The following is a 230,618-nucleotide window of genomic DNA, read 5'->3' as shown; positions in this document are numbered from 1 at the left end:
GAGCTCCTCCTACATCAATCCATTCACCCGTACACCACCGTGTAGGATTGGGGAGATTAAGATTAAATTTTTTTGCTCATCAACTGTAGAAAAAGAAAAAAACTTAAAAGTGGCACAAGAAGCAATGCTCTATAGAGTCAGGAGTAGTAGCTCAGGAAACACAAAAGAGATGTGGCGGTAAAAAGCCTTTAACATAATATCTTAATATGAGATATCAAGGGTACTTTTCACAAATGGTCCCACAAGTTCCTCCTAGGAATCGAATCACGAAAACAAGGGTATTTAGTGAGGAATGACTTCTTCTTTTTCTTGTTTGTTTGAGTGACGAAAACAAGTTTCTCCTCCTCCTGGCTGGCAAGTATATAAGATCACTGTCATGGCCCCCTCCAAACACGAAAATTAGTACATTAGGTACAATTTGGTTTGAAATAACTATGCCACTACAAGATATTTTTTGTTTGAAATCATCCTCTAACCTCTCTCTATATATATGAGGGGGTTATGATGTACGAGGGTGTGTAGAAATTATATAGAGTGAAAAATGTAACTAAATAGTATAAAGACTCTCCTTCACCACCCTCTCAATCAACCACTACTCCCTTTTATTTTACAACTTATTCAATGTACTAAGGGATGAGAGAGAGACTAATGTTTTAAATCCCTAACTCAAGATAGGTAAATGAGGTACATCACTAATGTTTAAGTATACTTTATTAGACTTATCACTACGTTTACAATGCTAAACAACCTACAATGTTATAAGATTTCCAATAGCAATAGGATAATTGATGCTACAATAGTTGCTCCCGGGAGCAATAAGTGTAGCAGATAATGTCACTTTCATGACAATGACTTCCAGCATTTACAGTTTCATCTCTCAGAATGACCATTTGAGTGTTCATCTGCATTAAAACATCTATTTAAGTATAAGAAGATTACACCACACCACTCATGTGTATATATGTACAAGTCGATACATGTATGCGTGCTTGCTTAGATCTATGGCCTACATGAACCTAATCATTGAATTCCCCAGTGCATGGAAATGTTGAACACTGAATAATGGTACTGTGCAAACGGATAGCAACAAAAACTTTAACAAGGATTGTCTTCGACACCTCAATTGATTATATGATCATAGAAAACCCTCAATAAACATGTTTTGAGGATCTTAAGCATGATCATCACAGGCCAAGTAAGCCTAAGTTGGATCTTCAGGTGCTTTAATTTAATGCTTCCATGCATGGAAGGGGGGACGTAGATTTGCATGGACTTGTCCAAACTACGAGAAGATGAGAGGGGTTAATTAGAAGACACTGAGCTCATGAAATCGAAAGAAAAGGTGGTGGAGTAGCATTGGGATGGGAGTTATATTAATACATCGGTAGGTTCCAGGCCGACCGTGGCTCGACCGTCAAAGGAAATGCCGGACTGTAGCAAGCACACGAGGAGTAACGTTGTGAATCGCACTTGTAAGAGTTACAAAGAAACGTACAAGAAGAAACCTACAAAGCAAGATCAAAACCACCCCTCTCTCTCTCTCTCTCTCTCTCTCTCTCTCTCTCTGATATTAATCTTACTGGGTGGAAACAGCATCTAGGCCAAAAGTCTCACTGCTTGTCTTTGGCCTAAGATTCTCTTAAAGTTTCCTTTTCTCCTATTTGATTGTTGTGACTTGGTGTTGTGACTTGTCAATGGAGACAAGCCTACGTAACATTAATTATAAATTTAAATTATAGAGGTAAGTTTTAGTAACTAAGGTTTTAGATTAATTAGGATTAAGATTGAATATATAAAATATGATTTTAAAAATTTTAAAAATAAATTAGAGAATATAATTAAGTTAGATGGATGAAAAGTTATTTTAAGCAAAATATTTAGGTATCTTGAATCAATTATTATTTATAAAGTAAAAATAAGATGATTAGAAGTTTTGTATGATCATTGGATATTTTTAAGATTAAAAAATTATATAATAATTATGAGATTAATAATATTTTGTGGATGTGAGTATAAATAGTTAAAATTAACATATATAAAAATTTATTTTTCTGAAATGAGAATGTTGATATATATGTGAAAGTTAAAAAAATAAATATTTTTATTAATGAAAAACTAAGTATCATTTTGATAGAGGATATATGACAGAAAATCATTTAAGATATATAGACATATGCTCAGATACAATAGTCAAATATTAGTAATACAAGAAAAAATAAAAAAAAAAGCTTAAAAAATTTTAATAGAGACTATAAATAAGAATTAAAATAGCAAAAGATTCATGTAGTTGATCAAATAATTAAGATTTATTATTTTATTATTATTATTATTATTATAGTAAAAGAGTTTTGTATATTGACTTCTTATCCTCCAATAAGAATTGCTTATGATTGTCGCCAAGCTTATACATCGCGGCTCTTATATCACTTCTCTCCCGCAGTCCCTACCGTTGTCTGGCAGGGAGTTCCTCTCCTTCTCTTTCGTTTCATGAATTGTTCTTTGTTTGATGTTTTACTGTCTAGTCTTCTTCTGATTTTGTGATCATCTGTAGATCTTGGTGGCTTAGAACTTGTTCCTTCTCTGTGTGTCTCGCTTCGTTCTACTCTCTGTGAGCATCCCTAACCATGGCAGATCACTACACTAATTTCTTCGAGGCTTTCCTCAGCAACAATACTTTCTCCTCCTCCACCCCATCCTCTCCGGCAGTTGCCACCACCTACGGCTTCTCCCACGGCCACACCAGTTCTCCTCCTGTGAGAGAGGCCCTCCCTCTCCTCAGGCTGAGTCCCACAAGGCACCCAGGGGAGGACAACACTTCTTGCAGCGTGTTTGATGAAGGTGGAAAGGACGAGGCCATGTGCATCGATGGCGAAGCTGATGCTGCGGTTATCGCTCTCCACTTAGGCCCTCCAAGCCCCGGTGCAGTTGATCTAATATCAAGAAACTCTTCGGAGGCTGATACTGAACAAAAAGGAGGAGGAGGAGGAGGAGGTGATGGTGATGTGGTTCCCTTAGGTTACCCTTCCAATCCCATAGGAAGGATCAACAAGGGACAGTATTGGATTCCCACCCCATATCAGATCCTCATTGGTCCAATCCAGTTCTCTTGCCCGGTGTGCAGTAAATCTTTCAATAGGTACAACAACTTGCAGGTAATCTTTTCTGCCTTCCTCTTCGGTTCTTCAAATCACTTCTGTTGATTTCTGATCTTCGTTTTAAGCTATTCCCTTTGCACTCATCATTGTCCCAAGTCTGGCCTAACCGAGACTGGGATGGATACTGTATGCCTCCTCTACTTTTTATGTGATGGAACTACACGCAACCTATGTTCCGATTCATGCTTTTTGTGCTTTTTGGAGTTTGTTGACATATACATACATATATTGTGCGTTGGGAGTTGCAGCAACACTGAAAAGATCTCAAGTCCTTTCAGGGTACCTTCGGTTCATACATAGAGAAGGATAAAATCTTCTGCACCCAAAGTGCACTGTATCAGGAAATCGAGGTCCTTGTGTCTTCTGACCTTAGATTTATATGGGCTTTGTCTCCAAAATAAGAGAGAGAGGATCTCTCTGTGGGTGTGTGTGATAACTCATGCAGTGAGTCTTTTCCTTCGTTTCTTAGATTTCATCTAGTGAGTTCTTTGACCGGCGGCAACCCAACTTGCCAATAGGACAAGCTCAACAGCGTAGTGTCAGAAGATGATAGCAGGTTTTCATCAGTACAATTCTTCCAGAGGCCCCTCCATCGTGGCAGGAAGAATAATTCTAACCTTCATACGCTGAAGACCGAGTTCAAGATTGTCAAGCAACGCTAATGACCTAAACTTTGATTCCTCTTCTTTCTATACCCTTAGAAAAGATGAAGTAGAACTCTCCTCATTTCATGTTTGTAACTATCGCCGGAAGATATTGCACAAAGATAGCTAAATTGATAGTGGTGTTTCAATGGCAACAGATGCATATGTGGGGACATGGATCACAGTACAGGAAGGGACCAGAGTCGCTAAGAGGCATCCAGCCGACGGCGATGTTACGGCTTCCATGCTACTGCTGCGCACCCGGTTGCCAGAACAACATCGACCATCCGAGATCGAAGCCACTGAAGGACTTCAGGACCCTCCAAACTCACTTCAAAAGGAAGCACGGAATCAAGCCCTTCGTGTGCCGGAAATGCGGCAAGGCCCTCGCGGTTCGCGGCGACTGGCGGACCCATGAGAAGAACTGCGGGAAGCTGTGGTACTGCATCTGTGGCTCCGACTTCAAGCACAAGAGGTCGCTCAAGGATCACATCAAGTCCTTCGGCCGGGGCCACGCGCCAGTCGGCGCCGACTGCTTCGAGGACGACGACGAGCCCCTGTCCGAGATCGAACAAGACTCTCTACAAGCTCACAAGGGGAGGTAATATGGACAATGCATAATTCCTTGTAAGCGGAGAGTCATCTCAGCATCTCTTCACGCTTACTAATAACTCTCATAGATCAATGGAAATGTGTTGTTCTTATGCTGTCAGGTTAGCTATGGATCTCCTTTCTTTCCTGTAGTTCACTTTAGGCTTATATGCAAGGTAGTGTTTTCTGGCTGTTGTTACGATCTTTTCGAGTTCTCTCTCAAAAAAGGGAAACAAGCTATTGCTTCTTGTTTCGGTTTACTTGTAGTGAAAGATAACCAAGGGCATGCTTGATCTGTTGCTCTCTGAAAGATCCTCTACTTTAAGCTTCTCAGGCAGGCAGAAATCTTCTAGGAACGCATGGATCTTTCTTTTCACCAATACTGTGCCCTCATTCTTCCTTTTCTATGATCTGTCATGCCTGTCAAACCAGTGGGGTTGCTGTTTGATAGTCTTCTTAGATGCTGCGAACAACACAGCTTTTAGGGTGATTCCATTGTGGGTTTATTGAGGGTGGTACAATATGTTTACATCAAATAATAAACATAATACCTTCTACTTTTTTCTTGGAATTCTCCAGAACACTAGGATGTGTGCAGTCCTGGAATTCCTAGTAGCAGCACATATCCTAACATCCAATGTAGATAGTATGTGCTGTAAACATATGTCAAACCTTTGGGGTATGCATGCATGTCTCCTTATCAATATATCCATCTTGGAGCGAATAACTCGAGACAGACATGGAGTTGACATGAAGATTGCCCACACGAGGACAATGAATATTTATTGTCTCCTGTATGGTGGTGGAGGTGCAGGTTGAAATCCCAAAGAACTTGCGATAAATTTTGTCCTGTTAAATGTTTGTGCCTTTCTCCGGTCCAATGCGATGAGCTTGTCATGGGGACAGAAGGCTCTTCTCGGAATGTATCTTCGCCTTTCCTGTTCCTTCTCCACATGGAGACAGCTTTGTCTCCCCTAAGCGGAAACACTAGGCCTAGGTTTGGTCTCATTTCCTCAGGCATCTCTACAAGACAACTTTGCAGATATCTTGCATGGCTGCTTCGACAAAATAACATCTCTAAAACCGATTAATGAGCAAAGTATTAGAATACAAACGCAAAGAACTGAGAACATTCGGATATAAACAGCTCTGATCAAAGAGAGAAGAATGGCAGCTGTGGAAGTTCAAGAAGCCATCGGATGGAAATGTGAGAACGTAGTCATATTATGAAAGATGTAAGCAACTCCCGAGAAAGGAAGAGAAGAAAGGAGTGGCGATGAGAGAAAGGCCACCAAACTACAGGGTGCAAAGCTTTGGAAGCTGTGGAGAAGCTTCAAGTTGGTTGGGGGTTGCGTCTCTTTTACCGGGGGAATAAGAGGAGGAGACTCTCGAGGGGCTTGAGGGAGAAGACAGGGACGGAACATGTGTTCAAAGACAAAAAGATGTCTCCCAGGGTGACAAAAGAGCATTTCTGTGCTGATGCTTTACTGTGACCAGAGGACGGAACACGATGATGATGATGGACTCGATTTCCCTAGCTACAATTCTCGTGGAACATCAAAAAGAGCACGCACACGGTAAGTCCAGAAGAAGGCAACACACACACATGAACACTTCCACTGTCCAACCTCAAGGAGGTAAGAATGTTAAAACATATACAAATTGAGAATAGAATAGGAGTGATGGAAAGATTCAGTTGCCTTCTTCTTGCACTGAGAATTTTTCTCTCTCATCTTCTGAAGATCCTGGAGTCATTTCATTGAAGGGATGTGTCTCTAGTTCATATTTCATCGACTAATTCTTTCTAATGAACATCTTTGTTGAAGAAATATCTTTTTAGTCTAACTAGTTTGATTTAAACTCATGTTAATATCATGTTAGAGCTAATGATTGATGAAAGATTAAAATTGCACCGGGTGGATAAATTGAGTGAAACAAAAAGCTAGATGAATCCATTTGACTACAGCCAAATTAAGGTCAATTTGCAATTTGACTTTAGTGAAGGTGAGAATCCGTACAAGTAAAGGGCCCAATTGACCAAGATATGAAAGAAAGAGGTTATTTATATATGGTATAAAGATTGAAAAATGACTAATAATTGTCGTACACTATTAAGCATTAAAAGAGAGGGAGGATTTATATGTTTAAGTTTGACGAACAAATTAATCATTTATATATTTAAATATTTATATGTGAGACAAACGTCAAGAAAAGAATAAGAACTATTTAAGTATCGAAGGAGTCTGATGATATATATTAGGTTTGATTCATAATTTAATAATTTATCCTTTCGAGTTATATTAATGTCCTAATTACTTTATTAAACACAAGCTAAATATTTTCATAATTTTATGTAATTCAAATATAAGAATATTATTTGACAACCAAAAATGAGTAAAAGATTTTTCTTCTCTTTTTCTCCAAAAGATCTCCAAAGAAACAACTCTCATTCAAAAACTGGCTTGAATAATATATGCATGGCTACAAAGGCAATATTATCATCACAAAAATAAGGAAAACATACTCTACATAGAAAATAAAATACACTCAAACAACATCACAGAAAGATGTAACTCTAAACTCTTTGAATCATAGCACCATTTAGGAGCTCATGAGAGGATCATGTTTCTTGGATTTGCACTACTACTCTGTTAAACAAAAGAAAAAGAAAAGGTGATCTTACTTTAAGCAAGAATAATATTTTGTTCATAAGGATTAGTAGCTGGCAAAAATGCATGCCTGCCTTTAAAGTTCTCTCACTTGTTCATAAGGAGAATCCTTGATGAGGAACAATTCCAAGTTCTGGATTACTCATCTATATGACAGCAAATTGTATCTTCACCCCTCCATTTTTCTAACAATGTCTAACCATTCATTCTATTGCAGATAGCATGTTCATTTAGGATGAGAATGAAGAGAGAGGGAGAGAGATAGACATTGCAAGTTCATGTAACAGCTGATTCAAGGTTTCTTCCTTTTGTCTGGAATTACATCTACTCTTTCTTACCTTCTTCAGTAATGGCTTTTCTCCACTTTTCATAGCATCATGAAAGAAATCTAGTTGATGTTTCCATTTACCAAATGCAAAAGAAACTTGGCAGTAAGTCTGGAAAAGAAATATACCTCCTCATCATTGGATGTGGTCCAGAGAAAGGGAAATATCACCCCCTGGATGAGTGATTGGATTCTGGTGCCATTTAGATTCTTGTTGTTGGTGGGACCAGAATAGCTCATCAATTGCACAATTAGGACCATCTGATCAATTTCACATGGGCTCTGCTGTGCGGTCAGGATTTGTCTGGATCAAGGACAGCATGTTTCAGCTTGGACTGTCCTGATCCCCCTACCAGTCTCACTTGGTCAAGAAATGAAGCCATGTACCCAACACTATGGTTTTGCTGTTCTTTTTTGATTCAAACATTAAAAAGGAGGAGGAGTCTATGTAAAAATTTTGTGTGGAAATTTAGGAAACACAAAACAAAAACAAGATAAGTAGAACTGCTCAACAAGTCATTGCTCAGAACCTTTTCCTTTTCTTTTCTGATGCTGGTTTCTGATTTCTTGAAAGACACTCTGAAGAAGGGGGAAAAAAAGAAGATTACTGTGGGATAAAATGATTGGAAGAAGGGATGTGAAAAGTAGATTTGGGAGTTATTTTCTGCACTCCATGTAACTCTGCAAGGAGGAATAAAAAGAATCAGTTTTGCCTCTGTCACCTGAGTCTGCTTGTCTGATGAGCATAGTTTACAGTGGCAGGAAATGAAGCACCAGATGTTCAATGCAGATGCTGCTCCTTTGTCAGTATGGAGCACTTCAGAGCCTCATAAAGCCTGTTCTAATTCTGGGTTGGTACCTGACATATTCCTACAGGATTTCTTTGATGGTACTAATCATATCATTTCAGAGATCTTTTGTATGTTCTTCTTGCACTTATTTCATTAGCAAACACAACTAGAAGTCATGAAAGAAGGTGTTAGATGAACTAAGTATTGCAAACAGAGGATTAGTTGCACACATTTATCAGCATAGGATAAAAAATGATAGTTAAATTTTAAACGACAGATCCAAATAGGAAAAAAAAGGCTATACCATGGAAAGTAATTTTACTAGTCAACAGTTGCAGATGTCAAAGATTTCTGAACATGATGAACTAATGAATACAATCTAGGCATGACTGATTAAAGGGAAGCTCAAATCACAATTGTTTATGATAATTTTCGATCTTTACTCATATCATGCTTCCAGAAATCTTTCAATTTTTCATGAACAAGGCCATCAAAATGATGCACCTACAAGCTTTTCCTTGAGTATCAAGTTACCTAATTCTTGAGATTGCTGAAAACTTGAAGCTAGAGTGAAAGTTTTGGTAATAACATGAAATGAAAATGTTGAGATGATGTACAAATCACCACACTTGTTTGCTAAATTAGATTACCAACTGAAGTACAAAAGTGCAAACTAACTCCTCAGCCTCCATACAGAGGAGGAAATGCTAGTGTTTTATTGAAGATAAGCGAACCAGATAAAAGAAGCATATCTCACCTGATTGTTTACTTGTGTAATTGGAAAGGCTTGTCACATGAAAAGTGAAGTATTTATTTTTCTTCAGCTGTGAATAGCAGCAAGAGATTTGAGGAAGATTCTAAATATAACAGCACCACCTACATGGCGGAGAAAGAGAGAGTGGGTTTATATCGATCTCATCAGTAAGAGTTCCTCGTGTCATTTCAGTAACTATTAACTTGAGGAGCATCTTACTTGATACTTCTGCCATGTCTTCCTAATACATAACTGTTTCTACCTATTTAGTGGTCAATGTAACTCATTAAGCTTAGTGTATATGCAACAAAGCAGCTTAGTAAATAAAAAAGATGACAAATTAGTTATCCTTTCTTCTTTACATGGCCTTATTGGTTCACTTTAGCTTCAGGTACTTTATCTTCCAAGAAAATCTAGTTTCTACAGACAAGGAATGAGTGTCATGATTGTTGGGAACTCATTGCCCATTGTGAATTACTTTAAAGCTTCAATAATCATCATTAAACTAGGTTGAGGACTCATAAAATGTATGTTTGTGGATCAATTCAATGTTTCACGATGGGGACAACAAGCAGTCATAGATCTTTGTCATTATTGAGCTCTATTTCAGACTAACTAAATAGCCAAACCTTGGCTAATAGTACTCATGTCTCCTTTCATTATCCATAATGATAACTTTTCTCCAGTCTCTATATGTACCTCTCTTGCATCACTAATTTTAATCAACTTAATCAAAAAATCTGTAGATCTATTCTGGATGAACTTCAAGTTTAAATGAGGTTTTGAGGTATACTTGGTAGATCCTTGAAGACTTCAGAGAGTCATGTTAGGGATGAGGAACTTGAAGCTCTTTTTGGCAAATTCAGTGGCTTCACTCCTCAGGGGATTACAGTTATACTACTCTACACCAGTGATATGCCTGCAAGAACTAGCCAAAGATCATATTACCAAGCAATTAATACCCAAAATCTTGGCTAATCTAGTTTGGATTTTGCCATTCACTAGATTTGACATGCAAATCACAGCATCTAAGAACTTGGATCATAAGAAAATCTTCTATGATCTAAAGTATAAAGAGAAGATATTGTTCATTAAAACAAAGATACAGGATGAGATGATGGTCAAGTTTTAAGAGTCATATCTAACACAGTGATGATAGTTTTCCTCAAGGCAATTCACATGAACACCAAAACCCATCTTAGATAGATAGAAGATACAAATCTCTGGTGTTATCTCAAACGCTTGCTGAAGCATGAAAAAGTTACTCCTTTATGACGATGTTATGAAAGTTCTCTCTCCATGTACAAAATTGGGAAGCAACTCATAGTACGCTAGAAAGGCAGGAAGAAACCAATTTTTTTTTTCTTTTTGTTAGAAGAATAAGATAGATGTTAGCGAGACATTATTTCCAATATTTATTTTTTTATATGATGCATATTTTTAGAACCTTCATTTCCAATATTTATACTCTTTAATGTGATGAAAACTTCACGTAGGTTTCTCAAAAAACATAACTTTATTAATACTTAGGTGTATTATCTTTCCTCTGATGCACATAAGTTGTCGATTGGTGAGTCGGCCCGGTTGGTTCACTGACTAAAGTGTGGGTCTCTTTTGATGACTCCTCCTAACTGACATGAAGAGTAGGTGTTCCGAGAAAAGCAAAGGAATCTGTAGGGAGAGGTAGTTCACCGGGAGCAGCTTGGTCTTCGAACGATGAAGCTTGGTTGGGGAGTTGGGTGGTCTCCTTTGCTGGATAGCCTCCTAGTCATACATCTTGGCTGCATCGATAATCTTGCATAATAGGCCTGCACCGAGGATGTCCTAGCTCAACCCCTCCGATGGTTAAGTCAGAGATGGAGAGGGAGGTTAATAATATAAGTGAGAGAGTGAAGAACTCTTGCCCACCAGCTTGTCTTGGCTTGGCTCGAGGCTTGACTTTTATACCTGGGTGTTGGGTGGAGCAGACAGGTCTCCGTCAAAGCTCCCATTATCCTACACGGACGAGGCATTTAATGTAGGCGGCTTGTCAGCGTGTGCTCCCATGGGCGACGCCTAGAGACTGTCAGGGTTAGGTAGGGCATGGTCCCTTCATTGTTCGCTCAAAAGGGAAGGCTGGTGAGGCTAGGCCATGTTATCGACTATAAATGTAGAGTCAATTCTCTTTCCTAGCTATAGGATCAATGAGGAGTGTGTGACGCCTCTGGTCTGACTTTCTTGCTTCTTTGGGTCAGGTAGGGCATGGTCTCCTCATCGTCTGATCGGAAGAGAAGGCTAGTATGGCTAGGCTATGCTGCCGACCATTAATATAGAGTCAGATTTTCTTTCTTTACTATGGGATCAGTGAGGAGTAGGTCTCACGAGCCAATTTTGGGAAGCTAGGACATGTAACGTGACCTTCTACCGATGATTGTAGGGAGTAAGTGGTTCCCGAGCTTTTGCTTAGGTGTTGTTTATGTGATAAGGGGAGCTAGGGAATGCTAGGATTATCTCTATCATGCTGAGATAAAAATTTTAATTCTAAATATTTCTACCAATAGGTGAATCAAATATTTGAAATCTTATGAAACAATAAATCATCAATTAGTATTTAAGTAATATAAAAAAATGATTAAATGTGGATAATTGAATTTCATGTCACTCTCTTGATATTGTTTGGAACATGATTAGAACATGACGATATAGATTGTGATATATGATGGTTCTAATAACTATTGATATCTCAAAACACTCAATGATCTCATGAAATTATGTCGTATGAGATTATCCATTAAATTTTATTAATTACCTAAATCATATATAAAAAGTTCTTAGATGATAGAAAATTTATCTACATGTAATTGTCATATAAGATCTAAGTCATTATGACAAAGATTAAGTAAAGAAACATAAGCTTTCTTTTCTCGTTATGGCAAGAAAAGCAATCACAAACTTTCTTCTCTCCCTCTATAATAAGAAAAGCAATCTTAAGCTCCATTCTCTTCCTTGATAAGGAATGCTATCACAAACTTCTTCATCATCTTCTCTGTTCTCTCCTTTCTAAAATTACTCGAACACCAGATTGAGAAACCTCTCTCGATCTTAGTCTTTATGCAGGTGATACCTTAAGAGTGTAATACTTTCACCTTGGGAGTATAGTATTTACACATCGGGAGTGTAGTATTTTTCCCTCAAGGGCATAGTATTTTTACCTCAAAGACACATTGGATATTCCTATATATACAGGTTTAGACCATGTCGGGCTGACTAAGACATCAATGATACTTTCCCCTAATAGTATATATCACGAAGACAATATGGTTTGGGATCACTTACAACTTGTTGAACAATTTATCAAATTTAAGTCGTAAGAGTATCGTTCTAAATAAGTTAGAATATGGTAGAGTATATTCCAGTATAATCAATATAACTCTGAAAAATTTATCAAGTGTTAGGAGAAAATATCATTGACATCTTGAGTATCTCTTAGAGAGAGTGACATTATCGAGAACATAGCACATCACCAACTTAGATAAAATTCTAACCTTAAAGCCTCTGATATCGTTAACTTGAAAAGCTTGCTCGGTGTACCTCAATTCCCATGGGTGTGCTTCAACTCTAACTTTACTAATCAGGTTGAGTCTAACTCAAAATCCCTCCTCAAATATTTCTTTATTGAAGCTCGTGTCGAGAAGACTATCTTGGGTAACAGGACAGCTTCAATACTGAATGCCAAACTAAACGATAATTCTCTCGAGCCAGCCTTGGGTGTTTGAGAGGCCTATAGAATGCTTGGTAGCTCTTCTACCTAAGTGTCTTTTGCCAGTTATATGTGTCCTACAAGATAATCACGTGAGTGATGATACGTGTGATACATTGCATAGTCTATTTGATTATTATAATAATAATTATTATTATAGTCTCTTTGATAATAATAATAATAATAATAATTATTATTATTATTATTATTATTATTATTATTATTATTATATTTTCTTACTTTATATTGTCTGATTGATATAATATGATGTCCTTAGATCTATGTAATGAGAATTGAATCATGATGAGATCATGATAATAAGACCAATGAGAATTCGCTTATAAATATATACTCTAAATATTTCCAGTCATAGGTTACTCGAGAGAGACATCAAGATAGTCGGACATACCAATGTACTATATATATGTACATATGATAGAGGTAGCTAGTCTTATAGCTGCTTGTGCAAGGGCACTAGGGATATAGTGTAGGTGCTTATTGGATAATGAGTTCACATAATGATCTGCTCAAAATGCTGGATGGTTAATGTTACTTCATCGTCAGATAGTGATTCTGTGATCTCAATTGTATGTTTAATCCTTAAACTTGAGAAACTATGGATACTTTATATGAGTACTCTATTCTTTGATACCAGACTTATAGGTCTAGAAGTTTCAGATCTAGCATAACTAGTCATCGGGAGTGGTAGCTAACTTTATGAGGGTAATTGAGTATCGTTAGAGGATCATCTACTCTCGATGTCATGAGAGAAATGTCCCGTGTATTCTCGTTCAAGAAAATCCCTAGCTAGAGTCATTTAGATTGAGAGAGAAGAAGTTATCTATAAGAATCTAATTAGAGCGAGAATCGAATAGATTCTGTATGGGCTTGACAACACCATGCCCGGCATATGATTTCTGAGATACTAGATGGATGAAGGACTATAGATATATGATAACTAAAGGAAGACATGTCTAATGGATTATATCCCCTTGTACCATCTCGGGATTATGGCATAGTGGCCTAGTACATCTATAGCTGATAAGTTGAGTAAATTATCTGTAGGAAAATCTAAGGGCGACATCACATGAGCAATAGAAGAACATAAAATAAAAACCCTAAATTTTCTAATATATGTTTGTCGTCATAGAATATTGGTGTGCAAAACCCATTGAACAAAAAACTATGTGTAAAATAGTTGTGTTACCTAGGGAGATTGTATATCCTTGAATTTCTATAGATTTGTAAGAGAGGATAAAGGAGATCAAGAGTCCTCCTCTCTAGCGGTGATTCACACAATAGGGATATGATGATGCTCCTCAAATCTCCACGCCTGCTATCTGAGGAGAAGAGGAGAGGAGAGGAGAATATGAGCCTTTAGTTCTCTCCTATTTATAGAGGCCCTTAGTTAACCCTAATGGATCATGCCCTATTAGGTATTGGATCTCCATCTAATTACATAAGCCTCTTAGATTGGTGGGTCTCTACCCAATAATCTCTTATTAGCTCTTATTTGATCTCATCTATGGAATCCAATAATTCAGGAGTTTATTGGATATTAATAAGATAGGGACTCCAGCGAATATCTCATATCCGAACCTCTACTCATCGCAACACCTACCAAATGTGTATGACCCTCTAGGCCCAATATCGTGCTGGCTATAAGTTATACCCGTCAGAACTCTTTTTGGCTCAATGAATCTTTATCTCTATAATTACTCACTCGACTCATCGATTATGGATGTACTAGGTCACTACACCGTAGTCCCCAAACGATACAAGAGAATCCAATCCTTTGGACATATCTGTCTTCAATTACAATGTACATATAGTCTCTCATCCATCTAATATCCCAGAGACCATATACCGGACATGGTGTTGTTAGACTCATACGGTTTCTCCTCAAGTCTCGCTCTAATCAGATTCTCCCGGAGAACTCCTCCTCTCTTAATCCGAATGACCTTGACCAAAAATTTGTTTAAGTAAGAACATACATGATATTCCTTTCATGATACTAAGAGCGGATGATCATCTATCGACACTCACTTAGAGCTCTTGGGTGAGTCAAAGCCCGAAGGGACGTGCTTCCTATTTGACCTAATTGTTAGAGATTTTGAACTTGAACCATAGAACTTGTTTCTATACAGAATGTCTTTCCTCCCCTTATTTAAGCCTAAATAATATTCCCATCGAGGGCTTCGAGTGTACATTCTCAAGAAAGTAGAGCTCAAACTCTTTTGCAAGCTATGTGAAGGAGCCAACCAAGAGTAACTTCAAATAGGTATACTACTTTTGCACTGGGCCTCTCAGCATCATTGAGAATGCACAATACATCAGAGTATTTGAGGTGTTATAGAGGGAAATTTGGGTGTATAAGATAGTAGTGTGTTCAACCAGGCCAGTACTGCCTTCAAAGGTTTCTAACGACAAAAGGCAAAAGTTAGTTGGGATCGGTTCCTCTTCGATGTTCTACGTAAAGGGGGATTGATTCAAGGTAGGATTGATTGGATTCTCCCCACCGGACTGTTGAAATTTTTCTCGCATCTCATCTAAGCAATGGTCCATTACCTCTACCGGACCTTCAGGGAGCTATCCATTGAATTCATTGATCAAATCCCAGAGTAGAGCGATGGTGCAACAATATATTAGACTCCACCATTAGAGAGTGGGGGGCTCCTTTAGTAGGCAGGCAACTTAATAGATCTCAAGCGATCTTGAGATGTTGTCGAGTAGATTTCAATGGGTGTCTGTGCTAGTGGCAATTGAGGCATCAACCATGACTAAGATGGTAGCATAACTTATTGGGCTAGCTAAGGTAGGAACAAAGCAATAACTTGCAACATGCCCATGAGTGTTTGTATATGATGGGTGAAGTTCAAAAGCATCTTAATGGAAAATGAGTTGGTGGCTTAAGTTTATCCTCGATTGTGAGGGGCTTAGGTCACTAAACAAACATCGGTGTTTTGTCATCGTCTGCGTCAAGGTGGACGCATCCACATGTGAGAAGAATATCGGTTGCCTCCCTTGAGTAAAAAGATTATTGGTTGGAGGCAGAGCTTTCTTGTTGGAGCATTCATTGAGAGAGTAGGTAGGCGGACATTCTTGAGACATTGGCTCTCTTTCTAATGTCAAAATATTATAAGAAAATATTATTAACATCTTGGTCAGTCTAACGTACTCTAAACTCGTATATGTAGGAATGTTCCAGGTAGAAATAATATGCTCCTAAGGGAGAAATATTATGCTCTCAAGATGTCACTTGTACGAAGATCGAGGTCGAGAGAAGCATTCTGATTCAATTCATTCAAGATGTCACTGAATGTGGATTTGAATAGTTTAAAAAAGAAAGAGCCTCACTTTTTCCTTTACAGGGTGTATTAAGGAGAGCCTTAAAGAAAGTTTATGATAATTTTTTTTATCATAAAAAAGATAAAATTTAGGATTACTTTTCTTAACATAATAAAGTTTATGATTGTCCTTCATTGAGAAAGAGAAAAAACGTGAAACGAAAAAAAAAGAAAAGCTTATCATTTGCTTCGAATCTTTGTGATTTGGATCTCGTGTCAACCACGTGTATATTAACGTCTTATATAAGAAAAAAGAAAAAAAATGTTAACAAATAAAAAAAAAGATATATTTGAGAGCAGTAAAAAGAATTAGAGCCATTTCTTGACCGTGCCTCGAGTTGTTTTGGAAGACGAACGACCCTATTCGCAACACGTAGCGACTAAGTTCCGAATCCTTTCATTATTTTTCAGCAATATCTTAAATTTTTAGTCCTCTCGAGTCAATACCTTCGTTGTTTGACTCGATGTATTTCTTTTCACACTCAAACACACTAGCCTCACAATCTACCCGTCCTTCTGTGCGGCTTTCCACACCGTGGGGTCCATTTCCTCTATGCGATTAATATCTCACCCAAGCCATCCGTAGGTACTTATAAGATCAAACTTAATTTAAACCGACGGTCATCACATATACAAAACCCTTGTAGTTTAAGCTAACTACAGTAATAGCACTTACATACTTCTCTCACGTAGTCTTCAATGAGGGAGTACATTCGTAGTTTTAGACCAAAATTGAGGATCATTTCGAACCGAGGTGTTTTGAGTACGAAGCGAGCCGTTTCAAGCCGTAGAAGCAAATACAATATAATTTACTAAACCCTACTATTCTCTTTTCTTCCGTCCAATCCGACTTGGATGCCGACTTCGTCTTCTCCTCTTCCCTCCATGCCGAGAAGGTGATGTCACTTGGATTCCTCACCTTCTGATCAGTCTCCGAGTTTGTACAGCTTACTCGCTGATCTATTTGCGTCTCTTTTGTCGTCGATTGAGTTTTGGTATCCTTTTTCCTTGTTAAGACATTCGATGCTTCTTTCTGGTTGTTAGGTGGATTTCTCTGCTGTGATAATCTTTTGGGAGTTGATAACGGTGTCTTTTGGATGCTAATAGCAGTTCGTGGAATGAAAAATATGTGGTTCGATGTCTTAATGACCTAACTTGATGATACTGGGGCTCTTCCGAAGATGATTCGGGGCACTGTGAGGATCCTGTGGATGTTGGATTTCATATGCATCTTTTGTTTGGATTGATGAAGAGATGTGATCTTGGTAGGATACTAGATATTGACTGGAGAAGACTCTTTTTTAGTGGACTGTTACAGCTTCAGAGAACTCTAAGATAAGACAAAATAGTTTTTTGATATAAAATAGATTTTTGTGAGCTTGGTGGGGTACTAGAGATATCGACTGTAGAAGACTTGTTTGTAATTGAGTGTGACAGATTTTCGAGAACTCTAAGATAAGACAAAATAGGTTTTTGAGATAAGATATACTGTTGTGAGCTTGGTGGGATACTGGAGAGACTTCAGAGAAATCTAGGATAAGACAAAATAGATTTTTGAGACGAGATAGGTTGTTGGTTCCATTATCTGATTGATTGTTCAAGCTGTAGCAATTTGTAATGGTTATATGAGGACCTTAATTTGCTAGAAAAGACAATGGTAGGGGACAAAGATGGAGAGGGAAGTGGAGCATCTTGGGTTCGACAGTGTCAATGGAGAATCTTGCTACTCAAATTGATTGTGCAGGTGAGGATTGCTTTAAAGGGCTCATGAGTATTAGTATCACCATTTAGCCATAAAACAGAAATTTAATGGAGGCTGCTTGATTCACACAGATTTTAGAATTATTTTGAAAAACAGATTGTGATGCTTCAGTGTTCTAGGGACGTCTAACATCTGGATTTAGAAGTTTGAAAGTTTTGTGGATTTTCCAAAGTGTGTAACTTCAATGTAGGAGGCTCCTATAGCTGCTGTTATTACTATCCATCTATCTGAGTTTGAGGACATGGTTGCAAGTTGATATTTGGATCTTCTGATTTTGTAAACCATGGTGTTTTTTTTTTTGGATTAAAGTTGATTTTATATATCAGTATAGGTCAGCCATATAAGGTATGCTATTATTATAATATTTCATGCAAACTTTTTCTCCCAAGGCTTTTATTATGAGAATCCTCGAGAATCCTCGTGGCCCATCGGTAGATCTCTATTCAAAATATGGAGTTGACTTTGGATTACATCTATAATAGTGCATCTGATATTTTATCTCAGATCTCCCAAAAACATTGGACTTGATTTCCAGATCTACTCTACATTATGATTCATGTGTAGTCGGCTTCCAGGTTGAATAACTTAGTTGACTATTTATGTATGTTGTTTTATGGTAACATTAGGACTCCAAATTAGAGGATGCTATCGGTGTATCTTGTGCAGAACTGATACTTGCCCAGGGTTGGCCTAATATCAACAAGTCAAAGCTTAAGTATTAGACATTTGACCATGCTTTCGCTGTAGGAATTTCTCAGATGTTCTACTGTCATCAGTATCAAGAACTATTTCTATATAAGCGACATTGCATATTTTCACTCTATTTTATGGCCTTATTAAACATGAACATTTGGTTGTGTTATCTAATATATATTTTTATAACCCAGAATTCTTTGCAAGTACTTTGCACGTGGAACATGCTTAAAAGGGGAGTATTGTGAATTCTCACATGATTGGAGAGATCAATCTAATAATGTAATATCACTATACTTTTTTTTTTGTCAATCATGTTGGTTACTTTCAGTTTCCAGTGTACATAGAGCTTTGCTGTAACTATTTTCTGCTTATTTGCATTGGTAGGTATGTAACTTCTATCAAAGAGGGTTGTGCACCTATGGAAGTAGGTGCAGGTATAACCATATTGGAGTTTCTTCTCATAATTCATGTGATCCAGCATCATCAATATCTCATCAGAGTTATCATGTAGAATCTAGTTCTTCTCAATTTGCTCATCCACCTAGAGCTTCTTTGAAAGGAGAAACTAGTCAGGCTTTTAGAATTCCAGTGGACTTACCAGTTTCATGCCAATCTCATACCCCTCCTTTGGAACATGCACAAAAGCAGAAACATGGGGCTGATATTTCTCCAAGCAATGAGGGCAGCCATGTTCCTGCACACATGAGGCCAGCTGATTCAGAAATTTGTGCCCTTCACATCACTGGTAGTTGCCTGCATGGCAAAAGTTGCCCTGATGTTCATGGGGACATGTGTTCCATTTGCGAAATGCATTGCTTGCATCCATTCCATCAAGACAAAAGAGAAGAACATATAACAATGTGTCAGAAAAATAACAAGCTCCATGAAACTACGAAATACAGTCAGGAGATAGAATGCAGTATATGTCTGGAGCGAGTACTTTCTAAGCCCACAGATGCTGAACGGAAGTTTGGAATACTATCTGAGTGCGACCACCCATTCTGCATTTCATGTATTCGGAACTGGCGTCGGAATTCTCCAGCTTCTGGGATTGATTTGGACACTGCACTAAGGGCCTGCCCGGTGTGCCGAAAGCATTCATACTTCGTTGTTCCCAGTGTTACTTGGTTCACCACAAAGGAAGAAAAACAAGAAATAATCACTAGCTACAAAGACAAGCTCAAGTATGTAAAGTTTACATATCCGCATACTGATTCAAGTTGTTTTGCATTTTATTTGCACTAACCTAGTTTTTTTTTTTTCATGTGGACTATGTAATGTTAGAAAATTTGTGGTGAAGTAATTAATCTAATGCCTTTGTAATCTATGACTACATATTAGTTATTCTGTTTGTAAGTATAATATTATATGTTTCCATTTTATGGGATATTCATCTTTATATAAATGACGAGTACATGTATTACGAAATTCCTGTTGTTTAGTTATAAATGCTGCTTTGCCCCAATGTGTTTTATCAATTTCTCCTAAATGGAATCAGATAAATTTGGATTATGAAAATTCAGCTTGATTATCAGCTCAGACTCAGATATTATCTTCTAAGCCATTTAAATAATATAGGCATGAGTGACATATCCCAGAAGATTATCAATTCTTATATCTGCTAAGCTTCCTGACTCTCTATCACTTTTGGTTTTTGCTTCTTTCTTTTGGGTGCTTCATGAGCTTCCACTGGTGTAAATTATACATAAGCAACGATATCTATGTTGCATATATGTCTGTGCATTAGCTAGATTTGTTATTCGGTTATTTGCTTAGCTTTTGAACCTAGAAACTCCCAAGAGTAATGACCAAAACAAACTCTGAAGTAACTCACTTCTGACATACAAGCTGACTAAAGTGCTGACAATTTAAAATTAAGCTGGACTGTACATACAAGCTGTGAAGTAACTCAAGATGAATAAGTTAACAAGGAATAAATCTTATTACGAATAATTTAAAATTAATTGCAAGACAATGCTTCATTGCAAGACAATGCTATATTATTATTTATGAAGCTGTTCTAATAACTTAGGCAATCATGAAGTAGCTTTTATGGACTTCAAATGATGATCAAATTTTATTATTTCTTAATCTAATTATGCACAATGTGGTCGGATTCATACCATTTTTTTGGCAGGTTGATTGATTGTAAATATTTTGACTTTGGTAATGGAACATGTCCATTCGGGGCTAGTTGTTTCTACAAGGTAAGTGTGGTTTATGCTTTTGGCTTTCTTTGTTTCACACGGGTGTTATATGCGAATGTTTTAAATCATGGGAACAACTTCATGTAAATTGAAAAATAGCTTCAAGGTGGTACATTTCTTTCTGGATATGTGTGCATAGCCTGCTAGGCAGAAGTAAATATATAAAAAAAGAAAGGAATGCTGGATATGCATAGAAAATTATTTTTTATGCATTTTAATTATATTCTATATGCTAGAAACATAAATTTGTAGATGTCATTGAAGAATTTTATCTTCTATATTAATATATTTTAGGATAAATTATCTATGATAGAAAATTTTATCCAATCTGGCAAAATATAATTAATATATACATTTTTTCCCCCTTTGTGTTTCTCTTCTCTCCTTTGCTCCTTCCACCTTTTTTTAATCAACAATTGAGATGTGAAACTTGGTTAGGTGGGGCTTATGTCAGTGGATAGTTGTGATGCGAGAAATAAGAATTCTATCAAAAGTACAGAGAGGATCTCCACTTGAACTAATCTGTTTGTTGATGGAGTTTGATTCCCTTAACTGTCATGGGATCAGGGAGCCCTTTCCTTTATCCCATATCCATCTTCCTTTCCCACCCGCTTTGGCTCTCCCTTCTCACTGCCCTTGCAAGTGACATGAATATTTCTGTGATTAGTGGTATTTTCTTTTTCTCGTTTGCTTCTTTCTATCCTTCCCTCCTATTTTCCTCTCAGCTTCCCCAGTGTGTCCATCTGTCAGTGGACTGAAGCATGCTGTCTATGGCACATTGATTGCATGTTGATGTGTGTCTAATGTGTTGTTGTTGGGATCGGGGATCCAGCTAACACTACTTGCATCAGCCATATGTTTTCTCTTTTAGTCATGTGAACATGTGTTTGCACGTCTCTCAAGCATCATATTGTGCAGCTGAATCAAATAAGAACTCTAGCATACTATCTCTGGGTCATTACCTAATTTAGACGTGTGGAAGCAAAATTGCAATGTTTGGCATGGGCTGCATGGTTAATGCTTTTGTCTAATTTACAACAGACTATTAGTTAGCATTTCAAATAAACATTATATGCCTATATATTTGCCAATAACTATCTTCCAAATAGAAGTTAAGTGACTGTATAGCGCATGTCATTCTTTAAGTTCTTACAAAATTGTGGACTATTAGCTTTCCTATATTAGCATGACTGTGGCCCATACCTAATTAGTATGCATTGCTAAAATGCAATGATTAGCTCTGAAAGACCATGGATGAAGGCTAGAGATTTGTGAATATAAGCACTTGTATTCCAAATCCCAGATCAAACCCCATTAATATGCATGTCTTGAAGTTTTTCAATTTTGAATTTGTGTGTTTGTGGTATTATTATGTGTTGCTAGAATGATTTTTTTAATCTAGTTATTTATTTTTCCTTATTACATAATTTATTTTTAGGGAGATTGATCAAGTTATGCAATTATCAAGAGTATTTTTTTTACCTGTAACTTGAGAATTTATATTCCTGGCTTTGAGAGGGACGATATGTGGGATTAGGAGATAGTTAATATCAAGAAGTTCTTGTTGTTGTTTTCTTGGCTTGGTTCTTGATACCCCACTAGTAAGAAGGAAACTGGACAGAAGCGCCCTGCTTTATTGGTTAAATCATGGGATAGTTAGGTATACTTAGGCAACTAAATTTCCAGAAAGCTGATTACTATATTTGATAAATGGTGATGTTTCATATGTGCAATTTCTGTTCCTGTCGTTTCATGAGATTGTTTAGATTATCATGTCTAGAGCAATGTAATTTTTAGTCGTCTTAAAAAGTCAGACTTGTAATGACTGCTGCCAGGCATTAGTTAATACCAGGATATTTCAATGTACTGTATGGTCTGTGTGCAAAGTTCCTCTAAAGAAATTTCACCATTAAATTGTTATGCCATTGTGGATCTTGTGGTTGCCCAGTTGATTTCTTGGCAATTATAGCCTAAAATTAAACTCTAGTATGGTGCATGCGAGGCACAATGGTAACTCAATGTCGTGAGGTGTCTCTTGTTCCATCCATGGGTTAGTCCTTTCCTACTTGGATCCCTCATCATGTCTAATTCTTGGTTCTCGATGATACGTTTGTCATGACTCACCAAAATTGGATAATTAACCCTTTCACTTGATGATCATGAATTTCCGGTCGAAATGTTTTAGCCCACTTGAATAGTTTAACAGATAACCCTTTTTCACTTGGATCCATTAATACTATTTTGGTCTGATAGGATAATTGATCCATTAACTTGATAAACCTAGGATTCTATAATCCAAAGTGCTTAAATCTAAGTTTACATTGCACATCACTTTAGCTGATGGAACAACTCAATTGGCTTCACACATCCAACGTCAAACTAAAACTGGGGTGTAACATGGACTTTCTTGACCACACAAATTAGTGCTTATGGATTGGCTGAGAACCTGAATTTTTTGCTTATGATGATGATATGAGATTATGTTCCACTTCAGGACATATGGAAAAAAAGATGAACCCTTATCTTAGCATATACTTTGTTAGTCCAAGTATGTCTTTTTTTCTGTATGATAAAATGTTTTTTTTTTTTTCTAAATCGAGGTATTATTGTCATTGTCATTGCAATTTGTTTCGAGTACCTCTTTCTGTAATTTTATTAGTCACATGCATGGAGGTTTTGGACTTATGACCAATGTCGAATTCATTATGTTCCAGCACACTTACAAGCCACATGCAAATAGGCGAAGTGCATATAGGCCTCGCAGAAACAGGCCCCATCCACACAGGTCCCGACAGATAATGGAAAGAGAAGAAATAGAAGATTTTATCAACCCATTTGCCTTGGAGGATGAGTTAGCCAATCTTGCTGCTCTGCTTGATGTGGACGAAGAAGAATCTGAGGATCTTGATGAAGAGGATTTTGGCAGTTTACTACTCATGCATATGAGTTTTCTTCTTGTGCATATGGATGATGAAGAACTACTAAGCGATGACGACAACTAATTCTGATAATGTGCTGCTGCCATATATATTTTGTCAATGGATTAAACTACTAGTCTCCTGAGTTTCCTTCAACTTTTATCACGGAGTTATGTTCAAATCTTGATCTGGCAGCATTTTACTGTCATCTAGTTTTGTGCTTGCATGTGCCATATGTTTTTGGTGTAAAATTTACAGCTGAGCACAAATCTCTGAATCACTAGCAACTGGAATTTAGTCAATGCCTATTCACTTATTGAGAAGGTTCTCCTGAGGCACTATGCCAGTGTCATTGACTGATTATGATTTTTGCATATCATTAAAACTGATCCAACCAGAGGTCTCCATGACCTTATCTCCCATATTTTGCAAGTAGCAGCCCAATATGGAGATAAACTTTAGTTCTTGAATTTAAAGGATGTTATCCAGGGCTAGCAGGAGAGATGATAATCAGGTGATTGGGGTCATCATGATTTGTTGGCCTCTTGCAGTGGGAGTTCCAATCCTCAACTGTTGTTGAAGCTCAGTAAAAGTCAAACTGCAGCTCCTCTGGAGCATGAAATAAAGTGCCAGTTGATGAACACTTGTTAAGGCTGAGCTCCTCTCATGTTTCTGCTCCCTTTTCAGCTTGTTTTCTGCTGGTTGCAATTCATTGTGCTACTGTTCTTAACTATCTTTTACACCCTTTCATCACTGTTTTATGTCTGTAATGTGCATGGTTGTCCAAAGTAAACGACACTGACAACATGTTTAATATGACGGTGAAAACCATCAATCAAACCTGAACTTTGTGGCGTAGTCAAAGTTGATGTCACGTTGTAAGTCGATAAAAAACTGGAGTAGAAGTCTAAAATGGAGAAGGATGTGGAGGGAGTATGGATGTTGAGATAAAAAAAGATATAAGAGTTGGGAGAGGGCTAAATTACATATTGTATTTAAAAAAATTATATTTAGATTCTTATAGTTATGAAAGTGAAATAAATAATTTAATTTATACTAACATCGTCAAATAGTATGATGATGAGTAATAAGATAATTTTAATATCTCTTTCATTTTTAGCATATGGAATGTTAAAATTATTTTTTTTATAAGTTAAGTATTAAAAAACAGAAGAGATATTAAAATTATCATTTTGTCTATTATTTTCATGTTGATTCAGCATATACTATCTTCATGTGTTATGTTTTTCGTTAATGCAGCTAACGTTACAGCAAATAAAATTATTTATTTTATTTTCAACATTATAGGGATCCCAATATAAATTTTTAAGTAAAAAATCATAATGTTAATAGAGTCTAAGTATAAAAGATAATATATAATTAACTCGTTGGAAGGAGAACGAATGAAAAATAGAATATGAAAGGATATCAACACTCAATTTTTGTCAAATTAATATAAGTACTTTCATAGCGAATAACAAGAAAGATATTAATAAAAAATAATTAGGTAACTTTGAGTATATATATTTTCCTTGAAGAGTATATTCTTGAAGAATATAGGTTGAAAGTTTATTGTAATATTCTGCGTATATAAAACAGAAAACATCTTGATTTCATCATACATATGAGTTATCCAAAACTATGCTGTTGTGCTAAATTAGCCACTCAATTTTTGGTGCCCTAAAAATAACAGCGTGGTCAACAAACCCTCCACCTTCCATGCACATGCAACCATGTCAAGCCTTCCCTCGTCAAACACGGCCATCACCAACCCCTCCTCAAAATGTGCACCCGAAGAAGAAGCAGCAGAGGCCACAAATCCTTTGACGGCTTCCAAAGGGATCACTCCACCCCTCGAAGAATCCTGTTAAAACCCCCCTTCATCCCTTCCCTTCCCCTCAGGCTTGCCATAACAAAGACTCTTTGAGAACCAATCTTTCTCATCTCCTCCACGCCGGCGAGAGCAGTAGCGACCCAGCGATGGAGATGAGAAAGATCGCCTGTGCCGTCCTCGTCGCCGCTGCCGCGGCCACCACCGCCCTGGCGACTGAGGCCCCGGCCGCGGCGCCAGGCCCCGCCAGTGCTTCCTTCGCGGCCACCCCCGCGGTTGGGGCCGTCATCGGAGCTTCCGTCCTCTCCTTCTTCGCCTTCTACCTGCAGTAGAAGAAGTGAAGGCGAGCCTCATGCAGGGCTTACGTGAACAGTGAACGATTGGGGTTATTGTTACCGTTGACATCTTTTGATCTCTAGCATTCATTGTTCTTCTCCTTCAAATAATGTGATTGGCGAACAACGTTGATGTTTAATGTTACTTCGTCTTTCTCTCACATCGCTTTGGTATCACTATTCTTCTCCGGAGTTTGTGCCAAATGGACTCCCTATGAGATTGCTAACTGTGACAACCAAACTGGTCGAGAATCGTAAGTAACAAATCACCAATATAATTTACTATGATCTAATGATGTTAATGTAGGAATCGATCGATCTAATTTGTCCCATTTCCCTTGAATTTGAAGAAAAATTCTTCAAAGTGTTGATATTAAATACAAGCCTACTACCATACTCGAGTCAGTACGAGGGTCTACGCGAGAATCAAAGGAAAAGTTTCGAATTCTAAACCATTCTTAGGAGGAGTAATGTGGTAGAATATTTTCTAAATAAAATTTCATCGAATAGTGTGATGATTGATCGAAAATATCATCCCGGTGAGTCGACGGAGAAGAGTTAGCTGTTTATGAATCAAGAACAAAAGTGTGTCTTGTTTTATTTGAGTTAGTAAGTGATTACAGTGAGCTAAGGGATGGTTTCAGCTTTGTGATATGGAAAGTTGAGGCCTTGTTGATTCTATCACAGCCCTGTTTCTGTGGAGGTTAGAAATGAGAGAAGAACAGAGCAGATGCAAACTGAGGCGGCATCAGCACAGTAGGTAGTCAGTCACACTGCATACAAATCTTCCCTGCAGAGAAAGAGAAGCCAAGTCAACTGGTGAGGCTGTGAACTCAGAGGCCATAGAAGAGTGAGTTGACTTTGGATTACTTTTATGTCTTCTCTTGCTGATAGACTATGAAGCTTGCCCGAGTTCAAGCTGAAAGATGGATGTGAACTCTTGGAATCGTTCTACAAATATGAGCTCCATAAATTGAACTCTTGGAAAATCATGCAAGATGTAGGATAACATATATCCAAAAGCTGAGAGAGTTTCAAACAAGAAAAACAAAAACACAAAAACACAAAAAAAGCTGAGAACTTCATGCATCGATCCTATAACAAGAAACATGGGTGAGTTGTGTGACCACTTCATGCTTTGAGAACTAACTCATAGCAATCATATGATCATCAAACCATGATTCGGTGAACAACATGCTATAAGTCTAGCAAGAGTTAGTATCTTGAGTTTTGTCACAAGTATTGTGATCCCATCTTTGTCTATTTTGTCATAGATATTCTTAAACTAAATCTTTGATCAAGAAAAAAAATAATATAATTATTTAGATGTTAGAGGAAACCAATTATTGTTGTATCTACTAACATAATAAAATTTTAATCTATCAAGGATTCCAAAATCTCGATACAACTTTCTTCCAATATCAGAAAACTAGTTTTTCTTATTATCACATTGCTTAAAAATATTTTTTTTGTTGACTCAATGATGATATGATAAAGATCTATTTGCACTATTAATATTCTATTCTCTGTTTAGATAGATGCTAAAAGTCAAAAGAAATAAATTGATTTATAAGGGTGAGATGATTGTTGTAATTATTCACTCAATAGTAATAGTTTATTCCTTATTGGAAAATTATCTGATGTACTGAAATGCAAAGAAAAATTTTGAACTGTCTGATCAACCATTTCTTGACTTTACGATTGTGATTCCTATCGCCTTATTAATTAAAAGAGACAGCATACAATGAATCAAGAAAGATAACAATTTATTAGTATGTAAGAAATTAATGCATAAGCCTTCCTGATAGGGGTAAAAATAAATAGGACATGACACACCGGATTTGACATAGCACCGCCCAACGTCAGCCACCCCTGGGCGGCACACTGCCCCAGGGGGCGAGTATTAACGCCGACGTAACGTGCACCCTCGCTCACCATACGACGGATGACCTCATCATCTGACCTCGCACGATCGGACGAGGCAGAGGAAGGCGTCGACCGAGGCTCGCCATACCCTGCAACAGCTCGGCCTTCCATGCAACGTCCACGACGACGACGGACACTATCAGGCGCACGGCCCTGCCCCGGCAGGATAGCGCATCAGATAATATCGAACTCGCCTATAAATACCCTCGAGCTCTAAACGAGCAAGGTAAGCGCAAAAAGGCTTGACTTCACCCAAAATTCCTCTCCTCATCACTGACTTGATCATTGGAGGGGTCGGGCCGAATCGCCGACCCGACCTGTGCGCAGGTACTCGAGCGAAGCCGATCCGACCCGACGGCGCGAAGCATTCCAGGCAGATCCTCCGTAATCGGCCGCCCCAAGACCCCGAGAGGAGCCTCGCCTGATCCTGGGTGTTCGAACCCCTGAACCAACCGCGTCGACCCCAAGGCGACGGCTAAAAAAGTTACTTACCATAACACTTCCTACTCGTATGCTTTGCACGTATCTAAATCAATAGAAAAAAGGGTTTAGCTCAGACTCCGTTTCTGACCCAATCAATAGAAAAAGATGGTCTTCGGTTGTCACTCGGGTCCATCTCGTCGGGTCAACAAAACCCGACCGGGTTTTGATCGCAGAGCCCGACATGCTCCCACCCGAACCTTGAATTCGGCTCCCACTCGGCCGAGTCGACCCGAGTGACTCTATGCCTTTCTCCTCCGACCGTCTCTCTCTGTCTTCAGATGCATATGTAAAACCCCATCTTCCATTTTTGATCTCTTCTTCTTCCTCCTCATTACGCCCTCGCCGCCGCACAACCCTAAACTCGTCGGCTTGTTACAGAAGCCTAAGCTCCGTTCCGCCTGAAACCTAAGGTCCGCCCCCTCCGGTGCCGCCCGATGGTCCGCGCGTACACACAGGATCATGTGTACCACCACCCGTGGGACCGCGTGACGACGGCCGCCTGGCGCAAATTCACGGATCCGGACACCCCGGCCCTCCTCTCCCACATCGTCGACGTCCACACCCTCCACCGCCGCCTCGACCCCGCCTCCGGCCGCCTCCACGCCGTCCGCTCCATCACCGTCCGGTCGCCACCCCTCCCCTTCATCCTCCGCCGGATCCTAGGCCAGGATGCCGTCGTCTGTCACTGCGTGGAGTCCACGGTGGTCGACGCGCGCGGGCGGTCCATGGAGATCGTGGTCCGCAACGCCAGCCTCCGTGGCCTGCTCGAGGTGGAGGAGCGGTCCACCTACCGGCCCCACCCGGACCTGCCGGAGGGGTGGACCGCCTTCCGGCAGCAGACCAGCATTCGGTGCAAGCCGCTCTCGGCGCTTGCGGCCGTCGCCGAGAAGGTGGAGCAGCGGTGCGCCGAGAGGTTCCAGCAGAACAGCGTCAAGGGGAGGGAGGTCGTCGAGAGGATCTGCAAGTATCTGGAGGCCGAGGCCTCCGCGGCCATTTCTTGCTGATGCCATGCAATCTGTGAAGGGCCAAACACAAGAGACAAAGGTAAGGGTGTTGTTCCCCTCTTGCGATCCATTTGAAATCCATAGAATAAGGTTATGATGTTGTCGTTGATGGTCCTTTATTGGATAATGTACTCAGAAATGCTTCAGAAATTGCTGTCAGCTATTCCTTGTTGTTGTTGCCTAAGCTCGGATCTGTTGTTGTTCTCCTGTCGTGCTTCTTTTTGTTACCATAGAGCTGTGTTACAATTGTGTGATTTGGTGAACTAGATGCATAGAAATTGTTGGAGTTTGCTTCCTTGTGGAAACTTGAGGTTGCTGATCAATGGGATATGTGATTCATTTTAATTCTCTTTTGATATATTTGGATTATTGGTAGTTTTTATCTATTCGCATCTTGTTTGAGGCCTTCCTCTCTTGTTGAAACAATAAAAAGTAGAATCTTTTTTAGTTACAAGGATAAAATTCATTTATCATCTTTACCCTTGATCAACTGATACCAGTTTAATTCTCGATGCACTAGGAGTTGAGATGAACAGTATTTAAGGATTCATCTTGATATGAACAGTCACAATATTTAAGGATTCATCTTGAATTTGAGCTAATCATGGGGAGAAAAGGAAAAATCTTGTTGACTGCATATCTGTATTGTCATATCTTACCTTATTCTAGGATCCTCCATAATTTACAGAACATTAGCACCTAAAATGGCAGTTTAAATGACCTCAATGTAAAGGAGGGTTTATCTGCCTCCTAACAATTCTGTAGCATACATCTGCCAGTATCTTTTATGATTTCCATGCAATTAACAATATTTTTGTCAACACTCTTCTTTTCCTCAGCTTAGCTGGTTGGCTTATGTTTCTCTCCAGTCCTTTGATGTGAAGTATCTGATGAGTAATTTATTCAATTGTCTTTTACTTTCCAATCCAAAACTTCTGCTTTTTAATCATTCGGCTTCGGTTAATTTTGCTTTGCCTTTCATTATTGAGTACATATCTCTAATACCATCAATGCTTATATTTCATGAAACTTTTGCTGGTGCAAACATATGATCCACCCTTTTTCGCATTGAAAAAGAAAAATCTAAAGATATGACTATGATTTCATTCACCTAATCAATTAATCATCCATTGCAATTTTTTTTTTGATAAGTGATACATTGTAAGATTGTAACACAGCAATTATAACACTAAATTTAATCCCATATTAGTAGTGGATAAATAGTTGAGTTCACTTATAAGAATTTGATGAGTGTACTATCATTAACTTTAAACATCTTTGGCCAAGTCGCTTAACAAGTTAATGGGTCATGGCCATACATCCTATTTGGTTCTCTTCATAATTATGGCACCCTATCTCTTTTCCTCTATGCATTCTTCTTCATATGTTTTTTCCAATAATCACCAATCCCATGCAGAATTGCAGTACTTTCTTTTTTTTGGCTCTTGCAAGTGTATTTGAAGTTGCTGTATCTGACTAATGCCATGGGGACCTCATAAATCTTTATATTCTCTTCTTTACCACTATGATGTCTTTATGGCATACTATTCTGTTGTCATTATGAATGTCCTATTTCATGCCAGAAATCATTTGTTGGTGATTCTCATTAACAAGCAAATGTGGCTTTTGAATATAATTTTGCACCTGTTCCTTTTCAATTTTAGATATCTATTTGCTGTAATTTATGGCTAGTGGCTGATAACAATTACTAGAGCCGCATGTTAGCAGAGATATATTTCTCTGTCCCGAAAGTACTATTGTTGGGTTATTGATTGTAATGCAACAGCTTGACATTTGGGTTGGCACTCTAAGCTGAAAGAATGAACTGGGATAATTGTTACTCAAACTCTCAAAGTATGTCATTGCCTTTCTGTTCTTTCATGGGCTGAGACCAGTAAAATCAACTGGCTGTTTAGCTTGAAATTTCTGATAGTGAATGTATTTTGCACACTACTTAACTGGTAAAGAGATTTCATTCCCCAGTTTTGCATAATTATGGTCAGAAGAATATGCAAAATGTCAGGACCTCAAAATGTAACCTTTTCCATTACAGCCTATAAAATTAGAACTTGATGATGCCATAGACCTTATCTTTCTAATCTTCAACCACCCAAAGGGTCTTTTTGAACAGGTTATGATGCAGGCTGTGGATCTATGGATTACTCAAGGATAGGTATGAGTGAGTTCCTTACAATTGGTTTTGAAATATTTTTGCATGTTTTCACTTCCACTTCTTTCTGGGTTACCCTTAAATAGCTAAAGTGCTGATGAGAATCTCCTGTTAGATTGGACTATATTCCTTGTGCAACCCCATTCATGTTCTTCTACATATTAGATGCCCATATAATTGTGAAAGAAATGGTCTTCCATAGATGGTATGTCACAGTCCAGATAACTATAACTGATTTATCAACCTTATCGAACTTTCCTTTTAAGCTGGTGTTAATGGTAGTAGACTCGTCTAGTCTTTATTAGTTGATTGGTCGTCTTTCATTGCAAGCATTCTCACTTAGTATTGTAATATTCTCATGTAAACAAACATAACTCAAAATCAAAATATAACATGGTGCATGTAAGTTGTAGTCCAATCGTGACTTCACACATCGTGATGAATCTTCACACATCGTGATGAATCGTCAAGTTACGATCATAAGTCCTTTCTTACTTAAATATCATATCATGTTTAGTACTAGGTTAGTTATGATATCATTTTATGATAATTCACTTGATGAGATAACAGATCTACTAACTTTATTAAGCTTTAATCACTATCATAAAATGCTTAAGATGAAATCAGTGTTAGTAAACCCATCTAGTGGTGTACTTGGATTACCACCTCAACTACTACTCAGAACATAGTTTCAAAATAAACCCAGCACTTGTAGTTTTGGATAATCTTGAATAATATCCCCAATGAATTAGCATGTAGGCTTGAACTAACAAGCTATTTGATTGCCTAGAATTCTATGCCATCTGTAAATTTAATTAGAAGTAATTTACTTACAAATACTTGATTGCATACAATATATCATTTGCAGCATATACATACAATTACATATTTACATGCTGCAACATTATTGTTATCTAAACTTCGGCATGTTGCATTCTCCTTGGATGGTGTACAGCTAAAAAGTGAATGTGGGTTCTCTTCCTTCCATCATACTAGTAAAATTTGCTTTTTTCTGTGAAATAACTTCATATCATTAAGTAAGAAAATATGACCAAATACAATTAATGACCTCAGTGTCCAATTGGGCTCCCCACCTTGTATAAGTGCTTAGAACAGTGCCCAAGTAAACCATGTAGAAACCCCACATTCCCAGAGAAGACCAAACTCTCCAAACCAATCAAGAAATCCTTTGCAAACATAGAATAACACAACAGTGTACATGCTAAATAATAGTTTAATAATAATAGTGCAAAATGTGCATTAAGAACATGCTTAATGTAACAATTTTCATCATCCTTGCTGAGGTAGGTCAGCTCCATGGATGTTACTCTTGCATCATAGCCCCAAATTAATGTGTTCCAGGACAAGAGCTATTATATTGGTGTGCAGTGGTCTTCCTGCTCAAGAATTTATTTCATTCAGAGCTGAAGCAGTCATCACCACTTGAAAGGTCCATATCATGGGACATCAGTCATCACACCACAGCAGGCCACACCCATTGCCATTAACTCATTGCAATGGCCCTACTGTTATCTAAAAGAGCCCTTGGATGGGATTAGGATTTCTCTTCTTCTCTGGGAGATCAGATCATGTAATTTTAAGTGGTAGTAGAGCAAGACTACATCAATTTGATCAGTGTTCATTTTACCTGTCAGGTAGAGAAGATAATTTGAAGAGGGAAAGTACATTGCAATCCCCTGCTTAAGGTTTTGACTGGTGGGGTACGTGCTTGAGCACAAAAGACCACCGTGTTGTCATGTTCTTCGAGTGGGTTTGTGTCTTTGTGTCTGTGATCATTAAGCCCATAGACTTATTTCATGGCTGACACCTTCAGAAAGAACTTGGATGAAGGATGTTGTGGCTCTTGGAGATCTCTTGTCCATCGACGCTGGATGGGCTGCAGCATTTGGTCATCAAACAACAACATCCACCGCAGATTAAGAGCATGACAATTGAATCAATCACGGGTAGCTTCCAGCCAAAAACATTTCATGTGCATTGACTTGCCACTTCCTATGGTTTAGACTTCAGAGGGGAGAAAAAGGAAAAAAGAAAGCAGAGCATCCGAGTACAGCAATTTAAAGTGCACAGCGATGCGCCTTTTTGGACGTAGCTGTATCAACTATCAGGGAGAGAGAGAGAGAGAGAGAGAGAGAGAACTGGGCGGGTGGACTCGGTTTGTCTCTTCCGCTGTTGCTTCAGAGATTTCTGACATGTCATATCGGATTCACGGGTTCTTTGGATTCTGCATCCCTATCAGCAGTAATCTTCTCCATTTGTTTATCCCAAGCATGTCTTATCTGCAATGTTTAATTGTTTAGCAATAATGATGTTGAAATGAATAACTGATCATCGATTAATGGAGTCGGATTGACTGCTGCAGTACATTCACTGACCGAGGAGGACTCTCTGTATCTGTCTCCCTTTAATGCCCAAGGACTAAATCTAACAGCCAACACGGCGACTCAGAGACAGCAAACAGTGCCGCAGCATCACTGCATCTGAAGTCAAACACAATCCTTCCTTCGCAGCAGAATACAAATCTGATGCAGACACAAGGAGTGGGAAGAAGGAACACCGGAGAGCTTGCTGCCATGGCTTCCTCCTCAGCTCTCCGCACTCTCCTCCTTCCTCTCTTTCTATCCTTTCTCAGTACCCTCGGCTCTTCCTCTGAATCAGACCTCCTCCTTACCTTCAAGTCCTCCATCGAGGACCCTACCTTGGCTCTGTCCAACTGGTCCCCAAACTCCACAACCCACTGTAACTGGACTGGCATCACTTGCTCCAACGCCACTTCCCTGGTTACCTCTGTTGATCTCCACAACCTCAACCTCTCTGGTGACATCTCTCCTTCCATCTGCCACCTCCCGCAGCTCTCCCACCTCAACCTTGCCAACAACTTCTTCAACCAGCTCATCCCTCTCCAGCTCTCTGAGTGCGCCGGACTCGTCACTCTCAACCTCAGCAACAATCTCCTCTGGGGAACTCTTCCTGACCAGATAGTTCTGCTCTCCAATCTCACCACACTTGATCTCAGCAGGAACCGCATCGCAGGGCAGATACCACTCAGCTTGGGTTCTTTGGGCAGCCTCCAGGTTCTAAACTTGGGAAGTAATCTGTTGTCAGGTATCCTCCATCCTCCCCTCTTCAGAAACTTGAGTGAGCTTGTCCTTCTTGACCTGTCTCAGAACCCATCTTTGGCATCTGAACTGCCGCAAGAAATCGGGAGACTGGCTAAACTGAGATGGCTTCTGATGCAAAGATCTGGTCTTTATGGTGCCATTCCTCAATCCTTCCTTGGTCTTCGTGAACTGAAGGTTTTGGACCTTTCCCAGAACAATTTGACAGGGAAAATCCCCTTGGGGTTTGGGTTGGCCTTTCTGAAGCTGACTACTCTGGATCTCTCTCAGAACATGCTTTCCGGATCATTTCCTACTGATGTTTGTTATGGGAAATCTCTCATCGAGCTCAGTCTTCACGATAACTCCTTCACTGGTCCAATTCCTAACATCATCGAGAAATGCTCGAGTCTCGAGAGGTTTCAAGTGCACGACAATAGCTTCGCTGGGGAACTTCCATCTGGTTTATGGTCATTGCCAGAGTTAAAGCTCTTCAGAGCTGAGAACAACCAGTTCTCGGGCGAACTACCCGATCTGGTTGGAGCGTCTTCTCGGCTCGAGCAAGTTCAGATCGACAACAACAGCTTCACGGGTAGAATTCCTCGAGGTCTCGGTCTGGTTCACACCATGTACAGGTTTTCGGCGTCGCTTAATGGTTTCTCTGGCAATCTCCCTGAGAGCATCTTTGATTCGCCTGTCTTGAGCATCATCAATTTGTCCCACAATTCTCTCACTGGATCCATCCCGGAGTTCAGGAACTGCAGAAAGTTGGTCTCTTTATCCTTGGCAGACAACAGTTTCACCGGGAACATCCCACCTTCTCTTGGACATTTGCCGGTGTTGACGTACATCGACATTTCCAACAATAAACTCAGTGGCGAGATCCCATTGGAGCTTCAAAACTTGAAACTTGCTCTGTTCAATGTTTCTTTCAATCAGCTATCAGGAAGTGTTCCACCTTCTCTGGTTTCTGGTCTTCCAGCTTCATTTCTACAGGGGAATCCAGGCTTGTGTGGACCTGGGTTGCCTAATCCATGCAATGTGCCACCGGGAAGGCAGAGATTCAACACCAACAGATTGATTTGGGCAGTAATCGTGATGTCCATTGCTGTTGGTTTCATGGTATTAACTGCAGGACTGTATGTGGTATATAGGTTGTCTCGAAGCAAGTCGAATCCATGTACATGGAAATCGGTGTTCTTTTATCCTCTCAGGATCACAGAGGAGGAACTGCTGATGGCTTTAGTCGAGAAAAATGCAATCGGTGAAGGAACTTTCGGCAAAGTTCATGTCGTCCAGCTACTAGGGGGAGAATTTGTTGCAGTCAAGAGATTGCTGAACTCCAGTAATTTATCTTTCAGAAAGGTGAAGTCGGAGATCAAGATACTGGCAAAGGCCAGGCACCGGAACCTGACCAAGCTGTTGGGCTTTTGTTACTCCAAAGGCACCATTCTTCTCATCTTCGAGTACCTGCGAAAGGGGAGCTTAGGAGATGCTCTTCGTCGACCGGGTTTTTCGTTCGAGTGGAGTCTTCGCCTCAAACTGGCAATTGGATCTGCACAAGGATTACTCTACCTTCACAAAGATTATGTCTCGCAGATACTTCACAGGAACATGAAATCTAACAATATTCTCATTGGAGATGATTTTGAGCCAAAGGTATCCGATTTTGGCCTTGATCGTGTGATTGGGGAGACCTCATACAAATCATCAGTAGCTTCCGAGTTGGGTAGCTACTGCTATGTGCCTCCAGGTAAGCTATATAATGTGAGAAAACATTGCTTGCAGTTCTTTCGATGTCAAGCCAATTTAATCATGAGATGCCTTTACTCTTCTTGCATCAATTGTACTGAAGTGGATTGAAATCACAATAACATTGATGACATACAAATTACAGCCACATGATGTTCTTGACTGAAATAGTAGATGAGTCTCTTTTATGCTACAGACGTAATGCACTGCACTCTAGTAATGGTTAATATAATTTCCTTTAGCTGAAATTGTAACAACAAGATCTACTTGCTATAGATGCCAAGAACATTGCCTTGCTTCATTATAAGCAGTTGGCACTGGAAACTGCATGATAATGTATGCTGCTAATGGTTGCAGAGTATGGTTGCAGCAGCAAGAAACCATCAGAGGAAATGGACGTGTACAGCTTCGGGGTTGTGCTACTGGAACTCATCACCGGAAGGCCGGCTGAGCAGCCAGAAGCTCGAGAGATGCTCGACGTCGTCAAGTTAGTAAGAAGGAAAGTAAACATGACCAATGGAGCTCCACAAATACTGGATCCTAAGATCTCTGACACGGCACAGCGAGACATGTTGGAAGTACTGGAGCTTGCTCTTCGCTGCACTGCTATTTTGCCTGAGAAGCGACCCTCGATCATTGAGGTTGTCCGGTCTTTGCAGTCACTCGAGCCAATCATCTACCCTCCAATGTGCTCCGGTGAGCTGCTGCCTTTGGGCCAGCAGTGAACAAGAACTCTCTGCCAGTTCTAGTGGTTCCAATCTGCAAAGAGTGCGAGAAAGGATAAAATGTTTTACATAGCTTAATCTATTTTGTTGTTGTTTTTTATTTGTATTTTCTGAGGTTTTTAGTTTGATTTGGAGGTTTGTACAGTGAGAAATAGTGATATGGAGTAGTACTTGTTGCATCAGTTGAGTTATCAGCTACCAGATTTGACTTGCTACTTTGAGTTATCAGCTTATAATTATTTTCAAGAAGAAATTGTGAACGATATGACAATGCAATCCCAATCGTCGTGTTCACATGCTGCTGCTCACGTTTGACCCTTGGCCAAGGTCAACCCTCATCCCCCGTGGCCTACAAAAATTAGAAATATGTATTTTTCGATTTCTTCCTCAAACAAAGTTGAATAACGTGTGAAAAATATGAGAAAGCAACTCCGATCTTCGTGTCCTATTGCTGCTTATGTTTGACTTTGAGGACAGTTCAACCCTCTAGAGCTAAACAAAAGTCAACTCTCATCTACTGTGCGTGGCCTGAAGAGGACAGAATCCTAAACTTTTCTTCAACACATCAGCAGCTTTAATCCCAAAACTGGAAGATGCAAAGAAACAATGGCAGAGATTAGAAGATAACCCGGCTAGCAAAGCACAGTCTTTTTCTCCCGATACCTTCGTCTTCCTTCTAATATGCACCTGTTATATTTATAGATGATGCCATCAAGAATGAATAGCTTTGACGATTCTTATTGAGCTACATCAAATTTTCCATGACTGGATATTAGAAGCACAAAGGTGCTTGGAAGAAAGCTATTGCATCAAACAGTTCAATCAGGTAAATAACTGTTGATTCTTTTGGTGGCCTTTCTCGTTGGGAACATCTACAACCTGAATAGATCGCAGTAAGTCGATGGATATGGTCTCGATCTTTTAAGGACTTGTGGAACAGATTCTGAGTGAGGAAGAACATTAGCACAACACCCACCAAAACCTCCATGGATGCTCACAACACTGCACTCAACATAAGCAGCTTCATGACTGACATTTCAGTATATACGCGAACTATAAATTTTTTTCTGATATTGGAGCTTTAGCTATTTGTTTCTTCAATTGATTTATGTCTTTTAGAAAGAAAAGGAAAAGAAAATTCTTATGGAAAGAAAATTTCACATCGGTGAGCTCCTGCCTGCAGATAGTGTTTTCTTCCTTTTTGTTTCTCCATTTGCGTTGACTTATAGCAGTTCTATTCTCACCAAGTTTTAAAGGTTTTTTATTCTGCTTTATTCAATCGTTTCAGAGACTTCTGAAAGAAAAATCTTGTCTTCTGCCCACTTTTTTTCTCATCGATTTCTAGGATCAAAATCTAGGAGAGCTGGAGCTGCGAAACTTTGGCCGTCTTTGGAAGATCTTGAGCAAAAAGTTTACTGTTCTCTGTGTTCATTGGCCTCATCTGCTCACTTAAGCATGGATGTTATCAGGTAATAATTACCTGAAATAAATAAATGTTATTTCATTTTATATATTGGAACAAGCAGTAGTTTTAGTGTAAACCAGACAAATATCATAGTTGACATCCGGTAACTCTATATTTTTACCAATTCACAATCCAATGAATCGATCAGGTAACTGTGATAAAATTTCTTTAGTTGTTCATAATTATGACAGGATCCACTACAAGTTCTCCAAATGGTCACTTGTGGTTAGTTGGATATTACAAACTGTACTCGAGAAGAGAGATTAAAAGAGAAGCATGCAGTTATGGAGATGAAATATCAATTTTGATCACTCCAGAAAGCCGAAATGTGGTGCTAAAGAAAAAGAAAAGAATTCTTTGGAACGAATGATTATGGTACAGAACCATGCCTGCAGAGGACCCTGCACTTCAGCACCCTATCTTGAACATAGAATCCCGGCATCACCATGATCTTAACTCGGGTAGCGCCTTGCGGTCTGTGCCTGTCCAAGGGAATATCCTCCATGTAGAGGGGATTGAATTCACGATCTTCCTCGACACGCAAGATCGTCAAGGGTGGGCTGAAGGAAAAGGCCAGTAAATGGAGCAACCAAATACACTTGGCAGCGATAAAGAAGCATTGCAGAAGCTGCTCAGGCCATGGCGCTGACCAATCAAGCATGGAAACAATGCAGCTCATTTTTTGATCGCAAAACCTGCTGAAATCCTCACTGTAGTACTTGGTCCCTTTCTGCAACACCTCGTTCCAGCTCAAATTCCGAAGCCCAACAAAAGATGAGAAGTTCTCCCTGCACTCTTCCCGGGGATCCAGAAATTTTGGACAACCATTCTTATGGAACACACAGTTCTCGAAATCCTGATATAGAGTTTGGTTTACGAATGCTTCCAAATGATAGATAACTCCTTTTGAGTACTTACCAGTGATCAGTGCCATCTGATGTGGCTGGAGAAGCAAATTTAGTTTCTCTGGCAGATCATCATCGGATTCCTCAATCTGGTGGATGAGCATCTTGCAGAACTGCTTGACTGAGAGCCTGGCTTCTGAAACTATCTGCAAGAAACCCTCAACCATTACCTCTTGGCTCACAGGCATCGAATTGTCTCTGTTGCTGCTCATGGCCTTTGTTCTCTTTGACAAATTAGATCTGTCCGAAATCTGGGAACTCTTTGGATGCATACCATGTTTTAAGGCCTTCTTCAGCTCTGCACAATATGCTTCTAAACTGACTAGCTTCTGTTGCAGCTCTCCCAATGAGGACCTCATCTCTGAGACTTCTGCCAGTGCAGCATCCCTGTTTTCATTGGCCTCGAGGAGCTCCTTCTTCAGCGATTCCAGTGATAGAACCCCCCATTCCTTCAAAATTTGGGACATGCCCTCAGATTCCATCATTTTCGGTGACATCTCCGGCTTGGATTTCCTTTTTGATTTTGGAAACAACCATGAAAGACCTGACCCTCTGTGTTTTATGTGTGTCTTTACAGATTGCTCGGGATCGTGTGAGACATCTGTGCTCTTGGCATTCTTGAGGTTCTTCCGATCACCACCCACTTCCATGTTTACAGTTTCTTGGTTGCATGTATCGTTTGTCAAGACTGTTGTATATTCTCCAGATTCTGTTCTTCTACCCAAGGACTTGACATCATCAGCTTCAGAAGAGGCTTGCAGCGGGGGCATATGGTTAGCGCATGAGGTTCCATTGGATACATTCTCAATTGCAGAGGGAATGTGCAGTTCACTGATTGATGGAGAAAGCTTATTCGTACTTCTATTAACAAAGGCAACTGCTTCACTATCTTTTCCTTCTTCCAGACCGATTTCATTCCAGATTTGCGATAAGCTTCTATTCTCCGGATGAAAATAGTGGTATCCGGGCAGGGGATCCTCTTCATAACTCTGTTGGAAATCTCAATAAAGAAGGGAAGATTATTTGACAAACCAGACAATGAAACAAATTGAATAGAAAAGCAATTGACAACAATCCTGGAAGCATGGTTCCAAATAGCACTTCTTTTTTGAGCAATTAGAATGTTATCAGTTTTATCTAACAATCAGTATAATCCCCAGTAACTCAGTGAAATGTTCTGAAAATAGACCAGAAACTTACAGGAAATTACCAAATTGAATAATTTTAACATTCCAGCATGAGAATCCTATAAAAACACAATTTAAGAGTAATTGTTTCATAATTTTGCTCTAGAAGCATGTCCAATAAATAAGATAAAAAAGGAATGTAGTGAGTAACTTGTTTCATGCTGGCATTCATTCTCGTCTAGTATCTATGTACAACAGAGGATCAAGATAGATGATAATAAATTACAAAATATTTCTAGTGCACTCATGTTTCCTCTACGGTAACCAGGAAAATGTAAAATCATATTTCCTCTACAATAACCAGAAAGATGTAAAATCATATTTCTTCTACAATAGATGGAAAATTAACCAAAATGCGGCCCTTTTAATTAGAATAGCTTCAGGAACTGATCGATCTCACTCCTTCACATGACCATACTAATTGGTAGAAGGAATTGGGAGAAGCTTAGATATTGCATTGCATGAATTGGTCAAAGTCAACTCAAAGGATAACATAAATGAGTCAAAAATTAAAGAGCTACCAAGGTTAATAAATATTCTGATACTCTCAAGATCCTCACAAATTGATTAAAGAGGAGAAACTGAGTCGAGAGCACCATCAAGATTCATGACATATAGTATGCTCATGTTTGCATGAGTGTATTTTGGGACAAGGATGATGTTCATCAACCTGAAATTGGGAAAACTAACACAGATCAATCTTGGTGTTGTGAAAGGTTCGGCAAGATAGTAAATATGCTGATTTATAGAAAAATAAGGGAAAACAAAGATAAGTGAGAGCAAGAGGATGTAAAGCGACATTAACAAAACTAGGACATTAGTAGTCCAATCTATCCATTCAAACAATTGCAAGACAGTTCCTACTTTGAGAGAGAACAGATAACACACTGTCACGAACGGTCGTCGCGCACCCGCAACAACTCCGTTCAACGAACCGTTCGTCACTCTCATCTACATGTACAGCAGCTTGACAGCATGTTTTGCCTTAGTTTTGAGTCATTTTGCTTGTAAAAATGTAAATTCGAACAAGTTGCAACGCTACAAAGCGACCGCTCACCGAACCGAGCAAAACAGCCCAAAACAGCTCTGTTTTCGTGTGCCACGGGCTGTTTTCTGCAGTCCGCTTCCGTTCACCAAAACGTTAGTCATCTCAGCCCCTTGGAACCCCTCGGGTGGCACAAGGCTGGATGGGGCTTCGATATAGTGTTGGGCGTTGAACAACCTTTCGCAAGTTCGCGCGTTATCTTGACGGGAACTTGTTGTCGCGCCCGGCACCCGGTGAGCAGCTGTTTGTGGACTTGCAGCTATTCGTTCAACCCTCTAAAGCTCTTGTTTTCCCCCTCTCCCTCTTTTCTCTTGTGCATGCAAGGTGCTCGCTGAATTGCTTGTAAAGCTTCCCCCTTTCGCGAGACGTCGGGACTTGTCCGTCGCTCGTTCTTTCGAACTAATCAACTTTCTCTTTTACAGGTCCTTAGGGACCTGCGAGAGGTTGCAAGTGGGCTGATCTTTACGGAGCAATATCGCAAGGGCGAAGCGCGACTTAGGCAAGGCAAGCTAAGTTCGCGTCTTTGCCGCAAAGGTACCTCGCAACCTAGGCAACGCAAGCTAAGTTCGCGTCTTGGCCGCAAGGGTGCCTCACGCCTTAGGCAATTCCAGCTAAGGCCGTGACAACACAGCTCTCTCATTCTTTTGCATGGATTTCTAAGCATGTAAAGAACCATAAAGAGACAACCACACAGGTGCTTCCTCTTGGGTTAATGCAGGTAATTTAAATACTCACAATAGGACATGAAATAGAAACATTAAAAAGAGAGGTTCAAAACTATGAGATTATTTTCTCAGCTAAAGGTTTGCTTCAAAACTAAGGCTGTCCTCTCAAAAAGTAACAATTTTGCCCTCTTGTTAAGTCATGCAGACCATTTGTTACTCATTGGTATTCACTTTTGTTGCTTTTGGTTTCCTTTCCTCAGAGTTTATTTTGTTCCTTGTTTCATTTCCATACATGAAGACAATCTAATGAGAAAAGCCACCAAAAGCTTGTAATTGTTATCTAGCAAACACTTTAACCACTCATCAAGCTGTAATGAACTTTTGGTAAACTAGCAAATAACCATTCAGCCAAAGAATCGAAGGCAATAATAAGATGATTCAACTACACATCATACATGCAAGAATCCAAATAAAGAAACCAAGACACACTGTTACTCCCACAGCTCCTATGGGGAATACAATACAGTGATAGTATAATCCATTAAAATGTGATTAGAACAAGACTGAAGGGGATGCAGAAACCCTGGAAGCTAGCAGAAGCCCAAGTGCTTCAAATCCGTACCGTAACCAAAACACTCACTGAGATCAATAAACTTGGTTAGAAAGGAGTAATGTTAGCTCAACGTCATTGATCCAACAAGAAACAAAGGAATCAGCAAGAATCTGTCAAGAGATGCCATGACATGCCCCCCAATCGATCAAGAAAGCATGTAACAAAATGCCACCTTCCTCACTGGAGAACGGTACACTCGACAGAAAAACCAAAACTTTACAAGCAAGAGCGGCGCAAAAGCCGAATCAGATGAGCGGCAAGAACTCACCGGCGTGAAGACCGGGTAATCTTCAGGTACCGTGAACTGGCTAGCTCCGCGAGAAACGGAAGGGGAAGCACCGGCGGGCAACCTCACCGCGGCGGGGCTGCCGCCGGAGCCACCTTGGAGCAGCGCCGCGTGGAGCGCCCTCAGCTCAGCTGCCTTCACAATGGCCGCCTGGACGTGCTGCCTGTTGATCCCATGAGCCTGCGCAGCAGCAGCAACACCACCACCGCCGCTAGGCAAATCCATGGAGCTCAGCATCTTCCATGGCATGGGTGGGATCGAGCTGAACGGCAGGAAGGGGTGGTGGTACTAGCTGTAGCCTGAGTGAGGTGATCATATCCAACAACACCACCTTTGGCAGGAAGGGAAGCATAAAAAAGCAGAGACAAGAGGGTGAGAAAGCAAATCCAAGTTCTGGGTAAAAGGCACACACAACTCCAAGGACAGGGTGGAGGAAAGCATTAAATACATGTATTCCACCAAAAAGAAAGCTCCTTTCCATAATTTAGTGCTCAGTGGCATGAATGACCATGAAGAGAAGCACCATCTCCACCACTTGCCATGGCCTTTATTTACTACTTCCATGAACGAAACCTTCTCTTTCTTCTTTGACCTGGATCTGCTTGGCAGCTCCAGGGGCTGCTTGCATGATGATGCAAATTAGAAATGCACCAACATTAAAGTCACATCACATGGAGTGGCATGGAGATCTGACTGCATCAACTCCTCTTGCTTTGAGCTCATCTCAGAACCTAAATCACCAAAATGCTTTTATGTTACAAGATTGGACTTGGTTCTATATGTTCTTTAAGACTGTTGGATTTGGTCCAACATCAGAAGATGCATTTGTCACTATCCATTCTTCCATGGTCCTCTAGCTAGCTTATCAGCCTGTAGAATAAGAGTTGGTGTTGCTTGCTTGTTTCCTGAGTTGGGAGATGGCATTATTAGGACAACCGACGCAAGCAGTGGGCTGTTTGTTGGAGATGGCACATCACTAGTACGTGCCCCATTCATCATCTAATCTTTATTGGATTTGTTTGAGATATGGAGCTTCAATTATATGTTATAGATGCTGAAGATGTCATTATCAACCAGCTAAGATAGCATATTAGTTTCTCTTTCTTTAACCTCTGTGAGCAGCTGCAAGTTTTATTATGGCTAGAGTTACTACAGTCGATTTGTGTCAGGTTACAACAACTAACAAAAGTAGGTAGATAGATAGATAGATAGATAGAGAGAAAGAGAGAGAGAGAGAGAGAGAGAGAGAGAGAGATTTTATGCAAAATGCAATTGCTTCATACTTTTTCTATTCTAAACAAAGAGAGAGAAAAAGAGAAAGAGATGTCAATCATGTTTTGCTTCTTGTCATAATGCCCCATGGCATGCATGCGCCGTAAGCAGCAGCAAAAAAAGGAGCTTGCAGGCCTCGCTTCCTCGAGAGTTCAAACCTTCTGCTTCGTGCTTTCTTTCTCCAAACTCGAGAAGCACATCTATTGGGCGAGTCAAAACTCCGCTACAAACCACAAAAAGCCCCCCTGCAATCCAAGGCATAAGAACGAACTTCTACAACCGTTCATGAGGTAAAGAAGCCAAGAAAGAGAAACGACGGTTGGAGATGCACATATTCTGCAGAATATTTTTCTGCTAGTTTTCTCTTTCCTTCCTGCTGCTTGTTGAAGCCTTGCAAACATAAACAGTACCCACCAGTGATGGCCTCTATATGCTTTCCACTGTGTTCTCAGTCACTTTTGCATCCTTCTGGTACATGGTAGGGGCCATTGCCAGATAGAATTATGAGGTCCACTGAAAGGGCTTAGAGGAAGAAGAAGAAGGCAAAAAGCTTTTTTGCCTTGGTCCCCTCGTCACGTTGCCCAGAGAACACTTTCCCTGTTCGAATATAGCTCTATCAGCTGGGGGAAAAGATAAGAAGGTAATTGGCTTTGAGAAGAGAGCATTTTAATACATGTTCTTGGACAGTGAGCACACCATTAATATTGAGCAATGCGGTGGCCGCTGCTTTGTTCCCTTGTTGACTTGAGATGGAGAAGACTGCAGTGGAGAATTCTAGTGTTTCCAACCCAATTCCATTTTTCTTGGTTGAGGTTTGACTCCCTTGAAGTTATCATTCCATGCTTGCTCCGATGAAATAAAAGGAACACCTACTTTTCCTTCATCCCTTCAATCTAATTTGCATCAGAGAATCAAGGGAGAGCATCATGAATTAAAATAACATGCAAAGCCCATGAATGGATGATGGAGAAGATCTTTGAGGATTTATAATTTGCCACATGCATGCATTTTTGCATGAGAAGCTTTTGAACAAAAAAAATGGCCTATAATTTACAGAGACAGCACATTAATATGGCAAATGTACATTTAAGTATTGGAACAAAAAATGACACAATTTACAGAGATGGTGACACTAATATGGCAAATAAATGTAGCAGTGTAACATTAATGTACTCTATGACCAACTTGGTGTTGTGGATGAGAATTAGATGCAGGTCTTAAAAGAGTGAATTAAATTGTGCTGAAATCTCTTTACCCCTTGTTTTCTGCTGCCAAGACAGCTCAAGTTCTTCTCTCCCCCAGTTCATGTTTCTTTAGAAACAAGCATCCAAGTCAAAGTTCTTCCAATCCCACATCTCACTTCTCTTCAGAAACAAGCATCAAACCCATGTGAGTTTTGATTATTTCACTACAGGAGCCCTCATCATCCATCTTTATGATGCAACACATCCAACCAACTGGATTGCACAATGGAGATCTAGTAAATTCAAGTGGCAGAAAAGTAGTAGCTAAAAATAAATTTAGAGAGAAATGAGAAGAGCTGTTGGTGTACATCCCAATGGACAGCTGTTTGGTGTGAGGTAGATGACACATATCAGCAAAAATATTCTCCCTTCCTCTCATCCTAATCCATCAATTCACATTCCTGTGCTGTTGTTGCTTCTGTTCTTTCCCTATGTACAATTCAATACAACTCAATGGATGCTTTTATAGCTTTCTAGTAGCCTCCACAACAGGAACAAATAAGGCTCTGACAAGATGCCAAGCATGGTCAACATTTTGCACACAACTCCAGACATCATCTCCTTCCATCAAGATCCTTTTCTAATATTCTTTTGCACTGGATTGACTGGTATCTAAGTTCATAAAGCCAGACAAATTCAAGTCAAAAGTTTAATCCTCTTTACACTCTAGCAGTTGAAACAGAACAAAGAAGGACAAAACAAGATATTGCCAGGCCCTACAATTAACAAGACATAAGAAAAGAACTGATACCATAATGCAAGTTTAAAGAAAGTTGAGGTGCGCAAAGTGCCTGCACAATTCATTTGATGCTATACCACATTCCAAACTTGGGTTGCAAATCTATGTGATGGAACATTCCAGTAACACAGTTTGACATCATAATATTATGTTGATCTATGACTAATTAGCAAAATATTAAAATTATTCATTTCCTAAATTTGATGTTTTGCTCAGGAAGTGATGTGTGATGCAGGCAAGATCATGTAAAACCAATTACAGATTGGGTACTATAACTTTTTGCTTAACTTTGCTTCTTTCCACCTACATATAGGAAGTAATTCTAATTATTACAAAGCACACATCCCACTTTGGATTCTCAGACTAAACATGCAAGTGGGAATAAATTCTAATGGAAGTATCACATGAAGAAATTTCAGCAAATGGTTGCATCCTTTAATTTCACTATTAACATTCATCCAAAGATGAGGCACCTCCAAAAACAATTACCAAAGTAGCAATCAATCATGTTTCATCTGCATATCACAATAATCGGAGTAGAACCATGTTGAATGGTTAAAAAGATTACAAGAAACCCCTAGTATAAGTGGATCAGTTGATACATGATGACCAAATAGACAAGAACAAGGAACCTGTATCACTGCCGATTTAGAACAGTTACAGTAGCAATGCTGTTCTACTTCAATGCCACAAAAATGTGATAGTATATGCTTTGGTTTGTTATAAGACTTCCATCCTACGATAACACTAAATCCTGTAATGGTGGATCCCAAATAGTGGGCCCTTTTGTGTATCTAAATGGGAAGGAGCATGCATCCTGTGCTTCTATCATTCTCTACCATCCCACCCTAGTCAATAAATGGTTGTGGAATAACAAAGATTAGTACTATGTGCCTTGGAGAGAGCTGGCTGTTGCACTCCACCAAAAACTGACAGAGAAACTTGTCGAAAGTGATCTCACATAATGCCACCATTTGGGTGGAATGTAAAGCATTTCACCTTCCTCGAGGACACAATCAATGAAATCCAGACCTTCCACCTTTGGGAATTCTTGGTAGTCAATGTTGTCAAGGTCAACCTGCAGACGGATCCAAAAGAACACCAAGAATTGGAACACTTCAGAAACTGGTAACAGTATATACTGTCTGACATTATCCACTAAAGTATTTGGCAAATACATAATAAACATTAACGAAATAGGAATGATTTTTTAAAAATAATCATCACATTGATGGAAAGGTTCTGATGTTGTTAATCATCAAGGACCAGATACAACCAGAATTGGAGCATAACTATCAAAACATACTCAGGGTCTTGAATATATGCTTAGTTGTACCATACAAAAATGTCTATAGAAGCAACATGGAAAAATCCATACTCCCATATCAGGCCATTTTGTTAAGCCCACTATCGATGCCATTTACATATGCAGATCAGTGTCAAGGCCTCTAGAAACTGCATACCTGGCTGGAATTGCTAAGCATGGATTCCGCATGCGGATACAAATTCTCTGATGCTGAAGCTGGATAAAGTCTTATGTATTTTCTGCCAACAACCTTCAAATGCACAAAACAAGTAAATTGCCGAATTGAGTCTCTTAATATCAAAGATACAAGATCTTGCTTGGTTGGAGCATAAGAGTGAAATAGAAATTAGTATGCTAGTGGAATGGATAGTTCTAACAAGTTAAGCTCATTTCTGTTTGGCTACAGTTTCTTGTTCCTTACAATCATTAGAGAAAATTTTTAAATAAACTAAGCTTTTTTAGTACAATTACTGGAAGAATGAATTACACAAACAAAAAAAAAACTAAAAAAAATTACACAATTACTTGAAATATTCTCATCCAGTGGTGAAACAGATAAAATAATTAAAAAAATTGGATGCAATCAATATGTTCAAAGAAAACTATAGCAACCATGGGCATAGACAAGAAATTCTTCTGGCTCTAATTATGTTACTTAGTAACCATTGCTAGCATGAGTTTAAACCATTTAAAAACATATGAAGATTAAATTCTTATGCCAACATACAAGAGCATAAGCTAACAACATTCAGTATATGTTGCATCGTTCCAATTAAAAGATATATAAGAATACTCCACCTAGAAAGAAGAACTTGACCTGAACACATGAAAAACAAAATATCTATAAAGAAAGGTCCCACTAAGATCACATAAGCAAAAAACAATCTGAAATGCAATATGTAAACAATGAAGGCCAAAATAGAGTCATGGCTGTCCTTGGCGTTCAAAGTGGCCCACATGATAATAAGGAAAAATGGCATGCTCTGTTTACTGATGGGTGATCACTTTACTAAAGAATGCCGGCATGGAAGAGTAAGGGCAGACTTGCAAGATGGTAAATGTAAAAAGCTATAAGTTTTGGACAACGAGTTGATAAAACTTTTGTTCCAGACTCTATATGGAATGTTGTTACAAAGAGATTTGACCAAAATAATTATTTCTCTCTTGTACCTTCTATTTTTTGAGTCATTTGGCAAGCATTAGGCTTATTCCATAGTGTGTGACAGCCTTTTAGCAAAAATGTTGTTTCTTCTGTACCATCGATTGAGGTTGTTTCCGCCCCGTTACTGCCCGAAATCAATCAGTAACAGTCGTTTTCGATCGTCGCCGCCCGCTACCGAGCGGTATTAGTCGAGGGAGAAGGAAGAAGAGGGAGAATAAAATGGAGAACCTAAAGATTCGACACCGCTCTCCCTCGACGATCCCTATCTGTCACCGCCCTCCCTCGCTAGATGCCGTAGATGAGATATCGCCTCCTCCTCGTAGGAGGCGATAAGCCCTCGGCATCGTTGGCAACTTCTCATCCACGTGGGGAGAAGAAGGCTCGACGATGTCACCGAGGCTTCGTGAGGAGAACGCTCAGTTTCTTCTCCCTACATGGGGAGAAGAAACGAGGCGACGTCGACGTCGCCCTTCTTTATTATTATTATTATTATTATTATTATTATTATATATATATATATATATATATATATATATACCGATTCTTCTCCTCGGTTTCTTCTCTCCGCATGGGGAGAAGAAATGAGACATCACCTTTTTTATTATTTTTTAACCTTATTATTATTATTATTATATATATACTGAGTGGTACACCTAAGCATACCACTCAGTACGGTATGAAATTACAATCCTTGCCTAGATGCATATCTAGAGCATAAGACCTGAAGCTCATTGATAAATTTATTAGTTTAGTATCCTACATGCTAGATAATTGCCCTCAATTACTAATACTCCAACTGTCTATATACTACCTAAATTAACAAATGAGATGCCTAACTCGAATCAGTTTCTAGACACAGTTTACCTATTCCAGTATCAAGTTCTTTTTCTCCAGACATAAATGGTAATTGGTCTTTTTTACACCACAAAAATCACTAACATTCACTTGATTGATCTACAAATAGTAAAGATGAATTCCAAAACGTGAACACAGTAAACAATAGCTTAAGTTATTGAAGTTAGGTCACCTGAACATCTAATCTAATAGCAACACAAAAAATTCTAAGATTGTTGCTCACATAAAATGGCTAAGGTGCATTCATTAATTTATCACAAAGTAAGACCATTATTTTCATTATGGTGCATATACTAGGTCTACACTTTGCATATCTTCATATTCTTTCTTGGGTTATAAATAAATTGATTTTATTAACAATAATTAGCAAGCATTTATACAAGCAAATCTATAATTCATAGCAGTGTGCAAAAAATATAATCTAAGGTTGCTGCATAGAAAATTACCAAACAGGTTTCATCAAACCAACTGTTCAACTCTATAAATTTGGTCGACCCATATAATCCAGGTATAGTTATGTGTCAGAAAGCAAATAAAGCATCCTGTTAAAAAAAAAGTCCTTTTTCTCGGGAAATAGATCCTTGAATCCATCCAACTTCTCTCTTTATCAACCATAGAAGGCTGGCAGACATAGCTAGGGTTTTTTGTGTGTTAGGCAGACACAACTGCTGATGTGTAGAATCCCGCAAACAGTCAAGTGTTTGCAGCAACCAGGGGGGAGTAAAAAGGAAGATATAAAATAATGATTCTATAACACCGCCAATGCTGGTCTCAAGCCCGGATGAAAACGGTGGAAAGTTGCGTTAGGTCATTGACAACCAATGTAAAATTATATCAGATCTTATGAACATGGATCTTAATCGATTTCAGTATAGAGCTGGGTCGTCATCCGAAAGTGACGCGAGGCACCTTCACCACTTATGTGGCCCGAATTGTAAACTGTGAGCTAGGAGGTCGCCCAAAAGTGTGTCTAGTGAGTTATTAGTGTTAGAATTATAGGGAGTGTGTCTAGTGAATTTTTTATTAGTATAAGATTACATCAAAGATCGGCATTAAATCCTTACCTTTCTACATTGATAATAGATGAGCTTACGAGTCACTTACATAATAGACCTCCTTGATATATGTTATTTGTTGATGATATTGTCCTAGTTGATGAGATCTCAAGTAGAATTAATTATAAACTTGAGTAAGTAGGACTAAAACAAAATATATAAAATATAATTTTAATGATTCTAGAAATAAATAAGAGGATATAGTTAAATTGGATGGACAATAAGTCCCTCTAAAAAAAAATTTTAAGGATCTTGGATCAATTATTCAATAAGATAAAGAGATCGATGAAGATATTATTCAGAGTAAAAACAAGATAGTTACAATGGCGAGGGACATCAAGAGTCTTGTGTGATCATCTAATAACCTTTGAGATTAAAAGAAAATATTCATAAGACTGTTGTGAGACCAACAATGCTTTATGGATCTAAGTGTTGTGTAGTTAAGAAAAACCATATACAAAAAATTTGTATTGCCAAGATGAAAATATTGAGATGGATATGTGGGGTTACTATGAAAGATAGGAAAAGAAATATCTTTATTCGTGAACAACTAGATATCACTTTGATAGAGAATGAGATGAAAGAAAATCATTTAATTGAGGAGACCTCCAAATGCGATAGTTAGAAGAGGTAAAATAATTAATATTAGTGGTACAAGTAGAGATAGAAGAAAGCCTAAAAAAACTTTAATAGAAACCATAAATAAAGAGTACTCTGAACTTAATTAAACATATGGTTTTTTACATATCTCAATGACGACAAAAGATCCGTATAGCCAATCGTAAATAGTTGGGACTTATAGTTTTATAGTTGTTGTTGTTGTTGTAGTATAAAATAATGATACTAACCTGTGTAGTATTTTAACTATGGGTGAATTTGTCATTTGCACTTTACCATGCAGTTAGCAATACCAAGGTACATATAGAGCATTTGATGTGCTAGCATTTAACTTAAATAAAGTGATCTCAATGTACCTGAGCAAAAAGATTATGATGAGGATCATGGTGCAAGGGTGTCACTGTACCAAGTGGACCAAACCAAGCATTAAGAGACCGGAGTTCGCCGCCACCAGCAAAGCAGTAATCTGGAATCATTATGTCATCACGTAGCTCTCGAATCTACCAGTTTGTTAGCAACAGTTATTGACACATACCATTTGTCTGATGGCAGAAAGTACTGGAAAATTGTTGAGGTACCTGATCAAACACTGGATGCTGAGCTAGGTATGGCAAGTTGGCAGGGCAGTTAGTTGATTGAATCCTCTCAAGAAACTGAGAGAAGGTAATCAGCTCTTGCTTCCACTCAGAGCAGAGATAGTTTTTGCCAACCTAAACATGAATCAGCTTCAGGTTAAGAAGTCATTTTCAAGATCAACATATCCCTTTTTTCCTCATAAGAGAGATGAAGTTTCAACTCTTATATTTGAAAATTTATATTTATCAAACAGAACAAAATTTAGCTGACCGAGCTAGAGTAATCAAGACAAGGAACGCATGTACGTGGAAGCTGCTGATATCAATGTGAATAAAGTAAATGGCACTATCAAATTAAAGGTACCAATTCTTCAAATGACAAAAGAAATTATAGTGATAAAAAAACAAAGTTGGAAAAGCAGCGATGTGGACTTAATGCATATATATTAAGGTTTCTCAGGCCTGTCTGCTCTTTGGCTAGTATTATACATGAATCATCAATCATCATTGCAAGAGGATAATTAGGAGAATAAATTATGTAAATGACAAGTTTGCCATTAAATGCTTTAGTGCAAGACATACAAACTTAAAAGTTTGAAGCAAAAGAATGATTAGTATTTAAGTTTTAATTAGCATAAGTACAACTTGTTACCGCACAAGCTCATTTCTAGAAACCAATGAAAGACTGACTGATATTTGCATGCTCAAAATAACAGAGAAAAACAATATGATAACAACTATAAACAAATAGTTGCATAAAATTAATGAGCTAGAACAGATTAACACAGTTTAGATCGCAAGGACAAACACAAAACTTAGACTAAAAACATGTGAAATCTGCAACGCATGCATGCATGCTATCATTTGTATGTAAAAAAGCAAGCCACCTCGTAATTCCAACAGTATATGATATTACGTTTGACTGTATGTAGTAATTGCCATCTTTATACAGAACTATTCTTAAATTTATTACAGTAAAGAAGCTTGAAAAGAAAAAAAATCAAGGATATCTTGAAATATAGGGAGAATAACACACTGCTATTTATGAATCAGAAATAACAACCCGAGACCCTATATAAAAGTTCATTGGTTTGGTTCATCTCTTAGGCTCTAGAGTTTTTCAATGCAAATGATGGATTAAGCCTACCATTCATATGGAAACTGCTGTCACGATGGCATAAATTCAGCAACAAAAAGAAAGACTATTCACCTCAATGGGAACAGTTCGATCTCCTGCTACCCTCTTTAAGTATTCAATGTCTTTCCACCTCGTCATTGCTGGCCAATGATCAATGCAGCCACTGATTATGACTGGAGAATCACGTAAAAAGTAATCATATATGAATGTCTCCAAAGAAAGGGATGATTGCTTTTCGACTTTCTTACAGGATAGCGATCTGCTTGGCAGAATGGAAAGTGCCTACAAGACAAGTTCACAAAATTATAGCATGGCTCATTTATATAGTTTTCCATGTGCAATATCACTGAACAAAGCACCCACTCACAGATGCACAAAAGCAATTCAACTTCTCAAACATATTCAATAGCACTTATGATTTCGTATTCTTCAAGGAAAAGATACGTATTTTTTATGAAAATTTACAAAACACTATTCTTTATGGTCCAAAACTCGAAATTTAACTATGAAAACCAACTTTAGGCAATCTTCGTTCATCATTTCAAAGCAGCGAAAGAAATTGAAAGATCTATAAGGTCTTGACTATATTACCCCAAAAAGAAAAAGACAATAAACTTGGAAGAAGTAAAACTAAGAAAGCAAAGAAAACAAAAGGATAACGTACTCAAGAAAGAACCAAAAGTTGACGCAGAAAAGAACGAGAAATGAAACTATAACTGTGATTAATTCAGTATAAAGTGGAGTTGTACGTCGAAAGCAATCGATGAACACCAAAATCAATTCCAAACATCAAATCCGGAAAAGAAAGGTATGAAAATTATCCAAATAACATCCTACCAAAACATAACTAAGTGAATTATACCCATAGATCAAATGGATTCAATACTAGAACTATATTGACAGGAAAATTCTGCGCTATATTAAAAGAATGATTTTTATCTGTTAGTCTGAGCCTCATAACCTCTGCCAAGTCTCGGTTCTTAGAGATTCCCTCCCACCACTTGTCGGCACAATCCCCAACGTTGGCGGCCGCATCGTTCTCGGAGCCCTTCCCGGCCGCGATCCTCTCCACGGCCGCGTCGAGGTCACGCCGGAGTAGCGGCCCACCCATGATTAGGCCCATGTCAAGCGCCCGTAGGGCTTCTTTCCGTTCGCCGGCCCCGGCCCGGAGCTCCGCCACGTGGAGGCACGCCATCGCGTAGGCTTCCCGCCACGCGGGGACAACCTCGTGCCAGGGCCCGGAGTGGAGCTGCTCCCACGCCATCTCCCGCGCCGCCTCCGCTGCCCGGAGATCGCCGCCGGCCGCCTTCTCCGCAGAGCTCACGTATGCAAATCCGCCCTCCTCCGTTATGCGCCGCAGCAGAGCGGCCCGCCGCTCTTCGTCGACCAGCCGTACCGCCGTCTCCGCGGCCTTCTCCGACCCGGGGGCGGCGCCGCCAGGTTCTTCACCCATGGAGACGACGCGAGAGGTGGACGGAAAAGCTCAAAAAGCGCAGCAGCAGATATTTTAGAACGCCGAAGCGAGTTATATTCACCTCTTACCCTCCTATTAGGCCGCGGCACCAACAAGTCATGTGCAGTAGTGTGAAGTTAGGTCGACACGGTCGGGCTCACCGGGTCGTGAAGGGAATCGAGACAGCAATCAAGGTGGACGTGGGCATCTTATCTATCTAGTATCTCCTCCCGCTTATGGCGCTCAGACCGAGGCGAGGGATCTGGTCACCGCCCACTGCCCTGGGAGGGATATATTACACATAGAAACTGAATAATTTTCCTAAATTCAATTTTAGAAGTATTTTATAAATATATATAAAATATCTCAATGACCTTTTTGGTCTGATAGAAAGATATTAAGACATTATTTATCTCTACAGTGGTCAAATATGTGCTCTTGCATCATTTCATAATTAAATTTTATTATGTTATGACAAAATACATGGATATTTGTCTTCTGACATTTATATCTTACTGCTTGTTGGTATGATAGAAAGATATTAAGACATTATTTATGTCTACAGTGGTCAAATATGTACTCTTGCATTGTTTCATAATTAAATTTTATTGCCCTGCTTTATTATGTTATGACAAAATGCATGGATGTTTGTCCTCTGACAATTAATCTCTGAATGCTTTTTGTGCAACCAACAAATGGAATGAGGCAGGCTGTAAACCGTGCAATCTTCAATGGTGCCACCATTTATTTCCTGAGTTCATCTAGCAGCTACAGTAAGGTGAGAGTAGATTGATAGATTTCATATGATTAACTTACTCAGCTGCATCTGGTGAGGCATTTCTATGATTTCTTTTTTTTTTTCTTTTCTGTCAATAGTGATGTTTACTAGAATCATATAAGACAGATGCAGTAGTTCATGTTTTCTCATCTTGACCTTCATGCAGATTGACAAATAGGTTATACTACAATACTACTCTCTGTTAATAAAGATGTGGCAGCCATATCAAAAAAACACACACCTGATTAATTAAACCAGAAGCTACATAACATGAGGAAAGGAAGATATCTGATGGTAGAACCCTAAATATTTTTTATTTATAAATATAAAAATCTCAATATAACTTTTAAAAAATATGAATCAAAAGTATAAAAAATAATTAATTATATAAAAATAATATATAATTAGCTCCAATACTCCGAGGTTTTTCTGATATTAAGGACGGTGAGTGAAAAGTTAACTAGCTCTCACAATCTTTTTAACTGCTAACCATGGAGAATCAACTGCAGTGGGAAGACAGTCGGTCCAACCAACCTACAGTAAGAAAGGATAAACGGAGCAAAACAATTTTATCTACTAGCTCAAAGACTGGAAAGAGAAGAAAAACCTTCAAGTTTTCTGGAGTTCTAACTCTAGTGAGGGTAATGGATTCCTCTTGATTTCACTTTTCTCAGATATATTCTGTCATTCAAATTCCATTTTGCTAGACGACAACACATCACGAAGTGTGCTTGCAGATACCACTATACTTTGGAGGTCGGAGATCTCATTTATCTGCATCCAAAGAAGAAAAGAAGAGTAACCTCAGTTCAGCTCTAACTCCATATAAATTCATGCCTTTTAATTTGCTTGTATGAAACCCTGAGCTTGGTTCTCTCCATTGGCCCTCGCTTGCTTCCTTGCTGGAACTGCTGTCGACAGAATTAAGTGATGTAGCTATTAACAACAAGAGACCTCTCTTCCTATTCACAAAGAGGAAATCACCATGAGAGGAGTCATCCACACCGAACTCTCTTGCTGACGAGAAAAGCTGAGGAAGATGGCAGTCGCACAGGATCATGAAGCTGATGATGGAGGAGTGCGACGAGCTCCAGGTCACAATTTCCTCCGGGAGGTGAGACTTCACAGTGCGAACTTTGTCAGGAAGTCCATGGTGAGGAAGTCCATGGCTAGAAAAGTATTCTTTGTTTCTTTCTTGTGTGGTTCACTTGAAGGCCAACTTGAGTTGAGACTATACATGATGATCAACCCCAAGCAAGGCGAGGAACAATCAAGGACCCTTGGAGATCAACTACTTAAGCTGTTCTTTACTTCTGTTTTGGATATTCTGACATCATGTCACATTTTGAACAACATTTATTTCTGTATTTATCTCTTCATTTATTCACTCAATACTGTCAAGATAGAAGGAGTTCCACTATTTTACATTATTAAAAAGGAAGAAAGCAGAAGTTCTATAAGATATGGACAACACTTACTAACCACGAGCAATTAGTAGGCGATGTGTAGTCTCTCTAAACTAACAACTGAACAAGGGATTAAACCACCCTCGTTATCAATTTGACATGACATGAACAACAATATGTCCTCAACTCAAAGGCAGAGACATTTTATGGTGATTGATGGCTCGTTGCGAAAATATACTTTAGCGATACTCCATGAAGTTATGAATAGATTGATATCTGATAAACCTGTAAAGCTTCTATCTAGAAACCCACAGCCGAACTTTCGAGGGGATCATTGTTATGTACCAGTTCAGGATCCCAACATCAGTTATGACCATCTTCGATCCAAGATCAAGCTTCCCATGTTATTCACAAGACACCTTCGATCTGAGAGGAGAAGATAAAGATGTCCAAGATAGAGTCAGTACTCTACATGAGAGAAAAAATAAGCATCAAAATCTGTCTACTTGCAAGAAATCATCTCCAATGGTTTTTGCTTCTCCTGACAAAACACCCTAACACAAGGCAGAAAGCCACATCTTCATGCCTGACATGAATTTGTAATGTTTGAATGCAATACTAATTGAAAACTATGCCTATTAGTTGGTATTGTATTGTCACGGATGAAATCAGTAAACACATGCACTTTGCTTATTTCTGTATTTTTTATGCTTAAGATCTTCTAAGCTAAAAATCTAATGCAGCGTTTAATTCAATTGCTCTCCAATCTCATGCTCAAATTCCATTGTCAAACTAGAAAACAGAACAGATACTTTTCACATGTTCTGATGACATGACATGCAACTATGCTGCTTGTCGACTGACATGGTGTGTGTGTTAAATTAGCATGGTCTAATACATTGTCGTGACAACACAGGCATCACACAATAGAAAGAGATTTTTAAAAAAATGTTACCTGTTTAGATACTTATGACAGCTTTCCAGGAGGTTGGGAGAGAGAGGTGACACCATTGAGGATGAGGAAAGGACTGTTACTGAGGAATCAACCATTCTGTCGAACTGGTAACAAATCAAGAACTCTAAAACATACCCTTTGAATGATCCAATAGCCTGGTCTTGTTTCTGTTGGTTCAGCTCAATCAGACCAAATCAGCTACTAAACCCTACATTAGAAAAAGGAAGAAGAGAGAACAATTTTATCTGTTAAGCTAGCACTGCCCAAATTGAATCTTTTGGCCGAAAATACTTCATGCTTTGTTATGAAATTTCCATTTTTGTTGGTAAACATATATCCACAAGTATAAAGTTCTTAAACTAAATATTTTATGGGGGATGTTGATACAATCCACGCAATGAAGACTTTACTTCACAGTTTTTATGTTAGATTTATTCAATTCTCTATCATTTTTTTATCAATTCTATATTTCAATTTGCATGATACTACTGGCCGCTACTTTTTGTTAAAAGTATTGCAGATTAAAGCCATAAGTATCCAATCACTGCAAGCAAAGAAAACAGAAAGCACATCATACACACACCTAGAAAAACTTCAGTACTTGTAGGGCAGGTCTTGGTAAACAATGTGCGACCTTGGTGATCAAAGTTAGCAGAGAAGATTGACGATAACGGCAAACCCCATGACAATAATCTTACTCATGTTCCCAAATACTCCATTAGGTCATCATCATGCAGTATGTCACCAAGATCAGGAATTGAGGTTGGGCTGCTGATCCCAATAAAATCTAATGGCAGTCCGAACGAATTGCCAACAAACTTATCTTGTTCAGTGCCGAATGGTTCGTCTATGAATAAATGCATGTCTCCAAAACCTGTATGCGAATTCACATTTGGTGTCGTCAAATAGTCATAAGAATTATTCTCGACAGGATTACCACTATTGTCAGACCTTATTCCATGACTAATAACAGAGATAGGGTGCTGTTGCTTATCTTGCAGGATACTGAAGCCCCCTGATGAGTTATAAAATTCACAGTTGGCCCCATTATCAATTGTGGTAGCATACTGCAACTCATTATTCCCAACGTCTGGGAACACTAATGGTTGATAACCAACACCCATGTTTTCTGTAGCAACATTGACAGAATGCAAGCTTTCAAGGTTGCTAATCCCAGATCGCAGTGCAAGGCATTTGCTTCGAAGATCTCTCTCTTGATGCTTTGGATTTGGATTCAAATAGGCCTTGTTATGAACACTTGGTGTATGACGGATCAACCTCGAGATGTTTGTGCCATTCATATCTGGTCTAGCATTTGTCATTTCCCCTGGTATGTGCTCATTCTGAGTTGGAGCTGCCTGTTTGTCAGAAGATACAGCACTTACTCGAGGTCTTTTTCTCTTTGGCCGTTCACTTGTTTGCTCCGTGATTTGACCAAGTTGGTTGATAATTTCAGTTGGGCTATCCTCCTTTGAAGTAGATGCTATATTCTCTGCACAATCTTGTGTCTGGACCTGCAGATTTCTCCCACCATCTCTGCACGAAGTTGATCCATGAGCATCTGCACGGCCATCAACATCATATTCATCACTACTGCTGTTTGCCTCCTCCCTATGCTCCCCATGACCACTATGCTGTGTTACATCAGACATCCCATTATCACTAAGCTGGTTGATAATCATTTCTTCTTTATTCAGAATTCCCAACCAAATGGAGCTCTCTTTGGCACTCATCTTATCTTGCAAACATTTTGACTTCCGTACATGGGTTTTGATCTTTCCAATATTGGGAGACATGTGTTTAATCACACCTGTTAGTACCCCAACTTTCCACACCTTCTTGAGATCATGTGGCTTCTTATATGGCGGGGCATGACCCTTTGGTAAGTCCAAACCTATCCACCAGTTCTCATTTCCAGATGGCCACCAAGGTGGGGGAACACCCTTCTCCAATGGGTATTTACGTTGTGGTGGGTTACAGTGTTGCATCAATGATGATAAAAGAGATCCTAGTGTAGCATCCTGGAGATCCATAAGGCTATGATGACTTTTGCTACCACCGTTCTGTGCATTCTGGGCCGCAAAGTTCCCTGCCTCGTATTTAGCAATGGCAGCAGGCCCATTCTTATCAAACTTCACTTTCTCCTTCCACCAAGCTCTTATGTTATCTGAAGCACCACTCACAGGCTTTCCCTTCTCTGGAATAATTCCATAAACAAACCCACGGACATTACACACCTCCATCAACTTCAGCATGTACTTGAGAATCCCATCTTGTGCCCTGGACATCTTTTTTCTAAGAGCCTGATCAGATATTTGCTTTGGCTTAGATATTTCGGAAGCTGCCTGTTGAGCAGCAAGCTTTTCCCTTTCCTTGAGTCTCTTGAGTTTAACTCTATCTTTCCACATTCTTCTCGCCAACTCATTGGGTTCAATTTCTTCATCGGAGACATCATTTTCGTTAAGATTATCATACTTAGCACCATCCACCTCAAAATCTAAAGCATCACCACCTAAATCCTGAGCTATCATTGTCATATGATCCATAATTTAGACGGACATTTTAAGCCACCAAACTTGGAGACCCTTCTTATCGATGCTCATACAAAGCAGATTCAGAAAGTGTCTGGGATTTATTCCAACAAAAGTAAGTAAACAAAACAAAGTTTTAAAGAAGAATTGGATGAAGAGCAAATCAGATTTTTCCCACCAAAAGGAAATAATTAAAATAGACCTCAAGTTGTATTCAACAATTCAGAAGATCAGATTTTCCACCAATAATAACATAGCACCATAAGCTACCTTCCAATACTAAAATAACCCCAACGAAAGCAAGTTACAAAAAACTCAATAAAAATTTGTTACAACATAAGCATAATTAACAAAAAAAAATCCCATGATTACTCAACATTTTAAATCCATTTTGAGGAATCCCCTCGATTTGAGTTAACATGAAGTAGCTTTTTCAATATGCAAAATTAATGCCCAAACCCCCTTATCCTTGGTCAACCTTCAACATAAATCTAAGAAGAACCTAAACCTATTCCCAAAATCCCCTCCTTCTCAATCATTCCCAAATCCCATGTAACTCCTACCACGATGAGATCTCAGACTCCATAAAATTCGCCGGTTTCATTTAACCCAAAACAAAATGGTAGCAAAAAACAAGCCTTTCCATTTATTTCTGAAAACATAACCACCAGATTATGCTTCCTTCACAACCAAAACGAACAAAGCACTTCGCTCAAAGAGAAAAAGGGAAACCAACCAAATTCCATTTTTTTCATTGGGACAAAAAGATATGACCGTAATTACCTTCGAAAAAAAACAATTTTACAACCAAGTTATTAATGAACGTCACAAATCAAATCGAGATGCAGGAAAATAAAAGGAAAAACTGTTACCAGGAAGAACCAAACGATTTACCGAATTGGAGCTAAAGACGGAGGTATGTTAGTTAGGGTTTCTAAAGAAACTGGGACCCGCTCGTCGGTTCCCGTCGCCGACTTCTTCTTCTTCTTCTTACCCTTTTGGGAGGCAATGGTTAAGAAAGGAAAGGAGCGGCGGAGAGCAGAATAAGACGACAGCGAGGATCCTTTTGCGGGGCGGTGACAGCGACAGGAGGATCAAGTTGGATTTCGACTAAAGCGGCACGCAGTTGGGTTTCATTCGTATTCTCGGCCCATCAAAGCCTTACGCCTTTTTGCCGATTCGTCCTCCCTTCTCACGACATGTTCGTCCCATTTCAAGACGTGTGATTGGATATTTAGGAGGAACCCACTTTGGGGTCGGCCACCTCTTCGTGCGGTCGTGAGACAGGTAGAAGGGTAACCCGTAGAAAATTGGGAAAATTCCAAAAAAATCAAAGTTATTATTATTTTTCTTTCATTTTTTAAAATAAAAGATTACGATCTCACCCCTATGATCGACTTGTCACAATGCAATGCACTCGATGATCTCCATCCCACAATATAATGGACGTGTGATGTATTACTCATCGTCATGACTATGTTCTTGCTCTCGTTCATTGTTATTGAGACGATGAAAATACGAAAAGAGAAGATGATATTGATCTTGATGAAGCTAGCCGAGATAAGAAATTACTATCAGTGGTGTATAAGGAGGATGGGGTTACCCTCGACACTACCTTGATTGCCTTGATTGTCTTTATATGTCTATGAAAAAACAATCAAAACCATATTGTTGTGGCCCTCAATAATAAGGTACGAGAGTGAGGACAAAAGATATACTACACGATGAAATAAATGTCATGGGCGAAGACGATCACGATGGGACGAAGGTTAAGAGTACTCTCATCTTTTAGAAAATAACGAACATCACATGAAAATAAACAAAAAAAGAAGCCATCTTTGAGAAAAAAAAAAAAGTTTTTCTGAAATTTGTCATAACAAATTTATAACAAAACTTTCCTAAAAAACACTATTATATTAAGTAGGACCCACTTTAAGCCACCTCTTGATATAGAGGATGGTAAAAATGAACAAGTAAGAAAAGCTTATTTATAAAACTTTCTTCTTTTTGTTTTATAGTGTGATGATAAAATAAAATCAATAAAAATATCTGTCAGACTAACTTATTAGGGTTTGAAGTCTCATCTAATATATTGTATATCTTAAACATTAGTTTATACTAAATCCTCTTATCAAAGTTGATAACTTACAATTTCATTCGATATATTTTTTATACTGTATTGTTCTCTTATTAAAGATTGAATATTTTTGAAGATATCAGTTAACCAAGCCGATAAATATTTTGATAATTTATTACAAAGAATTAAGTTCAAATCTCATCTTGATCATTTATCTTAAAAAATAAAAAAAAATATTTTTTTATTTATTATCCTTATTCTTGATGAACTTGGATGTGGAACAGAGTCAGCACAACTGGGTGGAATCACATCGCACAGAAGGAGCACAATTGGGTGGCTTCATCAGATACGCTCACGCAGAGTCAGCAAAGATGGCGGAGAGCATCACACAGGAGAGTGGATTCATCAGATTTAGCACCCACCCCAAGGAAGAACACAACTGGGTGGCTTCAACCAATCACAAGACTGTGCACCCGAGCATCATTCTGTAGGTTTCAATATGCTCCATTGATAAAAGTTCATCTTGGCCAGAAAACACCGGCAAATTGGCCCCATCGTCACTTCAACTCTACACATTCCAGGACAGGTTAACGCTCTGCATTATAGCAGTTCTGAAACCAGATTGTCCGGAACACTAGAATATAACTCAATACTACTGCTTTAAGGTCCAAATACAATCATTAATCAGATACTCATAATCCAATTCATTGTGAGTATTATAATCTTTTCCACTCAGGAACATGATATCCTCATCAACATTCAAAGGTCTAATGTAATTATGACGACTTGTATGTCCAATGCTAATCCGATATCATTTATCATAATTAATTTGATGAATCTATTAACTTCATACGGTCGAAACTATGTGAACTAAAATGCTCCAAGTCCTAGTTAATATTTATAAATTCATCGAGGACTAATAGACCAATTATCTTATTCCATTTCTGTTGGGACTATTACAAAGATTATGATATAATTTTTGTCTTCTTTTTGCATCTATAAATTGCAGTAATGTGATATCCACCATTTGTAGTCATATATGTTAATCATTCTTCGACGAAGAAGTTTCAGGTTTAGGGAAGATTCTTCTCATATCTGACCAACTAGCTTTAGTCTTACATGGAATGACATTGATGGTGTCATATCTGAAGCAGCAGCAGCATGTTCTTTCATATGTTTATCAGATAACTCTTTTTGGTTGATTTTAGCATCATTTTCTATTTAAAAAATTTTCTAACAACTATTCGTCGGTAATATTTGATTGTCTATGATTACATGAGGAAAAAAGATGTAAGAAAATTTAACGTTAAGATTTTTCCAATTATCATATACATCAATAATGATATATTTTTGATGATGTCTTAATCAATCTGACTCGATTTTGGACTACGTACATAATGAATAAGAAAGTGATTTGACGGACGAATTTACAAAAAGATCAAAGTGAAGTGCAGTGTTCGATCTGACTTTTTTGATGCTCGAGATTGATATGTAAAATAGAATTATGAGTGAACAGTGATTTACGTGAGTAATAATGAATGAATTAATAAAATATAGATAGAATATTTTCTTTTGGACTATTAGGCTTAAATTAATAAACCTTTATAGTAAACTGAGCCCAAAGAAATATTTTACAATATAGGTAGAATATTCTCTTGGTCTCTCTCTCCCTATGTTGAGTTGGTAACTATAATTGGGGGTTTAGAATTCTCCCCCTATCAGGGAACAATCACTGCCAAAAGGAAAACTTCATGAACTTTTGACATTGTAAACATGGAAAAGAAATGCAACAGAGATGACAATATTGAGGGGAAAAAGATAGGAGATACTGAGAAGTTGATAATCCACTTGGAGGTCTGTCAAATCTTATCAACCTTTGTCATGCTTATACAATGAGCAGAATTTATACCATCCCCATAAGTCCACTGCGTCTCTCAAACCCTCACAGCAAAAGAATAAACAACCAGGAATAAACATCCATTTTTACCGTGTAGACTTCCCCTCCGAAGATTTGTTCTTGGCGTGTGTGTGTGTGTGTTGTGTGAGATCTGGTTTGGTCTCCTGCCAAAATCTTGCCTTCATACCAAGCTTTAATGCCATGGTGATCGGGAAAAGAAACGCAAGCAAGCATCTTGGTGAAGCAGCAGCAGCACAAGCCATTTGCCCTGGCTTGCTATAGTATCGACCTTATGCTCGTGCCATTACACATGCACTCCGGCACCGGGTAGGCGGTGACGTCCTTGCCGACCTTGTGGTCGGTCCTGAGCTCAGGTTGGCCCAGCGATCCCTGATGCAGCTCCTTCACGATCCGATTGAACTCCGACTCCGGCAAGGAAGTGTCGAGGAAATAGGGGATCATCTGCCGCTTGTTCGGCGTGATGAACTTCTTGTGCCCGGCGAACGCTCGGTGCCCGCGCATCAGGTGGCCCATGTTCCCGCCGTGGGAGGCCATGAAGACGTCGCTCTGCTCGCAGACGATGTAGTCGATGGCAGCTAGAAGAGACGACCTGTTAGCGAACTGTTCCAGTTCACCCGGCAGAGTAAGGCTCTCTTTGTTGTAGAGATCGGGGAATTCGTAGAGAAGAGGCAGCAGTGCCTGTCGCCCGCCGAAGGGTTGCCCTCCTGCCCAGTAAATTCGTGCGTCCCTCGGCGCTTCGAGTGCTTTGAGCAGTCTGTGGATTCATTATCATCACTGAGTTGTCTGCGAGATGCAGAGAAGGGGGAGGATGTAAAAGGTACCTGGTGACTTCCAAGGCGGTCAAGGGGCAAAGGCCGGCGAGTCTGCGCTCCTGGTACGTCATGTTGGACCTTCCGGTGAGGAGCTTCGGCCGGAGCTTCCTCTGTTCTTGGATGACCTCGTCGTGGTCGGGGCTTAGACCGGGAAGGCAACCGGTTCGCACCCACACGTCCTTCTCCAGACGCAGGTGTAGCGCGAGATATGGACCTTTGCTTCTCATCCTCATTGCGAGCTTGTTGCCCAGCTCTTGGATCGGAGCTGCGAACCTCAGCGCACGGAACGCGACCTGGTCGATTTGGGACGCACAAGTCAACTCCGGCTTCCAGTCAAAAGTCTTCTGATAGAACGCAAGGAAACTGGAGAGGTGCTGTGGTTACCTTGCAGCGAAGCTTTTGGAGATCAGGTGGGAGGTCCTTGGAAAGCCTGGAATCCAAACCTCTTAGAAGCAAAACACCTTCTCTGTTTAGCTTCATGAAAAATCAACAACAAAAAGGAACGAATTAAGAACTCAGAATCAAGACAGATCGTAAATGAACAATCTAAAGAGCTGCTAATATTTCGCTAGATTACAGGAAAACAGACCATAAATGAGAGGAATGCCGCGTTCGATACATTTTTCGTGGGAATTACAAGGGAAAACTAAAGATCAAACGACAAATGAATGTTCAAAAGACAGGGACTCACTCGCTTCATGTATCTCGATCGAATCCAGTCAGGGGAGACATGAAGGGGTGTTTCCCTCTCCTGCACCGGCCTCGTCATGATATGTGTCGACGGCAGAGACGACACCACCTTAACATCCTCGGCGAGAACGCTTTTGAAATGCTCCAAGTCGAATACATCAGAGAACTCGCTGCCCATAAATGAAACCAATCTAAGTTTTGGATGTAGTGCTCCAGAAATATGGAGGAAAAAGGTGACATTTTGTTTGCCTGGATTTGTGTTTGGATAAGAGAGAGAAGTCAATGAAGTCAAGATGAGAAATCGAGGGAGATTTCTGCATGGGAACGAGGAATTGGAACGCAAGATGGCACCTTTCGTCGCCCCAGATGACGTTGACCTGGAGGACGGGGACGACCAGGGCGGCGCCGAGAATCCGAGCAATGACTACCGCGTCAACGATCTGGTTCCGCTGCTGGTTGAGCCCGCCGGAGACGACCACCAGGAGGTACTTCTTCCGGCGGCCGGCCCGCGCCGCCGCCTCGCCTTCCGCCCGGTACTGCTTGCTGAACTTGAGACATGGCACGAACCCCATCCCGTCCGGCTGTCTCCAGAACTCCCCCCGCGCCTCCACCCCTCCACCGACGCCGAGCGCGAGCTCCTCCGTCGAATCCGCCGTAGAGAGCGGGCCGCGAATGAGGTGGGGGCAGGGGAGGAGCGGGTCGAGGTCGTGCCAGACCCTCAATGTGCCGACTCCCGCGAAGAGGAAGAGCAGCAGGAGGAGGAACTTGGTGCTGCGGGCGAGGAGGCGGTGGCCGGTCCGAGAGACCTTCTTGGGCGGGGAGATGAGGAGGCTGTGCAGCGAGGTGGAGGAGAGCGAGTGGATAATCTGCGACGGCACCGCGATATACGACAACCGCCTTCCATTCGGCCTCGTCGCCATCTCTTCCTCTCCTTCCTCTTCGACTCTTCTTCCGCTCCTCTTCTTCTTCGTCATCAACTCTCCCCCCTCCTCTGTTACGTTGTTGTATGTAGTAAAAAGGGACACGTTACTTTCTAATAATGAAGGGGTAAAGAAACGTCGTGGGCGGCGGGAAAGGGTAATTACGATCAAGTTCAAGTAATCACGATATTTACAGAAACGTGGCTCCCACTACCTCCCCATTAAATGACCAAAACGCCCTTCCGTTAATCCGCTCGTGAGTGAAGGGTAGTTTCGTCGTATAAAAATTGTGAACCCTGAGACGTGTCGAGATAAGAGTGGCCAGCTTTCCAAAAGCCAATCCGGCACGTGCCTGCTACGCGTTCGACACTTGGGTGTCGGTCCTGCGGCTAAACACGTGGAAGCGCTGTTACGTGCGTGGGGCCGGTCTAGCTAATGGCCAGCTGGACCAATCGTTGGAGCCTCAACTCACTCTACGCATCGACCGACGCAACGCGATGCTTGCAGACTCTCACGTGTAGAGAAGACGACCTGTAAAAGAGTCCAGCAGTGGCAATCCGCGGAATTGCTCAGCGGCGAAGACAATACAAAAGCTTCGAGAAGGCGAAAACAATGGCGATGGGAGGGGGTGTTGAATTATGTAGCTCCATTATTACAGCTCACGGGTGGATAAGAGAAAGCAGCGGCAGCAGCTCAATCATTGATTTGGTAGCACACATGGGATTAATCGATTGGGACTAGCAGAGGAGGCAGACGACGAGGCCAGTAGAGGTAGAGGTAGAGGTAGAGGCATAAGTGGGGGCACGCAGATGCCGCCATGGAGAACATGGGTTGGTGTACGACTACAGCTGCTTGACGCGACATCATTCTCTTGTCTCCGTCTTCATTTTGTGCCACATTAATGAACTCGGACGGATTAAATTATAAGACGTGATGAGATGTTGGGTTGGAATCTTTGTATTAATGAAAGGTTATTCCAAGTCTATTAATACAGTGTTTGAAATAGTATAATTACTCTTATAAATTCAATATAATATATATATATATATATATATATATATATATATATATATATATATATATACACGTATTTCTCTCGTTAATATAATGGATGTCTCCGAAGACTTGATTTTGATTGTAATTTATTAGATCTTATCTTTTTTTTTTCAATCTTATTATATTTGAAGTTAGGAAAAAGTTATGAAAAAATCGATCTTGAAATGACTTATGATTTAGAAGATTAACCTGATGTTCGATCAAACTAGATATTCACTTATAAAACATCAATCTAAAACTCGAGACGATTTAGTCAGAGATAACATTTTATCCATGTCTAATAAAGATTTAATTAATTAATTAATTATATTTAAATGATTTGTACGTGGAATAAGATCTTTTTTATATTCAAGTCAAATTAAATTCTTATGAAAATAAATTATCATTCAAATTAAATTCATATAATAAAGAAGATAATAAGACAGTATAGAGATCCTTGTTTCTTAATATTTTCTTAATATATCGTACTAACTCAACAGTCCATTTATCATATCGATATTTCCGGTGAGTCTTATGTCTAGAGTTTTGATTGACAGTGAATAACTATTGGCTATGTTGAGTTGAAGAGATATTTAAATGTCTCAAACATTATTAGGATTCTAAAAATCATAATGCCCTTAATGTTTTAATTTATGTTATTAAAGAATATTAAAAAGCTACTATTTAGTATTGCCTTGCATATATTCTTAATCTAATGGATGAAGTGGCTCAAAGATGGAGGCATAAAGTTTTATGCTACCACTGGGATGTAAACCACAAGCCTAAAATCCTTCTTTGCCAACAAGAAGCATAGTTACTGCTACAGAACCAAGGAATTGTTGATGGTGTCCAATGGTGGTTTACCAGTGCTTATCAAAAGTTGGTGAGAGGTAGGCATCAGGGGACCTGTCCCTCCATAAATGACTCTCATCTCCCACAAGTAAGAAAACAAGGAGAAAAAAAGGATGGTCTTTGGTGCATCATTAGGTCAACTTCCCTTGGAATGTGATGGAGGGCAGCTCATATGACACACAAGTTTTCAATGCCATGAAGTGATGGCCCATCTCCCAAAAAACATGCAGCACTTTGTCCATGCATCAAACAAAAGATGCTGTGAGCTGCTTTTACTTTGCTTGTCCTCCTCCTTCATCCTTGATGAAGGATGATGAGATGCTCCTTCAAAGCTGGGTAAATGCTGCAGTACATGAGATGAAAGCAAAAGAGTTGCAGGCTTTTAATAGTGTCATTTGTCTACCCATAATCTTACTTGGAATTGCAGTCTAGCTTTTCCTCATTCCTAAACAACCATCAAGGGAGCTGCCCATGGTTGCATGTTCTCTTCCAACTTGGTCAAGCAATCCCACACCTCTGGATATTTCTCTCTCTCTCTCTCTCTCTCTCTCTCTCTCTATATATATATATATATATATATATATATACACACACACATAAACTAATGCATTGAGTTGTATGTGCTTGCAAGTTGGTCTTCTTCCATTGTTGGAATGGCAGAATCAGATTAGTTGGAGATGACTGTATCCTTCATCATTTAGCCAAATAAATATCCTTAATTAGTTTGCAGATATAGGAGTTTACTTCAGTCATACTTAATTCAACATGGCTTCCACTACCAACAGTTGACATATACCTTCTTGAAGGTAGTTGAAACTAGAGACATCTGAGAGAATTTGATCATGCAATTGCTTGAAGTATTTTGCAGAATCATGGCAATTGAAGTGGCAAACACAATGGATAATTTCATTAGATGAAAAATTGCAATTTCTTTTTTGAAGATTTGATGAGCAGATGATAGAATCCAATGCCATTGATGAGGAGGAAACCGACGACCAGGATTCACAAAGCATCAGTGCAGCTAGAGGAAGAAAACTCTGAAATGACTAAAAGACTAATGAGTTCAGTCACAGATAGCTAAAGCTTTTGGATTCATTAGTGTTTGGATAATGAATTTGTTTCTTTACTAGCTTGACTCACTTCCCATGATTTCTATCCTAATAGGAGGGAGATAAAGCATGTCATTGGCATTGGATTTTAGTAGTTCCTGGAGAGAGAGAGAGAGAGAGAGAGAGGGGGACCAGCTTCCACATTAATAATGTTTGGGCACAGAAGATAACAACAGGATGTGCTGAACCATACAATGTATTGGAATCTCTGTCCCCTTCTCTTCTGGTTAGAATATGTTCAGTACCTGGACTGGCATTGAACAAGTTCTATCCATCACCTGTTGGTCTCACCTCAGCCCTTCCTCGAGAACTGGTAGCTGGTCAAATCAAACAAGGTCACATACATGATTGATATGGCACAACAACAGCAGCATGTTTGTTTTTGTTAGATTCAGCTATCAAATATGAGAAAGAGATGCTGATGGTGGTGCCACATTGACCACATAAAAAGTTGTATGATTTGGCCAATTATGCAAGCTGGCTTTTCCTACTTTCTTTGACCATGTTCTATATGGACATTTAGTGTACTCCCTACTTTCTACTTGATATCACATGTTATTGCCTCTATTGCATGAGGCTACTCAATCACCAGACTTAGCTAAAGGCAAGTACAACAATGGCTGTCCTTGGCCTGAGATCACTTTCCATAGACCAAGATGCAGAAGGAAATAATGCTTGAGCAACCAACAGGTACACTGGATTTGGATCTCATGAGTGCCTTTCTACTAATTTAATGCTTTCAATATTTCTCTACACCTCACTCTCAATAGAAATTACATCTCTACACAGCTTTCCTAGAAGCAGGGAGCAGAAACATGCAATGTATAAAGATGTAATACTAGCAACTCTGAATCTTGCTGGGTTAAACTTGTCATGAAACATGGGCTGATATGATCACAATGAGGCTCACAAAGATGACATCAAACTAATCATGAACCAACTTGTGTTAGGATTCAGAGAATTCTTCTTCATTAGCAATACAAAGCAGTACCATGACCACAGGATTCAGGAGACTTTCCTGGCAAACTTGCATACAAACAGCATGGTCTCCACAAAACCATCTCATCTTCTTCACAATTGCAAACATCAACATCCTGGTGTCACTTGAATGCACACCAAATTCTATTGAGAGCTTGCACCATTACTTTTCATCAGCAGCAGAAGAAATTAACACTTTAAATATTATCAAAATAATGTTTCACTTGAAGCACCATGTATTTCTATCATCATCTTTGAAATGAAATTGAGCATTTACTGTCATAGTCTGAAAGCTATTGGCTGAAAATTAGGCTAACAGAATCAGAGGATGTAGCAGAGTAACCTTTTTCCTGCTAATGATTGTAAATTAGATGGCTAAAACACCATGGAAGATTAGATGGGTTGCCTATGTGCAGTCATTTGCAGCACTACTGTAAGGAAGAAGCTTTTACCTGTTAAAAAACTTGAATTGCACTGTCAATCCAAATTCATCATGATAACATGTCTTCAACAGTTCCTAACATCACCTACATACAATAGATACTAGCAAAAGGACATCACAACATTACTGATGCTTCTAGGTAGCATAGGTTTCATACATACAGATAAAAGAGTTGAGATCCACAAGATCTTTAGAAATAGAACTGATATTCAGAAAGTTTTTGACTTCATGATGCTGGTCATCCTTCCATGCCTTATAACTATGATTGCAGCAAATTGATCATGAGGTCTAAAGAGACCATTGCATGCCAGGACCTGAATGGTCATATGCCCTATCTGAACCATGGTCAAGGTAGTGTCCATTTTCCTGCGGAGCAAACTCTACTTGACCTGTAAAATGAGCATCACTGACGTTGGTTGTCCCTCCTGCTAATCCCATTTCATGCTGGATTTCATGTGAGCTAATCCTGGCTCCATGACCTCTGGAGCCCCATGAGCTGTTGAAGTAATTGCTGGGAATGACCGAATGGGTTGTTGGCTGGCTATCAAAGGTGCTGCTTGCTGGGATTACCGGAGAACGGTTTCCAGCAGAGTTGCTGCTCCACGGATCAGTTGACAGAAGAGAGAGAGCACAGCTCGAGTCAGAGACTCCTGCAAGACATTCACCGGGTGGAAGTTCCATGGGGGAGCAGAAGGCCCCCACCGGAGGTCCCTGAAAGCAGGGATGAGTACCATGCAGTGCAGCTGCATGGGATGGAGCATCTAAGACACCACGCCATTCATTATTAGCCATCCGATCACCAGTCCTTGCAGTTGGCCAAACATCCCTTGCAGCACATGAGAAATTTGGGTAACTGAAGTCCACTAGAAAGCTTCTGAATCTATTAGGGTCTTCTGTAGGCAAAGCATATTAGCATGACAATAAAATGCAGCATATTAGACAGCTGCGAGAAGGAAAATGTAAATGCAACAACAATAAGATGCTTCTGACCATGGAAGGATGATGCAATGCGGCCATAGCGTGTTCCAAATGGCCCAGGAGGTGGCTTCCTTCGACGCTCATTATGTCCTGCAAGACGTCTGCGACAACTGCGTTTACCTTGGTCAAATTCAGGTAACTGATGAAACCTGTGATTATGTAGCCATGTCAAAACAAACATCATTTATCAAACTTCCCAGTAAGCAACATGTATATTATGTGCCAAAAGATATGTTGAAAACACCAGAACATGGATATCACCAACTGTTATTATTACCATCATCATCATTCTCCTATTAATACAGACAGGCCATAAGCACAGCTCACCATGGAGCTTCTGGAAGAATTACATCTTATTATTGACCTCATGTCAAGCTTCCCAAACATATCTTATTTTTGGAAATCGTACTTGGTATTTGTTATGAAAGGGAATGTTCAGGGACGATCTCAACAACACTCAACCAGACTGAACGAACCCCTATTGAAGGGCCTCTTGCCCAAAGTCCTATTTGGCTAGGCAAAGCCCATATCATAGTAGCCCACTGAGCTCAATCCCAATCTTACTAGGACTAGACTAGAGTAGACCTCACTGAAATAGGGGCAGCCACAAGAAGAGGGTGGCGCCAACTCCTAATAGGAGTAGGACTCTCATGTTGCAGCCCTAAACAAGTGCCTTTAGGACCCTCCAAGCCCTAACCTAGCTAGGACTCCACCCCTTCCTCAAGGGAGGAGAGCCCCATCTAAAGCAATCCCCAAAAGCATCCAAGTTGTGTCCCCTCTAGAAAAGCCAATCGACCCTAGGTTGAGAGGAGAGGAGAGGAGAGAAAGAGGTTTGCAAGTTCTATAGCTCTTCTTACTGCCTACAACCACCTTACTGCAAAGATCTTTTCCAACTGGCTGTCACCCTTAATAGCTTCCAAGGAGGCCTTTGGCAACAACAAGAAGAAGACCAAACAAAAGGCAGCCAATAAGTAGCCCCAGCCAGTCCTAACCTTTGAGCTTGTGTCGAGAGCCAAAAGAAGAGGAATTCAAAAAAGGATTCTGCCCTCCAGCCGCAACCCCCTCTTCCTTAAGTTTGAACAGCCTAAACTCTACATCAAAGCTTTGTCCAGTTGCTGTGACAAGTCCCAAAACCTTACTGCTTGCAGTCCAAACCTCAGGAGGTTTCAGTAGCAAGAGCGAAGGAGACCGAAACCGATAGCGATAGACAATCTGCCGAGAGCACTCAGGTGATGGCCAAAGACAACCTACATTCTTATACATCTATAAGTCTTCTATTACACTTTTAATTCAGTTGCTTTAAGTCTTATAATTAGCACTTTAACTTCACAAGCAATGTAGGCTGTTTTCTTTCGGCTTTACACTTGTTTCCTAGCAATAATTCTCACCTCTGTCAAAATTTTCATCCGAAAGGTGGTAACGAGTTGACAGATTGTTAGACCCAAACCCCATGCGAATCAGGGAATATAGAAAATTCTCTCTCATTGTTAATGGTGGTTTGCTGATCAATGATAGAGAAGAGGCTATTTATTATGGATCATATAACACCAAAGCCTCTCTGCATGCCACATTAATGCGACGCACACTGAAACACTCAGCATTTGAGATTTCCACAGAGGTTCACCTAATGGAAAGTTAATAATCAAGGATAAAAAGGTTGATCAATTCCATTTAAATGTACATGCTTCATGCAGTAAAAGTAACAGTTGAACAACATGCTATGAAATGGATTACCTTTATGGTGGTATTCTACTAAATGGATATTGTTACAGGGTCAATACAAAACAAGTAGCATAACTAGTTTACGGCCAAAGATTCTTAGTTGAGTGTTCAAGTAGGGTCAAAAGACTCGAAACATTTTTAGTGCAAAATTTGGGACAACACCAATCATGTAGAGAAAAATAGAAAATGTACACATTGCAGCCATCAATGTGCTTAGGAATCAACCAACAGGACAGATCACTTGATAGGTATTATTTCAACAAGAGGTGCCACTATTATCATAATATTAGATGTTAATATGGACAAGAAGATTCTTGTAGAGGCTAATTATCCTAGAGATCCTAGGATGAGGAAACAAAGTCACATGATTATCATAATTAGATGCCTCATTTAGGTATTAAGAATGAGTTCGTAAGATATTCCACAGTTTAATAATTGTTCATGGTGGACAGTATCAATATACGTTGTTATGTATTCAAAATGTAAAAGCTACTTCTTTCAGCACAAGTCAACACTTTTAGTACTGCACTCACCACATTGTTTAATTTGACTACTATACTGATGACTCTTTCCCAACTCATGAAAGCTTTAGGCAAAAGGAAAATGATACTTATGCTAAGGACTCCAATACAAATTATCAGAAGAGCCTCAAGCAAAACCAAATGAATTATCTTCTGCCATGATTTTCTTCCCATCTATACCACCGGCATCTTACCAGTTTAAATATCTTCTCTGCCTGAGGGATTCATTCTCGCGCTGGATATGCTACAAAGTACAAACTAGGACATGAGCTACTCACTCTAAAGTGTCATTGATACTGATCTGTGTCAATACTATAACTGTGCTTCATAAATATTAGACTTAAATAAACCGAATGGGAAATTATGAAAAGTTCGAGGGAAATAAGGAAGCAAATAAAAGAAAACTCAATATCGAGCAAGCAATCTAGGTGACAAATATCAATAGGATACAAGGTAAGAGAGGATTCCCTGGTTAAATACCAGAGAACATTGAATGTGTAGCAAACTTTGTCATGAGATTGATAAATGCAGCCACATACATATTGTCTAGAAAGATCTTTCCTAAGTCATAGGTGGACACTAAAAGAGTACACATGCAGAGAAAAGGTTCATAAATTTGCTTTACAACAACTTCATATATGAAGCAAAATATGTTTGGTGTCCCAGATCATGGGAAAAAAACAGAGAAGTTAATTTGGACTTTGGAGATTGACTTTGACAGTAGGAGGTTAGAAGTTAATTAGTATTAGGAGAGGTTTTGCCTTTTGAAAGAAACTCTGAAAGGGGTATTTATACTTATATGAAAGCCATAGGGATTTGTAACTTAAATATCTGACTACCATATGCTAACAAGTTGATATAAGGGGAATGGAAGAGCCAAACATTGTAACAGTAAATTGAAAGAGAAAAGATGTGAGAGAGAGATTGTGTGAGTGTGTGTGTGTGTGTGTGTGTGTGAGAGAGAGAGAGAGAGAGAGAGAGAGAGAGAGAAGAGAAGAGAAAGGAAAAGAAAAAAGTTTAATTTTGAGCTGTAATTATATGTTAAATTATATTGTGAATTTGACCTAACCACGTAATTCCTTTGCAGATTTATCCCCAATGAATAGGATGAAAACACCCAATAGACATACTCTTTTTACTTGCAGCTCTAGGCATGAAAAATATGTAAAAACAGGAGAAATTAAAAAAGATTTATATTCACAGTACAATAGGACCATCACCAGGAAAAAGGAGAAACCATCCATAAAGAAAGTGAAAGATAAGATCAGGATATAGTCTCAAGAAAAAGAAGTGAAAGAATCCTGTCTTCTTAAAGTCCATCCATAACATAAGACTTAATTTTAATATAGTAAATGATATAAAATAGGATTGAAGATATAACCATACAAGAGAATAATAACATCCATGTCAAAATCTGAATGAATATTCTCCAGCAGTCTACTCTACTATATAAATGCTCAATCTGAGATTACTTTTGGCAAGAGAAGACCCAATAAATTCAAGAAGGCAATCATCTATGCTACAGCTGGACTAAATTGAGGTTTAGTTTATCCAAGAATCAATCACATACAACCAGATGCTGAAAACAAACAGTAAGAACCTGCAAATTACATGGATGTGTCTTAGTATGTGCATGGACTGCTCGGGTTCAAAGGAACTGCCGAAGATTCCATCACTGACACATTATAACAGAGAATCTATTCGGAGCATTTACTAGTACAGAAGACCTAGGCAAATGAACTTGCATGCCACTGTCCCATCACATTATTGGGACAGTCCTACTATCAATATGACCTTACACCACCTAGTTATACTTAACCCTCTTGTACAAAACATATATTATAGAACTGATGATATAAAGCCTTTAACTTTTCATTCAAGGAAAGCAGCAGAGAATCAAGATGAAGCCAATAGGTGCTGCTATAAAGAGAATAAAGAAAAAGCAGAGTGTGAGCAACTGCTTTCTTTCTTGTGAGAAAAAGGTGTGAACACCTGCCATAATGGAATGTGGCAGAAAGAAAAACAGGATAATATGCTGACAAATGCTATAATGAAAGAGCAGAAACAGAATTGGACAAACAAATGGAAGGAAGACATGACCTATTTCTGACATACTTATAGAAAAGAGCTCAGACAGAGATCATGATATGAAGCTTCCATTCTGGAAAAACCTATCTCACAAATTTTCTGTTAACTCAGCAATTGCATGCTAGAGTCAGGAATTTCTGTATAAAGTGAAATTCTACGATTAGCTTAAGAGGAATTTACATTTCTCTATTCTCTGGATAATGTCCATATATGGATGCAACAAAAATTTCAACCTACATTTAAGTTTGTAACCTGACAAGTAGAGCACATAGCAACTGATAAAAATTAAATAACAACATGCAAACCCTTATTTTTGAACATATACACAGATGAGACATCCAGAATGTTGATTCCAAGAGAAAAATAGCAAAATGGAATTTGAAAATTACTAGATGAACTTGACTTCAGCAAGGAGATGGCTATCATAATTGGGATATTGAAGATACATGCACAAAAGAATTGCTAAGGATATAAGCCCAGTCACACGAACCAAACAACTGTGAAGACATTCTTCAAGCATGCAAACAGAAAACTGGTGCACTACAAGAAAAGGGAAAATGAAGCCTACAAAATCCCATGACCAATGTCCTAGTTGGCCAAAATGTCAAAAAGAAATAAACAAATTAAGAAGACCAGTACTGTTGAATGAAGCATAGAAATACATTAAAAAGATTAACCAGAAGAGAGGTCACTAAATTGCAATTCAATTAGACGCATTAATGAGATTAAGCATGCCCAATAGTCAATCCACCCAAGAATCAAGTTTAAGGCTGGCATTCAACCCACCAAGTGCACTTCCCGATACAAGAGTTTATGAGGTGGCAAATGCCTATTCTAGAAAAAAGAAACAAATACAAAACTGGAGACAAATTCTTTCACAAAAAAGATAGTTATATAGCTTAACAAAAGGAAAAGAGGAGGTGGACAAACGAAATGCCGATATGAACTGAAAATAAGTTTCAAATATAGAGGACACAGCCAGAAAGAGGGACAAACATTCCAGAAAGCTCCATCATCATCCTCCATGCCAGTGTGGTTTATCTAAGGGAAGTCGTCATGAATAACAACAAGAAAATATGAAGAACCTAAAAACCCATTACCTTGAAACATTTGCCTCAAACCCAACAGAAGAAGGCACCAAAAAGGATCTACATTCATAGGCAAGAAGGCTAACATCATCACAACAGTTCACTATCAAATCAAAAGCAAGATTATCTTTTACACCAAGTCCAGTCATAAAATCCAGATTTCGACGGGGAACATGCTAAAAGAATCATTTTTATTTGCGCTGCATCTACAGGAACACGAGGAACGACCAGGAAGCAAAACACTGACCTGCTACACTGCTGACAGAACCTCTGCTCCAAGCCTGCAACAATCACCTTAGGTGCCTTCGAATGCATCCCACACACCTTGTGCCGACAGTAGTAAGCCTTAGCCCCAGTCAGATCCGCATTGCACCCCTCCACCTGGCACCTGGGTGGCTGCTGCTGGCCCCCCTGCGCCACCCCCTTCCCCTTCCTCCCCGGCGGCGGTGGCGCCGCGGCGTCCTTGGCCGAAGCCGGCGACGGCTTGGAGGAGCTCCCACTCCCACCACCACCATCCTCAAAGTAGATCTTTTGCCCAAACTTGAGCCCATGGAGAGCATCACCGGAGCCGCTTGAGGCACCGGAGGCTTTGCGAGAGCTCGAATCCATCCCCACTTTTGCAGCTCTCTCTACAGCCCATCCATGGACTCAGACACCAGTGGGAGCCCTAAAAGAGGACAGCTAGTGGCTTCCTTAGAGAGAGAGAGGGAGAGGGATGGGTGAAGGGAGTGGTCTTAAAAAGAAGGGGTTGTGTGTCTTCTGCTGTCTCACAAAGCTGCCACTGCCATGTTGAGCTATTTGCTGCATGATGCCATCAGACTGGGAAGTCTGCAGGCAGAGAGATTTGTGCCTGCACACTTTGTTTAACCCCTTTCTTTACTGAATCAGACTGAGAATGAACAGTGACAGTGGTGGTGGTAGGACCAGTGTGATGCTCTCTCCATCTTTGTACATCTCCTTTTGTATCAGACCTGGACACCTCTTCTACTTTCTCAAGGCATACATGTCTATGCATTATACAACTCATAAGATATACATATACATGTCTCTCTCTCTCTCTCTCTCTTGAGTTTGCAGAAGTTACAGCATTGGACATGTCTGGGAAAGGTAACTTTGGTATGCCTCTGTGCTTTTTTGCTTTGAGAAGATGTGGTTCTTCTTTCTTTTTCAACCTTTTTATCCTCTGCTATGAGTTGTGTGGCTGAGAAGGATCTTACTGGAGGAGAATCTTTTTTTGAAAGTAACTTGGATTTGATTGAGGGCCCTCATGGGGTCTTCTTCAGGTTCCTCCAAATCAATGGATGGATCAAGTTGCTCCCTCTGTCTTCAAGAAATAACAGAGGCACAGGCATTTTGCTTGTCTGAGTACTGGATCACTTCTCAATGGATCTAGTAGATTTCAAATCTCAAACATTGTGAAGCAAGTCATATGGAGATTTTTGTTTTTTATCATCATTGAGATCCTCTATTATAATTTTATTTATTCCCAAATATATCTAAATCAATTGAAATGATTTATCCACAATGTAGCCTTTCTAAATAATTCTTTTTTTTTTTGTCTCAGTATCCTCATTTCTACAATATTGATTTTTAAGATATACTGATCTTTTCAAATATTTTCAATAAACAAAGCATAACTGGCATATCAATAAGGATAAGAAGAACTGTTAAAAAGGGAAGCCTTTTTGTACCTAACATATTTAGGAAATGTCCTACAACCAGTTAGCAGAAAGCTACTAAGCTAAGAAACCATGCAATTGACAAAGTGGGAACCTTTTGGTACCTAACAAGGTATCATATGATGGTCCTTGGTAGAAGAAAAAAATAATATCTTCTAACTTCTTTAACTATATGTTTAATACTGAAGATGAAGAATGCTTCCAAATGTACTGCTTCCTAAAAAAATTCACAAATCTTTGTATAGTAGTAGTAAATAGAGGTACAAATTTTGCAATTGCCTTAGGCATCAAAGCATCTTGTTGACTGTTGTGTTCTCCTGTCATGTACAGATTATGAATGAGGAAGTACAGCCCTTTCTTCTTCAAAAAAGATTTTGCTGGCTGGATTTGAAGAACAAGTCTCCTCAAATAGTATAAAGCTTTTGAGAACAAGCTCTATCAGAAACAAGTGCAACAAAAGGAGTTCTTTGGCATGAGGGATCTGAAAGTGTGTTGAGTACTTCAGTGAAGTTTTGTGGTAGTCTGGCTTTGTGATATCATCAGTTACTTGGGCAGAAGAGGACAATACAAAAAGAAAGACAGGTTATCATACATCATTCTTTTTTATTTTGATTTCCTCTCCCTAGGTCTACTAGGTTTTGAAAGTTGAGATCTCAAAGACATAATTGGATTGCTGCCATGAGAAGTAGAAATCATGAAACTACAAATTATTACCGTGAAAGATCTTTAGGAACTATGTTGAAGGTTATACAGATTAATAGGACTGTTATTCCTTTGTGTCATCTTATGGTGATGTAAGAGGACAAGTACAGGTCAGATATCTGGTGACTTGATATGCTTCTTCTTTAATCAGTTTGGAGCAACAGTGGCCCAAGGATAATCCAAACTTTTGGTTGCAAAGCTCATGTTGTTCTAGACAATATTTATGGTCCTTGAATTCTTGGTGATAATTTGTGATACAAAAACTTAAAAATTTAGTTGCCATGTAAATCTCAGATTCAAATAAACCTGAAAAATGATTTTGTTGGGATGCTGCATTACCAAACATTTGACCCTTCTTAAACCCAACATTGACGGGAGTCTGTGCTTTAGGATATCCACATAATATCACAAAGATAAAGATGAAATAATGGTTTGACACTTCATTTCTTAGTTCTTCAAATGATGAAGAGGTGCTGCAGATAAACTCTGTACAGTTTTTTTTCTCAAAAACTTCCTGATGTATCCTCAAAGGTGAAAAAAGAGATGGGGAGGATTGTAGAAACTGGGAAAATGGGAAATCCTTGCAGCAGGATTGCAGTCCTTTCTCTTCTATAGAAGAGCTTCTATGGCAGCATATGGTGTGTCCTCTATCATGTGCCTTTTTTTTTTGTTAATAAGTCATTAAAACTGGTGACATTGACTTTAGTTGACATTAAAACTATTATTGATCTTTGAGACCATAAAGATATCCTACCAAAATTCAAGAGGACAAAGTAATGTCATGATTATAAGGAAGGCACATACATTTTAAAATTAAACTTATTAAGATATCATAAAGATAATTGATGAAATATATTAATAGCTTATCAAAGAATAAATCAAATTGACTATTAATTCTTGAAAAAAAAATTTAAAAAATGATTTATATTAAATGTAATGAATGTAATGTATTTATCGGACTATATAAACCCATATGTTAGGTTATGAAACATAGAAAGTTTTTAAAGTTATACAAAAATTTTAAGTGAAATGTAAAATATTTTGTCATGTTCTACTTTTCCTTTGTGTGATAGCTCTATCTCTTCTCCATATATAATTTAAAATTTGGTATCAGAGCTCAAGTTAAGTTATGATATCTTATGATACATCCAAATGAATATTCTTTTAGACTCCCAAGACATATGGGAGTTTATAGAACATGGATTTATTGAACAAATCTAGTATAAGAAGAAGTATCGAATGCAGAAGCAAGAAAACACTCGAAGGAAGAAGGAAAAAAAAAAAATTCATAATTTACCAAAGTCTTAATCATACAATATTCAAGATCATCACTTCAGCAAATAATTGAAAAAAAGCTTGAGAAATACTTTTAAAAGCATTCGATGGTGTGAATAAGATAAAAAAACTTCATCTATAAGTTTTGCGAGCTGAGATTGAGAATCTATTTTTAATATCATTTCTATTGTTCATCAAATGAGATAAAATGATGAATAAATAAGTAATCAAAGAGTAATAAAAAAAATACTAAGATCTTTATATCTAATGTTTGATTTTATTACTATAGCAATTGAAGAGTCTAAAGATTTAGAACAAATGTCTTTAGAATAATTAATGGGTTCTCTCAAAATCCACGAAAAAAAGACTTACAAAAAAAAGAGAAGAAAAATCTCTAGAGCAAACACTACAAACCAAGCTTACTCTTAAAAATAAAAGTTTAACATCTCAAAGAGGAAGAGGTCGTGGACAAAGAAAAAGAGGTGATAGGAATTAGATCAATCAAGAATCTCAAAATAATAAAGGTGACGGAGAAAATTCTAGCCAAAGAGGTTGATCGAGGCCATAGACATTATAGAAATTCTAAAAGGTCTAAAATACAATATTATGTTTGCAAAAGGTATGGATACTACTCCTTAAATGATATTATAATCCTAACAATCAAGATAATAAGATAAATTTTATTAAAAAAGAAGACAAGAACAAAAACCATGCTTTGCTAATGACATAATAATTTGAAAGAAGATCAATCTATGATATAATATTTAGATACAAAAGCTTCAAATCACATATGTAGCATCAAGGAACTATTTTCTGAAATAGATATAAGTTATTATAGCAACATTATATTTAATGATCTATCTTAAAAAATTTCTTAGACTTAATAATAACAAATAATTATGTATTTAATATGTTTATTATGATCCTGATATGAAAAATAATATTTTGAACTTAGGTCAATTGCTTGAAAAAGATTATGATATTGAGACGAAAGATATGCTCTCTCTAATAAGAATAAAATATTAATGTTATATGTGAAAATGACAATGAACAAAATATTCCTCTATATTTATATATTTTTGATTGATCAAATTATTTTAAAACTGATATTGAGGATAATTCTATATTATGGCATCTTACATATGCTTACTTAAATTTTGAGGCTTTGAAACTTCTAGAGAAGTATAATATGGTGACAGGATGCCAAGAATTGATTACTCATCAAAGTTATCTAAAGTATATGTGTCATGGGCAAGCAAGAAAGAAAGTCTTTCAAATTAAGAAGAACAAAAAGAGTATAATATCGACTTGATTTAGTGCACTCAAACGTTTATGACTATATTAGTCCAGTATCATTTAGAGAAAGCAAGTATTTTCTTACCTTCACTGATGATTATAGTGTCAAAACTTGGGTTTACATATTAAAGAAAAAATAGTTTTAAGTAAATTCAAATAATTTAATAATTTGGTTGAAAGACATAATGGTTACAAGATTAAATGTTTAAGAATTGATAGGGGTGGTGAATACATATCAAATGAATTTAGGAGTCTTTATAAAAATAATTTATATCAATTCACCATGGCGTACACTCAACAAAATGGTATTTCAAAAAAAAAAAGTAGGATTATATTTAATATAGTCCGATGCATGTTAAAGAAAAGAAGAATTCATAAAGAATTTTGGAGAGATATTGTTACTTATGTAGTTTATTTGTTTAACAGGTTTCCAATAAGACGAATTGATAATATTACACTAGAAGTATGGATCTTACCGAAACCAAGAGTCGATCATTTGAGAATTTTCAAAAGTGTTACATTTTGCTAAGATATAAGAAGAAAAGAGAACAAAACTTGAGGATAAAAATCAGAAATGCTTCTTGTTAGGTTATGCTAAAAATTCTCACTATTACAAACTTTACAATCTTATCATAAATAAACTTGTATGTCAAGAGATGTTGCATTTAATGAACAATAGATTTAAAAATAAAAAAGTGATGAGCAACATATGAAAGTTATAACTTCAATATAAGTAACATCGAAGAGTTTTTGCTTGAATCATCACATAGAATAGTTAGGTCGCATAATTTAAAAAGTCTGATTGTAAATAGGACAAGAATGACTCAGGAGCTATATAATATGACTCAAAGATTTGATACTAACAATGATGAATTTTCTTTATTTTATCTCTATGTAAGATATGATCCATTAACTTTCGATCAAGCTTATAGAGAAGAAAAATAATGACAAGTTATAAATGAGAAAATTCGTGCTATTAAAAATAGGATACATGGGAGCTTAGTATACTTCTAAAAGACCACTAAGTGATCAGTGTTAAGTGGATTTTCAAAACAAAAAGAAATGAACAAGAAGAGGTAGACAAATACAAGCTTAATTGGTTGCAAAGGGATATAAACAACAATTTGGGATCGACTATGAAGAAGTATTTGTACTAGTTACTCGACCACAAAATGATTACTTATCTCCCTAACAGCTCAAATGAAATAATAAAAATTATAAATTAATGTCAAATCAATATTTCTTAATGCAGTTGTTGAAGAAAAGGTATATATTCAACAACCCCCTATTATTATTCGTGACTAAGAAGATAAGATATACACGTTAAAGAGGGCTCTTTATGGGTTTAAACAAGCCTTGCAAGCGTGAAATTCTCGAATAATTGCTTAGTTTATTCAATATATTTTTTTTCTAAATATCTACATGAATATGCTTAATATGAAATTTAACTCTTATGAATATATCTTATTTGTATGCTTGTATGTAGATAATTTAATTTTTATAAGCAATAGTATCCCCATGATTAAAGATTTTAAACACTCTATAAATAAGAAGTTTGAGATAACTTATTTGGGCCTAATGACTTATTTCCTCGATATCAAAGTTGTGCAAGATAATGAAATATTTTCATCTCGTAAGAAAATTTTGCATAAGAGATCCTAAAGAAGTTTTCCATGGAAGATTGTCACCCTATTGATATAACTATAAATTATGGCACTAAGTTGATCAAGGAAGATGAAGCTAAACCAATTAATTCAACTTATTATAAAAGTCTAGTTGGATACTTAATATTTGACTGGACCTAATATACTATTTGGAGTTGGTTTAATAAGTAAATACATGAAAGCTCATAAGATATCTCATTTAAAGATGGATAAAAAAATTTTATGATATATTAAAGAGACAATTAAGTATGGAATGTATTATTCATCATCTAAAAGGTTGGAGCTTATTGGATATAGTGATAGTGATTGGATTGAAAATTAGGATGTTAAAAAAGTACAACTAAATTTGTATTTTATTTTGGTAAAGTTACGTTCTCATGATCTTAAAAAAAAATAATATATTTTTTAGAATATATAATAGCATTTTTTTATGTTTATCATATAATATGGGTAAGAAGATTATTCTAAGAACTTCATATGTCACAAGAGAAGTCAACCAAGATTTATATTAATAACAAATTGACTATTTCCTTAACCAAGAATCAAGTCTACCATGAAAGATCGAAGCATATAACATAAGATTTTATTTTATAAAAGATCATGTCAAAAGCAAAGAAGTGGAGTTATTTCATATCAAAATAAGTGAACAAGTGACCAATATACTCACAAAACCTTTCAAATTTAAAATATTTTAATAAATTTAAAAAATAAAGTTGACATATTAGATGAAACAAGTCGAAGGGGAGATAATATTGGAATTAAAATTATCAAAATATCATAAAGATATTCATTGTATCAAGAGGTAAAATATATTAAAGGTCTATAAAAGGATAAACCAAATTAATTATTGGTTCTCGAAAAAATCTCTTGGAAAAAAGTGATTCATATTAAATATAATAAATGTAATATACTATGGGAACTATATAAACTACTGTTAGATCATAAAACATAAAGAGTTTTTAAAATTATAAAATATTTTTAAGTTAAACATAAAATATTTTACCTGTGATATCTCTATCTTTTCTTTTTATCTACTTCAACAATATATTGGTCTAGAAATCCATTCTTTCTGCTCCTTGCTAAGGCAAAAGTGAAAAACAATCAATTTGTTGCAGAACCAACATAACAAATAAATTAATATATTTATGAAACAGTTCCCTCAAAGAAAAATAAAAGAAAAGGACTAGATTCACGGGAAATAAAAAGCAAAGCCTCGTTAGATTCGATCAACAGATAACAATTTACTTTAGGCAAGACTCAGGTTGAAGCTTCCATATGTGATCAGATAGTTTCTTCTATTATTGCACAAAATATGCAATGGATCCAACTGGGAGATGCAGCATAAGACCTGAAAATTAATATACAATTCACTAAGATTTTCTGGACTAATATGGTTATTAAAAAAAGGCAACTGTCAGACAATATCGAATAAAGAAAAGGACAGCAGCCTCCATGATAGTGTTTAGCAGCACTTACTGAGCAACTTTCAGTTGTGGACCGACACCCTTGCACTGCATGATATCTCCCTCTCTATCACTCTATCTGCACATCTCCAATGGAACAAATTCTTAAAAGCCTATGGTGTGAATGACAAAAGAAAAATGGAGTTGAATCAGTGAATAAAATTCAAATGCAAATAGAGAACAATATAAATGTCATATAATATGTCTGATGAAAGAGAGTCATGAATTGGAATGCTCTGAGTGCAGTCTCTGCATTTTCCACCTTGTCTCTGGCAGTGCTTGACCTTTGTGACCAAGGCAGAATCTGATGGGTCCATCCATAGTCTACAGGCTCTGTAACCAACATAATTACTAGTAGCAAGTAACAAGAATATTCAAAAGGAGGTACAAAGTATCTGAAAGACTTTGTTGCCAAGAAATGCTCTCTACCTGATCAATAGACAATAATGTGAGTGACCTACCCGAAATGAGTTCCATGAGGGGTTTCCATCATTTATGCTTTATCTTTTACAAATCAAGCCAATTTGCGTATCATAGTGAATCTATGAGGGCCATACTTGATCAAATCCATGTGGATTTGTCAGAGATGCCTGCTGTGGAAAGCAATAATGATAGGAACTGGGAGGGCAACATGATTTGGCTTTAATGCAATCTCTCTGACTTAATCATCATGCTGGATTGGGCCATGGACAGGGAATTTAGATCCTGTAAGTGCTGTAAAAACTTAAATTAAATTAACTTTTGCCTTGATGCAGGCAGACCCAAAATGCAACCTGAAATTGACTTAATCTAACTCAAATACACCTATACATCCTTGGTAACAGTTATCATACCTTACCTATATAATTCAGGATGATACATGCTATTCATCAGTTATTTATTAATCCAACCCAAACAAAGATAGATAAACTAGAATTGGCTTGTATGGCAGTAGAAAGAAGAAAAATACAAATCAGGGGTCAACTTGGATTAACTTAGGAATGGTGTTATACAAACTGGATGATTTGGCTTTCAATAAAACGGAACATCCTCAAATGAATCACATGCAAAATGGACCAACAATTCCTGAGCTTTATTGTTGGCCTCTAATTCACACACAAATATATCAAACACATGCATGAAACCACAGGGATTTGAGATATCAACTTTGAGAACCAAACTTCACCAACTAAACAGGAGGCTGAGATATAAGCATTGAACACATGGGATTCTGCAAAATAATACGCATAGAAAGTTAGGATGAAAAATACAGCTCCTGGCATGTGGCATAAAAAATAAGCTGTCTGGAGATGAAGACGTCGAGTGCAAAAAGACACATGGAAACTACTAATAAAGATAATTAAATGTTAAACCAAATGAATGATAGTGTAGATGTTGGTTGCAGAGCATAATTACAATCATCAAGCTTAGAGAACATTGAACAGAATACTCACTTTTGTTTTCTGTGAAACCTTTTCGATGACCATCCTGCACAGCTGCTTTATCTTAGTTTAGTGGGAATCCTATCGTTTTCATTCCCATGTAACCTGATTGAAAAATGTCTCATGGCTTGGTATTGATTGATATTCCATGCCATAAACTATTAGACATTTTCAATCTCAAGTTACATTTGGCACACCAATTGAGATTCGTATCATAATAAATGAATCAGGAGATTGTCTGCCCGTGAACAAAAAGGTTATAGTTCTAAGACAAAACAAATGATAAGGGCTTTCTTTGTTAGGGTTGGCAATCAGTGGGGTAGAAGTGGTACAATAAGGATATCGATCATGCTGCTCTGGCAGCGCTGTATGCAGGAGGATGCAATCCTATGTAAGTTCTCATCTAAGCACTGCCATCCAACCAAACAAGATGAGAAGACAGTGATCGATAGAATGTTAGATCAAACAGTGGATATGCAGAGTGTGTGCCATACTTCAGTATGTAGGCAATTGAAAGAAATATTGAAAATGAAGAAAATGGAAGAACTTGAGAACATAATGCCGCTAAAGAGTTTCTTCACATAGTGCAAGATTTTCTATAAGAGTTTCTTCTATCATAATCTCCAATTTATTTAATACAAAATTAAAAGAACAAAAATATTATCTGAATTAAAATTTATCAGAGGGCTCTATTACAACATGACTGACATATTTAATTTGAAAAAGAGACTGTAAATCTGAATATATAATAAAAAAATTTCTGATGAACGGTAAAATGGTTCAGAAGAAGTGGCAGAAGATTTGCCTTAAGAGAGGACTATTTATTGAAAATGGTGTACTATGACACAGGATGCAATATGACACGGGACACAAAATAAATACATTGTTTTATGATGTAATGCAGTGCCTACTCTGCCCAGTATCTCACTTGCATCTAAATGACACCACCATGAGATCACTTTCTCTTGATCTTATATTCGAACTATGGCTAATGGATTTTTCTTAATTGTTATATTTGAAAAAAAACACAAATATTATCTTATGCATCTACAATTCGATGATTACCATGAACTGAAACACACATCAAATAAAGTGCTGAAATTTTCAAAGCGTCTTGCTAATATTCAGCACTTTAATGAATGTATTCTAATAAAAATTTCCTCCCAGCTAATCATTATAACAAATGCTGAATTGAACAACCCATCCTATGGAATCAAAATTCTTAATTTAAGAAATTCAGACACAAAATATATGTAATGAGATTGCAGAAAGCTAAGAAGAGAATAGATAAAAGTTGAAGTAAACAACAAGTTGTCCTCAAATATGTTGTATAACTCACGAATAAATCAAAGGGTTGTGGGGTGCACCACCTACTAAAGAAAATGAATGATGAATGGTATTTTGTGGAGGAAAAGAAAAACTATTGCCTTGATTATTATTCCATGGGTTCTCCATTTCTATATGTAACATGGTCAGTCATGAGTGAACCAATATAAATGTTTACTGAGACAAATCCTGAAAGCTAACATGCCAATTGAATGCAATAGACAAAATGACAAACTACTGAACAAAGAGTACAATACATGACATAGCATATGCATAGCAAAGAAGCAAGCTAAACACATGAATCCATGTACACTAGCAATGTACAAACAAATATATGCACCGTACAAAAGCACAAATACACAACAAACCATGCACTTCTAGCAGTGTACAAAATGACACTAGCAGGAAATACCGGAAGATTACATAAGGCATCTTCAAAGCAAGTACCACTGCCAGAGAAATGAACATACAATAATATACATCCCAGTATAAACTTGATTAGTAGTTAGTGGAACACAAATTTCCAGAAACATACAGCAAATAGAATTTTTGGCAATAAGTTGAGCACAATAGAAAAGTTATAAAATCTGCTAACATATAAGAGTCCTCCAGTTGACATCTAACAGTACAAACTTGATTGGGAATTACTGGAACACAAATTTCCAGAAACATCAGCAAATAAAATTTTTGGAAATAAGTTGAGTTACAATAGAAAAGTTATAAAATCTGAAGACATATAAGAGTCCTCCATTTGACATCTAACATTCAAGGATTACAGAAAATGTCATGCAAATAACCAAGGATGAAAAGTGTCCTAAATGAGAATAATGCAAGGTAAAAAAAATAAAAATAGAAAACAAGAAAATTTTGTGCTCAGAATTCTCAATGAATGGAAATTAAAATTAAGCTAGTCTCTTACCATCTCTGTCACCATGAAAGAAATATTGTATGTCTAGTCTCTAGTTAATTCATGAACACAACAATACTTGAAAAAAAAAACAAGTGACAAAACAAAATGAGTGAAATATCAAGTATCTCATCCATCAGCGACATTTAGCAAAGGAATTATACAAGAATTCAGTAAAATTGGTTGAACATTCTCACTTGCACTCTACTCCTGCTTTGGCAGCTCGACGAGGCTTGCTCTTCCGCTGGCTCCCATTATACCGGAAACAACTAGATCTAGTTGAATCACCATTTTTGGATTTCAACCCAGAACCATTTTCCTCCATGACCATGTCAGATTTCTGTTTTGCTTTTGAATATCTCCTCTTCTTCCCATATGCCACTGTTAAGCCTTCAAGCTTTTTGTTTGGTGCATCAAGCTTCACAACATCATCTCCTTCTTCAGTCTTTTCAGTAACGTCTTCCTCAATGTCATCCTTCAAAGGCTCGTGAGGCCTTCCTCTCCTCTTATATGCAGGGAGCATCTCTTCATTGCCACTCCCTGGATCCTCACTAGAAGTGACCACAGCCAAATTTCCTCCCCTTTCCTCTGCCTCTACCCATCAGCCCCAAACCGGCAACTGAAATTACTCAGGCAATCATTTGCACTGTAAAGAGAAACAAAAAAGAAGTCAGACTAAGGGACAGTCAGCTTAAGTCATCACAGTTTTATATTTATCTATTATTTGCAATGGTGTTATGCTACAACATCCAGCAAGAAAAACAAATGGAATATTGAACTAAGGTTGAGGAAAGTGACTAATACAAGGTCTTGCTAAAAAATATTCAGATCAAGCATTGAAATATCATCTGAAGCTTCAAAATGGTATAATGTAAAACACTAACACGTAATAGCCAAAAAAATGAAAAAAATAAAATCAAAGATCTGATGTATGAAGCAACCTTAGAGGAACTAAAGATTGACCTCAAAAGTTTCAAGATAAAGAATAGAAATAGTCAAAAAAAGGGAAATTCTATCCATGGTTATCAGAAAAGAAAGTAAACAAAGCATTACAAATGGTTGAAAGATATCGAAGAATCAAGGAAAAAGAAACATTTCTCTTTTGGGAAGACAAATCCTTGGCAACTTCACCAAAATTTACATCTGAAAATAAGAACACACTTCCTAACGAACCCTACCAAGAAGCACTTCTATGATATATGGAAGATAAAAAAGAAAGAAAAGGGGGGGAAAAGGAACTTTCAACAATGAAGCATGGCATATCCTTTTAAAGGTTCTGGTGATCATTAACTGAAAAGATCCTGTCTAACATCAAATACAAGTAGAAAAAACACACAGTAATTAGAATACAAATCCCTGAAAGAGAAACAAAAATGACATTTTTGGTGTGAAGAAATCTTGAAACTAACCTTGTACAAACATCAGGTCTTGACCACTAACCTCTGGCATCTGATGAGTGAACAAGAAGTGGAGGAAGGAGGCATCAAAAAGATCGGATTTTGGTGGTTCTGCCCAACACAAACTCGAAGATTTACTTGTCAAAGAATGATTCCTTAGAAAACAGAACGAGAAGTCAAATTCGACGGAAAAGGGAATGTGATTTGAAAGAGGAGAGAGGGATCCAGAGAGACCAGAGTATTAGACCCCTGCCATGATCCAATACCCAAGCAAAGCTAATAGATGAGCAGAGACACAAGAAGACAGGGAGAAGAGAAGAGAATACGAGACCATAGATGAGATGAGATACTTCCTTGTATAGATTGCCAATAACTATAACTATATATATATATATATATATATATAAAAGACCATAGCCTATAATAGTTTTCCATTTGAAAGTAATATAAAATATATATTTTTCTATCAAAATAGAGAATATATATAAGGTGTTTGATGTCTCATGATTTCCTATGTGGACATCAGTCCAAAAATAAACAATCTTTTATATAATAATCGAGATTATATATTTTTTTAATATTTTAATTTATTCATCTTTAGACTAACTTAAATGTGGATAGGAACGAATCGAAAGATCTATTAGACTTTGCTCTGCGAGACAGTTCTAAAGATATACATGCCCGAATCATATTGAACTGACTAAAATATCATCATATATATATATATATATATATATATATATATATATATAACCAAAATGGATTTGAAAGAAAGCGAGTCTTCTCTTCCGAAGTAAAGATTGAAAAAGGTGTGTTGACTGAACCCTTTTAAGTTACTTATACATATTTAAACAAGGTTAAAAGTAAATTTTGTAGTCCAGCGTTGGAAAAATTTAAAATCGAGAAATGATATCAAGAAAGAAAAAGAAAAAGAAAAAGAGCTTGTGTCCTAACAACATCTGAAACGGTTAAATTAACGTCCAAACGATACGTTACAGGCATCCGCTTGGTTATCCGTGCCAACGCCACAGTCACAGGACCCACTTCACATCCGCCGTCGCTTCCTCGAAGCTGACGCCGGAGCCTTGGAAGGCGCTGCAATCTCTGCCTCCTCCCTCGCCCTCTTTGGTGGCCTCCCCACGCCCCGCTTCGCCGAGCCACCGCTCGTCTCGGCCACCTTCTTCCCCGAACCACCGCTGCCACCTCCTCCAGTACTCGCCTGACGGGAGCCCTGCTCCTTTCGAGCGCCACCTTTTGCCTCTTTCTTCTGCTCCGTACCTCTTCCGCTTCCGCCGCCGCCGCCGCTGACTCCTCCCGACGATCTCTTCGGCATTTCCTCGACCGCTCCTTTCGGATTCCGCTTCATACGTTTCAAGAAGCCCGTGGAGCCTTGCTTTTTCGCTGTAGAAGCTGCACAAGTGGCAGCACCACCGCCCGTGTTCTTGTCTGGCTTCGCCGCCTCCCCGACGGCCGCCACATTCTCCACCGGTTTGGACTTGAGGCACGGAGAGGGAGCAACGTTGGACCTTTTCGCTGCCGGGCTTCCTTCCCCGTTACCGCCCCGGACCTTGCTGGTCCGCCAGCCTCTGGTTCTCCCAGAACGAACGGACCTTTCCTTGGTAGTCTTCTTCGGGAGGCTCTTCTCCTCGTTGTCCGACTCAATTCTCGCAGGATCAGATTTCTCTTCCTTCTCCACTGCCGCCACAGCTGGCTTGTTCGACGTGGAGCTGCGCTTGCGGCAGGCAATTAGCAGCGGCGAGGAGTTCGGTTTATCAACTAGGCCACTGGAGAGGTCCGGTTCGGTCTCGGATTTCGAGGCGGTTGGTTTGGGCTCAGGAGGGGGAGGGGGAGGCTGCGGCGTGGGTTCCGTCGGCGTCAGAACAGTGGTAGCCATTTCCTTGGTCACGAGCCGTCGAAGATGAACGGCGGCGGCGAACTCGGGGGAGTCTTTGGGGTAGAAGACGGTGGTGTTACCACAGAGCAACAGCAGATCCCAGAAGAACTCCGAAGTCGCGTAAGAGCGCCCGGGCTCTACAGCGTCCAGCTTGGCTCGCACCATCTCCAGGTCCACGTGTTGCCGTACGATGCTTCGGTATCTCACGCTTTCCTACGCATAGAAACAACTGGTCAGACAAAAAAGAGTAAATAATTCTTTTAAAAAAGCCGAGTTACTTTATATGGTCTAAGACGCCAATGAAGAATACTAACGTTAATAATTGCTTATCTAGAAGACAATCTTGAAACGACAGACTTGACGTGGCAGTTACAACTGACAGGTCATTTGCTACGTCCAACGTGCGACGTCGACAAATAAATAAAGTTATCTACCCAATCTGTAATCTGGTAAGCAACACAATTATAACCAAAGTTCAAACAGCTCAAAGTAAAATTAACAGAAAATTAGCTAATATAGAAGTTGCTATTCTTCAGACTGTCAACTAAATATCGAAGCGAAAAGTCTCGAATTAATAGTCACATAGTTTATTAATTTATCGATTTCGGGGTGTCCGAAAAGAACTATTAATTGTATATTTTTAACTATATATATTAATTGTCACTTTATATTACTTTTTATATCTCGTGCAGCCGTTTCCGAGAAACGAATAAACTGCGTGTCTTTATCACCACAAGATGACAAGACTGTTTCGCAGGGAAAACGATGAAAGGCTCGTCGGGGGCTTGCCACCGTTGGATCTACGACTCACGGATACAATTACTCTTGCCTTTTCGGGTTCACTTTTGCACTCCATTCCGTCGATCCGACGGTGGAGAGGCGAACTTATACACGTTTTCCAACGAGTCGAGCATATCACATCCAACGGTCAAAAAAGCCCCACCGTAGCCACGCACGAGTTTCTACGAGACCTATCATTTTGGTTCCGAGCACAAGTCGATCAGAATTTTAAGGATGATGTCGATGAGATACATGAAAAAAACGCGAGATATGCAAATTGGGAAGAATAGGAAACCTGGCTCTCGAGCCGCCGCTCGAAGACGGACCCGTATTTGTGCGACCGGATGATCTCGAGGAGGGAAACCAACGGCTGTGATGCCGCGGCCACCACCCCGCTCATGATCGACGCCTCCTCCGCCTCCGGCTCCTCGACCCCGCCGCCACCGATAATCGCCGTGCCCCGCCGCCGCGAGAGGCTTACCGAGCTCTGCACGTCGCTGCTCTCCTTCTCCCCCTCCTCGAATTCCTTCGACTCGGCGATCGACTCGCCCATCGCTTGCGTCCGGGCCGCCGGGCTCCCCGTGCTGCTGTCGTACGAACCCTCCGCCGCCTTTTCGTCACCGCCGGTGGATGGCTCGGCCGCGTCGCTACCGCCTCCGGCAAACGCTGCCTCTTCCTCAGGCTCCCTGCAGTCCTCGCCGGCTTTCTGCTTCGGGTCGGTGGAGTTGGACTGCTCGCACGAGGGGCCGGAGTCCCCGCCGGAGGAGATCCGGTTTCCGGAGAGGCTCTCCGGCGTGGATCCCGGCGCACCGCCCCCCTTCTTTGCATCCACAACCGGCTTCCCATCGCCGGACTCCGCATCCCGTGCGCTCCGCTCCCGCTCATCTTGTAGCCTTTTCACCTTCAGTTGCAAAGATCTAAAAAATATAATTTAAAAAAAATACTAAATATATTCACGATCCAGCAATCGGGACCGTCTGATCTTTATTCAAGGGCAAAAAAGGAGGTAAAGAAACCTAGCCAAACAAAATACGACGCTTATATAGATATAGATGATATTAACGATTAATTACCCGATCGATAGATCGTAACGTTGGACTTCGCGGCGGAGCTCCGCGACACGGAGCCTCCGGAGCTCCTCGAGCCATGGGACGTCGGCCGGCGGATGGGGATCGTCCTCGCCGCCGTCATCGTCGCCGCTGCCGTTGACGGCGCCGGCGCTGAAGCGGCGCTGGAGGTCACGGTATCGCTGGCGGCAGCCGTGGGGGGTGATGAGGTGAGAGGCGGGGGTGCGGGACTGGATTTCGATGGCGACGAAGTCCCAGCGCCGGGTGCCATGGCGGTTGACGGCGCAGGCAAGGAGGAGCTCCTCCCACGTCCCCCAGATCTCCCTCTCCTCCAGGTCAGAAGATCTCGCCATACCCCCCTCCTCCTCAACCCCGCTCGCTACGCCGCTGCCATCGCGGTTGCCTAGGGTTTCACCCTCCGTTTGGTATTTGGTCCTCCTCCGTTTAGGTGCCTTTTTAATTTCCTTTTTCTTTTTCTTACGCTTTGCCCCCTTTCTTTTGTTTTATTCTTCTCTCATGGGTGAACCGTAATGCGATGGATCGATTCGGAACACTTTTATAGTGAGTGCTTTGCGAAGTGACAATGCTACCCCGTGACTTTGTCGAACTAGCGCTATCCACGAATTAAAATAGTTTTGTGAGCTCCGATCGTTCGATCCTTGGATTCGTCTTTCTGGCCGTTGATCGTGGATATCTACTTTTCTCCCATCAGATCACCTGACCTTTGTCGACCATGAAATCTCCGTGCCCACCAATACCCACCCAGCAACAATGACGCGTGTTTTCACCGATATATCTATTGCATACCCAACACGTTCAGGACCCACACGACGTGTGGTCCTGTACCCACTAAGAATAATTGGGCCTGGCCGGTTACCATCGATGTCGAGCCCGATTGCGGATTAGGAACAAAAAATGTTCTCGCCCGTCTTCCATGAATTTATTAGGGAATACATGCTGAAAATTAAGCAATCGCATATGATGGTCGGCATATTGTCCAGTGGACGATCTAACCCCGTAGTTGTCGCCAAACCAAAGTACTCTTTTACTTCTCCACCATTCGTACCAACCTCAGCATAAAACAAATGGACTACCATTTAATATAAACGACAAGTCTTTACGAGAAGATGTCGACACCTTGTTCTTTATTCCCAGTCTCCCGTATTCGTTTCATTTGATGCAATCCTGCCGGGAATCAGACCACACGATCTTACGGTCGACAAACTAAAGACTTACAAGCACGTACGATGCCGGTACACAAAGGCATCATCTATTTGGCTCTATGCGATAAATCTACAGGTTTAACTCGGTCAGAAGCCGGGGCCCGTGGTGGAGCCACGACCACCAGCATGGGGGTGGCCGCCGGATGCCACCGGAGTTTGGCCAGCCGGGTGGCCAGCCACACCGCCGCCTGCAGCTCCACCAGCCCTCACATCCTCCCTTTCTGCCGCGTGCCGCTCTTTCGCTGCCTCCTTCTCAGCCTCCGCCTCGTACTTCCTCTCCTCCTTCCGCCGCCCCGCCTCCGCCTTCTCTGCGTGAGGATACTCCTGGTGCGGTGTTTATTAGCTATATCAGATTAGGGCTTCTAAAACGGACTAATTATATTTTTTTATTATTAGTTATTTTTAATATTTTAATCTTTATATTTTTAAAAATTAAGATCTTTATATTTAAAAAAAGAAAATTATTTAATTTTATTTTTTTCTCAAATACTGCAAATGCTATTAAATAAAAAAATACTAAATTAAAATTAAAAAATAATTTCATAATATTATTTTTTATCAATATTAATTTCACCTTATGTAACTTATGTGGAAGCAATAGTCAAGAAAAATTTATTAAGGAACAAAAAATGTTCTTACCCATCTTCCATGAATTTATTGTTCTTAACCATCTTCTATGAATTTATTAGGGAATTCTCGCTACGGTGACCACACTATGATGATGGGATGACTTCTCGGAAGCCCAAACCCTAGCGTTTTGTTGCAGATAGAAGATGGGGGTTGTCGCGACAATGCGAGGATGGGATGGAATCCTCACAACTCGCTCGTCGTGTGATCTTCGAACGTTAAAGTTGATCCCCGATCAGAACCGTAGCTCACGCACATGAAAAGAAATGTCACAATATGTGATTTCTTGAGGGAAAAGTCATGAATAAAAAAAGTTCTCAATTTCATTAAAATACCAACAAATTCAAACATCAAATTTGTACATGAATTTATTATCCTACGAACCTTCTACTTCATTAAAATACCAGCAAATTCAAGCATCGAATTTGTGCATCGAATTTGTACATACATTTATTCATCCTACGAGTAGTGACTAGACTTTCGGTTCATCCTCTTCTGATAGTGTAAGAGGCGTCAACAGGAACATCTTGCAGGCATGGTGATGCACGCCGACTCTCAGTTCGTTCACGAACCTCTTCTCCAGTGTCGCATGCTACAGCAACCAATAATGTACAACCATGTTAACTACAACCGTCAATCGGTGACTGCAATGTGTAGGAGAAGACGGCAAAACATTTGGAGTACCTTCCAAAGATCTCTGACTTCCACAACCGTGTTTGGTGGAAGACCGATGTCATCCCATTGAGCTGTGATGGTTCTGAATTCAGGGGAACGGTTCAACAGAACGACTACAGTTCTGTATCCAGAAAGAGGTCCTGCCCAAACCTACATCCAAACTTCCATGATCTCAGGACTTGCGTGCTTCATGGGATGGCAGAATATGAGAAAAACTTGCAATGCCAATTACCAACCTCGGAATCTCCATACATTCGCACCTTCTTAGCTTGAACACCGAGAGGATCTGTTCATCAAAAAACAAACCATATGTGAAAGTCATGCTCATGAGAGCCCCATCGAACTCGTCGCATATGCCTACCTTGGTTTACAGCAATCACTTCCTCGTTGCCAAGGATAGCCAAGGTTTCCTTGGTCATGCTCCTTACATCACACCCGATAATAAGAGGAGCCTGCAAAGATGGATTGGATTGGAGTAAAGCTATCTGTAAATAGAATCTTCACCATGTAGAAAGATGATAAGTGAAAGAGATGCTACCTTGGAAGCGGCCCAGAGGCTGAAGTGCACGATGTACTCATCGTTACTCATACCACCATTTCCAACTTCGAGCATGTCTGGATCTATAGACATAAGCCGACATGTCAGATGTCTTGCACAGAAAACGATGGGATCGACTAATTATACAGTCACTTACCATTCCAGCCGCCGGGCCTTGCATGCTCAGCATAAACTTCATTCTGATCTGCCCTCGAAACCATACTGTAACATAAAAAAACAACACACATTATGCCATGCCAACCATGCCACACAGGAACATCAAGAAGAAATGAAAATGAATAACCGTACCTTTCCCATGAATCATTTATGTCGAAAGTTGTTCTCCAGCTATTCCCCAACTTGTTAGCCCAAAGAGCCGGGTGCATGTCTCCCCTAAATAAAAAAGAACAAGAGCATAGTCGATCAACAAAGAAGCAAAGGATTATTTGCTCTTCTATTCTCTAATATTCTTTTCTTTTTTTACCATTCACACAGAGAAAGGAAAATTGGTCTGCCTGTTCTCATCAGAGCTCGGGTCATCTCAGGATACCTACATCGACAGTTCTTCTTTATTTCAATAGCACATACGAAATCTCACCGAGACGAAAAAAAAAAGAAAACCTTACCGCTTCATCGGTTTCAAATCATCGTTGTTACAGTTGTCGTACTTGAGGTAATCAATGCCCTGGTACAAGAATAAGAAGAATCGACAAACTAATTAGTATCAAAGAAAGCTTCAACAATTCGACCACGCATGCTTACCCATGAAGCAAAAGTTTCAGCATCTTTCTGCTCATGACCAAGCGAACCTGGCATCGTCTGGCTACATGTTCGGTGCCTACAATACCCGACAAGTCTTATTTCAAGAACTCACAGATCGAGACAATCATGAAGAGATGATCAGAATTCATTGTTCCACTAGACTTACCCTGCATCCGAGTAAATACCAAGTTTAAGCCCCTTGCCGTGATCCGCTAGAGCTTTGATTCCTGATGAAAATGTCAACCTTTTTGGCACCATATAACCCTGGAAGCATCCATTAATGACCATAAGAGTTGATGAAACACTAAAACGAATGCCTTGAAGTATTTATGATCAATGCACTATGCATCATTTCGTAAACCAATCAATAAAAACCCATTTACAAACCGTTGAATCACGATCATGCTCAGCCCAACAATCATCTGCATGTCCATGCCATAGACAATTCATCATATTTACTCTCTCTAAATCTAACGAAAATAAAATTGTGAGTGAGGCTATGAGAGGCATACCTATGTTGACATATCGATATCCAAGTTTAGCAAGCCCGGTGGACACCAATGCATCCGCTATAACATCGAAACAGAACATCACTAACATATCATAAACCGATCTACTTATTTTTTATTAGAAAAAATAAATCAATATATTTGTACCTGATTCTCTAATTATAGTCTCGTTGATATCACAATAAAAGTGATTCCAAGTGTTCCAACTGCTCTTAAAGTACATCTTATGATCAGAAAAATTTATATAAATCTATCAAATAAGAGAAAAAAAAAAACATACCCCATGGGAGGAGTCATCCCAAGCCCATTCGCAAGCAAATTCCGACGCTCGACGACCGGTCTTGCTTCGACGCCAATCAAACATTGGCTACACAACATCACCACCGCGAACATCACCAAACCAATTTGCTTCTCCATCTTATTCCTCAATGATACTTCCGGTACTTTTTAATACCTTAAGTCTTAGAGAGCTTTATAGCCGTCAAAGACACCCTTTCCGTTAGTATTGATAGAGATTTTCTGTTAGGAAAGATATCGATAAGATTATCACGATCTCATAGATATTTTGAGAATATATTATTATAATTTTAAATTATAAAATATTATCTTGATTATATCAATAATAAAGATTAGATCTCAAAAAGATTTACGAAATTATGAAATAATTTAATAATTATTTTTATAATTATTTTTAAAATAAATTATATAATTATTATATTTTTATAATTTTAAAATTTATAATAATATATTATCATGATTCTATCAATAATAAAGAATATATTTTTTTAAATTATGAAATAATATAGATTTCAATGAGATAAGATTATCATGATCTCATATTTTAAGAATATATTATTATAATTTTAAATTACAAAATATTATCTTGATTCTATCAATAATAAAGATTATATCTCAAAATAATTTTTGAAATTATAAAATAATTTAATAAATATTTTTATAATTATTATTTGTACATATAAATTTATAATCATTATCAATAAAAATTTAATGAGTGATAATCATCGGTACCGTTAATTCATAGCGTTTTAGGGTGAGTAGTGTAATTTAAAAAATATATTTTTTATTATTGATAGAATCATGATAATATATTATTATAAATTTTATAATTTAAGATTATGATAATATAATATGAATATAATATTAAGATTATGATTATGATAAATTATATCATGATTTATCACGATCGTTTTAATATATTAATATTATATTATCATAATCTTAAATTATAAAATTTATAATAATATATTATCGTGATTCAATCAATAATAAAAAAATATTTTTTAAATTATGAAATAATATAGTTATAATTGAGATAAGATTATCACGATCTCAGAATATATTATTATAATTTAAATTATAAAATATTATTTTGATTATATCAATGATAAAGATTAAATCTCAAAATGATTTCTAAATTATAAAATAATTTAATAAATATTTTTTATAATTATTTTTGGAATAAATTATATAATTATTATAGTTTTATAGTTTATATATATATATATAATTATAATTATTATTAATAAAAATTTAGTGAGTCATATTTATCGATACTGTTAATTTATGACGTCTTAGGGTGAGCTATATCGATACCAAAAATATCTTTAGAATGAGTTAGAATAATAAAAAATTATGATCATGATCAAAGGATTATAAATCATGATATAATTTATCATAATCTCCTTAATATTTTAATATTATATTATTATAATCTTAAATTATAAAAATTATAATATTATATTATCATAATTTTATCAATAATAAAAATTATATTTTTTAAATTATAAAAAAATATAAATATCATTGAGATAAGATTACCATGATCTCGATAATTTAAGAATATATTATTATCGTCCTCCTCTATTACACCTTTTTCTCTAATGTTGCATCCGTATAACTTTTTCTCCAGCATGATTCTATCAGTAATAAAAAATATTTTTTTTAAATTATAAAATAATATAAATATCATTAAGATAAAATTATCATAATCTCATCGATATTTTGAGAATATATTATCATCATCCTCCTCTACTATAGCCCATCGCATTTTCCAACTATATGAAAAAACCTCTCTACTCTATTAAAAAAAATCTTTTATTCTGTTAAAAAAATCTTTCCTTATAAATAAGAAAAAAAAATATTAATATATTTAAATTTCTATAATAAAATTTCTTCAATGAAATCTTTTTAATAATTCTTCTTAACTTCTATTCTTTCTAATAAAATAAATTACCATTTAATATAAACGATGTCTTTACGAGAAGATGTCGACACCTCGTTCTTTTTTCCCAGTCTCCCGTGTTGGTTTCATTTGATGCAATCCTGTCGGGAATCAGACCACACAATCTTACGGACGACAAACTATGACTGACAAGTACGTAACGATGCCGGTATACAAAGGCATCATCTATTTGGCTCTATGCGATATATCTACATGTTTAAATCGGTCAGAATACGGGGCCCGTGGTGGAGCCACGACCACCAGCATGGGCGTGGCCGCCGGATGCCACCGGAGTTTGGCCAGCCGGGTAGCGAGCCACAACGCCGCCTGCAGCTCCACCAGCCCTCACATCCTCCCTTTCTGCCGCGTGCCGCTCTTTCGCTGCCTCCTTCTCGGCCTCCGCCTCGTACTTCCTCTCCTCCTTCCGCCGCGCTGCCTCCGCCTTCTCTTCCGGGTCCCTGGCCCTCATCTTCTCCACCTGCAAGACGACAGATACAAAACCTCAAGTCATTCGTCCATAGCATTCATCGAAATAATATCCACAACCTTTTCCTCGACGGAGGCTGTGGTCTTCTCCATGCCGGCCTTGGTGGAGGCGGTGATGTTCCCCGCCGTGTCTTTAGCAGACTCCACCACTCTCTTCCCGCTTTGCATCCTGCTACAGTGTTCAGCGTGCAACTTGTGCTTGCGACCGACGGACACCATGAAACGGCGAAGCTTTATGTAGGCGTGGGGAGGACGCAGCGCGACGGATAAGTTTGCCACGTCCACAGCGTGTTGAAGCGGTGCTTATTAGCTATATCAGATTAGGGCTTGTAAAACGGACTAATTATATATTATTTTTATTATTAATTATCTTTAATATTTTAATCTTTCTATTTTAAAAAATTAAGTCCTTTATACTTAAAAAATAAAATATTTTATTTTTTTTCTCACACCAACAACTCCTCTAATATAAACACTACAAGTGCTGTCAAATAAAAAAATACTAAAATAAAATTTAAAAATAATTTTAAAATATTATTTTTATTGATATTAATTTCTGGAAGCAATAGTCAAGAAACCAACTTCAATTGTCGAAAAATCAATAATCTACAAGAACGGATGAAGAGGAAGAGATAGGATCACTAAAAAGATCTCCTTTCTATCTACTGTTTCACTTTCCAATAATTGAGTAACACTATTTTATTTTATTTTCTAATAAGATTTTTTTTTATTTTTTTAAATAATAAAAATAATATTGTAAAATTATCTTTTAAATCCTGTTTTAATATCATTTTGAGTATGTGATAACACGGAAGGCAGTATGATCCGTATTAACGCAATATCACAAGCACATTGCGGGCAAGAATGGAAGGAAGGAATATATGCGAGCACATGGTGTCGATGAAAACAAGCAATCCGACGATAACAAGACCAGTAAGTCTTTAGGTGAACGGAGCGAAGTACGGAGGTTGGGTTGAGACCTCTCAACCAACACGAGTCACGGGCAAGGATCTAATTGGAGGGGGGAGCTCCGCCGTCCTGCTGCTCCTCGTTTAGGGCTTTGTTCCTGCCACGAGTATCGCCCTTCTCATCACCCCGCAAGTCGTCGTCGTCATCAGGGTCGTGGGCGGGGTCTGAGCGGGAGATGGCGCCACGGAGGCGGTCGAGGAGGGGCTTGAAGGCGGTTTCCACCGCAAGCCACGCCAGCGCCAGGCCTCCTGACACCAACAGAGCCCTCTTTAGCGCGCTCCCGTCTCCTCCTCCGGCGCCTCGCCGTGCCATCGCTCGATCCCCTCTTCTGTATGATGAAATGTGCAACAGAAAGACAGGGTAAGAGTTTGACGCTTTGGTGAAAGGTTATGTCGCGATGGTCTCAACTAATGGCCTTCCGATTACAGCTACTGGGCCAAATATACTACCACAGATGTTTATATGGGCTGTACTAACTCCATGTCATATCTGCTGCCAAGTGTATCAGTCTTTTAGGGGTACAAATTTATCGCATGAACTCGATGCTTATTTTAAGTGTCCAATTTATCAATTTATCAAATTTAAAAATTATTAATAATATTATAAATTTTTGATCTTTTATAAATTGATTTAATATATCACCAATCAACATTTTAAGTTTACATAATTAATTATCATGTGACAAAATCTTTGACTTGTTACTTTAGATCAGGAATTCAAAGTCAGACGCCATCTTTCTTAGCTGGCAAAAACTTTTAACCTTCGAGGTTTTAGATCCAACTTTCATTTTCATCGCCTTATCCACTCCACAAAAAAATAATAATAATAAAATAAAATAAAGAAACTAGTGTTTCTTGTAGTTTACTGCTGATCATGATATCGCTATCCTAGCCATTCATTCTAGCAGTAGGTAAGATCCTTCGCATCAGATAATATCAATTATCCTTAAAAAAAATCAACTTAACAATTCTAGCAAAATTGACTAACCAGTTAATCACTCTATTTTGTTTTCCTGCAATCATCATAGCTTTTAACATAAAAATACTTGGATATTAACACCTCTCATGCAGATTGGGTTAAACCCATCTTCATTTATTTTGCATCATGTACAGCACATGATAGAATATGAATCCTAGTCTGCTTCTCTCATCCCAACCATGTACAATTAGCATTTTAGCAGCTTAGAGAACTGATGAATTGATTGAAAAGTTGGTTTATGTAAGAAGAACATCCTGCTGACACCCAAACTAAACTGATACAAGTAAACAATAGTTAGCTGGGAAGAGCATGATTAAAATGGATAATATACCTTCTGATTGGTTGACCATCTCATGTATACATCGTCCACCGTGGAATAGGATTAAGTTATTCTAAGAATACATGCAAACTAAATACGATAAGCAACAAACTCCTAGTCATCAATCAACTTTCTTAATTCCAAAATGGTTGATGCACAGATCCAGACAACACTGGTACTCTAAAAGTAAACACTTTATTGACAGTGAAAGAACGAATTAGTTACTTGAGTTCTCCAAAAAATAAATCTGTCACTACAATCTAAAGACAGATAACTACAACAAATATGTAAAGAATTAAATTGTTGAGTGCTTTTTCTTTTCTATTTGCAGCAAGTAATAGGCACACCTCTTACGAATTCAAAGAAGAAATACAAGTAAAACAACGGACCAAGATAGTAGAGACATTTGTTACATGAATCCGGAAAAAACTGTTTGCAAGTGTGCATCAAGATCACGCATCCACATCAGGAAAGATGATCCCCTGCAAATTAATTGCATGTGGAATTTGGATACTGGAATGAAAGCTGAGATGACCGACAACAAAACATTAATGATCAAAGATTCATCATGTTACCTGAAATCAATAATTAGTTTACATAGCTGAAGCCGTCATGCTTCCTTTTGTTAGGTCTACAGAAAAAGCAATACTGAACCCAACATGGCTTGGACTTTTCAGGTTGCACCTTAACATCCTTTTTAGTGACATATTCAGCCACGTACTGCACAACAGCCTTCAGAAATATGAAAATAAATTATTAGATCATCCTCCAACGTAAAATGAAATGTGTGAATGCAATCAAAATAATGCAGAAAATATTTACTTGTGCACCCATCTCAGCTATATGCCTTGGTGGAACCTCCAAGGGGTTCTCTTCTGCATGAAGCACACGAAGCTGCGACAACATCCCAAAAGAATCAGGAAGAACTCTAATCTGGTTGTTGCTGATATCTAGCTCCTCAAGCAACTCAAGATTGCCAATGGAACGTGGAAGAGATTGTAAATCGGCAAAGTTATTCCCTACGTTTAGTTTGATAAGTGTAGTTGCAAGGCATAAGCTCTCAGGAATTGATTCAAGCTCATTAAAGCTAACATCAAGCTCCTTCAACTTTGATAATGATGTCATTGTTGTTGGAAGTCCTTTGATATTATTGTAGCGAACAGAGAGAATCTCCAAAGATTCTAACCTCCCAACAGCTTCTGGAAGGCCCTTCAGACGATTATAATCTAACCGAAGCTCAACAAGAGCGACACAATGCCCAATAGTGTGTGGGAGCTCCTCAATGTCATTTGTTTCTGCATTTAATTTCTTCAACCGTATAAGATTCCCAATTGCGTCTGGCAGTGAGGAAAGCTGGTTTGAGCTCAAGTCAAGTTCCTCAAGATGCACTAATTTACCAAATATAGATGGCAACGATGTTAAATTATTCCCTCTCAGATCTAGAAACAGCAGGCTACAAAGATCCCCAATAGAATCAGGAACTTGAGAAATTCTATTCGAGTGGAGGTCCAATCTTGTTAAAGAAAAAAGAGAGCCGATCGTGGCAGGCAAGGCTACAATTCGATTTTCTGAAAGGTCAAGAGTAACCAGGCCAGAGAGCTTCCCAATCGAATCAGGTAACCAATCTATTTGATCCATCAGCTTATTCTGAAGATTGAGTTCATGATTGCCTTTCTTTGCAGAGACTTCAATCAAGCTAGCTAGTTTAATAAGGCTCAGCTTCCCACCTTCTTCTCCTGCACGATACATCAAGAATAAGCAAACACAGATAACCATATATATTTCAAGAGCTTCCATAACGATGTACATGCCTACTGCTGACATTCCAATCCTAAGCTTCTGTTAGAACTGACTCAATGAACTTTCCTACAGTCATGTTTCTCTCTTCTAAACAGTAGATATCTGTATAATACTCTGAGCACCATTGCATATATAAAACCTAAATCAATGCTTCATTGGTCCAAAATTTTTTGTAAAGAAAATTATCAAGCATTTCAAATATTGCACAAATTCTAGCAGGAGCAGAAGAATACACAAACTATAATCACTTATCACAGGTAACTTGTTGCCTAATTAAACTATAATCACTTACCAGAAATAACTTCTTTCCTAGTTGTCTGGTTTGGGATCATTCCTCCGGACAGGTGGGACTTAGTACCAATCCCATCTATATGGGACTTTGGTATTTTCAGGAAACTGTCATCTCTAGTAACACGATCACTGCTCCTTCCAGCCTCTTTCTCTGAATAGAAGACAGATGTGGGGCTACTTGAATAACCAGTAGGAGTCTTGAGATTGGCCGTGCTAACCTTCTCAGAGTTCATAGGGATTGATGGAGCCAATCCACTTGAGCTTGAAGGAAGACAGCTGGATGCTCTCTGGATCAATTTATCAAACAAGATATGGACGTTTTCCAGATCAAGCAACTTAAGAGCTTCCCGCTTCTGTTCTTTGCTCTGATGGCACACTACATTCTTCTGCATCTCTTGCAGCACAAAGAAGAGCTCTTCGGGGACCTCGAATCCCTTATTCTGATTCTGGATGGCATCGATGCGGGTTTGCTCTTCCTTGTCCACGTTGCGAACTAACGCCATCGCAGCCTCAACCTCATCTATTCCTGGTCGTGGCGGCAGAGATCGATGAAGCCTCATGATCTCTTCGACAACACTGTCGACAGAATGTAAAGAAGAAGCCATTTCTTGCAACAAATTCAGACACGCAGATCAGGAGGAACTGTTTGGGGAGCTTCGATGAGAGAAAAAGATATCACCTCACGAGCTCCTTTGCTTTTCCAGAACAAGTTTTGGGTAACAAGCAAGAAAAAGGAGACCACCTAAATCATCTTCCCCACACAAATTCAACAAAGATCTGAACTCTGGCGCAGCACTACCCGAAAGGCGCCGCTTTGAGCACAATGGCGATGAGCAAATCCAGAAAATTCTCCAACCACGAGAAGAATCACGCGTAGGAAATCTCGAAAGACGGCCTCAAAAACCCATCCTTCTCCACAAACCAAGAAGAAAAACCCAATCTTTTACATCAATTCCCTAGAGTCTCACCCAATTATAACGGGATCTCACCAACACAAGCTCTAATTGCGAAGAGAGAAACAGATGAACCACCAACGAAGAAGCAAGAGAGATAGAGAGAGCAGGGCTTCTATCTCATGGATCCCTGAGGAAGACAGCGAGGCAACAGTGATGAGGAAACGGAACGCCCGGAAGGACGATAAAGTAGCGATCTTTATTACAAATCGCGTACATTTCTCCCTCCGTCCCTCTCTTCTCTCTCTCTCTCTCTCTTCTCGATTTCGCTTCACAACAGCGCACTGCTCTACCATAAAAAAATAGAGAAACCAGTGTAAATAAATCAGAAATATATAAAAATAGGACCTGGAAAAGGAGCTCAATAAATAAGCCACTGCACCTCTCTGTGTCCCTCAAAATCCAGCTGTATCTGCTCTCAGCTATTAGGAAATTGTCCTGTAATAATAAATGTAAGCTGGAATTATGGGCTACTGTTAGTTTGATCCTAAGAGAGAGAGAGAGAGAGAGAGAGAGAGAGAGAAGAAGAGCCACTCAAGAAGGCCACTTTGTCTTAATACAAAACAAATGTAAGCTGGATTTATGGGTTTCTGCTGATCTGATACTATAAAAACAGAGAGCGAAGGAGAACATGGGACGGGAAGGCAAGCAGTGGGCGATGGTCCTACCGGCGCCGGCGTAATGGATCCACCAACACGTCCTTGTGGCTCTCGTGGCCCATCATTTATTATATGCTTCTTTTGATCTTATCTCCATTTCCGAGACCTACGGCTCATTTGCAGGTAAATCTACTTTGGGTTGCCTTGTTGAGCACTGCTCTCACTTCATCATCACAAACTTACCATGAGAACTGGACTCGAGATCTATTAGTTTATTAATGATGCATACACTTACTGCATTCTGGTCGCATGAACTGGTGAGTATGGCTTCTTCCCCAACGGATTGATTACTAATCTTCCTTTTTAACTTGATATGAACTGAGCCTCATTCATTGAGCTTTTGACGTGCTACAACATTGCTTCTTATTCACAACAACATGCATACTCTCCAGGTTTTGAGCTCAGTACGATGAAACAAATCTCATATTTCTGGAGAAGTATACTCAAGAACAGAATTCTTACAACTCGGAAACATACACAGGAATGTGATGTGAATAGGGAGATGCAGTCGAATATATATATATATATATATATATATATATAGGGTTGCTGGAGCAGCCGTAATGCCCTTCCCTCCTTAGATGATGCGCCATGGGAGAAGGTTGATTGGTCAGCAGATCAACTGTACCGAGCAGTCGTACCGGTGGTGAAGCATAGTGCTTCGGAGCAAATCTGGGATCGAGTGTTCCTTCTCTCCGTCTCTGCCTTAGCAAAACTAGCACAGTATAAAGTTGTAGCATCGAGCAAGTATACCGAGATGGCTTCGTTCTCGAGAGCAAATTTGTCGAGGATGAACAACTGGCACAGAAGTACTACTTACTCATCACAACCACATATTTTACGTGATTCAGTTCTTATTCTCAGCATCAATCATCAATGCAATGATTTGATCAAACAGGATGTATGGATTTTGAATTAAATATATTTTCTCAAGTTGATTCAACAGCTTGTAAGACCAACCAGACAATCATTTTTTATTTATTTATTTTTCTCTCTTCATGTAATGTAAGAAAGATATATTAATAAGGCTATAAGAAAACCATTCAGACAAATAAAACAAGTATGAAAATAAGAAGATAAAAATCATAAACCACATGGCAACACATTTATGTGAAAAACCACAGGCAAGACTCCATAAACTGATCACAATCAATGGAAAATAATCAATAAGATGAGTTTACTAAGGAGAAAAATCACATCTCACCAATAAAGATGTCAGAAAACTAATCAGGAGGGGGGAAGTCTAATCTACATCAAAAAAAAATCATGAAGATCAAGTTTGAATGGACCATCCAATCATCCTCAGATTTTTTTTCTGCTCTGATGGCATCCTTTATTTTCTTCCTTGGCTTTCTTCAACATGTCAGTATTAGGATTTCATCTGTATCACCACTTGTCAGTTCTACCCAACAAGTAGTGTGGACTAGCAATAGTTTATTAGAAATTGATGATAACCCAAATATTCTATTCTGTAGACTTTGTTTTGCTTAGTAACCATAATTACTTGAGTATTAAGTGTTTTTCCTATAAAATCCAATGTATTGTTTCCACATAACCATTCAAATTGAAATTATTTCCTCTTTTTTTTCACCACACTCATCTCTTTGGTATGGTCAAATTTCCTTGCTCATAGTACCATTCCACTCCTTTTTTATCCTGGAAATGAATGATAAGTTTGTGAGTTTTGACAAAGTGGATGTGAGAAGCACCTCCCAATGCAAGCTGGGCAACATGACTCATGGCTTTATTCAGCAAGTTGAGGGACAATGGCCCCCACTCCTTGAAGCTCATATACTACACAATTCCATCTTTCTATATCTTACAATTTCTTACTTTCTCACAGATGCCCCCATCTCCCACAACATCTTTTTCCATGGCACCAGTTTCCCCCTGATGGAGAATCCCACCACTCACCTCAATGAGATAGATAGTTCTTTAAGTAAATAGTCATGATTGATTTACAAGAGAGAAATAAATTGAAAGCAATTCCTTATTACTTAGTATGCTAATCTGAAAATTAATTTAATTTATAAATATAATATATAAAATTTATCGTATATAAAATTTATCGATGATAAATATATAAAATTTAATTTATAAATCTGAAAGTTAATATCAAATTTATCGTATGTTAATCTCGATGAGATATGTTGTAATTTGATTGTATCCATCAAGTTGTATTAAAATGTAAAATTTTAATAAAAAAAATTATTCTTAGAAGCTATTTAACGATGAATACAATAAGGTTGAATACCTTAAAGATTCAAAGTTTCATGACATCTATCAAACCTGGTATTGATATCACCTTTGTACTTATATCAAGTGTCGAAACATTGACCTATATCGAGTTCTAAAAAATAAAAAAAAATATTTTTAATTTATGTTGATTCGAATATGTATAATGCTGGGCAGTATTACAAACATCAGAAAAGAAAACTATTTTAACGCAATGAAATTTGGTAATGCTCCATTAACTTTGACGAATCTAAGAAACCAACACACACATCCAAATGACGTTCATCAATCTCTCGTTGCATGTAACCTTAAAAAGAGGTTCGGTGATGTTTTCTGCCACAGTGATGATGTCTCCAAATGCCTGCAGAGAGTCATCCTCCTGCCCCATCGCAAGCAATCTCCAGACAAAGGAATACCAAACTTGCATCATGGTCTAATTCTCGACAAGAGATCTCTCTCTCTCTCTCTCTCTCTCTTCTTTTTCTTTAGCCACTCTCCCTTTCTCTTTCCCTTTCTTTTTTAGTATCCTTGCCTGCAATCTCCAGACATTCTTAACTGTGTTGTTGTCTGTCCTCTCGCTTCTCATACATCCCACAAAAGCCAGCTTGGACTCGTCAATGGCCACCGCCACCACCACCACCACCACCCTCATCATCATCACCCATTGCTCGCAGCTCCTCTCTCTTTTCCTCAGGGCAAGCCTAGATTCTTGAGCTCCCCGCAACCCCATCCACCTCGGTCCACTCGCTGCCTTGTTTCTAGCTACCACGCTTTCCTTTACAAAAGCAGCCAAAGGAAGAATATTATTCCTTAATTGAACTCTCGGAATCACTTCAGCCCCCTTTGGCATCTTTTGCTGCCTTCACTATATAACCCACCCGGCATTCTCCTTCCAGACTTATCGATTCCCTCTGCTTTCATGTGCCTGCTTCCTTCTCCCACACTCTCCCAGAATCACAGTGCAACCCTGGAGTCTTCTTCTTCTTCATGGAGGTAACAATCTAGCTACCATTTCGTTTCTCTGCATTACAGCAATATGAACCATGCAAATGGCTTCTCGAGTTCGATGAGAACAAGCTCATGCTAGTATCACTTTTGGTGCCACAGACTATTGAGCTGAAGGTGGACATGGTGGCATTGCATGAGAAGAGATTGAGGAAATGCCTATCCAAAGTCAAAGGTGTGATCCAAAACTCTGCAATGTTCACCCGGTGATAGTAATACATCGTGACGGTCTCTGTGCTCATTGTTAATGTTTGGCAGGGATAGAGAGGGTTGAGGTGGAGGCCAGCATCGAGAAGGTGGTGATCACCGGGTATGCAAACAGGAATAAGGTCGTGAAGGCCCTCAGGAGAGTGGGGCTGCGTGCTGAGTTCTGGTCTGCGCATAATGAGATACTCAGCACCTATGCCACTGGAAGCGTCATGTTCAACACCTACAGTTTCTTTTAGGGAGCCGCAATGCATACACATCCTAACAACACTATCATATCTTTGTTCATTTGTTTCTTCTGCCTTTTCCTTTGTTTGAGAGGGGACCGGTGGCCATGTTTTACTGCCACAAGCTCTGAGAAGAGTTATCTGTGTTCATCCTAATAACCCCCCTGTGTTTTCTGTAACTAAGAGGTGGTAAACCAGATGGTTGAATTCAGTAGGGATCTCTGCTCACGGAATGATCACAGGATGAGGATGGTATAGCCATAGATGATGTGTGGTGAGGTTCTGCATGCACACGCAAGGTTTTCTAGGTTACACAAGTCGTCTTCTTCGAGAAACAATAGGCTGCACACCCAACGTTTTATGTCAATGAGCTGGTGGTTTAGTGCACAAGGAAGACGAACCTGCATAAAGGTGTTAATGGCGACATTAAATGTTAAACTGGAGTGCTACATCAAGGTTCAATTCAAACATAATTCAAATATTAAACTTATAGTTCTAATTTGATCCAAAACAGTAAATGAATAAGTGATTCAACATAGTTAGGTTCAAATTAATAGTAATAGACCCATCTAGACCTTGTAAACTCATATCTGATGCCGAGTAAACTGAAGTATTATAGCAACTCAAAGCAATAGGATGGATACCATTGGCTGAAAAACTGAAATATTGCCGATCCTAGACTCGATCCATGAACCTTTCGATTTTATGTAATCATAATCTCCACATATAAATCATGAACACGCTAATAAGTGTTGAAGGTTCAAAAAATGTCGACACATGCAAGTCCACAAAGAGTACTCAGATACATGATAATCTTGTTTCAGCAAAGAACCTTCAGCATATGATCAACCAGATTTGGTGCAAAGGACCAGAAACATGTTTTCCCAGCAATTTGTTTGTGTAGGTTCGTCAGTACATAGCAAGGGACAAATTCCAGAGTAGTTTGGAAGAACAGACTGCTAAAAATGCGGCTGGGAAGTTGATATGTATGTTCTCACTGAACAGCACAAATGGAAAAGATGAGAGAATTTTTAAGAGGATCAAGGCAGGCACGAGTTTGTTTAAAGAGTCAGGATGGTTCAAACAATGTTGTCGACATAACATAGCTGCCATAGAAAATCTAGATCTGAAGGGCAGTCGCAATAGAGCCAGCAAGACTGAGCACCTCAAATGGAGCCTTGTTAGCTATGGCCTTCACCGTAAGTGGGCATGAGTCGGTTATCCAAAAGTATGCAAATTGATGATCAGAACCCTCTAAGGAACACAGAATATTATTAGAACATGAAAATGCCATTGAAGAACTTGCCCAATATCTAAAATGAGTTTGTACCAGCATTATTGTGTAGAAATCGCTCCCATGATCTCTTGGGGAACACACCATGGGTGACATAAGCACTTACTTTTCCAGCACCATGAGCAGCTAAAACTTTCTGCAAATCAAAAGCAAATGGAACTATTGTGTCGTGTGACCAAGTCTTATGGAGACTGCCAGCAATATTTGACAGTAAAAAAGCTCAACGATTGGTGATTCAGATGTAAGCTAAATCAACATTTACCTAAAAAATAGCATGTATGTATTTGATCCTTTGTAAACCAAGAAGCATGAAACAACAGGAAAATGATTGTGCTTAGGCTGGTGGCTTCAAATATTTCTGATGTTCATCTTCATAGATACTATAACATAACGAGAATCTTTGAAAGAGTACTAAGGAACCAATAAAATGAGTTTTAATAGATTTCCTGATGCTCACCATTCTCTTTATCCGAACATTCTTTAACAGAAATGCATTAAAATGCAAATATAGTACATAAAAAATTAGTTCAGCTCATTCTTATGTTGAATGTGTATAGATCAGATATTCCTTTATATCGTAAATGACCACGTATGGTTTTTAAATTTACAAAATAAAAGTTTTCATTGTCTACAACAGTCAGAATATGTACATGAATTATCCTGACAATACAAATATTTACAGGAGGGTTTTGATTGTCTGGTGCCCTTTGATCCTCTCATCATAAGGACCTTCTGGTTAGAGAATTTTGCCTACTAGGAACATCAAATTAGTCTCAAATTACTTCGGGTGTTCTAGCTGCTATACACACCAAGACCTTTTTGTCAGAGTATATCACTTTTAAATTGACTAGCATTTCTCAGATATAGCAAAGCAGATAATAGAAGGATAATTAAGAATGTAATTAGAAGCATGTTAATTATCACTACATTATAGATTGGAACCAAAAGTACCAACTACATAACTCAGTACAACTGGTAGATTGAACAGTGCAAGATGCATATGAATTGAAGAGCGAAGAGGTAATCTACGCAGAAATTTTAGACCACCACTATCATAGATGAACTTATCAGTATACTTCCTGAGATTAAGAGCTAATAATACAGAAATTCAGGGGTTAAATTTTCTTTTGCTAATAAGGTGCAGGGTTTTCATCAACAGGATGCACGAGCAAGAAGATAGTAGAGTCAAAACTCTACAGAACTTCTGTGACTCATCTCAATGTGATACCTGACATTCAATAAGAGTGCCACCAGATTGCACCAAATCATCCACGATAACAACATGTTGACCCTCAGGATTCCCTTCCTTAATTCGAACTATTCTCTTGTCACCTTCACGAACCTTTGCACAAACAACCTGTTATTTAATAATTGAACCTTCAGTCAGAAACTCCTTGAGAACTACATTTATTGTATTCACTGTTCATGACCAACAATCTAACCATTGGAAAGTGCATCAACAGCTTGTGAAACCGCTTCCATGCCCCATCATCTGGGAAAGCTATAGTTATCTATGTGGGTGACAATCACATGGGTCAGTGGATCGAGTCAAGATACATAACAGCAAAATTGCGATACGATATAATTTTTAGATCTAAAATAACTGTGTGGATAATTAAATGGATACATTATCTGCATCGGGAAGTTCATGAAGACGCTGCAACAATAGTGGAATGCCAGTTTCAAAGCAAGGCAAGACATCATCCCCAAAGTAAAATCTTTCCTGAGAAAATCAATAAGAAGATATGACACATAATGCTTGGACATATGAAACAAGGTTGATATATGAAAAATAGGCATATGAAATCATCTTGAGACTTGAAGAATTGTTTATACAATGGTTCATCTAAGGATCAAACTATATCGAGATCAGCATATACAAGAATAATCTGAAGCAAAGAAGTCATCACAAAAAAAAAATTAGGCACCGAATAAATGTGCTTTAACATATTTTCATATCAGACGAGACCAGTTGTTGATATTTACATGCACTTTCTCAACAATTTTGAGCACTAAAACATTGTGTCAAAGCCAAATTCAGAACCAACTTGTTAAAAGCTGGAATTACAGATTTGGTTGTAAAATCAGTAAAAGATACATTTGAAAGTTGTTGATATAACTGAAAGTTGTTGCCAACAAGATTGTGCACATATCCCAACAAGAGAAATTAAGGTCAGGAAAGATATTATTAAAAAAATAATACAAAAAACAACTTTATGATGCAAAATATGATTTTTTTTTAAAAAAAAACATAAAGCCAAATAAAAAGCACCCATCAATATAGAGCCCATGGAGAGATTATTTCCATAACTCAAGTTCTAGTACCCAGGTTGCAAAGGAGCAACTTCACCACTGTATTAATGGTTGCCCACAAAAACATGATGTGAAGGTCGAACAAAACAAGAGTGAAAGAATAAAGACTAAGTAGAAAGAAATAAAGCAAGTCTGTTAAAGGACTTGATCGGTGATTTATTCTAACAACATAAGAAGTATATTTATTATATGTATAAAGAATATACCCATGCACTTATAGTCCTTAAACATTAAAAAATTGGATCACGAGTGCCACTTGTCACTAAGTTGGCAGGAAAGAAAGGGTCTAAAACTCCTCTGTGTATCTTTCAATGCTCAGGAATTTGAAACATTACACCATCATTATACCAGGACAAGAAGAAAAACATAATTTTGACTGTAACAGAACATTCAACATTTTAAGGTTATGCTTCAAGCTAGTGCAGCCCATTAAGCCTTGATCCTACTTTAACATAAAATAAGAAGATGCTTTCCTCATAGATCAATTGTCAAACATTGGTCAAATATAGTTAAATTATGGACAGGTGACGAGCTAAAAGTTATTGCCCATGAAAAAGCAGTAAGCACCTAATGAAAGAATACATGATGTGCCAATTCACAGGACAAATATTGATGCATGCTATTTATGAAGAAAAGGCTGTTAACAAGATCACAAGTACAGAAAGCTGCTAATTAAGATACAGAATATTCAACAAAAAATTAAAACTTGAAAATAATTTCTAGAAACCTGCAATGCATGTATGTCATAGATGACAATACTAGTCGGACCACCCCGAGACTTAGGAATCATTGACAATATCCGTGCCATTGTAAATGCAGTAGCCACATCTCCTTCTTCTTCCATCCGTTCAAAAGAACCAGTTGGGAAGAATGGCAACACCAAGGTGAAAGAAGAAATAAATAGTTTTGGCAAGGCAAAAATTGCAGATATTTGCTCAAAAATGACTCCTGGTGAGCTGAATGAGGCTAGAAAGGCAACATGCTGTCCTCTAATATCATGTGCGTTGTTAATAAAAAGGTTGGGGAATCCATCATCAAAGTTCCTGATAACATAATAGAAAAATGAATCAGTTAAGACATAACATTTCACTTTGGCAAAACAAACTTCTAACAATAATTTATCATGAAGACAAAGGAAACATAACCAACATAGTCAATGAGGAGAGAAATTATTAAAGTTAAAAATAAGACTTTGTCAACTGAAGCTACAGATGAACAACCTATACAAGCTTCCTATGGGATATATTTGATCGAAACCCCCTTTATACCATAAATACTAGTTCCCAGTGATATGGTCAAATCATTTAAAAGAATCAACTTTGATGAAGCATACATGATAGGTGATCCTGCTTCATCCATCAGAAAGATGATACTCCTTAAGCACTTAATTCTGATGCTCTTGTAGAAGGTAAAAGATCAATCAGCAACCTCATTTATTAACTGAGCTAAAAAACAAAGTAACTTCATAATCCTTACCATAATTTGGACCAATTCCATGTGATCTATTTAGTGGATTCTAGAAACATCAATTTTATTAAGGTGCAATCCTCAAGCAAATAATTTATGTTCCAAGTCTTTTGACATTAGTAATTTTCTCACAAAGTGTGGAGGAGAAGACATTTCAATATGGTTACAGGGGTGAACGAAAAGACCTAATAGATTAGCATGTACATGCTTTACTATAATATAATCATGAATTCCTATCTTAAATCTAGTCTGGAATATTTTAGGGTCAAGTTAATCCATTTGCATTTAGAGACGTAATCAAGATACACCACTTTCTAGACAATAATTGATTTGCAAATAGGCAGGCAGTCTGTTCAACAATCGGACTGCTCTTGGAGAAAACTTCCCAAATAAGATCCCCATATTCCACAAATCAACAACGTCAACATTTGTTCAAGAGAACAGCAACAGAAGGGACGAAACGAAGTAACTTTATGCGGTAGAATGATAAACCACCCACACAGATTCATACATGCTGAACATAAAAAAGTGAAAGGCACAACAGATTAAGTAAAAAAAAACTTACCTATAACAAAGTCAACCAAACGAGAACTCTACATGTGCCTTAATTTTGACGAGACACTCCAAATACGCAGGAACAGATAAAAATCAAGAGCTTAGGGGAAAACGCATCACTAAGAGAGTTCAGCAAAATGCATCTGGGTACTTAATGTACAGAAGGAAAAAATAGAAGCAAAAGATGAAGAACAACAAAATCCTATTTCAGTTAAAAAAATCATGCATCCGCTGTGCACACACAAAATTCAACGCGCAGGACAAGAACGCTAAAGATCAAATCTTTAAGGCAGAAGCCTTAGAACCCATCTCAGTTATCTTATCTACTCGATAACGGCTCCTACACGACGCTCGCGGAACCACAAAAAGGAACTAAGGAAATCAAACGATGGTCTACCTCCAAGTGATGGTCTGGAGCTGGATCACGTCGGAGTGGTCGGCCACCTTCCTGGCGAGCTCCTCAGACTCAGCGCAGTAGAAGAGGTTTATCTGCTTCTTTGCTCTTTTAGCCATCTCCCAGCACCACCGCTGCCCGCTGCCGCCAAAACCTACTCTCTTCTCGTGCCTCTTTAGGAGGAAATGGGTTGCAACATAAAGAAGAGGCTGAATAAATTCCCCCGCACCACCGCGGATGCCCCAAAGACTGGCAGGTCTTTATTCTGATGACTTTTGTAATCAAAATTACTTTTTTATTTCAATGGTGGCGACTGTTGAAGCATGACATTTGCGACACCCCCCAACGGACGCAAAGCCCTGCTCAGGCGAACCCTACACGGGCGAGTCGTAAGGAGTCTTTCCATCACATTTTGGGCTCTGGGCTCGAGATAACACAGGCCAACAACCACAGCCACCCTTTAGCAGCGGCATCTAATGATGCAAGTTGCAGGATGATACAAAAGAATCGCCGCGGTTCAAGACATAAACCTCGATCAAGATATACAGATACAAAAGAATTGATGCTGCAATTGATGGAATATGAGAAGAGCTAATCCCAAAAACCAAAACCTGGTAAGAAATGTCTCAAATCTAGCGCCTAGAGCAAGCAGGTCATTATATCGAATACTTGGTGAGCAGATTCTAGTGTTGACAGCACTATACCGGGCCCGAAAAGGACCGCCGCCATCGCTGGGAGGCACGGCAGGGCTGTTCTCCCGTTTCCTTCGCCTCATCAGCGATTACTTTCCGTCTGATTCTGATTCAATGGCCACGACAAGTAAACTAGACAGGTCGAGGTGTAGGATACGGTGTGGTCCCGGTCCGCCAAAAAGACCGCCATAGAGGCTGCCACGACGGAATTAGTGTCCTCTCTCATTCCAGGGCCCGTGGCATCTACCCAATGGGAAAGCTGTTTCCATTGTATGGTGGCTCGGCCAAGACATGTGAACTGAACTTTAATATCTTTATAGATAGCGTAATCTGTTCGTGCGTTTGGTAATAGACACGAGAGGGAGATGGCGAGACTTGTGGGATCGCCGTGGGCTCGAATTAGGGTTCTTCCGGAGCTCCCTGCGCCTCTTTTCCGCCGGGGCTTCGCAGCTAAACCCTATATCTCGGTTCGCCGGAGGAACCTCTCCGTGTCGGCATCCTATGCAAACGCCGGCCCGACCGAGGGGGAGGTACGGGTCCGGTTCGCGCCGTCACCGACGGGGAATCTGCACGTTGGGGGAGCGAGGACGGCGCTCTTCAACTACCTCTTCGCCAGGTGCGTCCTTGGACGTTTCCTCAATCGCCTAATGCGAGTGTTTCTTTGTGTTGGATGATTATACTGTTTGTCGCTGTTTAAATAGTTTTATTGGCATATATTTCTGAACCATCAGTGATTCTTTGATTACTTGTGTCCTCTTTCCTTTATCTAATATGAAAAGAGACGCTGGTTTATGTATATTTATCAGCATGCCTGCCTTGAAATGCATACCCAACTATTGTTTCTTGATATCATGCGACATTATGACTTCGCTTTTTGAACTTCTGATCTTCATAGTCATATTAATTCTCTTGAATATTTTTTTGTTTGGAACATCTTTACAGATCACAAGGTGGGAAATTTATTTTGCGGATCGAGGACACTGACTTGGAGAGATCCACAAGGAAATCAGAAGAAGCAATGCTAAATGACCTATCTTGGCTTGGTCTTAACTGGGATGAAGGTATGTTTTGTTGAAGTGCTGCAAATATATCAGTTATTATTTGCTGTGCTTTACATTACTCTTTAATTCTTACTTTTTTGTTTTCATGTACATTTTTGTGAAATATAGTATATTGCATTGTACTATTGGGAGAGCCGTATCTATCAAATGCTTGATTCCGATGGCTATCAGTCTGCATCCTTTGCGTAAGACAGATACACAAGAGAAGATAATTAATCAATTGATTGTTTAACAACCAAAGCAACTAATTTCTTTTGTTAGAAATCCCAATTTCATTGATGCTTGCAGAGAAATGCATTTGCATTTTTTAGCTTCCATGTTGATCTTTCCAATCTCTGTTCCATCTTATTCTGCTTATAATCTAATAGGTACCTTTTTTCTGTTAACTTTGACGCGTTGCTGAATATTCCATTTCTTCTGCTGTTCCTTATTTTGGCAATGTTACTCAACCAAATTATTACCAACTTTATGGTGAAACTATAGAATGACAAAGTTGCCAAGAGCAAGAGGATACTATGGTGATTAATTGTCAACTGGAGGTTTTAATATTTTCATGACAACGCAGCTTCCTATAGCAATCAAAACCAGTATCTCAAAAACTTATTTAAGTACTAACTGAAGAAAATATCAGCTCAATAGCTTATCATTTTCTCTTAGTTTGAACTCTTCAGTTTTGTTTTCGTGCATCTATCTTACAGATGCAATAAGTGCATCCATTTGTTGCCCTATAGTAGGTAGTAGACATATGTCAAATTCAAATGGTTGTTTTCTCAGAACCCTAAGTCATAGGACTAAAAATAATCCGTTCTTAGATCTTAAGGTAAGAAGCAACATTATGATATCTATCTTTGAAAATTGTATAACTGGGTTTTCCAATTGTTGTATGAATTTACAAGAGAAAACTAACAAATAAATTTTATAGCAAACCTGCATAGCTAGGACTATATTTAGATTTAGGAACAATAGAATCTATGACAGAAGTCATGCATCTAATCTATCTTTTAGACACTCATGCATGTGCATACATGTTTATGTATGATACAGTTTTTTCTTTTATGATGGAATATATATGTGTATTGTTATACTATCAAGTATCAAGTATCAACAGCTATAGTTTACAAAATTGGTCTTGTCCAAATTGGAGTTGGCCATTTTAGATCAGGATAGGCATCAGCCAAACCAATTCTCTCGATCTATCACCTGGATCCTTGGTAACTGGAAAGAATGGCTGGAATATAAGCTAAAACAGCTAACCCCGCCATTAATATACTGGTTGCTAAAAGAGGAGGTAATGTAATGAAATTCATTGTGAAGTTCGTGGCTTGTATTCATTGTCATCACACTTGTTTGCTGAGGTTACTAGCTAAACCTGCCACAAATATACTGGTTGCTAGAAAGGGAGGGAGAGGAAGTCCTACAGTGTAATTTGTCGCCAGACTTGTAGTTTGTATTCGCTGTCATCACTGCTGTTTGTTGCTGTCACTGTTACCATGTCAATTGCAGTCTGTTGCCAGCACCAATCTCTATTGTTGTTGAGAGAGGGGGAGGACGGGAAAAAGAAAATAAATAAAGAAGTAGTATCTTCTCTCAGGAATCATGAGTCTTGTGACTCTTGAGAGACTGGTGATTCTATGGCTCGAGCTTTAGAAAAATAAAAATATAAAGAAACTGTTTATCACTTGCCTGATCACATACCTACCTTGAGATTGGATCGTAGGCAGGACTCAAGCACGACAAAACAATCAGAATTCTGCTGTGTCCAATTACAGTGCAACCATGTGAGTAGACATGCCATGAGCAAGTAGTCACGATACTTAAAAAAAGGATGTCCTACTTATGGAAGCTATTCTATATTTTTTATTGACTTTGTTGTTGTTGTATATTTTTTATTGGAAGCAGCAAATGACTCTAGTGGATTCATATGAGGTTGTTGCTGCCTCCCACTGGAAAGTAGGTTGGTGAGGCGGTCGAGACCTGTACAACAAAATTGACATGAAGAATTAGATTTTTTTTTAAAAAAGTTAAAATTTCCATTAAACTTTTAGATTTTGTTTTGGTCTTCTAAAATTTTCTATTTTAAGTAAAAATCAAGAATTAATTAAAAGTAAATTGCCTTTTTTTGCTTTGGTAAGGTTTGAAGATACAACATGGGGCATGATTTATTCTTAGGTAAAATCTCTAATAATTTGTCACAAGTGTTTTTGTTTTCTTGCCTTTGTTTCTAAGTTTTCTGTTTGTATATAGTTATTTCTTACTGAAGTTTTGGAAACAAGAATTCATTTGAAAAGAATAGACAATGTATCGAATATATTTTATCCCTTGGTTTTTCAGGTTTTGTATCTAACAGAAAAATCAAAGAAGGGACTCCAGAGAGCCCCTAAGAGATACCTTGCTTCATTAAATAGTGTATGATTTATAGTGTTTCAGCTCCTAACTAAGCCTACTTTTTCATTATCGTATCACTTAATTAAAAGATGTGATATCGTGTGCTAAATCTACAGGCCCTAGTGTGGGTGGAGATTATGGTCCGTATCGGCAATCAGAACGAAATTCCTTGTACAAAGAATATGCTGAGAAGTTGTTGGAAAGTGGTGCTGTCTACAGATGCTTCTGTTCCAATGAGGTAATTTATGGAAACTTTTTACCAGAATGGCTAGTTAGGTGCTTGCTTTATATGGTTCTATAAATTTATTCACTAGGATATCTGCAATTGCTTTCACTAGAATACCATAAGTTATAACCTGTTTTATCTTTTCAAGAGAATTCCCTCTCTTGTCAATAGGTACATGAAACTTATGGGTTGACAGTTAGATCCAGTGCCACTGTTCTTTTTCTTCTTCGCCTTCTTTTTGCCCTTGGTTTCATCTTAAATATTTATGTATTCTTTTATCCAACAAAGAATTATTGGTAAACCTAAAGTCAACCTTCAGGACTAATTTTTCTGCTTTTCAACATGTGAACATTCTTTCATGGTCAATTAATTGTCTCTTTTCTGAATTTGAGTTATTAACCACTAGTTTGCTGTTCAGAATCAGAACATCTTTTGAGTCTTTGACACAAAATTTGAAGGCATTTCAATTAAAAAATTAGATTCTTACATGTGATCTGCATGTGATGAGTCACTTGGAATCCGAGACATTACCATATTTTATAGATATCAATGGTTACTAAGAAGAAAGAAGATTTTTTTGGAAATGCTGGTTTTCTATATGGCTGCAAAAATAGCATCATCACCATGTCTGTGATGGCATGAAAGGCCTCTTCCATTGTACATTGTAGTTGCATTTAATAATTTAGGCTGCTAATATAACAACAATGCTTCAAATGTTCTGGAAAAGAGATTTTGAAACAGTTTAAAGTTGAAGTTGTTGTTGTTTTAGGTTGTTCCATAAATGGTACTCCTGTTAGTAATCTCCATGCAAAGCCATATTTCTACACTTTTTGATTTGGTTGGTCATTCATTTTTCCAATATTTAACCCTTTCTCCTATAGTATGTGCTTTGAATGGTTTCTTTAGACTAATTAAGAAAAAGAAGATAAAAAAAAGAAAGAAAAGCATAAAGTCATGTATCCTATTGTATTTGTATTGATGGTTTGTTACATCTTAAATGCATACGCAGCTTAAAGATTCAATTTCATACTTTTATCAATGAGTGGACCATGACAAATGCCTTGAAGTTTTGTAGGAAAACTATATTAGTGAAACCTGTCTTTAAAATTTCCATCAACATTCTAGAGGATCAAGGATTAGGCTATAGCCATGTGGTGTGTACCACCTTAGGTGCAATGGTGCATTCTGCACCATCTATTTTGAGTGGCAGCACAATTTTAAAGGGATAGCCAGGTGCTCAATTTCTGATTAATGTTTAGTATTCTATGGACCTGTATTTCCAACTTAGCAACAATAGCAGTGGCCGTCCAACATAGAAGTAGTATCCAACATAGTTGGAAAATTTTGTCTCTGACCATGAATAATGGGAATATGTATGTTGAATTATTAACTTGGAAAAGTTTAAATTCCTGGAAGTAAAAAGGTTAAGTACAACCACTGTCCAGGAACATTAGCTCTTTTATTTTACATTTTCTCTTGGTTGTTGGGAAATCCATTATGGCTTATGTGATGCATTTTATGTCTAAACATATAATCTTGGATCTTAATTTTTGAATGATAATTGTATTAATAAGAAACAAAATTTGGGGAACTATGAGGTTCCTTGAAGAACTACTGATGCTAGGCCCATACATAATCTCAAGTATACCTTGCATAGAGAAAATAGAAAGATTTTCTCTTTTGTAATGTTGTTCAAATCCAAGCATGATGATTGTGCTTCTTCAAATCTGATTTTAAGTGTCATTCAGCCCATCAAGGAAAGTCCATAAAAGAGTAATGACTTGAATCGTGAGAATGAAGTTTGATTATTCTATCTCCTTTAGTGTTACCCAGTCACTCTGTGATGGTTGTGCTTGTTCAGTTTAAATTCAATTTAAATTGTCATTCAGCCAACTGAGGGAAATCCTTGAGCAGAATTACTGACTTTTGACTCATGATAAATGATATTTTTTGATCTGAAGTATTCCAATTTGATAAAAATGATATTGCGTGGATTACTGAGCTCTTTGACTGAAGATCACATTTATACTTGAACTTTCTGTAGTTTTGAATGTTTTATTTGTTAAGATATCATAAAACCTATCAGGTTTGTTGCTTATATGTGCTTCTGGGCTATTTTTCCCTGTGACACAGTGATGTTCTTTGTCATATGTCAATCAAGCATGACACCTTACTGATACGCTAGACTAACTCTTTTGATATCTGAATGAACCAACCGTAGGTATATAAGCTACAAAACTGATGATAGAATGAAACTGCATATTTCGCAGGTCCTAGTGGAAAACATAAGTTGGGAGTTACAATAAGAGACAAGAAACTTTGTATCTATTTCTTTTTAGTTTTTTCACCAACATTCAAGTATATAAATGTCAAGTATGCTAATAATCACAAGCATATGTATCTTTGGCACTACAATATCTGGAGCGTGGATCACCCTGTTATGTGGAATGAAAACAGGAACACAGAATAGTAGTTCCAGAACATGATAAAATAGGAGTGGATTTCTTCATATTACTTAAATCAGAATGAGACAAGTTTATTTGCAAGGGGATTGTACATATTATGAATTAGGGTGCAAAAATTGATTCATAAGGATGACCATCTAGAGATAAATGCCTCTGTATTAGCCCTTTTCTGTTAACACAAGATTTAGCAAGTAGATAATGCAGAATTTCTGTAAGATGTCCAGTAGAAAAAGATTCAGGACACATGATTTTCTTTCTGTAAAGACTGCATATGTTTTCTTTGGAATATTTTGAAAATTTGCTATTAGGTACTTGGTATGGTTCTTTCAATAGTTGTATCTGAGAGCAGATGTCCTTTTTGTTCTATTATTATACAGTATCCTTCTTTTTTTCAGTTTGTTATGTTCATATAATGAGTTTCTTGTTAAATTTTATTTCTAAAGGAACTAGAACAAATGAAGGAAAGAGCAAAACAGATGCAGCTGCCACCGATGTATACGGGGAAGTGGAGAACCGCATCAGATGAAGAAATAAAGCAGGAGTTGGCAAAAGGAACATCTTACACATATCGTTTCCGTGTACCTAAGGAAGGAAACTTGAAAATTACTGATCTTATTCGTGGTGAAGTAAGATATTTGTTTATCTTGCTTTCTAGAAAATATAATGTTGGATTAATAATGTGCATACCACGATTTTTTTTTTCATATTTTGAGACTCCTGGTTTCATTAATTTAATTTTAATCCATGCGCTGCTAATTCACTACATAGTCTCGTGAAGGTCAGTTGGAGCTTGGACACACTTGGTGACTTTGTCATTATGAGAAGCAATGGCCAACCTGTATACAATTTCTGTGTCACAGTTGATGACGCCACAATGCGAATATCACATGTTATAAGGTAGTGTCATATATGACATTTTCTTTCAAGTTTACAATATTCTCATAATGGATTCAGGATGAGCCTTCATCATTATTTGGTGTCTTAATTTCAGAGCAGAGGAGCATTTACCTAACACCTTGCGACAAGCACTTATTTACAAAGTATGCTCCTGTTTCTATTATCCTTGTACTTATGTTCAGATGTAATGCCAATGGTGAATCACTACAAACATGAGCAACGTGGTGAATCATTATTGATACTCTTTGCAGGCACTTGGATTTTCAATGCCTTCCTTTGCACATGTTTCTTTAATTCTTGCCCCGGATAGAAGTAAGTTATCAAAACGTCATGGTGCAACTTCGGTCGGACAGGTAACTAATTGATTCAATAATAAGTTTCATGGCTGACCTACCGTTACCACAAAGATACTGTTTGAAATTCTTTCAATATGGTCAGCCCTTGTAGATATTGTACATATTATTTCATTCATTTGTTAGTTCAGGGAGATGGGGTATTTACCCCAGGCAATGGTGAACTACTTGGCACTCTTAGGTTGGGGAGATGGTACCGAAAATGAATTTTTCACCATTGATCAGCTTGGTTGGTGGTTTTACTTTGTTTCTTCTCATGTTTATATATGTTTTGATTCATAATGATAAGAATTAGAAAGGAAGAAGTCATGTGTTTGCTTACTGAAGTGCGCAATTCAACTTTGCAGTTGAGAAGTTCTCAATAAGTCGTGTAAATAAAAGTGGGGCAATTTTTGATTCTACAAAGTTAAGGTACAAACTAGAAACAATTTAATTTATTACAAGGATGTTGAATTGTGCATTGAGATATTAATGATGCTTTGTTTTGATGCAATTATTAATAAATGTGAATTCCTAGTTTAAAAAAATTTAAATATATTTTTTATGCTGTTCCATGTACTCAAATTCTTAAAGTAAAAAAAATGAAGTCAAAATACGTAAACGGCAGAATTCTTTTAATACTACCTATGTGTCCTTTAATTTGTTCATAAACATGTAATCTTTGATTATCTCATTGGCACCTCAAATTTAGTGCCATATCAGATGTACAACTGAACTTATTAGTTGATAATCAGTCGAGTTGATTTCTAGGGTTTAGGGTGAGTCTGTTACTACTGAACTTATTAAATTAATGAATTAGTTATTCAACCGAATGAATCGTAACAAATGGTATCAACATGAACGGATGAACCTATTATTGGACATGGTGAGGGGCACAAGTGACAAAGAACTATTTGTGTATGGGGTTGAAACTTGATAGTATCATAGTGTGGAATCAAATCATCATTAGGTTGAGTCACATGCACCATACTAGGATTTGATTCCCATGGATGGGATTGGAGGCACATCATGGTATTCTACTAGGTTGAACCTCACATGCAATATATTAGGATTCGATCCTGGACTATATTCGGACATTGATGAAAACATTAAGCTTAAATATAAGAGATGTGAAACCTCATGTTTGATCCTACATCAGTTATGGGAGGTCAATTGAGTTGGTTTGTTGGTTTATAGGGTTATATTGAGTATACTCTTATTAATTTAGGCTTGAGTATTTTGGGTTAGTAGTTTAGGCTTATCAAGTTAATGACTCATATATCCCAATTAGATTTTGACAACATTCACAAATAGTGTTACTTCAGAATAGTTTATTTGCATTAGGCATGTTGGTTATGAATAAGAACATACTGGAAATGGTAGGTCGTTGTTTAAGGCTTGCTACAATTACTTCATATGGTATGATTTTCTGTGCCCCTTCTGTTTACCTAGGTGCTTCTTTGCATGCACCTGTGACTTGCTGCAGCAGGATGAGCTGCAAAATTGTATAGTGGTTTTCTATGGTATAGGTTGCATGCTAGGATTATTTTTTCAGTTCCGTTTTAATCCTTTTATTGCTTTAATTGGTTAAGTAATTTCAGTTAATTTCTCTTTCTTTTCTTATCCGAGTTATCAGTTATGTATGCTTAGAGTAAGCCAGTGGAGGCTGACCTTGTCAGCAGAATTTCTGCGGCTTCAATGAGTACATAGGGTTTTTCTTTCTTGTTGGATAATCTCCATTGTTTTTGCCTGTTCCCTTACATGATCTGCTATCCAAACAGATGGATGAATGGTCAGCATTTAAGATCCCTTCCGCCAGAAGAGTTGTTAAAGATTTTTGGAGACAGGTGGAAGTGCACTGGTGTTCTCTTGGAATCTGAAGGAATATTTATAAAGGTGAGATTTAGGTTTCATCTTTTGCCATATTTGTGCAATATAGGGACTGACATCATTGTTGAAATTTGAGAGTTAAAATCTTGCATATAAACACTTAAGGCACCATACGTTGTAGTTGTCTCAGTTCTACTGTAGTAGTTTGTTTGAAAATTTAGATTGGAAGGGAATTATAACCAAGTGGATGTCACTTAAATGGTTGATTTCCATGAGTCCATGAACTCAGGAATCAAAACAAAAATTAATAGGCTATTTTGTTATAAAAAATTTAGGGATTTTGAAATGTTAGAGCTATTTTTTGTCACTTGAAAGTTCTTTGTGACCCATCAGGAATAGAAGTCGAAATACAACTCACCTAGTATGTGTTTAAAGTTTGCCAACATCTAGAACTTGGCTTCCTTACAATCAAACATAAATTACCCATTAGGATTCAGATTCTATTACCAAATGTCCCAAAATCTGTGTAAATTTGTGCTAGGATTGGTTAGGTCTTTATCTTGTTGATTCCGCGCTTGTGTTGAAGAATTTTTCTTATTCTTGAGCCATATATCTTGTTGTAGATTGAGTCAAACTAACTTTCAGCATTAATAGTTAAATGATTATTAATATTAAATAGTAAACACAAAGTTACAGTGACCTTGTTGAATATAGTCATGCCTGCGGGCCGGGCCTGGGACACAATAGGTCCCATCCATATCCACACGCACTATAATCTCATGTATAGGGTCCATATCCAATTGCCTACATAGTACACGGTGGAATCATATGTTAGTTGCACATATATCAGACAATATTTATTCTAAGCTGATTCAAACAATATGTATCAATTAACCAGAAGTATTAGAAGTCATCAACTCAACATTGTTGCAGTATAAATTGTTGTTGGCCTTTTTTTTCTCAAGTAATTTCCTTAGATGCAGTGTTGGTCATCCTCGATCCACTCCCTTTAGTTCTATATCAATGTTAGCAGCAAGACTTGTTTCTGTAGGCTCAGGCTCAGGCTCAGTAGCTCAGGTTTTTCGACCATTTTAGTTGCATGAACATCTAAGGATGGAGTTGATGAGTATATGAGAATACACAGTAAAACCTAGCACCACTAGTAGGTGAGAGTAAATAAATAATAAATGATTGTAATACAATTCATATAATAGCTTCAAATGTATAGAGCATGCATGAGGAAGTGGATCTGGGGTAAACATACCTTTAAAGGACGTTTGGTCATTTCACAGTAGTCATAATAAAATGTGATATAATCACTTCAAGAGTTCAAGGGAATGTGGTCATTTGGAGAAGTTCATGAAATCTAGTTTGATCCAGTTGGGGGTTCATTTGCTCAGGTTATGAAGCAAATGGTAGATCAGTGCATTTCAATTTGATATATTGAGGTGATTATAAGAAAGAATGCTAAAATGCACAAACAATGTCCAAATTGTGAAACCGCTGTCTATCGCAGATTTTTGAGGAAATCCCTATTATCTTTAGACAATATGCAAATGGGATATAACAGAAGTTAACCCCTTCTCGACCTGCGTGGTTTGCTTGTTGTTTATCATTGATTTTATCAACTTTCTGGACATGTTTGATTCATGTTTTACAGTAACATGATTACAGACATTGCACACTGATGCTTGCTGCACAAATATACATGCAGGATGCGACAGAGTTGTTGAAGGATGGGGTTGATCTAATAACAGAAGTGGACACAGCTCTGTCAAATATATTGTCTTATCCATTGTACACTACTCTATCTAGGTGAGGGTGAAAGCTTCTTATTACATGATATTAAGATGATCAATACTTGATTCACTTCCACATTGCTTAGGTTGTTTCTCCTGTTTTCCAAATGAATCTTGTGTTATTATTCTAGGTAAATTTTGATTGGCCACAATTGTTTTGACACCATTGAACTCAAGCATATAAGAAATAACTTCCTCAAGTGAATTTCCATTCATTTTTAGTTGAGTGCCACTGAGGGATAAGACTATATGTGAGTTCTAAATATGATTTTCTGATCAAGTGTCATCACATACAATTGACAGCGAAAAATGTATACCTATTGTACAAGACAAGCTTTCTGAGGTGGCTGCTAGTTTAATTGCTGCTTATGATGGTGGGGAGCTCCCTGCAGCACTGGAAGAAGGGCATGCTGGTTGGCAGAAATGGGTGAAAGGCTTCGGCAAGCTACTGAAGCGCAAGGTCAGTTCTTTCTGATACATTAATAGTGTCGATAAGTTTAGTGTGTCATACTCGAAACTGTGGACCCTTTGGATACTATACATTCAAGGTGTGCACAAGTTGCAACGTTCAAATAATCTACTACATCAACATTTTGTCAGTATGGAGCTGGGGACTGTTGACTGGTGGTCTGAGTCCATGCTAAGCAGTCATATTCTATTAGTAATAGTTTATTGCTGATAGCTTGATAGTGGCGATTTTTCTAAAAAGTTGTGCAAATGCTAATCCTTTTTTAATGTAATCTTTAACGGCAATAAAAGGACCTTTTTTGGGCTCTGTACTAGTGAAGTTTGTTGTCTTTCCTATTATAAATGTAATTTGTTTTGAGGCAAGTTCGCCGTACCATAGTGTATCACCTGGTACAGTATCAGTCTGACAGGGGATTGGTATGGGCTGATACATATCAATCTGTTGGTATATCTTACCGTATCATGTGTTGGTATGTTGGTATGGTTTACCGATGATCGGTCGATATATTGGTACGGAGCAATAAGACGAACCATGGTTTTGAGAGAGTCCATTCAAATGAAGTTGGTTAAGATTTCAGCCGAGAACAATTCAATGCATGAGGCTTCCACTAGTGTGGGTACAGTGAGAGTCAGTTCTGAAATTATCCTAGAGATGAATTAATCATTCATTGAATTTAAATTTTCTTTGTGAATTTTCTCAATATCTCGTGTTAACTGTCAAATTTTGTCTGCTCATTCTCTATGTTTAACACCTCAAAGCCCACCTTATGCGTTGTGCATTTTTGTCAGGGGAAGTCTCTCTTTATGCCTCTGCGAGTCTTGCTGACAGGAAAGCTTCATGGCCCAGATATGGGAGGCAGCATTCTTTTGATATATAAAGCTGGTCTTTGGGGAGTGGTTAACCCAGAAGCAGGTTTTATAACATTAGACGAGAGATTTAAAATGTTGAGGGAGGTCGACTGGGAAGCCTTGGACAAGGAGAACAAACAACTTGAATCTGTTGCTGGTCAATCTGATTAAGTTCGTTTATACCCTTCAGGTACATTTTACTATTAGGTTGGTGCAACCACAGTTGTGTTTTGAGCTCTTTTGATGGTCTTGTGTGGGATAAAGGTCGTAACCCAACTACCGAGCAAATCTGCACACTTTTTTTCTGAATATTGACCCTGATTTGATGAAATATTTTCTTTCAGTACCATCTAATCTCTCTAGACTGCCAATTGCTTTTGTGGAGTGCCCTTAAATTTTTCCAAGCACGTTGTATGACCACCTTTGGACAGGTCTTTCATTGGCTGCGGTGGTGTGTTTCTTGCTGCCACAAGTTTCATCGAGTTCTGCTGGATCAGTTTCACCTGCTCGTTGCTTATGCTGTGTGGGCATGTACCTGTCTGCTTAGGTATGCTCTTCACAAGCATATAGGCCAACTATATGCTTGATAAAACAGCATGGCATAGCATAGCATGATTTTGATTCGCCCACTTATCTTTGTTAGTTGTTCTAGCATGTTTTGATTGTTCTTCATAACCTACATTTGTCGAGGTTGTTATCCATGAAAATTTTGAAGGCTATGATTGAGTTGATAACTATGGATTTTTTATGAAACTGGAACACAGTCTGGCGAACGAACGTCTCAGGTATTGTAGGCTGTCTACATGGCATGTCTTTGGTAGATGCTCATTGCTTTCTCTAAACGCAGCTTAAAACAAAGATACTAGTGTTATGGTAAGAGCTTCTGTAGGGTTTAAGACACCATCAATCTCAGTGATTGTAAATACTAGTTCCAACAAAAACAATCAATGGCTTCTACGAATTCCAAGTACCAAACACTGGTTTTTTAGCCAAAAAAAAAAGAAGAAAAAAAGGAAAGAACAAAATAAAACGCCTGTCGGCACACGAAACTTGGGGTGATTCTCCGGTTGCGTTGTGCATGGATGGATCCTCAGAATCTGCAGTGAGCTCTGCAGTTACTGTGGCAGTCGTAGAAGCACGGCCCATCGCAGTGCATGGGGCAGAGCAGCTTCATTCCGCCACACCGCCCCCTCCCGCTGCACCGGGCGTACTCCCCCACCCTGTACAAGCTCGAGCTGTAGTTGTGACCGCCATCCGCCCTGTCGTCTCTGCTTTCATGCCTACTCCGTCTTCTCCTGCCTGCACCACCGCCTCCTCCTCCTCGTCCTTCGCTGCCACCCGAGCTGCCACCGCCACCACCTCCTCCGCCTCCGCCACCACCACTTTCGTTGCCCCATCCCCATCCATAACCCCAACCCCAACCCCAAGTACTACCAGCTCCACCTTCTCCGCCGCCGCCACCATTACCACCACCACCCCCTCCCCCTCCCCCTCCCCCACCTTTACCGCCGCCGCCGCCATTACCACCACCTCCTCCTCCTCCCCCTCCCCCTCCACCTCTCCCACCTTTGCCGCTGCCGTTACCATTACCATCCGTCAACCATTGCCTGCGCTCGTAGACGTCGCCCGGAGTAACGTTGACATCTCTCTTACTGAGCTGCGCGGGTTGCAATTCATTGCGTGGCGACGGAAGGTCACTCGCGAAGCAAATCATGATGGTGGAGACTGCGGCGGAAGCAAGACACAAGAATCCCTGCCATGGATTCCTTCTCGTTCTTCTTCCTCCTCCTCCACCTCCACCTCCTGATAACCTCATTTAGACTGCCTCGCTCCCTTTCTATTTGCCGTTCTCAGGACGCCAGCAGACGACCATTTGATAGCTGCACATTTATTCTAGTGGAGCGTGTGGTGACGGTAATGATGGGAACAGCTGGGCAAGAAGAACCGAGGAGAGACTGCGGGCTCAAACGCGCGCGCACACACACATAACAGAATAATGTGGCTTGCATTCTACTCTTCCCCGCATGCCGAAGACTGCTTTCTATTGACCAGTGCGTTAGGGGCGGAAATGATTGCAGGATTAGGATGGGGTTGGCAATGCTTGCTCATCCTTCTCTTCCTATTACCTCGTACACTGTTCCCCTCAATGGAGGCTTGCATCAGCCATCCTCTTTCTTGCGTCCACTAGCTTTGCCCATGTTGGAAGTCGGGATGTAAGCTTCCATCTCTTTTCTGCATTGAGCTATCAAGGAAGCATTCGTAGTATTCTACTCACTGCGCTACGATTGTAAGTCCATCGTTTCCATGTGTCAGTGCTTCATATCATGACTGATTGAAGCATCCACCAAGCTGATATGTTGAAATCAAGAACAAAATGTGTTCTTGTCGATTCTTATTTGAGTCTTCTATGGATTGTTTGATACTAGAAACTGACTTGATGCAGGAAGCGCGAGATCGCCTAAATTGGAGGCGCTTTTGCGGGCAATTGTTTTAGGCAAATCTCACAATATTTGGTCAAATATATCAACATTTCTTTCAAATTCTCAATATCAAGTATGTCTTACCACTTTAACATTCTCTAATCTTTGGAAATCAACCTCTACATACCTTTTGGTGCCACAGAAAGTCTAGCTGAAAACATCAAGTTTTTCTTCTATTTTTCCCTTTTTTTCACTCGAAGGACACTGACCTATCATCTTGACTGCCATTAACAAGCATTAATTTGAGAATAAGGATGGGTTAATGAAGTGGACAACAAAATGTGCACTTAATATTGGATGGCCAATTTTTGACCAGCAGCTGAAAGAGAAAAAAAGGAGTTCTGACCTAATGCATATCATTGCAAGAGAAGTTCAAACTAAGATTTCAATCATTAAACACACCACCACAACAGCTTAATTTGTTGAAGATTCAGAACGTTCAATATATAGAATGAAGTTATATCATAATCTTAGTCTAAAGAGTATGAGATGAATTAAAGTGAACTTGATGAAAGGCTTAAGTAACTTACTTGAAAGAGCTTTGGCTTCATAACATAACATATATTTGCTGGAAAACAAGATATCCACTGTATGGCAAAGTAATTGCAGGGATCAAACTTCAACACTCAGAAAGGTGACACAGTAAGATGGGAACTGAGAAAGTGGAAGATAGACAGGGGAAAGGTACAACCAATTAATATGTTATTAGAAAGAGAGACATAGGTACAAAACTTTCTATAGGAAGAAAAAAAAGATACCGACAGTTCATACTGGCTGAGGCTATTTCAATCTCCTTTTCAGAGAAAGATATATGGGTGAATTTTTAAAAAAAATCTTAAGTTTAAAAAATTTTATTAAATATTTTAATTTTATTTTTTTTTTAATAATATAATTAATCACATGAAATAATTATTTTACTCCTACTTTCGTTGGAACCACCATCGCCTCCTCCTCTTTACGCCACATTTGTTATTGTCCTCGTGCTTTTATCGAACCCTAAGGGCATCATGCGGGGGCGATCGATAAAGTTAGCTCGCTTACGGAGGTTTAGGAAACTAGGTAGGAGAGAGGGGAAAGACACAAATTGCCAAGAAAGGAGAGAGGATGGCTGACGAGATCTATCTCCCTACCGAAGGGTGGCAATTGATAAGGCTAATCTACATGTAAATGCACATGTAACTAATGTAGGACATTCAGTAGGGTGGACAGGGATAATCGATGAACGGATTCATGGTAGATAACAAGAGTAGGATAGTCATTTTTTTAAAAATTATTATTTAATTTTTTAAAAAAAATTAGAGTACATTCCAAAAAAAATTAAACTTAAGAATTTTTTATGCTCAAGATATATTTGAAGTTTATTATAAGTGATAAAGAACATTTAAGTTATTAAAAGAGAAGTCTTCAACCTTCTTTTAATTCATTTTAACTCTAACTTTTTAACACAATGAGTCTTAATCATCCCAATATCTCTTGGGAAATTCTCATATACAAGATTTATACTACAGTGGTGTCGGTTTATCATATTCTGTTTTGTTACTTTTCTTTTGTAAAGTAAATTATCTTATGATATTTTAATAAATATTTTAAGTAAATTATAAAAATAATAAAAATAATAAACTATTAGGAAATGACTCAATATTATACAAATTTTAACGGTCAATCAATCTAAGTAAAAAGTCTAAATTTTAACAAGAAGGTAACTATGATTGCTGTTGGGGAACGAATGTGTCGTGGCTGATGAGTCAGCACGACTTGGTCTAAGGGTCGATGTCGGGAGCCTCCTGTCGGTTGAGATAGTTGTCGGAGCCGACTAGATCCTCGAGTCGGGGGGTGGGTTGGTCGATGACTCTCCACGAGGGTGCCGGTCCGCAACTCCCGAGATTGGGTTGCTTTCCTATAAAAAATGGTCTTCGTCGGGTGATCCCGACTTTGGCCCATTCGACGAGCAAGTCAATAGTCTCTCCTTTTTTTTTCTCCCCCTTTTGGAGGCCGGGATAGAGGTCTTTATACTGCTATGAGAGGATCGGTCGTACGTGGATTAACGTGGTGGACACAACACGATATTAGTATAAATTCTGGCTCGATGTGCGAGACGTTATCGTCCCGAGATTATCGGGACTAGGCATGTCGAATAATGTCTTGGGGGTACGAGTTCTGACATAACTGTGGCATCAACCGTGACGTGTCATGGGGGCAAGCCTTATCAATTGCTTTCATTTTTCATTTCAAGATTGTTTTTAGTTTTGGGTAATTCAGAAGCTTGAGAAATATACAATCAGTTGAATCAGAGAAAAAAAATAAAGCAAGATATCTGTTTTCACCGGGAAATAAATGGGTGCATGAGAAAGATTTAGGAAGACAAAAGAAAAAAAAGTTAGTATGGAGTTACTTGTTCACTCAATGCATTCATGCGTAAGATAAACATAGTTTTGCCCCTCCACTTGAAATCTTACCTTAGCCTTCTTTGTGATCTCACATCACCCTGTTTGCAGCAGCAGAACCTCGTCAAACTTCAACCATGGCGGAACCTTCAGTTACTATCAAGAGGAATAGGAGGAGGAGGAGGAGGAACTTCTGGCAAAGAAGGAACTCTGAGGAGCAGCTCGTAGCTGTCGCAGAGGTCGCGAAGAGATGGACGCCTTATACCAAGGAGAGAAGAAAGCATGGCGAGAAGGAAAAAGAAGAGAGAGAAAGAAATAAACGAATTATTATAACCCTCCAAAGTATGCATCAAAAACCGCGTTTTTTACGATTTATCAGATTCTGATGACAACCCGACATACATACCATAAACGCCATACCGCGTGGGTCCGCCCACTACCTGTTGGTATGGACTTCCTTCTTGGTTGCTGGGCCCACCCCACATCTGTAAACGGCTCTGATGATGATGATGGAGTTGCACGGATCTTCTGCGAGGCGTCGTTGGAGAAGATCCCGGTGGCCTTTCTTTCCTTCCGGCGTAAAGCATATCTAATGCCCCCCTCGTCCTCCACCTCTGTCAGAGAAAGAGTGTGACAGTGAGCTACCTGCCTATCCTCGTTTCTTCGGGTTCCGCTCGAGAGAACAGGGCGTCTCCGCTGCAGATCAGGGAGGAGCGGGAGAGAAACACCGAGAGATGAAGGCCAACATGAGAAAAGAAGGGGAGCATGGAGTTCCCCCAGCCATGCCGTTCCCTCTCCCCCGTTTTGACTTGAAGGCCTTCGCGGTCACCCTGGTCGTCCTCACACTCCTCATGGCCGCGTGGCAGCTCCAACCTTACCGGCCCTTCCTCTCCTTCCGCGCCTTTTGCCCTCCCCCCACCGCCGCCTCCCCAACTCCGCTCCAAAGTTCGACGCTTGCTTCCTCCTCTCCCTCCCCTGCATCCGCTTCCGCGATTCCGATTCCCGGATCTGGACTTCCCGTCCAGGCTCCCTCCGACCCCAACAAGCGGGTCTTCCGGGCCTATGGCAGTGCCGCCGCCCTGTTCGTCCAGATGGGCGCCTACCGAGGCGGCCCGGCCACCTTCTCCGTCGTCGGCCTCGCCTCCAAGCCCACCCACGTCTACGGCACCCCGTGGTACAAATGCGAGTGGCTTCCCAACCCCAATCCCTCGGCCGGCGCCAACGCCTCCTCGCAGCCCATTAGGGCCAAGGCGTACAAGATGCTCCCCGACTGGGGCTACGGCCGCGTCTACACCGTCGTCGTCGTCAACTGCACCTTCCCCTCCAACCCCAACGCCGACAACGTCGGCGGCAAGCTCCTCCTCCACGCCTACTACTCCGTCCAGTCCCGGAGATACGAAAAGTTCGTAGCTTTGGAGGAATCTCCGGGCGCCTACGACGAGTCCCTTTACCGGCCGCCGTTCAAGTACGACTACTTGTACTGTGGATCCTCCCTCTACGGTGATCTGAACCCCAACAGGATCCGGGAGTGGATGGCCTACCACGCCTTCTTCTTCGGCCCGAACTCGCATTTCGTCTTCCACGACGCCGGGGGAGTCGGGCCCGAGGTGCGAGCTGTGCTGGAGCCATGGGTGAAGGCGGGTCGGGCGACAGTGCAGGACATCAGGGCGCAGGCAGAGTTCGACGGCTACTACCATAACCAGTTCTTGGTAGTCAATGATTGCTTGCACAGGTACCGACACGCCGCCAACTGGACCTTCTACTTCGATGTGGATGAGTACCTGTACCTGCCGGAGGGGAGGACGCTGGAGTCGGTGCTGGCGAACCTCTCTGCCTACACACAGTTCACCATCGAGCAGAATCCCATGTCCAGCAAACTGTGCGCGCTCGATTCCAAGGACTACTCCAGGTGAGAGCTCATTGTTACCAACTCAGAGACTGTTTTCTCTTCGTTCGACTCTAAATCTCTCTTCTACCGACGGTCAACAGAGACTGGGGTTTCGAGAAGCTGGTGTTCCGCAACTCGATCACCAGAGTGCGGCGAGATCGGAAGTACGCGATCCAGGCCAAGAACGCGTACGCCACAGGAGTACACATGTCGGAGAACATCATCGGAAAGACTACCCACAAGACCGAGGACATGATCCGCTACTACCACTACCACAACTCCATCAACGTGCTGGGCGAGCCGTGCCGGGAGTTCGTGCCATCGCCGGCCCAAGGCAATGTGACATGGTTCGAGAAGATCCCGTACGTGTATGATGACAACATGAAGCGTCTGGCTGAGACCATCAAGCGCTTTGAGAAGCAAACCATTGGAAGCATCGGAAGATAACAGTAGGAGTAGCAGAAGTGATGATCCATTCATACGTTATACAGTAGACATTCGTCAGAATTCTTTGGGAGATCTCTGTTCCTGAGCTCGGAGGTGGATGCAGATTCTGCTCGTATCTTGTTGGGTTGTCAGAGGCCATTGGTTTTGACCAATTTGGACTGATCAAAGTGAGAGACGTGATTCAACAGAGCTTCTGATTTCTTTCCCTTTTTTTTTCCCCTTTATTTCCCATAATTTCTCTCTGGTTGGGGTCATGTGAAGTGGTGGGCACATTGATTGAAAGGAATGTTACGTGGGAAGGAGCTTTTGGAGCCCGTGACCTGTGTCCATTGAAATATAATACTTGCAATCCAATAATACATTTCTATGCGAATGTGGTCGAGGCAATTACATGCATGCATGCATGTGACCTGTGCTCTCCACGCCACCATACCATCCACCCAATGACATGCACCGTCGAAGACTTCTATTAAATCTAAATTTATAAATATATAAAAATTTTATAATCCTATAAGGATGACTTTTTTATTTTCTCAAAAAATATCCCTTATTTTTAAAAATTTTCTAATAATATCAGGAATACTCAGCATCTATCCATTTTTTTCTTCATTTTTACATTATATTATAATATATTATTTAAAATACTATAATATAATATTTTTATACTATTATGTTTGTATTTTTAAATATTATTAAAAAAATATTATATCATAGTACAAAAAAATTGTAACTAGATTGATTTATCATGTGAATTATTTCATAGAAAAAAGAAAGAGATACAAAGTAAATGACTGAGTATCAAATTAATAATATTTTAGGTATTAAATAAAAAAGATACTGTTAAAAAAATTCTAAAAATGAAATATTTATCATAGAACAAGTGCATGAGTTTATTAAATGGTATTAAGAGTAAATCATGAGTTTGAATAATACACATCTATCTCTTTTTATTTCATTCCATATCTAATTTAAAAATATATATATTTTTCATTGACATGTTAATTCAAGTTTATGGAAATCTTTCCCACTCAATTAAAATCTTGGATTTTATCTTCATCAAAAGCTGGAGTCATCATGTAGGTAATGGGAAACCTCTTTGCCTAGGATGTCATCCGTCTACATCGCTGTATGTGCAAAAGGTTCCGAGGTTGCCTGCCATTGACGACCTCGAGCGCTCGAGATTAGTGGCCAGAATAACGCGGCAACGGTGAAGACAACGCGCAGCGTATGAAGTGGCCGAGGATTCACACACTGGTCCTCCATCCATCCGTCCCTCAGTTCCTGTGTTCCCATTAAAGCTATTGCCCTGCCTTTACGGCCATGGCTCCACCTGATACCACCCGGACGCTTCCTGGAGGCCGGAAATGAATTGCCAGTTGGCACGGCATCAATCAAGCCTCGTCGTGTTTCTGCATGTCCACATGCAGACTCTCATCATTGGGTGTTGTTTGTTCCTTTCCCGATCAAACTGGTTGGTTTTGCCATGGCGTGTTGAACGGAGAGGCGAGGAGAAGTCGAGTTGGCAGGTCGACGAGCGCGTCACTGTTCCTGGATGTCACTCTGATGGGACGACGCATGCATGCTGGCACCAATTGGATGCTGGAAAGCTGTCACTGCTTTTGATCTCTCTCGTCTACAGTCTGGTCTCCCCTATCTCCATGCTTTCGGCTTCGTGAGCTGTTCACGTCCTCATCTTTCATGTAGCTCTCTTCCGTAGGATGTCACATCGTGCAGCATACGAAGGATTTGGGACATCTTTCATCCGATGACGTTGCCCAATTAGTATTCCGTCTTCCATCAGCCACCGACGTTGCCTATCGGAAGCGATATCGCTCGTGGGGCCCCGCGCTTCAGACCTTCATCGCACCCTCGATGTCACCCACCCCGCCCTTCATCGCTCCATCTTTCTCATCGTCGCGGTCGAACAACTCCCTCCGCACCGGGATCTTCCTCGCGATCAAAGAGCTCCCTCCGCGAGGAAGGCAATGACGCCGAGGGTGCGATCGGGGTCGGAAGGGCGGGGGCCCCATGAGCGGCACCTTCTGCAGCGGCGACGAGGAGGTAGAGCTCCTTGCCGCCAACGAGAAGGGGTGGGGCAACAAGGGCGAAGGCGGAGTGGGCGGTGCCGTTCGCGGTGGGAGCAGGGAACGAAGGTACCAGGCGGCACCACTCACGATGGGGGAAGGCGACATGCGACGCCAGTGATCGGTGGAAGGCAGAGGGGCATTTTTATGGTAGTAAATGTTAGGAAAGAATAGAAGATGAGAAGAATTATTAAAAAAATTTTATTGAATATGCTTTATTGAATAAGCTTAAATGTATTAACATATCTTTCTCCTATTTATACAAATTAGGAGGGAAGATTTTCCTACGTAGAATAGAGAATTTCCTTTAATAGAATAGTGAAATTTTCTTGAAATCTTATCTGCTATTATGCCCTCATAAGATGGTGCTCTTATCAAGGATATCAATCTTGGATTGATGCAAAGCAAACAATTTATGAGCTGAGGAGGGTTCGCTGCTGTTGCTGTTGCTGCGACTGCGACAACGATGGTGGTGGCTACAGCAGAGGAGGAAGTTGCAGCTGAGGAGTAGTAATGCTACAGCAGAGGAGATAGTTGTAACGATGCTACAATAGAAGAGAAAGCTGTAGTAGAGGAGAAGGCTACATCGATTTGGTGGAGAAACCTATAGCGATTTACTCTTAACAGGAGCTGAGGATTGAGAAGAAGGCCGTATGAAGGAGAAGAAGGAAGGAGCGGGCAGTGGTTAGAGAGGGATCCACTGCCGAGGGCATGGAAAAGAGTTCCCTCCTTTTTTGTAGAGGCAAGGGATATGGTGAATGACAAGTTTCGATAGCCGCGGAGCCTTGCTTGTCTCATCTGCTCTGGTACCATATTGAAAAGAATAGAAGATAAGAAGAATTATTGAAGAAGCTTTATTAAAGAAGCTTGCATTAACATATCGTTCTCCTATTTATACAAATTAGGAGGGAGGATTTCCCTCAATAGAATATAAAAATTTCCTCAAATAGTTAGAGAAATTTTATCTGTTATCAGTAAAATCAATTAGGGGACGTCATTGGATAAAAGCCCAATGCTGGTATATAACATAATTATATGCTTACAAAGATAACAAGAACCAAACTTACTATTTAGTTAGATAGGAGGAGCATGAAATTATTATCATCATCCCCATAAATGGGCTTATTAACTCATATGTTTATGCTGTTTTATGATCCCAGATGGGAGCAATTACATCTATTAATGGTCTGTCCTGAATCTATCACTTATTCACAACACTCATACAGAGATGATCATGATAGAATCATCACTTTTTTCTCCTGTACATGATGACCTCTATATTTTCATCAAAATTATCCATGTAGTAGCAGACTTTGATCATTTGTGAGATAAGAGAGCTTTGGGCTGTTTCGGATCTCATTAGCTCCTCATCTTCTCAGCTCTGTTAATCTGATTCAAATGCAAGTAGTCAATAAGCAATCATAATTCATATGGTTTCTCCAATCAACTGGCAAAAATAAAACAGCAAAATTGTTGATGATATTAACAATGATCTCAACTTAGAAAAAAGCACAAAATTCAAGATTGCCTTGATCTCCTTGGAAATGAACAAATTTTTGATTTACCAAAGATTTTCTTAGCAGATCTCCGATTTCAAAGACCTTTTAACTTGTCCAAATGTTTATGGCATAAAATTGGATGATCATCTTTTGTTCAATGTGCTAGATGTTTTTGTTGATTCTACTGGTTTTCAATATGCTTTTTCCTTTTATTTGTTGGTCTAGGGACAGAATATGTGTATAGCTTTGTCATTTTTGGTGGTACTCACTTCATAAATTTTCTAGACCTTGTATGATCGTCTGTTCGTCGTCCCATTGTACATCATTCACCATGGGATCAGGTTCCCTTCCGATCAATTGAAGTGGAACATCCAGCTCTGGTGGAGTCTGTGGAAAGGGAAGCACATCAATTGGATACTAGTTTATATGATTGCTTACTGAAGTCCAATAATAATAGTGAAACAAAGTACCATGCAGCGGATAAGTGGCCAATTAATCTCCCGGAAGAAGGGGTGTTGTTTGATCTCATTGGCTCCAGTTTTTGATCCCAAACGATTAGCAGGGTCTCTGTTGAGTAATCCATGGATTAACTGCCTGGCTGCAAGACTAACCTGTCAAACACAAACAATCACCAAATAAGAAATTGTCTTTCCATAAGTTCCATGTTGAGATTGGAAGTGCTGAATTTTCAGCAAGAGAACAAAGAAAACAATACTCCCAAACTAAAGACCCTGGATCTATAGAAAACCACATCTTCTAACATGCTTGCTTTGTATGTTTCTATAATACAATCTAGAATAAATAGCTGTAACAGAACTATCTAATTTGCATTCTATCATTCTGTGTAATGTGCACTCTGTGCTCATAGGGTCAGTTGCCACTAATTAAGAGGGTTGCTAATGAAATTTTTGTGTGTGTGTAAGCTCTTTATTATCTCTTCTAGTGTAGCAGGGCCAATTTTATCAAAAACACAGAAAAAACAGTCTGTATTTGTTATAGGAGTCAAAGTGAAGAGATATTGGTAAATTTTGTTATTCTTGGAAGCCATTGGATCTAAAGTAGCTGTAGTAGGTGGACAATGCAAAGAACACCACATTGCACTTCAGAGGGTCAACATTTTTTTTGTAAAGAAAAATAAGGCACAAAAAAGGCTCATAGCAAAGGCTGTTTTTTGTTTTTCTTAACCCATGTTCAAAAGGCATTGTACTATACTCAGAAAAAATCAATCCATGTTCTCGAAGATATCTGTCGAAGGACATCTGAAAGCTTATCAAAATATGTGATGTGAACAATATTACCTAAATAAGGTTAACTTTTAAGTCCTAAATTATGAATTTCTAGAGCATTTAAGATTTTCAGTCATTGAACATAGGGTATTATTAAGTCATAACAACATACTGAATAATGAATCCTATTGACAGGACAGAAATTTGTAGTGGGAATAATGAATAGAAGTGTGAAGCTGCTATCAAAACCCCATTTTGATCTTCACAGGGCAGCCATTTCTATTTCTTTGTGCTCTATTAGCTGCTAAAGAAATTTGAAGCTTATGACTGGCGCCATTGGCATCAACATAGAAAGGGAAGATCGGCTGCCATTATAGTTTTTGAACTGAAAACCTTTGATTGTATTAGACAGAAATCTTTGTTTCAGTGGGAGAAGCTTTATTTGCAGCTTTTTTGTATTCAGGTATGGTGACAGAATAACCTCATAGTGCCATAAGCAAGAGTCTTGGATATATTGAAGCGAAGGTACTAAATATGATGCAGGTGTATATTACATTTATATGCCATAAACAGTAGGACCTGATTGTGGGGTAAAATTTCTTACTGGAATGCTACTAGGAAATGTGAGGTCCTTATGCAGAATATTTGCAAAGGTCTTCTGCCGATTTTTCCCCCTGAAAGGTGTACGGCCATACAGCATCTCATATAACAAGATTCCTGCATTTTAATTACAAGAAGTCAACAAAAGGCAAAAAAGAGAACTCACAGAATAATATTTTGATTGAAATAAGGACTGTTCCTTGGATTACTACAAGGCAGATTCTTAGTCAATGATCTGGAATTCATGCTGGCATGATTGTCTTATCCAGGTGACTTTTGCTGACATGATTATTCAGTGATCTATATAATTGTTCGTGTGATTATGATTGCAAAATGGCTTTTTCCACCTATTGTTGACCAGGAAACAGAAGCTACTTGGAATAAAAAAAGAAGATTCAGATTGCAAATATTGAAAACAGAGAGACCTGGATATCTAACATTAGTTAGTTAAAGGTTTTGCTGTGAAAGATGCTTGAGAAAATTTCTCCAGTTAAATGGTGCAGGACCATATGGTGCACCATGGAAAAAGAAATCCAAAGTTTGCCTTTGTTCTTAGCTTTGCTGTTAATGGCATGCTGATGACACACGATAAATTGATGATAAAGGGTGTTGCATAGAATCCCAGTTTTGTATGTTGCAGCAGCAGTATTGTGACTAACAGATCTCATGCTCCTGTGAGTAAGAATATGTAGGAACAGAAACTGATAAAGTTCAGCAAGATTAACAGAAGTACATGATTGTATAACAAGAGGCTCTTTCATTCTCTACATGTCATTAAGGCAAGGCTTTAATCAACAATTTTAGTTCTCTGTTGCTGGCTGCCACAGTTTGTAATCTGACTAGGAAGAAACAATCACATCTATAAAGATAAAAAAGATGAAAACCTAACCAGACTATTATCAAGAAAATTGTTAATGCGGTTATGTCAAAATTTTCTATGAATTTTATAGTTAAGGATAATGCAGCCAGTTTGCCTTAAGAAAAAGGATACCGGATCTGCTAGAATATTGGGACTTTCCATCTCATTTTGGAGATGACTTGAGTCTGGTGTTAGTCAGAATATCCCTGGTTATGGAATAAGAAAGATGATGCCAAGGTTAATGATTCAGCAGATATAGGCACTGAGTTGCTGGATTTTTCTGATTGTTTTAGCTGTTACAAAATCAAGTGAACAAATATGAAGTATCTGTAATTTGTGTCACTGTAGAAGTTGTTGGTGATGTTTCTACAGAGATGTGGATTTGGTGTGAGGGTATGATTTGTTGCAATATGAAGTTATTGTACTATTCAGTCTACTTATTTCTAATGAAAAGTATTTTTACAAGCTATTAGGTGTAGAAAGGTTAAGTTGGCCTAACATTCTACCTATTGTCCTTCAACATTTACAATTCGAATATATGTTGCTTTTAATATTGACAATCATTCTAGCATGGTTTTTTTGTCTGAAAAAAACTTTATAGTACCTTCTATTTGCCACTAACGAACTTAGATTGACATAATTAGGTCATTAGATTGTGAAAATAGAAAGATTTGATAAAAAAATACATGCTTAAGCAAAGAAACACAAATTAGCAATTATGCCTTGTGTGCATGTGCTTACCAAGAGCCCACCAATCAATGGCACTGCTATGCCCTGCTCCTGTAATAATCTCCTGAAAGAAAGAGATTTTAGGAGATATAAGACAATCACAAAAGAAGCAAGCAAGTACTTGAAACTAATTATACTTAATAGTAATATTTCAAAGATATAATGAAAGTAATCATAAAAAGTATCTGCGACTCGTGAAGAGATTTTGGTGATAAAAGACACAACATAGATCAGATTCAGACAGAATTACACTGAAAATCAAAACAACAACGTGGCGGATTGCTTTTTGATATACCAACAGCTTACAAGAAAAATTTTCCTTACTATTCTTGCAGTATAACAAGTTCTGTTTGGAAGTCGGATTTCTGTATTATCCACCAGAATGCGTATTTAAATTTATGAATTATGTCATGGTTTTAGTCAAAGAGACATGCAGATAATGTGCCAATATGGTACATGCCAACTAGCAGGCCACTGGTGCATTTATTATATATGCCAGCTAAACTGCATAGAAATAATCAGCATCTGCAACCCATGATATCAGCAGTATCTTAATGTTTGTCCTATGTTTTCCGCTCATATTTTCACAAGTTGAAATTCCTCTTCAAACTATAATTCACATATACATGTTCATCAAAGACAATGAAACCCGATCTATCTGGATATTAGTTTAGGAACCAGTAGAACTAATGCTCAAACAATATTATAAAATCCTATGCTTTCTGCTCATATTTCCACAAATCGAAATTCCTCTTCAAAGTCAAACTATAATTCTCATATACGTTTTCATCAAAGACATCAAAACCTGATCTATCTGGATATTAGTTTAGGAACCAGTAGAACTAATGCTCAAACAATCTTATGAAAATGGAAGAAAGTAGAAACAATGAATAACAATCTGAATCTTGTTGATGAAATGAATAAAATTGAGGTCTCCAGAAATAATTTAGAACTCTAGTAACATGGACTATAAATAGTAAATCTTTGTTGTGTGAAGCATGTAATGTTGAGTAGGTTAAGGTTGAGCAAATTTGGGTATATCTATTCACTTCAAATGCGCACGAAGAGGGCTAAAATTTGTCCACAAATCTTCCAAGATTATGAAAATCTTCCAATATTTTCCATATTTAAAAATGTTCAAATCTAAAAGCCTCTCACCATGTCTGTCTATTGTTTCATTCTAAAATGAACAGTCTATAGGTCGTTTATAGTAAAAGTTCACTTTTGTGAAACTTATATGCGATCATTTTGACAGTTTAACCATGATTTTATATCCTTGCATATGAGGCTTGTATGATCATATCTGATCGCAATTCAAGATGACTTATAACATATCTGTAAAAATTGCTACATATGTATGACAATTGCAACTGATGACCAGCTCAAGGACATCCTTTTGGTGTGGATGCTGCAAAGGTTTTAGGACAACCGAATAATGCAGTAATATTGTTGACTTGATGGAAAATGAAACCAGCGAAGACATTTCAGCAATGAAATATGCATCAGGATAACAAAATATGCAGCAGTTGTGGCAATTTAATATAATTCATCATGAGTATATGTGTGCCAAAAGAAAAAGCATGGTAAGCCATTAAATGGATTGGATTCAGTATAAAATAGAGGAAATCTGAAACTAAGAACAGAGGTTAGAGGATATAAAACAGAGAGCAAATAAGTGAGAAAGAAAGAAAGACATAAAAGCAAAGTCAACTATAAGCATGATGCTAGAAGGGTATTTCTTAATTTAAGTTGTGTCATTGTAAAAAGTTAAAAACAACTAAAGTATCACAAGCAGGAGAGAAGACCATACTGGAGCTATATACTCTTCTGTTCCAACAAATGAATTTGATTGAGTACTAGGTTCTGCTACAAAGGTTGGACGAAGATGATCTCTCGATTTTCTTCTTTTTGAGGGTAATGATTGTTTTACCACCTGCATCAGGCAATATAAAAAAGATTTCTCAGAATAGAAAAACTTATGAAAATACTCCAATCAATGAGAGAATTAAAGACCAAAATAATCTAAATATACATATTTCAGTTGACAAAGTATTCACAAGTCGGCAAAATATCTTTTATCCTGATAGAATTAATGTCACTTGTGAACTTTTCAATATCTGTTGTTCGTGTCTTCTTAGTGTTGCTTAGATAATTTATTATCCAGATACATTGCAGTTAAAGAACATTGAGATATGCTTAGTTGTAATCCTTAGATATCTGATTCTAGTCCATCTTGAGAGAAACAGAGAAAATTAAATAGGATATAACAATTAAAGTTTATTGTAAACTCCAACAACAAGTAGTTAAGTCACCCAATTATTTTGGATTGGCTACATGAATCTTTTCATGTCATTGAGCTTTATAAAAGGTGGCCTTTCTAATTAATTCAAGAACATTCAAATCTCCTCTTTTGTATCTATGCAAGTCTTCTTATTTGTCCATCTATCTGTCATGGCACCACATTGCTAATCAAAACGCCTCATCTGACCATATCATCTTAAGGTTTCCTTTAAACATATTCACATCATCTTAAACATTCCTCTCATAATTTATTTTTCATTGGACTTACACTTAATTGTTTACAAATAGATAAATATATTTTCTATATTTTTTTTAACTTCATGTAGTGACCAGTACATGAAGAATTTCAGCTACACATATTTTTGTATATATTGCATAAACTGACCAACACTTAGATATGCAAAGTTATAAACTATAGTTGGATTTATAACTGACCAATTATATTTATTTCAAATGTCAGTTTGTCCTTGACTTTTGGGAGATTGCGAAGAACCACCTCAAAGTTAACTTCTACAACTTTAACAATTGACACTAAGGTACTTGGCTTCAAAAACCCTCTACCTCTGAATCAGTACAACTCTCCCACCTTCGTAGCATAATTGATATTTCCTTGTGACATGTTTGATTAAACTGAAACAGTGTCTGCTTTCGCATCCTTCAGGTTACAACCTCTTCCCTTATGAGAAAGGTGGTTATATCCATCAATGATCTTCATCAGTTTGGCAAGGAATCTGAGAGGATAAGTAATTCCAAAACTGTTAAAAACAACACTATCCCATCTGAGTTTAACGACATTTTTAGAATGTGATGGTGCCTGGATTCATCCTAAAGGATCAACAAGTAAAATATATGCTGGTTTGTTCTCCCTATTTTGTCCTGCTCAAGCTGAATAAATTGTCATTCTAAAGGGACTCTAAGCCAATTCTCTAGGTTTTCGGTAAATTATATTCCTTTTGGACTCCTTAAGATGCAGCAATTTTGTCACTAATATAAACAAGGTACCTTGGTACATCATTTCCTTGTTTCGTAACATTTAGAACTTGATCATGGAGGTCAATAATGTCTGTTTTAGACATATTCCTACAACTATTAATAATGAGGCCCACCATCTTGCCTCTAGGGAACTCTACCGAATGGGAAATCATCTTGGGAGATAATTTGGACCATACTGACATCTTATAGATACTGCCTATCATTTTGACTAATTATTAATCTTATTTTTTTTAAAAATTACTGTCTTATGAAAATTTTCTCTTAATCTAAGGGATATCCTGTGATGACACAAAACCATTGATCTCCCTCTCCACTTCATCCAACTTTAGAATATGAATAATATATTCATCAATTTCTTCATCTTGTTAAATAATAAATCGGGATATATCTATAACAAGTTTTCAAAATCTCCATCCTATCTCAAGTTTATTTACTAGTCAAACCAATATGATATTGGTATAAATCCATGTATTCGAACTCAAACCATTCGATACTATTTGGACCAAAGAGAAAGAGGGAGAGAAGATGGTTGGAGGAAGAGAAGAGGAGTAGGATAAGGCATAATTGTAGGTGGAGAAGATGATGACCGTGATGAGGATGAGAAGGTAGTAGTAGTGGTGGCATATCATAGATGTTTGCCCAATATGAAAAGAAAAAGAGGAAGGTAGTAGTATCGACAGATCCATTTAAAAGGATTGTTGAATAATAGTTTCAATCCGATGATGAGACACCATCTCCCTCATAATCCATATATGTGAGGTCTGTGGAAATAATAGCAACAACAATAGTTGTACAGTGATTGATGGTGATGATGGCGATAGTCGATTATTCCAGCTACTTAGCCGTAGGATAGGGCATGGATGAAGGAAAAGCACCTTATGTATGCCACCCAGATCATGGAGCTCGAGTGTCTACACATTATTTATGGCCAGAAGGATAAAGGTAAGGGAAAGATAATCAATGACTATGAATAGATTAGTCAGACCTATATGATATGGACACTCATAGGAGTTCATTGTATTCGTAGCCTTCACATCACAAAGATTCTTATAGCCAACAATTATATGATGATAGTTAGTCTTTTTTTTTTTAGTTCGATCATTCCTACATTACAAAGCAATAGGTCAGTGATGATAGTTGAAGTTCTAGTGCACTCCAACCTCCATAGCCCTATGTACTATAGTCATACTTACCTCAGTGGGCTCTTTAGTCATGTGTAATTAATGATGATGAGACAATGATCGTTTCCACATTGATGGATCAATAACACATGGGTTACCAGTACAATGTCATTTGAGCAGTTCCAATATTGGATTCAACAAACCAGCCATATTGACATGAAACTTTATAGGATTAAGGACCTTGTTCCATGATTTCAGTCATCCACTTTAGTGGTAGAAGAAAGTATATATAATATTATCTTAATTAATTATTTTATTTAAATTTTAAAGTTTTTGAATCTAATCTAACATATAACTCTTTTTCCTATAAGTGACTAAAGATAAACAAAAGCACATTCCTTCGGAGGATTGTGTGACAAAGTTGTTCCTCGACATATCTGAAAAGACAAAGATAATTGTTCATCTATATAACCTTGAATTTCTATTCTCTTATGGCTTAGATACATTTTATTCTTATATTAATATAATTTATATATATATAAAATTAGGACAAAAATCCATGAAATAGGGTTTTTTAATTTCTAGCTATCTTTTTGGCCCTTTTTTGGAACTCCAACACTAACCGACACATACCGATTTGCCTAGTGACCGATATAACCAATTGACATGAGACATCATTCCTTGGTTTTGGCATTTAGTCTTCATATATTACCTTTAATGCCAGTATTTAATTTAAATCATGGTCAATCCTTTTCAAATACTAAAATAGCCAAAAACCATAATAAAAATATGGTGGCATTTTTCATCAATAGGATACAAGAATTTTGTTGGCTTGTTTTGACCAAGAACTACTGTGGCCTATAATTTTCCTTTAAAAATTCTATATTGAAAACCAAATTATAGAATTCTTTCTATTCAACACATTTAATCCAACCAAAAACACTACTAGCTAGAAATGGATGTGTGACTCCTTAATGGTCCCACTTTGGAAGATGAGGAAGATTTTGCTAGTATATATGACTTTGATGGTCAGTTACTAATAATACTTTTGGGCCCTGTAGCTAGGCCCCAACACAATCATTGTTAGATTAGTAGATCAGTGGTGTAATAACCAAGTAATATAGCATATATATGGATCATAAATGTCCTTGGTATTCATCTGATCCTGCACTGATACTATGTAGGAATGACAATGTCAGTAAACATAGATTGGTACCTAAATCCATGATATGGCATGCACAATCTATGATTTAATGTATTGATCCTGAGTATCACGCAGCTATCTATGACTTAATATATTTACTAATTACTACTAATTTGAGTGGGCTTAAACAATTTGTGCCACATAATGCTACTACATATAAATTACTAGGTTAGTCTATAATTCATGAAGGATCTCAATGCTAAATGTATTATACATCTCGCATTCTCTATCAATCATTTATGTCTCTCAGTTTATTGAACTTGTTTCAGATATACCTCTTTTTATTTGTTATAAATTTAAAGGTTATTTTAATTAATTTCCTTTGTTCTTGATAGAGTCACTATACAACTAATTTGTAGTATTTAAAGTTTAAACTACTGAACTACAAAAGAAAAGTACAAATCAAAAGTATCAGTTTAGATTGTAGAGCGAGCAGAGCAAGGTTACATTTCTTAGTGACAGTAAATGACACTTCCAGAGAAAGGAGATAGAGTATGTATATAAAAGCCAACCATGTTAAGAAATGGAATCAGAGAGCATACTTGTGGTTTACAGTTTGTCAAGAATGATAAATCAAAGTCTGTCAACACGACATGCCCATCCTTCTGGAGTAGGATGTTTTCAGGCTTTAGATCACGATATATAATACCTATGTGAAAATGACAGAAATAGTTGTTAGACATGATTTTACATTTTAGTTGTGAATTGAGCACTTCAAATGCAAACAATTGGCAATGCAAAGAATGAAGAGAGAATATCCTACATGATAAACCATGTAGCAATCAATTTTTTATTTGAACATAAATGTGTAGAGCCAATAGTAATTTTAGCACTGTCAACAGCATTTTGTAATGACATTTTCAATATTAAAGTGAATTTTTGCCTCAAAATGAATCTTACTAATGATTCTTGTTGTTGAATTTGTAATGTGAATATCAACATGAGCCTTGATACAACAATTGGGTTGCTCCTTTGCAGCCTAGATGATTAAGGTTTGAGTCATGGAAACGGTCTCTATACTTGGGTAAAACTGCATATGTCAACCCTCCAAATATGTCTGAACTCTCTGTACCCAGACCCTACATTAGTGGAAACCTCCTACACAAGAGTCACCATCTTTACTAAATTCTTGGCTATGGAAATCCAAATCAACAAAGGCTCATATCAATGTGCCTGTATCATTTGGACAATGGACCAGAATGTGAGCAACCCAATTTCAAGTTATACCACTTATTTAGCACCACATCACTCGGTCTTGGTTGAAACTAGTTGAAGTCCTAGTTGTTCAATTTCAATTGAAAGTATCAAGTGGCCAAACCCAAGCCCTAATCTCCACATTCTTTGTTTTGTGACACCCCCCTCTCCCATCTCCTCCAATAACCTGTTCTAACTGCCACCTCTGACCAAATCCGGTGGCGCCTCTTGCTTTGGCAAGCCCTCCACCTCACAGGCTGACAATTGTAAGGTCTTGACCATGAGACAAAACTGGGACCCCATTATCCTCTTTTGATTTTTTATCATTGAGCCATCACTAACTGATATATCAAATTATTTGCATATCATATTGGATGGTTTTGGTAACAGAACATACATCATTGACTACAACATCAATTAGAGTAGAAAAAAGAGGAAGTGAAGGAGCAACTTTTCCTCCTATTAAGAAAGATATATACATTTTTAAAGAAATATGAGATTATACAAAAAAGAAAAAAAATGACAATATGCATACTATTGGTGAATTTCTTATCAATAATTGCAACTGATAAGATCTTCTAGAAGAAAATTTAACAATTAGAAATCTCTTGAAATGTTGATACTGGAGTTAAATGAACATTGTTGTGGAACTGCACACATGATTTAGTTGACTGATTTACCTTGGCAGTGAAGATATTCTAGACCAACCACAACTTCAGCTGCATAGAACCTGAAAATTATTTGAATATCAAAAAAAGAGATAATAAGAAACAAGATAACTTCAACTATATACAAGAACTATTTTGCATGATATTAAATCACAAACATCAGTCATTCAAGAAATATTTCCAGAAAACCTGCAAACCTGATTAAATATATTTAAGAATTATCATAGCATTTCTTTGATTAAATGGCTCCAATATTCACTATAATACACCAATTAATAAGTGCTAGTAACCTTGTTCTGGATACACCATGAGAAGCTGATTGAGACGGTCTTGTTTTAATTTCATGGAGAACTTTATTTTTCTATTGCTAAGTTCTTGATTATAGTACTGGATATAGGTTGTAGTTGTTGCTATTAAGTATTAAGCAAAAATTTGGATTCATAAAATTAAAATAATTATATTCATTCATCACAAGTTCTTGCTACTATCTTACTAACATGTTGTTATGACTAATTTTCTCATGGTGAATAGGTTAAATTATTACTTAATTACTTGTTATTATTTGTCATAATATAAAACTGCATACCTTAACACACTAAATGGATGCCAAAATTTTGCCATATATATATATATATCATATATAACATTCTGTGCCCAAAATCTTTATTGTTGTACCCACATTGCATCTTCTTATTTTAACATGTTTTGACATCCATACATACATACATACATGCATATAAATATATATATATATATATATATATATATATATATATATATATATATATATATATATATATATATATATATATATATATATATATATATATATATATATATATTTAGTATCAATCTTTCATATGTTATGATTGGTTCATAGAGCAAAGCATAGTTTTGGGGAGGGAAAATCTACAGGGTAGCATAATAATCAAGTCTCCAATATTTAAAAGCTCTGAAAAGAACCATACTTTGCACATGGAAAAACTATTTTGACTAGTCAAATCCATAATTCCTAGGTCACAATGGAATAAGTACTCTTACGAGTGCCTATATGGATGAATACACTCATCAACATATGCATGTGCATGTCAATGTACAGGTTTTTCTCCTACTGACAGAAGAAAAACAGCTATTTTAACTGGTTAAGACATGGTTATGTAAACATTTCTTATACTTTTTAGTTGTACCTCGCAGCTTCCTCTTTGAAAATCTTCATAGGTTGCTTGTCAATCAATGCAAATAGTTCTCCTCCAGGACAAAAGTCTGTAATTAGGCAGACGTGTGTTGTGGTCTAAGGAATATAAGAGAAATCAGTAACTTAGATTTGATTGACAAAGGCCATTTAGCAATAAGAAAACTAGTGAACTTAGATACACCAATATGAATACCATAGTGCATCAAAGTACTCTCAAAGATAAATCAGTGGTTGGATCAAACACAACTAGAGGAACCAGAAAGTGTGAACCAAGATTGTAGTTATGACAGTAGATAAAATGAACACAAGTGAAAGATGAAGACAAGTCAATAAATATCTACGTATAGATGTTCAAATGTTGTATGTGACTTTCTTTTATATCCATATTAGGATTCTATCATGAATTACAGCTTTGTCATGGAATTGTCTAAAGATAAGATTTCAAGTAGCAAAGAATGCATTTTCACACATGCATCATAATTCATATATTGGGATTAATTAGATGAAGTTCATGGCTTCATGCAACAACATCACATTCCTAGAGAATCTAGCAAGTGAAATTACAGTTTTGAGACTTTTGCATAAAGGCAGATAGAACGTTAGAACTATTAATATTTACTGACTAGCATACAGAATCCTAGTGCCTTGCATAATCTTGCTTGAATCATTCACTTTAGTTTCTTTTCGTATAAGAGTTGACACTCTTTTACATGGATCACTTTTGAAAAAACAAAAATGGAGAATTTGAGGATAATTTGTCAGGATTCTGAACACCAATCAAATCAAATTAATATCAAATGACATGTTGGAGATGTAATATAAAGTTGACTTTATCCAGTCAACTTTAACAAACAAGCGATTACTAAATTGGATGCTCTTACTACATTGAATTTATTTTGTTGTACATAAATGAATGAAGATTTAAGTTGTTGGGTCAGAAGAATAATATTAGTGATGTGTAATTATTGGTGTGACATCTCGATAGTTATCACATCAAGCTTTCATGAGATGACAAACAACATCGTAAACCAGGAAATTTCATGCTGTTCCCCATGAAGGATGTAAATTATTTGACAGGGTAGATAAAAGAACCCAAAAGTCGACATTTGGAACTAAGGTAAACAAGAACTTTGAAGTATATGACTTGATTGGTATATCATTTATAGCTTGGTTTTGAGCATTCTAAATTTAGGCCACAGAGGATAATGTCTATTCAGGTTAATGAACTAGTATGTAACTTGGGTTGAATTAGAAAGAGAGTGCAAATACAGAATAAGGGTCATAGAGCAACACAATTTCAAGTTATACCACTTATTTAGAATGAACCTCTTTGGAATTAAGGATCAAGGCTGCATAAATACAGCCCTCTACAATGCTGGAACATGTTTTTGGTACATTTGTTAATTATGTGCAATTGTTTATTTATATCGACTTTTAAGGGAAACAAAAGAACAACTTCTACAGAAACTTTAATCTTGAGAATTAGGTCCATTGGTTAAAAGAGATAATAGGAAAAAATTAGCAAGTCCAACTCATTCTGCTCCTTATAAGGTGATCTAGAACAATATCCTCCAATATAAACATGTTAAATGAATGCTAAAGGAGACTACAGATGATTTAGATAAAGAATTGAGACCCAGAAATCAGAACAAAGTGGTAGTTATTTGAAAATTGTCTTTTACGATAAAAGTTGACAAAGGATTCATATTTTAAGGTCTAAATCTAAAGCATGATCAACTTGATCAGCATCTCTTGATGTATCTAAGAAGGTATTAAATGTTGGTACCTCCAGAATCTTATTGAACTGATACATATTACCCACTAGTCACTAGTCAGTATGGTTTAATACGTCTTTGTAGAAATACTAAATGATACTTGGAATTGCCTAATACATTGATATTAATCAGTATAATTGATTCATTGGTTTACAGATACATGATGATGCTGTGTCCGATGAGGAAGCTCAGTAAGCATGATGGATATTGAGACAACTTCCAGTACTATATTAGGCATGGAAAGAAGAATTGTGAATCCCTTTGGGTTGGAGATTAATCAAATGAACATATTTTTCATTTTAATCAACTCAAAAACCAATTTTAGCACTTTAGAGGGTGATTTTATAAATATTATAAGTTGCCACATGGCAAAATCTTCTATATTTCTACTTTACTATTCTAAATTGCATGACAAGAAGAAAAAGAAAGACAATGAGAAAAAGTTGAAAAAAATTAAAACTTGGGTTTGATTGAAGATTACAAACAAGACAGGAGTTTTCTTGAAATTTTGTCAACAAGGAGGGTTATTTGTCAAAGCAAATATGAAAATATAGAAAGAACAAACAATTTTCATAGATACATGGTGGTATATACTATATAGAAAGGGGTGAAAGGGACTGTAATTGTGATCATCAACACATTAATGAATGATTTTTTTCCCCACAATACTAGTAAATTGAAGGAGACTACAATGTTTCCTCAAAGTGAGTATGGAAGGATTGGAGTGAGTCTATAACATTCATCCAATTTCTATCTTCTTGTCCTGTCTCTCTTCAACCTATCCTTCCTCTTAGATCATACCATTATATCAGTCCTAAAGCCCCCAAACCCCTGTTATCGTATATCATTTTTCACCATACACAATCCACAAAAAACCCAAACTGTTGAGAACCTAATGCTGATGGAGCTGCCAATCATTGGAAACAAGTGCTTCAATTGATGCATTTTCTCCTTTCAAAATTACATGTTTGAACCTGCAGTAATTGAATTTTCTTTGTTGAAATAGTTCTAATGTAAACTGAGTGCATTTTATATATTCTCATATCTGCCTTGTCCTTTTTCTTCTTGTTTCACTAATTTTATTCTCAGTCCCTTAAGCCCTTAGCAACCTTTAGGATGTCCTATATTAAAGAAACTTCTAAGTTCTAATGTAAAGAATAGGATTTGAGACCCAATTAAATTGCAGTGAGGGTTTGGAATTTGCATGGCTTGATAAAAGCATGCAAAAGCTTCATATTATACTGTTTGAACCACCACATGATAAAAAATGTTATACAAGGTTGTGTGAAGAGTGAAGACTATGCAGCTTTGCTTCACTTATCACTGCAAATGTAACACTGATGGCTTTGCTCCACTGATATATAATAAGGTCAAGGCTATGCAGCTATGCACCATGGCTTCCTCATTTAGATATGTAAACCCAATGATTTTTGAAGTATTTCATAGTGCATGGAATATTAATAAATTAATTTACTACGAAAACAAATAAAATGGTGGTTTTGATTTTTGAGCAAACCTGAAAGGAAGTGTAAAGTGTTGGAAGAAATGGATGGTCCAATAGTGAATAGATCTCCCTCTCTACGCATGCTCGATGAACCTGTTAAATCCACAAAGAGTCAGTCTAATTCACGAGTAATTGTATATTCCTACACTAATTTTAGTAGTTTATCACCTTTTGTATATCAGTTTTTTACAGTGAATTAAGCATAAAAAAACTAGACTTCTGCATATCTTAAGAGTGTCAATAGATTATAAAATTTTGTCGCTTTAAGGTATACATGGAACTGGAAGTATTCAGTCATCTTACAGAGATGGACAATGGAAAATGTTTTCTAGCCTTTGAACTATGTACATAGTTCTTATAGATGGTCTAACAAATATACTTAAGAAAATGATACTTGACGTTTGATCAGCTAATCCCACATCTCAGTGGAAAATAGCAACCCCTTGTCAAATGAGTTAGCAAAATATATGCTTTACAAGTCTAAATATACTCGGATGATATATCTAGTGATATCTTCAAGCTTAGGAATCCATCTTATACTGGTTACTCTTTACATAATAATGAAATCAGGAAAAAATAAAAAATTATTGCATATGGAACTTGAGGATTTGTTGGTATATAGTCCATGTTCGCGGTTGAAAACTTGCTTAGGATGTTTTTAGTTATGTAGTTCACTTGTAATTCGGATTAGGATTAAGAGATAATCCTATATCCTGGTTAGGGGCCAATTGGGCCCAAAATTAGACTTGGTTTGGGCTAAATTTAAAGTCAAACCAGTGAACCAAAGGGTCTGGTGGTGGCACCGCCAGATTGGGTGGTTGCACCGCCCAGCACCCGAGAGCTGGGCGGTGGCACCGCCTGGGCTGAGCGGTGGCACCACTTGGCTGGGCGGTGGCATCGCCAGTCCACTGTCAGTGTCAGACACTGCTTGTTTCTATAGAAAATGCATAGCTATCTATAGTTTTACACTATCAACAAGCACAGCAGTGTTAGCTGTTAAGTACATTTTGACTTCTCAAGTAAAAGAAAAGAAAAACAATTTTGATATTGAGGGAGAAGTTTTTTGTCTTGGAATGTTCTTGGGATATTTATGGACTTTGTTGTGTGCAATCTACAACTGTGGATACAAAATAAAAAGTATTGTTGGAGCTAAGACTCCACATAAGAATATTGTTAGATGCAGAATTTATTCTCATGAAAGAAGTATGGAATTCATTATTTAAAAAATACCATCATAGAGAAATATTCATTAAGATTTGATTAGAGAAAACCTTGTTGCGATTCAACATTACTGATTTGTCCATAGCCTTCATGGCAAATAATTCACCAGTACCCTGCAGTTCCACCAAATGTACACTGAAACAAAGGCCAATAGTTAGATTTCAATGGACAATAAAGTTTATAAAATTTAAAGAGAAAAGTTGTGACAAAAGAGAAATGTGTGCTATGTGATTACAATATGCCTCATATCACATTACCACAATTTTATATACAAGTTTTTATTGCACCTAAAATTGTAAGAAATTTTAGAACCATTACTTCTGTTTTGATATTTTGAGTTCATTATCCAGTTCATAAATTCCTTTTAGAAGTTATCCTAAGCTTACAACTTACAAATTCATTAGTGACAATAACATAAGCAGTTTTGGTGGAATACTCAAGAATGAGAAGACTCCATAACAGGCCATGACCAACAATTTGGGATTGGTTGCATGGATTTTTTCTCTCGAATGAACTTGATGAAGGGGCATAATCCAATTTTAGATTACTGCTAATTAGCTATGCTTTAGAGTCTTATTATTATGTTTGTCTTATTTTTGCAGTCACTTTATTGCTCTCATTAAGAGTCTTCTAGTAAGTAGTGTGTTGACTACTTGGGAGCATGTTTTTTTTTGGTTGGGATGTGTTTGTCATTATTGTAGAAGCTCAAGGGTCTCCTTTGAGAAACATATACTTCCCATTAAATGAAAAAGAAGGCAGTCTTTTGGTTTTGCTTCTCTAAAAATATCTACAGATAATTCTCAGCAGGTTATGCTTGGATTGAATCTTCCTATCAAGCTATTGGCTTGGTCGCGTTGAGTGGCATCCGTGATTAGCAACATCGAGTGGCATTCATCGCCTTCGGTTGAAGAAAAGACTTGTAGAAGCACTAGTATTAGCATTGCCCAACTTCTCCAAGACTTTTCAAGTGGAGTGTGATGCTTCTGGCATTGGAATAGGGGCTGTTCTAATACAAGAAGGCAGAGCAATTGCTTATTTCAGTGAGGAACTAAGTGATGCTAAGTTGAAATATTCAACATACGACAAGAGTTGTATATGGTACTTCAAGCCTTGCAACATTGGGAAGATTATATTATCAAAGTGGAATTTGTGCTTTATTCAAACCACCATGTTTTTAGGTTCCTTAAACCATCATGAGTTGCTTACTTGAAAAAACTCAGCTTTGTTCTAAAACACAAGGCTGGTTCATCTAACAAGGTAGCTGATGCCTTGAGCAGGAAGTACAGCTTGCTGATTACTCTTTCTTATGAGATTATTGGATTTGATCTTATATCAGAAAATTATGCAGCTGACCCTCTCTTCTCTGAAGTCTTACAAGAGTTGGATGAGATAAAAAATAGTGATTACACTTATGAATGACTATCTTTTCAAAGGAAATCAGCTTTGTTTACCGGAAGGTTCTTTATGAGTATTTGTCATGAGAGAATTGCATGGTGGTGGGCTTGGAGGACATTTTGGGTGAGACAAAATAGAAGTACTTGTTAAAGAAATATACTTTTGGCCTATAACATAAAACGGGATGTTGCTAGATTTGTGCAAAGATGTTATATTTGTCAAAAGGCCAAAGGAGGAGTGCAAAATACCAGTTTATACCAGCCCCTTCCTATTCCTAATGCTTCTTGGGAGGACGTCTAAATGGATTTTGTTTTTGGTTTGCCTAGAACACAACATAGATATGATTGCATTCTGGTGATTGTTGAAAGATTCTCAAAGATGACTCACTTCCTACCTTGTAGAAATTCTCATAATGCCTCACATGTGGCCAATTTATTCTTCAAAGAAGTAATTCATTTGCACGGAGGCCCAAGGTCCATTACTTCGGAACATGATGTGCGATTTGTGACTCACTTTTGGAAGACACTTTGGAAACTTTTGGGTACTAAACTGCAATTTTCTATTTCCTATCATCCACGAATAGATAGCCAAACAGACGTGGTGAACCATTCTCTTGGGAATTTATTGAGAAGCTTGGTCGGTGACAGTCCTAAAAGATGGGAGTTCATTCTTTCTCAAGCTGAATTTGCCTACAATTCAAAGTTCTTTAACAGTTGAGGCAAACTTCTTAACTCTACAAGTCAAAGACCAATGTGCTACAGTACTGCTACAGTATCAGACCGGTAACAGGTGGTTCGCGTACCGGAAGCCTGTCGGACCGATACGTACCGCCCGTACCGGGCGGTACGGACCGGTACTGCAAACCATGGCAGTCAGTCCAATTTTTAATGTGTGTGACTTGAGTCTATTATATGGGGACGAGGATAATATTATCATAAAGCCGAATGAATTTACCACCAAGTCTATGAGCTCTACTAGAGAAGTCATTGATGCATTGGATGTTTGAAGTATTATAACAAAGTGTGGCACTCATGCTCAATACATAGTACATTTCATGGGAAAGCCCAGTTCTAAAGATGTATGGATGTTAGCTCAAGAACTCCAGAAGATTGACGAGGCACTTTGGAGGTAGCTCACTACAAATTCGAAGTCAAATTTTTCTCAAGCCAAGGAGAATGATGCAGGGGCATAATCTAATTTTAGATTACTGCTAATTAACTATGTTTTAGAGTCTTATTATTATTATTATTTATTTCTGCTGTCACCTTATTGCTCTCACTAAGTCTTCAGTAAGTAGTGTGTTGACTACTTGGGAACATGTGTTTTTTTCTGTTGGGATGTGTTTGTCATTATTGTAGAAGCTCAAGGGTCTCCTTAGAGAAACATATTCTTCTCATGGAAAAGAAGCTAGTCTTTTGGTTTTGCTTCTCTAAAAAAATATACAAATCATTTTTAGTCAGTTTTGCTTGGATTGAATCTTCCTATCAAGTTATTGACTTGGTTGCATTGAGTGGCATCCACGATTAGTGACGTTGAGTGGCATCCATCACCCCTGGTTAAGTGACATCCTAGGACATATCCTTCTTAATTGAAGTCTTCAGATTTTGGCTAAATTTGCAGGTGCTGGCTAGCATTAGAACTCTATCGAAATGTTATTGGGAAGGTAAAGCACCAACTTTCTCATTGTTTGTGATCAAGTCTCCCTATCCTTCATTCACCTCTCTTAGTATCAGCAGTCAATTTCACCCACCTCATTGATTGGTGCAACCAAGGTTTTTAATCTTGTACCATATCGGCATACCGAGCCTTGCTCGATACAGTATGTACCAGCATACTGAGTGGTATGCCAAGGCGCACCAAGAAGAGAACACGAAGCAACTTAGGGTTTTTGTACCTGATTGTGGACGCGGAGGAAAACTCCCCCCACCAATGGGCGAAGTGCCTCGGGGCCAACTGGTGCATGCACGAGGGGGAGTGGCAGAGGGGGAAGGCTTCTAGAAAAGGAAAGTTCTTGTGGCCCTCCAATGCAACCTTCATGGGCGAGCTCCGTTCTGGCCAGATGGAAGCCTTCGGGACCACTGAGTCGGAGGGCAATGCCTGCCTTGGTTCCTGTGTTGCCAACCGAGAGCACGGGTTTGGATGCAAGTGGCACTCTAACGACGACTATCACGAGGGTGGCTAGTGGCGCAACGCACAGGAGGGCTACGATCGGTACACGTGGTGGAGCGGGAACCAATACATCGGCGAGTGGTGGAATGACGTAATATTCGACCGCGGGGAGCTCATTTGGGCTAATGGCAATCACTATGACGACCATTGAGAGAATGTCATTCCGAAGGGGAGCAGCGTGTTCACTTGGCTGGATGGTAATTGCTACGTAATGCTCGGTGTAGGTCGGTAATGGTTGAAATTTCGATCGTTACTACCAGGTACAGCCTCGTATCACCCGATACGAGGCCAAAAACCTGATACCACCCGATAGTGGGCAGTCCACGTGTCGATCTATTGGCGGATTGGTATGTACCGCTCATATCGAGCGGTACAGTATGAAATTAAAAACCCTGGGTGCAACTACAAGATAGTCGATTGCCAAAAAACCTTAAATTGTGTTATTGTTGGGGAGGGAGAAGAGAATTCCAAAACCAAAAGAAAACACCCAGAGATCAACAATCAAAAGAATATATGAGAGAGCTGACACAAGATTAACGTGAATCGACAAATCCTGCCTACATCCATGGAGAAAACAAAATTCTTCACCATGTGAGATCAATTACAATTCCCCACTCAAACATGATTTCCTTGTAGACCCTCTCACATAAATTCCAAAAAGTTTAGGCCCTTTTCTCTCACCCTCTCGTGAAGGAAGGAAACCCTAGTAATTAGCTACTTTCTATCATTTTATTCTTGATCAGAGATTTAGAACTATCCTAGTTATTATTGAATACATTTGTTATTCTTTTTTCTAATAACTCCACTTATTTGTCTCTCTGCATCCTCATCTCAAAAATACTAATATTATTGATAAAATTTTGATATTGGATATCAATAATTAACCTTCTAAATCTGATGGCAAATCCCAGCCTTGGAAACTTGGGAAAATAAATTTGATTAGAGATCCATGTCTAGTTTCCAAATAAAAAGATTTACTGTAATGGTTATATTTTTGGCTTGTGTAACCTGGTGTGTCCACCAATTTTTGTTTAAACCTAGAAAGTGAATAAAAAAACGAAATGACAACTCTTGCAATAGGGAGCATTGCTCATCCGAAGACAAATAAAGAAAGAAAAGTATGAATACCATACCGAAATATAACAGCCTATAAATGCTAAATACAGTGATAATCTACAATTATGTAGAATCACTCAATCAAAGATGCTAGTAATATTATTTATACAAATAGCAACATTTGAAGATGCCTACACAAAATGCAAAAAAATGATACAGACCGAAACTAATACGAAAAAACTATTATGTAATATTTCTATGTTTTTTGAAACTGATTTCCAGCAACAACTAGGATGTTGAAGCAGGTTCTATGGAGATTGAATTCCACACTACATAAAAAAGGATGGAAATCAATTCCAAAAGATATTCTCCTCGAAGTAGGAAACCAAAGCTTTGCAAGGTTGGGATTGGGGCAAACGAAAGCAATAAAAGGAAAAAAAAAGCTATTAATGAGAGGATCCTCAACCCTATTGATAAGAAATATTGTACCGTCAAATGCTACAGTAGATCCTAATCATGTGTAATTTTCCACTTATTTGGAAAACTAGTACAAAATATATCCGGCTTGCTCAAGTAATTTAATCTACTATCACGGACAGCTTGTAGGGAAGGTGTTTGACACAATGTGTAGCTGTGTTCGTGCTTTTCAGTTTTGTTCATATCTTGACAGCATGGAAGGGGTTTGTACTAGGCTTGGCAATCTCATTTTGGTTGGCTTTGGTAACTGTTTCAGGCTTGTACACACAGGATGTGTGTGATCATCGTATAGAGGCAAAAGTGCCTAAAAATAAGCCATCCATGTAGCTATTTTGGGTGTTTACTAGGTGCATAGAGTGGTAGAAATGTTAGTCATCTCAACACTCTAGAGCTATCTGGGTGGCACAGCGTTGGATGGGCCTTTGGGATAGTTTCTAAGGCTAGTTCACTGTCTAGTTTCGTTATGTCATACGGGCACTAGAGACTATTGGGTGCAGCAGATTGCTTTAGATCCTTTGTTGCATAACCATTAAGGGCTTATGAAATTCATCTTTATATTTTGTATTATCTATCAAGTGTTTACTAAAATTTCTGCATATGGGATCTCGATTTTAATGATTCCATTGACTCATCTTCTCTTTTGTAGGACCTTAGGGGATCCTGCGAATTTGCAGAGAGGCTGACCCCCTGCGAACGGACACGCAAAAGTGCCACATGACCTAGAAAAATCTTGCTAAGTTTGTTACACTATGTCAGTTACATGCATTATTTCCGATGTTTTAGCTAACTATCCTCTATGCCATCATGTTCATTTCCTGATAATTTTTAGTCATATATTTTATATTAATCTGTGCTAAAACTTCTAACTAGAATCTCTTAAGGATCTTTCTCTTTATTGTTATTTATAGTGGGTTTTTTTCCTAATTTTACATTTTTTCATTGTAGCAGTAATAATGTAATATACGATATATCCATGAATCCCATGCTATAAATATATTCTGGAATTTTTTGTACTTCTTCAAAAAAAGCAATGATCTTTTTCTTGGAAAATAATTAAAGGCATGATATTCCATTTCCAGACAACCATACGGGAAATGTCACAAGTGATACTGAAATTGAAATGAGAAGTCCATAATATGATATTACTGACATCAAAGATAGCAATACCTTCCAGTGTCCCCACATCCTAATGGTCTTAGAGGCCTAAAATTCTTCAAGCCAATTTCTTCACCTTTTCCAGCAATCTATAAAACCAGAGATAGAAATTAAATCTTATATGATTTAATTGTTAATATAATGAATGCAGGTAGTGCAACAAGCACAGTGCAAAATAGATTAACCAAACTATATATGCAAGTTAGGAGATCTTATATGATTGATCTCGGAGCATAATTTCACTCATACAAGAATGCCGAATCATACTTCTTTTGTACCAGAGAATTCATTAAACAGCAATGATGGAACTTAAAAATCAGCAATAGCTTAAAATCAGGATAATGTAATGGACATTCAGAATTCATAAAGTACCTAAATATTTGTTGAACCAACTCTTATAAACTTCCCCCAAGTTCATATTCCAAAATTCATTATTTACTTGACAAGACATTTTTTATTAATAGTCAACTTATCAAACTCACTTTTCCATAATTATTGAGAGTTCATACATGGAGGCTAATTCATATAGGACATTTACTGTTTACTATTGTCTGTATGAAAAGTTACAACTCTCAAAGATTATGCCAATATATTAATTTCTTTTTATGTTTTAACTTGTCTAAATTCTATGTAATGTGATGTTCTTTTGCCTTTCATCTCTAAATTCCTTCCCCAAAAAGAATGTCGGGTTATCATGTGTAATGTTCTTCAATGCTTTTTCTCATATTAATTTCTCATTCTGCCCCTTGTTCATGTTTAATTTTTTCTTATTCCAAGTGCCAAAACAACAGGCATATATTTAGGGTCTTTTGGACTTTGTGGTTTCATGGTAGCAAATTTCATATTGGTGCATCTATTGTGAATCAGTACATAATCATATATAAGGATCCAACTGCTAGTTTTGAAAAAGAGAAAGTTTGATTTCATACTTAATTTATTTGTTGAGAGTAGAGAGGATGTCTCTTGCTCAAAGAGTATCTTTATGGTGACCAAGATATTGAAGAGCAAGGGCATAGGCCAGTGTTGAAAAAGAGAAATTTTGATTTCATGCTTAATTTAATTGTTGAGAGTAGAGAGGATGCCTCTTGCTCAAAGAGTATCTTTATGCTGACCAAGATATTGCACAGCAAGGGCATAGACCCAGCCACTATAAAAGAAAATTTATTGCAGACTGATAATAGGCTCTTTCATCTTTCAGGTGTAACATATCTAAAACTAAATAGCTGTTGTTTTCATAAATAACATGTTTCAGGACAAATCCCATCCCCTTCCCTCCATAAAAAAGATAATAATTGTAAGTTGTAACAGTATACACAATAAGAATAATTATGACAGTAAATAAAACATCAACAGAAACTGTTGGCTTCTTCAGATATACATAACAATCTCCTGATTTTAAAGAGTTTAACCTGAAAATTCTGTGTTGCACCTAAATACGCAGAACATGTTTCTGAGCAACTAATAACTTAAAATGAAAAGGTCAGAATTGTCATGATACCTCTCCATTACCTTATAAATGTGGCTACACATTTGCCACTAAACACAATGTTGAATGAGTACCTTATTAATTGCTACCCAAGAAGAATTGTTCTTTTTGTGAGGCTTTGGAAAGACAGGTTTTGAATGGATTGCCCACAAGTACTCTGGTCTCTGAATGCAACAAAATATTGGTCATTCAACCATGAAAGTAAAAGCTAAATATAAGTTTTTTATATGGCACTAAATAAACATTTTATGAAATCTAAAAATATTTATGTACAGAAAATACAAATGGAAGTGCATAGTGCACACTACAAATTAAAGATGAAAATTGAAAGACAACTGCTTTACTACATCTATCTGTGTATATTAAGTTAATATACAATAAAGGAGCACTTATGAAGACTTCTACAATGACGACCACAAAACTACTACTACCACTAATACCAACCAATGCTACTACCATTAATACTACTAGTACCACCTACCAAGCACTACTATAGTAGTATGAGCAACTGTTCCCAACTATTTAGGGTCCACTGCATGGAACATTATGTCATTGAGCTCTTGATTGTAGTATTAGTTGATAATCCAAAATGCCATCATACCTTATATTATTCTTATAATACATCTAAATGTAAATTCTAGAAGTAGTCTTCCATCCATTCTAATCATCAGATTTTGCCAGAGAACTTTCACTGATCATAGCAGAGATTCCTAGAGAACTTTCATGAAGTAAAACATACACTTCACTGATCATACTGGGAATTCATCTGTCTGCTCACTATAGGAATTGAGCTTTTATCTAACTCATATATTCTAACCATCTTTTACATATTAAAAAATAATGAATATCAAATTTTCCATGGCTATCTTCCAAACAAGGTGCACAAGTTATTAAACAGTCAAATATAAACATTGTACAAGATTCAACTCTCACCTTATCAGTTTGACATTTGGCACTTTGCTTTATCAACTTAATCAGTTGGACAAACATGAGTTACTCATTGTCTAAATTTTCATATCTAGTAAAATACTCAACTCTCAACTTCTAAAAAATTTGAAATTTGACACTTCTGAGGCTTCATCAACTTTATCAGTTGGTTATCCCCTTGGAAACAATATAATCTGCTTCAGCCAATTGCTTCATTGAAACCTCCTTGCATCTGTCTGGATTGTAGTTTCGTTTGGTTTTTTTCCTATGGCCACCACCCTTCTTATGTTTATTTTAATATGCTCTTGCCTCTCTGCATGACCGTCCCTATATATTGACAGGAATCTTTTTCGCTTGATTATTTTAACTCAACCGAATTGATCCATCGCAAAACCATGTATCATTCTTCTCTTGGTCCCTGGCGCAAAATATACCCTCTAGATCATTGAGAAGCCATATCTGTCAGAATCATGTTCAAGATAATTTTATCCTTCCAAGCCAATAATGTGACACATGGTTACTTGTGCTGTTACATATTGGGAATAGTATTCAAGTTTTACATCTACAAGGCAACCAAAAGAGATAATAAAAAAAATTGATAATATTTTGATTTTTGACCTACTGTGACAAGTAACAAACAGATTATCATTGTGTCCATTTCAAGTCATACGTCCATTCCAAATGCTTATATACCAATTCCACAGTCATCAAACCCTAGATGAACTACTTATCTGGAAATTATTGAGTTATTTTTAAAATTTACACATGTCAAAAGATGCTTAGACACACTTTATAGCAAAAATCAAGGATAAATCCTCAATTATTAAAGTTGTAACTTGTTGAGGCAAGAATATAGTGAACATTTTTTGAATTTCTTTGTCTAGCTTAGCTAAAGAGCAGCACTTCAGCAAGATAACATTTCAGAATATATGTAGCTGCAGGTGATATCAGTTTCTATCAGGCACATAGTCATAATTTGCATTTCATTTATCAGTACTTATGAGTTAAAAGCAATTCAGGAACTTCTAGATTGAATAGTCTTTCGCATATACAAACTAAAATAGAAAGCAATGTTTGTTGCACCGCCTGAGTCGGTATGGTATGGGCGGTATGGACCAGTACGACTGGCAACCGAAACACGAATCGCCAAAGTCCCCGTCGACATGCCCCAATGTATCGTGTGTCAATACACTAGTACATTCCGGTATGTACTGACCTGACAAAACTCCAAGACGGGTCTAGTACCCAAAATGATGAACCCTGATAGAAAGTATTTAAATTTCCACTCGTGACTTTATTACAACAGAATCAAATTAGACCAAATTCTCCTGATGTAGAGGCAATCAAAAGATTTGCATAAGTAATACTTAAACTCAAGAAATATTGAATAACCTAAAAATGTTGCTTGCAAAATGGAAAAAGTCAATGGCTTTCTCCAAAAACAAGCAATTAGAAAATGTACCTTACCAAGTTGGGATCAGGAAGCTCTCTGACAGCTTCATCTACATTCTCAGCTGTAGCTTTAACCTGGGTAACAAGCCACAATATTAGATGCAAATGAAACAGTATATCATAAAATTTTACACTTTAACAGAGCAGTATAATAAATATTCAAAATTTCAGATGGTGGAAAAATAACATGCTTCCGACATGAACGAAATCTATTGGTATCTCCATCATGTATGAAATACATTGACATTGTTCTGGTTGTTATTTGTATGAGATTCGTAGGAAGAATTAGTTTACTAATACTGTGCTAGTTAAAATTCTTTTCACACTAATTCTAGTCAGGTAATTCATTACGGTCTCCGTGTAACTTCATCCATGGACATTCTGTCATCTAGTTTTATAGTAATTTTCATATTTACAGATCCTAGAAAGAAATAGCGCATCTCCACATCTTGTCAAAAGAATATATTTGTCATAAAATGTTTTATGGTTTTATAGGATTTTGGCATTGTGATACTCCTGTCTCATTTTGTCAATTACAATAAATTGCTACATATTGGCTATGAAAACTCCTTATCTTTACTAGAAATATTTCTGTTAATAATTAGTATGATTAAAGTTCAACATTCAAACTAAAAAAACACTAGCAGGCATTTAAAAATTTAGATTGAATATGGACCAAATGATGAATGTAAAATTAATGAAAGAGCATCCACTATACTTTGATTAATTATTGTTTTTTAAGTAAACTTCTTTGACATAGATAGAACTATTTGTTCCATGTGTGGTTTTGAAAACCTTAATCAACCAATGTTCTGATTATGGACTCACGATCAATGATTATCATGGTCCTCTGTGTTGCTTATATCTCATTATGATAACTGAGGAACAACCTGGCAGTGAGGTTCTCTTAAGTATTCAAATTCTCTCTAATATGTGTGAATTTTGCCATTGAAGCACATGCAAGAGAGGAAATTTTGTTCTACTATTTGATGTGGAGGACAAACTTAATAACTAAAGAAGTGACCTCTGAGAGGTTGTTGCATTGAAAATACATGCAAAACATGATTCCTTCAGCCCTTGCATAGATAGCATGAGTACAAAGGAAAAATAAAAATTTGGGAGTCTTACAGAAACACACTTCCTTCAGTCAAAATCATTGAAATATCCATGTCCTTGACCAATGTAATTAGATTGAAAAACAAAGAGATCATGTAATTACCACTTTAGCACTATGTAACTCTGTCTTCTCTGAGAGGCGGTTTCTAAGGGGTTCAACATGATCACTGCCATCAAGTTGCACTCCAATGAAGTATTGAAGCTCACCCTATCAACATAGTGACCAATAATTTAATTTCTGAAATTTATGTTACAGTTACAGGATACACCGTCCAAAATAAACAACTTTTGTATGACCTTTTGATCACGCATTGGTTGCAAGTGGAATAAGTTCCAAAACTTCTTTCCTACATCAAGTCCAATATATGTAAGACAATATCAACAAACATAATCAAATGAGTTTAAAAATATACAGCAGAATTTATCATATCCAGTATATAGATTAAATATGAGCAGCCTAAGATGCAGTTTTCCAGTTCATCAATTTGGATCAGATGATCAATTAGAAAGGTTATTATATAGAAGCAAAATCACATAGCACTGCTACAAACTTACCACTCTTTGTATAATTAATTAATTGGACTGTGACTTCCCTTTGCTCTCTTATAGCCTCCCTTATCTTTGCAACAGTTCCTTGATCTGTATCAGGTCCTTGAAGGAATCTGTAATATGCATAAAAGATTGGTGCTGAAGATTTCGTGACAATACCAATATAACTGAAGTATTGAAACTTGAAAGAACTACTAAAATTCTAGTTAGTAAAATTCACAGCCAAAAAAATAGAAGACTAAAATGACCAAGATTAGTAGTTACAAAATTATATATGCTTTCTGTAAATAATATATGATGCTTCTTAGAAGTTACAAAATTTCTGTTTCATGTGATAGTTACAGAGATGGAGCTGTAGAATTTTAGGCTTTTATCTTAGTTCACAAATAGCAAACTTGTCCACTTTAATAGTCACTCATAATAGAAATGCTGTGGAGTTCTGGCAACTGCTGCTATGTTTTGGAATTGTTGAGAACCTCAGCTTCCATGATGCAACAACCAAGTGGCAAATTACCATTTCAGAAGCATCATTGATAATGTAAATTGAGCTCCCATCCTCCACCAACCAAAAGAAAAAACAATCTCTCTCCAAGGTAAGTAATCACAAACAAATATATAAATTAATCCAATTAATGATCATGTTAAGAAAAACTGCAGCAAAAAATAAGTCTTTGTTCAAACAAAAAACTGGTTAGTTGCTTATTCAATTTACAGATCATGTTCCAGAAATAAAATATTTTCTGGAATCTCTAAGGACAACATGAAATTTTACAGAATAAGTCATCTCCAATGAGGTGCCAATTTACTTCAGAGGAAGTTGATAACCTCCTATGGAATTTTGGGAAGAAAGAGAGACAAAAGAGAGGAAAGAGAAATAGATTAAGAAAATTAGGTAAAGAAAGCTTTACTGTTCACTTCAATGATGTGCCAATGGCCAGAACCAGAGACTTATATGAGTTGTGGAGAAAAGAGTTAATCACATCTCCCATAAAATCCTTTTTGAAAGATAACTCTACAACTCTCAAGATAAAAGTTTTATTGGAAAAATAAATAACCTAAGTTATACAATATTCAAATAGTGACTATAAGATACCAATTAGGCTAATAATAGGAATCTTATGACCCACTAAAATAGCCAAGGTTTCAAATAACAGTCAGAGTGACTTATATGGTTATACTAAGTTATAACTCATATTACCAGTCTGAACAAGGATCAATATCAGACCATATAGATCAGTATCAGTTCATCTTACATTGTTTTATTATTTTTTAAAACGATACCATGAAGTACAAACCAGTATATTACCTAGCATACCAATCTGATTGGTTATCGGAATGTGTATCAGACTCAGGTTTAAATTATTGAACTAGCTATTAAAATTGACTACAACTGTCAAAAAAAGCAAAATATAAAAGAATATTTTCGAGTAGGAATGGGGATGATGTAGAATCTTCACTATTTCCACCAATTTGCCTAAGGATTGTTATATATGATAAAAACTAAAAATCTCAACTCAAATGAGTATCATTCCAGTCCTGAACCATGCTAGAGTTATTCCCAAGTTGTGTTTCCTTGGTGATATGATATAGGGAGACTTTACATTAACTGGTTGAATCCTAATCTTAGCTGTATCACACATCAATTAATTTATCCAAGGTGACAAGACATGCTAGTAACGTTTAAGCCCCTAAAAGTTCAGCCCGATACCTTAGAAAAATCTATTGCCCTAGACATGAGATATTCTCAGTATGTCCTGACCATGCCTTTATTTGGCTTGGTCCAAATACAACTTAACTCTATTGATGTATGCACAGGATCAGTGGAGGTCAATCCTAGTTTTAAATTGAATAATCAATTAAATTCCACATAGGATTAAAGATGAAGATCAATTCATCACCCATAAGTGAAACTGTGTTGCTCAAAGCACTTGTTGGCAGTTGTTGACAAGAGATATTGGAAGCACATCCAGTACCTCCAATATCATTTGACCATGGTTATTTGAGATCAAAATAGATACCAAAGACCCCAACCTGATCTGCTACAGGTCAATCTATGGACACATGGGATCTAGAATCTTACAAATTTATCCATTATCTTGTACTTTCATTAGAAATTGTAATCAATTGACTGTTATATATATTGCAATCTAAATAAAGAAAAGCATATCATATGTCATTTATAAGCTAAACCTTTTACTTTGAGCCAATAGTTTAGGGATTTTACTCACAAGGAGCGGTGATGCCCCTACTAATTATGCTACCCAATGGGGATAGATATAGACATTCTATTTTACATGTTTGACGCTAAAGAATCAACTTCCAAGGAACTGATGCATGAAAGTTTGATAACGAAGAGGTTGACATTGAAAAATCTCTTCTGAGAAACCAGCATGTCAATTGATCAAGAAAACCATTTTTCTCCATGATAGACAGCCAACTTTATTTCTAGTTTGGTTCGCATTAATAAGCAGCTTATCAGTTAATCATAGTATTGTGATGCAACAGTGAGCAAATATGAGTTCAATACACTCCTAGTAAAAGAAAGAAAAGGATATGACATGTAACTCTCAGTCATCAGAAAAGAATTTGTGAGAAGCACCTTTTAACAAGTGCACTGCTAATATCATAATCTTTCATATAATTTGATCAAATCAGCATGATTAGAACAGAATTTTATAAAAATAGGGAAGTATATGTTGAAAAGGTAATTGCTTAATAGCTGCTAGTTATGAGATGAGGGAATTGTCTTTACATACCGACAATTTCTTCCTAAAATTTCTTCCCGTGTATACTCTGTCAATTCAAGGAAGCTGTCAGATGCAAATATCTGCATAAGAAATAACCACATAAAATTAGTCTCCTGAGTTTATGTGTGGGAAACAAAAAGGATATTCCAACAGTTTACCATTTATCAAACATAATATATGTGAAGCTCATGATTATTATAAAAGGAAAAGTCCAATTCTTCATGGTGCCAAAACAATGAATGAAACTAACTTGATTAAAAAAAATTCTTTTCATATTTAAAACCTAATATATCTATCATCACCTGTTCTAGAAGCAGCAATAAGTATTTTCATAGATATAAGGCTTACCTAAGTGTAAAAAAGTTAAAAATTCAAGTTTGGAAGAAAAACTCCAAAACATGTGGACAAAATTCAAGTTACTTGTACCTTAAAACATGAGCTAGTGGAGACACCTGAATCTTTAAACATATTTACATATGTGCATTTGTATATACATGCAATTATATACCCTCCTCTAGATACGTATATGCAATTATTGAATGCTTGATCATGTTGGATTCATTTTCACGTTGTCTTGTAATAGAATAATGTAAATAATCTTTCAGTTAATTGATCTTACTATTGGATTATCCGGAAGTCTGGGATCTGTTATCACAAAATTCTTTTCTATACGCTCCAATGTTGTAGCTAAATCAATTCCTTGTCGTATATCTGTTTCTCTCTCCACATGGTCCCAACTTTCAGTGCGTTGGACATCTTTGGTCATTAGAATCTCTGGCTCAATATCAGGTTCATATCTTTCTATGGAACTCTGTTTCCTTGCCATAAATCTGCAAATTACTGGAAGACTTTTAGTATAGCAGCACAAATTGTTGCTTGTGTATCTGGAAAATTTTCAACATATAAGCTACATTATTGAAGGAAATTATTCGGATACATGTATTAAACTGTAAAGAAAATAGGAGAAAATATTAGAACAATAATAAAAAGTATCCCTATAAATAAGAAAAACCTATTGAATGGAAAATTTGCTATTTGTTCACACTCATTAGTCTGTAAGGGCATTAATGCAGACTTCATTTGTGCTAGTATCTGCATTCAGAGGAGGAGATTAGTAGCAAAGTTTGAAATCCACAATTAATAACATATGTTTGGTTTTGACAGGTCTGATTTCAACAAATCCATCATCATGATGGTTTTGCAGTTAAAAAAATTGACTGGTGCAATTAGTTGCAGTGACAATGGCATTGGCACATGTCAGGGTGTTGAAACATTGATTATCTCTGTAGTCCATACTCCATACAATTGTTGTTTGAGAAGTTCCAGAATACTTCAATTGCTTTTTTTCCATTCTTGCCAAAAGAATATACCCAAAATCCTAACCTGGATTGATATTGAATGTACAGCCAGAAGATGGAAGTAAGTGCATGTGAAATTGATCAAAGAGATCAGTTGTTATTCCTTGGAAACTAATCAAGTTGTTGTGAAGTTACAAGTTATCTTATGTGCACTAGGAATTTCAAAGAAACCACCATTTCTAAAGGCTATTTCCACAACTGATTATGGAAAGGATACGAAGTGAAGTATCAACGGAAGATTTGATATTCATTAGTAGCAGTTGGGAGCTGCATGCAGGAGAATCCCCCATGCATCAACCGGAGACAAATGATATTTTCATGGCTATGGTAAACAATGACAACTGAAAAAGATATTCCTACATGGATATATATTTGGTTTATAGATTAACGATTTTACCAAGTAATACAAAAACTATTCATGGGAAATATCAATGAATAATTTGTTTTCCCTGTGATCAGTATATTAATTCATAATGGACAATATTGGTCTCTTGTTACGATGTAATTTTTCTAGCAATAACTAGCATATACTTTCAAGTTACGTAGCCAACAAGACATTATAGGAAGTAGGAACTTAGGAAGACTGGAATTTTTTGGTACAAAGTCAAGGATGTATGGTCTAGGTATAATTTGTCATCAATTATTTACTTAATAGTTCAAATTTCAAAGGGCTCTTACCCCACTATATTAGGAAAATATAATAGTATGATAAGTGCAAGACTCTAAGTGACCAAACTTAGTGTGAAAAAAAAAATGGCACTTTAACTATAAGTACAGGACTTGAATTTTAAAATCTTCAAATTTTCGATGAGCAGCATGAGACAATCATTTGTGAAAAACTACCTCCCTTTAATTTCAAATGAGAATCCAAAACACAATTATTTTTGCATGTCCTGAAATGATCTTTTTCTCAATTTTTTGTCAAATTAAACATCTCTCCTGTAAAGAACTTGTCCACACACTTGGTCAACACCTGGTCAAACTTACTCCCAACGGTCTGTACCGCCCGGTATGGGCGGTACGTACCGGTCTGACAGATTTTCGTTACGCGGACCATATGATACTGTAGCAGTACTGTAGAACTGTAGCAGTACTGTAGTACTGTAGAACTGCTACAGTGCTCGGCACGCCTGAATATACCGCTCGATACACCTAGGTGTACCGAGCGGTATACCGTACCGTACCGATACCGAGCCCAGATCGAAACTCCGGTACGATACGGTATTGCGAACCTTGCTTTCCAATATATTTTATGCCTAAAGAAGTGGGAAATCAATATCCACTAACTTCTCTCTACATGTTTCAAATATGATTGGATGTTGAATAACATGCTATACATACTTAAAACTTTAAAGAAACAAGTTTGGTAAAATGTTGGGTTCTTGGGCTTCTAATGATCACCTGACATGCACTGACGGCATCTTGTACTAATGATGATACTTGTTAATTATTGAGCAATTTTGTATTAAAATCTATATCAGGTCAGTAAATGATATCACTTACCCAGTTGAGGAAGAACGACCAGGTTTCCAACTGCTCATTCTTGATGACTCGCGTTTAGCATCTAATGAAATAGTCATTCTACCTGGTGACTTAAAATGTTTAATCTCTGAAGAATCTTGAAGGGAAGAGTCAATTTGGATTGTCTCATGGGCGTCAAACTTGATAGCAATATCATGATCTACAGCTTGTGAGTGAGAGCGAGGATGCTTCACAGTCTGGACAACCTCCTCAATAGAAGACAAGGCCTTCTCCTTTTGTCGTGCTGATGTGGAAAGACAAATAAGTTGGTCCCTCTTGAGCAGTAATCAATATGCTAATAAATAGAATGCTTTTGAAGTATTCTAACCATCATAACGAATCAAAGACATTGGCAAGGCATTTGGGCGCATGGTTTTGTCATTTAGACCTTCTGTATATTTGCTGACCTCAACCTGCATCCTGAATTTAAGAGTGCCAGAAGTGTCAAAAACTCTGAAAGAAAATCAAACGAAATATTTAAAAGATATTTGGTATAGTAAGAATAGAAAACTGAAAAACCAAATGCAAGATGGGTATCGGAGTTCATATGTATCCAATAAGTAGATAATAAAACATGTCTAAAACTTCTTAGACCATTTTAACAAAACAATACACCACGCACAATATTAACTTTATTATGAAAAAAAATTATAAAGTAGGTAAGTATCATAGCTTTTGCTATAGTTCTCCCTTTATTACAGCAGTAAAAAATTATATGGAAGAAATTAGCAAGCATCTACAAGCATGCAGATTTAGAAAGAAAAGATGCTGGCAGAAATGATACAAAATAAGTTTCTGTAAGCTAATGATGGTGATAAGTTGGAAGGGATGAAAGAAGCTCTACATGTAATTCCATTCTTATAGTTAGCATTTGGCAGTTAGATGTGATGGGAACAAACCTTAACAGAAGTTTCTCTATTAGTTACATCCAAGGTCTGTCGTACCGAAGTGTACCGCCCATATCAGGCGATATGTACCGGTTCAACAGGTTACCGATACGCGGACCGTTCGGTACCGCTACAATGCTACAGTGCTATACTGTAGCACTGTTATAGTGCTACAGTACTATACTGTAACACTGCTACAGTATGAAAACATAAAAATTATTCGGTACACCAGGGTGTACCGCTCTATCACGGACAAACTTTGAAACAGGATGTTTGATGTAATGCTTATATCTGTCCGTGTCTGTTGGCATGCTCAAGCCTTGTACAGCGTGTAGAGGGGCAGCCGAAGGCTTATAAGTCCCATTTTAGTTGGGTTGGTGGCCTCTTTAGGCTTGTAAATAAAGGTTGTGTCATGTGGACACGTGCGAGAGCTTTTCGGTCTGTAATGGACCATTTTACCCTTTGTTGTGCCACTGTTCAGAGCTTGTAAAGTCTGTTTGTAATTTGCATTGTCTATGAAGTGTTTTTCGGACATGTTTGCTTGTGGATCCCGATTGAGGCGTTCTCTTTAACCCGTTCTCTCTTTTGTTGGTCCTAAGGGACAATGGGAGGCTTCGGGGAGGCTGACCTTTGCGGACGGACGCGCAAGGGTGCCGCACGACTTAGGCAAAACCAGCTAAGTTCGTGTCATATGGTATCAGAGCGGGACAAGCACTCATAGAAACACTTGACATGCAAACGTGGGGGACCTAGCGGGGCTGCATTGAGCGCAGTCAGCACACGTGCGACCGTCTGAGGGAAAACAGGCATGGAGATGTAGGGAAAAGAGTCGTTCAGAGGAGCGAGCATCTGAGATTGGCATTCAGAGGAATGGCCAACCCTTCGCGCAAGAGGCACCACGAGAACAGGCAAGCTTGGAAGAATTTGGAGCGCACAAAGGTTGGGATGGCTGAGTTTGAGCTACGGCTCAACGTTGACAACTATACTTGATGGTGCTCTAGGCAAGCGAGGCGCTTGGCAAGAATGAGACCATCTAAGGTGGAATGAGTTGCTCAACGACCAAAAGAGTTATGCAAAGCTCACGGAGGTGAGGGGAATTGCTAACTCGAAGAATTTGGTACTCATGCATGGGCTTGTATGCGGACGATGGAATGTTCGTGGCCATCCCAAGGCGACCGAGACTCGGCGCCATGGAGCATTAAAACTTTCTCTTCGGCATGTGAAGGATACGTCCATAGGAGGCTGAAGTGTGCAATGAGTTCAGCATGTTGCTAGGCCTTGAGGGGTGCCGCGGGGGCTGTATGGACGTGGAGTCGCAATCTAGCAAGTGTGTTTGCAGGAGGCAGAACAATGCACAGTTTGTTCAGCAGATCGGAGTAGTCCAAGGGGATGGTGGTCTCCGAAATGAAGAGAGATGTTGCTCCAATGGGGTAGTTATCCAGGAGGGATAAGTCCCGGCTCTCCAGAGGGAGAATCATGTGAGACGGACCTCACATGTTGAGGAGTACCTCAACAAACAACAACTCCACGAAGCTCGGTGGATTGAGCAAGCGGCGAGGAGTTGTCACATGATCTCGTCGAGAGAATGCATTGGTGGATGCATTGCGAGATCAAGTGGGGGAGCGACCTAAAAGCAACTTAAATGAAGGCACACTTGAAGTCGATGTGGAGATCGAACTCAAGGGAGGGTTGACCCGTGGAATGGTGGGCGCGAGGGCCACCATCGACTCAATGCAAAAACGAGGAGCGGAGCAACTTGGGTGTAACTTGGCGAAGTACCCAAGCCGCATGAAGGGAGCCAGCATAGAAGTTGGAACATGGAGCAGAGGCACAGTGCTTTCCTTAGATAGAGGTCAAGGACATGAACTCTTGCATAGGCAAGAGTATGATCATGTTGTTCCATGGGTCCTTCTTTCTGACGGAGCGGACTCATCTTGCATGGTGCTAAAGACGAAGGGAGCTTCGCGGCACATGCACCTTAACTCGAAGAAGCATTTGATGGAGGAACTAAGGCGACTCAATTTGCGGAGGCGAAGTTGGGTTCAGAAGGGCTTTAGCACGGGGCAAGAGGACGCAGAGACGGGTACTCTTGAAGAATATGCCACAGTGTTGCCATTTGAATTGCTATGAAGGAAGCAGTGCGCAGCAGAGATTGTACTGGTAGGGGCAGAGGCCCAGGATCCAGACAATGGTGCACAGATTACAATGAAGTCGGTGGACTTCGAGAGCTACTAGGCGACGGACTGTCCTAGAGCGGTGCTTCATCTTGGTGTGACCCAAGAGTGGGTGGATGAAGGTCGATTGCCAAAGGAGCGAACAAAATCGAAGGTGGAGGAGACCCTGCGATGTATTGGCAGAGGCCACACATGGAGGGTTCACAATTCGAGTTTATTCCACAAGGATCAGAATGCAATGGAGATGTCACCAGGAGGCGACATGGTGCAGCGGATCGTGGTGGAACAGTTCGTGGCAATGCGATACACACGACTGCGTCCCGTGAGGGATGAGATCATATGGAGGTATGATCAGGAGTTACTGGAAGCTCCACTTCGGTGAACAACACGACGGCAAGAAGGGCTATGGATTCAAGGAGTGAAGGCCATGGTACCGCAGAGGCGGGTCTTCCGGGCGTGCATCGAATTTTGCATCGGATGAAAGCCTTGGTCATCAGCATATGGGGGCTGTGTTCCACCAAGGGAAAAGTTCGAATGCAAGTACCAGTGAGTTCCATGGGAGGGACTTGATCATACAGAGGTATAATCGAAGCAGCTGGAGAGTTGGACTGCTCCAGAGCTCATATTCGCTTAAGGGAGCCCGACAAATCAGAGGACAAGGTCGAGTAAGCGAACGTTGCTACCAAGGAAGCTAAGGAGAACAGAATCGGTGCAAACCCTACAATGTGATGGCAAAGGCCATGCATGGGAGTTGCAGTCTGTCTTTCCATCGACCAAACAGACTACTTGGAGAACACAGAAGTGTTGAAGCAGGGGGTCGAAAGAGGCGAGGAAGCGACGACGAGTCCAGAGGGACTTAGCTACCCAAAATCAAGCATCAGTTAGAATGGAGGTGGACTCAGAGGAGTGCCACGGAGACATCTCTACTGATTATGAAGAAAAGGGATACAGAGGCGAGGCGACGGATAGTAGGGCCATGGGCATGACAGCGCCATGGTACCGCAGAGGCAGGACTTCCGTGCAAGTCATTGATCCCTTGCTCTCATGGAGGGAGAGCGCTTGGTCGTGAAAGGGGCCGAGGAGGTGGAGCATGTAGAGGCAATCTCCAAGTACCGAGACAAGGCTAAAGGGCAGAGGCCAAGAAACTTCGTAAGACCGGTGTCAACAAGTTTCTCATCAAAATAGCCGTAAGTGAAGGACTTCGGGTCATGCAAGAGTGCACGACCAAGGAACGAAGCAGGCAGTACGCGGTGCTGTACCTTTGCTACTCAGTGGAGTAGGCGGCAGGGTTGATGGAGAAGACGGTACAATCCCAGAGGCGACCTCATCTATCGGAGAATTACTCCAAGTTGGGGTGAAAACTTCTTGCATTCCAGAAGTTCAATGGCATTGAGAAGGTGAATCACAGTAACTAACTCAATGCAAGGAGTGCAAACACTTCAAGTGCTTCAGAAGTGTGAGCAAAGAGCAGGCGAAGACCAGTAACCAGCTCGATGCATGAAGTATAACCTCGAGGAGGCGAGCGAAGTCAAGTAACCTTTACCTTCTCAACTCTTAAGAGAATGGGCGAAACCGAGTACCCCAGTTCTCTTATCTATCCAGCAGAGGAGCTCTGCACAAGTTCAAAGACCCTTCGAAGATAATGGAAGACAATAGTTGTCAAATCCTCACCAACGGTGATCAGTGCTACTGAGAGTAGATTGTCCGCCTCATTTCCCAACGAAATGCCAATCGAAAGTGGAAGTGATGCGAACCTACTTGGATGTGACAACTAACTGAAAGAAGAGTCAATGAGCAGATTTTGTGGAGGAAGGACCCAAAACTTCAGAAGTTTACGAGGCGATGCTCGTTAAAGCTCCAACAAGCATCCACCCAGTTCAAGCAGCATGTGGAAATTTTGAGAGACTAGCGCAGTAAGGATGGTCTTTTCCTTCATTTGGTGGATCCGTAGGAATCAACGAGGATCAATACAACTCAGCCAACTCCACACCATAGTCAGAGTCATTGGCGAGTTGAAGCAGCATGGCGGATCAAAGGTTCGACTACTCAGAAACAGCAGCGGAGAGCAGCTGGGAGCCAGGAGGCGCATTGCAGCTGGAGCAAAAGATTGAAGACTCAGCAAAGGCGAAGAGTTGCAGTGTTCACAAAGGCTTCGACGAGGACGTCGAAGGGATAAGTGGGGGAGAATGTCACGGACAAACTTTGAAACAGGATGTTTGATGTAATGCTTATATCTGTCCGTGTCCGTTGGCATGCTCAAGCCTTGTACAGCGTGTAGAAGGGCAGTCGAAGGCTTATAAGTCCCATTTTAGTTGGGTTGGTGGCCTCTTTAGGCTTGTAAATAAAGGTTGTGTCATGTGGACACGTGCGAGAGCTTTTCGGTCTGTAATGGACCATTTTACCCTTTGTTGTGCCACTGTTCAGAGCTTGTAAAGTCTGTTTGTAATTTGTATTGTCTATGAAGTGTTTTTCGGACATGTTTGCTTGTGGATCCCGATTGAGGCATTCTCTTTAACCCGTTCTCTCTTTTGTTGGTCCTAAGGGACAATGGGAGGCTTCGGGGAGGCTGACCTTTGCGGACGGACGCGCAAGGGTGCCGCACGACTTAGGCAAAACCAGCTAAGTCTGTGTCAGCTCGGTACGCCCTAATGTACCGTCCGGTACACCGGTATCGTACCGTACCGAGCCTGGGTCGAAATTCCGGTACGGTATGGTACAGCGAACCTTGGTTACATCATCTTGAAACCCTGATGTTATATCTTCTTTAGTGGTATTCCTGACCGAAAGAATTACTAAAATGGTAATAAAAGACCCAAATTCATTTTGACAAATCAGCCTTATCATATCCTTCTCAACTAAATTCAATTCAACATAAATAAAACTATCTTAAGTTTGAGAGACTTTGTCTATAGATCTGGAGTTGGCCTGTGGTCATTTTTCACTTTTATTCACTAAATATTTCAGACAAACATTAGAAAATTGCCCTAAAGTTAACATTAAGAAGCTACTAACAAAGCATATGATGCCATATACTACAAGCCTCGGTCTTAATTTTATTGATCATTTTAATTAGTGAGAACATTAATATGGATTTAAATTCGCATCACTTAAATCATTGGAGAACTTAAATTAGACTAGAGTGATACTGACTTCCTTTTTGAGACTTGCTCTAGTTAAATCCAGACTTTCTTTCCTGGAAGAAATCCCAGAAAAAGTTATTCTCAAAAGGGTTGAAAAGTCTAAACACTTATAAAATGTCTGGACTCTATATTTATTAATTATATAATTTTAACTTCATGATATCAACTTATCCAATTTAACAATAACTAATAAGCAACGTCTTCCTCTCTGAGGCATAGTTTTGTGGTTCATTTTAGCCCTCAAATTTCTGATATAAAACTGCAAACAATAGGGCTTGTCCTTTTAGACAATCATAAAGTTCTTTGAATAATTATCACCAAAAAATTAAGTTATTTTGGTTGACACAGTTTACCCTCTGAATCCAATTTACGATATCAACATAACAAGCTTTTTAAAATATCTAATAAGAACTATTTCTTGTATAAACCCAATATGTTACTATAGCAAAGCTGGTTCTAAACTATTAGTTTGACCTGAGAGGACATGTGGGCAAATCTTCTTCGACAGGCCCCACCTTGGGCTCAAAAAAATGCAGAAAGATGAGAGAAACACATGAGACAACACCATTCAGACATATTTGAACTATAGAAAATAATGTTGATCTTTAATCCACTGCAACTATCAGAAATTGGCTTTTTAGTATTCCATTCTCGAGTCTTCCAATGTTGCAATAAGTTATGCAATTGTTATCTCCAAAGAAACTCATGTAAAGCAAGATCCAATATAGATACTGAGCAGGTATAAATAGAGAGTTCTGAATTACAATTTGCCAAGAAAAGATTGAAAGCTAGGAAGATAAAGATTGCATTAGGTAGAAGGAAAAGACTCACCCTATGTATTTGACAATATTCCCATTCGCATCCCTTATGGGTGTTATGGTTAGAAGGTTCCAAAATTTCGTACCATCCTTCTTGTAGTTTAAGAGCCTTCCACAGTAAGATTTTCCAGTCCTGACAGCTTCTCTTATCTTTGCAATTTCCAGTTTATCAGTATCTGGGCCTTGAAGAAAACGACTGCAGCAAAGAGAAGAGAGTGTTGACGAATATTATGTAAATGTTATACATATCATGCATCAAAGCATATGAATTTTTTTTTCTATCATTTACTCCATGTCTCCTTGGAATAATTAAGGTTATATAGCCTGCAATCCTTTCTGAGCTGCAATTGAGCTTCATTTCAGATTGAACGCTTAAATGAAGGAGAAAATACAGGACGCAGAACACACCAGTTTCTTCCAATAATTTCCTTTGCCGAATATCCTGTCATGCTGAAAAAACCAGTACTAGCATACACTATAGGGCAATCAGGCCTTGTTGCATCTGAGACAACAAAAGTCTGCTGAAGAGTAGAGAGTGCATCCTTCAGTTCTTGAGAAACCCGAGGGATTGCTGATTCCAGAGAATAACTTGACTCAATCGAAGTCCTTGCTGAGTCTGAAACTATTTCTGTCGATATTTTATTTCGATCCCAAGAAGATCTTTGACTCTCACTTTTCTTATTAGACTTTCCACCATCCAAGTTATCTACAATTCCCTGCTCTCCTAGCTTCTGGTTCAGCAACTGTGTGCTCTTAATCTTACTTGTCTCCTCTAGTATTTCAGTGGAGGCTGGAGGCATTTTAGAACCCACGGTTGGAAATGCCATCCACTTTTCAGTCGGTTCAGTGTCAGTTAGCATCCCTGATGCACCTTCAGATTTGCATGAACTTGGTATCATTTTCACACTAATTTGTGATCACCAAAACTAAATCCAAATGCTTCTCACTTGACCATGCCTGCTTTATAGACTTGGAGTTCTCATGCCCCAGATTCAGGTCCCGTGAAACAATTTGACCTGTAGATAGAAGTCCAAAAGGTACATTAGGAAAAGAGAAAAATATCATCATGGCAACAAGTTCTTGAGATAGTCAAATGTGGATATTGACAACTATCACGTAAGTACTATGAATTACAATCGTCAGTAGACAGCTAGATTTGATCAGCTCATCCGCAAACACAAAGGACTGCTACTAAGCAACACATGAAATCAAAGAAATCACATGATCAGAAAATAGAAACGTTCTCTTTTTCTCCTAAGATAAAGTTGACCATGTGAACCAGTGGCAAGCAGACTCACTTAGCAAAAGCGGAAGACATCAAAGGAAGTCTTAAGTATCATAAATGTGATTCCTTGAGGCAGAGGCCAAATGGGGAACTTCTTTTTTAAACCTAGACTTGACAAACAAGTGACACAAAAGACTGTGGCTATTGCAACCAAAATTTCCAAACTCGAACTGACAAAATTTCAAGAGAAAAAAGAAGCTCCTTTTGATCATATCAAACAAATATTTCAGAGACAAAAGAGTACAAAGATAAAAGAACTCAAATACCATCTTTCTTTCTTTCTATCAAGAAACATTCCTGGTTTCTGAGATATAAAAGGAAAAACAGTTAAAATGAAGTCCCGGAACGACCTTCAGGAACTTTGTTGTGGTAGTAGCAGGAGGTGGCCAAAGGTGCCGGGTATGCTGGATTACCACGAACAGTCTGCTGCTCTGTTCGGGCCTGGCAGATGGGGAGATAAGAAAAGAAGGGGGAAAAAAAAGAAGAGACAAGGAAGCGCGAGCCAAGGAAGAAAAGGAAATGAAGACGTAGACGAAAGGAAATCGAGGCATAAAAAAAAGAAAACCAGACAAGACACCACCGCACAAAAATCCAAAAATCTTCTCTGCCTCCTCCTCCTCCTCCTCCAGCTGCTGCTGTTGCTGCGGTCAGCTGGAACGGACGGTTCGTAGACGTCTATTTGGAGCATTTCTATCCGAAAATTTCTGGGGTCGTGATTGCCCGAGCGAGGAGACGCGTCATCCTTATATTTCTGAGGCTGCAAACTTTTCGGGATTTGTTTTTTTGTGTGTCTTTTATTTTCTTTCACCCATCACTCGAGAGTCTCGTCTCGTGTTTCTTCCACGCCTTCTCAGACACGAGGGCAGAGGCTTGGCTTGGAAGTACCGGTAAAAACGGCCGCACCAGTTGCGGAGAATCTAAGCAGCTCTTGTACAGAACATCTCATCCGCACCCGAGAAGACAACCAATCCAGTGTTTGACTACAGCTTTTTGTCTTTTGATCTAAAAAGAAGATAATGATACTAATTACTCTGGTAATAGATGCACAGATTAGTAAATTAGAGAAGACTCACCCGGCAAAGATCTTCCTAAGATTACTGACATGGGCTGCAAATAGAACTGTCACTTCTTTAACTATTCTTCTGACATGTGTTCTAAGGCTAATTACGTCAAAAAGCTTGTCGGCATCCCAAAAAAAAGAACAAAAAATGCTCCAAATGCTGACTACTGCATGCAGACTCGAAACAAATAGATAAATGAAAAGGAAACAGAAAAAAATTAGTGAAAAAAGATGATATTTCCATTTCAACCAAACTAATTGTTACGAGGATGTGTGATGTTTGCAGGTCTCCTACCATCGATTCCCTATCCTTTGGGATATCATGTGTTGGATTCTTGCGAGGAGATGTCTCCCTGGGGAAAGTCTCTGCAAGCATCGCAGTAATCTCCCTAATCATTCCCCAGTGAAAACTGACGAGTCACCTGCAGGTCTGATCAACTATTTTATCCAGACAGTGGTTTACTCTCTCTTACCTTTTCGGACTCTCTTTTCATGTTGTGTTGGAAATTTAGATTTTTGTGCTCCCAAAAGAAAGGATGACAGTGGATCACATTGCATTGGCTACTTCGAGTTCATGGATGTCTAATGAGATGCAACCACTGGATACCAAATTGTGGCCAGACAACAATGCTGGAAGCGTGGATGCGTGTCGACAGCGCTGCAGTGTGCCATTGTCATCGATACCAATGGGGACATATCATGCAAACGTACCACAAATAACGAAGCAAATTGGACTGACATTTCTTCTCTTCTCATCATTGATGCTTGTGCTGACCCACCCGGAAAATTACGGTCTTTAACATTGATACATCAAACATTTATGTCACTTTCTCTAGCAAGCCCAAATCAAATACCGCATACTGTCCTCTTCGGTCGTACAAAATTTAGTCCCCACATGCAGCAGATGGAGTGCGGATCCAATACCACCAAACATAAGAGAAAGAAGTGCATTGCGACAGCGTTTCGTTGGATTATCGTTCGTGTATTGTCCCTTTTTGAGGTAGGATAGAATTCGAATGAGCGGGTGAGGATGTCCACGAATTCTGCAATCGAGAATGGACGCCAGGGGAAGACGACCTCATGACAGAGAAGTAATATTCGCCTGTCACAGGAGGAGAGGCCATTGGAGTAGAACAGTCTTGATCAAGATTAATGAAACATGGGCGACGCACTCGCCAAGCGGCTATCCTTTGAGCCACAACCACAGGACGTGATTCCGCATCCTTTCTCCGTCCTTTGCTGTGGCATCTGTTGTTGTTGGCTTTCTGCAAAACTTTAGGGAGAAAAAATAATAATAATAAAAGGCATGAGGAATATTTTTATTTGTAATATTTTAGAGTATTCAAAATATGTATTTATATTAGTTATACATTTTTAAAATAAAAAATCAATCATAATACAATAAATCTCCTCATCCCTATTTGTTTATCTGAATCTAAATTCTTATATCTAATCCTAACTATTTGAATTAATTTGATGGCACCACTTAATTTAAAATAGTTAAACTTCAAGTTATTTTTGAAAAAAATAAAATTTTTCTTTTGCTATGGCTTTTGTAAAGATATCGACAAGTTGATCCTTAATACCGCAATTGTCTATTTGATTTTTTTCTTTATAAATTAGTTCATAAATAAAACGATATAAAACTTACATATATTTGGTGTGTCATGAAAGATAGGATTCTTCGTTATTATAATAGTAAACTTATTGTCATACTATATTTTAGTTGATTCATCTTGCCAGGATATGTTAGAATTCTTAGAAGTGAAATTGTTTAATATATCATATTTGTAACTGCAATATACTTTGACTAGAAGAACATATTTTTATTTTTTTATTATCCATAAAGTTAGTTGAGTATAAATTATGAAGTATTTTTTCTATCATCCACATAACTAGTCCAGTCGCTATCGATATAAAAATATGACTTCAAATATTTCATCTTGAATATCATAATTTAGGGTTCCCTTAATAAATTTAAGAACTCATTTAGCTACTCCAAAGTTATATTTACTAGGGCTATGCATAAATTTAGATAATAAAATAATTACAAACATAATATCCGACCTTCAATGTGTGAAATAAAAAAACTCTTCAATTAAACTTCCATATTATTTCTTATTCAATTTTTTAGCTCTACAATCTAACATAAGTTTATCATTTGTATTAATTGTTGTCATATGAAATATTTTTTAACAAATCTTTAGTATATTTTTTCTTGGCATAAAAAAATTTTATTTGTATCTTAAATAATTTTCATTCTCATAAAATAATATAAAAGCCCTAGATCAATCATTTCAAATTCAGACATCATATTTTTTTTAAATTCAATAAGTATATCTGATAAATTTTTAGTATAACTCATATCATATACATAAAAAGATAACAAAATTTTATACCTTAGGCTTTTATATAAAGTTGGTTTACTTGGATTTTAAAAAAATACATTTAAGAAAGTACTTATCAATTCTGTTGTGCCATGTCTTCGTTGCTTGTTTCAAACTATATAATGTCTTATCCAATTTGTACACTTTATCTTTTAGCCCTTTAATTTCAAATCTTTCAAGTTGCTTTACATAAATCTCTTCTTACAACTTTCTATATAAGAAGGCTAATTTCATCAAATTGATAAATCTATCATTTTTCCTTAACTTTCAATGCTAATATCATTTTAATTGTATTGATTTTAGCAATTGAAGAAAAAGTTTTTAAAAAATTGATATATGATATTTGAGCATACCCTTTGGTAACTAAACAAGCCCTATATTTTTGCAGCAAGTCATCGGCATTAAATTTTAACTTATACACCCACTTGAATCCAATTGCTTCTTTTCCTTAGAGACAAATCTATCAACTTTTAAGTTTTATTTTTTAAAATAACTTATAGTTTTTCATTCGTTACTTACGCCCAAGCTGCAACTTCAAAACAAGTAGGTCCTAAAGCAAAATATACAAAATCACCATATTGGTATATCTATAATATACTATAAAATTTCCCTAGAGGTATTTCAATATAACTAGAAATATGAAAAGATTTGGATGAGGTATAAACAATAGACAGTATATCATGTGTCTTATCGACTTTGTCTCCTACAACTATTAAAATTTTAATTGTTTTGGAGTTTCAAACGTAACTAATATCATGACTTACGATCAATATTTTTAGTTGTTGGATTATTAAGCCTAAAACCTTTTTTCTCATTACTATATCCTATAAATATGTATTCAATACTTTTGTCATCAAGCTTGTTTCTATTCTTTTTGTTGAAATATTATAGTAAGTAATAAAAATAAATACCTTTAAATGACCTACATCTAGCTTTCTGTTCAACCATGTTTCATAAGAGTGTTTTTCCTTATACTTCTTTGGTAGTAAAGTGATTTAACAAATGTACTATTATACTTTTAACTTCTACCTAAAAGTCATTTAGTATTGTTTTTTCTTTAAGCATACTCTCGACCACAACTTAGTTCTTTTTCTCTACTACTTTATTTTATCGGGGATGTAGCTTATAATTAGTTACTTGTGAATATCTGTATTTTTATAAAATATAAATAAATAAAAACTTTGAAAGCGAATTCATCCACTCTACGCAGAGTTTAATAAAACAATCATTTTATTTTTCTACATATACTTTGAAACTTTTGAAAATAGAAAAATATTTAGTTTTTTTCATTTAAAAAATATACCTACATCATCCTTATGCAATCATCTATAAATAAAAAAATATTTACTTACAATCTACATGGGTCCACAAATATCTACATGTATAAGTTTTAATCCTTTTTTTTTGCTCTCCAATGATTTGTGTGAGAGAAATTTTTATATTATTTTTTAAAATACATAATTCATAAATAGTATTTTTATTCTTAATTTTAGGCAAACCAACTATCATATTCTTTTGATTCGATAGGTCTAATCCACCATAATTCAAATAACTATATCTTTTATATCATAATGTAGATTCATCGATAATAGCAATAGTAAATGCATATAAGGGAAAAAGTAAATAATTTATTTTTTTTATGATCATCACAGTTGCTATCAATTTTTTAATTTTGATTATAAATTAAATATTTTTCATCATAAAAATAACATAATATCCTTTTCTCATCAATTATCCTATAATAATAAGGTTTTGTTTTAAATCAAGAGTAAACATCAGATTATTAAAAAATTTACCAGATTTATTATTCATAATAATTATTTCTTTCCATTTCACCTGAATCTTACTATTATTTTCTATCTATAGATCTGATTGTGTCATATAAGTATTTTCTATCTATCCAAAAGTCAAATAGTTCTAGAATATTATTTTTTTCATAAAAAATATTTTTTTATCTTTTTTTTCACTATTATATTTTCATAATAATTTGTTTGATTTTTGTTCTAATATATTTTTCAAGATTGCTATATTTTTTTATTATGAGAGTAGGAAGGAATATTTAGATTTTTACTTTTATACCAATAATATTTTTTACTATCTCTAATTTTTTTGTAACAAAAATATTGATAGGTTTCTTTGTTACCTTTGAGTTTCTCTTACTTTCATTTGATCGGTCTTGTCATCGTCTTAAGCGCTAGCGACTTCTATCATTTTGACCCTTTCCTTGAGACCTGATTTTTGGATTTTTCTTTTGGATCTTTTTATGATCTATCTTCATTTGAACAACATGTTCTGAAATTTCATTTGGGGATTTTTTCACTTTTATTAATGAATTTAAAATAAGCTTATTAATTCACATATGTAACTTAGTAGAAATCATATCAAGTTTTAGATATAAACTTTGTAGAACATTTAATCTTTTAATCTTTTAGGTTTTCACTATAAAACCTTATTTGGTCCACAATAGAATAGATTTTTGAGAAAAAATCAATAATAGATTCCAAAATTTTCAAATTTACATAAAAAAATTTAAAGTTTTTTTACTTTGTCTATACCTCCAAATATATTTTTTTAATATTTTTTAAGCTTTTGTTAATGTTGAAGCTAATATCATTCGAGAAAATATAGATTATATCTATTGCTTATAAGAGAGTTATCACATCTTTCTATATATCTTCATTTATTTAATCTTAAATAATATTGAGATCCTGTAAATCATACTCAACAAAATTATTTTCTATGGTCTAAAACCAATAATTTTTACTTTTCAAGATACGAAGAATTTAGTTAGAAATACTTACCATAATGTCTAATATCTTCTTTTTTTCACAATTTTTTGCTCGATTTGTCTCCTTTCTTTTCTTAATCAAAGTACTCATGCTAGTTTTCTTAGAATCTGATATCATGCTTGTTGACTTATTATAAAATTTTAAAAAGAAAAAAGAGAAGATAATAAGTACTTCGATAGATTAAACCAAAAACACATATTTATATTAATCAAAAGGATAATATATAAGTTTTTTAAATAAAAAATTAATCATAGTTCAATAAATCTTCTAATCCTCATATACTTATTTTAATCTAAATTCTTATCTTTTTGTTACATCTATCTAATCAATTGTTTGAATTAATTTTATCACCTGCTTCCCGAGCCAAAATAAATGAAACAGTCGCCGTTGCCCACATATAACCAGTCCATGATCAAGACGTCGAAAGTTAGGAGATGAGAGGAGGTCAGTAAGCGGAAACGAGTACGTATAATCCCAAGAACAAACACATGATAGGTGCCAAAAAAGTTAGGACTATCGATCTCCAACTCTGACTCTCGATGTTCCCGTGGCTCATAAGTCTCTGATTGATGATTTCTTATTCATTTATGCAGATGAATCAAAGGTATAGACAATTGTCTACAGCATCATGATCCTGAACTCATCGAAGCTGATGACACCATCGTCGTCGGTATCAAACCGCCGGATCATGTTCCGGCACTCCTCCATGCTCTTCGACTCGCCCAGCCGCTCAAGTGCACTACGGAGGCTTTTTGGCGTGATGCATCCTTCTCCCTCCATCTCGTACATCCGGAAGGCCTCCCTCATGTTCTGCTCCTTCTCGTTCTCCCCCTCCCCGTCCACCAGCCTCACGATGTCGTCGAACCCCAGCAAGCCATCGCCGTCACTGTCGATGGATTCCACCACCGCCACTGCGTCCTCGTGAGACAACTCCTCGCCCATGGCCCGCATGCAGCTCTGGAGCTCCGTCGCGGAGATCTTTCCATCACAGTCCTCGTCGAAGAAGCAGAAAACTCTATGCAGCTCTATACCGGTCGACAGCATTCGCGTACCGGCGGTCGACGCCTCGGGCTTCGCATGATCCTTGGGTGGCGTTACGGTGCTGCCGAACCAAGTTCTCGGTGGTGAGAAGGCAGCTGAGTGCTCATTCTTCTTCGGCACCTGTACAAAGGAAGAGCTCATCGTCGAGGTTACTGCCTCAGATGAAGATGGACGCCCCATCGAGAGTTTTCTGAGAAGGGATTGCGATTTATATCGAAACAGTTAGATAGTTCTGCTGGTGAATGATTGGTGACAGCTCTCGACCGAGACAGAAGAAGCTGCCATCCAGGGGAAACTGCAGGTGGGAGTTCAATCTCCCAGGCGCAGCCCCACACACGTATAGTGCTAGAAGTCAGAAAACAGGGGCTGAAGACTATATGGTGTGTACAGGAAGATACAACAAGTTGGCGCCGGGAGATCTGGCGATGATGTTTCGTGAGCAGCTGCATTCCATGACAAAGTACTTAACGAATTTGCTACCTGAAGAAGTGATGTTCCGGGAAATTTCATCGGCCAGACTAGATTGCCATATTCTTCACGGCAGTTGATTCAACGCCCGCAAATTCTTCCAAAACCTCTTGATTCTCCATTGACTTTTATCTCAGTTTTCACTATTATCCAAAGGATAGTTGGTATTCTTCCCTCGATCAATTGCTTGATCACAAAAATCGGCTCCGTATTCTTGCTGTTTTGGTTGAATTATTCCTGGGCTTACCATTCATATTCTTCTTTTCTAGCATTCAAGATAAACATTACAAGAGAATTTCCAACCAACGCATATATGAAAGGAGAAGACTGGCGATTGATTTCCTTTATCTTTATCTTATAATTTCCCTCCCTTACATATATGAGTTGATTTTTATGGTAATTCATGCGTAATAGATCAAGTCGTGCAGGCTTATTCTGCGAGTCACGGAGACGCAAAAAGAGAAACTTCCATGTAAATGCTGCAACCGACATATGACAACAAGATATCCATGAGAGTTCTTAAACGTCATCGACCGTCCTCCTTCATTGTACTGTCAAGGACAATTCCATGGCTGGCGGCACTTGGCGACCCAAAAACCATCATATGTCTTCATCGAGGCAAGTAGGTAGGTCAATTCCCATGCAGTGTGTACGAAGTCTCAAATGAAAAATGTAATTAATTCAGAGGTGTCAGAAATCATGAATTATAGGATGCCATTTGCACGAATTTTCTATCTGACGCGCGTAAGGCAAGCGATTGGATAAAAAAATTGCAGGCATTTTGTAGAGACTGCTGTTGGATTAATTAATGGGTTCTGTGAAAGGGATGAGCGCACCTATCATTCATCGGCACGTAAAGACTGTTACTAAGTTAAAATATATTTTAAAAGATCATAAATTAATATTTTTTAGGGATACAAAATTATTAATTTAAAAAATTAAAATATATCTTGAAAGATCTCAAATTGATGTCTTATATTTTAAATAAGATTAAATAACGGTGTCGAGATTAGGGACTCTTGCGGTAGACTTCAAGCCTATATGGTTGAAGTTTAAAAGTATAAGTATTTTTCTTTTTGAGAAGTTATTTTTTTCTGTTTTTATTTTTTCTTCTTCTATTTGATCTTGGGTTGGGTTAGTAGTACATTTTTATTATTATTTGAGAAAGAGTTGTATTTGCCTGTGATCCCATCTTTTCTTCACATAGTATCATAGCCACAAAGTGGTTATTTATATTTCAAGATTTTCTTGGTGAAGAAGATAATCTTTTTCGATTATGAAATATTATAGTTGAATTTATGGATTTAATATTGAACTTCTTAATCAATCTAACTACAAGATTTAAAAAATTTGTTTGGAGTATTATCTCATAGGGAAAGATCTATGAGACATCATGGTAGTAATACAACAACACCGTATAAGGCAGATGAAGACATTATGAAGAGATGGAAATTTTTAAATGTAAAGACTGAATTTGTATTTAAGAGATCTATTTCTCACAATCTCTCTGAATACATTATTTGTTGTAAATTAACTTAAAGAGATTTGGATCTTGATACATTGGTTAACAAAAAGATATTATGACTCGACTTTAATATTTGGATAATGATTTAACAAATACTATCCAAGTGATCTCTTATTTTTTTAATATTTTTTTAAGATTAAAAATTTATGTGCAAAGTTATCCAGATGAGCAATTAGTATAACTTGAAATATATTCTTTTTGAATACCATGAATAATATAATATTTCATTCGTGCATAAAATTTTAATTTTAAAAAAATACTGAGAAATTAAGAGATCATTTTAAATAGTATTTACTAAATCATTCTTCAAATATTGAAGTTGAGTCATATTATTGAGTATGCAATCTAAATCTTTCAAGCTGATTTGTAACGAATAATGTATTTAAAGATATCATTAAAAATAGATCTTTTTAATAAAGTCCTTTATCTTTTATAATTAGACTGATTGAGAAGTTCAATATCAAATCTATCAACTTGATTATAATATTTCATAGTTCAAAAAGATTATTTTCTTTACGAATGAGATCTTAAAATATATATTACCATACTTGTGGCTTTGATACTATACGAAGAAAGGAAGAAATCATATACAAACAGACTCCTTTCTCAAATAGTAATAACAAAATACTACGCCCCAGATCAAATCAAATAGAAGAAAAAGAAATAAAAGGCAAAAAAAAACCATATTAAACTTCTGAAAAAGAAAAACAGAACGACTCCTCTACACATATAGATGTCACTTATTTATAATATAAAATATATTAATCCCTAATCTCTATAGCTTTATTTAATCTTATTTAAAAAGTAAGATATCAATTTAAGATCTTTCATAATATATTTTAATATTTTAAATTAAAATTTTTTATCCCTACAACTCTATCTAATTTTATTTTAAAAAATAAAATATTAATTTATGATAAATAAATACCTCTAACATCTTTCTGCAAATTCCCACGGAACTACGCGTGTGTTCTTCCTAAAAGATGTTCACTTTATCCTCGCTCAGATAACTTTGCGTCAGATTGAGTGACGGAAGGAAGAGCATTTTCCGATGAAGCTGGCATGGGATGGTAGCAACGGAAATTAAGAACATGTAGGATAGAGTAATAAATACTTATTCTACGGACAAAAGACGTTCAGTTTGCAGAACACCAGAAATAAACGACGCAAACATCCGCAAACTCGAGGAAGACAACCTAAGATCGAGGGCGGAAGAATCATTCAACATCCAACCGAAAACCATCTCCTGTAGAGCCGGGTTTGCCGCCTCCTCTCGTTCTGGCGCATGGCGCTCGCCGCCGTCTTCTCGGCAGCGCCCGCGGCCTTCTTCAATTCCTTCACCTTCAGGTCATATGCATCGGATGTGGAAACAGGCATCGAGGTTAATTTCCTGAGAAAAGAAATAATGTTGCGGGCGACCGATGACGGCAACTGACCTTTGTCGTCCGTGGCTTCTGGCTTTGCAGCTCGCGAGCACCGCTCTTGAACAACTCGCCCGTTCTCCAGGATCGTTCGACTACCGTGCTGGAGCAGATGCCGGTGTCCTTGTTCTTCTCCTCTGTGACTGCAGTTGTATGGATGCAGCTGCCATTTGCGTCTGCTCCTCTGCTCGTGCCAGTGCCGATCTCCTTGTCCAGTTGGAAGCTTAGCTATTGGCAAACGTACATATATGCAGAGGAGAGAGCAATTGAGAGAGAGAGAGAGAGAGAGAGGTATGACGTTGCACGTGTCGCGTATCACGAGGTGGTTTACCTGACGAATGCGGGTCTCAAGCAGGTGGAGACGGTCGATTAGGGTGCTCTTGAGGTGCACTTCGTGCATGGCGGACAGGGAGTTGGATCGATGATGTTGGCCAGCCCTGGGCGTCCTCAATTGCAAGTCCGCGGTGAAATAGCAGTCAGGTAACAGCCGCTGCTTCTCCTCCAGCTGCCTTAGCTGCACACAAAGTACTGTGTCGTGAACGATTGAGTATGCGCTTCCAAACCTTGTAATGGTGAAGCAGTGAGTGGCGCATACGCGATGGTCAAATTGTTCCAGCCTGCTCAGCAGTGATTCTGCCGGAGAAGAAAAGGTGCAATCCCTTGCTTGAACCATCAGAGATCGCCTCTCGGATACTCGCAGCACTGGATCATCCATATGTCTGCCTCTCTCTCTCTCTCTCTCTCTCTCTCTCTCTCTGTGACGGTTGGTGGGGCTGTCTAACTCCGCCGTAGATAGGCGGGTGAGCGACACTACTTACATATATATGCGTCATCTCCTCCAACTAAAAGCAGGTCCTTAGCAGTGTAAGTCGGGGCGGCCATCCGACCAGGTCGGATCTCTTCCTCTGGTTATGGGGTTCCGTCGTTGCTACGCTGTTCAGAGATCCAGAGAGCATGGAGGGACTCCTTTGGCGGGTGGTGAACACGTAGCGACGGTCTACTGGCTGTGGTGCATATGGCCCTCCTCAAACTTGTGCATATTTTTCTGCGCTACCAACTGAGCATTATGGCAAAAGTATGGGCTCCATTGCACCCCTCTAATGGAAGTTAAGGGTGGAAGATTCAACCTGACTTGAGCTGGCTAATGTTGCATTCGTGCCGGAATGCTTTGGTCTGGCAGTTAAACGAAGCCAAACCACTCGAGTTGGAAGACATGAATCACCATCTTTGAGCCAAAGAAAGAAATTTACGCTCTCACTTGCTTAATTACCGCAATTAAAGATTAAATTGAATTAAATTTTATGAAGTAACATATTTCGATTAAAGTCAAATCGAAATCCGATTGGATATGGATGTGAATTGCTCTGCTCAGCATCTTGTCTCCATCGTCTATCTTCTTCCTTTCGCCCTTATCCGGTGGAACCCATATTCCCAATCTCATCCGATCATTTTATTTTCTTGTTATTCTCATTGACTTCCTCCTATTCCCTTCTCTCGAGACATCTGCCGTTGCCGCGCGGCCGCTGCCGTCCTGTCTCCTGCAATTGCGCCGTCGACATCGTAGCTCGCCCTTCCGCGGCATAAAGTCTAACCACGAAATCGAGTCCATAAGCCTGGCCGGTACATGGCCTCTGTCTCCTGCTTCGGAGGCCGTCATCATACTGTTCGTCGTCGAAGCAACGTCTCCCGTCGCCCTGTTATCACAATAATATCCATCACCTTCTCCTCCTCCTCCTCATCATCATGTTCTGGTTTCTTTTCTATGCCGCTAAGTCTTCGCCGTCGTAATTCCACCCGTCCAAGGCCTATTTCAGTAATCAGGTGCTCTTCCAGCTTTCCTGGACCAACCGATTCCGATGAATCCCCTCGCGATCTTGGAGGCGGAGCAGGCAGGGATGCCAAGCAAGTGAAGGAGGAGACTGCGGACCATCGTCTCGGGAAGGAGCAGCAGCTCGGTACCAGGGTGGCCACTGCCATGGGAGAAGCAATGCCAACCAAGGATTTTGTTACCATAGCCGCCTGTGTGGTTGGCCTTCTCACCGGTGTTTGCGTCGTCCTCTTTAACAATGCGGTGAGTGGACTGGCTCTTTCTTAATCTTACAACCGATTCTTTGCAATATTTTATGCCTGATATAAAATGCAAAGCTCTATATCTCTATCAAAAATATGAAGCAATGAGTTAAAATTCTACATCCAGATACATCTGTGAGGTTGGGTTGCGTCACAGCATCTTGATTTTTTAAGGTTCCTGTGTCAGATTCTTTCAACACTGGATAACTGACACTTGCATTACATTTTTAATTATCAGTAGCAGTAATTAGCTAGTAGATATTGTAGAAATTTTGTTTAGTGTGGGAAGTAGATAAAAGTATGATGCTCTTTTGAGTATTTGACTAAATGTTTTGTCAAAGTCAAGGTTGCTGAATAATCTGTTGATGGATTATTAAGCTAAGCTTGACATGAAATATGAACTAAAGTATAACTTTATTGATTTTACCTGCTCTTTATGTTAAAGATGAATTCCAGCTTAATTGGTACATCACTGTGTTTGCAAATTGATGTATTCCACAAGTCACATTGCATAGCACTGTAACCCACTTTATAACAAAATCCTCTAATCAACTTCAGATTATGGTAGATACACTAATTGAAGCCTGCGTGTCCATTATAAACCTTTCACGTAGTTGTATATAGCCCCCGAAAACAATCATCTATTACAGTATATTGGATTCCCATAAGTTTCCTGTAATGGATTCACTTATTATGTTGAGCCCATTTTCAAAGATTCCATCAAAAACCTGATTATGATTCATCTTAAAAACAATAATGCCTCTAATGATTGTTATGAACTTACTGAAACACACTATGGTGGCTCTCAAGGCCTCAAGTCACTTTCCTAATCAAAATTCTTATTTTCACAAGTTCCCTTTTGCTTCTGAAAGGATGATTATATTATATTAATATATAAAGTATAACATTTAGGAGAAAAAAATGATATATTCATGACAGGATGACCTATGCAGCTTGTTTAACGTTGAGACTATGATCATCACATCAAGAACAGGATTTTACATTAAAAAACAAGTAGGACTTCATGAAAGGCAATATATGAGTCTAATTGACCCATGGTTACATGTTCTCCTCTTACCCAAAGTGTACCTTCAACTTATACAATTATGAAAACTTTGTTGCTGGGACTATTTGAAAAACATAAACAAGGGCATTCTTCTCCTGGCTTGAAACAATCGACAAGACATTAATGAAGCCCTTCTCTTTTTGGAGAATGGTCGCATCAGAAAATAGTTTGAGCTAGAACAAATAACATGGCAAAGGAGACAGAGAAAAGCAAGCAAGTAAACATAAAATTACAAACTGAGCTCTTGTGTCATTTATTAAATTAGCAACCGGTGAGGCTCAATATGCATCTGATTGTTGTGCCTACTGCCAGATAGAGATAGTCATCTGGATGTGCAGCAATACTATAAGAGCAGTAAAGGGAGAGATGTGTAGTAGGAAAAACAGAATGATGAAACAATCAAGTTCAGAAAAATTGGTGGTGCTGGTAAAAAAGAGTTGAAGATACTGGAGATTCCATAATAGAAAACTCCAGATAAAACGATGAAATTCTTCAAGTATCGGATATCTAAGTTGAAATTTGCTATATAGATCATTTCTTTTTGTAAGAGCAAAGTTCCCAAATAACCCAAAGAGTCACCATTTGTATATTTTTTAATTATATCTAACCAGTTTTGTTGGTCTTCCTCTTCCTATCCTATCGTCTCTGATTTGCAGTAGCTCATCTTTCTTAGTAGGCATGAAGTCATTGTTGAGAACTGATTCATAAGTAGTTATCTAGGTAGTTGTCATGTTTTAGATAGTTATAGACATGTTTTAAGTAGTTCTACCTAAGTGAGCCATGATTTAAGAAGTTATGGGGATAGTTCCTACACTTAACTTAATCATGAGTGATATGATGGAGTGAGGTAATTACCACTAGATCCTATAAATAGAGTCATGGTTCATAAAGCAAGTGTGTGAGCACTTGGGAATGTTTTGTAGGTGTTCTTAGTCTCACCTCTTGTTTAATATTACTTTGGTTTTCCTGATTGAAAGTATTCTCTTTTAATTGCATCGTAGTATTCTGTTTATATTTCCTTGCTCTTCTATCCCCAACAGTGATATGACAATGTTAGTCTCCATCAGATCTTTTATATCTAAAGTTTTGTTTAATTTTGAAATTTTGTTTGTGGATCTTATCTGTTATTAAGTTACATATTCTATGATATTTTCTTTTATAGTTCTTTTCATTAATTAGGTGCACGAAATACGTGACTTCTTTTGGGATGGATTACCATTGCGAGGTGCCTCATGGTTAAGGGAGAAGCCTCTTGAGGAAATTTGGCAAAGAGTTATTCTAGTTCCTGTTTGTGGGGGTGTTATAGTTGGCATCTTGAATAGTCTGCAGGATTCTTTAAAAGACCCATCAGGCAGAATGGTATCAGATGTAAAGGAAGCAATAAGACCAATTTTGAAGACCATAGCTGCTTCTGTCACCCTTGGAACAGGGAATTCATTAGGGCCTGAGGGTCCTAGTGTCGAAATAGGTTCAGCCATAGCTAAAGGAATCAGTCATGTTTTTGAGTGGCGTGGTGGAAAGAGTTTGTCTCTTGTAGCAGCTGGATCAGCCGCTGGAATTTCATCAGGTCTTACTTTCAATTATTGGATCTGTTGCTAGATTGATGCTGAGGTAAAATCTGTAATTTTACATTGTGCACCCCTTGACATACCACAGAAGATGCATCTTGGAGGCATAAAAAATGCTTACTTGTTGATTTATGTGTCATGGATGAAGCATTCTAAGTCCTTGTTTTCATATCATCTATTAAATAAATAGGCATCACCTTTCAAATTGGATACAATTTCTTTGTTTTGCTATTCAATTTTCTCTTATACGCATGACACTGATCTTCATTCTTCCAAAGGGAAGTTCACCTATGACCTAGCAGTCAAATGTACAAAAGTTGAGGTAACACTTTTTTTGGGACTTGAAGCGCTAATGATCGGGGGTGCTTGTTGAAGTTCATGATTAATTTTACACATTAGCGACCTATAGATAGACCAAAGATGATCTTTAAATTTTTGTGATACTTCCGGAGAGTGATTTATATGATGTCATATTGACTCCTGACTGGCTCACGGAGGTAACACTTTCTTTGAGACTTTGGTCGCTGTTGATCTGGAATGTCATGTTAACATTCATGACTAATTTCAACAAAGTTCCCTATAGATGGACCAAAGAGCTTCTTTAAATCTATGTGATACTTTCAGAGAGAAAGATCTATATGTCATGTTGGCTCCTAACTTGCTCATGGGTGAATAAAGAAACTAGAGCAAGAAGTTTTGCCAGTTATGAAAGTTCATGATAGCTAGAAACTATTGACAACAAAAAACACTATAAAGTATAAAGTGAGCCCTATAATTTTAGGTCTTTTTCAAACCATATCTAAGGACATGGCTTGTTTATTTGTTATGTTTGGCCTCAAAGCAACCCCACCCTAGTAAGTTTTTCATTTTTTTATCTATTATAAACAAGGTTAGGGTTTTTCAAAGAAGTAGAATGGATGGCTATATTGCTGTGTTTAGAACAACTTTCTTACTTCATTCTTCTGCTCATGATTTGAACTTCGAATGTGTCTACACTGGCCTATAGGTTTTAATGCTGCTGTTGCTGGATGCTTCTTTGCTGTGGAGTCTGTCCTATGGCCTTCAACAGCAGATCCATTCTTGTCCCTTTCAAATTCAACATCAATGGTGATACTCAGTTCTGTCATAGCATCCATAGTTTCAGAGGTCGGTCTTGGTTCTGATCCGGCTTTTACCGTTCCTGAATATGATTTTCGCTCACCAAGTGGTACATTCCATTCCTACTTTTTTCAATTGGAGATTAAAATGTTATTTGTAGAAGCTATCAAAGTATTCAGCATTAGCTTTTCAAAAGTGTTAAAGAGATGCATTAATTTATTGATTAACTTTAAGTCAGGCCTTTTCAATTTTAATTTTGCCATTACTATGTTTGTTCTCAGGATCTGATTTTATTTAGCTGTAGTTTTCCACAGTGGATAAAGAATTAAGTGAAAGATTCTATCTTTTAAGCTATTTTCTTATGTGCTACAGAGCTTGACAAAATCTGAAGGTGTTTGTCATTCAATAAATTTTCAGAACTACCTCTGTATCTTTTGCTGGGAGTCCTTTGTGGCATGGTTTCTATAACCTTATCAGGATGCACATCTTTAGCTCTGGAAACAGTTAACTACCTTCAACGGACCACAGGTGTAACAAAGGCCATATTTCCTGCATTGGGTGGACTCACTGTTGGTTTGATAGCTTTATCATATCCTGAAGTTTTGTACTGGGGCTTTGAGAATGTGGACATTCTACTTGAATCACGACCTTTTGTAAATGGTCTCCCTGCTAATATTTTATTTCAGTTAGTTGGAATGAAAATACTTGCAACATCCTTGAGTCGTGCTTCTGGATTGGTGGGAGGCTACTATGCGCCATCCCTTTTTATTGGTGCAGCAACAGGGATGGCTTATGGAAAATTCATGAGCTCTACACTATGTGGCCCCAGTCCATTGATTCATCTCCCTCTCTTGGAAGTGGCATCACCTCAAGCATACGGTCTGGTAACTTTTTTGCTACAAAGCTATATAGTTAGTCAATCTTGAATTTCCTTGCAATTTGTTTGATCCCTCTGGAAGATTTAAATAGAATGGTACCTGAAAACATATCACTGACTTGGGCTTTATGCAAATGATTCGTATTGATAGACATCATAAAAGTTGCACTTAATTTTTAGGTTGTGCTTTCTTTACAAGAAAACTTGAATTCCTTTAATCAAGGTCACCACTGTGATGAATTTCTTTTCCTTTTATCATTCGTAAGTTTGTGCTCATTGGCATAAGTCAGCTACGGTTCCTATCTTATTTCACTTAATTACCTGAGTACAACTATTAAGATCTTAAAATTGCTACTTAGTTTTTCATGTAGTAATAATGCGTTTGCTAAATTTCTAAAATTCAGTTCATTCAACTGGTTGTGTTATCGCACCTGTTATTGTTTCTTCTTTCCATGATGAACTCATCACTAAGTTTTAACTAATCCTTGCAGGTGGGCATGGCTGCTACTCTTGCAGGTGTGTGCCAAGTACCTCTAACATCGGTTTTGCTTCTTTTTGAGCTAACGCAAGACTACCGAATTGTTCTACCACTGCTTGGAGCTGTGGGGTTATCATCATGGATATCATCCAGCCAGAATCTTAAAAGAAATGTTCCAAGGAAGTTGGATGAGTTGAAAGTAAATGACAAAAATGGTTCACAACCTACAGGCTCAATCTATGAAGACCAGGACACTTCTTATGCAGCTGCTTCTGCTGAAAGTGGTGGTATTGGCTTATGTGAGCTTGAGAATTCTCTCTGTGTTTTTGATGTCAGTGCTGAAGTTAGCAGTCTGGCAGACAAGCTTACTGTTTCTCAGGCTATGAGAACTAAATTCCTGACTATCTCAATGAATACTTCAGTAATTGAGGCAGTCACTCTCATGCAAGTGGAGAAGCAATCCTGTGCAGTTATAATTGATAGCACTGGTTTCTTGATAGGATTGCTATTGCTCGAGGATATCCAAAATTTTAGCAAAGTGGCAACAACAAGAGGCGTTGAAATTGAGGTATGAAAGAAACCCTCCAATATTTTTTGCAAATGATTCGGTTTCCTTGGTTGTACTGAGATCAACATAGTCCCCTCTTGCTAGGAATATTTTCACCTTATCTATGTACATAAGTAAATTAAACTACTGCAGTGAAAAATTATTGAATGATAGGAGCATAGGAAAGACTGACATGGATCTAGACTGAATCTTCATGGATATGGGTCACTAGGACCCAAGTCACATCCACATGGATCTAGAGTACATTCAAATGACATCCTTAATTAAACAATAATACATGCTTGAAATGGCAAATTATAGTTATAATACAACTAAAAAAGGCACTTGTAAGCCAAAAAAATTATAAAACATGGTGGCAAGATTTGGATTTACCTTGTTAATTGTTATGAAGAAAAACCAAGCTTTCTCTAAGTAATTTATCATGAAGCAAGAGAAAAGCTCCAGTTCCAAGACATTTGGGAATTTTGATGAAAAAAGTGTTCAATTTGGAGAAGAAATCAAGAAATAACACAAAAAACGGAAAGTAGTTGTTGGTGGAGAAAAAGTAGGAGGAAAGAGAGAATCTGGTAAGGAAGAGGAGAAAAGGGAATGAGGTTACCAGTTTACATCTCGTACAGCTCAGTACCTATGGCAATTTCAGGTGGTATTACTAGTATGAAAGTAGATTTGATGCTGGCTGGTGTTCTAATCAGAGTCAGTTCAATTGATTTCCGCTTCTGTGCTTGATAATAGATGAAACTAATGATTTGTTGCTTCAGCGCAAGAAAGAGAAAATGGCAATGTGAGTTGGCTTGGCCTCGGTGATCAATAAAAGAAATTCATCTTTGACTCCATACCAAGCAAGGGAACCAGTGTAGACATATTCTATAAGTAACGGGAGTTCGAAAGAAAAGCAATCAGTAAATACGTTATAACTCTAAATAACCAAGTCCGACAAGCAACTACTACAGTCGACCACACAGTAGGCATGGACAAGAAATTGATGACCCCTACTCAGGCATTAAGATGTAGCACCCCTATTTCTCCTTGTTTAACCTATATGAACCAGAACTTCTAGTTAATCTGTTTTCCTTGGTGCAACAAGACTCAGTGCTAATGCGAGGGGTGTCAATTCCTACATCATATGATATGCGCATAAGTTCAATCTAATAGGTGTGGCTTAGTCAGTAGTAAAACTTATTTTCCCCTCAAAGGAGGAACTTGAGTCCCAAAAAAATGGATTGTTTAGCACATCTACCAATATTTCGCATTAATTAACATTACAGATTTTCATTATTGTCTCGCAGGCAGAAAAAATTCTGGTATCTGATATCTGTCACCTGGAAGGAGGCAAGCGCAAGGTGTGGACAGCTACACCTGAAATGAAACTAGTAACTGCCGAAAGTATCATGGACTCACATGGGGCGAATCATCTCCCTGTTGTTTCACAGCATATTGATGGACAAGAAAGTGGGCAATTGGTTGGTCTACTCGATAGAGAATGTATTAGCATTGCCTGCAGGTAATTATTCTGCACGACCATCGTACTATTCCAATCGCTATAAGCTTAGCAATAAAGAAATTACAGTCTTTGCACATCTAGCACTTCCAAGAAACCTGTTATTCCTAATATATTGGTGATCATTTTGTTGACATTGTATTTATTGATACAGTGCTGTAGCAGCTAAAGAATATCTCAGCCTTTACACGGTCACCAGAAGGCTCGAGTCTTAAGCTAGAAGCATTTTCCGCAGATTCATGTGATCCTTTGTGATTCTGGATTTATGTTGCCAAACACTAATTAGCAAGTTTTACAAGTAGAGAAACAGTGTCATTTTGTAGCTGTGCCATTAAAAGTTGTCATCCATATGTTCCTACTGTTCTTACAGTTAATTTACCGAAAACTTGTATACTAACAGATGCCAATGCCTTTATACCAATGAAAGCAGGATTAGAGCTACTGTTTCATATTTGGGCTCATAATGTATGTTGGGGATTGTTGTGGGTCTTCTTTTTTCCTTTTTTTATTAATTTTGCATGGTGCGTTGAGCTATATAATTCTTAATCTGGAATGAAAGTATAAAGAATTGTCTGCATATGAATTGATGATCCGACATTGGACCATGTAAAATTGATGCAAGTGGATGGAGATATAATTGTGCAGACGCCGTCTGTCTTCCCGCGTGTTTAGCTATTATGCAACGCGAGACAGTAGAATAGTTAGTTGCTAACGTGTAGACGTTGATTCTCCCCGACCACAAGAAAGAAATGTTCTCATACTCATCAAGCAAACCTATCTATCAATCTTATCGACCGTGCCCTTACTAATTTCCTCACCTCCATCGACACAGTCTCACTCCTTCCGCTGGCCCCCATTCTTCCTCAGTTACACTGCCTCCTTATCCCTCCATGATCATGCCTCCTCTCTTGGAGATGATCCTTTCGCATTGGCCTCGGCCATTCCCATCAACCATCTCGACTCCTCCCTCGAATAATCCTCTTGGCGTTGTTCGTGGCTTCCTCTATTGCCCCTCGTCCACTTCCACCGACGATCATGACCTCCTTTGTGGACAACCCCTTGCCATCTCCGAACAAACATCATTGCCCTGTTGTTATGAAACTTTGTAAAAAGCTTATGACAATACTCTGTGAATAAACATCTTTACACTCAATTTCAGAATCATTCTAAAAATATACCTCCTAATCTGAATATAAAATACCCCTGGATTCATAAAAGGAAAAATAGAAAACATATTTTGATATTGCCATCTGGTGTAAAAGAGATAACACTTGTATTCTTACACAAACAAATAACAACAACATTCAATTCTTATATTCTTACACTCATGAATAAACAACATTCAACTCGGTTCTCAGAATCACATCATCAAAAATATATCAAACTTGAATTAAAAAAAAGCTTAAATTCACACAAAAATATAGAATAAATCATAGCTTGATTTTTATTATTTTAATAAAATAATTATTATTTTTAATTTTATTTTGGACAATTCCAGACAGACGTAAACTACTGTGTGCATCCGAAATCAGATTGACGAATAATTGATGTCGGATGATGAAGAGCATGAAGCATGTAGCTACCTCAAATCTTATTAGCTTCTAAAGATTGTACCCATGCATACCACCTTCAACCTGCAGCTTACAACAGCTGATTCCTCTACCATTGCTAATTAATTCTTCTAGCTATCAAGTATGTTGGGAACTAAACCATGAACTCAAATTGGCAGAGTCCATAACACAATTAGGATCAAAGCAAAGCATATATATACATACATAGCATCTTCTTTCTACAATATCACAAATAAAAACTAGCCACACATAAAATATGTCTCTGATGTACAACGCCCGACTGGGGCTGGCTCAAAAGACAAAAGACATGGATGCAGAACCAATTCTTCAAATACAAAGTAGGCACAAAGGGGGCGCACATAAACTGACCACCAACACCAATCTTCAGAATATGATATTTTGCAACCTGATGATGAAAGAACAAATGCCACAAACCTAAAGTTGACACTTACCAACCATAATACACCCAGCAGATGCTTCCCTGGTACACCTAACACTAAAACACAAGGTAAGGATCATCCGGTTTACTTCAGACGCCCGTTGATCAAGCGTGCCTCTGAGCGCCAGGTGGTGCGGTAGGCATCGGGAAGTCGTAGTTAACATCCCCAAACGGAGGAGCCTCCACGTATGGGCTCTGCCACATGAAAAAAGTTTTTTTACTTCTTCGAACATCTTCTCTGTTGAATTTTAATGAGCAAAAACAGAGGTCGAATGAAGAACCCACGGAGAGCCCCCACAATGTTCAAGTTAACCACTTGAGAATAACACAGATTTGAGTGTCCGCTTGAGCAGGATTACTTATTCACAGACATAACTTAGCTTGATAATTCATGGGAATGGCAACAATACCTGGGTAGCAGCCAGGCTTGCATAAGACAGATGCTCCACAGGGGATTTTGGTGATGCATCAGGTGAACTGCCATCATTGCATTCATCATTGCCACTCAACTTGTTCTGTGCCCCACTAGCAAATGATGTTTCACTCTCACTTCCATTGCCCAGTTTAACCCTCTAGATCAAAGCACATAACATGGTGTTTTTTCAGGAATTTAATAATGATCACTACAACTTGAAAGAACATGATACAGTGACAGGAAATTTCCACACTTCAAACAATATAACTATGCAAAAGTGTGCAGCACAACCCAACAGTTTTCATAGTAAAGGTTTTTATTTTTCCAACCAATACACAAGCATGACCAGAAACGTAACCATTAGCAAAAGTGGGTTGGTTGGGCACAACATTTTGTCTGTTCTGTTATACCAAAAACAAGGATACAACAGAACTTTCCCTCAGGAACAGCTGGTCAAATCTCTCTAGAGATGAGCATCCCCCTGGCTTCCTCCAGCCACCACCTCAAGTGTTTTCTTCACCATCTTTCCCAGCATATTCTCTCATCCTAAACCTCAACCAACTATTAACCCAGGTAGACCTCGAAATCCTTACACTGCTTGGTCTTCAACTTCATATGGAAATCCCAGCAAGATTTTAAAAACCAGTCATACTGGTTTGTACCGTCTAGTATTTACCAGTCCGACCAGGATGTGACACTGTACCAGCAATTTCTCCCTGTCTAAGTTGAAACTGGACAGACCGCCTAGTAACCCTTTCCTATCTGATGTATCGCCAGCTTTTAAAGGGTTAAAACCAGGGATACCAGGCTCACCGCCCAGTACACATACAAATTTATTTCTTATTTATTTTACCAACAAAAACTATCTTTTTCTTTTACTTTACTTTCCTCTCTCTGCTGCTTCTTCCTCCGTCTCTGATACTTGCCTCCTCCACCTTCTTGTCTTTTCCCTCCTACTCTGCATCTTCACATCCTCCATCTCCTACTCCCCCTTCTCTTCCTCATCCTCCTATTCTGCTTCTCCTCCTCTCCTTCAACTCCTCCCTTCACTTCCTCTTTGGTCTGTGATAATCGATATATCAACATACCATCTGTAGGTTTGCCAATTTACACTGAACCAGTACCCATTCAATGCTGATCGGTACATTGACACACCATGTGTCTGTATACTAGTACATACTGAAACCATACCAGTAGGGCCAGGACCCAGTACAGTTCTTGAAACGGAACATGAATTCATACCCTAAAGTTCTTGGGGAATGCATTGGAATTGGAAAGCTGACAACATTCTAGAGGAAAAACTGAAAAAGTTATGGGATTCTCTCTAATTTTTCTCAAACTAGATTTTGTGGAGATAAGTGCACTAGAGAACACTAGCAAATCAGTCTCTACAGCGAGTTTTTGGGGAAGACCCCATCTCTTAAATTAGTTAAAGCTTTTCATCGTGAACTTGGAACTTTCTTTTGAACTCAACACTATAAACCTAGCGGGAGGCTTTATTTTTGTTTTAAATTCTCTTTGGAAGAAGAGAAGTTTTAGAGTGAAGACCATATTACATAAAGGGACAAGCTCTATGACTGTTTTCCTTAAGGACCTTCCAGCTCTTGCTTGGGTATAGTTTCAAATGTTGACCCTTGAATAATTTACCTTTTAGGAACTCCTTTATCAATAATAAAAGGTGGGATGATAGGAATTTTGATAGTAATACTATGTCCTCTTTTATAACAATCTGACAGAACTAAACCATCTTTTGTCAATTGGGAAGCTTCTGTTATGGCCGACCTTGACCTTAATATTTAAAGATACATTCGATAAAATAACTCTTCATGAGGCTTAGGATGCTAGTGGAGCCCTGAATGAAAATAATTATCTCTCTTCAAGGTCTTAACAATAAGCTTAGTATATTAAATTGTCAGTATCACTTATTTTGGTGGACCAAGGCTAAAAACAATTAAATTGGAGAATATAAGAATATGAAATTCTTTCATAAAATGGTTAAGTTTAGGAGAAGACAAAACACCATCTAGATGATTACTCAAGGAGATGGATCTATCCTTTATGAAAAACATGCCATTGCGACTATATTTGTTAATTGATTTCACAGTATTTGGAATATTTGGAACAAGGATTACAATTTTGGTCCATACCAGTGTACTGAGCCCTACTCAATATAGTACATACCAAGGCATACCGACGGTACATCGAGGTGTAATGATGGTACGCCTAAAAACTCAAAAAAAATCCTAAATTTTTTTTAAAAAAAGTTAGATTAGGATTTTTAAGTTAGAAATAAATATAAATTTAGTATAATTTTAGCAAAAATAATATAAATTGATCCAATATCGATCAAATTTTAATTAAATCATCATTAAAACCACTAACCATAGTATTAAAAAAATAATTAAAACCTAATTAAACCATCATAAACATATGATCCAATCCTTAATATGCATGAAATATGAAGATTTGACCTATTAAGTGTCTAATTTTGAAACTATTAATATTAAACACACTAATCACAATATTAAAGATCTTAATTACTCCCTAACTAACACTATTCTACCATTAAAAATATACCAAATAACATATTAAACATTAAGTCATACACCACATGGAATAGGCTTAATGATATCATAAATCAATAAAAATCTAGAAAGAGAATACATACCTCTTGATTAGAGTATTCTTCCTCTTAATCCTCCCAAATTAGTCTCCTAAATTTGATCTAATTCATAAATCGTAGCCTTATTAAGTTTAGGAGAGTGAGAATATGAGAATAAAAAAGAGATGTGAGTGAATAAGTGTTTGAAAGGGTTTAAGAGATTAAGAGGGTGAAATAAGTTAAAAGAGAGGGAGGAAAGGATTTAAAAACCCTTTTTTAAGCCTCAAACGGTCAAATTAACTATTTGAAATAAGACAATCTTAGCCCTTGATTGATAACGATCGAAATATGAGCGTATCGACCAATACAAATCGGCAATGATTGGATTTTGACCGTTACCGTTAGTACAATCCCCGTATCATCTGATATTGGGTCAAATGACTAGTACCACCCGGTAGAGGACGGTCCGTGTACCGGTATCCTCTCGGACCGGTACGTACCGCCCATACCAGGCGATACGCATCGATATAGCAAACCCTGATTTGGAACATCTCTGATCAATCCAATTGGTTGAAATGTCTTACATTATCCAAAATCTCTGGTAGTGATAGAAACTGGCTCAACCTTTCTCTATTAAGGATCTTTTCTTTTTTTCTTTTCTTTTTTTTGCCATGAACCAAATGGGATATGAGAAAAGCCCTAGTTATGTTGGGTACATAGTGAAATTTATAAAAAAAATTTAGTTAAGTGTCGTAAGGCACCTTTTTCTAAACTTTATTTGGATAGCATGCTTACCTAGGTAAAACTTCCTAGTGTTCATTCTTTAAAAAAAAATCTACAACTCTAAGGTGCAGGATTATAGGCCTGTAGCCCTCTACATTGTCTTATATAAAATTTTTACTAAGAGTCTTGTCAATTATGTTAAACGTTATCTAAATAGCTTTATAATTTAGGAGCAATTTGTAGTTCCAAGCAAAATATCCATAATAACATTTTAATTACCAATTAATAAGCCCATACCACGCTTAATGCTAAGACAAAAATCCCTGACTTCGCTTAAGGTGAACATTTCTAAAGTGTATGGTGACTCATCTAGGAATGCCATTCAAAAAGTAAAAAACCCTTACGAGTATGAATTTTTCTTCCAAATATATTAAGTGGATTTATTCTTGTATCTCTTCTTCATTGTTCTTTGTCTTGTCAATGGATGTTCAATTGGTTTCATAGTAGAAGAGCATCAGACATGAAGATCCACCTTCTCTTTATCTCTTTATCTTTGACCAGCAAGCGTTATCTAGTATTGCTAATAAGATTATTCACAACAAGCAAGTTTAAGTAAAGAACCCAACCTCCTAAAATGCATCTGCTCTCTATAAGGTAGGTAGGCTCAAAATTGCATTAGGATGGAACTACCAACTTTTCTAATAGTGATCACGAGTACTACAAGTTCCATTTGCTCCATGTTTGCAAAGGAACGATTAACAGGTAACTTCCCCTTATTCTGCAAATTTGAAGAGAAGCATTTGAAGAAAGTAGAAAACAGAACATGAAAAGTTGAAAACTAGCAGTGATGTCAAAACTCAAAAGATACATTCAGTAATTTAAGGTGATCTTGAAAGATACCTGAAATATTTTCCCAAGGGCTTTCAAACCTTTGGCTCGAGCACGGAGTTCCTCTCTCCTAACATTGTTATCTTGAAGCACCTGAAGTCAAAGTTAGCACAATTAGTGAATGAGATAACAAAGCAGACAAATAATAACATCTCAAAATAATAGAGACAATCAAGAAAACAGACCATCTGACAAACACGGGACAGGGTGGCTTCAATATCAGCAACATTAAGCTTCCATAACGAATCAATCATCACTTTTTTATGATTCTGCATGTATTCTTCAAGTTCTTCCTCTGTATAGTTGCCCTCTGCACTAAGTTGCTTCTTAAGGTCCTCCTGTAGCTGCATTAGTGCAATGGCACCTACAAATCCAAGATTAACCTCAGAACTTTATTATGAAAATGAACCACATTTATGCATGAAAATTGAATGAAGAATCACCCAGATGGGTGCACACTGTGCAATTTATAGTGAGACATGCATGTGTCAACCTTGGTGATAAAAGTGATAATTCACCTGTTGCAGCAGTTACTTGTGACTTGATAAAATGGCCTTTGTTTCTAAACCATTCAGCAATAAATGGCACACCTAAATATATAGCTTTTTTTCCAAGCTCTTTTGCTGCCTGTCTTACATAGATGTAGCCTATAGTATTCAGGATATCTACTCCATAAGCTGAAACAAGATACAGAAATGATGGTTAACATATTTGAAGGTGCATAAAAGGTCTAACATTTTATACATATACACAGAAATTCAACTTAAAGATGCTGAAAGCATAAAGTTGTCCAGAGAAACATCTGAACAACATACTGATGCTTCATCAGATCAAGAGAACCCAGGTCAAGATCCTGTTTCCTATACATGAGTTAAGCATACAAAATTAGCCACAAGAAGTCAAATCATTACTGAGACTATGTGCTAATTTACAGCATTCATATTTTTTTGAGCTAAATCCGGTCAATAAAACTGTCATCAAATTTAAGCTTAGACAGTTATATAGGCATACAGGGTTCACTGAAGCAACCTTTTCTTTTAGAGTATGAGTTCTGCTCTAATCATAGATAAAAATTAGTAATTTAATTCTAGTTTGTTAATCAACAAGATCATATTATGATTAACATTGAAGAGAAATAAGTTAGATTACTCATTTGATAATCATCTTTTGATTAGTACACTTGTTATTTATACAAAACGTGATGGAGCTCTTGAATAATCTGCAAGAATATATGTTTCTCTGAAATCAAGTTCCTACAAATTGCTTCAGTCATCATTTACTTCAAATCTATTTTATATAGTAATAAAGTCCTAGCAGTCCTGCATACTGTCGTGTAGAGGCTATGTTGGGCCATTTCTATACAACGGCCAAACAAGTTCCAACTGTTCTAGGCTCTGACTTGGACATTTTTTGTGTCAAAATTTACCTAATCAGGAACAAATCTAGCTTAATGGTCCTTTAAGGAAGCCAGTATATGACTCAAACTTAATTTGCTCACTTTGGGCTTAGAACTGAAAATTGAATCTAGGCCAATCTACGCCTTGTTCTTTTGGATGAACCCTTTGATAACCCTATAATGACTTGATTATGGTAATTTATTATCAACAATTAAGCTAGATTATTACTCCTTTTTGTAGAGATTATTACTCCTGTTGCTTTGATCATAGTTATCTTTGATTTTGCTTCATTAAACAAAAGTTGAATATGGATGACTAGATCATTAATGGGCTAGTATGCCAACTATCAACATGCACATGCCCACCCGAAGAGCAGATATAAGGGAATACTAAAGGAGAAACACCATCTCTTTCATTAATTTTAATTATACCAACAAAAATTCTCATGACAAATCTTTTAAACATTTCTGTTTCTATTTCGTGTTATCACAATATCTAAATCCTTATAGCATAGTCATGTCTACTCTTTTCCATATCGTCCATTGGGTGCTCTTCTCCAACATTTGACTAGAGACTATGATCCTAAAACTCAAAATTAAATCAACAAATATTAGCTGCTGATCTGGATAGTGCTAGAATTTGAAATTCTTTTTGTCCTACCTCGCTAGTTTTTCATCAAAATATTTTCAAAATTGCCTTAGCTATTATGCTTTTAATGTTATAGCGATAAATTCTATAGCTGTTTGTTTTGCATTGACAAAATGATTTCTTTATGTGGCTCATGCTAGTCTTACATGGATACAATATATTAGTGTTCAGTTCAAAGAACAACTTCTCCAGATACTTGTTACAAATAAAAAAAATTGGTCTCAAAGAAAACAGCAAGCAGCATAATGACAAATAGACTTGCCTGCATTAGAAAGCCTTGTGACCTCAGCTTCAGCATGTCTAATGAACTCATCATTGTTTCCTTGCACATATTGGTGGAGTCGGTCTTTCAGTATCTCTGCAAGTTTCTCCTCTCTTTCCTTTTGAATGACCTGTAGTTGACTTGAAGATTCATGTACAGAACTTACACAATGAAATGGCTAGTAACAAAATATCTATTGGCTCAAGAAATGACTATACCAAAAAAGGAAACAAAAGGCAATCGAGACAAGTTCAAGAACAAATAATAAAAAAGACTTCAAATGGAAGCAAAAGATTTAGACGAACAATGAACAAGTTTTTCTAGCATATAATCCTTCACAAAGAAATATTATTAACACTTTCAAGGTATAACATAACACTTTTTCGTTTACATATTTCAGCTGGCTTGTCTGAAAGAATTCAGCATTGGCCCAAAACCAACAAAACTAATCATACTCAAAAGATTAAAAAGAAGTATCAGGCTACCAAGCTTGAGTGATAAGACAAACATTAAGAAATGTGTAGCACAAATCATTGCAATTCAATCTAACAGTAATGTACATGATGCATGTTATTAACAGAAAAAGAAAAGAATTAGATGGTTCCATCATGTCAGAAGAAGGGATAGATTCATATGAACTTGAAATCAGGAACTTTTTTTTGCATCAATCATAATCTACATGAATTTATGCTTGTGCGAACATGAATGCAAGATTGTGTAGGAACAAATTAAACTTGGTATATAATATGAACTTCATTAACTTTATTCACTTTTCTCACCGATGAATGTTGCAAGCACCAGATCAAAATCTGCAATGCAAGCTTTTCCAAATTCTTCATCCCTTATCCATCTGGACTATGAAAGCTATGAGAAATTGAATTCATATATCGAAATAAATCATGTATAATCAGAGTGTTAGTTTTTTTTCAAAAAAATTCTGAGTGATATTATCTCACGTGTCAGTGTTCAGCCTGCAGATTTGCAGATTTTTAGCATGATTTTATGTCCCTTAGCAAAGTTTAGAGGATTGAATAATTTCAAAATGAAAATTAGAAATCCTAAGCTGAAAAATCGTACCTATTCTAAATTGTTTGGTATATAAGCCAATATTTCTAATTAGTGATGTCCACAGAGGTATTTTAGACAAAGTGATGAAAAGAAGTATAAGGTCAATGAACTTTATTCTCTCTTGAGCATTCTTGAATTCTTCATACATGCAAATGCACTTCATCCTCTTCTTTTACCATTTATGTCTCTTTTTACACAACATATGGAATTCCATTTGAAAACCAATTAAAAATAGATAACTATAGATACCCTCATTTTTTCTTGTAACTTTCTGGCATCGACTTGTTCCCCTTCAGTGAAATTATCAAGTGAAGCCATTGATGCCATGGCTAGTTGGCCAATATAATCCTCAAATAATTCACTCCCAAAAAGCATTGCAAAGATCGCTGCAGGGTCAATAATTGCTTCCCTGTATATGAATAAATAAGCAAAGATTACTCCATTCTGCATGTGGGATTTGTTTATTTTAAAAGAAATGGCACAAGAAATTTAGCATTTATCTGCTTCAAAGCAAGATAAAAATGTGTTATGTCTGACATTTATTCTCGAATTATTCAATAAAATCATGTTCACTTGTATTGTATTGAATAATATTGTGAAAAAATGGGAACCTACCTGGAAATGCCAGATTTTCCATTAGCATCATAAGCTTCACGTTGTGTTGGATCACTTAGCACTTGGTATGCCTCACCCAAAACCTGAATAACTCTAGGAGTTAGCAAGACTGGTTGTGAAACAAGAAGTAATTTTTCAAAAACAAAGCTCTCAGAAGTAACATATGCTATTCAAGTAATCGAGTGTACCACAAGAACTATTCAAACTTGTTGCAAGTTCTTTGACATGCCAGAAAAAGTTCCACTTTTATTTATGCTTGTACACTTCTTGAGCAAAAAACCTTTATGCTTCTTTCCAAAAACTAGCCATGTTGATTACCATTTTTCCAAGAATTGGAAAACATATAAATGCCTTCAGATACACAGTAATAGAATAAACATAGCAAGGATTGTTGCTGTGAAATTGTCATGTGTGCAAACTTACAAGTTTAATCTTCACAATGTAGCTTGACAAGAAAAGCTTATAAGGGAAAAAAAAAATTTAATCAATCTAATGTCAAACAATTTTGGTTACTTGGTGCTTCAACCTTGATCCAAAATCATAAATTTTTAAAGGGACAGATATTTTGAATGAGTTTTCAGCTTTGATGTAAAACACTAAGCTAAGATGCCCAATGACAAAGAAGATATTTAGTTCTTACGGAACGTCAGAAGTGTGAAACCTTGAAGAAAAGTAATATTTTTACTCTAATTAAGTAAAAAATAATGTATAATAAGGAAAAGTTTTAAAACCGGGGACAAACATTTTAAGATTGTTCTAGTCATCCGGCTGAAGTTTATGCCGTCTCCAATTGCATTAGTCACAAGTAATAAAAATTTGTCTAAAGTGTGATTCATGCCACCGCAGATGTGGTGATGAAAGTCCTCTAGCTGCATTGCCCACATAAGTCATGTAGCTGTATCGCATAAGCTTGTCTTGCCTTAATATGCAGTATGATTACTTGTTCATTGTAAACATCATAAATGTGTACAATATCCCATAGCAGTTCAAAAAGATAGAATATACAGTGATGTGGTAAGAGGCCCTTTATGTCTTCATCTTTTATTTCTACCATTCTTTGAAATTGCCAATAGCTTTAGTATATGTGTCATGATGGTACCCAATTTATGTACATTTCCCATTGACAAAAGGTTATAAATGACATCATGTACTTGATCAAATTCATGGTTTGCACATAATTTAATCACTATCTATTTAATCTAGAATTTGGTCTTAATTCAAACTCAATTATATCTTTTGGCTTTCATATAGAATGAAAAAGGCATTTAAATATGACTAATCAGCTTGAGAAAATGGTTCACCACTGATACACCACTATTTCTGCTCCAGTTTTAGCCACTAAAGAGACAATATGCTCCGTGGGGTGACAACATGAGATGGAAGATTGCAAATCCATAACCATTTAAAATTGAACATGACAACCATCTACCCTTAATCATCTGGATGACCTAGCCCTCTAGTCTTCTCGATATCCATGGTCATACATCAACATGAATAAGTGATCAGCCTCTACTCTGTATCATCCTGCGCATGCTCCCCTCTTGTTTCAATTAAACTAATATGTCCTTTGATGAGAGTGCCCTTCCATATTCTTAACTATGGGAGTCCCATTTCATGGTATGTCTTTTGGTTGCTGTTATGCATCATCATCTGATCTCTTCATGATACAATCAATTAATGATTTAGATAAGACATGTTTCTCTTGGGATATTTTCCAATTTCTGAGTTTTGACCGGTACTGGGAACTTGCCTAATACACACATGGCATTTCGCATTGGTCAAAACATTATAAGTTACTTACGAAAAATTCTTATAAAGTAGAACCTTTGTGAAAAATGCCCAACGTGTGATGGTGGCAAAATGAAATGACAACTTCACATAGAGATAATATCAATAAGAGTAAACAAAAATTACCAAGAAATGGTGAGGAGGACTGAGAAGAAGCTTTTGTTGATTATAAAAATTAAAGTGAAATGATAAAGAACATTTTCCGGATTATGACATCTCCTAAAACGAATATGAAATGAAAGGTAAGCTCAACAACTTTTGCCTTTATAACGAAACAAGCAGAACCATTAAATTCCTCTTCCATGGTTTATGAACTCTCATGCAGGCCAGACCTTCAAAATTGCTAAACCAAAGGAGCTTTTATGACATAGTCAATGCCTGAGAAGATTATGCATATGGTAAGACAAAAAAAGAAGAGGAGGAGAAATGTAGAATACACAAATGCAAAATGATTTAATTTCAAGTGCATCCCTGCTAATGTAGCTTGAGGTCCTTACGGCTTATCATGGTGTCCACCATCGATCCCATGTGCAATCTCCTATCTTGATGAGAAGGTTGAGGAGATTAGAAGTTAGATTTACGTCTTCTAAAAAGTGGGGCCTACATGGTGTGATAATCATATGCAATAGTTGTCGGGCCCTACTGGGATTAGTATGAACTTCCTAGCAGTGTTTCTGATCTCAATTGTACCACCCAATGCAACTTGGTACTTACCGATCCAAATCACTAGGAAATCAAGTGTACAGCCTGATATGATTATCATACCAGGCATATTGCCCACTTTTCGATCATTGGAGTTGGCATACTGGTAAGCATACAATTACCGGATCCATCTTCACCCATAACGACCATATTTAAACCCATTTTCTTCACCTCTTCAACCGAATCTCAATTTGTAGAAACACCTAGATCATTTGCTAACCTTTAATTTACACATATATACATACCATACAGGCTAAAAAGCATCTCTTCAAGAGCTTGCTTAAACAAAATTAGAGTAGCCATTAGTCAAACAGCAAAGAATAGCCATTATATGAGAAAGCAAGAAGTATAGCATTAAGTGTATGGATATCTTGATAAATAAATTAAAGAGGCAAACTTAACTAGTAAAAGAAAGAAAAAAATAAATTCCCAGATGTCTCTAGTAACCAAATCTGGGAAAACCAAACAGTTATGTGTTTATTAATAAAAGCAATTACACTTAAACTAAATGACATCACCTATCTTGGTGATAATCAATCACTTGCCTGAAAATTTTGGGCTGCACGGGGATCATTTGGGTTCTTATCAGGATGCACCTGTCTTGCCTACAAATAGAATAAACAAATTAAGAAGTTAACATTAGAATGTTGTGCACTATTTTACAGATATAACATACAACACTTGGGACAAATAAGTCCAGTAGATATGAGAGGAAAAATTTATTATACCATGTGCAGAACTATAATCACAAGAAACAGCAAAAAATAAATGCAAACTTTCCATCCCCCTAAAGTGCAAGCACCGAGAAGGACCATAGATATATTAACCTTCAACTTCAATGAATTTCAAGATTGGCCTACTAAACTAAGAAAAAGAGCTCAAGATGTACGCTTGTTATCAGTGAATTATTGTGCAGAGTACAGACATACAAACTATACTTGATTATGTTGTCAAAGATGCAAGAAATTATTAAATCAATAATTATGGATATCTTGCTAGCAATCTGGGTAGCATAAGAAAGTCATCTTAGGTTCTTGCTAGATGCCAGAGCACTTTATCTTAGGACTGCTACCCCGTTCAGAGATCCTTGACCGGTTTAAGTTCATTTGAACAACATTACATAATGGATGAAGGATGTGAATGAAAATTATGAAGATTATTGGTGTGGCTTGTATTAATTTAACAAAGGATCCCAAAAGTTCCAAGCCTCTTACTTATCTCAAAGTCATGAAACTTTGCAATGAGGTCCCAACTTTTTGGGGTTGATTATGGATTTTTTCTCACTATTAAGCTCATTTGAGGGCATTGACTATTCAAACTAAAAGTCGATCTTATAGCACTCCTCACCAATAATTCAAACTTCTTTAACCCGATCAATGCATCTATATGTCCTTTTTCGATATGACAAGCCACCTTGTGTTTTATCCTCAGTTGGGATATCCCATCATTGTTCATGAATATAAAATATAAATATTATTCTATTCCCTTTTTTGTAGTAACACCATATATCAATCTCAGCATCCTCATCCTATGACATCTTTGGAACACTTTTGCTGCAACCAACCTACTTCTGATCCATAAAGCATACTTGTTCTTACAATTGTCACACAAGAAAAAAAAAAACCTTTGATTCAAAAGCACATAACCATTGTACAGCACTCTAGAAACCCTTCTCCATTTTAGTCTTTTGTTTTAACTCTACAAGTAGTATCTTCATTGATCACTTTTTCCTATTGACTAATAGGATCATGGTAATTATAGAAACTTCTTGTCTATGCTTTCAACTCTTTTCTTGATGTTGAATAAGTTTATCTTCAAACAATTAGGTCTTAGTCATACCTAAATTAATTACTTTAAAGATGTTACAAACATCCCTTGTTTAAATAGACCCTTCCCAAGGAAACAGGAGCCTTATGCATTTCCATATGCAAGAAAATCTAACATTTTACAGGGAGCAAGTGCAGTATGTTAAATAAAAGGAAAAAACCAGCAACAGCTAGTAGCAAGAAACAAAAAAGGCCATCTGCATTAGGGGTTACAAGGGGCAATTTCAGATCTTAAAAACAATTCTTACACATGTCAACAGCATAAGAATTTTATCGACTTCTCTGATACATGGGTATAATGGTAGCATGGAATGAAGATAGTATCAATGCTATTTATAAAGAGCAATATCATATGGTTCCATCATAATGGAAAGGCTGACTGGTAACAATCGCCATGTGGATCATGCTCTCCAAGAATAAATGGATTGGCATCTATACATAACAGCTATAAAATCACACACATAAAAGCAACTAAATGACCCATTGTCGCTCTTTCGTACCCGTCGATCAAAAAGTGAATATTTTCATTTTATTCAATAATTTTAATTTGGTCTGCATCTCACAGTAACTACTGACATGATAAGGACACTGTGCTAATTATTTTGATTCATTTTTATCATGACACTCCTGAAGAGGCTTCCACTGAACAAACAACTACTTGACATGGTCCAGGAAGTGGAAGAAAACCTAAAAACCTTTTCTTTGCAAGAGGAATCTTATGATTGAAGAGACCCCATTGACCTTCTCTGACAGTTTTAAGGAATTCTCAAGGAAAGCAAAGAAGATAATGAATGTAACATATACAACGTACATGTAATTTTATATATATATATATATATATATATATATATATATATATATATATATAATGGTTGCATGGAAGTAACTTTGACAGTGCACAAAAAAAACGATGATGCTATTACAAAATGTCCTCATTCTTGAGAGTGACGTGTGCCGTTGTAGCACAAAATCCATACATTTGATGGATAACACCACAACAAAATAACAACTTAACAATGTCAAACTTCAACAGAATGGCACGGCGTTTCTGCCGAAATTGTAGATTTGCGAACTCCATAATGCTTCAAGGACAGATCAATCTAGATCACTGCGCTCCACAAAAAGCTGAAACCAAGAGAAGAGGAGCACCCACTTCCAGTGACAGCAAAACAAACAAAGTGGCACTACGACTAGGGGTAAAAGGCTGCTTACAAATTCGAAGATTTCTTCATTTGGTGGCAAGCCAAGAAACCAGCTCATAAATAAGGAATAAAAAGAAGTATCCATTGCTAGTTTTCCATTAATACAAAATAATAACTTGGAAAAAAGGGAAAAGAATTCAGGGGTTTCGATCCATGACAATTTGGAGGAAGCCATGAAATCGAGGATGGGGCAAAGCTTACCTTCTGAATCTACAGCGTTAGGGTAACAGGAATATCGGAAGATCCGACTACCTTGTGGGATGAATCGAATAAGTAGCATGATTGATTGACGAACGCAAATTGTCTAATGACCTAGGCATTAGAAGGAGGATCTGACCTTTGTGTAATAGGCCTTCTTGATCTCGGCCTCTGTGGCCGACGGGCTGACACCTAACACGTCATAGTAATCGGTTTCCTTAACCATCTCCGCTGACGCCGCCGCCGCCGCCGCTGTGACACTCCCCTCCTCCTCCCGCTCCGAACTCTAGCAGTCGAAGTAGCAGGTGGATTGGTTAGGACGATCCGATCTGCTTGGACTCAAAATCTCCCTTCAATCAATCGAAATAGAATATTCCCGTAATATATCTCTCCGCGTAGTCACTGCCACAAACCAGCGGTGCAGGGGGGCTTCTTCGTGACCTAAAAAGGGGGCGACGGGGGCCGTAGGGAGGGAGGGAGGGGGCGAGGGATGGGAAGGCAGGGCGGCTGTGGAAACAAAGCGAGAGAAAAAGCAAACGAAGCAAACGTGTCACCTTTGACTGTATGCAGACTTCAAAATTAATCGGATTCTAAATGACTCCGTCCAACTCGTCGCTGACGTCAGATTCTTCTGACGCTCCCTTGGCTGTGGGGTGGCCCCCACGCCTTCCCATCTTTCGTATTCCCTGCCGTCACCTCCCCACCCCCCACCCACCGGAAAATTACGCTTCTGTACACCCTTCGACGATTCCTGCGTCAAAATGCAATGCGGGCTTCGTTCGTGGAATTGCTGCGGGAGTTGACCGGTAATTCTAAAATATTGACTTGCTATGTAAAATTAAATTGAAGTTTCAGATGGAAGCCAATTAATGAAAATATCTTAACATAAATATTAATTAAATTGATTTGAATTTGATACCTGAAATGGATATTATTCCTATTTTAAAAATCCTTTCTTAATATTCGCATCTCTCTTATTATTCTTAGTTTCCTAAAAAATTAATAAAATAATATTTTATTATTTATAATTTTTATTTTTATTCATTTCTTATACTCTTCTTCTGGACTATTACTTAATATACATAATCTTAAATTATTGTAACAAATGTTAATAATTATTTCTTATCTCTTCCTCCTTAATTTTCAGTTCATCTTATTTCATCATCTTTATTTATTTTTTTATTATTTTATATTATCTCTAGTGAGGAAGAGGAAGAGGAAGAAGAATAAGAAGAAAAAAATGATAAGAATAAAAAGATTATAAATAAAGAGTAAAATTAAATTAAAAATTAGAAACATATACATTTATTTACGCATAAATAACTTAGAAATACTCAAAGTTCTGAATATGAAATTATAAATAATAAAAAGATATTATAAATAGCTTTCTCTCATGAAATTTAATCCAATACATTGTACAGGCCAATTAAGAAGAAGGTCCTCATACAAGCTTTAATTAAACATCATCAATGTTTTATGTTTGATACATAGTACTAACTGGATAAATTATTAAAACAATTAGAGAAAGCAACTAAAGAGTCTAATAATATAGAAACTTGAAAGCTAGAAACTTATCAAGCATAATAACTTATAATTTCTCAACTGTGGAAACTTCATCTTTCCTTTTTTTTTTTTCCTTGTGTTACCAAATTTGTTGCATTACCTCCTTTTTATAGTCAAGGTTTTTGACTCCAGTTGAGACCTTTAAATTGATCTTAGTAGGTTTAAGATAATATTCAACATCCTCTCTTGAATTTAAACTTGTAAAAATTATTATGAAAATTTTTAATTTGATTCAATCTTCTTTGATGTTGTTTTGATATATAGCATTTTCTGAATTCTCTATGAGATGTGAGCCATGCAATCAATTTATATCATCTATCCTGATTAATTATACAAAAATGAATCTTTAAATTTGAAATCAATCTTATCAATACAATCATATACACAAATATCTAACTTCCACATGATAATAATCATATGAGCAATGACATCGGATCGTAAATTATAAGTAATTTTTATTAATATAATATTATTATGATAGAACACTTACATATTCTAAACTTGGGGTTGATCTCTTTAGGGGATCGGCCTCTTTAGAACTCTATAGAGTTCCTCCCTCTAAGTTGCTGCTCAAAGGCTGCAGAAAAAATTTATCTCTAAGAAAAAACCTCCTAACCCTAGCCGGCCTCTTCATCAATTTAATAGGGGTCGGCTTAGGTAGGTTTTACATGAATGTCCTTCTCAATTAGGACTAAGTCCTAACATATTATACGATCTAATAAGATTGATACTATCCATATTGTTTTTTTTTTACCTCCATTTGATAAAGAGTTTTTAATTTTGCATAATCAATTCTTTTGATTTATCTTATTGATGTGTGCATATTTCAGAGATACCTTCTCAAATCAACCATGCTATGATGCATGGACTCAAATAATAATACACAAAAGTTACTTCACCCATAAACAAAATGTTAAAGTCAAAGTTCAAATTGCACGGACATCGTTGACGTCAGGCTTGCATGAAGTATGGTGAAGATAGGTTGAAAGTTCAAATTCACACTACACTATAATATAAAGATCGGATCGGTTTGATTATCACGAATATTATTAGAGATGGATATGTAATAATCGGATCAGTTCGATTTGATCGAGAGTTATATTAGTAAGAGATCTTCGGGATACGATCAAAAACATCACGATCATGAGAGTCGTGGTCGAGAGGGTCTCAAATGCTCGTTTTAGTATCCACCTATAAGAAGATTAATGTCAAATGATATTTTCAACATGATCATATCAACTTTAGTATCCATTTGGCTTTGACCGTCTCTCCAATCCTTTTTCTTCTCAAAACACTTCCTAATTTTCTCCTTAGATCTTCTCTAATAATTCGCTTGGTAATAATGTATCATTGAAATGCTGCATGATGTTACCACCTTTCTTAAAAGAAGAATGGAATACGATCATTTTCGACATACATAAATATATTATCGATCTCTCCTTCCACTGATGAGTTCTATATTTGCCGTGTTCATGCCGAAAGAATCCTCACTGTTTTGATCGACCAGAGCCTGTAGCTTCTTACTGCTTGGATTTGGTTGTTTGTAGCCCCTTCAACCATCTCATTATTCCAAAACTTGTTCTTCTTCTACTCTTGTTTTTAGATTCATAAAATGGTCTTTTTCCTTGATATGGTGGATTATTTTTGGCAACCATTTATCGTGTCCTTCACTGTATCGATTCCATTATGGTTACCCACAAATGTTCTAATATTGAACTGAATCTAAATGATATCATCAGTCCCTCCTAAAGATAGCCACTCCCCATCGTCGATACCATAAAGAACCATCTCCTCGAGCTCCGACAGACAATTTCCATCCCGTTGTTAGTTGTTGATATCTCCCTCCAACACGATGAACAGCACCGACCGTTTCCTCAGTGGCCGTGCAAATGGCAATGCTGCCGCCATCGATACCGAGCTCAGGCTCGGATTGCAACAGTGTGAGGCTCAGCAGCCATACTTGTGCTCATTTTGCACAAAATCTTTCACGAGCTTGCAGACGTTGGCCGGACACCAAATGGTGCACAGATGGGAGGTGGAGAAACTGCGTCGGAAGCACCAGGCTTTCTTGGCACGGTCGGTTGCGGCTGTGAGGTCGCTTGATCGGGTCAAGGAAAATGCTAGTACTACAAACTTGCAGCCGCCGAGAGAGAAGAAGCAACTTGCTGTAGATGATGATGATGACGAGGAAGAAGAAGAAGATGATGATGATGAAGAAGAAGAAGAAGAGGAAGAATATGGTTCTGTCGATCTGGAACTCAAGTTACGCGTTGGTGGTTTAGACCTTTGCTTGAGGCTCTAAAGAAGCTCTTCAACCAACCTCTTACAACATCAATCAACAGAACATGGATGGATCCAGCGATGCTTTCTTTTCGTTTATATTGGTAATAATTGATCATTGCTGAAGAAGCTGAGTAGTTTTGATTCCATTAGATTCTCTCATGAGGCGAAGTCTTTCGTTCTTTTTCTTCCTTGTCAAATGTATTAGCTCTCAACCTACGTTATGATTGAGTTGAAGCCAACCATCATAGCAGAGCGAAGTAATCTTATAGTGAATGTTACATAGATCATCCAATATCTATCTTTTGAGGTGATAATAGTTTTCTCAACCTGTGTGATAATTGAGTTGAAACTGTTGGAATATTTAGAGTAAGCCAAACACACACACACACACACACACATGGATTTGAAACCTATCACTTATATATATTATTATTTGCTTTTAACACATTTGATCCTTTGTCTTCGATTCTTCCTTTTTATTCTTCTCTTCCTTCCTTTTTTATTTTCTTGCTTATATTATCCTCTATTTTCGTGTCTTTTGTCTGGCTTATCTCATCTCTTAATTATTCTAGAGAACCTTATTCTTTCTCTTTATCTTTTTCTTTCTAATCCAAATTTTTTGAGTTTCATTTACTCCATATGCGAGATGTTAGTTAAATTTCATTCTTAGGAGCTATGAGGCATGGACACAAATGTTAAAGATGTATTTTCCATATAATAATAATTGTAAGCTATGCAATATGGACATTCTATCATGATTATAATATTTATATCAAAAAATATTATAATATTAATTGTCAGAGCCAGATGGGTCTCACATACTATACACTATATGATGAGCCTTAGGTACACTATGGGAAAGTTTGGTTCTACAGAATATATCTTAATGAGAAGTTCAAGGCTTAGGTGAGAGAACCTATAACAACATAGGTTTTGCCAATTAAGTTGACAAATGCTAGATGGATCTAGGTGGGTTTAGACATATTTTATTATACTATTTTAAATTTATTAAATTAATGTATCAATTATTCTGCTCCTAATATATTTTTTTATAATTAATAAATGACAAATATAAGATTTGATTATAGAATCTTGTATTGAATTATCAAAGTCCTAAAAAATATGTTTCAAACTCTCAAAAAGATATGGTACACTACTATTAAACCAATATTTAAGGTGTACTATCTTGACATTTTATTTGTTTCTTCTTCTTTATCTTTTCCCTTTGCATCTAATGTTTATATATTTTTTCTTTTGGTTTCTTTTTTCTTTTGCTCTGAGCACTATTAAACTTTGTCTCATTTTATTTTTTTTTTCTCTTTATTCTGCTTATTTTTATTATTTTATTATTTTCTCCTTTCATGTGTCTCACAATTCTCACTATCTTATCTCCTCTATTATTCTCATAAACTAATTTTTTTTTTATTTTGGTTTGCTTAAAACTAAAAAAGAATTTTATTTTATTTTAAATGAAAGAAAATAGTTATTTATTAGATACTCTAGATACAAAAATCACCCATAAAGAAATGTTCTAACGCGACTCCTCTCACCAAAAACAGTAGCTAGATCCATTCTATTATTATTTGTTAGCTAATTGACAACTATGTTATCTTCACGATATATATATATATATATATATATATGTGATCAAGAAAAAGTTAAAACATCTCAAGAAATTTTATTTGTGATAGTAAGAATGTTCCAAAGAGATTGGGATGTGCCATTTAGGATATCCACAAGATACTTAGAATCAATATCAACATGAATATGATTAGCACCATCGAGTTAAGGGGTTATCATCAATAATAACTACTTCTAAGAACAGAATGCTTTGTATCGTCCAATATCAACCAACAAAAGGATATAATCAATATTGGAACATAATAAAACCAATAACTCCTTTACCATCTTGATTGAAAGAGCTATCATAGTTTAGTTTTAGCCACGAGGCCTAATTTAAGAGATATCAAAACAAGATCTTTTCATAGAGACTTTTAGAGAATGACCTCTCGTAATGAAAAATAGAATAAATTATCAAAGGAAGATGACGTTAGAAGTTTTGAGTTACTTAAAAATATAATCATTTTTGCACTTCAAATCCACCAAAAGCAAGTTACAATCAAGGCTCTTAGAGTTGAAGAGGCTTTAAAGCCAATATCTAACCCTTTATAAAGTTAGGAACCATCATCATGCTAGGAATCGAAGGAGGAAAACAGGATATGAAGTTTTGTTTTAATGGCTTTTGAAAGAGAAACAAGTATATGACAGAAGAAGAAGAGATGGATAAAAGTCTTTATCGATTACAAGATATTAAGAGTACATATCAGAGTTAGAGATACCAAGTGTGAAAAGTCCATCCAAGGCAGGAAGGCGGCAATGTGATAATTTTTAAGAAAATTTTTTGATTCAGTAAATCACTAGAGATACCACAAATGACATTATAAATCTCTACCAAAGGGGAGCATGTCTTGATTGAGAAGTCAAAAGTAAACAGATTTAGTAGACGAAAAACCTTTAATATCATGATTTTAAAATCAAAAATAATATTTATGAGACGAGGAGATCTTAACAAGAAAAATTTTCTTAGCAAGAGAGGTACTAAACCAAAAGTAATAAATCTAAATTCTAACATTCGTTAATTAAGAGATGCATTAGGAATAGATGCATCCATATTTTAAAAAGTTAATTTGAAAGTGAAAAGAGTATCAAAAATCCAGTAATCATGGAGCATACTAAGAAATCTTAGCCCACAAGGATGTTATCATGAATACTACATCTAGAGATGAACACATATTACGCTTTAGAAATAAAATGAGTCAAATGACTTTTAAACCTCAAGCAAATTAGAGCATTTGATATGATAGTTCACGTTACATATGACAGTTCACGTTACATAAAGAGATAAGATAAAAGTTCTTAACCTCAATGAGTCAATGAACAAATCTAGCCCGCAAGAACTTTCGCTTAGATATGATAGTTTACGTTACATAAAGAGATAAGATAAAAGTTCTTAACCTCAAGCAAATTAGAGTATTTGAGAATAAAAATGATGAATGTTTTAACTCATTCATGATGAAGTATATCATACTGATTGTTAGGAAAAAATACTATTGATGTCTATATCAGCACAACATAGCCCTAATCTATATGTGATGACTCATCCAGGATAGAGTATGATTTCTTCACACTCATTTCCTGCATAAAGATTGAGGTCAAGGGGGTCTCCTGAGTCGATCCCTTTGATGCTTAACTTAGCACTAAGTTTCATATTATTTTTTTCCCCCTTGATCTAGAGATAATGACATATTTTTATACTAAGGTCGAGAATAAAGAATATATCATAATGATCTTGTGGGGAAGCCCATTCATAAATACCCCGAACTACCTTCTAGACTTCTAAAAATATTTTTTATAAATATTCTGTTGGGGGATCGGTTCGACCTAAACTATCTTCTAAGTTTTCAAGAATATTTCAATGAATATTTTATTGATGAGCCGATTCATAATTTGAATTACCTTTTGGGCTTTTGAGAATATTTTTATAAATATTTTATTCAAGGGTTGGTTCATAACCAACCCAAATTACCTTCTAGGCTTCTGAGAACTTGGTAACTGACCCAAGCTATCTTTTGGGCTCTTATCTTTGTGGACCGAAAGGTGTTAGCCTAACATGGTAGTGGTTAGGTGAATGATAGCTAACTGATTTTATATTCTCTATCACTAATGAAAATGGTTGAAAGTTGTTGGAAGGAACGATAAACTATATCTCAATAGATCTTATAGAACTCATATCATAACATTTAGGATCAAGAGGTTTACACGGGCAAAAAGTAATTCCAAATTTCATTGATAGCAAAAGAGGTAATAAGATGTGGGTGGACATTATCATGAATACCCCAACTAGTGAGGTAATAAGATGTCAAGGATATGAGATCCATAATAGATGAAGACAAATACAAAAGAAATATTGTATGAGAACATTTATATGGTTCGACACTCATTACTTATGTTTAAAGAAAATAAAATAAAATTCTTAACTATATGAAAAAAATCAATATAGGTGATATATCTCTTTAGCTAACTTAAACTCAAGATCGAAATCATCACTCACCCCTCTCTAGATTTACCAGAGAAAACCTTAGAATGACTCAAAATGTCTTTCTCTATGCCTCTCCCTATCACCAAATCCATGAGATACATAGTCTATTTATAGCAAGAATTCATAATTTACCAAGGACTCATTTTTCTATCTGAATTTTTAATCCTAATTGCTAAATAATTTGAATTGATTCATCCAAGTAATTTGAATCTAATTAGGTGGTATTGGCTTATTATATTTCAAATGTATAAGCGAAAATGCGGCACGATATTAACATCTATTATTGAAAGAACGGACTTGGCTCCAAATCATTTATCATACTCTTTAATGCACCAATTCCATTATAATTACCCCAAAATTTCAAACATTGAACTGACACTATGTCTCACGAAGCTGAGTAAATCTAAATGATATCATCAAGCCCCCCTCGAGATACAATCGTCCATTGGGGACACCATAAAGACCCTTTTCCATCGATCTCAAAGGACCAATTTGCATTCGGCCACTAATTCTTGACACCCCTCTTAACACCAATATCTACAAACATCTACACGATGAACTACAAAGCCCATGTCATCTGTAGTCGTTCTAATAGTTATGCTTCTACTATCGATGCAGAGCTTAAGCTCGGACGGCAACACGATGATGACGCTCGGAGGCCACCATGTTACGGCCATGCATGCTCACTTTGTACCAAATCTTTTACAAGCTTACAGGCATTGGGCGGCCATCAAACTGCTCATAGGAAGGAGATGGAGCAGATGCGGCGACAACACAAGGCCATCATGACGACATCGCCCATCGTCACCGGAATGTCTTCGGATCATGTTGAAGATAAAGGTACGACAAAGTTGCAGCCGCCGAGAGAGAAGCAACTCGCTCAAGATGAAGAAGATGGTTCTGTCGATCTGGAACTGACGTTATGCGGTGGTGGTTTGGACCTCACCTTGAGGCTCTGAGGAGGTTCTTCAACGTCTCTTCGGCTGCATAGGATCGATTGATCGATCAATTAACCATGCGTCCGGTGATGTTTGTCTTCGTTTATATAGGAACAGTTGTTGTCGAGGAAGTTGAATAGCGTTTTGTTACCCTTTCTCATGAGTTGTAGTCCTCAACACATTCATTCATTCATTCATGTATTCTCTCAATTGAACTTCTTGGAATGAGCTCTCGCGGTATCGTCCTTCCATGGAAAAGAAAGAATCCTTTGAATTATGAACCATACTAGCCGTCCGTAAAAACTCAATCTTTCATATTTGTCTCAATCGATCGTAAAACTTTGATTCGTCTTAAATCAATTCTGTTAGATTTCTTGAACCAATCTTCAAATATGAAATTAATCTTATCAAAATGATCATCTATACAAATATCTAACTTTTTCATCATAGATTATTCATTAGGTTTCGTAACTTTAAATTCTGAACCATACTAGCCGTCCGTAAAAACTCAATCTTTCATATTTGCCTTAATCGATCGTAAAACTATGATTCATCTGAAATCAATTCTATGAAATCAATTCTATTAGATTTCTTGAACCAATCTTCGAATATGAAATTAATCTTATTAAAATGATCATCTATACAAATATCTAACTTTTTCATCATAGATTATTCATTAGGTTTCATAACTTTGAATTCTGAACCATACTAGCCGTCCGTAAAAACTCAATCTTTCATATTTGCCTTAATCGATCGTAAAACTATGATTCATCTGAAATCAATTCTATTAGATTTCTTGAACCAATCTTCGAATATGAAATTAATCTTATCAAAATGATCATCTATAAAAATATCTAACTTTTTCATCATAGATTATTCATTAGGTTTTATAACTTTAAATTCTGAACCATACTAATCGTCCATAAAAACTCAATCTTTCATATTTGCCTCAATCGATTGTAAAACATTGATTTGTCTTAAATCAATTATATTAGATTTCTTGAACCAATCTTCGAATATGAAATTAATCTTATCAAAATGATCATCTATACAAATATCTAACTTTTTCATCATAGATTATTCATTAGGTTTTATAACTTTAAATTCTGAACCATACTAACCGTCCATAAAAACTCAATCTTTCATATTTGCCTCAATCGATTGTAAAACATTGATTCGTCTTAAATCAATTATATTAGATTTCTTGAACCAATCTTCGAATATGAAATTAATCTTATCAAAATGATCATCTATACAAATATCTAACTTTTTCATCATAGATTATTCATTAGGTCTCATAACTTGTACGTTTTGAATGCTGATTATTCATTAGGTTTCATAGATTATTCATTAGGTTTCATTAGGTTCTATCTTTTTAAGCAAAATTCTTCTTTTGCTTAAAAAGATAGAAATACTTTTATGCTACGAATAAAATAAAATAATCTATTTCGACAAAATCAATACTATCACAGTATGATTCTTGTTTGTGTACGATCCCGTTATCATTAATCTCAAAGGAATCTATCATACTTAAGAGTCCCTTCTTTTATGTTTACCTCCATCTGATAAAAGCTGTTTACTTATTTTATTTTTTTATGGATAATCGAAAAAGATGGGATTTAAGCCCAGATCTTATGGTAAGTTTTCTGAAGGTAATGATTCGGTCATCATATATGATCCATTCTTATCGGTACAGATTTTTCTCAAGATGTAATAACTTCTATATCTCGACTATAATGATATTGACATCAATATGCTTAGATCAAAAATGAAATGTTAGATTTTTTTTACGATGAATAGCATTTTGACTGTCATAATATAAAATAAATTTATCTTGCTTCAGTCTCAACTCTTCTCAGCACTTTTTCATTTATAAGAATTATTTACAAGCTTTTATTATAATTATATACTCATCTTTAATAGAAAACAAAGAAAGAAAATATTTTTATAGTTTTATAGAGATAGACTTTCTAGAATCAATATCACTAACGATATTTATATCTATATAGCCAACTAATATAAGTTTTTAGGTACCAAAGCACAAATATAATCTAGAAATGCCTCTAAATAATACTTGAATATTCATTTAACTACTACCTAGTGTTCTTTTCCGAGATTGAAAAAATCAATTAACCACACAAACTACTTGAAAAATCTCTAGCCTTGTGCATGCCATGATATATATCAAATTACTAACTATTGAGACATAAGGTACTCTAGTTATGGAAAGCCTTACTCAACGGATTCAAGTGCATCATATTTGAGAGCATATCACTGTGGACTTCCTATTCATCTTCACCATCTTCATTGACTATCGTGGGAGGAAGCATTGGACTCAGATCTATAGAATATTCATCGAATAAC

The 230,618-nt window shown here is 37.6% G+C and overlaps 25 protein-coding genes, 1 long non-coding RNA gene and 1 pseudogene across 35 annotated transcripts; 12 read left to right on the top strand and 15 right to left on the bottom strand.

Moving 5' to 3' along the window:
* Nucleotides 1-2,483: 2,483 nt before the first annotated feature.
* On the top strand, nt 2,484-4,644 carry LOC135589181 (zinc finger protein WIP2-like). The gene is made up of 2 exons (XM_065081471.1): nt 2,484-3,152; nt 3,958-4,644. The coding sequence occupies exons 1-2, from the start codon at nt 2,625-2,627 to the stop codon at nt 4,402-4,404; spliced, it is 975 nt and encodes a 324-aa protein (XP_064937543.1). The 5' UTR covers nt 2,484-2,624; the 3' UTR covers nt 4,405-4,644.
* Nucleotides 4,645-16,801: 12,157 nt separating this feature from the next.
* Nucleotides 16,802-23,914, top strand: LOC135588283 (E3 ubiquitin-protein ligase makorin-like). 2 transcript variants are annotated; one of them, XM_065080340.1, is made up of 5 exons: nt 16,802-16,911; nt 18,665-18,752; nt 18,858-19,657; nt 20,611-20,680; nt 23,395-23,914. In XM_065080340.1, the coding sequence occupies exons 1-5, from the start codon at nt 16,871-16,873 to the stop codon at nt 23,680-23,682; spliced, it is 1,287 nt and encodes a 428-aa protein (XP_064936412.1). In that variant the 5' UTR covers nt 16,802-16,870; the 3' UTR covers nt 23,683-23,914. The 2 variants fall into 2 exon arrangements, with proteins under 2 accessions (XP_064936412.1, XP_064936413.1); XM_065080341.1 differs by lacking the exons at nt 16,802-16,911; nt 18,665-18,752 and adding an exon at nt 16,932-17,759.
* Nucleotides 23,915-25,484: 1,570 nt separating this feature from the next.
* On the top strand, nt 25,485-25,827 carry LOC135589180 (arabinogalactan protein 23-like). The gene has a single exon (XM_065081470.1). The coding sequence runs from the start codon at nt 25,579-25,581 to the stop codon at nt 25,759-25,761; it is 183 nt and encodes a 60-aa protein (XP_064937542.1). The 5' UTR covers nt 25,485-25,578; the 3' UTR covers nt 25,762-25,827.
* A 2,577-nt stretch (nt 25,828-28,404) lies between these two features.
* Nucleotides 28,405-29,361, top strand: LOC135588282 (uncharacterized). The gene has a single exon (XM_065080339.1). It carries the CDS (start codon nt 28,608-28,610, stop codon nt 29,175-29,177), a length of 570 nt encoding a protein of 189 aa, XP_064936411.1. The 5' UTR covers nt 28,405-28,607; the 3' UTR covers nt 29,178-29,361.
* Nucleotides 29,362-29,499: 138 nt separating this feature from the next.
* On the top strand, nt 29,500-37,125 carry LOC135588281 (probably inactive leucine-rich repeat receptor-like protein kinase At5g06940). 2 transcript variants are annotated; one of them, XM_065080338.1, is made up of 3 exons: nt 29,500-33,609; nt 33,731-36,219; nt 36,576-37,125. In XM_065080338.1, the coding sequence occupies exons 2-3, from the start codon at nt 33,894-33,896 to the stop codon at nt 36,941-36,943; spliced, it is 2,694 nt and encodes an 897-aa protein (XP_064936410.1). In that variant the 5' UTR covers nt 29,500-33,609; nt 33,731-33,893; the 3' UTR covers nt 36,944-37,125. The 2 variants fall into 2 exon arrangements, with proteins under 2 accessions (XP_064936410.1, XP_064936409.1); XM_065080337.1 differs by having other exon boundaries at nt 29,500-36,219.
* Nucleotides 37,126-37,535: 410 nt separating this feature from the next.
* LOC135588279 (uncharacterized) lies at nt 37,536-39,979 on the top strand. The gene is made up of 3 exons (XR_010476173.1): nt 37,536-37,769; nt 38,289-38,412; nt 38,600-39,979. It is a non-coding gene; the product is annotated as an uncharacterized LOC135588279 (long non-coding RNA).
* LOC103996260 (IRK-interacting protein) lies at nt 38,545-43,960 on the bottom strand. Its single transcript, XM_009417143.3, has 3 exons — nt 43,558-43,960; nt 43,092-43,440; nt 38,545-40,302 (listed from the first exon to the last, which is right to left on the bottom strand). The coding sequence occupies exons 2-3, from the start codon at nt 43,356-43,358 to the stop codon at nt 38,779-38,781; spliced, it is 1,791 nt and encodes a 596-aa protein (XP_009415418.2). The 5' UTR covers nt 43,359-43,440; nt 43,558-43,960; the 3' UTR covers nt 38,545-38,778.
* A 1,912-nt stretch (nt 43,961-45,872) lies between these two features.
* Nucleotides 45,873-54,622, bottom strand: LOC103996261 (lysine-specific demethylase JMJ30). Of its 3 annotated transcripts, XM_009417145.3 has the most exons (7): nt 54,035-54,622; nt 53,322-53,355; nt 53,146-53,246; nt 51,939-52,070; nt 51,717-51,860; nt 47,828-47,920; nt 46,859-47,442 (listed from the first exon to the last, which is right to left on the bottom strand). In XM_009417145.3, exons 1-7 carry the CDS (start codon nt 54,524-54,526, stop codon nt 47,251-47,253), a joined length of 1,188 nt encoding a protein of 395 aa, XP_009415420.2. In that variant the 5' UTR covers nt 54,527-54,622; the 3' UTR covers nt 46,859-47,250. The 3 variants fall into 3 exon arrangements, with proteins under 3 accessions (XP_064936408.1, XP_009415420.2, XP_009415419.2); XM_065080336.1 differs by lacking the exon at nt 46,859-47,442 and adding an exon at nt 45,873-46,237 and having other exon boundaries at nt 53,146-53,355; XM_009417144.3 differs by having other exon boundaries at nt 53,146-53,355.
* Nucleotides 54,623-56,701: 2,079 nt separating this feature from the next.
* LOC135585473 (ETHYLENE INSENSITIVE 3-like 3 protein) lies at nt 56,702-61,258 on the bottom strand. Of its 2 annotated transcripts, none has more exons than XM_065080335.1 (4): nt 61,069-61,258; nt 58,249-60,290; nt 57,666-57,873; nt 56,702-57,136 (listed from the first exon to the last, which is right to left on the bottom strand). In XM_065080335.1, the coding sequence occupies exon 2, from the start codon at nt 60,209-60,211 to the stop codon at nt 58,364-58,366; it is 1,848 nt and encodes a 615-aa protein (XP_064936407.1). In that variant the 5' UTR covers nt 60,212-60,290; nt 61,069-61,258; the 3' UTR covers nt 56,702-57,136; nt 57,666-57,873; nt 58,249-58,363. The 2 variants fall into 2 exon arrangements, with proteins under 2 accessions (XP_064936407.1, XP_064936406.1); XM_065080334.1 differs by having other exon boundaries at nt 61,091-61,257.
* Nucleotides 61,259-64,099: 2,841 nt separating this feature from the next.
* Nucleotides 64,100-66,695, bottom strand: LOC135588278 (O-fucosyltransferase 20-like). Its single transcript, XM_065080333.1, has 5 exons — nt 66,045-66,695; nt 65,695-65,863; nt 65,388-65,477; nt 65,013-65,296; nt 64,100-64,945 (listed from the first exon to the last, which is right to left on the bottom strand). Exons 1-5 carry the CDS (start codon nt 66,665-66,667, stop codon nt 64,447-64,449), a joined length of 1,665 nt encoding a protein of 554 aa, XP_064936405.1. The 5' UTR covers nt 66,668-66,695; the 3' UTR covers nt 64,100-64,446.
* A 4,340-nt stretch (nt 66,696-71,035) lies between these two features.
* On the bottom strand, nt 71,036-78,443 carry LOC103996265 (squamosa promoter-binding-like protein 17). Of its 2 annotated transcripts, none has more exons than XM_009417152.3 (3): nt 77,674-78,443; nt 72,020-72,156; nt 71,036-71,919 (listed from the first exon to the last, which is right to left on the bottom strand). In XM_009417152.3, the coding sequence occupies exons 1-3, from the start codon at nt 78,033-78,035 to the stop codon at nt 71,318-71,320; spliced, it is 1,101 nt and encodes a 366-aa protein (XP_009415427.2). In that variant the 5' UTR covers nt 78,036-78,443; the 3' UTR covers nt 71,036-71,317. The 2 variants fall into 2 exon arrangements, with proteins under 2 accessions (XP_009415427.2, XP_009415426.2); XM_009417151.3 differs by having other exon boundaries at nt 71,036-71,922; nt 77,674-78,441.
* Nucleotides 78,444-85,165: 6,722 nt separating this feature from the next.
* On the bottom strand, nt 85,166-89,761 carry LOC135588276 (uncharacterized; annotated as a pseudogene).
* Nucleotides 89,699-94,823, bottom strand: LOC103996267 (uncharacterized). Of its 3 annotated transcripts, XM_065080332.1 has the most exons (4): nt 94,304-94,823; nt 93,526-94,147; nt 91,553-92,663; nt 89,699-89,805 (listed from the first exon to the last, which is right to left on the bottom strand). In XM_065080332.1, exons 1-3 carry the CDS (start codon nt 94,648-94,650, stop codon nt 91,602-91,604), a joined length of 2,031 nt encoding a protein of 676 aa, XP_064936404.1. In that variant the 5' UTR covers nt 94,651-94,823; the 3' UTR covers nt 89,699-89,805; nt 91,553-91,601. The 3 variants fall into 3 exon arrangements, with proteins under 3 accessions (XP_064936404.1, XP_009415428.2, XP_009415429.2); XM_009417153.3 differs by lacking the exon at nt 89,699-89,805 and having other exon boundaries at nt 91,351-92,663; XM_009417154.3 differs by lacking the exon at nt 89,699-89,805 and having other exon boundaries at nt 91,351-92,663; nt 93,526-94,131; nt 94,304-94,522.
* Nucleotides 94,824-96,220: 1,397 nt separating this feature from the next.
* On the bottom strand, nt 96,221-99,053 carry LOC135588275 (alpha-galactosidase 1-like). The gene is made up of 15 exons (XM_065080331.1): nt 98,912-99,053; nt 98,779-98,837; nt 98,635-98,691; nt 98,510-98,544; nt 98,289-98,386; nt 98,123-98,198; nt 97,987-98,045; nt 97,845-97,910; nt 97,670-97,753; nt 97,518-97,582; nt 97,361-97,443; nt 97,184-97,274; nt 97,059-97,108; nt 96,832-96,972; nt 96,221-96,739 (listed from the first exon to the last, which is right to left on the bottom strand). Exons 1-15 carry the CDS (start codon nt 99,046-99,048, stop codon nt 96,620-96,622), a joined length of 1,221 nt encoding a protein of 406 aa, XP_064936403.1. The 5' UTR covers nt 99,049-99,053; the 3' UTR covers nt 96,221-96,619.
* Nucleotides 99,054-100,887: 1,834 nt separating this feature from the next.
* On the bottom strand, nt 100,888-101,543 carry LOC135589179 (11 kDa late embryogenesis abundant protein-like). Its single transcript, XM_065081469.1, has 2 exons — nt 101,420-101,543; nt 100,888-101,351 (listed from the first exon to the last, which is right to left on the bottom strand). Exons 1-2 carry the CDS (start codon nt 101,525-101,527, stop codon nt 101,100-101,102), a joined length of 360 nt encoding a protein of 119 aa, XP_064937541.1. The 5' UTR covers nt 101,528-101,543; the 3' UTR covers nt 100,888-101,099.
* Nucleotides 101,544-102,224: 681 nt separating this feature from the next.
* Nucleotides 102,225-107,361, bottom strand: LOC103996269 (plant intracellular Ras-group-related LRR protein 4). Of its 2 annotated transcripts, XR_010476170.1 has the most exons (6): nt 107,052-107,360; nt 105,718-106,953; nt 104,448-105,361; nt 104,201-104,357; nt 104,015-104,107; nt 102,225-102,656 (listed from the first exon to the last, which is right to left on the bottom strand). XR_010476170.1 is itself a non-coding variant. In XM_065080330.1 (5 exons), the coding sequence occupies exons 2-4, from the start codon at nt 106,319-106,321 to the stop codon at nt 104,214-104,216; spliced, it is 1,662 nt and encodes a 553-aa protein (XP_064936402.1). In that variant the 5' UTR covers nt 106,322-106,953; nt 107,052-107,361; the 3' UTR covers nt 102,225-102,656; nt 104,201-104,213. The 2 variants fall into 2 exon arrangements, 1 of the variants encoding a protein (XP_064936402.1); XM_065080330.1 differs by lacking the exon at nt 104,015-104,107 and having other exon boundaries at nt 107,052-107,361.
* A 2,401-nt stretch (nt 107,362-109,762) lies between these two features.
* LOC135588273 (heavy metal-associated isoprenylated plant protein 28-like) lies at nt 109,763-111,661 on the top strand. Its single transcript, XM_065080329.1, has 3 exons — nt 109,763-110,556; nt 110,671-110,743; nt 110,827-111,661. The coding sequence occupies exons 1-3, from the start codon at nt 110,551-110,553 to the stop codon at nt 111,012-111,014; spliced, it is 267 nt and encodes an 88-aa protein (XP_064936401.1). The 5' UTR covers nt 109,763-110,550; the 3' UTR covers nt 111,015-111,661.
* Nucleotides 111,662-111,805: 144 nt separating this feature from the next.
* LOC103996271 (ribose-phosphate pyrophosphokinase 4) lies at nt 111,806-117,800 on the bottom strand. The gene is made up of 7 exons (XM_009417159.3): nt 117,029-117,800; nt 115,337-115,652; nt 113,924-114,019; nt 113,739-113,807; nt 113,525-113,653; nt 112,333-112,432; nt 111,806-112,256 (listed from the first exon to the last, which is right to left on the bottom strand). Exons 1-7 carry the CDS (start codon nt 117,142-117,144, stop codon nt 112,123-112,125), a joined length of 960 nt encoding a protein of 319 aa, XP_009415434.2. The 5' UTR covers nt 117,145-117,800; the 3' UTR covers nt 111,806-112,122.
* Nucleotides 117,801-118,057: 257 nt separating this feature from the next.
* LOC103996272 (glutamate--tRNA ligase, chloroplastic/mitochondrial) lies at nt 118,058-130,378 on the top strand. The gene is made up of 13 exons (XM_009417161.3): nt 118,058-118,333; nt 118,660-118,778; nt 121,280-121,401; nt 124,298-124,480; nt 124,633-124,751; nt 124,846-124,894; nt 125,003-125,104; nt 125,231-125,333; nt 125,452-125,515; nt 126,865-126,979; nt 128,628-128,728; nt 129,016-129,172; nt 129,970-130,378. The coding sequence occupies exons 1-13, from the start codon at nt 118,083-118,085 to the stop codon at nt 130,198-130,200; spliced, it is 1,716 nt and encodes a 571-aa protein (XP_009415436.2). The 5' UTR covers nt 118,058-118,082; the 3' UTR covers nt 130,201-130,378.
* Nucleotides 130,379-131,107: 729 nt separating this feature from the next.
* Nucleotides 131,108-131,836, top strand: LOC135680417 (flocculation protein FLO11-like). The gene has a single exon (XM_065194299.1). It carries the CDS (start codon nt 131,108-131,110, stop codon nt 131,834-131,836), a length of 729 nt encoding a protein of 242 aa, XP_065050371.1.
* Nucleotides 131,837-135,475: 3,639 nt separating this feature from the next.
* Nucleotides 135,476-137,542, top strand: LOC135588272 (galactan beta-1,4-galactosyltransferase GALS1-like). The gene is made up of 2 exons (XM_065080328.1): nt 135,476-136,802; nt 136,883-137,542. Exons 1-2 carry the CDS (start codon nt 135,628-135,630, stop codon nt 137,226-137,228), a joined length of 1,521 nt encoding a protein of 506 aa, XP_064936400.1. The 5' UTR covers nt 135,476-135,627; the 3' UTR covers nt 137,229-137,542.
* Nucleotides 137,543-140,360: 2,818 nt separating this feature from the next.
* LOC135588271 (phototropin-2-like) lies at nt 140,361-183,712 on the bottom strand. The gene is made up of 24 exons (XM_065080327.1): nt 183,464-183,712; nt 182,237-182,844; nt 181,842-182,024; nt 175,138-175,229; nt 174,792-175,053; nt 172,550-172,760; nt 171,940-172,010; nt 169,190-169,296; nt 168,932-168,981; nt 168,738-168,842; nt 167,534-167,593; nt 165,214-165,303; nt 163,666-163,742; nt 157,452-157,536; nt 156,193-156,273; nt 152,894-152,997; nt 151,719-151,768; nt 150,387-150,493; nt 146,036-146,158; nt 144,238-144,289; nt 142,642-142,754; nt 141,282-141,422; nt 141,081-141,198; nt 140,361-140,701 (listed from the first exon to the last, which is right to left on the bottom strand). Exons 2-23 carry the CDS (start codon nt 182,725-182,727, stop codon nt 141,082-141,084), a joined length of 2,772 nt encoding a protein of 923 aa, XP_064936399.1. The 5' UTR covers nt 182,728-182,844; nt 183,464-183,712; the 3' UTR covers nt 140,361-140,701; nt 141,081.
* Nucleotides 183,713-189,784: 6,072 nt separating this feature from the next.
* On the bottom strand, nt 189,785-190,718 carry LOC103996516 (putative calcium-binding protein CML19). The gene has a single exon (XM_009417434.3). The coding sequence runs from the start codon at nt 190,568-190,570 to the stop codon at nt 189,968-189,970; it is 603 nt and encodes a 200-aa protein (XP_009415709.2). The 5' UTR covers nt 190,571-190,718; the 3' UTR covers nt 189,785-189,967.
* Nucleotides 190,719-193,604: 2,886 nt separating this feature from the next.
* On the bottom strand, nt 193,605-194,576 carry LOC135680416 (uncharacterized). The gene is made up of 4 exons (XM_065194298.1): nt 194,400-194,576; nt 194,136-194,318; nt 193,820-194,032; nt 193,605-193,724 (listed from the first exon to the last, which is right to left on the bottom strand). The coding sequence occupies exons 1-4, from the start codon at nt 194,517-194,519 to the stop codon at nt 193,605-193,607; spliced, it is 636 nt and encodes a 211-aa protein (XP_065050370.1). The 5' UTR covers nt 194,520-194,576.
* A 644-nt stretch (nt 194,577-195,220) lies between these two features.
* LOC135588270 (chloride channel protein CLC-e-like) lies at nt 195,221-203,476 on the top strand. Its single transcript, XM_065080326.1, has 7 exons — nt 195,221-195,875; nt 198,120-198,507; nt 199,515-199,715; nt 200,024-200,490; nt 200,975-201,529; nt 202,816-203,030; nt 203,182-203,476. The coding sequence occupies exons 1-7, from the start codon at nt 195,429-195,431 to the stop codon at nt 203,240-203,242; spliced, it is 2,334 nt and encodes a 777-aa protein (XP_064936398.1). The 5' UTR covers nt 195,221-195,428; the 3' UTR covers nt 203,243-203,476.
* Nucleotides 203,477-204,770: 1,294 nt separating this feature from the next.
* Nucleotides 204,771-219,878, bottom strand: LOC135588268 (chaperone protein dnaJ 10-like). The gene is made up of 10 exons (XM_065080325.1): nt 219,511-219,878; nt 216,691-216,750; nt 213,656-213,738; nt 213,290-213,449; nt 211,973-212,102; nt 210,184-210,342; nt 209,851-210,029; nt 209,678-209,758; nt 205,448-205,609; nt 204,771-205,232 (listed from the first exon to the last, which is right to left on the bottom strand). The coding sequence occupies exons 1-10, from the start codon at nt 219,595-219,597 to the stop codon at nt 205,143-205,145; spliced, it is 1,191 nt and encodes a 396-aa protein (XP_064936397.1). The 5' UTR covers nt 219,598-219,878; the 3' UTR covers nt 204,771-205,142.
* A 2,908-nt stretch (nt 219,879-222,786) lies between these two features.
* LOC135680415 (uncharacterized) lies at nt 222,787-223,236 on the top strand. Its single transcript, XM_065194297.1, has one exon. It carries the CDS (start codon nt 222,787-222,789, stop codon nt 223,234-223,236), a length of 450 nt encoding a protein of 149 aa, XP_065050369.1.
* The last annotated feature ends 7,382 nt before the right edge of the window (nt 223,237-230,618 follow it).

Source organism: Musa acuminata, chromosome BXJ1-8 (assembly GCF_036884655.1).
Source record: "Musa acuminata AAA Group cultivar baxijiao chromosome BXJ1-8, Cavendish_Baxijiao_AAA, whole genome shotgun sequence".
In the NCBI taxonomy this organism is placed as follows: domain Eukaryota; kingdom Viridiplantae; phylum Streptophyta; class Magnoliopsida; order Zingiberales; family Musaceae; genus Musa; species Musa acuminata.
The sequence above is the reverse complement of the archived record's forward strand: the minus strand, read 5'-3'. Positions and strand labels throughout refer to the sequence as shown.

Coding starts and splice junctions, on each gene's coding strand:
- LOC103996271 (XM_009417159.3), bottom strand. CDS start 117,144: ATGGCTAAAAGAGCAAAGAAGCAGATAAACCTCTTCTACTGCGCTGAG. Junction 114,020..115,336: donor ATGACATACATGCATTGCAG/GTTTCTAGAAAT, acceptor TGATTTTCTCAG/GAAAGATTTTACTTTGGGGA. Junction 112,433..113,524: donor GCACTCTTATTGAATGTCAG/GTATCACATTGA, acceptor TTTGATTTGCAG/AAAGTTTTAGCTGCTCATGG.
- LOC135588283 (XM_065080340.1), top strand. CDS start 16,871: ATGCCGACTTCGTCTTCTCCTCTTCCCTCCATGCCGAGAAG. Junction 18,753..18,857: donor GGAGAGATCAATCTAATAAT/GTAATATCACTA, acceptor TTGCATTGGTAG/GTATGTAACTTCTATCAAAG. Junction 19,658..20,610: donor AGCTACAAAGACAAGCTCAA/GTATGTAAAGTT, acceptor TTTTTTTGGCAG/GTTGATTGATTGTAAATATT.
- LOC135588271 (XM_065080327.1), bottom strand. CDS start 182,727: ATGATACCAAGTTCATGCAAATCTGAAGGTGCATCAGGGATGCTAACT. Junction 172,011..172,549: donor GACTTCCGGATAATCCAATA/GTAAGATCAATT, acceptor TTTCTTATGCAG/ATATTTGCATCTGACAGCTT. Junction 169,297..171,939: donor ATTTTAGGAAGAAATTGTCG/GTATGTAAAGAC, acceptor TGCATATTACAG/ATTCCTTCAAGGACCTGATA.
- LOC135588270 (XM_065080326.1), top strand. CDS start 195,429: ATGGCCTCTGTCTCCTGCTTCGGAGGCCGTCATCATACTGTTCGTCGT. Junction 199,716..200,023: donor TGATTTTCGCTCACCAAGTG/GTACATTCCATT, acceptor ATAAATTTTCAG/AACTACCTCTGTATCTTTTG. Junction 200,491..200,974: donor CACCTCAAGCATACGGTCTG/GTAACTTTTTTG, acceptor TAATCCTTGCAG/GTGGGCATGGCTGCTACTCT.
- LOC103996516 (XM_009417434.3), bottom strand. CDS start 190,570: ATGGGGCGTCCATCTTCATCTGAGGCAGTAACCTCGACGATGAGCTCT.
- LOC103996265 (XM_009417151.3), bottom strand. CDS start 78,035: ATGGATTCGAGCTCTCGCAAAGCCTCCGGTGCCTCAAGCGGCTCCGGT. Junction 72,157..77,673: donor TTCTGTCAGCAGTGTAGCAG/GTCAGTGTTTTG, acceptor ACATAATCACAG/GTTTCATCAGTTACCTGAAT. Junction 71,923..72,019: donor CATTGCATCATCCTTCCATG/GTCAGAAGCATC, acceptor CTTTGCCTACAG/AAGACCCTAATAGATTCAGA.
- LOC135585473 (XM_065080335.1), bottom strand. CDS start 60,211: ATGGATCATATGACAATGATAGCTCAGGATTTAGGTGGTGATGCTTTA.
- LOC135680415 (XM_065194297.1), top strand. CDS start 222,787: ATGAACAGCACCGACCGTTTCCTCAGTGGCCGTGCAAATGGCAATGCT.
- LOC135588282 (XM_065080339.1), top strand. CDS start 28,608: ATGGTCCGCGCGTACACACAGGATCATGTGTACCACCACCCGTGGGAC.
- LOC103996261 (XM_009417144.3), bottom strand. CDS start 54,526: ATGGGTGAAGAACCTGGCGGCGCCGCCCCCGGGTCGGAGAAGGCCGCG. Junction 51,861..51,938: donor AGCATCCAGTGTTTGATCAG/GTACCTCAACAA, acceptor ACAAACTGGTAG/ATTCGAGAGCTACGTGATGA. Junction 47,443..47,827: donor TGCTTAGCAATTCCAGCCAG/GTATGCAGTTTC, acceptor ATCCGTCTGCAG/GTTGACCTTGACAACATTGA.
- LOC135588275 (XM_065080331.1), bottom strand. CDS start 99,048: ATGGAGAAGCAAATTGGTTTGGTGATGTTCGCGGTGGTGATGTTGTGT. Junction 98,046..98,122: donor CTGAAACTTTTGCTTCATGG/GTAAGCATGCGT, acceptor TTCTTGTACCAG/GGCATTGATTACCTCAAGTA. Junction 97,911..97,986: donor GATTTGAAACCGATGAAGCG/GTAAGGTTTTCT, acceptor CTGTCGATGTAG/GTATCCTGAGATGACCCGAG.
- LOC103996272 (XM_009417161.3), top strand. CDS start 118,083: ATGGCGAGACTTGTGGGATCGCCGTGGGCTCGAATTAGGGTTCTTCCG. Junction 125,105..125,230: donor GTGCAACTTCGGTCGGACAG/GTAACTAATTGA, acceptor TTCATTTGTTAG/TTCAGGGAGATGGGGTATTT. Junction 125,516..126,864: donor TTTGATTCTACAAAGTTAAG/GTACAAACTAGA, acceptor CTATCCAAACAG/ATGGATGAATGGTCAGCATT.
- LOC135588278 (XM_065080333.1), bottom strand. CDS start 66,667: ATGACGAAGAAGAAGAGGAGCGGAAGAAGAGTCGAAGAGGAAGGAGAG. Junction 65,478..65,694: donor GATCGAGATACATGAAGCGA/GTGAGTCCCTGT, acceptor TTTTTCATGAAG/CTAAACAGAGAAGGTGTTTT. Junction 64,946..65,012: donor ACCGCCTTGGAAGTCACCAG/GTACCTTTTACA, acceptor ATGAATCCACAG/ACTGCTCAAAGCACTCGAAG.
- LOC135680417 (XM_065194299.1), top strand. CDS start 131,108: ATGGATGGATCCTCAGAATCTGCAGTGAGCTCTGCAGTTACTGTGGCA.
- LOC135680416 (XM_065194298.1), bottom strand. CDS start 194,519: ATGGATGATCCAGTGCTGCGAGTATCCGAGAGGCGATCTCTGATGGTT. Junction 194,319..194,399: donor TGGAACAATTTGACCATCGC/GTATGCGCCACT, acceptor CTTTGTGTGCAG/CTAAGGCAGCTGGAGGAGAA. Junction 193,725..193,819: donor AGAAGCCACGGACGACAAAG/GTCAGTTGCCGT, acceptor TATGACCTGAAG/GTGAAGGAATTGAAGAAGGC.
- LOC135589180 (XM_065081470.1), top strand. CDS start 25,579: ATGGAGATGAGAAAGATCGCCTGTGCCGTCCTCGTCGCCGCTGCCGCG.
- LOC135589181 (XM_065081471.1), top strand. CDS start 2,625: ATGGCAGATCACTACACTAATTTCTTCGAGGCTTTCCTCAGCAACAAT. Junction 3,153..3,957: donor ATAGGTACAACAACTTGCAG/GTAATCTTTTCT, acceptor CAATGGCAACAG/ATGCATATGTGGGGACATGG.
- LOC103996267 (XM_065080332.1), bottom strand. CDS start 94,650: ATGGCGAGATCTTCTGACCTGGAGGAGAGGGAGATCTGGGGGACGTGG. Junction 94,148..94,303: donor CGTTACGATCTATCGATCGG/GTAATTAATCGT, acceptor TATATTTTTTAG/ATCTTTGCAACTGAAGGTGA. Junction 92,664..93,525: donor AGCGGCGGCTCGAGAGCCAG/GTTTCCTATTCT, acceptor TTCTATGCGTAG/GAAAGCGTGAGATACCGAAG.
- LOC135588273 (XM_065080329.1), top strand. Junction 110,744..110,826: donor ATGCCTATCCAAAGTCAAAG/GTGTGATCCAAA, acceptor AATGTTTGGCAG/GGATAGAGAGGGTTGAGGTG.
- LOC103996269 (XM_065080330.1), bottom strand. CDS start 106,321: ATGGCTTCTTCTTTACATTCTGTCGACAGTGTTGTCGAAGAGATCATG. Junction 105,362..105,717: donor TAGGAAAGAAGTTATTTCTG/GTAAGTGATTAT, acceptor TGTATCGTGCAG/GAGAAGAAGGTGGGAAGCTG. Junction 104,358..104,447: donor TAGCTGAGATGGGTGCACAA/GTAAATATTTTC, acceptor ATATTTCTGAAG/GCTGTTGTGCAGTACGTGGC.
- LOC135588272 (XM_065080328.1), top strand. CDS start 135,628: ATGAAGGCCAACATGAGAAAAGAAGGGGAGCATGGAGTTCCCCCAGCC. Junction 136,803..136,882: donor GATTCCAAGGACTACTCCAG/GTGAGAGCTCAT, acceptor GACGGTCAACAG/AGACTGGGGTTTCGAGAAGC.
- LOC135589179 (XM_065081469.1), bottom strand. CDS start 101,527: ATGCAAAGCGGGAAGAGAGTGGTGGAGTCTGCTAAAGACACGGCGGGG. Junction 101,352..101,419: donor CAGCCTCCGTCGAGGAAAAG/GTTGTGGATATT, acceptor GTCGTCTTGCAG/GTGGAGAAGATGAGGGCCAG.
- LOC135588268 (XM_065080325.1), bottom strand. CDS start 219,597: ATGGTTAAGGAAACCGATTACTATGACGTGTTAGGTGTCAGCCCGTCG. Junction 213,450..213,655: donor GGAAAATCTGGCATTTCCAG/GTAGGTTCCCAT, acceptor ATTCATATACAG/GGAAGCAATTATTGACCCTG. Junction 209,759..209,850: donor TGTCCCGTGTTTGTCAGATG/GTCTGTTTTCTT, acceptor CTTTGACTTCAG/GTGCTTCAAGATAACAATGT.
- LOC135588281 (XM_065080338.1), top strand. CDS start 33,894: ATGCAGACACAAGGAGTGGGAAGAAGGAACACCGGAGAGCTTGCTGCC. Junction 36,220..36,575: donor CTACTGCTATGTGCCTCCAG/GTAAGCTATATA, acceptor TAATGGTTGCAG/AGTATGGTTGCAGCAGCAAG.
- LOC103996260 (XM_009417143.3), bottom strand. CDS start 43,358: ATGCCATGGAAGATGCTGAGCTCCATGGATTTGCCTAGCGGCGGTGGT. Junction 40,303..43,091: donor ATTACCCGGTCTTCACGCCG/GTGAGTTCTTGC, acceptor GATTTCCAACAG/AGTTATGAAGAGGATCCCCT.